General features: G+C 43.4%; 11 protein-coding genes across 15 annotated transcripts; 4 read left to right on the forward strand and 7 right to left on the reverse strand.

Moving 5' to 3' along the window:
- Nucleotides 1–1,117: 1,117 nt before the first annotated feature.
- On the reverse strand, nucleotides 1,118–39,452 carry DIXDC1 (DIX domain containing 1). Of its 2 annotated transcripts, XM_050910934.1 has the most exons (20): nucleotides 39,393–39,452; nucleotides 26,541–26,670; nucleotides 25,024–25,149; nucleotides 23,013–23,262; nucleotides 21,681–21,788; nucleotides 15,807–15,919; nucleotides 14,096–14,244; nucleotides 10,856–10,945; nucleotides 10,696–10,749; nucleotides 9,721–9,771; nucleotides 8,514–8,618; nucleotides 7,914–7,967; nucleotides 7,396–7,488; nucleotides 7,234–7,305; nucleotides 6,439–6,525; nucleotides 6,109–6,270; nucleotides 5,924–5,990; nucleotides 4,240–4,348; nucleotides 3,575–3,683; nucleotides 1,118–2,661 (listed from the first exon to the last, which is right to left on the reverse strand). In XM_050910934.1, the coding sequence occupies exons 1-20, from the start codon at nucleotides 39,450–39,452 to the stop codon at nucleotides 2,581–2,583; spliced, it is 2,070 nt and encodes a 689-aa protein (XP_050766891.1). In that variant the 3' UTR covers nucleotides 1,118–2,580. The 2 variants fall into 2 exon arrangements, with proteins under 2 accessions (XP_050766891.1, XP_050766892.1); XM_050910935.1 differs by lacking the exons at nucleotides 21,681–21,788; nucleotides 23,013–23,262; nucleotides 25,024–25,149; nucleotides 26,541–26,670; nucleotides 39,393–39,452 and adding an exon at nucleotides 18,247–18,269.
- An 8,499-nt stretch (nucleotides 39,453–47,951) lies between these two features.
- Nucleotides 47,952–53,899, reverse strand: C25H11orf52 (chromosome 25 C11orf52 homolog). The gene is made up of 4 exons (XM_050911071.1): nucleotides 53,868–53,899; nucleotides 49,386–49,426; nucleotides 48,550–48,596; nucleotides 47,952–48,188 (listed from the first exon to the last, which is right to left on the reverse strand). The coding sequence occupies exons 1-4, from the start codon at nucleotides 53,897–53,899 to the stop codon at nucleotides 47,952–47,954; spliced, it is 357 nt and encodes a 118-aa protein (XP_050767028.1).
- A 4,659-nt stretch (nucleotides 53,900–58,558) lies between these two features.
- Nucleotides 58,559–60,023, reverse strand: HSPB2 (heat shock protein family B (small) member 2). Its single transcript, XM_050911050.1, has 2 exons — nucleotides 59,930–60,023; nucleotides 58,559–59,034 (listed from the first exon to the last, which is right to left on the reverse strand). Exons 1-2 carry the CDS (start codon nucleotides 60,021–60,023, stop codon nucleotides 58,583–58,585), a joined length of 546 nt encoding a protein of 181 aa, XP_050767007.1. The 3' UTR covers nucleotides 58,559–58,582.
- A 2,132-nt stretch (nucleotides 60,024–62,155) lies between these two features.
- On the forward strand, nucleotides 62,156–65,639 carry CRYAB (crystallin alpha B). Its single transcript, XM_050911026.1, has 3 exons — nucleotides 62,156–62,412; nucleotides 64,026–64,148; nucleotides 65,315–65,639. Exons 1-3 carry the CDS (start codon nucleotides 62,215–62,217, stop codon nucleotides 65,516–65,518), a joined length of 525 nt encoding a protein of 174 aa, XP_050766983.1. The 5' UTR covers nucleotides 62,156–62,214; the 3' UTR covers nucleotides 65,519–65,639.
- Nucleotides 65,640–66,794: 1,155 nt separating this feature from the next.
- On the reverse strand, nucleotides 66,795–68,278 carry CFAP68 (cilia and flagella associated protein 68). The gene is given in 4 exon segments (XM_050910842.1): nucleotides 66,795–66,983; nucleotides 66,986–67,098; nucleotides 67,477–67,543; nucleotides 68,054–68,278. Coding segments are annotated over 4 exon segments (594 nt in total).
- An 886-nt stretch (nucleotides 68,279–69,164) lies between these two features.
- Nucleotides 69,165–73,244, forward strand: FDXACB1 (ferredoxin-fold anticodon binding domain containing 1). The gene is made up of 5 exons (XM_050910973.1): nucleotides 69,165–69,333; nucleotides 70,034–70,190; nucleotides 70,330–70,533; nucleotides 70,960–71,118; nucleotides 71,859–73,244. Exons 1-5 carry the CDS (start codon nucleotides 69,165–69,167, stop codon nucleotides 73,045–73,047), a joined length of 1,878 nt encoding a protein of 625 aa, XP_050766930.1. The 3' UTR covers nucleotides 73,048–73,244.
- Nucleotides 73,245–79,726: 6,482 nt separating this feature from the next.
- On the forward strand, nucleotides 79,727–183,916 carry ALG9 (ALG9 alpha-1,2-mannosyltransferase). Its single transcript, XM_050910811.1, has 16 exons — nucleotides 79,727–79,832; nucleotides 80,517–80,655; nucleotides 80,855–80,989; nucleotides 81,807–81,877; nucleotides 82,782–82,870; nucleotides 83,893–84,028; nucleotides 84,398–84,485; nucleotides 84,628–84,733; nucleotides 89,932–90,054; nucleotides 91,951–92,105; nucleotides 94,344–94,473; nucleotides 95,247–95,394; nucleotides 95,717–95,846; nucleotides 101,276–101,406; nucleotides 167,446–167,609; nucleotides 183,841–183,916. Exons 1-15 carry the CDS (start codon nucleotides 79,732–79,734, stop codon nucleotides 167,474–167,476), a joined length of 1,713 nt encoding a protein of 570 aa, XP_050766768.1. The 5' UTR covers nucleotides 79,727–79,731; the 3' UTR covers nucleotides 167,477–167,609; nucleotides 183,841–183,916.
- On the reverse strand, nucleotides 144,189–203,951 carry SIK2 (salt inducible kinase 2). The gene is made up of 15 exons (XM_050910810.1): nucleotides 203,802–203,951; nucleotides 192,619–192,735; nucleotides 189,424–189,487; nucleotides 178,639–178,800; nucleotides 165,127–165,251; nucleotides 162,834–162,957; nucleotides 160,535–160,755; nucleotides 158,890–159,042; nucleotides 156,255–156,419; nucleotides 152,776–153,004; nucleotides 151,779–152,063; nucleotides 151,439–151,602; nucleotides 150,239–150,355; nucleotides 149,485–149,576; nucleotides 144,189–147,868 (listed from the first exon to the last, which is right to left on the reverse strand). The coding sequence occupies exons 1-15, from the start codon at nucleotides 203,949–203,951 to the stop codon at nucleotides 147,292–147,294; spliced, it is 2,745 nt and encodes a 914-aa protein (XP_050766767.1). The 3' UTR covers nucleotides 144,189–147,291.
- An 8,940-nt stretch (nucleotides 203,952–212,891) lies between these two features.
- Nucleotides 212,892–220,951, reverse strand: LAYN (layilin). Its single transcript, XM_050911036.1, has 8 exons — nucleotides 220,885–220,951; nucleotides 219,485–219,508; nucleotides 218,034–218,331; nucleotides 215,589–215,746; nucleotides 215,183–215,221; nucleotides 214,733–214,816; nucleotides 213,978–214,080; nucleotides 212,892–213,249 (listed from the first exon to the last, which is right to left on the reverse strand). The coding sequence occupies exons 1-8, from the start codon at nucleotides 220,949–220,951 to the stop codon at nucleotides 212,892–212,894; spliced, it is 1,131 nt and encodes a 376-aa protein (XP_050766993.1).
- A 3,044-nt stretch (nucleotides 220,952–223,995) lies between these two features.
- HOATZ (HOATZ cilia and flagella associated protein) lies at nucleotides 223,996–231,917 on the reverse strand. The gene is given in 5 exon segments (XM_050910843.1): nucleotides 223,996–224,121; nucleotides 227,622–227,674; nucleotides 230,927–231,012; nucleotides 231,303–231,341; nucleotides 231,761–231,917. Coding segments are annotated over 5 exon segments (396 nt in total). The 3' UTR covers nucleotides 223,996–224,060.
- An 8,776-nt stretch (nucleotides 231,918–240,693) lies between these two features.
- BTG4 (BTG anti-proliferation factor 4) lies at nucleotides 240,694–243,090 on the forward strand. Of its 4 annotated transcripts, none has more exons than XM_050911012.1 (5): nucleotides 240,694–240,832; nucleotides 241,139–241,376; nucleotides 241,973–242,110; nucleotides 242,289–242,484; nucleotides 242,644–243,090. In XM_050911012.1, exons 2-5 carry the CDS (start codon nucleotides 241,204–241,206, stop codon nucleotides 242,818–242,820), a joined length of 684 nt encoding a protein of 227 aa, XP_050766969.1. In that variant the 5' UTR covers nucleotides 240,694–240,832; nucleotides 241,139–241,203; the 3' UTR covers nucleotides 242,821–243,090. The 4 variants fall into 4 exon arrangements, with proteins under 4 accessions (XP_050766969.1, XP_050766970.1, XP_050766971.1 ...); XM_050911013.1 differs by having other exon boundaries at nucleotides 241,144–241,376; XM_050911014.1 differs by having other exon boundaries at nucleotides 241,175–241,376.
- Nucleotides 243,091–286,332: the final 43,242 nt, after the last annotated feature.

Genomic DNA, 286,332 nt, shown 5'->3' on the forward strand with positions numbered 1-286,332 from the left:
AGCTGAACCCAAACTGTGCATGGGATATAGCTTATCAGAGCAGCAGTCCTTCAGCTTCAGTGACAGCAATTCTACCTTCCCTATCAGAGGGGAGCTGCATATAGGAACCCAAGAACAGAGCATTGCTATCAGTTCTGTCTCATGGGATGTCTTCTTTTGTCCTAGCTTACATGTGATGTTAGCATGGATGAAAAGTACGTGACTGCCAGCCCCAAAAATCAAGCCTTTTGTCCAGTCTTGCTCCTTCTCAAATATAGCCCATTGTTGCTCTGGAGGGCGTGTGTTTCCATATAGGGTTCAGTCCTTGGCTCTCTGGTGGCAGTAAGCATATTAAATGTGACCATGGTTAGTTATCTGAACTGATCTAAGAACAAGAACACGCTGACTCCTGTATCAGCTAACAACTATTTTCTTCATGGGAAAACTGGATAGCTATGGGCAAGGCTGGATTGAAGACTTATCCATTAGAAGCTCTGATCGTATTAACAGCCTCCTATGTCTTCAGTGCTCCAAAACCAAACTGCTCATCTTTGAGTAGCAGACAGGGATATGGAACTGGCAACTAGAGACCTTGAAAGTTGTCCTAATTTTCTCCATAAAATTCTAACCTGGGTGCATGGCTCTTGCTGAAATAAAATGAGTAAAACCTGAAGAAAGAAACACCTGAGAAAAATTTGCAATTCAAATACAATTGATTTCAGTATAACAACCCCATGCTCTTTACCAACCCACCAGAGATCATGCAACAGAGAAACTGTTTCCAGGGAGGAAGAAAAATGTTTGTTTCTTTTCCAAGAGAGATGTATTTCCCCCCTGCAGCCCACTCATGAACTTGTTCTTTGAGGAACTTTCCTACTGCTGTCTGTAAGGAGAAAGTCACCATAACAAACAGGAGGCATGTTGTGTTGTGCCAATGTGGCACAGAGCCACATAAGAGCCTTGAGCTATTTCCTGGACAGTGAAGCAGTGAGAAAATAGTGTTGTTGCTGCCTATTAAAGCTGGCAAAAATATAAAACCCAGTAGGAACTAGTTGGATTTCCATAGTAAAATAAAGTTATGAGCCCAGTGTTGTGTTAACAGGAGACGATACAAAACATCTCAGCATCCACTAGAAAATGAGTAAAACACAGTATAATGCGTGCAGAAATATACAGAAAGCACTTGCACTAGTATAAAAATATCCACAGTCCTCAGACAAATGTAAACTGATACAAAATAATTCCAAGAACAGGAACATGTTTACAAAAGGACATGTTAATATAAAACAGTAAAACCAGGTTCACCCTCTCCCAGCCTCATGCACAGCACAGACACAGGTAGTCCACGGGAAGGGCCACATGTACTGAGAAGGAGCAGAGCCTTGACTTGCCATTTGACCTTCTAAGTCAGTGTCTGCTGCACGTCACAGGCAGCACTCTGGAAGTACAGCTGACTGGCAGCAGAAGGGCAGAGACAGGCAATGCAGAAACAAACAAACCAACCAACCCACAAAACCAAAAAGAAAAACCCACCCTCAGGGATTTTAGGGCTTGTTCTTTCCCAAGCAGTCATTTATTTCCTGATCCTTCAGGCACCCCAGGAGCAGGCATACGAGGGAACTGGTGGTATAACCGATGGGGTTTATCGTACTGGTGGTGGATAAGTGGTGGCCCTAGCAATGAGTGGACAGCAGCACACAGTGATGCCTGTGCACAGGAGATGACAAACTATCTGCCTTGCTGAAAGAGGAGAGGGCAGGAGTGCAGGGAAAGAGGCTCAACAAGGAGAGGGGTTATAAGTACCTCAGAGAAGCAGCCGATTCCAGCTCCCCTGCAAATGAAATCCATCAGCAAATAAGCAAGCACCAAGACCCCACAGTCCCCATGGCAACAAAGCAAACCCAGAGGGTCTCAGAAGTGAGTACAGCTTTGGAAAGCAAGTGGGAAAAGCAGGGCTAGGAAATTGAAGCCTGAGTTCGGAAGAAAGGGAGCTTTGCCAAGCTGGTGATCTTTGCTTTAGACCATGCATAAAGCCTCCAGAAGACCGTCTTCCCTCCCCAGGTCAGACTTCTATACTGTCAGTCTGGAACATCCAGAAAGTTCACTCTGCTCCTGCAGCACGTGCAAGTCCAGGACCAAAGTTGGTCAGACCTTCAGCTCACCCAATCTAACGGCTTCTTCTGACTCATGAAGGCAAAAGCTTCACATTTTTGCCATCAGTGCAGATTTATGTAATACCATGTACAAGAAACCAGACTTGAAATGCCCAGATCACAGTCTGCACCACAAATTGCAGGAATGGAGAAGCAGGGGAAGGGAGCAAGGCATCATTAAGGCCTTCAGGGTTTAGTTGACAGGACAAAGCAAGGTGTTTCTTTCCCACAGACCTGTCATTTCAGTCTCAGAACACTGTCTGCATTTGGGCATGGAAATTCAGATGCCAGACGTCCATGCACACAACATGCATTACCCATTGTTTGCAGAGAAGCCCTCTTTTTCGGCAGCTTGAATTGGACTCCTTCCAGCACACATGCTTTTTGGTCATTCTTTGGCTCAGCAGCCAGTTACAGGTTTCCATAGTGACAAGACTTAAAAGCTTGATTAATTCTCCCCATGGTCTTCTTCCACCCAGGCCACAATTTTCCCCTCCCAACCAGGAATGATGTCATCATCATGGAATACCTACAAAAAAAGGGAGTCCAGTCATGTCTGGAGTCTGGACACCACTCTTCTGCGGCGCGAGTAACATAACAGGCAGGCATCAAGTCAGAGATCCTAGCTCAGATTTCACTACACAGCCCAGAGAACACGTACCTTATCCATCATTCACATGTCTGAGTAATCTTTTGAGGGTTTAGGTAAAAAACAGATCAGGCCCCTTCAACCAGTAACCATCAAGATTATTATTGGCATGTTTTTGACAGGAAGGTAAAATAACGACAGGAAACATGCCTTTTCTGATCCAGACTACAATCTCCAGCTGTTTCTGCAGAATGGCTACCTAGTCAGCTGATTGTTCCCAGAGAAGGTAACCCTTTGCACTTGTCTTAATTTGTGAAACAGGAACTATCCCAATAACCTTTAATGAATCCAATCCACACCAACACCAGCCTGAGCATAAACAGGGTTGTAATGCAGTACACAAAGGAAAAGATGCCAAACAGTTATCTCTGAAAAACCTTTAAAAGAAAGTAGGGGAATGTTTTTTGAATAAACCACGTTTGCCTGAAGTGCGTCTCATTGCAACAGATTTTATAAAGCCACTTGAAGGGCTAGAAGTGTAGTCTGGATTTTTGCCCAGTGTCCCCTGAACAATGCTGCGTCACAGACTGTCTTTGCCAATAACCAGCTCTTTGCCCAAGGGGCTCTGCAACCCCCAGGCAACTGCAATCAGATTCACGTAATTGCTCCGGCTGGGGATGAAAACATCCCATTTTAGCACCTTACAAGAGGAGCTTAATCTACAGTTGTGAAAATAGTCTGTTTGGGGGCAAGTTCAAAGATTTCATTAGTTTAGAAGTGAGGTGACCACGGTCTCCAGGGTTGTGTGGTAACACTGAACCCAAAGCAGCTGATAGCTAAATTCCACACTTACCTCCTCCTTAACTGTGCCAAACTCTGGATCCAGGGCTTTGAAGTGGTACCGGTGGGTTCCTTCACGATCAATAGCTACCTTAAAATCCTTCAGAGTCACTTCCCCTAACCTGCAAGGGAAGAGTTTGGCACTATCCCATGGTATGCCATTACCGGATTTAGCTCAAGTGTTACTACGTGGCATGCAGAGCCACAGCACAAGTCTAGCTAGGCATGTGGCACCCTGGCCACAGGGATGTGAAGAGTGTGCCCCTCCAGGAACACACCTGTCAATCCCAAGGTCCTCTTCAGAGGAAGAATTGCCTCCTGATTTACTAAGAACCACCTCAAAAGAGCCTTTTTCACTTTCCCTTTTGCACTGACAACCATAGTTGTTTTGACAGGAGTGTACTGCACTACATGCCACAACAGAACTACTTGGCTGCTTTCTCTTGCTCTTGGAAGTTAATAAAAGAGATGGAATCTCTTCGGGCTCTAAAACAAGTGCATCAGCTAGGGGACTGATTTAGGCAATTTTCCCCAGACAGTGGTATGAAATCCAATGCCCAAGTTAATGCACAGCAAACTTGTGCTAGTTGTGACCATACCCAGAAGAGATCAGACTAATGCTTTAAGGGAAACGAGCACCTCCCACATCAGTGTCAGCAAGGCAAAGCCAGACCTCACCTCTTTGGTATGTTGACCATGAAAGGTGTGAGGGAGCGGTCAGTGAAGTACAACACTTTGGAGCAGGCACTGGTACTCATCACGGGTGTGCTGTGAGAATGAGGCAGTTCTGCAAAAACAAGAGCACAATAATTGGGGAACAGCCTGTCTCCTGCCACAACAGGGGTGGTCTCAGCAAATTTGCCATCACAGCAGAGAACCTGGTGATGGGAAGAGATTCTTAGGAGGTTGGCTAATCATCCCTGTCGGGAAGGGCCAGGTATTCCCCTGCTTACTGCAAAACTTTGCATTTTAAGGTAGGGTCACTGTCCAGCTGTGTTGTTAGCATGGAAGATTTGCCTAGCACTGTCCTCCAGGATTACTGTCCCATCCACAGAGGGGCTTGCTGCCACCATCTATTCCACAGACACTCTATTCACTACCTCAGTGACAGGAGAACCTTTCTGGAAGAGAAAATGACTGAACAGTACCCCATCCAGTACAGCTACATGATCACTTGCCTTCACTTGCAGATGGATAAAGCAGGATGAAGTGACTGATCAAGGCAAAAGGTTATCTGTCTCCTCCCCATCTTCCCATTCTAGTTGGCCAGGATTGGTGTTTGTGCGTGGATTTTTCTTTGCTCATTTGTGTTTCTCTCTGGCTACTGCCTTGTTTCCTGCTTCCCTGCAATGTGCTGTGCCAAAAGCTGAAGCAGAGGAAGGTTCACACTGAGTGACTCTACAGTTTTAAGATTCCTAGCATGCAGAAAACACTATGGACACCCATTCAAAGGCTTTCTAATTTAACAAGTCTTTGGAGCCACGTCTTAGAGCTCTTTACACCCAAGGTATTCTAAATTTGTGGCTGCACAACTCAATTTTCCTGCTGCAGTGGAGGGGGATGGAGTCTGCAAAAAGGGAGCGGTACAGTTTGCATGCAGAGAACATATGACTGTGGCTGCTCTAAAAACTGCAGTTTATGGGAGAGGAGGGAGAACCCAGCAAATCCTCCCCACAACCCACTTCAGGCTGAGTTCCCCTCCTACCTTCCTCTGCATCTTGTACCTCCAGGCTACCCTGCTGCTGGACACTACAATGCAGATGAAAGGTGGGGGCCTCTGTCTTTCCCCAGTACCTACAGTCCCCTACAATCTCATAGACTTTCTAGGTGACGTTTACAACCAACATTGGAAAAAACAGCCTTCATGATGAAAAGCAAACGTGGAGCTGCTGCAGCTGGAGCCAGGAAACATGGTGTCAGAAAGGGCTGTGCTGTTATGCCTATATGAAAGGAGGTAGACACTGAGGGGGGAACAGGGGAAGAGGCAACTGTACAGTTATCTGTGTCCACTAGATGGTGCAAACCAGCAGGAAAGCTGAAATAACGTCACATTTCCCACTCATCCCAGGGGTAATTGTCATAGTTATTTATACTGCGGTACTACCACCGAAGTGGCCCAGACAGACTCCCACTGTGATGGTGCTTTACAAACAAGCAGCCATAGATTGTCTCTGCCCCCTTTCCTTTGCAGTGAAGTCTCATCTGTACAGCAAATGACTAAAGGGAGGAAAGTGAGCTCTGGTAAACGGAATAAGAAGCTGGAGGTGGCAGATTCCCAAGGGGATGCTATGCCCTGGACTCTGGCCAGGAAACCTGAGCAATGAATTTGGCAGTGGGAGGGCAGGAGCTGAAAGGCACTTACTGGATTTGGGAGGCCAGGAGTCTCTACACTCATTTGTTGCTCTGCTTGCCGGTGATTTCCCCCGGATCTAGGGTGCAAAGCCAAAAGAGTGAAAACAGTGTCACTTCCCAGTTGGAGCTCTCATTGCTGCTTAGCTCTGGGTTGTGTGAGGGGCAGAAGAGCTAAGTGCCCTAGGAAGCCTTTACCCTTCTCTCTTGCTTCTTCTGTGTTTCCATGCGGTACAGCCGTTCCATCAGGCTGGAGATGCCCTGCTCCAGGCTGTCAATGGTGTGGTGCTGTGGATCATGGCCACTGAAACTGTTCCTGAGGCTGCGAAGGGCATCACGAACCAGCTGCAAGTCATTTGTCTGCCCAAGAGACCACAAGTCAGTCAGACTAACTCCAGGCTGCTTTCTTCTCATCTAAAGCCACAGGTCTTAGAAAAGGGAAATATCTCTTAACAAGATAATAGCTTCCAGGATATCCGGAGCCCTCATCTGCATCTGGCCGGGAAAATATCCCTTAGGTACACTTACCCCTCGGTGGGCTGTGGGAGGAGCTCCTCTTCCTGCTGTCTGGAGGAAGCCATTGCTCTGAGCACTGTGACCGCTGTAAGCCATCACCTGTTCAGGGGAAGATGCGTGTGCCACTAGCAATGTAAGCATTAGGACCTCCCCAAAGATCCCAATTTGTGAACTTCAAAATGATGAGAGAGCATGAAAACTGTCCCATCTTCTACCAGGTAAATACACTCACTAAGGAGTGTGCAGGCAGTCCTATAGATCAGAGCACAAACATGATTCCTCACATACAGGTGGAGAAAGAGAGCCAGAGACAGGAAGGGGCTTGCTGCTACATCACAGTGGGCTCTGCAAGCTCTAGTGAGCACTGTCAGTGTTCAAGTGGCACTGTGCAGGGACAGATACTGGGGCTGGCACTCTTTCCACCAAGACAGTTCCAAGTGCTCAATACCAGGGTCAACAGGAAAAGGAGGAGATAAAGAGCTAAGCCCTGGTCTAACCATTAGCCAGTGTCAGAGCTGAAGCTAGAAGCCAAGAGTCTCTGGCTTCCACTCACTCCTGTGCTCCCCTCACTGTTTCATCCCTTAGGATTTTGACACAAGAGGCTAAGCCAGAGTGCTCAAAGCTGAGAGCTTTGGTAAGTTGGATGCTTTGAGGAGTCTGGCTGCCTTGATTAGGGCACTGACAATGAGATTGCAGAGCCAGGCCTCTCTGGGATGAAGTGGATGATTTCTGGAGATAGGTAGCTAGAGGGTGCTGGACAGAAATATCACTCCAACAGTCTGATGTGTAGACGAAGGTTTCCCATACCTCTTCAGCTTCTCTCTTCATGCAGTGAGCCAACAGGGCCTCTTTGTGCTCCAGCTCCCGCTCCAAATCCACCTGTGAGGGGAGTACAAGAGTCAGCACAAACTAAGCCACCAAGGTAAGTGCCACCTCTCGGGGCATCAGTGCAGCCCGCCTGCTCCATACCTGTTGGTAGCTGGCCTCAGAAAGCTGCCTAAGCATTTCATCCAGTTTGGTCTGATGCTGCTGTAAATGCCGATCCTTCTGGCACAGTTCTTTCTGCAACACAGTAATCAAGAGAATCAACAGGACAGTGAGTAAGGCTCGCAATCATCTTCCCATGGCAGGGAAGGTTACATCATCTGCCAGGATCAGGTTCCTCTACAGGCTGACTTACACAATGTGTGTACTTCTAGCTAGATGTTAGAACTGAGCTTCTGCACAAGTGTTAGATACTCAGCAAACCATCACAGAAAAACCATGACAGTAAAAGATCTACTATAAAAAGCTGTGGGTAAACACAAAGAACATCTGATCCCTCCATCTCATTACAAACATCCATGGCTATTGCAACTTATTCACTATCCATAGTGCCATTCCCAGAGGTGACTGAGTGCCAGGGAGACAGCAGTCACATTCACAAAACTGAAGAACCACCAGATACTGGCCCCAGCAAAGCCTCCAGTGAGGAGAGGTTCCATTACTTTGTATTCTGCCAGTAGCCGGTTTCTCTCTTCAACCTTCCTCTGAAGGTCAACCTGCAGAAATAACACACAGGTGTGAGGTAGGTATTCCTAGAGAGTTAGTGACAACCTCTTTGCCCCTTGTGCTAAAGACAAGGTGACCCGAGACCAAATATCTGCAAGAGTTCAAGGCAGCTGGTGTCTAAGGATGGCAACCTTTTAGACAGGACAGTTCCTTCTTTGCCCTTCTCTCTCCAGAGAGACACTGTACACATGGCAGCTCCACCTGTCAAAGTGCCACTTGCTAACCCAGGGAGCACAGCAAGGAAGGACGAATGCAACTGTACTGAAAACATCAGGAGTAGCCCCTCCCTGTTTCAGCTGAAGGTCTTGGAGGACAGGAAGTGGGAGTGAAGAACAGGAAACTCCAGCGAGTCTTACAGCTGGCTAGTAAACTGTGTGCAGTTTTTACTCTGCAGAGACCTTTGACTGGTCGTTCACTATCCCATGACCCCAAGAACTATGCTGCAACCACCAGCTCCACCCTGTGGCTGCTGGAGCCCCTCAGGGCCACCAACCTCCTTCTAAAATAATCTAACCCTCAGCAGCACAGTGACTCACATTCTGGTTGTGCAATTCCTCCTTGTCCATGTTTGCTCTCAGCAGTTCCTGCTTTAGCTGAAGAACTGAAGCATCCTGTTGAATCAGCCTGTGCTGTAAAGCATCCTAGGAAAAGATGTTATCTGTAGGAAGGTGCAAGACAGAGGCAGAGACCCTTCCCTGGGAAGTGAGTGATCTAGACCAGTGGCCGTAACACAGTGGGGCCACTCACAGGGCTGAAGTGTTGCTAAGGGCCCAAAAGAGCAGGAGATACATAGACATCTGCCCAATGGGCTCTCAGCCCTTCTGCCTTTCTCTTACCCAAAAGTGGTTTTCCTGCCAACATTCTAGCCATCTGGGACAGAGGCATTTCTAGGCCTCTACCTGAACTTCCTGCTCCAGAAGTGTCCTGACAATTTGCTTTTATGGAAGAAAACAGTAGTGTCTTTGGAGGGTCTTTTCAGTGGCCTACAGCTAGTGTCTCCAGCCATGCACCTGCAGCATCCAGAGGGCAGAAAGAGGCCAACATCAGCCAAGGACACAAGGAAACTTAAGCTCAGTGTGACCTAGTCGTGCAATGAAATCCTCTCTGAAGAGGCCAGAGTCAGGACTAATTCTGCACCTTTCACTCAGTGTTACCCAGAAGCCGAGCACTCTACCTTGGACAGCTACTGCTGTTTGCTTCCTTCACAGGAGCCTTACAGGCAGCTCTAAAAATACCTCTGCTCAGGATTATTAGTGTTCAGAACTCCAGAGGGAGAAACTGAGCAAACAGGAGCCAAAGTTGTGAAAAATGCTGCAGCTGAAGAGGACAAGGATACCCCCGTGCTCTTTTTCCTCTGCTGTCAAGAATGAGTTCACTGGGCCAATCCTACCGTGCATACCCCAAGACAGAGAGGGGGGCGGGGGGAAGCCATGAGAACCAAGCAGGCATCCTACACCTCATATTTTATTTAGGGGAAACAGACAAAAGAGGGGACATTCGACCACAATCCTACAGACAGAAACAGAACCCAGGAGACCTAACTCCTTGTGCCTGCCTTAACTGCAGTCTTTCCTCAGAGCCAGAAACAGACCATAGGATCCCCCACCTCCAAGTCCCCTAATACAACTCCCTCCACAATCTGAGATTCCTCAGAGGTGTATGGTTGCTGCTGGCCCTACTCATGGGCTGCAGCAGACTCTAAAGCTTTACTATTTATATTTGATGAAGTGCCCCTTTCCTCACCTTTATTCCCTGTAGGTTTCGAGCTTCTTGTTTGTATTTCAATAGCTCCTTCTGCAAATGCAACACAATTTGATTAAATGGTGTCTTGTCACCCTTTCAGAATCCACCAAAGTCAGTGTTCTCTGTCCCTAGACACCTGCTTCAGAAGAAAGCACATCGCACCTTTTCCTACAGATCAAAGAGCATGTCAGACCCTGAGCCATTTTAATGAGTTACAAACATGACAAAACAGTTGAGCAGCCCCCTAAGCCCCTGCTATTAAAGCCATGAGAGAAAAAGATTGCCTAGTCCCCCAAATCTGTCCTTCAGGGCAACGTTAAATACTTCTCTCCCAGCATCAGAACTGGCCCCAGAGCCAGCATCAGCAGAAAGCTGAACTAAGGCAGGCTTGACAGGGCAGGTTCTTCTCAGCTGCATTTATTTTCTACTTGAAAGCTTGTTTATATTCAGACATGTCTAGAAACTTAAGAGCTGTCCTGGATAAAGTTTTGAGAAGCTGGTACAACCTGGATCTCTCCAGCTTCAAGAGCATGCAGGAAAAATCTATTTCAGGGCTCATTTAAATTCCAGTAACACTTAGATACTTGTTTTACCAGAAACTGACTTCACCAACATTGGCTTGAGGCAAAGTGAGGAGGCAGCATATACTTTTCTGGTGCTATCCCACAAACTTTTATTAACTGCTAATATGGGTACAATAAACACTTCCCAGCAAAGTATTGTGAATGCTCTCCAGGTCAATGAATTATGGTCTCAGGGAAGCAGATATCTACACTCCTGGAGGGATGAAGATCCCACACAGCAGAATATGGGAACGGAGTTGGAGCCCTAACACAACATATCCTCCATGTCATCCATTGTGTTGCCCACTCGCCCCGTCCCCACCCCATCCCCCCTGCCAAAATCAAGTAGGACAGTCTGAAAAGATCTCTTGACCCAAACCCCCTCTTTCCCCTTCATCTGTCCCCCTCTAACCTTTAGGTCTTTATTTTCTTCCATACTCTGGTCCAGGCGACTTTGGATTATGATCTGAATGTAAAATACCACGGTTATTATTGTGCAAGACACCTGCCTGTGGCAGAACAGTGCAAAGGACAGCTTGATCACAGAAATGTAGGTACAGCAATATGCTCACCAGCTGCTCTTCAGGGCAGGCTCCACGTTCACAAAGTTCAAAGGACCCTTCCTGCTCATCCTCAGGTAAAGACCCATTGAGCAATAAAGCCTGGGAAGATGAAGGAAAAAAAAATCTCCTCTTCAGGGGTTTCAAAGGAAAATAGGCTAGCTGCAGCTCTGGCTAATAGTCATTCATATCAACAATCTCTAAACAGTTTCATTTTCCATTTCTGCTAACTTATTCCCCTCAAAAATCAGTAGAATTTTTCAGGAATGAAAAAGATTTATCCCCTGAAAAAGGACTCCCAGAGATATCTGTCAGCCAATACTTTTCCCCACAGAAAGACACCAAACAAGGACAACTACTCAGATTTTCAGGGAGTGAAGCCTGTCTCAGGCTTCAGTCCAAGGGTAGCCTTCACTACAATAACAGATTTGAAGTCTAAAGCAGAGATTGAATCAGGTTTACATTGTAAGGCTTCTCTTCTGGAATGAGACTGAAGTATCCCCTGCTGAAAGAAGCCATTCTCCTAAAAATACATCTACAAAAGACTTTAGAAACGGGATGTTCAGGGAGGCCTAATTCTGTTCTACACTAAACAAGACCGAGACACATTCAGAACTGTTGTACAAGTGAGGGAAGAGCCCTCACCCACACAGACAGTGAAAATCTTAAGCTATGCCCTGTGCTTGACGAAGGCTACTAGAAGCATGGTACTAACTCCTTCAGCAGCTCCAAGGTAGCCCAGACGTCTGCAGGAAAATGCCAGAATTCCCACAGTAGACTGAATCCAGCCTGAAGGAGGGAAAAGCATGCACTGTAGGAAGTGTGACTAGCAGGACCAGGCCAGATCTCCAGCAGGGTATACCATACTGGTTTTCTCTAGCTGGTGGTTTTTACATTGACATTTCTGTCTCTGACTTCCAGGACTCATGACACTTGGTATGTGCCAGAATGTTGCATACAACTGGACACATTGGAAAGTGTCATGCCTGTTTCTTTCAGTTAGCTTTCTAGTTTATTTCTATTTGAACTCCATGGCTAAAACCAAAATATCCCATTTGCAGTAATACTCCAGCCCCAAAAGACTTCAAGGCTGACAGGTCAGGTTCTGCCTGCTGACAGCATCTTCCACCAAAAAGCTGCAACTGCTGCTGAACAGCAAATAGCAATCTGTATTCAGTTAATGCAAAAGCTCCTTGGAAAACTGTTTTCTGAGTGCATCCTGAAGTCTTCCCAGCAGGACACTCAAGCAGGAATCACACAGGAACATAAAAAGCTGCCATGGTTTTAGCGCCTTATGGGGTATACATACATCAGGTCCCTGATATTTCAATCAAACTCATGAACTGGAGGCTCTTAAGTATTGAGCAAGAGGGGGGAAATCAAGTAATCAAATCCAATTTCTTGCTTAGCAACATCAGCTGCCTCTTCCTACTCCCAGGGGATGAAGGGGCAGCAATGCCAGCTGCTCGCCCTCACTCCTGAAACATGGGGCCAGGGTTGGCAGAAGCGGACACGCCAGTCCCACCTCTCCCTGCTCCCAGTGGGCACATAATGCAACTGGATTTTACCAGTGAACCAAGCCAAAAAAAAAAATTTTTTTTTTTTTTTTAAGTCTTTTGTTTCCCGCCCATTGTCCACAGGGAAAGTGCCCGCCCGCCCACACCCCACCCTCTGCCCCAGCTGCCTATGCTTCTCACACAATCTCTGCTTTGTTTACTGGCACATAAATATTTACAATTCAAAGCCAGTATGGTTCCCAGCACAAACAGAAAGGAATATTCCTGAGAGAGTTCAGGGTCTTTACCATATGGATCAGGGGCTCTACTCCCCATGCAGAGTCAAATACATTAGGCTGAGGGTCATTTGGTCAGGGAGGGACTGGAACAGAGCAGCAAGGAAAAGGTCCTGCAAATAAATAGTTGCGTAGAGAATGTGCCAAATATTATAGTCCAGCTTAGCTCACTGAAAGACTGATGCAAGCCTGTGTGACCCCTGGTCAGCTCTGTGAATCTTGATTGATTTCCTGACATTCCTTGTCTCTCTGCATTACTTCCGATCACAAGTCACAGAAAGACTGCTCTGTTCTCGCAGGCTGCTAACAAAACCTGCAGACTGCTAAGTGCCCTAGTGAAGAAGGGGAGTCCCAGCCCCAGCACGTGGGAAAACACTGCTACATCTCTACCGTTTTGCACAGTAACATATGTGCTTTGCACAGTGACAGCACATACAGGAGTTAGCACAGCATCACAGGACAGGGGACCAAGCCAATGAACCCAGCTAGGATCTGGACTCCAACCAAAACACAACACAGACACAATCACCTTCTAAACACAGGCTTTGTTTTAGATTCTCTACAGTGGTTCCATTCTTACCTGCATACAGTGTACCCTTTGCCTTCTCACAGTCCACTTAAATTACTATTAGTGAATATCACTCATCTTCAGTCTTCATAGCAATATAATCTTCCTCTCTCTCTCTCTCCACACCCTTCTCTCTCCCTCCCTACTGAATAAGAGCCTCTAGTCATGTCAACACCAAGTTTTGGAGAAGCCTGAGCTAAGAAAAAAGGTTGTGTCTGAATTACACAGACTGATGTTAAAATCCTTTCTCTGAAACCCTGGTAAATATACTGGGGCTGTGGAAGTTGCAGCCATCTTTCCTCCTTCCCTGGGCTCTCTTGGTTAAGCATGCTACACAATGATGGGGGACAGGTATACCCTGCCCCAAGCAAGACTGTGGCTGGATCCAGCTGTCTTCTGAATTGCATCTGGAACATTGGAAAGGACAGTTTTGGCATTCTGCATTATGGAAAAGGTGACCAGCACCAGATCACAACTGCAGGAGCCAAGAGAGCCTAAACATTGCAAGAAAGGAAGATGTCAGAGTGCTTAGTCAGTAGCATTCTGTTGCTGGATAAGGCCTCCGCTGGCTGCAGCCAATATACCCCAATACACACTGTCCACACTACCAGAAAAACTTCCGCATTCCTGAGGAACTCTTCCCTGAAGGGATGCATCCCACAGGTGAGACACAGGGAAGAGCCACTGCCCCTATTTAACTGAGGTGACCCAAAAGACCAACTAACTTCTTGCACAATCACCCCAGGAGACCTCACTGGACCAGGACTCTTGTTCTACTCTCTTGAGTTCCAGGCCAGTGTCTCAGCTGCAAGATAATCTGTCTTCCAGCTACAGCTGGTGGGAAAACAAATGCATGTGGAATGGAACACTGGCTGAGAAGAAAATCTATTACCTGCAAACCTGAAATCATCTTCTTCGCTTCCTCCATTTCCTTTTCCAAATGGTCCTGTTGTTCCAAAAGCTGCTCCTCCCATGAATTCTCCAAATATGACCCAGGGTTCCCTGCTTGCCACTCAGGCTGGAAATGAGATTCTGTCTCTTCTGGAAGAGAGAGCAGCTTAATGTGGTCATGACAGACAGAGGAGCCCAGAAAAGACTTGCACCACACAATAACTGCCTGCTGTCCACACTAGCTATCACTAACAAACGAGCATGTCTTCTAGCCGGTATCAAGGAAGTTGCTACAGGTGTGACATCTTGTCTAATCTCAAGGATTTATGCTTCATTCTTTATGCAAAGGAAGCTTTCCTGCATACACATATATCAAAGATAAGCATCCTTCCCCTTCGTTAACTTTGCTGCATCTGATTCCTCAGTACCGGAGATTTCAAAACACATCACAGGGGACAATGCACTGCACTGTGTGTGGTAGAAAATACCTAAGGGGAGAAAAGCAACTGTGGGATTTAAAGAGCATGTCTTAGTGTTAGAGGGTGCACCAAGGACGCACTGAAGGCAACATTAAACAGTATTTCTACTTGTCAAACAACATGGCTTTCTCAAGGTGGAAAACACACCTAATTCTGAAAAAGACTTTTCTCTTAATAGCAAGTTTAATAGCCTTGCATGCCTTTTCTGATTCCCACAGCATAAGCTGGATCACTGGTTAACTATCACCCACTGGCTGGCCCAGGAATGTAGATTATTTTTTTTTCTTCCCTAAGAAGGGATGAGGTTTGATGAGAAATAATCATAGCAGTGCTTGTTAGCTAGTTGACCAAAAGTGAAATTGGCCAATGCAAGCTGCTGTGCATCTGTAGACATGCAGCTGCAATATCCTACTGTATGGGTAGCAAGCAGACACAGTGCTGCCAAGAATTTAAGGAAGAGCCACAGCCTGCCAGCTACTTCAGCTGCTGAGATAGTCTGTCAAATACTTTCGAAGGAGTACTGAAGCAGGACTACACTGGCTGAGGCAGCAAAGCATTTCCTAGGAGAGCTTCTCTGTCATTTGCTCTTGGGATGGATGCTAACCAGAAAGAGTTATTATTAGGCTGCATTCCTGAGAAGGAAAAGAAACAAACAAACAAAAAAATCACTTCAGGAACTGCTTTGAAAATCTTCCCTTCAATCTGCGTGAAAATTCTAAGTGTAAACTGACCATATCACAGGGCATGTGGCAATACAGCAATGAGTCCTCAATGCAAACACCACAACAATACTACAACTGTTCAATTCCTTGCAAAGAGCCACTTGGCCTATGTACAGATGTGCTGTAAACACAGACCCTTAAACAAACTCAGGTTACACATCATGGGCTTGACAAGCTCACATGGACTCTTTAAGAGAATTTTAAATGTTTTTTTCAACATGGTCTAATGAGGCTGTGATGAAAGCATTCACCCTACGGTGAAAATTATATATGACTGTTAATCCTTCTCCAGAGCTTTTTATTTCCTAAGCATTATTTTGCAAGGCTCACAGACATTGCCATATTATGGCATTATTGTAGTTTAAAGTTTTGGGATTTAGTTTTATGTGAACAGATACTCAGCATCACATTCTCTACATTCATTTACATCACTGGGGAACTTTTCAGCAAGTTTATGATACAAACAAATCCCAATGAAAGTGTGAGCTGTAAAGCATTATCTGCAAGGTACCTGTTTTAGTTTCTGTTTCTTCAGTGTGGATGATCACAAGTCTTTCCTTCTCCTCTGATGGGGCTACAGTGGATTCGCTCTTCGTACTGTGGATAGGACTGGGTGATGTAAGACTGTAGAGGAAAGGAGAAACGGTTACTTCTAGTGCTGATCAACATCACCCTCATCTAAGATAAAAGTGAATATGCAGGCAAGCTTGTGGAAACTAAGAATTATCTGCATACTAGAGAAGCCATTAACAAACCAAACTGGGCATGTAACTTTTCCATCACTCTACATCAGTGTCATAACAGGCTAACTGGTAAGTAGCACAATGTGTCTCTTCATTTTCCTTAACAGAATGCAAGTTTGAGACTGCCACCACAGAATTCATACACTCACACAGGGGTAAGACTCTGCTCAGAAACAATTTACTGCAAGCCTTACATTCATACTGCAAGCTGAACAAAAAGCCACCCTGGCTTGCTTCATCTCTTGCTCCGGCTTTCAGAAGCACCGCTTCACTAACTTGGAATTCCAAGGGCAAAATATTTTTGAAGGTCAGATACCACTCACTCATGTTCTTAGGTTAAAACTTCTTGAAAGTACCCACATATTTTCACTGGAGCCATCTCAGCTGACTGTGATGTTCAAGCACTTTTTCCAGAAATTCTTCCTAAATGCATCACCCAGACAACATCAAAAGGTGGCTGAAGCTCACTGACCCATTCAATGTACCTCTAAAGTCGCAGGAACTAATCCTTGCAAGTGTGAGCAGGAGTTAATTTTTCATTCTCCCCAACACAGAAACAAAGGACAGAGAACAAAAAGAAAACAGTGTGGAAATAATATAATAGGCTTAGAAAAATAAAAGGCTTCGACAGCTTGCCTTCCACATCTTCCCAGCACTGCTGCTATGTATTCCACAGCGCTCTCACAGAATCAGAAAAGCCTTGCAATAGAGATGGAAATGACTTGCTAGCAGCTCCCGTCTGGTCCACTCCCACAGCCAGTGCTGGCCCACTTCTCATTTATATTACAGCCCTTCAACCAGTCTAGTTTTAACGGTCCAGATTAAATGGACTTTCACCATGTTAAAGGAAAAGATGAATACAACTTACTAAGTGAAAAAATAACCATCTTCTAATGGGGATCTCTAACAGCTACAGTACCTGTTCTTTCCTGCTCAAACAGGGTGTGCATGATTGTTAAAGGGTTCCAGGCCACCTGGCTTTGCTCAAGGATTTACATTCAGGAAGGCTAACTTCATTACAGCAGTCCTTGATTAGGGACATTTTGTATACAACATTTGTAACCAGCCCCCTGCTCCTGCTTGTCGCTGAATGGGTGCACAGCATAAAATTAAAATAATTGTTTGGGAGCCCAGAAAGTACTATTGGGTTTGCACTATATAATAAGGGTCAGAGGAAAGGATGAAACTTTCAAACAGCACAGGTAAAAACAGGAAGCCCAGCTGATCTAACATGTCCAATAACTCTGAGAGGGATTTTACTTCCTTCTAGGAACAGATCTCGATATTTCACCCACATATTCTCAGCTGATACTTTGAAAGTGCCATCATCCTGATAAGGCCACTGAGAAGTGCATTACTGGTTCTCATCCATGCAAAAGATGAAAGAATGAGAGCTGTCCTAGAAAAACAATATTAGCAACTGTTGGGTGAGAAGGTGGTGAAACTGAGGGATGGGCAAGAGCAGGGAACTGGAAAGAAGAATGAGCAGGACAAAAAACAAGGGGATATAGAGCCTGGAAATAACATTCCCCTCTTCCAAAGTCTGCTCCTCAGCACTGGATCCACAGCCCAGAGCAAATACAAAGGATCCCAGATGGGGCAGGGGGGTGGGGTTAAGTGGTCACTACAGGTCTCCACAAAATAAGACAGTTTTACAGATAATTGCTTAGGCATTCCTATGTCCACAGTCTCCTTTCCAGGCAGTTTCCCTATTTTAAAAGGCCAGTGGGTTCACATGGCATCAGTGACAACCTCTCAAACCATGCCAAACAGTGAAAGAGCCACTGAGATGCACTCAGATGAAGCAGTAGCACAGGTCAGGTTGCCTCATACATTATGCCATCAAGTTAACGCTGGAAACATTTCTACGGTTTTTGTATCAGTCACCAAACCTGTTAAGAGTATGAAATATCCACTGATATAATTTGTTCTTTAAAGTACATAACTACTCGTGATTAAAGCATGCAGAAATAAGTGCTGGGAAATTAAAGCTATTTAAGACAGATTTATGATGCAAACTGTTCCACTTTATTCCTTTTACCAGTTGGTTTCTTAATCCATATCCTTTCTCCACTGAGTCCCAGAGTTGCCAGTGCCTGCAGAGCCAAGGCTTTAGGGCAACAGCCCCAGTGACAAGTCTGAATTCTCATAATTTTAATAAACACCCCATCCCTGCTGTTTCAAATGACAATGGCAACAATCACTCACCATTTGACCTGCTTCCCTCCCATGATCCCACTTTAACCTTTCGCCTCACAGAATTCTTTTCCCGGGAAGCCTCAGGATTCTGGCTACAGACATGCCTTGTCCCTTCACATGCTCAGAATTCAGCGCAGAAGATGCCAGCTCCTGTCAAACTACTGGAGAAATATTTGCAAGCCAGACCATTTCACATTAGCTGAAAGATTCACAGCAGAAAGAAAAAAAACCCTCAGGGTCTTTGCAAGAAACCGTTGGGATGGCAGATCAGCAGCCCACACACATGTATTTGATTCCAGAGTCAGGGAATTCTGCAGCCTGGGTTTTGCTTTTGCTGGTTTTCCTCTCGGGTTATTTGTCTCTTGCTGCTGCATTTTGGTCAGCTGCACACCCAGTTGTTTTCATCACAAGGGCTGCGATCTGGATTGCCAGTGGTGTTTCTCATCCCATTCTGCCCTCTTTAGGCTCAAGCACCTGCTGCAGAGGACAACAAACAGCCAAGAGAAGGTGCTCCTGCAGGCAGTAGGTTCCCTGCTCTTCCAGGCTTAGATGTGGTGTCGGAAGACGGCATGCAGCACTTCCCAGCCCTATGCACGGCTTCCTCTTCCTCGCTATCTCCAGCTCCCTCTCCCTCCTGCTGTCACACAGGCTGTGCAAGGCAGAGCCTTTTCTCCGAGATGCCTGGCTCAGAGTGGGGGAGGGAAGGCTGGTGGAAGGGGAGGGGAAAGGGAGATGGATGGGTGAGGGGCTCAGTGGCCTGGGAATCCATCTGATTTTGGCAAATTTTCCATGAATCATTTCAATTGCCTTTGCTTATTAGAGCTTTTGTCTCTGGGAATTCTGTTATTCAGGCTGTGAGCTCTCTTACTGAAGAGTTAATACAGAAATGAGCTGATGCTAGGCAGGGGATGCTGCCCTGGGACAGACACGACAGCAGCACAATTAGATGGAGGGGGTGGCTGCAGTTAATAACCACATCTCTCACTAATAAAAAGAGTGGCTTGTTTCTCCCAGCCAGTTCTCATAACTAAGCTAGTACATTTCTCTCTTGCGAATAATAAAAAAAAGCAAAATAAGCATCTTGTTTTCATCATGAAGCCTGGTGTCAGCAGAAGACATCCCCAGGAGCTGGAGGTCAGATTGCTCCCAATTTCTTTGAGTAGATCGCTGATCACTTATGTAAAGATTCTCACCATATTATGTCCTATCAACAATATCATCACCACTACCATATGGTAAGAGAACTCATGACATTATGAGGAAAAACAAAAAACACACAGTGATTTAGGATGTGCAGAGAAATTTTCACTCACCACCAAAATACAGCCACATATGAGCAAACAGCAGTTGTCTGACAATCCGTTAGAGGGTAGAAGAGTGCACATAAAATACTGCAGCTACCTTAAACTGAAGAATGAGTGGAGGGAGCAGTACGCTTTACTCGCTGTCCTACTGAGATCACGGTTCAAGAGTCAACAAAGTCCTGTGACATTAGCCATGAAATCCTGTTGCCAAGACCAGAATTTTTACATCTCCCCTGGAATGGCAGCTTCAAAAGTACACTCTCTGCTGACATCATTTGGAGGCAGTGGTCCAATACTGGCTCATGTGGAGTTCCTACACTCTTCCAAATGTGCATCTCTGTATTTATAAACACAACCTCACAATGATACACAACAAATTTCAGTGATAAGTACAAACTATTGTATTTTTTTTCTCCTCTGTTGGGCCAAGCAACCTTAGTTCTCAGGTACATGAAGGCATCTTTGTACTATGGAGCATCAAAAGTGGCCTGAGAAATCCTGTGGAGACATCCCACCTGCTGAGAAACTGTCAGTGGCAATCTGTCCTAGGAAAACGAACCTCCTCACTCGTGCACAAATCGGGGGGGGTGGGAGCTAGCTGAGGCACTCTCAGGGACCAGCCCAGGCAGGACAAGGAGACAACAAAGCAGAGCTGGGGCTTACACTGGGGACAGGAAACTGAATCAAAGAGAGCTGCAGCTATGCCCATGCAGCTCTGCCCTCTTAGTCTGTTCCATCATATCCAAGCATCATATCCAGAGGGAGATCTAATATGTTCAGTTACACAGTCCTTTGTCTTCAAGCTAGTTTCTTGTTCTCTGGGGAAAAAGGGAAAGGCTGTCCTTTACTATGAAGCTATCCACGCTGGGTCAGCTCCCCCACTGTAGTAGTTTTTCTTCAAAAGCCCCTTCAGCTACACTGTCTCTCCTGTAGCCATGAAAATACACACAGCCATGTGTCTTCCCTCTTCCCTCTCCCCTCCACTGCTCAAGTAAATTGGGGCGAGAGTTTTGACTTCTGCCCCAAAGCAAAGGGTAGTAAGAAGAGCTTGTAAGGCACCAGTGTAAGGTGTTGTAACTGGCAAACGCTGCTCAGGTTCACAGCTACAAGTTGTGGCACCTTCTATTGGAAATGTATTATACGCTGCCATTCTAACCAATCCTGTCTTCTACAGGTTCCATTTCCTTAGAAAGCCTCCACTTGCACCAGCTTGACCTTGCTTAACTTGTGCAGCCAAGAACGCCAGTCAAGGTTGCAGGCTGTTTATAGCACAGAGCACATACTTCTCAGGATCCAAGTCCTACTTTAAAGGGGAAAGTCACCTCCAATGGAAACCATACTGAACTCTGACTTTCAGGCTTCACAGCAGTATCCAGGAGACTTTTCAGTAAAATAATTAAATGCTGCACTTTAGATTGAAGGTGAAAGGCTGGGGCATGGAAAGGTAAATTAGATAACTGTAAATCTAGAGACAGTTAAAGGTGATGGATGAGGGCAAGATGGCAATGAAGACACAGCTGCAGATCCCCCTGGGACCATATATCTGGATTAAAGACTGATATGTTCCTGTAACTCTGTTCAAATCCACATGCCTCCTCATCTCCATCTCTCTGCAGGGCAGGGCATGAGGTTTGTTGGTTTAAGTTCCTTTCCTCCACATCTTTTCCATTAGCTCTGAAATACTCATCCTTTGCACACTAGCTACTCCACCCCTTCCTTTCTGTGAAGCAGGCCAAACACTCCATTTCAGCATCCGTCATGTCAGCAGTCCCTCAAAAGGCTCCACTTGTACATTCAGGTTCCCAGTAAAATCTTAGCTGTGTCTTTCCTAATCCTATTCCACTGGTCTCACTGAGGGACACTCCAGAGCTTTAGACAATTGTAACTCGGAAGTTCCTAGCTCTTATCTATGCGATCACATCATGAATGAGATCAGTTTTATCTGTGGGAGAAATGGCAGTAAACCACAGCTTCATGTTGGTTCCTGAGACTTCATTCTCCAGATCAGGCAGGAGACTATATGCTGGGAATCCTCTTTTCTATCAGAGCTAATCAGATTACAGTGATAAGAAAGGGCACTTTAGAGAATATCAGACAAAGGACCATGAGGGGACACATCTTGGCAATAAAGTTCCTTACCTGGAAGAGTGGGACTCCAATGGCATGTTCTGCTGCCCTTCATACTGCTGCACCAGTGCCCGAACACTCCAGTAGGGGTTTTCAATCTCCTCATCCATGCTGCTATTTCTGGAGATAATAATCATAGAATAAGGGAAGCCTCCCCTGATAGGAACAGAAATTCTTGTCTCCAAGAAGGAGGGTAGGAAAGGTAATTAAAGGAAGGTAAGAAGGAGGGGACAGCTAGAAAACTGCCAATTAAGAAAATTCTCCTATCAGAAAGCTCCATCCCATCTTCCTGGTTTGAGGGAAACACAGGCAAACGGGCCCTCCTCTTTTAAACTCATCCCTAATTCTGTGACTAGAAAACTACAAAAGCTCTGGAAAGGCAAGGAAAAGAACAGAAATTGCAAATAGCACAAGGACTGGCTTTTCTGAAGAACTTCTGGCCCAGGGCCTTTGCAAGAGAAACCTTTAACATTTAATTTTTCAACAAAATATACCATTTCAACCTCATTTCCAAACCGCTTCATGGGTACTCTCTTGAGCCAATATAATGTGGGCAAATGACCTTCAACTGTGTAAATTAAACCCTCAACAGACCACCATCTGGCTTCCATTTAAATGTCATTACTATTATTATAATCCACATAGCACCTTTTGCAAGTGTTAAATGTGCTTTCAGGATTACACATTCCTTCTGTACATGGATCATCTCCCTTCATTATCACCAGAACTCCTCCACTTACATGGTAGGCTGCATCAGCTGATTAACAGCACACAACACTGCATCTGCCTATATAGCAGTAAGCATAACATTGGGGTGAACAGCAATGTAGAAGACGGAATGAACTTGTACAACAGGCTCAATGCCTCAATTCTGGAAGTAACTGCTCCCAGATCTGTAACCAGTACCTGTAGTTAAAACCTTACTTTTGTTTCACTTGAAATGAGAACGTCTCCAAGTAGACAGGACCAAGAAAGGGCACTGTGCTCAGCATGAAATGGGGAAAATGAGCCAGCAGAGTTCCCTCTGGCTTGGCCATAAAGAACTGTTCTTTTCCAGTGAGATAACAGAGATCCAGCAGTTATTTTGCTGTAAAACCTGAAAAGAACCTGGGATACCTGCAGTCTTCATCACAAGGCAGCCAGGCTAGGTCAGTACTCCCCCTTGTTAGGCCACTATCTATTTAGGTTTCAGTGAGAGAGCAGCAGTTTGTATCTATCTGTTTGCACAACGGGAGAGCTACCTTACACCAGCAATTGTCAGGATAAAGAGGCACCTATTTTAAAAGAAATTGTGTCCATCTGCTAACATGACCTGACCTCACATAACCAGGGAAAACTCATTACCTCTGTCTGTGCCGGAAAACATCCCGGCCGGATTGCAAGACATCTTGACGAACATCTGCCAGAGCAGCTACCGCCCCTTGGGCCACTGCAGCAGCTGAGCGAGGCCTGTGACTGGCAGACAACGCTGACAAGCTCTTCCCCGCTATGCCAGCAGGGCTATGATTCATTGCTCTTCCGGAGCCTGGTTTGAAATGAGCAGCTAAGGCCAGGATCAACCTCATGATAGATTTCAAGTTCCCATCAACAATATCTGCAAAATGCAAATAAAGCCAAGGACAATGCCATTAACATGAAGTCCCACCAGAGCTGTATCTGACCAACAAGCATGAATATAATTAAACCCAATGGGACCATGCCAGTAAACAAGGACTATGCAAAAAGGACTGCATTACAGCACTGATGCTTAGCTCTGCTTGTTTTGTACAGAGCAGCAAACTGACTGCCACCTACAGATCACAAGTTTACATGCTTTGAATAGACCTTAGCCTACCCTCTATGGCCATTTCCATCTAACAATCCAGTCGGTTACATGACACCACACGATAATTACTGAATGCTCACTGCAAAAGTACAGCAGTTATTGAAGACTACCACTGTACTAGCAGTCACTTCAATTAGCGCATGGAATTTGCTTTTTTTTTTTTTAATACTAAGGACCAGAGAACAGAAATGTATTTCTTTGGCAATAGCCTCCTGTACCATAAACTGTTTGTAGCACCTTGCAAATGTTAACTAGTCAGTTTTAATATCACACTAGGCATTTCCCCCAGCATACAAACTTGCTCAAACACGTTGATCTCAAGTTCACTGCAAAGATCAGCCATTCTTTCAGACTAGGATTTCTCAAAACAATTTAGTCAACTGAGATACTCAAAGTCCATTAAAATAATACGAATAGGGTTTCCAAATATCAGAGGCAGCCTAAAAAAATCGTAAGTGCTGGAAGCATGAAGGCTGATTATGACTTGCTTTAGTATCTGAAAAATTAGAAATAGCCAAAATAAGTCACAGTGACTGCCACCTCCATGTCATTCATGGAGAACATGAAGCCAAAAGTTTGTGTGAATCATTTGAAGTCCTAGAATAAGTCAATGTCAGAACTATGACTGGAGTTCTGGAGCATGTGTCCCAGAGTCTCATGCCTGTATCATATCCTATGACCACATGACATCATTTCATTGCATATCCAGATTGATACTTTTGCTTATGTAAGACTTTTACCAATATTGCTATCATTTCTATAGTCATGAGCTCATAAGACAACTTGCAACATTACTGAAAGAAACAGTACAGCCTCCAATCTGCCAGTAGCAGCACTGTGGGAACAGTACTCATTACTCTATATTTAAATTCTAAGCCTCTCACCAAGGCCTATAAACCAACAGCTTGTACTCTCCTGCTAACAAGGGTCATGTACTCCATGTAGTCCATCTCAGCATTTTTCCCCTTTCTTGTCTGAAGGGCCATGGACAATCAGAACTGTATCCCCTCCCAGTACAGTCAGCAAACAGTAAGGATCAGGGCCTGTCTTCTAACCCACAGATCTACACAGGCACATACACACACCAGCAATCCTTGTGATACCTGACTAAACCACGCCATAGACGTGATTTTGTGTATTTGGTCTCCTCCCTATTTACAGGCCAAGCGACACAGTATCACAGGCTTCCAGTGGACCAGAAATATTCTTCCTTTGTCTTATTTCACAGTAGGAGGTTTATATGTCCTTTTAGTGAAAGATTCTGAGTCTGTATTCCTCATTACACCATTACTTGATCTTCTGACTGCTCAGCAGCAGGAGAAAAGGCACTTTTGTTTCTGTGCAGTGGGCTGCTACCAAAAGCAGTCAAGAACGCAGTATCATTCAATGTAAAACCTGTTACTAAACCACAGGAGGAAAAAAAACAAAACTCCCCCAAAACCCAATACATAATCTGTTTGATATGAAGCAAAGACAGAAACAGGTCTTCAACAGGTAGACTCATCTGTGGCAACCGCCAGGGCCACATACCTTTTGCTGATGTCTGATGCATGCGGATCTTTTTTGATGCCACGAACTGTAAGACTTTCTCCACATTTTCCCTCATCTCCTGCTGGCTGGTGGGGTTGACCTGAATGCCATTCAAATTCTCACCAGCTAAAGGAGTGAAAAAAATTTATTAGAGAAGAACTGAACTGCTTGGTGCTGTCAGAGGAATTGCAATAGGTGCAGGGCCTGATCTTATCTCTTGTCTGGGTACTGCAAGAGGCATGCATGGCTTTTTGTCCTGCTTATAAGATAACTAGTACCAGGAATAATTAGGTTGGAGACTGTACTGGGTTTATGTGGCAAGGTTTTGGTAGCAGGGGTGCTACAGGAGTGGCTTATGTGAGAAGATGCCAGAAGCTTCCCCCATGTCCGACACGGCGAGTTCCAGCTGGCTCCAAGACGGACCCACCACTGGCCAAGGCTGAGCCAATCAGCCATGTTGGTAGCGCCTCTGTGATAACATATTTAAGAAGGGGTAAAAACAGCTGCACAACAGCAGCCAGGAGAGAGGAGTGAGACTATGTGAGAGAAACAACTCTGCAGACACCACGGTCAGGGAAGGAGGGGGAGGAGGTGCTCCAGGCGCCAGAGCAGAGATTCCCCTGCAGCCCATGGTGAAGACCATGGTGAAGCAGGTTGTCCCCCTGCAGCCCATGGAGGTCCACGATGGAGCAGATATCCACCTGCAGCCCGAGGAGGACCCCACACCAGAGCAGGTGGATGTGCCCCAAAGGAGTCTGTGACCCCGTGGAGACCCCACACTGGAGCAGGCTCCTGGCAGGACCTGTGGACCCATGGAGAGGAGCCCACGCTGGAGCAGGTCTTCTGGCAAGACCTGTGACCCTGCAGGGGACCCACGCTGGAGCAGTCTGTTCCTGAAGGACTGCACCCATGGAAAGGACCCACGCTGGAGCAGTTCGTGAAGAACTGCAGCCTGTGGGAAGGACCCACGTTGGAGAAGTTCATGGAGGACTGTCTGCCGTGGGAGGCACCCCACACTGGAGCAGGGAAAGAGTGTGAGGAGGAAGAAGCAGCAGAGAACGCGTAACGAACTGACCACAACCCCCATTCCTTGTCCCCCTGCGCTGCTCAGGGGGAGGAGGTAGAGAATTTGGGAGTGAAGTTGAGCCCGGGAAGAAGGGAGTGTCTCAGCAAGCAGGTCACTTCCAAAAATGCCACACACTAACACCATTCCTCTACAAGGTAAATCATTTCATAACTCCATTCCAGCCTCATGGGAGTTAATATGGTTCCTGACAGGTTTTAGCACATCTGTTGTAACTGTCTGCTAAAACATACGGACTTTAATAGAACTGCATTTATGATTTGCTGTATAATTGTTTTCTTTTAAAGTCACTCCTTCCCCTCCCCCGCAAGCTCTGACATCATCATTAACATCTGCCAGTACGCCTGACAGATGTCAGAGCCAAGGCCAGCCTCTTCTACACAAGACCTAAAACTGCAAGATGAAAAATAGTGTGCCATATGGCATTACTGACCTACAATCTCAATGAGCAAAGCAAGAACAACTCCATCTCGGAGATCTTGTCTCAGGTCTTGGACTAGCTTTACTGTTGGCTTCTTCTTCAGCTGGGAATTCACCCAGGCCACATACGCCTGTAGTTGTTGCTGAAAATAGAAAACAAAACGTTTGTACATCACTGCCATTTCAGGGGGAAGTTGCATAGCTCTCACCTTTCTCTTTCATCTTCACAAATCTCATTGTCTTTTGCCCTTGAAAAACACCAATGGTCTCATCCCAAAGCCTGCTGAGCACTAACTGACATCACTGCACACTGTGGTGCAGCTCACTCCATGCCAGGACAGGAAGAGCAAGCAGGCAGCAGGACAGGACTCACGATCTAAGCACAGCTGAGAAGAGAGCTTTACATTACATTTAATCTAGGTTCGTGCCAAACCAATGCTGTCATCTCCTCATTTTTGGTGCCAGAATTGGTTCACTCACAGCATTTAGTGTCCCATCCACACTACTTTCTTCCACATATCAAGAAAGTATAAAACCCACAATGCAGAAGCAAGAAACCCTGTGTTATTTCCCATTAAACTATGCCATCTACCAAAAGAAACAACAAGGACAGATTTCCTGGAAGAGACAACAGCCTCCCTCCTTAACACTCCCAGCATGGCTCATTTGTAACAGCTCACGCAACAGGGAAAAGACACCCTGTTGTACAGCCCCCTTCCTCCATTTACTTGGAGCTGCATCAGCATTGCTAATGGCCCAATTTCTATTTCTGGACATGTGGAAGGTGGCTTGCCACAGCACTTAACACCTGCAAGACCTGAGAGCAAGGAGCACTGCCTTTCCAGCAGGTCATACTAGATGCTGCTTCATATAGCTGTGCGTGTTGCCACGAGGGGAAGACTAGGGAAACTGAAACTCAGGCTTCTGGTCAGTGTGAGGACCCATCTGCCATTAAGTGACTGAAAGGCAACGAGCAGATTCACATGACCTTTCCCTTTCCATCCCCCTCTCAGTAGCACTTCCATGGCTAGTAGGAGCGCTGGTAACACTGAAATCCCTTTGGGCAGGGCTGGTGTGGTACATGGAGGGTAAACAAACTGATCCATTTATGGGATTACCTCCCTTTTCACTAAGCTTCCCATTATTCTGCCAATGCAGCAGGTTTTAAGTCTCCATTCCATATTATGTCAACAATGCCAGAGTTTATGCTTTTACAGCCCATCAAAGTCACAATCTGATCACAGCTTCACTCTTAATTATCCTGACATAGGAAATCCAACTTTAATCACACCATGGTTCAGTCTGCTGGTTCAGAAAGGTGACTGGACCTGTATTCAATCAGTTCCACTCACTCAGCAGAGAGCTGGAGAGCAGAGCAGAGGAGATGAGCTTGGGGGACTGCCTAACAGCTTTTGAAAAAAAGGAAGCAGAAATGGCAGATCTGATGCATGCTTGCTGGAGCAGACTTGGCCTGTCACGTGGATTGGATCTGCATGCTCTTCTTTGTCTGTAATGGCAACGATGCATGTCAGTTTTGCCTGTCCAATTTCAGAGGTCTTTATTTTCTACTTAATGCGACTGGGCACTGTGGAAAAATCAACAAGCCTTGACTTTCTCTCTCTCTCTTGCACAAGCTGATGATCCTGTGCTGATTTTCAGAACAGCAGTGGTAACTCTCGCCAGCTGCAAAAAGCACCCCCACCTCTTGCAATCGTATTTTAACTGATCATGTGGGCACTGAGTTTCAGTCTCACAACAGTCTAATGCCAGAGCCAGAGAGACCACGAGCCTTCTATTACACAGATTCAATAAAGCTTTAATTTATTCAAACAAGTACCAGAGAAAAGCGGTAGGTTTGTTTATAGTAATACAGCATCATTATAGAAATATCTGGATCCGTAAGTAAAGATGTACCAAATACGGTTGCAGCATGAAAAATGCATCTGAAGTCTATGTAATTTAGGGAAATCGTCTTATCACAGTTGTGTTTACTACCTTGTTGTCATTTTTCAAATCATTTTACAGAGTTCTAAACTGTTACATTGTACTAATTCCACAAAGGCAAAGCCCCTTCCAGCCTACAGAAAATTTGCAATTCTTATAGGAGTCTATACGGTTCTTCCACTCAGACACTTCTATTTTCAGGCAAAGGAAAAACAGACCCTTTCACTAAGTAGTTTGTTTTCTGTTTCTTTTCTCTGAACATTCTTCATGCATTCATAAGAAAGCATTTTTGGCAAACTTCTACTCTTTATCTCTTAAAAGCATGAGAAGGTTGACATTATTATTATTAGAAAAAACAAAAAGTAAATGCACTAGGATTTAGGAGTGACATTTTAAGCAATGATTATTAAAAGGAGGATTTTGAGGCATTGAATGTGGATGTCGCCAAAGTAATTTCATACCAGTAGCTACTGTAATACTGCAGACTTACATTTCATTAGCAGACTTGCTTTATTTTTTGGTTGGTTGGGTTTGCTTTTTTTTTCCCACTAAAGCATAAGATTTTCCTGCAGAAGTTCAGATAGTTGGACTGATCAGCATTTCCTGATTTTGTATCCAAAAACTAGAAGATCTAATGACTTTAGCAAGAGGCTTGGGTTGTTTCAAAGCTAAAAACCCAGGGAATAAGCTGTCACTTCTGGCAGCTAAAGTGAGCAGGTGACTGAACTTACCAAGAAAATAACAGATATTAAAGTTCAGTGACCTAAAAATGGCAAAGTGGTGTTAAATGCATGAAGGGACAAAGGCCCCAAGGTGCTCAGCAGAAATCCCAATAGCAATTTTTAAGCTAGTGAGTCAAAAATGCTTTGCTTCACCACTCTCTGTGGCTTCCCCATCAGCTACCATGAACTGGGCAATAACAAGGACATTGTGGGCCATACCTTAAAGCCCTACACCTCCAACACAAGCACAAGGCCTTGATCCACAGCCACAGATTCAGTTTAATGAATCAGACCCATAAAAAAAGTAAACACTTGTTTCACTCCCTCAGAATTCCATTTGTTTCAAAACCCAAGACAACTATCTCAATTCACAACAGAACAGTCCTAAGTACTACACAGCAATATGATCTTCTACTTGGATGGACATAATTCATGGCATCTAGTCTGGAAAGTACTCCAGCTATCATCTTCCAGCACAGAGAAAACAAAGATTTGCTAGGATGTATTCTGCCATGAGAACAGCAGCTCTACACAGCCTATTCCATCCCACAAAAGTACTCCCTAGCCTGTGCTTGTCACTTGTCCACAGAAATACTCACACCAAAAACACATGCTCCATCACCATTTGTGGCTGCAGGCATCCCAGCTCAAACGATACATGTGCCCCATCCAGTCTCACATAGGTCTCAGCTCCTCTTAGTCAACAAGACTCCAAGGAGGAGAGAAAGGAGGTTGGGAACAAACGAGGACATGGATGACATCTCGAAAGTACTCCTCCTTTCCTTTTCCAAGGCTGTCCCCCTTGTGCTTTCAACACCGCTTCCTGACAACAGAGTAGGCCTTTACATTTTGTGCCTTCTAAATAAGTAGCAAAAAGAGGCACTAACCGCAGAGGCAGAGCAAACAGGAGAACACAACCCAGACTGAGTAAAGGATGCAGAGTGAGCCTTTGTGCCTAGGAGGCTGGACCCAGCAGTCCCTCAAACCTGCTTAGGTCCCCTGCTCTGACAGCTGCTCAAATTCTTAGCACTCCTCTTGTTTAAATTTTGTCTTTCTAGTTGAGGAGAAAGATCCTGTGGGACCTATTACACCAACTCCTGTGATGCTGTAACTATGCTACTATAGCTTCCTACAGAACCTGCAGACTTCACAGGACTGAACAAATCCCTAGAGCTTCCCCTTGTTGGTTTATAACCTAGTATGGCTGACAGCTATATCCAAGAGCAATCAGAGAGGGAACAGCTATTGTTCTATCTAGCTCATCCTCTCCCTTCATAATTGAATAATTAGCTGAATAATTCTTCCTTCAACCACTGACCACTCAGGAGTTTTCTGCTCCTCCCCGCATTTTGGTTTGAGCTTCTGTTCAGCCAAGTCTTAGACTTGATGGGGCTCACACTGCTCTACTCCTGCACCAGTATTTCTTTCAAAACCAGGATTTTCAGAAGAAAAACACATCAGCCTAGTCCAAGATCTACTATGCAGAGCACATGTTATTAGGATTATGGTGGAGTTAAGCTTAATCCTATTTATGTTAGCACAGCTTTGTGTTCCAAAAAAAGGCGAGGTTTACCTGTACCTTGCAATAGGAAGAACAGCTCCCTTACCTGAAGGAAGTTGGAGCCCTGATTGCTTCAGCTCCTAGGCAGATCATTGTAGGATGTTTACATTCAAGTCACTCTGGAAGCCTTAAAAGACTTTGCAGGGCAGGAGAAGATTTTTAAAGCAAGGTACTAGGGGCCACCTGCAGTGGTAAGGAATTTCCCAACTTGCAGGCACTTCTGCGGCAAATCACAGGTTAGCACTTCAGTAAGCACAACACATCTCAGAGCAGGATTTTACTTTGGATCACTTATTCAGCACATACCCTGAAGAAGTGCCTCAGACCTACTGACTATAGGAAAACAGCAGTGGGGGTCAGCAGCATATATCTTTATGCTTTCAATTGACAGCCAATGATACACAGGAGGAAAACACCCTTCCAGCATCAGCACATTTTCCTCAGCAGCTGTAATCCCTTACTGATAATTACAATTAAGTGTAATTATCTAGTATTTTCCACAGGTGGAAGAAAAGCAGCAGCTCTATTGCAAATCTCCTGCCAGTTGTAGGTGTCCTTGCTATTCTCATTTAACCAGTGCAATTCACCACCTGCTGCTTAGGGCTCATGTTTCTCCCCTCTCAACCATCAAGCAGTCCAGTCTGCCTGACAGTAAATATAGGTAGATCACAACGCCTTGATATGCTACTCTGTCCTTTATTATAAGTGCCATCTACATTACACTGTACAAGGTTAATTTTCACCTCCTCTGAGATTAGGGTACTGCACATTTTGAAGTTGGCCAAATCCTCATTCTTGGACAAAATCATTCTTTAGCAGGCAGATGCCTGCAGAGAGCCTGACCTTGCTATCATGTTACAGTAGACTCCCATGACACTCTCTGCTTCTAGGAAGAGATTACTTTTCTGTGTTCATTTGATGAATTTGAATCTATCCTTATTGTTGGATTTAGGGATTCTGCCTGGAAGAATAATGTTTCTCATAATCTTTACCCTGCTTTTCCTTTATACCCTATGGACACTGCCCAAGCACCAGGTCAACAAGGTCAATAGCCCTCATGCTATGAGGTTGGTCCCAGTATGAAAGGCATTTAGTGTCCTGTCTGTTCAGAGCACTGAAGGAAATGTCTGCAACAGCAAAGCTCAAAGGCTAGCCTAATTGCATCAGGATGTAATGTTTAAGGCCTTGTATGATTTCTAAGCTTTCTGACATTATTAGATGGGAACTGTAATTTTCCATCAAGTGTTCCTCCAGTTTGATTTTTTTGTTTTTGTTTGAGAAGGTCTTTGTAGAAGCAGAAAATAAAAACTCGCAAGCAAAGAAAATGTTTCTCTCTGATCTCAAAGCCAGCAGAAGATTTTTTTTTTTCCTCAGAATTGCTGCTTAAATGTGTTTCAGGCTGTTTAATGTATTGAGATAGCTCCTGATGCATCCAACAGTGAAAACCACCCAATTATGACCAGAGTGATGCCAGAACAACCATATGCACCCACAGGACTCCTCTTTCATAAAACTCTTACTTTAAGGCAGGAGGTGTAATTTCATTCAAAATAACTTCTGGTCTGATGTGCATTTTCCAAATCTTCTATAAACAGCCTGTCTCAAGCACAGAAGATGCCTCAGTACAGCAACACCGTTTGGAAAAGGAGGCACCCATGCAATCTGCTGCACACCAGGAGACAGAAATAGTGTGTGAGCTTCAAAAGACCAGGAGCTCCTTAACGCTTCGCCCATATCTGAGTGAAAACATGGACACTTCCAACACCCTAACATGTCTCGACAAGGATTTTTCACTGATTTGCTGAGACCCAGAAAGAAGGATTATCCTGAAGTCTCAATGAAATTCTAGCCAGCACGTTTTCTGTAACTTCTAAGGTCAATTTCAAAGACTCAAGCAGCACAAACCTTTGGGAGGAGCAGCCCAATGATGCCATTAACCCGTGCTATGTTCTAGGCATACTCAGTTGGATTTTCCTCGTCTTAATACAAACTGTTTCTTCGGTTCAGTGAATTCACCTCAAGCAGTAGCCACCTGTTTTTCTAGCCAGACTGAAGAATATAAAGGTGTCTTCTGCTTTCTGATCTCTTAGTCCAGACAACATTTTTTAAACCACTGAGTCTGACTACCATTCATTGACCGTTCAGGTTTCTGCAAAGATTTTAGAAAGAAGAAGTGCCTGAAACTTTAGAAGGCTTTGACCAGATCTTTAGAAATACTTCAGAGATATTCCTGTCATCCTGGGTGTTCAGAACAAATACAAAGAATCAAATCCTCCTTTCTGTACGCAGCTGCCTAAACACAGACCTCACACAGGAACTGCTTCTGCCCTTCATTCAGAATGTCAGGATGGGGAGAACACTGTCTTTGTCTCCAGAGGGAGAAGAGCAGCAGGTTTTGCTCAAATCCTGGCAGTACTGCTGGGCTGAAATGACAGCTGCTTGTAGCATCCTGGCTAGACTACCACTTGTTACTGGGAGGGGAACAAGCGTCTGGTCTACGAAGAGAGCGGCTCACTGGCAGACTTCCAGATGCCAGCTCAAGTGCTGGAAGGTCTGTGAAGGATGAAGTTTAGAGCTGAAGGTGTGTTTCACATGTTGCCTGAATGCAAACAATAGCAAGAATTTCCAGAGTGCCCAGCTATCCAGCAGGACAAGTAATTTTGACTGCAAAGTTTTCCACATCTTTCACAGTCCTTTACCCATGAACAGGAAGAGCTTAAGTGTTAAACACCAAGGCCCAATTCCATTCAAACTCCCTAAATTCTTTCTACCATTTTGATTTTTACTTCTTGTTGCACAGCTAATAGCTGTCATGCTCCATTCCAGAGACATACAACTTTCAGTACAGGATGAAGTAATTCTTACCTGTGCCTATACATACTGGTATTTTAATCATTTAGTGTTGCATTTTAGAATCCATTTCTAAGAGCTTAGTAGATGCAAATGTAAGATCTCTTTAAACAGCTCATGAAGCAAGCAGCACCACTCACATCTGAAAGGCAGTTATGCTTAGTAGTTTGTTGCAACCTAATAATAACTAACCTTGAGTCTCCTCCCAGGAAACCGGGCCTAGGTGGACAAATGGGAAGAAATGCATGTCTGACAGCTTTTTATCTCTGTAGAACCAAAGAGTTATTTAATTTGTGCAGAACAAAAGCCTGATGATTCCATTTTTCCCTTTCAATATAAGAAACCTTTTCCTTCTATTGATCTTTTGCCAAGACATACCCTTGCTGTCAGACTGATCTCACTTCTGCCACACCCATCTCCCAGATAGGGCTATTTTTGTGAGTGGCATCTAAGTGTGCTTTCTTCAAACAGTAATTTTGCCCATCACTTTCATAACACCACACACAAGCATTCTCCCTGCAATTAATCTGTTTTCTACCTATAACTCTTTTAACTCCAGTTGCCTGTTTGTAAAAATCCTGGGATTGCTCACTATACCTTCCACACCCACAGTGGAAGTTCTGTGCATCCATTTTAAGTTCAGAAATCTGAAGACAGTATCCGTTCCTTAAACAAATTCACTATCATTGCAGGCAGCAACTACCCCAGAAGTCTAGCAGATAGAAAGTCATGTAAAATGAATCTTGCTAGGATGTATTCCTTTGAATCAACAGTCAGACATCCACGCTCCAAAATGTCACTGCCATTCAAAGCCAGGTTGCTGCTTTAGGGATAATTTCTGGCACTTTTGCAAGATGTTTTAGTGCCTTTGCATTTTCCCCATCTGGTATTTTGAGGCCCTTTTCTCACAGAAGCAGTGTTTCTATGCAAGCATACAGGCAAAAAGCTGGGCCGCAAGAGATCTTTTACTGTAAACTGCCAGTACTTTGGAGCACATGATTCATCCTGAATTATCAAATGGTTCCACTACACCCAAACAAAGCCTAAGGTCTGTCAAAAGAAGTTGCACTGAGACATTCCCTGATGCTTCAGGAAAGAAAAGGAGCACTGTTCCTTATTTAGCAGAATGCAGTCACTAGCCCTGTACAGACAGGGAAAAGAAGCGTTGTGAAGAGACTGAGCACACAGTATGACCAAACAATGCTTTTTGCAGGCAAGAAACTTCTGTATGAAGAAAAGGGAACGGACACCCCGTGAGGTTGCCTGGTCCAGGATGAAGAGCACTAAAGGCACATTTAGGACACAGACTCTGTTCCTCACTCTGCCAATGACTTGCTGTGAATTTGGCAGCCCACTTCACCTCTGTGTCCCTCAGTTTCTAGCTATAAAGCAGCTGTACTAATTTTTATGTTCCTTGTAAAATGCTTTGATAACAATAAATCTTTGACTGTTGCTGTGCAAATGCACTGTAATACACCCTGCCAAAGGACAGCCACTGCTATGCAACCAAGTAATAGCCTGGCTTAGACATACAGTGAACCTCAGGCAGGGATTGAATCCTAAATGCTCAACCCCTAATCCTATATAACAGCAAATACATCCTTCCCTTGCTGATAGTACTGTTGCTGGCCAGGCACAACGGCTTTGGGAAAAATTGATAAGAATTCCTGCTAGAGCAAGCAATTGTCTGCTAAAGTACATCTCCATGTAAATCCAGGTGTAGGAAGCCCCAGCTGTGTTTTCTGATGTCTGTACTTGAGGCTTAGCAGAATTACAGTGCAGCAGCTACCCTGTCTCTTGCAGACCAGACAGGCAACCTGGCAAGGTTCAGGTGGTTCTTCAGATCCCAGCCTTTCTCACTCTGGCCAAGCCTTAAACAAGCGTGCCTGACCATCCCGTGGCTTTAACAGTGTAGAGCAGATGTAAAATACTAACAACGGACTCATACCAAAACAAAGCTGATGTAAAATGAGACTTGGCCCTACTATGTGGGAAACAGCAGCATCTCTAAAGAGTTTCATGTATTTAGTGAAACCCAGGCTCTGAGGGATTCAGTACTACAGGGAGCATTTAGTTATGGGCTGGTCCCAATGGGCTGAACTGGACGAAGGTGACAGGAGTCAAAACAGCTCTCTTCATAGTGAATCCTATTAGCTATAAATAGCACTCACTGCAAGGAGAGGTTGAGTCCAAGTTTCTTCTGCTAAGATCGCAGTAGCAGAGACATTTTTATCACAGATCATGCATGTTACACCAAGGGGAACAGAACGGCTGCCAGAATAAGAGAGTAGCAAATCTATACTGCCAGAAAATTACTTCAACCAGAAAAGCAAACCAAAAGCAAACCCAGGTCATTTCCCACAGCAAGGATTCAGATCTCACAGATAGGATGCCATCTCATCACCTCAAGTCCACCAACAGACACAGCACACCTTGAAGAGTGAGGGAGAGAGACTGTATGTGTGGGAAATCCAGGAAATACCTACTGCAGATGCCACTCGAGGGAAAATATTACATGAAGCACTCAGTGAAGGGGTAGGCAATGAGCAGCCTACTAGGGAGAGAACACAGAGTCCTACCTGCACTGCACCACTTCCTGTGTGCATACCGCTAGGGAGTAGCAGTTCTAACATAGCAAAATGTGGAGGTATTTCCCCATGTAGACAGAGCCTTATGTGGTAACCTTGCATTTCACTTTGCTGCTGTTGGGAGACCCTGATTTCAAAACAACCTCTGCTTGGGCTCTTAAAAATTCACTGCCATTTCACTCTCTGGAAAGGAGTCAATCCCAGGCCTGTTCAACATAATCTCAGAGGGAAAAAATAGCTATTTCAAATGACTCATTGCACACAAGCAACTACATAATTAAGATTGCCAGAGGAAATGGTCTTCCAACTTGAAAAAGAGAAGGTATATTATTGTTAAAATACAGACACATTAACGTCTTGGAGCTGTCAGGCCCATTTTTGACACATTTCTGTGTGCCCCATCTGTTTTAAAGAACTGACAGAAGTGTGAGCGCGTATCTCAAACTGCATTTCCTCAAGGAGAGAGAACAAGCTGAGGCCACATGGACAAGTCACCACAGAGGAGACCCTGCCACCTATGGTTTCCTTGCATTATAAACTACTGCTTTTAGCAGCCATACATTCCCATGCCACCATCCAGCTGTGGAATTGAATTATTTAGCTGCCTCAGAGCAGGATAAGTCTCAATAAACAGCAGGGAAACACCGTCAAGACAGGGTAGTCCATTAATGAGAGAGGGACAGGAGCTGCGTGATCTCCACACAGGAGTTCACTGCATTTCAACATTAAACAAAAGTCATCCTGCTTTATATGTGTGCAGGTGACACTGTCCACAACATATTTTGGCCAGGGACTCTGAAAGGGAAGGGAAATACACTGGCCTGAACTTGCAATTTACAGGGCCCCTTTAGCAATCTGTGATTATGTTCATGATGGAGAAAGCATCAATCTAACAGATGATCTGTGAAGCAGAACAGGCATTAGCTGCAGAAGGTACAACTATGCTGCATTCTCCATCCCCACTCATGAGATAATGAATGAGGCTGATGGGGTGGCTCTCAGCCAGCAGGATGGACAGAGAGGGAAAAGAATGCAAAGGAACAAAAGAAACTTGCCTGTAGCATCTTGGCTGTGTTGGGTAACTTTCCAGGCATGGATTACTGACCAAAGGTGCAAGATAGAGGCACACAATCAGTATCCCTAGAGAAATTGGAACTATACCTGGCCTCTAGGTCCCAAGCATTTGTACGGTTGCACCTGAGCTCTGTACATACACCTAGGAGCTTGCTAGCAACTTTCTTACTTATGTATGTTAATGCACAGATTTGGAAAGTACATCCTTGTATTTCAAGGTATCTAGTCACCAAAAGAGTCACCTGTCCAGAAAAGATGCTCTATCAAAAGAACAGACAATGAATCAGCAAGGCAATTCCTGCAATACCCCAATTCACTGCTTGTGTTAAATTAAGTCTGACTTTTTATCTTGAATCTGTTTTTATAGCCCAACACTAGGTTTAGTAAGCACTCACATCTAGCCTTCTAACATCAGAGTGCCGTGTTGGGATCAGACACCTTGGGACACTCTTTCACATTCAGGGACTTCTATAAATAATCACCTAAGGTACAAAGAGGTAGGGGAGGAAGCACAGTTGGTGGATCAAAACAGAAGGCACGGAATTACAGGGTTTCTTGCTCATTTCCAGCTGTGTCTGTGATGTGATGCATGTACTTAACCTCTCTGTACCATAGGTTCTGCACTTGCAAAATTTATTTTAGTTTTACTTTTGTTATGATGTGAAGCATGTGATGTGGCAGAGAGATCCTAAGTGGGACACGAGAGTGAATCTGTTTTTATGGTGGGAGAGGGACTTTTTTTCCACAGCTGAGCAGTCTGTGGGTAAAACCAGACAGTCAGGGTGGGGCTAGCACTGAATTTAAAACTGTTCTTTGAACCCATTGTTAATTATATTATTAATATACAGGTTACTATTAGCTTATGCCAGAGAAGGATCTGCTGCCCTCGAGCACAGGAAGTGTAAGCTTCAGCTAAAGCAATACCTTTGCTAGCTAAAAATGAGACTGAGATACTCTGTGGAGGAGGGGATGGAGTATTTACACAGTTACGCAGAGCAATCAAAGGAGACCTGTGGCTGGTGTGAAGCTGTGAGGCTCAAGTTTCATACCCAGTTTGTTTTCCCTGTGATGACTGGTGCTGTTAAGCCCAGGAGGGATGTTCATTTTCTGTGAAGAATGGAGTATGGGGGCAGAACAGTCAGGTGGGGGCTGAGCTTTGCAAGGATGAGGAACCACTAAACACAAACAAAAATAAGCTATGCGCTCTAAGAAGGAATAAAACACACCAAGAAACTATCCCTGCCACCAGGCGAGAAAGCAAATAGCAGCCAGTGTTTGGTTTCAGCACAAGCCCCCACAATTTTCCTTCCTTTTCAGCTTACAGACAGGAAATCATGCTCCAGCATGGTCTGCAGCATGTATAGCCAGGCAGTGGCTGCCCCAGCATTTTGTACCGAGTCCATAGAGAGTCCAACGGAACTAATTTTTTGTGCACCCGAAAGAGGGAAGCTGACAGCAATCTGCACTCTCCATACAGTTACAGGATTCCCATCTCTGGAATTTCTTGGTACTTCTCACTCCTTATTTTATGATTTATTAGTCTCCCTAACAGCAGAATAAGCAAATGAAGAACACTTTTAAAATCATATTTTCCTGACCAAGATGAATTTCAGTCCCCTAGAGATTCAACCTATAGAACAAGATGGGGAAAAAACCATAGCCAGTCTGCTCTTTGTCAGCCTCTCCCAAGAAATGTGTGTCCACAAAGCAGATTTACAGGCTTTCCAACAGCCTTCAGACATAGAGACTTCATATACTCAGGAGAGGAGTCAATTCTATAAAATAAACTGTGCTCCATAACCTTGCTGCAGTTTACATTATTTCCTGGTACAACAATAAAGGGCTGCGAAGAGAATAAAAACTCTGAGCTAAAAACATCAGCTGTAAAACAGCCACAAACTCTTCAAAAAACTATTGCTGATTTGCAGACCCCTGGCTGAGCTGCCCAGTATGCCCTTCTGTTAGTAAGCAGCTCTCCTGCTCTGAAATCTTGCTCATTTTACTCCTTCTCTGTTCCTCAAAGCACTGAAAGCACTGGGAGACATAACAATTCCTGAGAGATGCTGCACAAAAGCATGCTGCCTTGCCCCGGCAAGGTCTGTGTGAGACTTGGGACATGCATTTACCTCTGTGAAGCCCTCCTGAAGAATATCCAGTAAATTCCCCCTGGCCAAACAAGCAAGCATTCTCCACGAGCCCACCGACAGGCGACGGTCTCAGAGGACACAGGGCAGATCCTCCAGCTCTGCGCACGACCTCTTCCTCCTCCTCCCAAAGACAAAGAGTTGGAGCTCATCAGGAACCGCATTCATAGTCCCATATGTACAGCCCGTTACTGCACACAGATAGTTGAGCCAAAGTCAAGGCTTGCACTGGGCATGCTCGAGAGTGAGCTGCTGGGGGAGTAGTGGGAGAGATGTCATACGGTTCCTATAGAAACGCATCAGCTTACAAGATGCAGGCCCAGGACTGAGTTGGGGAAACATATGAAACCCATTTCCAGCAGTCGTACTCACACAAAACCTGCTGCGTAAAAGAGATTTTCAAACCCACCAAACACAGCAAGCCCCGTATGGCGTGGGGGCAGGGAGAGAGTCAAAGAACAGCAAATAGCAGATGCCTTGCTTAGCTAGAAAAGCAAACGGAAAGATTATAAGAGCTGCCAGCTTTAACTCTCAGCAATCGTTCTGCAGCCCTGAAGAAACAACAGCGTTGTCAGCAACCTGGTAGAGACAGGAAGCTGCAAACCAGGCCACAACCCAACTAGTAACATTTGCACAGTACTCGGCCCTGCTCTAGCTACCCTGGCAATGAAGTCGAAACAAGAAAAAAGACAGAAAAATTTCAAACTAGAATTAAAAACAATCCCCAGCAAATTTTCTAAATCAATAATAACTGCATTCATTCCAGAAACAAGTATCAAATATCTCCAGGCAATCTCTCAAACTTCATCTCACCTTACAGGAAATGCCCAGAAAAAAAATATGAAAAACCTCTCAGAATGGATGAAGACCCCTTCTGCCAGGGGCTCTGGCTGCCAGTTCACAGAGCAACACTGCAAGTACTGCCCAGTGATATCAGACTGTGCCTTCAGACTTCAAAATATCTGGCCAAGCATTTCTAAGTGAGAGACACATTTAAAAACAAACATGTTTTATTGAAGCATCTGGAGGAAAAAGCAATTGCATAATTTTACCATTTTACCCTGTCACATATGGAGATGCAGCTAAAATACAGAAAGACAAGCAACAGGTAATTTCCCTCTGTAACCAACTCAAGTCATTCAAAAGGAGTCAGCCCCCATGCCTCCATGACATAAGTTTTAAATTATTTATTCATGTTTGCCTTCCTTACTTTTTATAATTCAGTGGGAATTGAGATTTTTATGTTTTCATTGATTGTAATAGCACATCTGTTAAGCAAAACGAGATTACTGTGAGGCTTTGCAGAAAGTCTTGTAAACTGGCAACACTGGTGGTTAGTACCTTGATCCAGTTTACTTTTGAGACTCAAAATGCCATTAAATAGACAGCAATAAATATTTATCCCCATTTTTTGTGATGCAATCAAGTAGCTTATGCCTTTGCAGTTTCAATAAAATTTCATAGAAAAACTAAGTGGTTTCCCCATCAGATAGAAAGTGACCCAATTTAAAACAAACAAACAAACAAACAAAACCAACATCCACAAAACACACTTTGAGCCTTTTCTGTGGACTTTATAATGCTATTCTTGACTAATAATCCCAAAGAAAAAGTTATATTTATTATCTGTTTTTCAGTGCTATATAGTAAACATACATTCATAGAAGACTTCTAATATTAACAGGTAAGGATGCTGAGGTTATCCCTTCCTTATACCACTTCAATTTCTGGAACAAAAAAATTAACTCCAGATGTACTGAAGTAAAATCAAACACACTCTGAATGCACAGAGAGGTTGCAGATGGCTGTTAGGTGTTCTCTGATTGTTTTTATAATTTGTTTTATGAATTTGATAGCAGATTAAATATTTTATGCTCATAATCCCTGCAAGCTCTAGATATTTACCCTTGTCCTTTGAGGAGCGGAGAAGCTGAAGGCAGGCAGTCCCTAGCCAGACTTTACACTGGAGACATAACCCAAATTTACAGGATTAAAAAAACAAATAAAAATAAGAATAAAGAGATAATCCGTTCAAACAGCATAGAAATGCAAAGCACAAACAGGATTTAAATGTAAAATGTACTGTTTAAATCATGATAAGATGATACACTGAGAACACCAGTGCCAGTTTATCATGGTCCACCTCAGTGGCATTTAGTTAGGTGCCCTGTTGCATTAGTGGTAGGCAACAATGAAGCACTTTTAACACTTGTGCTCCACCCTGTAAGGACTACAATACAGTTGGGGAACAGCAGGATATAGAGTCTGCCATTAAGTCATTGCCTGCAGTGCAACATGCATTTGTCCATAGAGCTTGTATGTTAAGCCTTGGCAGGCATCTCTAGTTTGTCAGGGATGCAGACTGGCTTTGTTCAGAAGTGGGACACGGCTATTTGATCATCTAAACTCAAACCAATTCCAAGGTCCCTGTACAAGCTGTCTGTGGCACCAGCCCCAATTACAGCTTAGCGGTCATATGAGATACATAACACATCCTTCAATCACAGTGTGCTCCCCATGCCATTGCATAGCAGGACACATTACACAGCATGATGGTGAGGGGGCTGTCAGCCACATGGATTGAGCAGCTGGCTTTGCATATAAATCACGCAAAGCATCCTGGACTTCCTTTTAGAAACACAGGGATGGATCTATATATGTATAACAGATAAAATAGTCAAATGTGGTCTAGAGAAGGGCAATTTCTCCTAGGCCAACCAAATTCAGCAAATGACAAAAAAAACTCATGTCGTTGTTAGTACCAAGAAGCATCTCTCTCACTCCTACTCCCTATACCCCTATTTCCTGGCACAAATCAGAGGACCTAAAGCCACATGTGTCACCCATAGTACAGTAGTGCCATCCCTGAGATATGCAGAAATACTATCTTAGCTGAACATATTGGGGGAACTGTGAAGAAGTTGGTTTGGATTGGAGAGACCATTCAAGCCAGAAGCCCTACCCTGCCTGCCTTTTTGGATCAACCAAGAAAAGCTGGGACTGAAGTCTGAAATTCAGGTGGTCACTTTTAGTCCTATATCCCTGTTACAGAGCTTGTACCTACTAGAACACCAACACAGCAAAAGGCAAAGTGTTCTCATTATGTGTGCCAGGTTCAGGTACAGGCCTACTTGCGGTATTTTTTCCATCAGAGATTTTGTCATCAAAGATTTGCTTCTATATGGGATTTCTTATCTTTGAAACAGAACTGCCTCGCTTTCACAATATGAATGTCAGAGAATAGAACCTAGGCCATTTCTGATGGCTAGACTGAGAGGCAGAGCATGCTGAGCCATTCTTCTGTTTATTGTGGTAACACAAATGCATCTTGGGTGTGTGTGCTGAAAATACCTTTTAAAAATTAAATGCTAGTTCTCCCATCTTTGTGTTTCACTCTTAAATGTCAAGCTTCTTGTAGCAGGAATCATACTTCTCTTTCAGTTTTATAACATCATAATAGATGCCTTTGAATGTTATCTTTGCAAGAAGCAAACAAAACAGCCTCTCACTAAAACTAATGCTTCATCATTCTCCCTGAAGATGATTCCAAAATGAAGGGCACGGGGCAATGATATCAAAAGAGTGCCTGCATCAACGGTTCCTGGTGTGAGTGACCTTCAAAACAAGCATGTAGGATGGCAGTTTCCTTGGTGGCATTGCCCTCTCCTGGCCAGTTTCAGCATAACCCTAACCCTTGTACTTGCCCCTGTTCAATTCCGGACAAGGTGCATGACAAAGCACTGTCAAGCTCGATTTCCTGTTGTTTCGATGAGACTGTCGTCGTGTCACAGCAGCACCATCAGTATCAACACATAAGCCTTTCTTCAAGACTTCCATCCAAGGATTTTAAGGCACTTTATCAGCATTCTCTGATTGTTTCTCTTATCAGCTCTTGAGAAAGAGAGAAAGATCAATGGCCACAGTTCAGCTCTTGCTAATAAAATTTTGGTTGGGGAAATAAAAGCAAGTGAGGCTGATTCAGAAACAAAGGCTGTGAGGCTTGTGAGGCCATGACTGCAGTAATAGCAAAAAGAGCTGCCTAATGTAACTAATGCTTTTGTGTCACTGAGTGTCCCCCTCCAACCTGCCCATCAAGCATCCAAAACAGAGGTCAGACACAAAAAGGATTCCTGGAAACTCACGGAGAATGCAGCAGGCTGTGATGTGTGTCGGGGCACCATGTCCATCAGAGTTCCCATGCTGGATGCCACAGCTCAGCTCAGTGCCAAGGGGAATGTACCAGCACTCCTTCCCCCTTGAAGCCTCAGGGGGAGAAGAAAATGTATTAAACACAAAGGAAAGAATTTTCTTAGAGGGAGAACAGACTTACCAACGAAATGTCTCAATATAACTAAAACAAAGGAGGAAAGTTGGCACCTTCTTTCACTGCCTGCAGAAAATATATCTAAGGGCTACAGTCTTAGGGCAATTTACACATTTTTGTGTTATCTTCCACACGTAAACTATGTCTGGTGGACAGAATTCCCCTGAAACACATGTAAAAAAGATTCCTGATTACATTGGCTTACAGTGCACATAGGATCTCCTTATCCCTTCCCACTTATGGAGGGGGAATCCAAATTCAACGGAAGTCAAATATGCCAGCCAAAGCTGTACTGATCCCTAGTGTCAAATATTCAGGGTATTACTTGATTGAGTACATTTAGCCCAGACAGCAAAGATTCATAAATAATTTTAGGAAAAAATTCCACATACTGACATTTATATTTAGGAATTTTCTGGTAATCTATATTTTCTTTGCTTAATCTTCCTTTAGAAGTTCAGAATGAAGTCTGGTGAAAGGAAAGGTGGGGGAGTTTGGAAGAGTTAACAGAATGGATAATGGTAAGATTCCTTGAGAAAGACTGAATGACATCAGGAATCGCTGTTTTTAATGATCATTTAAAGGTGGGCAGGAGGGTAAGCCTTAGGCAGATGGTCACTATTATCTTGGTCGTGTCATCCTGGTACATCTCTAGGGACCAAAGGTCGGGGGTAGGACAGGACGGGTAACAGAGGCAAAGCCAAGGCGGGTTACTGAATCTGCTCATGGTGGAGGTATTTTGGGGCCCATTCTGCAAAGCGGGGCTGAGAGCCAGTGAGCAGGGAGGCCATGAGGTGTGGGGCAGGGATCTGAGGCCTCGGACGGGCTGTGTGGCCCCAAGTGTCTCTGGGAAGCAGGGTGGGCCCGGGGGGGTTGGAGCATGGGGATCCTCAGGAGAAGGGCTGCCTGGGGGAGACCAGGGTACGCGGAATAGTAGGCCACAGTGTGGGGGACTAGGGTATCGGGAACAGGCCGCGATCCCCAGGAGCAGGGCAGTCCCAGGGGCTGAGGAGCCACCGGGGAAGGGGTGGCACAGGGGAAACCAGGGCCCCCGTGGAGTGGGGTGCCGGGCCCGCCCCGCCAGGACCCCGCGCCCTGCGGCCCTACCTGCGCCCGGCGTGGGCAGGAGGCTGCAGGCCCGGCCCGGGCCCGGCCGCAGCGCGTCGCCGCTTGCCATGGGGACGGGGGCGGGACGGGGCGGCCCCGCGCAGGCCCCGCCCGGCCGGACCGGGCCCGCCTGCAGCCGGGGCCGGCGGGCTGAGGCTCAGGGCCCGGGAGCGTGCGGGGGGAGCCCGCGCTCAGCACCCACGGTGCCGCTCTGCTCCAACGCGTTTGTCTGCAGCAGCGGCACGTCCCCACACTCGGGCAGGAGAAGCGTGAGGAACCCTCCGGCTGGGTGGGCCCCAGGCCCCGGCTCTGCAGGCGCTCACCTGGGGCCGCGTGTGGGCCCCCAGAGCCCCAGTGCAGCAAGCGGGCAACGGCCTCCCCAAAAAGTGCAAATGCATTAGTTAAAACTAAAAATTAGATCTTTAGTGTTCAAGGAACACTTGAAACATTAGCACTCATTTAACACCTAAACATAACAACCTCGGGAAACACAGGAGATAACGCACGCTGTTGGAAGCTTTTAATATTCAGTGCAAAACCAAGTCCTTTAGAAAAATCCTTATTGCAGAACACGTGGCTTTCACATTTTATCTATTCAAGGCCTGGTAAACAGGCAAAATTACTGTAATACTCCTGTTCTATGCGGAGAATTTGATTATCTCTAAGATAGCCTGTACTTCAGAAACAACACCAAGTACTCACTACGTATGGAAGCTGGAGCTCCTTAGGGAATAGAAGATAAACTACCATTCCAGGCTTTGAGGCACTCATTAAAAGATAGTTTCTACTATCGTTCTGCATTCGTTCAGAATACAAAAGGGCTGATCCACAGATCAACAGAACTAAGTGACATGACTAAGTGAAAGCAAGTTCCTCTGAGCCAAACCCAGTCCTACTTATATCCACGTCAAAACTGGTTTAACTTGATGGAGGTGCAAGTTTATACCACTCTGGGCCCAGGAGCTTGACCTTTGTGCAACTTGCTGTCCCCAGCCCCAGCTCTCTTGCTGGGTGAGGCGAAACTTCAGTACCACATGCTGTGAATGCCACTGCAATAACGGGCTGTTTCACTTAAATTGTTTTTAAAAATGACCTGTTGGAGCCTGCACCTTCTAGAAAACCTCCCATCTCCTGAACTATAGCCCATATTTAAAAATGTTTCTAAAAAATCCAGTTTCTTCCTATCATGTGGAGGGCCTGACTAGAACTGAAGCCAGTGTCCCTTTCTAGTTCTTGTACCAGCGATTCAGTGCAAGGAGGTATATAACTGCTGCCCAGCATGAACCAGATCTGGCAGCCTGTCTGACAGCAAGGCTAGCAGAACTGAGTGACAGAGTGTCCCATGACTCCCTGACACACTCTTGTAAGTAAATCCTGTGCCCATTCAATCCTTCTCAGTCCAAAGGACAGGTTTTCATGCTGGGCATGGAGTACAGAAAGGCACTTGGAGGAGCAGAAAGAGGAATCCTTGGCACTCAAAAGAACGAGCCCTTCCAATAACATAATGCTGTACTCATTATAAATGAAGGGCCTTCTACTGCAGACCTTAAAATAGCCCCACTGAGGTCAGCTGGATAGCATGGGCAAAAAAACCCTTTTCAGGTAGAAAAATATACTGTATCCATTATAAAAAAGGGGCCTTCTCCTGCAAACGTTACTCTGGCCTTACAATAGCCCTGCTGAGGTCTACTAGGTAGCACGGGCAAAAAGGTAGAACAATTGTAGGATTGGTCCTCAAAACATTTCCATCTTAGCAAACACTGCCCATACCAGCTTTATTTTTTGTAATGAGCAGGAACTCCTTCATGCTTTTTACATTTAGCTGAGCCGTAATATGCAACATTATGTATGTTTATAAAATGTACCAGGATGTCCATTTTTAAACACTGGCAATAAACAGGTTGTCCCACAATCTGCATTTAGCTATGCAGACCATTATTTAGGAACAGAGTGTGCCAAGCACTGATTTAGTGCGTGAAGATACTGCTTGGGAGCCCTGTTCAACTGCCAATGCTGCAACTGCCAAATTCAGACCAGTGGCAGAAGCCTTTTGGACGATTGCTATACTGCATTGCTAACACTATTTTAAATCCATAAACAAATTCACAAAGGTGTATCTGGGAGGTTAGCAGAAAACACCACATGGTGTGTGCTCTGTGTTACTGGGTTTTAAAACGAAGGCTGACAGTATGAAATAAGAAAAAATGGTGGAAAAGTCCAAAGCCCTCTCTAATGTTGACCAGGATTCATTCCCAGTATCTCAGGCATGCAGACAGCTGCTGTACTTTAAGGACTGGATAACTGCCCTAAATATAGGCAGTGGCTTTTAAATGGCTGCCTCGCAGTTAAATTGTGAATTTTCCTTGTTTCATTTCCAGTCACAGCCAAGAGCTCACTACTCACTTCTGTGCATGTGAGTAGGGATGCATATCTGTACAGCCCTTCAGTGAAAGAAATTGTTCTGGCCTTGGTTTTAGTGTGCTGTGCATGGTTATAGAACACTGCTTTTTGAGAAAAGGGGATGCACATAGTGCATGACTGCAGTTAAAAGAGCAGGTGTTGGAGGAAGACATTGCAGTAGATACTGTTAAAGGTTTCATACCATTTCTTCACAGTATCATCCACATGTCATTCTGCACATTGCAGAATTTTCTTAACATTAACATAAAATCCTGTGGCAACATCTCCCTTGTCCCAGTATTGAATCCTGTGTGCCATGTTCCCAAATCCATCTGCAGAGCAGCACTCAGGTGGTCCTGTGCCACAGCAGAAACTTTCTCACTGCAGCTCTGAGCTGTGGTTTTAGCCTTCATCAGCCAAGGAGCAGCTCTGTGTTCTCACAGTGCTGGGAGGAGACAGGTTGCCAGCTTCAGAGGCAACTCTTCCAAGGGGAAGAGGTGCTTTTTGTCAGCAGAATCAGATAGGAAATGACTCATCAGGTGAGAATAAATATGTCTGTGACCTCCAAAGAGAAATGCAGGTGGAAGACACAGCCTCTCTGCACTTTCTCAGGGCGACTTGACGTGTCCATGAGGTTAGCTTGCGTCTACAGCATCTCTAAGTCTGTGAAATCCTTTTGCTGCTGAAGGAAGAGGGGGCCATCAAGCCTTTTATACCAGGGTCCCATTCTTACTGTCATATTTCAGCCTGGGCCGGGGGAAGTTGAGGGTGGCATACTCTGTGGCATTCTGCATTTGTAAGTTCTTCACCTCTGCTGCAGAGCGCTCCCGGACCTTGGTGAACACTTGGATGTCTGCGTAATGAATGCTGTCATCCTGCTTCACACTCCTGGGTTTACTCACGGTGGCGTAGACAGGAAACTCCGGGACATCTTCGTATGTTGGAGCCTTTGGGGAGAAAGAGCTCTGGAAGGTCAGCTCCCTGGGCTGCTGCTACACATGCCTCCCCCAGACCAGGCAGAGACACCCTGCACACTGCCCCCAGCACCATCCAGCCGTCTGACACCTCAGGCTCAGAGAGATATTCATCCTACTGCTTCCACTGCACTTTAGGGGAAAAAAATGGGGCCACATCACTGTGCAGCAATGCACATTGTTCCCACAGCCATTAAAGCCTATACAGGATGAGACGATTCATGGCTCTGAATAAGCTGCCCCATGTCCTCCCAACCCATCTAGCCTAGGAAGTGGTGGCCAGCTCTGTCTTCTCAATATACAGTTAGGAAAACAACTCTGGGAAGCTGTTTACCTTCCTGCCAGGCTGATGCTGTTGGCTGTCATGTCTCACATTAGTTCCTGAAAAAGAAACACCAGTGGATCAGGTTAATACAACTGTTTATTGTTCCACCTTTGAATGCAGAAATGCAGCATCTGGCCCATGGGCTCTCCCCACTGGGCACAAACCAAATTTCCACCTCATCTGACACCCTCAACCCTAATGCCGTCTCTGAGGCCTGTCTCCAAGAAGAAAGTCTGGGCTTGTTTCTTTGGAAAAAATAAGGTTTCCCAGGATGACAACATGCTGTGGATTGCAATGTTCTTGGCAGAACCTAGCAGGACAGACACAGCACAGAGAGCTTCCTTGTCAAGCCGTTGGAGAAGTCAGATCCAGTTTTAACTTTGTTATTTCCTTTGCTGCCTGGCAAACATATTTTGCCCAGCATGGTCCAAAGGCCACAGGACACAACTGGGCTGCTTAGGGAATGCACTTTATTCTGGGGGACTGATGTCAGATGGATGTTTGCAGCTCTTAGAGGAGTTTGATGCAGCTTCTGTTATGCTGCCTCTTGAGAGTACTCACATGTGTTTTAATGTGAGACTCTGGTATTTTAAAGATACTGCTGAAGTCCCTTCCCTCCCCCTTGCCAAGTCCCATGGCATATCACACCCCTTGCTTTAAGTTTTAAAGAAATCTTGCCTCTTGCTTCTACCGGACTTCTCCTGAGGAAGGTTAGGTACAAAAGAGTATGGGAGGGAACCTCAGCCTCAGGGATCCAATTCACAGCCAGCACTGACTAATGTCAGCTAACCAGGGGCTCAGTCACTCCACCTCTTGTCCTCTAAAGCGTTTTCACAAATCCTTACCTTGCTTTTCTTTCTTTCTTTTAAAAGGCGAAGGACAATTCCTGAAATCAGAGAGAGATGTCAGCCCCGAGAAGCCCCAGCCTCTGCTCTCATACCATGCAAACCCAAATGCACCAGTCCAGGGTACCACATCTGTGGGTAATGAGAAAGGCCCAAGAAGTGTCTCAGAGAAGAGCTATTGAGCCAAGCCAGAACCTGAGCGACTCTTGCAGGGAGAGGGTCCAAAGGGGAGATGTGAGGATGTGTTTCCTTCTTCTGTGACACACCTACCATATACCAAACAGACATCCGCCAAGTCTCCTTGCCTTTCAGCCCTGCCTGGCTGTCCAATATGCATATGCATCAGAGTGAATGAGAACAGAGTTCACTGTAGTTTTGCAACTACATTTCCACAGCTGTATGATCTAAGATGCAGGGTGCAGAGCATGATCTCAATTGGCACAAAACCCTTCTCTTAGGGCCAGATGCTCTGATAGCCCCATACCCTGTGCTTTGGCCCCCTTGCCCAAGGAGCAGCTACGCACAGACCTTGTGCTAATTTAATGTTTCAGACAGTTTTCCTGTTCTCAGTTTTCCACTTAAAACACAACCAAACCAAACAAGCTATGCACTTTGGCCAAGCCAAACCCTAATCTCAGCTGTACGTGTGTGACCAGAAAGAGATGAGCCAAATATAGCTATGTTCCAGCCATGGAATGAACAGGAGCCAAATTCATTCCAGCTGTAACAACAGAGCCAGGAGCTGAGCTCCTGCAGGCTGGTACTGGCAGGGGAGCGCAGGCTGTCTGGCAGAGCAGAGACGTGTCGCATTCTGGCCCAGATGCATGAAGGAAATGTTGTCGTTGCATCACGCTCAGAGGGCCAGAGGAGAGCAGGTGCCAGCCCTTGTATGGCTCCTCCTGCGTACGCATGTCCATCTGGTGCTGGCTGCCAACCAACACAGCGTGCAGCCGAGGGTCTCACACAGGTCTGTGTCTCTGCTGCAGCACAGGCAGCAGCTGAAAGTGGGCAGCTAGCGCTTTTAATGGGGCTATAGAGTTACCACATGGTTCCCAAGAAACATTGTACGTCCCACAGTGTGTGCATTTGCCAGACAGTCCTGCCACAGGCGGGAACAATGCAGTGCTGGAGGCAGAGCTCTGCCTTTGCTGGCTTTTAGAGGCAGTTTCAGTGGGCGGGTGAGGAGGACAGTGTGTGCAGTAATGCCTTTGGCACTGTAATGGCAAAACAAAAAAAGCATGAATGCAGGCAAAGAACTTGGAGACCTTCAAAATGGTCAGTAATGATTAACCAGACTTGCTAGACCTGGGAAGTGAAAGGCAGCTTTGGGGAAGGCAGGGTGGCCATGCGCCTGTGCAAAAGCATCCAACACTGCTTCTCGTGTCTCTGCTGCGTGCTGGCCCACAGAGGCACCAATGGTCCTCCAGTCCTTGATAGACAAAATCTGGGGGGCTGCCCCCAGGAGTTAGGGGCCTAGCTCAAGGCAGCATTGCTTTGTCTTGCAGTGGTTCTCACTTGGCTCTTGCAGCTTCCTCCTCCACTGTCTCTATGAGCTTGCGGGGTCTCCAGGGCCCTCCTTGCCAAGGCTTGTGTGCTAGAGCACTTTGCTTCTTTACAGCATTCAGGCACGTTGCGCAATGTCATTAAAATAGCACCATTTGAAGCAAAATCAGCAGGGTCCCTATCCTCTTTCCTGGGAGGTAGGTTGCAGTATCAGCTTCCCAAGCTGCTCTTGCTTGTTTTGGTTGCCTTGCTTTGTAGAGAGAGCATGAGCAGCCAGTGTGTAGGCTGGCGCTATTCTGAGCCTGTCTGCAGGCTAATCACAGCCAGGCAGGAGATGGCATCTCCCAGCCTCAGATCTGTGGTAATTAGAACGGATGTGGCAAGGGAAACGAGACCAGGGCCAACCTCTCCCCTCTTCTCAAAACCAGGTCAAACATGTAACTAACTCACAGCCTGCTAGAAGCACATTGTATTCTACACGACAGCACACATGTCCCTGCTCCTGTATTGCTTCTTCCCCTTTCCCCATGTCAGTGCCAACCTGATTTCTGCCCTACGCAAGTCTGCTTCACAGTGAGTCCTGAATTTTGGCATCTTTTGCTGTCCATGCACACCAGAGGCCATGAGTACTAAACCAAGTGATGAGAATGCCTGGGGCCTGCCCTCCACAGGGCCATGCTTGCAGAGGTACCCGGACCTGGGGGCACACTCTCCTTCATCAGTAACTTTCTTCTGTGAACAAATTTGCTGTAATGGCTTTTCTTTAAAGACGTCAGGAACTTCCTTAGTCTCTTGCTCTTTGCTCTGTCTCCCTTAGCGCCCATGCTTTGGTAGTGATCATGACAAGGATCTTCTGTCCAGGAGAAGGTGGGTGCCTGCCTCCCCTGAGCCCTTTTGTAAGTCTCAGCTTTATTTAGGAAGCCCACCTCTTTGCTGATGCAGCTGTGGTGCTGAGAAAATACACAGAAATAAAAGCAGTAAAGGTGCCTGGAAACACCTGAACTAAAATTAAGTACCATTTGTTTTCCTTCTGTCACCAAGCCAAAGCTATGAATCGTGCAAACTTCTGCAGTGGGGCTTCAGTGCACTTCAGTCTGCTCTTGATTGTGGTCCTCTGTAGGTGTCTCCCAAGCCCATGTTACCAACAGCACAGTCCCACTTGCCTTCCTCTCTCCTTGCCCAGAGCCCGTTTGAATAGCCTGCATAGCACAGGGACAGCCTGGGAGCCTGAGGCCCTTCTTCACCCATGTGTTTCCATGTGCAGGACAGGGAATGATGCTCCTGGGGAGAGAGCTCTGCTTTCTCCTCGCTGCAGTCTATAAGGCAGATGTTAGCACTTGAGTCCCACAGGGGTGCTGGGGTCAAAAGGGTCTTTGGCCAGAGCTTTGTCCTCTGCTGCAGGAATCTGCCAGAAGGTAGTATTGACACCACCAGCAAAAATACCATCCCAGCTTCTTACTTTCCATGCAGCCTCTGGGAAAAAATGAAGTGGGACACAGGAGTCCTGGTCCAGTAGTTTTGGGGGAGCAGAATTTGATATTGCTCCAGAGGAGCCAGCCTGCCACCATGCTGTTCCCCAAATGGAGCAGAAATCTGCTCTCCTGCCTGGCTCTGCATAGGTGAGTGACCTTCAGATTCTGGTTTATACTTCCTTTTGGAGGCAGAAGTGTTTGTGCATGGCCTGGCACTGTCTAGACATGAAAGTGCCACCACAGCATATGCTGTAATGGTGGTGTTTGTACTCTGGAGTCTCTGGCTTTGCCAGTCTGTGCTGTGGCATGGCTCTCTCCACCACACACTGTCAGTAGTGTGCCTGGCAACTGCAGCTCTGCTCAAGGGAACCAGCCTGTGCCCCAGGCATTCCCTGATCAGGCCCTTGTCTGCTGCAGTAATGAAGCTGATGCCCTGGGTGCCTCGTTTACCCTCTGCCACAGGGTAGAGGAAGTAGAAAATGGGACTTTTGGTGGGGGACATGTCAAGAACCAGCCTTCCACCTCCCACCTACAGCTCCTATTCCTAAATCCCAAACTCCTCTGCCCTCCAGCTCAGGGCTCAGGTTGGAAGGACCTCAGTGTCCTGAACCTCCTCCTTTGCTTCAGCCACTAGGTGATGCTGTGCCTCTTGTAATTATTAAAAAGTGCTAATGAATTTCTAATACTTTTAACAAATGCAGCGTTGGAGAGAATGTCCTCAGAGTTTCATCTGATATTCATGGCTTTCCCCCTTGTACCATGCTCAGAGCTGAAAATATTTCCACTTGGCACCAAATGATTCTCCACTGTGCCCTTTTTCTGTAAGCAGGAGGTCCAGGGCACAACATGAGCCAGGAGGGATTAAACTGTCACCCTCCCTCCCAGAGAGAAAGAGCAACATCATATGAAAAACGTGGCCAGGATTTCCCAAGCGCAAATAAAGCCCAGACAGACACAGGCAGGGAGAGGGGCTGGAGGAGCTGAGAGCAGGATGGGGTAGCTGATCCACAAGCCCTTAGTGCCAGCACTGCCCCAGGGGCCCCTCCCTGCAGTATGCCAAGGGGACACCTTATGGTGTCTACCTGGCCGGAGACCACTGGGGCAAGGACAGGGATTTTAACTAGATCCTTCCTAGAACTGAGCTATTCTCAGCTGCTGGCATGGCTGCGGGAACCCAAGCTGCCAGTCCCAGGAGGTGCCACAGCCCGTCTGGGCTGAGAGATGTGAGCAACAAAGCCCCTTCGCCTCCCTCTATCCTGCCCTTGGCAGGCAGGGGCTGCCCCAGCCTCCCGTCCCCGCCCTGGCACCTGCACAGCAGTGACCCAATGCCCCTGCTCACTTGCTCTCAGTTTCTGTGTGAGCTGGCAAGGTGCAGGGCTGAGAGCCCGGTGGGAGCCCTGGCAAACCCAGCACAAAGAAGCAAAGCTTGCAAAGTCCACTCAAACTTCCACTCAGGCTGCCCGGAGCTTTGTCTGCCATCCCCATACCTGGCGGATGCCGTACTCACCATGGTTGCCTGCAGCTGCAGAGATTGCCCATGTCGCTCCTTCCTCCATGAAGCAGAAGTGTTTTCTGGACAGGGAGAGCTTGTATTTCCTGGTTCCTGCTCGGCCCCTGGCTATTCCAAGGGAGTGTCTGGCAGTGTCAGATTTCTCTCCATCACTGCAGTGACGCTTTGCTAGGCCCGTGCGTGCCATCTACCGGAGGGCTTGCCCTGGGCTCTCTGTGCCCCCAGGGCCTGCGCTCACCTCTTGCTACCCAGGGAGGAGAGGGCAAGGTAGCAGCATGCCTCCAGGCCTCAGCCCTGGGGCTAAAATTCTGCTTTATGATTTGTACAGTGGATGTCCCTCCACTACCTCTCTCTCTCACCAGCGCCATCCTGCTGATGCCAGCAGTGATGCAAAAGAGGATGGAGGAGGGACTTCAAATGTTCCTGAACAAAAGGAGAAACACCAAGGTGGGAGCTCTCAGTGCTGTTCCTGCTGTCCATCATTGCATCTCAAGCAGAATGGCAGAAAAATGTGTGGCATGGGCTGGCATCATCTGGGAAAGAGAGCATATCTTCTTGGGAGGGAGGTGATGCCTCAGCGAAGGTGAAAGCAGGCTTGCAGGTCTACTCTCAGCTGAGCTCTACTGCTGCTGCTTCTGTTGCAGGCAGAAAAGTATATGCAACCTCAGGTACATTACTAGGAATCCATTTTTTTTAAAGCTACCTAGATGAAAGTGTACAGATTTGTGCTTTTGAGAATGACAGAATCCCATGAGGGACCTCGCATCATTAAGGACCTGCAATACAGCTCTTAGGCTCACCCTTCAGCATGTCAAACAGGAACACTAATCTGCATTTTACCTCTCTACGCCTGGTGAGAGCCCTTCAAACTGTGGCGGGTCATTCCTGGACTGAACAACAGGTAGCTGATCTCTGGCAGCTCTAAGAGAGCTGATACTCAATACTGAAAGATACCATGTTAATGTAGTCCTCGAGCAGAAACTGTGCTCCACAGCTTTGATTTGGCAGTCAGCCCCAGTTCTGTGCAGGCCTGAATACCTCATGGGATGTGCTGACAAGTGGGTAAGTTTTAATTCACCCTTCTGGCAGGCTATCTCAGGAACCAGCCCTAGTCCCCTCCTGCGGCTGTACCCATGCCCTCAGCCATGCTCACAGCATCATTTATCATCTGCCCAAGTGCAGAGCAAAGCTTGTACCTGTCCAGAAGTGGCAGGAGGAGAAGAGTTCTGCTTTGGAATGACCACAGGGCACAGCTGCGCTCTTAGCTGAATCCTGAATGAGCTGCATCGTGACCTGCAGAGCCTGAGTCTTGCTCTGAAACTGCTCCTCAGCATGTGGCTGGAGAAATTGCACAGCTCAGCCTGCACCACATCACCCCGGGGAAAATTTAGGATCAGATTTATGCAGGCAGATGGGATTCAGTCCTCATCCCAACAGGACCGTGTTCTCAGGGTCCTGCAAAGACCGAATGGTCTCAGGAGTCTGTCCCTGCTTGGGAAGTTGCAGACTGTGTGTCTCTGAGTTTGCCACTGACACTGTTGATTTAGTGAGCCAGTGTCTGTTTTGATTTGTGGGATAACTTGGGCTTTGTTGCTTTGTGGAGAAGAAAAAACAAAAGGCTGGGAGCCTGTTCCCATCATCCCCTTTCACAAATACTGGAGCTGCTGGTTTGAGCTCCACCAGAGAAATAGAAAGGCATCAAAAACATTGGCAGAGCTGGAGAGCATTTGGCTGCCACTCTGCATTCCCTCCTCAGTCTGTGTCTGCAGGAATGAAAGAGAGCATGGCTTCCAGTGCTCCTGCTCAGCAAACCGATCAGGCTATTTTGTGCAAAGCCTGCCAGGGTGCAGAGGAACAGCCCAGTGGCTGACACCAGGCAGTGCCAGCCCCTCTCACTGCATCACTGCTCGGGGCAGCTGTTTTCAAGCACTCAGGGACATTGTCTGGGTAACAAGCTGTGCAACTGGCACAGGATGAGCCTGCAAGTGCCCAGCAATAGAGAATGAACTCGTTGGAGAGCAAAGACAGGGCTAATAAAAGCCAGAGGGGGAACAGAACTGTGTAATGACTACTAATGCTGTGCATTTCTATTGCAATAGTGTCAAGGTACCTCAGACACCAAGGGACTGGGACCACACTGTGATGGGTGTGGTACAGGAACACAACAAGCTGGCATTGTCTATAAAAAATGAAGGAGAGAGAGCTCTGAACTGTTTGGGGCACTTTTGTCTTAGAATCTGCTCCCTGTGCAGCCCCAGCCCTGGCCACAATCTGTTTTCAGCCCCCCGTGGTTCAGCAACCCACAGCCCTTGTGTTGCAAAGGCAGAGCAGGGCCAGATGGCATTTCATGCTCTAGCATGTGCAATGCCTGCATTGTGTGTGTATGTGCACTCCTTCAGCCAGGCACCCCATGCAGGCACCCTGGCAGCTTGCAGGTCCTATGTTGGCCATCCTCCCTATCCCCAATACAGTGAAGATGTTTATCCTAGTGACAGGAGGCCTGCAGTGAGCGAGGGGACCATCGATCCTTCTTCCCAGCACAGGAGATGCCAGATCAGAGACAAAGAATCGCCTTTTATAGCTGCTGCTCTGAAGTGGCTGTGAGTTTGAGGAATCCTTTTATGGCAGGGGACTAAGGAAATTATGGCCGTGCCTGAGCCCACACACAGACACAGGTCTCTGCCCTCACCACAGTGATATGGGCTCAGAAACTCAGCCCTCCTGGGACTCGGGACTCGAGTGGGTGCTGCTGCAAATGCGGTATGTATCTGGTGCAGTGCATGAGGCTGGTGTGGCATGCACTGAGGAGCAGAGAGAGGCTTGTACACAGGGGAGTAGTTAAGGACTGGGCTGTTCCTGCCTTTACAAGCAGCTGCTTCAGGTGATTGAAAGTCACTATCCCAGGATTATCTCTGGAATTATTATTAATGACTTAGACAAAGCCTGTTGTAAAGGTGATTTTTATTTTGACAGTGTCTGAAATACTTACTGGCAGCAGCTTATCTGGTCCTACTTCATGAGTAAGGGCATCCCTCAGCAGTACAGACTGTGAGTGTGGGTATCTGATCTGCACCAGGGGGGATGGAGGCTTAGCCATCCTCCCGCTTGCTCTCATGAGGCTGGCAGGCAGGGCTGCTCTTAATTTGACTCTGATCCTCATTGCTGGCAGGGGCCCTGAGAAGTTGAAAATAGCTGCACAGTGGTTCACTCTGGTCTGGATCCCACTTTGCCTGGCAAGGGTGAAAGAGCAGCCTTATACCAGTGTTTCAGCAACTGAGGAGGTATGCTGCATGGGATAGACTCCTGAGCAGGGCATTTCTGGCCCTGTGTATTCATGGAGGCAGAGTACAGAAGCCTGCAGGTCACATCCCAGCAGGGAGAGGGAGAAGCTCTGTCCACAGGGATGTTGGAACCTCCTCTCTTCTGTGTGGGAGGGCTACACTGAGGCATGCCAAGGACCCCCATATTTGGCCAGTGACACAGCATTTTGGCTGCTTTAATTGGCTCTGACCAGACAAGGATTACAACTGGCACCTGCTGAGCCCTCGGGGCCGTCCGAGGCAGCAGCTGCCACCGACAGCAGCACACATGATCCCTGGCCCAACATCACAAGACTACGGAGACATTTCTCATGTAGCCGGTAGCATCACGGTGTCTGCAAAAGGGGCCAAATTCATTCCTGCTGTGACTCTACAGAGAGTGCTGGGATGCCAGCAAGGCACTTGGGATCTGAGCAGAGCCTTTCCCTTCAGCATTTTGGGGTTCACTCTCCTCACAAGGGCTGAAAATGTCTGTGTGTAAACAAGCCTTATGTCTCATAAACTAGAGGGCTGAAGCAAGCAGAGACCATGGCTTGGCATTTGTTTACTTGGGCTAACTCCAGCTGCAGGTCTGGAAATGCACAGTGGGCCTCCAAGAGCCTATCATTCTAAATCTTTTCTCCTCAAGGCTACTGCCCACTGTGGGCTCCCTACAACAGCAAGCAACTCCAGCTGCACCTGAGCCAGGAGGCCCAGTCACAGAGGTCCCCCTGGCTGCCCCATGGACAGAGTCCCTCCAAGTCCCCACTGATGCCATTTCCACAGATGAGCTCACTGTGAACTCTCTGCTGCTCTGCTCCCCACATCTGGAGCAGCTAAGGCACTGTCCATCCTTCCTGCTGCAGAGTAGCTTGGCCAGAAGCAACATGAATCCAAGGCAAACAAGAGAAGATGAGAGGCAGATTTATTCCTCTTTCCTCCTGAGGGCTGCAGGCACTTTTACAGACCAACAAGCACCTTCCATCTCCACAAAGGTCAGCCACCAGCTCAGAAGTGAGGCACTGGGATCATCTCGTCCCTCTTCCCAGTACCCTTCTGGGCTAAAGCACAGCAGCTGTTCAACAGTCCACTGCAACACAGCCTCACAATTTAGGGTAAGAGTGACCCTTGCCATTTAGGGTGAGAGAAGAGCACCCTGCATGGTGCTTAATGAGCACTTGACCTAGGAGAAAACTTGCATTACAGTCCCTCACACTAACACTTTAGTCCCCCTCTTTTTTCAGTTCCAAGTCCCTTTTTCCATCCATCAGCCCTAAGAAGCAGAAGTCTGGCTTATATATGGCTGCCTCACAGGCCTGCTAAACACTGATGGTGAGAAATAGGGGTCTGGCACCATGGATTCCCCATCCCTGTCCCCCCCGCCTTCCCTGTGCAAGCCCAGATCTGGGGCCTTTAGGACTCTTCCTTCCCTTTTCCTTCCTCAGACTGTTCTTCTTTCCCCACTGGCGGCTCCTGTTGGATTATCTTCACCTCGTTGACTCTGGCCTTCACCTCCTTCCCCGTCCGGGGAGCCACAATGCTTAAGATGCCATCGTGGGACAACGTGGCTCTCACCAGCAAGGGGTCGACATCCAGAGGGAGGATGTAGGTCCTGGTGAACTCTCGGGAGATGAAGCCATGGCGGTCAGCCTTCTGTGGATGCTGCCCCATCACCTCCAGCAGGTTGTCTACGGTGCGGACAGTGAGCTCATCCGGCAGGAAGTGACAGACATCCAGGAACACCTGGAATTTGTGCTCATTGAGGCTGATCTCAGAGGTGCCTCGATCCAGCTGCTTATTGATCCGAGGCCTGATGTAGTAGCCATGGTACAGGGCAGGAGCTAAAATCTCACATGGGGACACACCTGAAAATAAGACTCAGTGAGGAGTGTGGGGTTTCCAGGGGAAGGAGTTGGAGAAGGATGGTTGGTAGCAGATAGGGGAGGGTTACAGGAGGAGGCTGGAACCTGGCAAACACCTTGGTTTTGCCACCACATCAGCACAATATGGATGGACTCTCTTGCAGTTCCTACCTTTGTGTCTCTAAAACACACACAGAGCCAGATGCCTGCCAGCCACTGCCTCCCACCACACAGCTGGCAACTGCCAGCAAGCCAAAGGCTGGCATCCAGCTTTTACATGTCTGCTGGGTGGACAGGGAGGGACTGGTAGGTGCACTGGGTGCTCTGCAGTGCAAAGCCCACAGCCAGGAATGGGCATGGAAAATGCTGATGGTGAAGAAACTACCCTGAAGAACTAAAGACCTTTTGTGTGCCATTGTCCAGGGGGCTTTCCTTGGAGCTTTTTGCCTTTTCATGCTGTTGTGCTGGTGCTGAATGGTTCTGCTGCTGCCCACATTCCTTCCCCTCCACCAGCCACTGCCCGGCTTTGTGCTGAACACCCCAGCTCAGCTTTTCTCCACAGCCCCCGGCTGCAAAGTCTCCCCCCCCCCCGTCCCCCCACCGGAGCATTTTGCTCCATGTTTGCACAGCATATGCATGAATGCCAGACCATTGGGGGCATGAGGGAGGGACAGGAGAGACAGCAGTAGGCATGGATGGAGGAAGTGGACCTGAAGAGAGAGACCCTGGCTATTCCCTGAATATTCTCCCCTGATTTGACCTGGGTTTTTATGCTCAACATTCCTTGCCACCAGCTTCCCTAGCCTGCTCTGGAGCTCAGTCTCCCCAGGGGGACTCCACCAGCCCTCCTGCACCAGAGGAGAGAAAGGTACTGGGGGGATCTCATCTCCTTTCTTACCTTCTCCAAAGTTCTGGTCATAGATCTTGCTAGGGTTGGCAAACTCGTACTCCGAACTCATGGGGTAGGCATGGGGGACAGTCCGTGCAGCCATGGCGTGTCTGGAAAAGGGACCTTCTAAGCACTCACTGCCTCTGAGTGAAGGCTGCAGATTGCAAGGTTTTAATTGGGCGAATTCCACAGGGAGGAGTGTGTGATAAAAAGATGGACCAAAATAGCCACGCGCACAGGCCCCAGGATGCCTCGCCAGGGTGACGAGGGAAGCTTCTCGCTGCATTCCAGCAGGGAGTGCAGGCACTGCCTGCAGTCAGGGACGCCTCGGGAAAATCCCACACCTGCTCCCAGCCTCTGAGATCCCCTTCTCGAGCAGGGGGTGCAGGAGGCAAATGGGCAGCCAAGTACAGCAGGGAGGCACGGAGGTGAGCTGAGGGAGGCTGAAGTAGGAGAAAGCAAGACAGACCTCAGGCTCTGCTGCCTGTGGTGCTCCCAAAGGCAAGGGCCAGCAAGAAGGCTCATTGTAAGCAGGTTCAAGGAGTCCCTGACACTGGTCCTGCTGGCCCTGAAGCACCCTGTGGGGACATTGCAGTAGCTAATGCTGGCTGGTGCTTGATCAGGTCATACAAAGTCACGAGAAGTCACTATCACACCCATCGCCCCACTGGGAGCTTAGGGCTCAAATCAGCCCCTCCTGTGCCCTACACAAAGGAGCTTGATTTTCCCAGAAGCTGAGCGGACGGCTCAAGCCTTTTATTCCTATGAGTGGTGAAGTGCTGCAGGTAGTTAAGCAGGGATAGACAGGATCTAGATCCCACTACTGACACCTCCACATCCCTAACCATGCTGCTGCAAGCTGGCTGTCCAGACTGTTCACTTGCCAGAGCTTTGGCACAATGTAATGAGACCCCGAGAAATGCTTGTGTCAGTGATCACAAGTTAACCAGGGATCTGAAGCTTGCATAGATCCAGTTTTATTGACTTGGGGAAGGGAGGGGGGGGGGAGTAGTGCCCAGTTAAGCTCCTTGTACCCTGAAACCAGAGATTTCCTTGAGTCCATGTCCCTGCAGTATGAGAGAGCAGGTGCACTGCTGTGGATGTAATGGGGAATTGGAGAAGGTATTTATGGCCTGAGCTGTTGCATAGAGCAAATTCTGCTCCCTGTTCTTGCAGGCAAGCTGAGACAAAGAGGGTCAGACCCTTTTGCAAAGGACTGGTGGTGCTAGCAGTAAGAATGATGTGCCTCTGAGCCAGTAATTGTATTTAAGTTGCAAGCTGTCAGAGGCAGAGGCTAGCTCTTGCCCTTTAAGGACAGTTGCTAGGCTGAACCCATCCATTCCCATGATTTAGGTTCACAGGCAACGCAGGAATTAAAATAAATGTGTGAATTAAGACGTATTAGGAGCATAATTATAGGAAATCAGCTTACTGCAGGGGCACAGGCAGACAGAGGTAGCTTGCATCCCTGAGAAGGCATGTCACAGTGCAGCACCATGGAGGCCATTGGCATACCCAGTTTATCTCTGCGCACAGCCCTTTGGAGTACTCTGAGGTCACAGAGTGTCGGGCTTTTCTGCTCTCTCCAGCAAAGTGGTTTCTGTAGTGGGCAAAAGACGAGAAGTGTTGGGCTGAAGCACTGTGGAGAAAGCCATCCTTCATTCGCACACAACACCAATGGGTGTGCACTAAGGCAGCAGGGCTTACTGGGCTCCAGAGAGCTGCACTGCCAGCGGTATCTCAGCAAAGACCTCGTGGGATCTTTCCTGCCCTGTGACTAAAGCAGGCCTGTGGTTTCCTTTGCCTTAAGGAGAGGCAGAGTTCTTCCTAGACTGGTGGGTGATGTGGGGAGCTGAAGTCTCAGTGCTGTCGGCGGGAACAACGGCCCCTTGTCATTTTCCCTGTGAGGCAAAGATAGGAGCTGCATTGATCCTGCTGGCATCCAAAGCAGCTGGGAACACCCGCCAAGCCTGCTTGGGACTCTGCAGATAAACAGCACGTGGGGAGCAGGGCGGGTGGCTGGGCAGTTTGGCTTCTTGCTGCCCCATTAGGCTCCTTTTCTTCTTCTCCTCTTCCCCCTCCTCCTCAGCAGCGTGTTCAAATCCCCCAGACAGCTACTGGGCACCGCTGAAGGGACCAGCCCAGGAGTGGGACAATAAAATCCCTGACACCACTGTTCAAGAGGCCTCAGCGGGGGGGGAAGGCCAGGCCAGCTGCACGGGTATAAAGCTGTCCCGCGCTCCCAGCACAGCACTGCAGCACAGTTGTTTGCCAGGCTCCTCCAGCGCACTCCAATGGATATCACCATTCATAACCCCCTGATCCGCAGACCCCTGTTATCTTGGTTGGCACCGAGTCGTATCTTTGACCAGATTTTCGGAGAGCATCTGCAGGAGTCAGAGCTGCTCCCTGCTTCCCCCAGCCTCAGTCCCTTCCTGATGAGATCCCCCATTCTTCGGATGCCCAGTTGGCTAGAGACAGGACTCTCTGAGGTAATCTTCCCTTCTTAATGCTCTTTGTTATTGCTGTGTACACATCCTGATGGGTCTGGAGCTGGAGACCCATCAGAGCTGAGAGCTTGGAAGCTGCTTGTAGGTGGTTATTAGGAAAAGGCTGGGGAAATGGGTGCTGTGTTTGTGCCTCTGCTCCTCTGCATTAGGCAAGAACCTCTGCGTGCTCTGCTAATCATTTGTGACTGAGAGCAAGTATTACCATAGTGTTGGGAATAGAGAGAAACTGAGCTGAGTGTGTGTGGCAATTGACTGTAAGAGCTGATGGAAGAAAGGTGGAAGCCTAATTTCCCTGTCTGCTGTGCAAAACTTTCATTCCCACTCCCTCCTGAGAAGCAAACAGCACAGGGGTAGTGGGCAGGGGTAGTGGGATCCTCATGTCAGGCAATGTGGGAGCTCATGGTTGCTGAGGAAAAAGGGGACTATTTTAAAGAATCACTGCTGAGAAGAGCAGCATTTTAAGTAAGATACAGGACCCAAAGGATCATGAAGCAGCCATCTGCTTGCTTCAGGGGCTGAGCCGAGAGGCACGCAGTTCAAACAACCTTGCCTGTTCTGCGAGTCAACTGTCTTATTTACAAGTAACTTGTAGAGCTATTCTAAGCCAAAGGAGTGAGAGGAAAGTATTTTTTTAATCTTTGCATAATGTTTCCCTTGATTTAGTGACCTGGGTCTGGCTGTCCACCGAAGCAGCCATAATAAGCACAACATCTGACTACCTCAGTGGAGAAATCTTCACAAATAATCTAGAAGGAGGAGGAAGAACCTAGACTCCCAGGTCAAACTGCGGAAACCAGTAAGCCTAGAGCTGGCACAGAGGCTGCCTCCACATCCCAGAGCAGAGCTCCAGAAGGCTCACATGCTCCCTGACCACAAATACAGCAGAAAGGCAGAGACAGCCAGCTCATATAGCAAAGTCCCACACACATGTCCAAGATAGGCAGAAAATGCAAATTCAACCTCAGGAAGCAGCAAAAAGCAGTATTTGTTCGAGGTGATAAAGTGCAAAATGGAAGGGAAGGAGGTGAGATTAGCAGCAGGTAACTCAGTTTCGGCAGAAGTCCTGTTCCTCAGATAACAGAGGTGAGCAGTGAGGCAGTACTGCTCACCAGTGACACATTATTTTGGTTACTAAAGAGTGACGATGCAGGGGAAAGCCTGCAAGCCTGCAGATGAGCTGCAGTCAGCTGCACAGTCAGGGTTTCTTTTGCTTGAAAGACTTTGCAAAATCCAGTCACAGAAACTGGAAATCTCCAGACATTCTGTAAAAAGAATTGGATGCGAAACCCGTACACCAACTAAAGAGTCAGTTTTAACAAATTCAGATTAAGAGAATCTCTTCCTCACTCTCAAGGAAAATATTTATCTCATGTGATCAAGAGAAAGCATTCATATTTTAGATACTCTAGTGATGGGCGTTAATGTAACAGGCCAGCAAGGGACAAAGCCACCCAGATCAGAATCCCAGGACTGAATGAAGATCAGACAGTACATGTGTAGATACCAGCTTGAGTCTTGAACTGCTATATTCTGAGAGCCTTTCTAAGCTGAAACCCTCACCTGCTCTTTTCTGAAGTCACTTCCTTGTTTTGCAGATGCGACTGGAGAAGGACAAATTTTCTGTAAATCTTGATGTGAAGCATTTCTCCCCTGAGGAGCTAAAAGTGAAGGTGCTTGGGGACATGATAGAAATTCACGGGAAACACGAGGAGCGCCAGGTACTTCTACTTTAACTGTGCGACTGATAGTCAGTGTCAACTTCCTCATCTATGGTTAAACAAGGAAACTGCAAAACAATCCTCTCCTGTGCTCATCTCAAATACTTCTAATGTTTTTTATCAACCAATCCCAATGGAAGATGCTCTGTGCAACCCCCCCAGCTGATCCCAGACTGGGCAGCAACAGGGTGGAGATTTATTGCTGATGTTACATGAACTGTGAACTGAACTGGAAAATCATCTTTGAAATGGTCATTTCTGGGCCTCCCTCTTTCTGGGAAGAGGCCAGGAATGCTGGGAGGCATTCAATAAGCTAACAACAAACGGTAATAATTAAACCACATAATGAATCAGTGTTCTGTTACTATGAGGCTACCTCTTCCTGAAAAAGGTCCATCTATCAGTTTGTAATCCTTAAAGGTTGTGTTCTGCTGTCAGTCATCCCACTGCTTGCTGGCTTTGGAGACCTGTGTGGCAACTGGGCAGACAGAAGTCAAAATTCATGTCCAAAGCTGTGTGTAACAGGGTTTGCCAGTCCCCATCTCCCTCCCACCCCCCACCCCCGCCTCCTTGCCAAAAGGAAATTAATACGTATGATAAAGTAGCTATGTCACTGGAATTGTCAGCTCTAAGAGCTTCTGGGAGCACAGATCTGTCAGTCAGGAAACAGAGCATTACTTGTAGCTCGTGGAAGCCTGTAATTCTGACATAGCTTCTGCAAATTTTTTTGGCTGAGAAAATAATCAAGCACTACAGCAGAGATCAGCTCACTAGAAAGTTGTGTATTACTAGAGCTCTGGAGACCCTCAGGAACAGGTGTGGTTGGCACTGCATGTAGGTCTAGCTGCTGCATCTTAGGAATGACAGCACACCACTGTGCAATGAAGCCAGTCCCTCGCTGGCACAAGAGCTGGAACATAAAGCCTCCTCCTGTAAACAGTGTACCTGCAGGCACCTGCAGCCTAGGCAGGGCAGTGTCTCACTTCGGCCAGTCTTGGCTCTTTAAAAAGGGCATCTCATAATAAAAACTCTTTTAACTTTATGAAAAGTTTTCCTTTGAGAGCTGGAGCTTCCTGATCTCAGACTTTATGCAAAGGGCCCACGGTTTAGGTGGAACTGAGTGAACGTTTCTAATCAGGGCTGTTCCTTCTCTTCTCGTTTTGAAGGATGAGCATGGCTTTATTGCCAGGGAGTTCAACAGGAAATACAGGATTCCAGATGATGTGGACCCTCTGACCATAACCTCATCACTCTCTCTGGATGGTGTCCTGACTGTGAGCGCACCAAGGAAACAAAGTGACATCCCTGAGCGCACTATCCCTATCACCCGTGAAGAGAAGCCTGCCATTGCAGGAGCCCAAAGGAAGTAGGCTGCTATTTAAAGTCACTCCAGGGGGCCATTCAAGAGCACTTTTCATCAGATGCCAGCTATATTGAATGGCTACTCTTATTATTTATGCTGAGTAAGTTTACTAACAAATAAAACATGAATAAGCAGTTTGTATTTTTTTGCTTTGAGCACTGAGGACAAGGGAAGTGTTGGGTCAAGAAAGCCGTGTAAGGTTGCTGTGCAGGGAAACATACCTGGCATCATTCTTGCTTACAGCTTGAGTGGCAGGTGTGTCCAGGAGAGCTTGTCTTGGTGTTCAGAAACACTTTGCTAGTTTCACTTCGTGTACTCTAATGTTTTGCAAACATCTAATTGCATGAGCCTTTTCCTTCAATGTTGCCAGAGGATTTCAGAGTGTTTCACAAGCAACAGAAAAGTTTCTCCAGTGGAGATTAGACTGGTAAAACAACTTCATGACAATCAAAACCCATTCGAAGTGTGGGTATTAGATAACAACTGAATGGAAGACAACTGTATCTTAAATCTCTAGAATGACTCATGTTATGGAGAAGCATACAAGTGCTGCAACCAATTTCATCTGCAGTTGCAGATGAAAACTGCATAGCTGCAGTAAACACAGATATATCCAGAGAGGAGACAAAAGTCCTGCTCTCATGGTGCAAATCACATCACTTTGAAACTATGTTGTCAGTGCCCTTCAAACAATGAACAGAATATGACGTCTACAGTATTAATCTAATTTATGCTAACATTGTTGAGTGGTACAAAACACTACTAAGTCCTTCTCAGGTGTCATCATCTGCTTAGCACCTCTCTTCAAAGGGATATGAGCACAAAGGAAAGACTGTATTACTGGAATTGGATTTCTAAAATTCATCTCCAAAAAGGACAGAATGCCATAGATCTGTCACACAGATCATCAGACTCAGTTATGACCTGACCTATTTTCTATGTTCCTTATACCTGCTAAGAAAGAAGTTACATTAGAAGGTATCAGTTTAAATCTCAGATGAACTGAGAGGACATCTTTCTTCCATGGCTATAAGTGAGAAAAATAAAATGAGCACTCAGTGATGTGGCATCACTGTCAAATACCCCAAATCCCACCTAGTTGCCAAGGTCTAGTGCTTCCTATTAGCTGGTTCTAATAAGCTCTTCCAGTTAAGGTGTTAGTTGGCTTGACTGACAAGGCGCAGGGTGACTGGTGACTTGCAGTCACCTCTGCACACAAAACGAACGACAGAAGCACACATAGGTTACAAACAATACAGCTTAGAAAGCAGGAAGAACATTTTTCACATGATGCTACATTTGGCTTTAATGTGTGACAGGTCTTTTTGCCTGAAGGATATCCTTGTAGCAGTGCTAGCAGACAGGCCTGCTGCTTTTCTGAAGGCATAGTCTGCAGATTCTCTCCATCTCTGTTGCTTTTCCTGCATCATTCTTGTTCCTTCTCTGAGTGTTGGACACAAGCAAAGAAAATGCTGCCATATGGAGGCCTGTAGTCTATTGTGTAGCAGGACTGAGCAGTTGGGTTGAACGAAGGAGGTTCCAACTCAGGGTGGTGGCCTGGAAACCAATGAGGTTCTCGTTCAAATCCTAAAAGAATAAACACAAAAAACCTTGAGGAAGTAAGTGCAAAATAGTAACAATATATCCAGAAAGTGCAACTGAGGGAAATCTTTTCTATAGAGCAGGGTTTTGTTAGGCTCAAACTCAGGAGCAAGAAATGGGAATTTTGAGTGAAAGCTCATTGGGGATAAACATGATGAGGTTAGCTAGACAAGAACACTTGAAATGCAAACACCACTCCCTGAATGACTCGAAATACCTGTTCTGTGGTGGCACAAGAGCACAACTCAACAATGAGAAAATGACACAAAACAATTCTGTCATCTCAAAGCACAAATGTCATTCAGAAGCTCCTCTTCAGCTACACTACAGAACCAACAGACTGTTTCAGTTCTGTGCACGTACTTTTTATTCTCTGATGCTTTCCTTTGTTGTAATCTGAAGAGTATGTTGTTTCAAAGCAGTGAGTATACTGAAAAGAAAAACTCACATTCAGCATGGCTGAATGTAAGTAAAAAACACAAACATTTTGTATCTTACAGGAAGATCAAAGTATCTGCAATTGCACTACTACTTTCAAATCAGTCTAACCTAAGATCACAAAGCTTCAGTGATGACTTTTGTTTCACCATCTGAACAGCAAAGGAAAGAGAGCTGGACTGGGGCCACTGTTACAAGGAGTAAGACTGAGTTTACACAAAAAAGCATTCCTCACATCTTTACTCCTGTAGTGGAACTGTTGTAGGGCACTCATCAGAGAAAAGGGTGCTGACTGTTGCCTTTCTGCATTTTTAAAAAACAGTAGAAAAGACTAGGAACAGTGCTGCAGAAAGGGAAGCTACTCATGGGAGGCTTACCTCTGATGTATTCGTAGCTGGGGATGGAAAAGGTAATGCTCTGTGTGCATGCCAAATTAAGTGACCAGTGGTCATCTCAAGTGAGATTTCCTATATCCACAGTAAGGAAAAGCACAAGGACATACCTGGGAAGGAAGTGGCTTGGGCTGCACAATTCTCTGGATATCGTATCGCTCTTCATTCCAGTTCCCCATAAGGATTTTCACTGAGTAATCATTTTCATTGGTGGTGCACCTCCAGCCATACTGGGAAAACTTAGAAGTGCTGTCCCAGTTTATCCACAGTTCCCTGTGGCCAGTAGCATGCATTAAGGAGCCATGGAGGGAGTTGTACAAACAGATCTTGGACATGATCTAGCAATAGAAATCAACAAGTCCCTAGGATCAGCTTGGATTTCAACAGCAGGTAACATGACATGGAATGTTGTCCCTTCCACCCCCTTGGTGACTAGAGAGGGACCTCCTATACTTCCACATATGACAGAGGGCATCAGAGAAGAACTGTGTTCCTTCGGGGGGAGAGGGAGGTGGTATGGTAAGTATCTATTTTCCTAAACTGTGATACTGCATTTCTCAGCTTCACCTTACTGAATACCTCTCAGAGTAACTTACCCACTCTTTGAAATAAATGAAGTGATTTACCCAAGGCCACAGGGACCTAACGCCTGAACCAGGACCAGACCTCATAACTGCAGGCAGTAGGTCTCTGTTGGAGCTCGCCTTGGCCAATTTTAAGCCTTCCAACTGTCATTACCCATGTGACTGCTGAAACACTGTCCTCGCCCTGTGCAGCAGCTGAGGGCACACAAATAGAACAGGTGACAGTAAAGCATGGCTATTCTCTCTCAAGCCGTAACTTGCAGTTCTGGGACTGCAGCGGCCGGCCCGTCACAACTCCTGGCCTCGCCAGCGGCGCCGGCAGCTATTTGGGCCCTGCGCAGAGGGTCCGTGAGGGGGAGCGGCTGCCGACAAAGCACCGGGGAGGCCCGCAGAGGCTCAGGCCGCGCCGGAGGGGAGAAGCCGCTTCCGCAGCGGGCCCAGGGGTGGCGCGGGGGCCCGGGGGCCCGGGGCCGCGGCAAGGCGCAGCTCGCCACGCCACGGCCGGCCGCCCGAGGCCTCACAGGGGACGCGGGCGGCGCGGCCTGGCGCCACCAACAGGCGATGAGCGCACCAGCGGCCCGCTGGCCGGCGGGAACGTCACGAGGGAGCGCCGGGGGCCTCTGGGCTGGCTGCGGACATGGCGCCGGTGCGCCGCGTCCTGCTGCTCGGGGAGGGCAACTTCTCCTTCGCGGCCTCTCTGTGCGGGGCCGCGGGGACCCACGTCGTGGCTACTTGCTACGAGAGCGAAGAGGAGGCGTCCGGGCGGGGGCGAGCCGCGGAGAGCATCCGGCGGCTGCGGGAGAGAGGTGGGTCGGCGCCGGCGGAGCTTGGCCGGCCGGTGGGGAGGTAGGGTGGTAGTGGGGGCCCTCGGGCAAAGCAACGTAGGAGGCCGGGACGGGGAGAGAAGCGGTGTCGCTAGTACTCAGCCATTAGCTCGCCATTCATTGTGCATCACTTGTCTTTTCTTGGGTTTTATCTTTTTTTTTTGTTATATTCCTTTTCATTACAATTCTTCTCCTTCTTATTACTATATTATTAATAGTTAGTATTATATTTTATTTTACCTTGGTTATTAAACTGTTCTTATCTCAACCCACGAGTTTTACTTTTTTTTCCCCCGATCCTCCTCCCCATCCCACTGGGGGGGGGGGGGGGGGAGTGGCCATGTGGTGCTTAGTTGCTGGCTGGGGTCAAACCACGACAGCATCTCAGAAGACCACTTTTGGCATGAGGAATTGGAATTGCCCAAGAGACTAAATCAAATACCCTAAAATCTAATCAGACTGAAATAGTACTGAAACAAGTAGCCAGTTAGGAGAAGTCTCTGCAAGAGAGCAAAGGGAGCCTAGGCTTTTTGGTTTTCCTAATGCAGATGAGTGGGAAGATGGCTGGCAGGTGCTGCTCTGATATGCTTAAAAATGGACTAGAGGATTTTAATTGCTACCTTTCTTTAAAATTTTCTGTAATGATAAACATCAGAGTCTTGTTTTTCGTTTACTTTTGAAGGAGCTGAAGTTGTGTTTTCTGTGGACTGCACCAAGCTGAAGGACTATTTTTTACCAGAAAAAAGAGAATTTGATTGTATTTATTTCAACTTCCCTCACTGTGGGAGAAAGGCTGGGGTAGTGAAGAATAGAGAGCTTCTTGCCCACTTTTTCCATAGGTGAGTAAACCAGAAGTAGTTCAATGCTAATTGACTGCTGTGATACAGATTTCTAGCTGTGTTACAGGTGTTTTTCTGGCACTATAAAATTTCTGGGTGTGCTAGCAGGATTTTTCTTGTTGCCTGGCTTTCCTTCCAGCTCCGCAGAAGTGCTGACAGAGGAGGGAGAGGTCCATGTGGCTCTTTGCAATGGACAGGGTGGGACACCTGCTGATCAACCAAGGAGAGAATGGCACAACAGCTGGCAAATAGTGGCTGTGGCAGCAGGAGCTGGATTTATCTTGAGTAACGTTCATCCTTTTAAAGCAGAGACTATCCATGGATATAAGTGTACAGGCTACAGGTAACCATGGTCCATGTCAGAACAAATGTCAATCTCAGCCTAAAGACAGCAGGAGGACTGCGGTATGTGTATCTGCTTAGCAGACAGTCACAGAATCACAGCATGGTTGATGGTGGCAGGGGCCTCCAGCAATCATCTATGCCTACCCCACAGCTCAAAGCAGAGCCAGCTAGAGCAAGTCACTCAGAGTCACATTCAGTCTCCAGGCATGGACACTGCACAACCTTTCTGTGCAACTTGTTCCAATGTTGGACCACACGCCCAGTAAAAATATGGTAGTGTTGCATTTTTGTCACCTTGTAACAAGACCTGGGATTCCACAAGAGGTGTGTTAGTGTTACACAGAATTATCTGTGTAATGCTTACTTGTGACATGTTAATACAGGAAACGATCAATGACTTTGCTCTGGTTTTATGTATTGTCAGGAGTCAAGATAAATCTTTCTGTGTAGAGGGTGCTTTAAACCACATTTTCACACGAAGCATGCCACTTCCATATTTCAAACCTATGATCTGCGAGATAGAACTGGAAAGCCGAAAAGTTTCTTTTCAAGTACCACAAGTACTTGTGGATAAAATTAATAGGTAAGTTTTATAATTAGTTTCTGTTTGGCAATAACACACACTCCTGCTCTCAGTGGGAATGACCAGCATAGGTGTAAGATAAAATGGAATTGCTTCACTTTCCCTCCTTTCCCCTTACAGAATTTCCTGTTCCATTTCTTCTTCAAGTCTGCTTCACGCATGTTGGCTTGTGGTTATGGCCTACTTAAAAATAAGTCTACAGAACAAAAAGAAACTTTATAGTTGAGACCAGGCTGCTGTATACTTGAACACACAAATAAAGATGAAAACTTTAATCTGTTTTACTGTACTGTGGAAGAAATTCAGGAGCTGACTTGGTGTCTGCTAATACCACAATACTAAGGCTAGCTAGGATAAAAAATACTAACCTCTTAGGCAAACTGCTGCGTACTTCGGCAACTATCCAGGGCTAGCATAATTTGATTCATTTCTGTAGTGTGGTAATGCCTGTGCTGAGTGGAAATGGTGATGCTGACTGTTAAGTCCCATTCCTTTTTTACCAGTGAAAGTGCAGTTAATTCTTGATTGCAGCCTGGAGACAAACAGCACTGTCCTGAAAACATGTTAGCCATTGTGACACCTTTGATGAAAGACTTGGCTTGTTCAGGTAGTTACTAGAAACTGGCTTAATATCTCAGATTGTTTTGGGCAAACTGCTGCACTCAAATTATGATCACAGGAAGGCATTTCAAGGAAATCTGTTTAGCAGTGTCTGTAATTTGCACTTTTACTTTTCACAGGGGTTTCCTAGAACTAAATTCAAATCATCCAGTACGGACAGTAAAGGACAAGCTCACTGCAGAGCTCAGCCAAGCCTTTCCGTTACAAAATATTGACTACTGCCTTTCTCTGCTCCACCAAGGTCGCATTAATGGTGTTTGTCACTCAAATATCTTTTGGATCATTCTGAGACCAGAGGAGACTCCAAGCACTGAAGAAACGTCTAATGGACTGGCAAATGCAGTTTTATTTTCCCATGTTGATTTTTGCAGGGACACAGATAAGAATGGGGGGGTGAATGTACAGGAGGGATGCCACATTTCAAAACAGTATTATCTTAGACCTTCCCTTCTACCTGATGCTCAGGCAATAGTACAAAGAGGAGCCTTTCTCCCAGGGACACTTCATGTTCTTTCTGGCCCAGTTTTCAGGAAGTGTCTTATCACTCCTTACTCCATGCCTGTTTTTCATGAGATGGTTTTTGTATGTGCAGTTAACAGGGGTACGGAGAACAGCTGTATCAAGATGTTGGTGAATAACATTAAAACCAGCATACATTCTCTTCACCAGACTGTTTCTGGCTTTAAACTTAATATCAGCTTGCAGGAAGCAACAAGCTTTGAAACAACTGAGCTAAATGACTTCGCTGCTTTTGAATCTCAGCTTAGTAAAATTCAGTACTTCATCTGTATGGACATAGATACTTCAGGCTCCTGTGAGAAGGGCTCCTGTGTGGGAATTATAAGGACAGCTCATTATGAACTAGTAAGCAGCGAGTTGGTTGTTGTCTTTGCTTCATTGAATCTTGACCTCCTAGTCATGCTGATCTGTGGAATATCTGACTGGCGAATGCTCTGGACATCAGACACACGGTTCCTATGTCAATTTCCTGGAGGAGAGTTAAGGCTTTTCAAGAGTTTTTCTCTCTATCCACCTTCCTATGTGCATGATGTCAGCTTTTGGGTTCCTGATGGGGAACAATTTGACGAAGTTGCTTTTCACACAATTGCTAGGCAGGTGTCAGGTGAAATGGTCGTATCCATCCAGTTAATCGACAGTTTCCAGCAGCCAGAGACCGGACGGAAGAGCCTCTGCTACAGGCTGACCTTTCAGTCCTGTGACAAGGCACTGAGCCGCCAGGAGGTGGCAGAGATGCAGCTGCGCTTTCGGAAGGAAATAAACCAACGCTTGCGTGTAGCTCTTCGGTAGAGTGGTGCGGGTTGCTTTCAGGGGCTCGAGCAGCGTCTGCGCTTGTTGCCGATCTGGAAAACGTGGCCCGGATCTTGTTGGACCCGTGTGTTATTGCAGTGCCTCTTACAAAGGCGATGTGGACTTCAAGTACCTGCACACATTCTGAATGTGGAAATTCCTGTTAATGAAGTGCAAGCACCTTCCTGTTCTGTGTGTGTGTAATGAAACCTCATTTTAAAAAGTGGGGCCTTTCTTTGCTAGGGTCCTGTGAGACTGGACTTGATCTCCTTACTGATGCCAGTTCACTTTTCCTGTTCTTGCTTGTGTTTGCCCAGCGCCTTGTACTGGTGGCAACTGTATCGAGTACACTGAAAGAGGGAGGATCTTACTATTTCCAAAGGGTTGCGTACAGTTCGAGCACTGAAAACTCTCTGTGCAGATGCTCAGTCCCTATGGGAGGAGGACGTGTGCTGGGTTGCCCCGTGCAGCCCATCTCAGAAGGGAGGCCAGTGCCAGGGGTGCACCCGGTGGGGCCCCAGCCACATGCACCAGCAGACCATTTTCTGAGTAGCTAATACAGACGGTAATCCCAAATGGTAATTCCGTTACTAGATTCTAAAGGATACTAACTGTTAGACTCTTACACCAGTAATTCATTCTACAGCTGGAAAATCCACTCCTGAATTCTAACAAGAGAGCCCCGCGGAGTGTTTGGGAATGAAATAAAAATCTCCTAGTAGTAAGCGCAGGAGAGTCCGGTGGAGCCGAAGGAGGGTCTGTCCGATCCCGGTCCCGTCAGTTGCCGCCAGGCTCCCTCGCATCTGCCACCGGCGCCGCGTCCCAGCCGTGGGAGCCCGCCGCAGCGCGGGGAGCGGGTCCGAGGCCGGCGGGAGCCACCGGAGCTCCGCCGCAGGCCGGCGCCGTGCAGACGGTGCCCGCTGCCCCGGGGCGGGCGGCGAGGCGCGGGGGCTGCGGCGGGCGCGGGGCGCGTGCCCCCTCCCCCGGGCGGCGCGCGGGCGTCTCGCGGGGGCAGGGGCGCGGGCGGGCGGGCGGGAACAGCCGTCGCGTGCGGGGTCACCAACGGTCGCGCGCGTGTGTGAGGGGGAGAGCGGCCGCCTGAGGGGAAAGGGAGAGGGACCCGCCTGGGGAAGGGGCGGGCGGGCGGGCGGGGGTCGGCGCCGCCTGGGGAGGGTCCGCGGTCGCCTCGGGGCGGGCGGGCGTCAGCCGTCGCCTTCGTGGGGAGGGTCCGCGATCGCCTCGGGGCGGGCGTCGGTCGTCGCCTTCGTGGGGAGGGTCCGCGGTCGCCTCGGGGCGGGCGGGCGTCGGCCGTCGCCTTCGTGGGGAGGGTCCGCGATCGCCTCGGGGCGGGCGGGCGTCGGCCGTCGCCTTCGTGGGGAGGGTCCGCGATCGCCTCGGGGCAGGCGGGCCGGGGTCGACCATCGCCTTCGGGGGGTCTGCGAGCGCCGTGGGGAGGGCTGGGGCTCAGGCGCCGTCCCGGGGAGGCGCGGTCAGCCACGCCGCAGGGGGTGCGGAGGGTCCAGCCCCCGCCGGGAGCGGCCAGGAGCCCGGAGCAGCAGAAGGCCCTTCGCACTCGTCCCCGCAGGGAGCACCGGAGCACCAAGTGGGTGAGAAAAGCCGACCTGCGAGGTTTTTTCGGGGGGGGCGGTGTTAAGAGTATAGGGGGTAGGTGTGGGAGGACGGCCGGGGGTCGGGTGGTGCTGTGGAGAGCTCCCTCCGGGGACCGGCGTCCCTCTCGGTCCTGACCGCGTCCTCCTGCCTTTGCAGCAGCTGGCAGAGCAGACAGAGGAGGCATCCATCGTGTGACACTGCGAGGCAAGAGGGAGTGAGAAGAAGAGCGGAGGAAGCCCGGGAGACTGAAGTGGAGGAACGAGAAAGGCACTCTGGGCAAAGGGACCTCCCTGTCACCGGGGCTGTGGTCACACAAGGGCGTCGCCAGCACCTTTGGTGCCCTGGCTGGCTTTGCACTGGGCGACCTCCCTGTAACCAGGGCTTGGGTCTTTGCTTTTGTTGGCCTTTTGCCATGTTGCCCCATGGTTAGGCTGCCTGGAGAGAGGGGCAACCCCATAAGGAGGGTGAGAGCCACCGTCTCCACACCTGGGGGGGAAGTGGAGCTCCTGAAGACGTGATGTTGTGCTGCAGCCAGGATGGCCAGCCCATAACTTGGGCGTAGGTCAGAGCTCAGGCTCCATGGGGCTCATTGAGCACACCGAGGGGGACCGCCCTGTAAGTAGGGCTGTGCGCGTCCCCTGTGCTCAACGGGAGGTGCTGGGAGGGACCCCCTGTAAGCAGGCGGGTGTCCCTGACCCCGGCCTTTCAGAGGCGTGGGGCTGAGATGTGTGGGGCTGGGCGTGCCCTGCCCTAGCCCTCTTTCTCTTTGCTCTCAGACTCGGGAGCAGCTTGGGAGAAAGAGAACCATCGGGGAAGGCGGGAGGCTGGGGGGAAGGGGCCCCCTCTGGGCATTGAGTCGTGCCTGCAAGTGGGGCCTGGCTCCTGCCCGGGCAGCCCTGGCACTGGGAAGCCCTTTTATTGCCTTGAGCTGGGCCACTGCCCCGGAAGCGGGGCTGGGGCCTCTGTTCTTTTGCCTCTCTCCGGGCCGCTGGGCACCATGGAGGTGAGAAAAGTGGGTCTAAGGTGGCTGAGCCTGGGGGGGTAGAGGATAGGAGGGGGGAAGGGTGGCTGGGGGTCGGGGAGTGCTGTGGGGACCTCCCTCCGGGGGCCGGCGTCCTTCTCTCCTCCAGGCGGAGGAGCTGGTGCTTGACTGCGCCCTCCTTCCTTGGCAGCAGCTCCTGGACAAGAAAGACAAGGCATCGTGTGGAACTGTGAGGCAAAGGCGAGCAAGAGGAGGGGCGGCAGGCTGAAGCGGGGGAAAGAGAAAGGCGCTCTGGGCAAAGGGGCCTTCCTGTCACTAGGGTTGTGGTCACACAAGAGCATTGCCAGCACCTTTGGTGCCCTGGCTGGCTTTGCGCTGGGCGACCTCCCTGTAACCAGGGCTCGGGTCGTTGGCCTTTTGCCATGTTGCCTCATGGTTTGGCTGCCCGGAGAGAGTGGCAACCCCGTAAGGAGGGTGAGAGCCACCGTCTCCGCACCCGAGGGGGAAATGGAGCTCCCTGGACCCCCAGCCCACCCTGTAAGCAGGGGAGGGCCGTTTCCCCGGCCCCGGCGGCTTTCTGCCTGCTGGCGGCCTGGCCAGCGTGACCCCCTGGAGTCGGGGCGTGTCACGGCATTTGCCCCTTGGCCACCCGTGAAGCCCCTTGGCATGTTGAGGCCCCTCTGGCCTCCATGCAGCCCGGGGGGCAGGTCTGAGGCTCTCCTCTCCTGCTCGGGGGTAGGGAAGGCTCCCCAGACATTGGCTGCACAGAGCTCGCTCTCTCTTCTGGGAAGTTCTGTTTTTCCCTGTCTGTGTCCGTGTCCGTGTCTGTGTCCATGTCTGCATGAGTGAGCGAGCGAATGAGCTTCTTGTTTAGGCCCCTGTTAAAATTGCTGCAGCGTACTTAGCTTAAACTTCCCAGGAGGGAAAGAAGGGCTCTGTGCAGCAACAAGGGGGTCCCCTCTGAGGCCGCGAGCGGAGGGAGAGCCAGGCTCGCCCCCTCTTTCTAAGGACGGAGCGAAGCCGCTTGGTCGTAGTGCGGGCAACGCGACCTGCCTGTAGTCAGGGCCTGGGTCTCTGCCCGCGTGGCTGCCTGTCCTGCTGGCGAGCTGCCAGCGTGACAGCCCTGTACTCGGGGCGTGCGTCACGAGCCGTGGAGCCCTCTGTCCCCAGGAGCAGCCCCAGCTCCCTGTAAGCAGGGCTGGGGAGGCTGCTTTAGCCAGCCCACAGGAACGAGCCCTCCCTCGCCCTTGAGAGGGTGCAGGTTGAGGCAGTGCTGTGCCGGAGGGCGCAGTCCCGCCTTTGGCGCTGCTTTTGGCTGGGGTGACCTCCCCGCAGTTGGGGTCGAGGTCGCTCCCTGGGCTCCTGAAGACGTGGTGGTGTGCTGCAGCCAGGACGGCCAGCCCGTAACTCGGGCGCAGGTCGGAGCCTCGGGCTCCGTGGGGCTTGTTGGGAGTGCCGAGCCGAGGGGGAGCGCCCTGTAAGTAGGGCTGTGTGGGTCCCCTGCGCTCGGCGGGAGGTGCTTGGAGGGACCCCCTGTAATCAGGCGGGTGCCCCTGGCCCCGGCCTTTCAGGGGCAAAAATTTGGAAGTTGTGCCGTCTTAACACAGAATTGGAATGGCTTCTAAAAATCTAGGGAATGGCACTGAGCCAAGTACCTCCCCCAAACCCATAAAAACCATCCCAAAAGCGCCAAGGATGTTCTTGTGTGACTGCAGCCTCGGTGACAGGGAGGTCCCTTTGCCCAGAGCGCCTTTCTCTTTCCCCATTTGCAGCCCGCCGCTCCTCCTCTCGCTTGCTCTTGCCTCGCAGTTCCACACACGATGGATGCCTCTTCTTTCTTTCTTCTCCAGGAGCTGCTGCCAAGGAAGGAGGGCGCAGTCAAGCGCCAGCTCCTCCGCCTGGAGGACAGAGGGGTGCCGGCCCCCGGAGGGACCTCCCCGCAGCATTCCCCGACCCCCGGCCGTCCTTCCCCCCTCCGGCCTCTACGCCCCCGGGCTCAGCCGCCTCAGACCCATTTTTCTCACCCTGTGGTGCCCAGCAGCCTGGAGGCTTAAAGCGCAGAGGCCCCAGCCCTGCTTCTGGGGCGGTGGCCCAGCTCAAGGCAATAAAAGGGCTTCCCAGTGCCAGGGCTGCCCGGGCAGGACCCGGGCCCCGCTTGCAGGCACGTCCCCGATGCCCGGAACGGGCCCCTTCCCCCCAGCCTCCTGCCTTCCCCGGTGGTTCTCTTTCTCCCAAGCTGCTCCTGGGTCTGAGAGCAGAGGGAAAGGGGACCAGGGCACGGCAGGGCAGGGCAGGGCAGAGCAAGGCAGGGCAGGGCAGGGCAGTAGATTTAGGGTGGCAAGCACCACTTGCAGGCCCCAAACACCAGCCACTTTCCAACCAGCTGCTCCGCATTGAAGCGGCAGCTTCTCCCAAGTCATGAGGAGCCCACCTCAGGAAGTTCTGCCCAAGCCCCCAAAACCTCCCAGGAAAAGCCCTTGCCAAAGTCACCAGCCACTGCTGCCGATTCACCTGCCTCCAGGGCAGAAAGTGCCCAGCACTCCTGGTAGTGCTTAGCTGGCAGCTTGTGTGGGGTAACCACCCCGTTAGCGGGGTGCGGGTCAGGGTGCCCCTGAATCGGAGAGAAGGAGCCTCCGTGGGCCCTTGGGACCAGGGCTGCCCTGTAAGTCAGGGCCCGGCCCGGAGTCCCGGGCGCTTTGCAGTCCGGGCAGCGGCTCGAGCCCCCTGTAAGCAGGGGTGCAGCCTCTCTGGCCGCTGCGTTGCATGCCCAGCTCCATTTGCCCAGGGTGCCCGCCTCCGAGCCCAGCTCCGGCACCGGCTGGAACTCCGCAGGTGGCAGCAGTGGCGCCCGGGGGAGCACGGAGCACCAATTCGGTGAGAAAAGCCGATCTGCGAGGTTTTTTCCGGGGGGGGGGGGGGGGGGGGGGGGGGGGGGGGGGGGCGGGCTGGGGCGCTGTTAGGGTATAGGGGGTAGGCGTGGGAGGACGGCCGGGGGTCGGGTGGTGCTGTGGAGAGCTCCCTCCGGGGGCCGGCGTCCCTCTCGGTCCTGACCGCGTCCTCCTGCCTTTGCAGCAGCTGGCGGAGGAGAAGAAAGAAGAGGCATCCATCGTGTGCGGAAGGAACCGCGAGGCAAGAGCGAGCCAGAGGAGGAGCGGCAGCGGGCTGAAGAACGGGCAAGAGAAAGGCACTCGTGGTAAGGGGATCCCCCTGTTTTCAGGGCTGCGGTCACCTAAAGCATCCCTGGCCCTTTGGGGATGTTTTCTGTGCCTCTGGAGAAGGTCCTTGGCTCATTGCAGTTCCCGAGATTTTTAGAAGCTGTTCTGATTCTGCGTTAAGACGACACGACTTCCCAAAGTTGTCTCAAAACTACTTTTTGTACCCTTGATGTTGCTGCACCAGCTGTGGGAACTGGAAGGGCTCTGCAGACACCCGAAGTGTCCTTTGAGGCTGTGTGCACGCCGCGGCACGAGTACTCGAGAGCAGGGATTTTGAGGTGGTTTCCCCTGTTCTGAATGCTTCTCTTTCAGCGCCCGCACGGGGGAGGAAGCCGGTAGACCTCAGCCTCTGGAGGAACATGTTCCTCCTCTCTGTCCCGAAACAGCTTCCGTCCCCGCCCTTTTCCCAGCTATTCAGTGCCGGGGGTACCCAATAAAATGCTTTCTCCAACTGTGTGTTCCCCATTTAGCTACTTTCCTGCGCAACTCTGCCCGGGCAGGGGCTGGGAACGGGGCGCGGGCGGCAGGAGCAACCGCCGCGGGGCTGCAACGGTCGCGCACGTGTGTGAAGGGGAGAGCGGCCGCCTCCCGAGAAGCGTTGCTGTCGCGGGTGGGCGAGGGAGCCTTGTTCTGGGCCAGGTGTCCTGTGCAGCAGTGTCCCTGCACAGCGCCTGCCCGGGGCTGCGGCCGGCCGGAGGCGGTCGGCGGCGCGGGACGCGCGCTGTCCTCGGGAAGAGCGCGCTTACGACCGCCCGCGCACGCGGCGTGGAGGCGCGCGCCCGTGCCCACACCCGGCATGGCGGCCGGCGGCTTCGGCACCGCTCTCCTTTCGTCCGCTGGCGGCAGGCAGCGGGCGCTCGGCTTCCCGTACTCGGCATGGCCGCCAAGGGGGCTCGGCAGCGGCCGCGGGCTGGAGGTGGCGGGGAGTCGGCCCGGCCGCGGTCGGAGGCCGCGGGCGCGGAGGAGGCCCGCCTGGAGTAGGTGTCGGAGGGGGCGGCGGGGCCGCGGGGGGGGGGGGGCGAGGCTGGGCTGCAGCGGGCGCCGGGCGCGTGCCCGCTTCCCCGGGCGGCGCGCGGCCGTCTCGCGGGGGCGGGTTCTGCAACCGTGACTCGGGCGGGATCGCAGCTGTCCTTCGGGGCCCAGCAGCCCCAACGCCGGTGGGGCAGTGCCCGTTGCGGGCACCCGCCCAGGTATTTCCTCGCTGCTGGGGTTTTACGTCTCAAACGTACCCACAGCCCCGAGTGAGGCCCGCATCGGGTGGCCGTGGTGGGTGCCCAGCCGGGTCGGCGTGTGTTGTGGAAATGGGTCTCCCCGGTCTCCCTTCGGTGGAGCTCCTCCCGGGCCTGCGGTAGCTAGTGCGTGGCCTTGCTCTCTATTGTTGGGGGGAGGAGAGGGAGGTCTTGGGGGGCTGTCTTGCAGCGGTGGGTTAAACTGTCAGGGCCGTTGCTCCGGTATGGTGAGGGGGGGTGATGGTGCTTCCTTGGGAGGGGACTGGCATCCCCCAAAGAAAGCAGTGAATGAAAGACTCATCTGTACTTACACAGTGCTTAAATGGCAGAGGTGCAAATATGCTTGTCAGTTCTTTGCCTAGTGTCACATTACTAGTCTTGATCTTGTTACTGACTCTCTTGGTGCATATTTGTATTTTTTCTTTGGATTAGATCATCTGGGAGCAAAGCAGGACAAGTGTGGGCCCCTGAAGGATCAACAGCTTTCAAGTGTCTCATCTCAGCCAGGTTCTGTGCAGCTCTCTTAAGCAACATTTCTGATTGTGATGAGACGTTTAACTATTGGGAACCGGTAAGTGGCTTTCTCTCCTTGGGGATACTTGGGAATTTGTAGTTGGCCTGTGCAAATGCAGATTTATCTAGAACCTTGTGCTAATCTCTGTGTTTCAAAGAGAAATTTTCTTACTCAGGAATTCAGAGATGGGAAATGCAAAACTGTATACTCTGTGTGATCCATATTTATTTATTTATATATTTACTCTCCATTGTAGACACACTACCTCGTTTATGGAAAGGGATTTCAGACATGGGAATACTCTCCAGCCTATGCCATCCGCTCCTATGCTTACCTGTGGCTTCATGCCTTACCAGCCTTGTTCCACGCTAGAGTTCTACAAACTAACAAGGTAAATCAGAAGTGTGAAAGCTTCTTTTGTGATGAATAAACATGCCTTTAGTCTGTGTTAATCAGCTGCTTTGTTCGTTGTCAGAGGTAAGAGAATTAGTGTTTGCAGAACACCAGTTTGTTTACAAACACTAACCTCCCTGTAAGGATTTGCAGGGGTTTGTGAGCTGACTCAACAAGATCCAAGGAGAAGTGATTGGGAAGTTGCAGGGAAATGCTGTCAGGCTCCGGTTTGATTGAGAAGCTGTCCCAGAGGGGCTGGTAACTCCTTGGCCTTTTGAGTATGTGCAGGCCTGGGGACAGTTACCTGGCAGCCATGGGCTCTCACTCACCCCTGTGAGTTTCACCCTGATGCTTTAGAGGCCTGTATTGTTTTCTACGCCAGTTATCAATGACTGTTTTGATTTTTTTTTTCAATAAACTATAAAAAATTAATATTTTGCAAGGGATATTGCAAACTGAACTCACAGAAATGTAAAAGAAAGAGCACTGCATATGCATTCTGCTTGGGTATCCCTTGCCATACTTGGCATGTTTCTGCACGACAGAAAAAAAAAGAGGGGTAGTTCTGGTAAGTTCAGTGGACTGTGTTCACTTTCTGTGTTGTAAAGGACTTCAATGTTAGAGGGCTAGGCCTTGAGCTGCCGGGATCTTCAGCATCCCTTGGTGCGGGATCTGGGTCTACAAGAATAGGCTCATTCACCACTGCCAAACTTGCTCCATCCTGTTCAGAAATTTTGTTCTTGGGACCGACTTGTTAGTAATAGGTGCATAAGCTTCATTGCAAACTTTGTTCAGACTCTGAGTATGTCTCCTAGGTTCTTATCTTCTATTTCCTCCGATGCTTCTTGGCCTTCCTGAGCTGCATTTGCGAACTCTACTTCTACAAGTGAGTATTAGAAGCTGTCTACAGTGAATGTTTTGGAGCGGTGTAACATATTCAGTTATTGCCACAGGAAATACACTCTGAAGCTCATGTGTAGATGTGTCTGGGAAATTGGGCTACTTCACAGTGAACCTTGAAAATACGTGTTCTCATGATAACTTAATGAAATATTGGTCAGAATTCCACTGTTAGGACAAAATTGTATTCTCAGATCTGCCACCCACATCTCCACTCCAGCGTTTTGTTGACTACACTCATCTTCTCATTGATACCAGCAAGCAGGGTGGGAGTGTTGTAAACTGAGCTCTGCTGGAGGACTGGTGCTGTGTTTGCTTATCATAGTGAATTTTAGTGGAATACATTGATTGTTGCTGTCTGTAATGTATCTGCCAATGGTGTTTACCTCCACTAAAAGCAGTAGCCTGAACATACAATTATCTTGTCTACGCTGAATTTTTATTTTTACCTGCTGCCTCTTATTTGTGGCTTTCAAACTATTACTTTGCATGACTTTTCTGTTGGCAATAGTCTGGTTTTAAGAATGTGAGCTGTGGCTTTTTGCATGATGGGATTTTGTGAGGGGTGAAAATCTTAGATAGATTGATGTTGCTACAGCAGTGCAGACTCCCTAAGTTCCTGAGATTTGCATGAGCACAACTGACACTGGTAGAAGCCAAGTCTCTTCTAGAGTTTTGCACTAGGGTAACTTTCGAGGATCTGAAGTCCCAGGCCAGAGGCAATTATGCTGCTCTTCAGGTTGCCTTCAGCAGCTGAGTAATGAGAATCACCCACGTTAAAGCTCTCAGGATGCTCCATGGATTGATTGTGGTTCTGCATGCATTGGGTACTGTTCTTTTACGTACTGAGGATATTTTTTGTGGTATTTAATTCTCTCTTGCTTCCTTAGGGCTGTGTGCAAGAAGTTTGGGCTACATGTGAGCCGGCTGATGTTGGCCTTCTTAGTACTCAGCACTGGGATGTTTTGCTCATCTGCAGGTAAGTTTGCGTAGCAACGACACTAACAGTTACTTTGTCCATAGAAACCAAAGACAGATCCAGAGAGAAGAAAATCCACGCACTAAAATATCTCTAGCAATTGTTTGTTGTATTCTGCTGCAGGTATTTCTCATGGCAGGTGTGACCACAGAATAAGTGTTGATTCAAATTATGTTCCCTGCATCACTCTCTTGTATCTTTCCATTTCCAGGGTGTGTTTGTTTCTATTGCTGCCTCCAGTTTCTCTGCAATGGGCCATGCCTTTTAAACAGGATCTTGGTCTACCTTCCTTGAACATATTTTAATCCAAGGAAGAAGAGTCATATTTTGGCATTGTCATTTGCCTTTGTGTCCTGTCCCCTCAGGCTGGTTGTACCCATTTGCCTAGCCAACCACTGTAAGACTTATAAAACACCTGCTGTAGTTATTGAGTAAAGTGCAAAGAGAGACTTTGAGCAAAGGTTTTCTGTATTGTGTGCACACAGAAACTTAAAGGGAAATACCACAACTTACGATTGCTGAGATTTCCTATTTTACCCTTTTTTTTATTTATGGTGAGTGGAGAAAGGACTTTCCTTTCATTGTTTTTGCAGTGTCGTAGGTCTCCTCATTCTTCACTTACTTCCCACCAGTCTCTGCCCAGTTGTTTCAGAGACTACCCAGTCAGCTCACATTTTCTGCTGCCACTTGAGCAGGTTCATTTCATTTTTTTCAACTTAGCAGAATATAGAGGGTGCAGCAAGTGTTACAAGTAGTAACCGTGGATGCTGTCAACTGGTTACCACTGCTGAGTGCCACTGAGCAAAGAGACCTTCATACTTAAAGGAAGTGTTTCTGGTCTTGGCAGAACAAGAAAAAGAATCTTTTTTTTTTTTTTTTTTGCTGTCACTGAAATGAGAGTGTCCAGTATAGCATCCCAGCTCCAATGGAATGAATGGGAGATGATTAGCCTTATCCTGGCCTCATGCAGTTCTCCTGCTGTGGAAAAGCTGTGCTAACCCCTTTCTTTCCTTGTGTTGCAGCTTTTCTCCCAAGCAGTTTCTGCATGTACACCACGGTGATTGCCGTGACTGGCTGGTATATGGACAAGACCTCTGTAGCAGTGCTGGGGGTGGCCGCTGGAGCCCTTCTGGGCTGGCCCTTCAGTGCAGCTCTTGGGTAAGCAGAGGAGGGCTCAGGAGTTTTGCACTTTGTCAAATGTTTTTTGCCTGGTTGTGGAGAATGTAGGGGCTGGAGAGCTGGAGGAAGAAACTAGCAGGGACTGAGCTGTCACCCTGGTCTGGGATCATTGCTGTGGGCTTGCATAGCCTGATTTCTTTGCTTTTCAAGAACTTAGGTTGGGAAGATTTCCTGACCCTAATGTACTGAGAGTAAAACCTGAGTTGGATGACTGGAATATGGAGTAGGAGCAGAGCCCAGTGAAGTGATGGATCTCTTCCAGCTAGTGCCCCGCTTGCTGTGAAGGGGCGGGAAAACCTGCAGTGGGGAAAGACAAAGTCTCCAGTTGATACCTGGTCTCTCTTTCAGGCTTCCAATTGCCTTTGACTTTTTGATACTGAGGCAGAGGTGGAAAAGTTTCCTAAACTGGTGTGTGGTGTCATTGATCCTGTTTCTGGTAAGTGCCTGTAACAACACAAAGAGGGAATGGATTGGGCTTGCAGTAGAAGGGGTGGGTTCCATTAAGAAAATCACACAGAGCTTTTGAGCAGTCCAGCCAAAAGCTTCTGGCACTTTAAATAATAGATGCTTTCTTCCAGGTGCCCTTGGTAGTTGTGGACAGCTATTACTATGGGAAGCTGGTAGTTGCACCTCTCAACATTGTTTTATACAATGTCTTCACCTCTCACGGACCTGATCTCTATGGTGAGTTTAAGATAACAGGACAGGAAGGGAGTCGGCGGTTTTCTTGCTACTGTGACCCACCAGGTCTTGATTGCCAATCCTATTTCTGACGTACTCTAAAGCAAAAGCAGCCTGCAAGCTCCAAAGGGCTGCAGTTCCAGCTGTTTGCCACCGGATGTCTCTCTCGAGCTGAGAATCCGCAGGCCGTTGTCGGATTTCTCCGCGCTGCGAGTTAAGCTGCTTTTGTTCACTTTCAAGTTTTGTAAACCGTCGTGAGATGTCTCAGCATCACAGTAGAGAACTGTTAGTAGCAAACGTGTCTGGATGCTATGCGAGTGCAGTGGGCACAAGTGATACGTGTGTGTTTGTGAGCTTTAATCAAGTTCTTGGCTGTTGTTCCTCACAGTCAGGGTGCAGAACCTTGGGAAAGTGGGTAACAGTGCAGAATTCATAGTTCTTTCGGTTCACATCGGGTCTCTGCAGACTTCCTGAGTCCGTGCTGTGCCTTGGGAATCTCCTTGCTTATTGGCAGTGTATGGCCTGGGCTTTGCTGGCAAGCAGAATCTGAGGTTACCATAAAGGCATCTAATCTGCCAGCAAATCATCTGTCTACAAGGAGTTCCCTGGTACTGGCCATTTAGGATACTGTGTGACCCAAATCTCAGGTCTGAACCTTGACGGCTATGCTGTGTTGTTTGTTTGGGAGCTGCCACTGTGCTAAGTTGTTCATATCATGTACTTCCAGAGCTGAAGAGTAGAAAAGTATTGTATTTCTAGCAGGGCTTCAGAGGGGCTGGCAGAGACTTCAGGGAGCTTAGGGTGCAGGGTCCCTGCGTCATCTCTGTCATCTGTTTAAGCCCTGTCGAGATATTCTAGGAGGGATTCAGCAGTGATTAGCAGCAAGGCTTTCTCTGGCAGTGCCCTGCAGGCCATATTTGTTGCTTCATTTGAAGAGCTGTTTTGGGTGGTGATTTGTTACTTGTGCTGTGGCACAGCAGGGCAACAGCTGCTTTGCCATGGTTCTTCATCTCTGCAGGAAGGCTCTGAAGTCTGTTGCTGTGTATTTTCTGTAAGTAAACTCCAGGCTCTGTCTCTGATAGGTTTGGCATGGGCTTGTGCCTGACCTTTTCCACACTGGTGCATGAGTTGTTTCCAGAAGCCTCCGGGGACCAATCTATTCTGAAGTGTTTTATTCATAGTGACGTTCATATAACATCCTCAGGCCAGTAAGAGAGCCTGCTTGAAATTGCTCTTTAATGCAATGTGGCCAGGACAACGCTGTGTGTTTAGAGAGCTTCAAAACACTTGGGAAAAATAACACTACCAGGGGAGATGAAAGGCTGGCCAATGCCTTTTGGCTTTGGAGCTGGGATTTCCCAACTTTCACATGATGGGAGCAGGAACTGCTGGAGGTTGCAGAGTCATCAACCCATATCATCTTCAGTGTAAGCACCACAGTATTTTTCCTTTTGCCTGCAGACTGGAGTTCTGGAGACAAGGTTCAAATTTTTTTTTTTTTTTTTTTTTTTTTTTTTTTTGGTCATTAGCAATACACTCCTTCTGGATAAACACAAGTCTGTGCAATGAGTATTTCCCTGGGGTGATTGGGTTTCTACCACCAAGGGAAAGTAGCTTCTAAGCGTATATCCCTAAGCCTGATTCTGAGGCTTTAGGATGTTTTTGTGTACATATGTTCTAAGAACGCGCAATTTGTGACTAAAGTTTTGTCCCACTTCCTGTGATCAGAGCCTTGGCTGGGACTTGCAGTGTGATGGCACTTTGGGAAGCTTTGTTCAGTTTGGGTGGAATGTGCTGGAGCTGTTTATATGACACCTTGCTCTGTTGAGTCCTGATTCTTAAATAGAGTGAAATAAATGAAATGCAGAAAGCAGACTGTTTATTATACTAGCACTGAATCAGACTTGCTTAGAATAAGAGCTGTGACTCATGATCAAATTATTGCAGCTTAGTTACTGCTTAACAGCTGAGCTACAGTTCCTGTCTGCACGCAGGCTTTTAGCCTGTGACAAACATAGAGTGGGGTACCTTAGTTTAAGCCTATTTTACAACTCCTCTGCTTTGTCCTGAGCTGCCCTCACCGCTGCTGTGGTCAAGCTGCAGCATGGCAGCTTGTTAAGTTCTATTAACTTGTGTGTGAGTTTGATTTCTAGAATTGCTCCTGGAGCCTGTCACAAAGCACAAAGTTCAAACCAGTTTCTGGCTCAGTGTCTGACAGTGCTTCCAGTTGGTTATCCCCATGGAACCGTAGTGCCATGAACTGACTGAGCCACAGTGTTCTTCCCACTGCTTTCATCAGTCTCGTACAGCCCACATCTGCTCAGCTCTAGCATGTGGGATGCTTGCAGGAAGTTAAATCTTCTGTCATGGTCTGAAAGCGATGCTGTGGAAGCATGTTGCCATCAATACTGTGCATGGAGAGTTTTTTAGTGTCCCTCCCTGCTTCAAAGATGTTGTTCTCGGCCAGGATTTCTTGTATGCAATGGGGTTGTTCTTTTTTTACATTGCAGTTCTTTCTCAGATTACCTTGAGTTGTTGTGGATAACAAGAATAAAAGCATTTTGCCCTGGGAGGCATTGAGACTGAATGCCCCTGAATGGGTGAGTCATCACAGTGACCAAGCCTATTGCTTTTTGCCTGGTATCTGTGAATTATTTAACTTGCCTGTGTAATGCACTGTTCTCCTCTCATATTTTTTTTTCCTTTTTTTTTTCCCTCCTCACCTAGTGAAGAAGATCCTTCACTGGAGAAGGAAGGGAGGTTCCAGTGCTTAGTTCTTAAGGGCAATTCAGTCACACTGCAAAAAAGTCCGAGAAAGTAGCCTTTTTGTTAAAGCTGTGCTTCAGACCAGCAGACCTCTTTATTAGCAGAGTCCCTCTGGGCACCTCTGGGCCTTTAAGGCTGTATCTGGATCGTGGAGGAGGCGTGCTTCATGAAGTGTCCTTCATTCCTGAGTCCCAGGCTACCAAATCAGAGACCAGACTAGAGAGCGCCATAGTTAATTTCCTTTACTTCCCATAGCAGCCAGGGCAGGTAGAAGAGGGACAGTATGGTCCCTGGTACTATACTTTAGAGATTTGGGACTTGGCTGTGCTGTGCAGCTTAATTGTAGCCAGAAAACACTGGAGGGTAACAGTTTATATCAGTTTAAGAAGCCTTCTGTCTTATCCTGGCATCTTCTGTGATAAACTGGCTGTTGTTTATAGCAGTGGGAGTCGGGAAGCAGATTACGGAACCCAGTTCCAGTCCTTTTTTATATAAGGAGAGACCTTGGTGCTCCACAGAAGTAGTTACTAGAGTGGCCTAATCAGTGTTAACCCTGCTGTAAGTCTTTAGAAACCTGTGCTATTGCCTCAGAAGAGAATCTGGAGGTGGCAGGGCTGGGAAGAAACCAAAGCCCGCTTTACACACACTTTTTCTAGATGTCCACTGGAAGATTTACAGTGTGATACCCCAGACTGCCTCAGGTTTTCCCTCACAGACATATCCCAGTCAGCAACCCTGACTTCTAGGAAGGGTAGTACGCTTCAGTCCTAAAATGATCTGCTTTCTGCACATGTTCAAGATCTGTCGCAGTGATTTTTTAGAATTGCAGTCCTTAAATATGGAGAGTCACCAACAGTCTAGAGAAGGAGGAAGGGACATTGTTACTATTGCAATATTGCCATACAGGTGACTCTGTCATGTCCATCACTTGACATGATCTTTCAATCTACCGTATCCCATATTCAGCCTTTCACAGGCTGAGGATTGTGCTCATGTGGGACTTGCAAGAATTATGAGGCAGGTGGAGAGACAGAGAAGGTGAATTTCTAATAATTCGCTCCCTTAAGGCCCCCTATCCCCCAGAATCCAAATCTGTAATTGCTATTTGCTTTCAGTGCTAATAGCTACAGGTTTCCTAAATGAACCTCAGTTGCTTGGACTTGGCCTTAGTAACTCCAGCGACATGTTTCTGATATTACTAGTGCAGCTTCTAATCATATTTAGCTGTAGGAGCTGCAGAAGTTTTGGGTTTTCCTTGCTGCTTTTCAGTTGTCTGATTAATTTCAACATGGACCCTATTTAAGTGGCTCTGATTGCAGGAAATTGCTGTGGCATGTGACACATGTCACAACAGTGCAGTGATTAAAGCCCCCGCGTGTCATTTACTGACTGATTGAGCTAATCACACTGAGAGAGAGGCAAATGTGTGGAGAGGAACTGGCATTCCTTATTGTTCAGGATTTTAAGCATCCTGAATTAAGAGTCCAAATAAATGACAGTTGGACTGGAATTTCTTTCAATTTACATCCTTCGAAGCTTGCAACCAATACCTAAGTATGTCATGTTAGGAGGCACAGTTGGATTGCTCCTGTTTGAAGCTACACTGTAAGAACAAATTGAAGTAGGGACATTTTAAATAGTGTTGACTCTAAGGGAGGTACCAAAACTAGCATCTGGATGAACTTTAGTGGCAGAGTCTTTGTTGGGGTGAAGTGTGAATGTGAACACTTTTTCTTGTTCCTTTTTAGTACATTTTCTATTTCTGCCAACATGGAGTATACATCATCACTACAGAATTATAATGATCTTTTATTAACATTGTGTGGTTTTGTGTTATTCCTCTGTTACTTCTCTGCAATTAGAAAGAATGAATTTGGAGTCAAATTTCCTAGTTTTACAAGTTTCCACCTCTACTTTCTTGCTGTGTAGGCTTTCTTAACGCAAGGGCGAGTTCTGTGTCATAGAACTCTGCTGGGCAAGGCTGACTGTTAGAGTGGCCTGTGATTCATGAGCAGCAGGTGTGATATTGACTATGACGCAGTGAAAAAGGAAGGAGAAAAATAATTTCTGAAAAGGAAGACAATGAAGTTTCATGGGCAGACATGATTGTGAGATACTCTGGTGCCTTTGTATGGCTATTGACTAACTCTCCTGCCACTGTTATGGCAGTTTTATGGGTGAGGGGCAGAACCATGAGACTGATTTGAGATGGCTCAGGCTTATGCCATGGACCTGCATCCTCTGTCCAGCTGCAAGATCTTCTGTCCACACCCTTTCCGTTCTTTGGTTCCAATATGCTTGCAATGGGGAGAATTGATGTCTGCTGCTGATTATCTCAGCCTGTGTCAGGCAGAGAAGGAACAGAGCTGCTGTTACATCTAGGTCTCATACACGCTTGTATTTAAAAACTCTTGTTTCCTTTTCTCATCCTTTAGGTACAGAACCCTGGTCCTTCTATTTCATCAATGGCTTTCTGAATTTCAATGTGGCATTTATTTTGGCGCTGCTTGTGCTGCCACTGACTTGCCTCATGGAGTGTCTGCTTCAGAAATTTCATGGTGAGTGCAAGACAGCTGTGAAAGCCAAGCACAGACAGCCCGGATCTCAACCCTGTTACTAAAGGGAGAGCTTGCCAGCCAAAGAGCAGCTTTCCTTTATTGGAAGTGAAGCTAGGTTCAGGGAAAGTCTTTGGAGTAATAGGAAAGTTCCTAGAGCTCGTTACTCAGTTCAGTATTGACTCCACAATGTAGTTGCTGTGTAGAAAGAACACGCAGTGAGATGCATCTACTTACGTGCTGTCTGCAAAAGGGCAGAAACATGTTTTTAAGGATGATTCCTGTGTTCCCTGCCTCCACCTCAAGAAGAACAATGTGTTATCAAGGCTGAACTATCCATACCCAGAGTAAGCTTAACAAGTTGTATGGTACATAACCTTCAGCCAGACAAGCAAATGCATTAGAAATAGCCCCATCAGAAATCTTAAGGGCGAAAGAAACTATGTACCCATTGTTGTTTCCATCTTATCTGCAGCTGGAAATGGTAGCCTTTAGAGTTATTTGGGGAACCTTTTGCTGGCTCTTTATTTGTTACTTTTTTATACCACTGCCAGAATGTTTTCTGCAGCAGCTTGAGAGAACAGAGTTGTTATTTCCTTTTTGATTGTTGGGGCTGAGCCTACAAATAGGCATCCTCTGGTCTCTGCTGCTGCCGCCCATGTTGGGATTGAACCTGGACTCTTCTGTGCACTGTGAAAGGCACTCTTGAGCTCACAGGACTGAGCCCCAGCAGGACAGTCTTGCTACCCCATGCTTTGGGAAGTGTCCCCATAGGTGTGGATGTACTGAGAGTAGAGAAAGAAGGAACCAGAGTATTCCCTGCTTCACGTTGGGCTTTCTCTTAAATAAAATAACATCAGTTTGAACACATGACATTTGGCAAGTGACTTTAGAGAGGAAAAAGGTGTTGAGGAAGCGTGAATTCTTCTCTGCCGTTTTCCTAAGGAAGATTCATTAAGCGTCGGCAGCAGCCTCGAGATTCATCAGTCCAGTTAGTGCTTTGCGCTCTGATTTTTACTGAATACAAGAAACAATAACATCATAATCCTTGCTGAAAATGTATGTTAACGGGTATTTGCTTATATCTGTTCCTTGGGTATGACTGACATACTGTCAGAAACCAGTAAAAGCTCAGTAGGAGATCCTGTAAATGCAAGATTTCCTGCTGTTCACTTGGTGTTCTTGTACTTAACAGCAGGAGCAATTCTACCAAGTGCTTTGTTCTTATTGTCTGTGAAATGCCGTTAGCTTAATTGCTTAATTCTGCTGTTGGGAGTAGCAAGGGGGAAGAAAAGGGACTGAAAATTGTCAGGCACTGTAGAACCCTCCTCAGTGTGACTAAAATTCAGGGTAATTGTTGTTATTTTTGAATCAGTTATTTCCTCCGTTAAGCAGAAGGTGCCTGAGAGACCTCTCATGCTGTTATTTTTGTAATGAAGCAATGAAGGTTGTGGAAACTTCAGTCGCTAAACAACCATTTGTAAGTGGAAGGGTAGGTCCAGAGGAGATCCTTTCTGATCTTTGTATGTATAGCATAATACACGGCAGGAAATCTAGTACTTCTGAGTACCCATTTAGACATGTCAATTCTTCATGCGTTTTGTCTCTTGCTTGGATTCAGTAATGCAGTCCCTTATTTTCTGCTTTTGGTCTTCTGAAGTCTGTTGAAATTGTTAGTATTGTAGGAATCTACAAAAATTCTCTGATCAAAATTCTGTATTGACTGTTTGGACACGTTACTTGGAGTTTAGCAACACAGCGGCTCAGAACATGATGTGTTTGTGTCTGAAGGCAATGGTTTGCGTCTGAAGAATGGGCTTTTGAATGTGAGATATGATTGTGCAAGAGGGGGATTAGGATAAACCCCTCATTCCTACATTACTACTTTGTTTCTTTCAGTTCAGAATCTGGGCCGTCCCTACTGGCTGACACTAGCTCCTATGTACATTTGGATCATGATTTTCTTCAGTCAGCCCCACAAAGAAGAGAGGTTTCTCTTTCCCATCTATCCCCTCATCTGTCTCTGCGGTGCTGTGGCTCTGTCTGCTCTTCAGGTAAGTTTTAGTGGAACGTGTTTTTTTAATGAGCTCATACCTTTAGGAAGCATACCTGCTAGCTGACTTCTTTAACATTGCTTCCCGAAGTTTGGGAACATCTGCAGAATATCTGTCTCTGTGACACAATCTACAGTGATTACACAGTTCAGGACTGTCCTATGCATAACTTGTGAGCATTGTCTTTAATCTGTTAGCTGGTACAGTTTTCATTTTTGAAACATGTTTCATGGATAGATGTTGAGACTCTGGAAGCAAAATGCACAGCTGTTCTAATACTGAAGTGTGTGTGTGCGTGTTCCTGATTTTACAAGTTAAACCATAATCTTCCTGTACAGGTTGATTGAGAGTATGTGGAAAACTATTAGCCCTCTGTAAGATGTGACGTAAAAGCAAAAATATTTGGGATTTCCCTCCTGAGTGTTGTACAGAATGAGCTCATCTAATAATCTTGGACTTCAGTGCAGGCTGCTTCACAGCCCAGCAAAAAAAGTTAAATTTCATGGCTCTATAAGGTGATCACATTAGGAGCTTGTCCGGTATTGTGTGAAGTGATAAAGGGTTGAGAATATTTCCTTGCCGCTAATTATTTCATGATGACTTTCAGTTGTTCTCCCATCCCAAGTGGGAATTTCTGGTGAGGAGCAGTTGTGATGTTGTAGCGCCAATAGAACACAACATCCGAGAGATGTCATGAGGATTAGTAACTTGCTTATAGCATTGTACCTTCTTTGTCTGCTGTTAAGCAAGCTTTAAGGGGCACGAATGTGTGTGTGTAGGAAATACATTTTGTTGTATCCTAGTAGGAATCCTTCACTGATTTGAAAAAGGAAAAGTGATCTTGTTTAGGCATTGGGAAATTGTGTTGGACATTTGGAAGAGCCAAAAATTGGATGTTTAGTAAATATCACTTGAAACACTTCATAGAGTAAAGCACTAATATAAACTGATATAAACCTTCCCAAAGCTCAAAATTACTCATCTTTCCTCTGTTAAAGAGGTGCAGGAATATAGTCACTAGACCCTGTTAGAGCCTGTTCCAGCTGTTCGGCCTCATTCTGCTATTACTCCTCTGTCCTGCTATGCACGACTGCTGGCTGCCTGTCCTGGACTTGCCACCAGCATTGCCTGCACCCCTCAAATCACTCTCACTCTTACCCTGGTCAGTTGTTATTCTGACTGTTGATCTCCCATCACTGCTAATGCTTTGCAGTCCTAAGCTGGAGCACCCCAGATGAGTTTCAGTCCTTGCATTCGTACAGGATCAAGCTCTGTAACGTCAGCAGTTTTATGGCTCTGACTGAGAATTGCTATGTGCTGTCAGAACATTCATCAGAGGGCAATGGTTTAGGACCTTTGCCAAATATGGCCTTAGGAAAATCTAGTATATATTTCTGTCCTGCATATTTTAACACTGTTTGATGACATTTTGTCCAGTATTCAGTATCCAGCTGAGAATTTAGAACTGATTGCCCACTCGTAGTACAAGCTTGTCACAGTCTGCTCCTCTAAACTACGTGGATCTGGCTGTTATGAGAAAAATGCAAACAAGACAAGAGGAACAGAAACCAGATTAGGATAGGAAGTGAATAAGCACTCCTGCAGAAAGGCAGAGCAGGAGGGAGGGACCAAGCCAAGTATTGGATGTAGTTCCTCCTGGGTATTCCCAGAAAGGCTTTTAAATTAGAAAAACCTAGAGGGCTTTTCTTTTAACAATTTCAGAGTGGCTTGTGTTTAAAGGTGGATGCAGAATGTGCTGTGTGTTCTTTTATCCACTTCAAAGCTGTAGTTTGTGCAGACAGGGTAAACAACCATACGTCACTCCGTAAATCTGGGTTGTGGAACTTTTGTTAGAGAGGAAGTCAGTCCAGCATTGAAAATGAGGTCTGTCTAGGTAGGGAAGTTCTACAGAAGTGTCTGAAAGGGACACTTGCTGCTGGTTCACCTGGGAACAACCAAGCTGGAGCCCTGGTAGAGAGCACTTTACAGCTTGACCAGGGCCTTCCTAGGGAAAAGAGCTGAAAACGTCTTTAAATACCCTAGATTATCAGTTAAGAAATGTGACTGAACCATGTCAGGTTTTGTGCATTTTTTGTGGGTCTGGATGAAAAAATGAAGACCACAGATCTGGTGGGAGATGCAGGCACTGCTGTAAGGTCCTTATGAAAAATAGAATTTTGCTAAACATATCAGACTTTGAGTAATTTTATATTGTCTTTTTTTTAAATCTTTCCTCAGAAATGTTACCACTTCATATTCCAGCGCTACCGCCTGGAACACTACACAGTATCCTCCAACTGGCTGGCTCTGGGGACTGTCTTTCTCTTTGGCCTTTTGTCACTGTCACGCTCTGTTGCCTTATTCAGAGGTTGGTATTTCAGACTTGTTCTGTACCTTCCTGGGTATTGGTCTTGGCAAGTCTTAAGGCCTGCCAAAGTTGTGCTGCTTTAACTATAGCCGCACAGTAGAAATTAGGAACTTTGAAAGTTTGGATGTCATTGTTGCAGGGAAAGAAATAAGTTCTAATGGTCACCATTAATGAATGATTATGCGTGTGTGTGTGTGTGTATGTATATGCACATTCATACATGTATGTATGAACGTATGTATGTATTCATGTATGTATGAATGTATCAATAGAATTACATCAGTTAAAAATCTGCTGCCCTTCACCTTCAGCCAATACAACTATACTGATATAAAACCTGTACCCAGACCAGTATTAAAGCACATAGTTTAACTTTCAAACATATCATCCCACTTGAAAAAGCATTTTTCCATGTAAAACTTGTAATTAGGTGCATGTGTCCTTAATGGAGATGGATTAGATATGGTCCTTAAGTACTTTCTTGAATCAGAGCCATGCAGTGAACCTTCCCACCACATCAATATTTTTTTGCTTGATGGTAGCCATTGACAGTCAGGACAGGAGAATGTGAATAAAGGTGGTAGGGTACAAGCACTTCTGAAAGGAGGGGAAGCTTTGGAATCCAGCCACTTTTTAGCATAGACCAATTCATTTATTCAAGAAGTTATCAGTTAAAAAGTTATGTATGAACAATTTTTTGTAGTCTTTCAAAAGTAGTCATGTAAATGTCACCTATTTCTTTAGCCTTATTTACAACTTTCTGCCTTCCATAGGCTACCATGGGCCCCTGGACCTGTACCCAGAATTTCACAGGATTGCTACTGACCCAAGTATTCACACTGTGCCAGAGGGAAGACCAGTTAATGTCTGCGTGGGAAAGGAGTGGCACAGATTTCCAAGCAGCTTTCTTCTGCCAGATAAGTAAGCTGTTTAATGTAAAAGGTACAATTTGGTGAGATTCATAAGAAGGGGCACTTCTCATAAGAAGTATTTATGGGAGTAACCTTCAAGACCTTGTATCTCTGTTGACACCAGCATATCCAAAACAAAGGATTCCGAAGTTTGTTGTCAGCAGATTATGTTGGCCACAAGCTACTGAAAATTTGTAGTGTGACTGCTCCTCTAGCAGGGCTGTCTACCCTCAGGAATGAAATGTCCTTGGTTATGCTTTTGGTTTTCTCCACACAAAATGTTACTAGCTCCTGCATTTTCCTGCTGGGCTTTCTGACACTGTTCTCTGCAGTTGGCAGCTCCAGTTCATCCTGTCAGAATTCAGGGGCCAGTTACCAAAACCATTTGCCAAGGGACCAATGGCCACACGGATCATTCCCACTGACATGAATGACCAAAACAAGGAAGAGCCATCTCGATATGTAAGGGTTATACTCCTGTTTTCTTTTCCTTACCTTACTGTATAATTTGTATTAATATAATGCCTGTTGTTGGGTCTCCCCATTTTGTTTCTCGGCGACCATACAAGTTACAGAACAAAAATGGGCTCTCTGCAGCACTTGGAAATTTCCCCATATATGTGAGTGGTTTCTGTTTGCATTTCATCTGCCTATTTTCATTTAAAGACATAATAATAAAAAAAAAAAAAGAAGCAGAAGAAGTAATAATTCCTAGCTATTGCAATTTTGGGTTTAGTATAATGTCTTAGTGTTACTGTGATCACAGGGAAGGGAACCGAATGAGTAGTTTGAAATCCCCCACAGAAAATGTTTGTCACTGAGCAGGGACTGAAATTTTCCTTTGTACTTTCCTTTCTTTTTAAATATAAATGTATTCATCGTATTTGCAACTGAGAAGGAGGAAACTTAATTTGGAACTTCACTGAAACAATTGTATCAGTGATTTCAATGGGAATCTGTATAAGATAAAGTATACTGGTATTATTAATTTGTTACTTTTCCTGGTTGTATTGTGTTATCTAAACAAAAACAGTGCACGCATATGAATATTTTAAAATTATTGTCACCTAACTTCTTTAAAATTATTTAGCAAGTTACTTAGTGTACTTAGCAGTACACTAAATATTCTTTGCAGTGCACTAAATATTTAGTTATCCTTTCTTTTTTGTCCGAAGGGTTGAATGAGAGGAAGTGCCAAGAAATGCATAGTCCTTTCTTCATTCTCTCTTAGCACCTTGGAGGATAGCTTTGGTATGTCCATCAGTATATAGGAAGCACTCACATGTAATGGACCAGGTCTCTGTTTTACGTGAGTGGGTCTATCCTGGCTGAAGACAGTAGACATACGCTTGTTTATGTGGATCATGACTTTGGCCTGTTAGACATTGTACAAGCACTTGTGATCTGCTCACAGAAGTGGATGGAAGGCAGTACTATAACACAGGAGCAAACTGTGTGGGTAAAAGCAGGGATCAATCTTCTGGGTTAAAGCTCTCATTTTGAGCCTCATTATGTAGTTACTGGGAATGGGAAGGAGGCATGTTCCCACCTGAGAGAAGCTGTCTGCTGCAGTGCATTTAATTTACGAAATCTTTAACTGTGGCATATTTTTAGCACAGACAGCTGGCTGGTGCACAGCCTGTGACTAATGGAGCAAAACACACTTGTGTTTCATGGTTGTTTCTTAATGTCACTCTACAATTTTGTTATTTCTCATGCAAGCAAAAGGGCCTAGGACCTCAGAAATTAGCTACTAAATGTGAATTTGAAATAGGGTTTTAAAACTTTTACTTCTGACCTGCTAATAAGACCAAGAGAACAAGATCTTTTCTCAAGTTTAGTTAGCTTGCGACTGCAAGCATACGCAGATTTAAAAAGAAAAAAAAAAAGTTAGCAAGCACTGGAAAGGACCATCATAGTGAATAAATCTAAATAGCATGAGTCTGTTGGTCATTTAAAGGGGAGAAAACAAATGGTTCAAAAGGATTATCTGAGCCATGGACAGCTTAAAACCAATTAATGGCTGCAGAAATGGGACTGATCTCTCTGTTTCAAGTGTAAGTATCTATTACTGCTCTGCTTGGAAATTGAAGAGTAAATCTCAGTGTTTCTGTTGCTGTGAGACACTGGGGAAAAGAATGATTTGATCTTCTTGTTTTGCAATTCTTCCTTCCTTAATCATGTTGAACAGCACTCAACTTGTACTTCTCCTACTGGCGAGATGTATTTGTCTCTGAAACTGCTAAGAAAGAGATAAAGGAGTATTATTTCTTACAAAGATGTATCCAAGCAGGAACAGTAGATTAGGCCTAAAAGCTGAAACTGTTAAAAACTTCTGACTTCAGAGGAAGTTTTTTGTAACCACTTTATTTTCACTTCTTTTCCAATTCCCTTTAGCTCTCTTTTGAACCGTAGGAACCACCTGAAGCTTGGTCTCATTTTTGAAATATGTGTTTGAGTGATCAGTAAAACATCTCTGGTTTTGCTCAAAACAGTTGAACTTTATCTGTGGTAAACCAGAAAAGCTCCTGTTGTGCTCTGTGTGGCCAGGCTAACATCCATCCAGACACCAGTGAGAGACATGTGGCTGCAGCAGTACAGCTGCAGGCTGTACCCTTAGCTCCATCTCTGTACTATACCGTGCCCCCTCCTGTTATTCAGGATGTGATCAAATGTAGTTCTCCACCACGTAGGAGAGCGGTTGCATCAAATAAAAAAAGAGTGGGAGGAGGAAAAGGAAAGGAGAACAGAAGAGGATAGGATGTAATTTAGAAATTCCTTGCAGCCCCGTTCACTAAGACTGACTTCTTTCTACAAAGAAACATTTCAAGGACTGTACACCACCGAAATCTTTTGTAAATCCCCAAATAAATGCATAGGTGCTGTGTTGGCCCTCTGACCGGGATGAATATTATCCTTAGCTTCAATGTGACTTGTAAGAATGTACTGTGCTCTGCTTGGAATGGTAGAAGGGAAGTCTGTCTTTCACCTGGCAGATAATTCATACGCATTGGAAGTGCCAGCCCTTTTAGGGGAGCATTTAGAATGAGAGAAGTGAGATCAGTCTTAGTGCTTGAGGCAGTAACTTGTCTTTCTCTGAATGATTCTACATCACTTACAGGAAAACTTGGTTAGTCGTTTGGGAGTCTTTTAACTAATGAGCCAGAACCTCCCTCAGGGCCTGGAATGTTCTTCTCATACAGTGCAAGAAGTGGATTCAACATTCTCCTCAGCTGAGTTTCCCATGGTGTAATTTCATTTGCCACTCAGTTGTGATGCCATGGAGCCATCTGGTATCCACCTAATTAAATTGTTTTCAGCCTAAATTGTTACAATAAACCCCAAAGGTGCTTCAGAAAAGTGAATTCAAGCATGACCAAGGAAGTTTGCAATAAAATTTTGTGGGAGAGCAAACTGAAATGTGAGATCCCTCAAGGAAGAGTTTGAGGGAGTAAGACAGAATAAGACATAGTCATCCTGGAGAATCTCAGCTGCCTGCATTTGAGATAACTGATGGCTACCTTGTATGAAACGTATCTCACATCTGATGGTTATTATTAAAAGGAAATTTGTCCAGGTAGGAGCTCAAGTCTTCTTTGTAGCTGACAGTTCACATTTGTCTTGGCAGAGTTTTTATTCCTCAGCAGCTCAAGTGCACATCTGTAGGGCTACCTGTGAGGAGTGGGGAGAAGAGGACAGGAGCTGGGGGCTGTTAGCCAGAAAGGACATAGGATATTCATATAAATGAACAGTACAGCCTGTTCATATCCACGAGCACTCTCCCCAGCAGGAAGGAGAAGGTTGCATAACGCGAGTCTCCTGAGGACATGGCCCGCAGCTCATGTAACTGAGAGGTCACACACATAATTCATTTCTGTGACGTTGCTTCCTCGAATGCATTTTCATAATTTGTGTTGCCAAACATTTTGGTCAGGGCAGAGCAGTTACTTGCGTCATAGGCAGCTGATAAAGGCATGACTGTGCTGATACCACGTCCACATAGTCTGAGAGGTGCAATGTGATGTCCATCTGCTGCAAGTGAGGCAGTGAGGGTCATCAGTGCTACACGACCGGTTATTCATGCACAAACTCCACCATAATTTGTGCCAGACAATAAGCTTACTCTACCGGAACTACTTACTGTTTTCCACAATTCTGCTTAAGCCCTGCCATGAGATGAGATGACTGGTACCATGAGGCTTGCAGAGTTAACAGGTTGTGGAGCTTGTGTGATCCTTGCGGGTAACCGATATTGGTCTGTATGTGTTCCAAGCCAAATGTGCTGGAATTGTATGCAACTGATTGTAAAAGCACTTCCAAAGAAGGTGTGAAGAATTAGATGAGTGAGGGGATTTCTTTTGCAGAAAGTTGGCAGATACGCTGTTTCTTACAGGAGGATAAATGGGGGAGCGTGAGGCACTGGCTCCCCTCAGCCTGATCTAGCATGTACTTTGTTGTCTTTCTTGGGCAGTGAGTCAAGCCTTTGTTGTGTGAACTTGACTGTACATTCTTTAGGGCCAGGACAGCACCTATACAAGATATTAATTGGCAGTGTCTTCAGATGTTTATACGTTAAAAACAGTTCATGGTCATGACAAACGAGTGCTGAGTTGGTACACTTCCCAGCATCCATGTTTAGTATTCCTCTGGTCTACAGAAATATTCCTCTGGATGTGCCTTGACATAAAGTGCCCTTCTTACTGTTGTGCATGCACTTTGGGGCAGAATTCATGAATTGCTGTTACAGTAGTGATAGGAGTAGTTATCCATAGATCACTCAAAATGAGAGGATGTACTGGAAACTGGAAGGGTCTGTCCTTTTCAGAGTTTTTATCAGTGAGCTTCAGCAGGGAAGGAGGAATAGGCAATAGGCTTATTAAATAACAAATTATGTGGGAGAAAGTACGTAATTAGAATTCAAAGTGATTTCGAGAAATTGGAGAAAGGATCTGAAAAAAAAAAAGGATGAAACTTAGTATGGACAGTGCACTAGACAGAAATTAGGTGAATACATGTAAGTTGAAGACCAGCCAGTTAGGCACAAGTCCTTCAGGAAAGGATCCAGGGGTGCAATGAATCCCTGGATGAATAAAACTTAGTAATGCCATGCTGCTATATAAAGAGAGGAGCCACGTAGAGGGTTATATGCACAGGAGCATGTTGTGCAACTGTTGCTTTGCTGCTCTGCATTAGAAAGTCCTTCATTAAAGTGCTACATCCTGATTTGGGCACTGCAGTCAGGATAGATGTGACTAATTGAAGACCCACAAGAATGATCACAGGGGTAGAAAACATGACTATAGGGTAAAATAGGGTTGTAGAGAAGACAACAGCCGTCTTCAGGTAAGAGAATTCTAGTATGTAAAAGCTATCACAAAGAAAATGTTTTCCTTGTTCATGATGTAAAATAAGTAGGAAGAGGCAGAAACTGAGACAGAAAATATTCAGTGTAGACATCAGGAAACCTTTCTAACAATAAAGATAGTGAAGTCTTTTGCCTGGGGAGCTTGTGGAGTCAGCATTGTAAGAAGTCTTTAATAGCTAGTTAGGCAACCACCAGGAAAAACCTCAACAGAATTGGTTCTGCCATCTCAAATTCCCCTCTGTGACTTGACAGTTCCTCAGTAAGAGAGCTGGCAGTGGTACCTCCTCGGAGAGGGACCCTAGGACTCTCCTTCTATGACCAGAGCAGTAGTGGTAGCTTGTATTCCCCCATAAAGGTTTTACTTGAAAACATTCAAAATATTTTACCATGTATCCTGCATGAAGCATTTCACCTGTTGCTAGAAATTTAACCCCCTTCTCATTGATAAGTAACAGCCTGTATAAATGAACACATACAACCAGAAGCCTACAGGAAGTAAACCACAAGAATGTCTTTCTTTCTGCAGATTGACATTTCCAAATGCCACTATCTGGTGGACTTGGATACAGCAGCTGAAACCCCAAGGGAGCCAAGGTATTCCTCCAACAAAGAAGAGTGGGTAACCATTGCCTACAAGCCATTCCTAGATGCTTCCAGGTATGCTTTACACACTTGAGAGGGAGGGAGAAAGGCTGGCAGGTCTCTGAACTACTTCTGTTCAATTATGTGCTTGTGAAAGTAGATATATACAGGGAGGAAAGATACATTGGGAAATGCCAGCTTGTACTCCAGTTTCCAGCAAAGGCAGCTTGCTGGCTACAGTGGAACCTTTGTCAAACTTGTATTTGCAATATTTATGACCTAGGTTGCTTTAGAAGGTGAAGCTAGCTGAGAAGGGTGGTGAGAAGGATTATTTTTAAAAAGAATCCTCCCTGTGCACTTCTTGCTGAAGTAATGTTTTTTGTTTTGCTTTCTAAAGAAATGAGGTGCATGTCATCTCCTCCCAATAGACTTTCGAATCTGCTGTCTTGTTTCAGCCAAATTCAAGACAAGTGTAAGTCAGTCTCAAAGAGCAAGAGCTCTTACAAATTTTATGAAAGCTGGCAGACAGAGAGAGGAGGCAGTCTCATCAAGTGAAAAGTCAGCAAGGTCAGACCTTTATTAGGCTTCAGAGAATCCATGGAAGAGACCTCTGTTAGAATCCATTCTTCATTAGTTCTGCTGCTCACTGAACAACTTGCTTGTGTGTCTGAACAGGAATTTCTGTGAGAAGCAGAGATTGAAATTGCTCTCCTCCAGGCTAACAGGGGGTGGAATCAGGGTTGTCAAACTGGGAATGTTGTTAATAGATTCCTGCAAATACAGAAACCCTCAGCTGTAAGGGGATGGTTATTTAGTCATTTAAAACTCTGGTCATGTAGCTGTCATAACAGAACAGAGAGGCTGACTGGAAAAACCTCTGTAAAAAACTAACACAGAGTTCAGTGCCCTCCCATTTTCTATGTGAGACCTTATTACTTCCTAGTAATAGGACCCTCCAGGGAGGGGGGCTGGTAAAAGCAGTTGAACAGTGAGAAAGAGTGATAATGTTAGAGCAACTCCAGGAAGTGCTCTAACGTTCCCAGCTTGCTGACACAAACAAGTTTTCTTGGCAGGGTCTTTCATGAACTATGTTTTCCGAGAGACCTGCTGTTACATTCAGGCAAGACTTTAGGAAGGGAGAATGAGTTGGCCAATGAGTCTTATTAATGAGGCAATAGAAGCGTCTGCATAAGAGTTTTGCAAAGGACTCGTGCAGAGCATAAAGTCCGTTGAAGTCTATCAGAGGCACTGAGTCAGGTCCAAAGGAGCCTTTAAGACACCTTGCGTTAGCCATGAGGATGTAATTTGCTAGCGGTGCTTTCAGAGGTAGCAGCTGTCTGCCACAGAGATGCTAGCCTGCCTAATGAAAGCAAAGTGAATTATTCTGGTATGGCTGTACATCTCTCAGACTTCTCCAGAATGTCCTGGATTCCTCATGGCTTCTTTCCACTTCTGTTCATTTTTCCTGTTCTTAGCTGATGTTTGGTAGAGAAGGAGTTGGTCTGTCTTGTGGGGCTTTTTGGATTATTACACTTTCAGTCCCCACCCATAGCCTCTGAGCTTTTGATTAAAGCTCATGAGAGACATACCACTGCTCTCTTCTGAACCCATTTCGTATCCCCTTAGAGGCTGTGCCCTGCTGAGTACAAACCAGCATCTGTCTGGAAGCAACAGCAGTGTATCTGCTCCTTTTGTGGGGAGAGGGTTGAGTCTGCAACTGTAGGCCTTACCACAGGACGGACACAAGTGTTTCGAATCCTCCGCTTTCACCCAGCCTTTTTTGTTCATTCCTAACCTAGCTGGGGATTTTTCCTGTAAGGTGCGTGTACATCTGAGATCATCTCAATCCTGACCCTGCTGCGGCCTGCAATGCTCACTGGAATTAGTGCAAGGAGTTAAGCTAGACCCAAACGCATAGCTCAGTGCTGAGCTGAGTCCTTCTCACTCTCTTCAGTGCTTTAATGCTGTTTCCGTATGAGTCACTCTATGACATTTTTCTTTCTTCTTTTTTCCCCTCCTTCTTATTAGGGGAAATTGATAGGATTAAGGAATTTCCCTATTTACAGCTAAAGCCCTGCATTCTGCCAAGCATAAATATCTGGCTGGCTTCTCAGGAATTTGGCTGAATACATAGGTAGATGTGGTGTGGCAGCTCTGTGCTTCTAGGGGAAATGCTGTCGAAGTACTTCCTGCCAGACTGAGGCTGGTAACTTACTCTCAAGCTTGGCAGTGAAAACCTGTGCAATCATTTTGATTTGATATATGATACTGTGTGTTGCATTTAGATCATCTAAACTCCAGCTAGATTCCCAAGCTGTATGTTTCTTGTTGGCTAAGTATCTCTGCAAGCCTGCAGCCAAACTCCGGTAACCCACTCAGTACAGGATGTCGATTTCTGTGTGTGGTCCTTCATGTCTGGCTTGTGAAGGGAGAGTGCATGTGGCTCTTACCACTGGAAGGAACAGCTTGGCTTGTTGTAGCAAAGGTAGCATCTCACCACGGAGCAGCAGCTTGTTGTGAGAAACTGGGAGTCACAGAGAGATCCTGAAACTTCAGAGCATACTGACCCTGGTAACGATGAGATGTAAAGGCAGAATACAGATGTAAAGGGGGTGGGGAAAGGGGAGCATACTCCCTGGCTAAGCAATCACCAAGACCTTCGAACAGATCATCTAAAGGTGGCGGGGAGGGAGGGAAGGGGATCTTTCTGGCTGCTGTGTCCTCCTTAACGAAAGATGCTGTTGCATTAGTGGGAGACTGGAATAGAAGAGGGTTTGCAGAGCATGTCCCAAGAGGAGATCAGGCAGTCAGATCCTTAGCCCTGCTGGTGTCTCCCGTTAGCCGCCTCCGCTCCTGTTCTTGTGCTGCATGGAAATTCTCCATGCTGTTCCTTATCAATGTCTCACAGCTGGAGCAGAGGGGAGGTGTGGTGCCTTCACCAGTGGAGCAGGCCAGGTTGCCATAGCAGCAGGTCTGATTTCCATCCCTGCTGTTAGTACCTCCAGAGCTCCCGCAGTTTGGAGCGCTGGGCTCTGTCCCTTCAGCAGACCTTCAGCAGTCGGCAGGTGGGGCAGCTCAAGTGCACAGTGCTGGTGAAGGACTAGAAGGGCATGTGCTTACCTGGGGGGTATCACTGATGCTGAGGGAGGAGAGAACCAGCAATGTCTCCCCACCTTGTCACCCTGCTTGTCTGACAGATTCTCTATTCCCCCTGAAGAAGAACAGTAAGCCAGGAACCATGGCCTGCCTAGCAGGGCAAATGCGTAGCAGTGGGCACAGCTTTCCAAGACATCTCATGGTACAGTGAAAAGCAGAAAGAACAAACGGTGCAAGGTCTGATCTGCCCTGCTTTTAGCCAGTGTGTCATTTAAAGGTATCACATTTAAAATTGGATACTACAGACAAGGTCAAGGCCCCTTTTGCCAGCCCATCCACAACAGCATGAGCAAGAGAAATGTCAGAAAGGCTCTTTTTTGATTGCTTGCTTCATAATTTTTGTGATATATTTTTAATTTCTTTCTGTAATTTGGCCCTTGGAGAGGAGGTAGGGTGGATGAGTGATTTAAGGGGCTCAGCTGGAACTTGGTGCTCCCATGACTCTGTCCAGGCCTCTTAAACGCTCCCTGTGTTGCAGTTTCCCATTTGGACCAAAAGTTTGTTAGCTCCCCACTTATCTCCAGGAGTTTGTTGGCAATGAATGAAAGAGTGAGGAGCTTCAACTTCATAATAGCAGTGGCAGGTAAATACCTTCGCATTGTTTTGCATCCGAGTATTGGAATTTTGCTGCAACATCCATATAAAGGTTTCCCATGGCAAATGTTCATAATCGGTCTGTTGAGCGCCTTGCTCTGAATGCGTCATAGCATTTCTAAAATAAGACAGCATTGTTTGCTTTGGGTTTTTTCCCTGAGTGTGATTGAGTTGTAACTTGCATAAAATAATGGGGCTCAAGCAATTCTCAAAAGGGGAAATGACACAAGTTTTGCAGTAGATTGGCAGCTGACAGATGAGTTAGCTAGTGACAATTGCAGATCTGCCTAGCAACTGAATGAGATGTGAGGGTCTGTGTCACCCTGCAGACCCAGGCATTAGCTATTGTCCTTTTGTTGAGATTGGAAAACCTCATTTGCAAAGCAAGTACTACTGGTGCGTCTTTCTGTCTGTGGCTGCAGCGGTCTCCCTTGCTGCTAGTCAGCCCTTGCTTTGCTTGCTTCTGTCCTTATCCCAGTCTGTAGAGTACCAAGCCTGCTAGAGTGGGCACTGCAGAGCCTCAGAGGGAGGACACTGAGAGTTGCCACTCCATCCACCTGGAAGGTTCTCTGAGGGCATCAGTGATGCCCTGAGACTGTTTCAGGGATGCAGCAAGTACTTCTATAGTCCCGAAAGTTGTTGGCAGGCCTGATAGCAGAGAAGGTGTAGAAATCCCAGCAAAAACACTTCTGTGTTTTTGTTTCGTTTTAATTTGAGACAGCAAATCTAGGCAGTGCTGTCTCTCTTAGAGTTGAGAAATTGATCATTCTGGGGAGTTTAGCTGCAGGGGAGCAGCAGTAACACAGTTGTAACAGCATGTTAGGTGCTAGAAATTGGTAAGCTGAAAGGATCCCAGAGCTAGTAGATCTGTGGGGAGAGTTCTTCCCAGGGTCAGACACACAGGTCTGTGGGTAGAGTCAGTGAAGATGCATCAAGAACTCCTGTAATGATCCAGGCTGCTCACATTTCTGAGCATGTACCTTCCCCCCCTCCCCCAGCTCAGCAGAATGACGCATCTCTCAAATCCGGCACCTGCTTCCACACAATGATTTGGAAATGTCCCCTGCTACCTATGAAGTAAGTGTAAAAACACTATGAAAATGCAGCTTTTTTTATAAAAGGGAAGGAGGAACAGAAGAAGTGTCACTTTGAACTGAGCTGTGAGGGAAGCTGCCAGTGTAGATTTCAGGTCTGCAGCTCAGTGGCTGCAGAGCAAGGAGCATTTGGGGAAAAAAAAGCATCGAACACCTCCCCACCCAAAACCAAACTCCAGCTCTTGTTCTTTGAAAATAAATGACCCCAGAAGTTCAATTCACTCCTGCTGAACTGGAGGCTTCTGGGACTCACAGCGAGTCTCACATTGACGTCAGCAAGTGCAAATGTAAATCTCAGCTGGCTCTGATAAATGGTGCTGCTAATTGAATTAGAGAGCACTCCAAGCCACCAGCTAATTATGCTCCTCAGGAAGCTGCTTTGCCAAGGTCCATTTAATTCTATATTGGCTGAGCACTCCGAATCTGGCACAGAAAAGGGAAAATACATTACAGCTCCTCACCGAGGAGCACATATTTTCCAGCTCTTTAGGCTGAGCCGTCTGCTTGCTCCAAACGCTTGGGTTTTCCATCAAAAAAAAAATTCTTAGTGCAAAATTAATGATTCAGTCACCTTGTTCTAGCATATCATTACCTTGGTTTGATAAGAGACTGTTTCATTCCCTGTAATGGTGCTGTCCTCCATGTTACATGAAATGTCTTCTCTACTTTTGTTTTACAAGTAGCTAAATTACTTCTTAGGTGCATGGTTGGTACAAAATTTAACACCTAGAGGAAGTGCAAATGTTAATGGGTTTTCAGAGAGGAAGCTGATCATGAGCTTCCTGTGTATGCCCATAGTTAGAAGGTACTAGGTCCTGCCCATGTGGCAGAGATTCAGCTTCCTCCTGCCTCTTTTTTCTGCCATTCCCTTTTCTTCTTCCTTCTCATGCTTCTTTCTGAATTCTGCTGTCACTGGGATAAGAAGTTCAGGTTACAAGATACAGTTAAGAAGAATCTCCCACCACTACACGTATCTAACTGCTTCCATTCCATGTCAGTCGATAAACTCGGGAGGGCAGACTTGGACATCTTCACTTAGCCCTTGCTTCCATTCCAGAAGAGCCTCCACTGGCATTAGTAGAACAGGACTGCTTTCTCCTGAAGTCCAATAGGTAATTGACAGAAATACGCTTAGCACCAAATGGCACTGTGGTTGCAGCTATGCTGGGCCTACTGGTAACTGTGGACCTCTGTCCTAACTGGGAGCTGCTCTGGGTGCTGCAGCAGTCGCTCCCCTAGAAACCAAACAATTGGAAAAGGATTCAGACCCCCCTGGAATGTGGGATACCTCCCATGTCTGGAGCACAAGAGCTGGGCAGAATTTGCCTGTTGGCTGGCTCCGGCCTAGAGCCCACCACTGAAAGAGCCTTGCTGCATCAGTGTTCCAGTAGCATTGCACTAGACCCTTAGCTACCCAGCTTGGAGTGATTGTGGCCTTGATCTTGCTACCAACATGCTGCTTGGGAGCCGTGTGCTGATTAAGGCTACACACGCTCACAGTCTCTGGGGGACAAATTTAGAAGCAAATGCAAATAGAACATTGTATATATTCACTGTCATCTGTCATCCCAACCCCTTCCATGTGCCATCTGTTGTCTGAGGTTGCTGAGCCTGATGAAGTGAGGTGACAGGGGTAAAGGTTCCTTTAAAGCTCTATCATGACTTCCTGAGCTGTAGGTGCATCAGCAGCCATGGTTCTCTTATGGCTGCTGATGAAAGCAGGCATCCAGGGCTTTGCTACTGTGTAGTTACCAGCAGCAGAGAGAGCAGCCTTGTGCTTGTGTCCAGTCTGAGTCTCTTTTCAGTGAGAAAGTTGCTGCTGAACAAATACAAAGGCTGACCTTATAGCTGTGGAGCAGATATGTTGGTGCTACCATTTACCATGCCATATTCAGGGTTTCATGTTTTTCATGTTCATCAGAGATGTGATTCTCTGAGCACATAAATGTTATTATTTTTAAGATACCTCTTTTATTTTCTGTTGCCTTTTTTTAACTAGTGTCCTCAGACTGGGTAGTTGGAACCAATGTAAACTGCTCCCTTTTCACCTTTATAAGCCTTGTTAGTGAAGAGTCATTTTGCTATGGCACCAGCAGCCTGACTAGCTAACACCTGGTGGAAACCAAGGACTCCTTGTGGACTTGACAGTTTGAGTAATACATCACTTCACCTTGAAGAGCAGGGTGAACTTCACTTTTGGGTTCTCCTCTGGCTAAATGAGATTTACAGCTCTCCATTCTTGGAGCACGTACTTCTTGTTTTGGGGGAGGAGTACAGGAATGTAGATTAGCTGTGGCCTTTATACACCAATTCACTGTATTGTTATTTGTCACGAGTGCCTTGGCATTATGTATGACATCCACTGGTGGGAAGAGCAGCTATCTTTCTGCTCTGCGTTTCTCGTCATTTTCCACCCTCAGTATTTTTCTCCATCAGTCATTCCTGCCTCTCCTTTTTTGATCTTCTTTTTACCAACAGTATTTTCTCCTCCCGTTTCACTGCTGATACAAACTGTGAAACAGTGAACACTGACATTTAAACTGCTGCTAATAAGGGCTGAGTTGCCAGCAAAGTTAAGAGCATGTGGAGAGCTTTCGTTGCTCAGAGTTGTTGTTTCAGGCTGTCTGCAAACTCAGGATGGTTACGCTGAGCTGGCTTATTTGGGAGGAGATTTTTGCTACTACCACCTCCTGGAATATCCTTTTGTTCTAGAAAGCAAAGCTGAATCCTGCACATTCTGAACATATGCCATAAAGACCATGTGAGCACAACCATGTGAGCTGCATTGGGCCTATATTTCAGAATACCAACAAGTAAAAGGTATAGGGAGTGTTTCTCACAAAAGGTATAAAGAAGAGGAAGTACAGACAGGATAGTAGTGTTTCTGCAGAGCTGTGAGAGGCACCAGCACTGAGGATAAACACGGGCGCACAGTTCTGTTGCTCCAGCAATCAGACCCACCATTGCTGGGTGCCCACTGCATCGTACAGTGCTGGCCTGGGCAGGCTGTCAGTATGTAGATGCGTCCAGGTCAAGGGGAGAATGTGAACTTGGTGCTGCTGTCTGACTGCTGTCAGCTCTACGTCTGGACTGAGCGACTCAAAGCATTTTCAGTGCTACAGACTGTATACTCAGGACCTCAGTCATCAGCTGAAGGTGCTGCCTTCCTCTCTGTCCCTGAGCTAAACTGCACAAGGCTAATTCAACAAATTACTTCATCTTAACCCAAGCACACACCCTGAGCTCTGGGGAATTGTGCTAGTTTCTGTCCCTTTCTTACAATGTAGCAGCAAGCTGGTACTCTACCTTATTTTTCATTTTCCTTGTTTTAAACAGCATCCCAAGCAGCTTGAACACAGTTGCTTTTTCTTGTTTTTCTTTCTTTTCTTTTTCTTTGCTAAAGGGAGTTGAAGTGAAACCACACCATTCACAGAGAGCAGCCATGGTAGCAATGGTGGGTTGTCAGGCTCAGAGGAGGAGATGCCAGAATAAGTTCAGCAATGACATGATATTCATTAGCCACAAGAGATGGAGGAGGAAAATCAAGCACTTGTTTTCAAAGGGATGCCTTTGCTTCTAGTGACTGGAGGGAGGGCTGACCTCCAATTTCCAAGCGCAAGGAAATGACAGCTGCCAAAAATGTTCCTTGTTCAGAATACACCAAAATTACCATCTTCTGCCTTGTTATTTGCTACTAAGAGATTCTGCTTTGAACATGTGCCTGATTCCAGCACCTCAGGAATTCACAAAGAGCAACCATTTCCAGTGATTCTTTTATTTAGGAACTTTGCTGGGTGCTTTACAATTTGTAAAGGGCCTAAGTATTATCACTGAGCTTTTTGTTCTTCGAAGTGAAGCAATCAGCATTTTTATATCCTAAAGCACAACCTGAGGGTTTGGCAAAAAGCAGGCTTACAAGATGCTGAATGTTGAAAGGAGGCAGAGTCTCACAGTTAGAAGTGGGACTTGTAAATTTTAGGAATTCAGACTTGCTCAGTCTCTTTGAGGGTAGACAGTACTTTCTGCCTCAGTTTCCCCTCGCCAGTGTGGGAAGAATACTGCTTTGTCTGTCACTTTTTCTGTCTAAAGAGGGAACATTTCAACTGAAAAATGCCTTGCTTTGTGCTTGTATGGCATCTTATGTAACAGGACCCTGCTGCTGAGTGGTGCTATGCCAATGCAAGTAGCTATCACCAGTCTTTTCCTGGACGGTCTTTTACTCCAAGTTGCAGGAGATCAGGAGCTGCTTGTTCCCAGATGAATTACAGTAAGGCTGTCTAAGAACCCTGAGAGCCTCCGGGGATATGTAGTTCACAGTGGTAGTTCCTGCCATTGTTTTTTAGATTGCATTTTTGAAAGATATCCAGTGCTGCCTCACAATAAGCAAACAAACACAATTCATCTTTCTCCTGAAAAAGTGACTTGAAGTGGATGTCCAGAACCTTGGCTGTGTTACCAGCAAAGCTATGTGACTTGCAATGACCAGCAAGTACATGCTGGATCTGTGTACCATCCCTGACCACTTAGTATGCTGCAAATCGAATTTGAGTGCTGCTGTTGCTTCCACGCTTTATGTGGGTGGAGTTAGACTTATGTCTGTCAAGGGTTGATAGTTTACCAACAAGTTGATCTTAAAGAGATAAAGAGATAAGCTTCAATGCTGAGGAAGCAAGACTGTGCCCCAGCCCTGATTTCAATAAGTTGCTCAGATTTTTTAAGCTTCCAGCAAGGTTCAGTGCTGCTGCTGAAGGACATTATATTTGTCTGCTTCACATTTAAACCTGGATTTTACTATTAGTTTGCTCAGTAAGAGAATACATGCATTTAAAATGTAATCAGCTAGCACAGCTCCAGCAACTAGCAACCAAACAAAAGGTACTAATTTGATGCAGCCATTAAACCCTCCATGCTTGAGTACTCCATTGGTCCAATTGTTGCAAAGTGCTGTGAAATGCCAGCTCCCAGCACTAGCAGGGCATGGAGTGAATGCTGGCCTGCAGCACACTGCCTTGTAGGCTTTAGAGCAGTCCATCCCTCTTTAATTCAATACCCTCAACAGAAGATCAGCACAAGAGCAAAACTTCAAAATGCCAGTGCCCATGAAAGCTTCTGTCTGCCCTTCAGACATGCGTGGAGGAATAGGCGGCCAGAAAGACTGGATAGAAAAGAGGAGTTGCCAGGAGCTAAATGCAGCCTTGCTATCTCTCACCTTCATAGCATGCCCTGAGGAACGGGAGGCCTGCCTGTCTGTATGATACCAAAGGCCCATAGGGCTGTACTGTCTGCTTTTTGGACAGTGGTATATCTGGGATCTAAGTTTCTTTCGATAATTACAACACCTTCCTGCCCTCTCTGCCTCTTAATCCTACTGGAATGGATAGTGGGCATGCTGAAGAACTGCACAGGCTGCTGCTCTTAAACTGGTGATGCTGGCACAAACCAGCTTTGGTCCCACCGACAAGGAGAAAATGGGACTGGGCTTCATATGCCTGAACCATTAGCGTTCCTCATGTCACTGACTCATCAGCCCAAATCTTTTGCAAAGCCTCATTTGTATCGTTTTGAACATACTGGCAAATGAGCGCTTTAAGGATGATTTGTTTTTCCTTTCTGGTTTCAGGTCCTCAAAGCTGCTGCGTGCATTCTACATCCCTCTCCTCTCAGAACAGTACACATGGTATGCAAACTATACTATTCTGAAATCCCGGAGGTTGAAGCAAACCAGGAAAAAAATGGGAGGCTAGCAACACACCTGGGCAACAAAACCAAAAGCATCTGCTGACACTCTTGGACAGCTGCCTAAGCCATCTTCAGTTCCCTTTTTGAAAGATTGTGCTTGTAAGATTCACTAATAAAGATTTCCCATGAAGTGATTTCGCTCTGCAAGCTTCCAGCTGTAAAAAGGGTGCATCATCTGCTTTCAGTTCTCAGTGTCAGGTCTCTGCTCTGCCTACACAGAACATATTGGTAAGAAACCATTTGAAAATCCAGCAGCCACCTACAAACGTATTATCCCTGCTGCTCCCTGTGTTATTATCTATTACACCAGAGAAGAGAAAAATGGGAAATAAAAAGGAATGACAGTATGAGGTTCTGCTCGAGGTTGCAATCTGGCACTGGGAAAATGGGAAAATCCAGCTCAGCCTCTCTCTTTCTCTCTCCGCCCCCCACTGTCCTCATCTGCTTAAGTAGTGCTCACCTTCTCCTACGGAATTTTTTCAGGTAAAAACGTTTAGGAAATTTTTTTTTTTTTTAAAGAAAAAGGAAGGGGAAAAGAGGAAAACACCTGAGAGACAGTTAACTGAAATGCACTGAATCTCAAGGAATGAAGTAGCACGCACCACAGTGAGACAGCCTAAAGTTGCTCTGTCCAGGAGACACTTTCAAGGATAAACCTGTGCTTTTGGGAGAAGAAACCCCAAACTTAGGAGTTGAGCCAATTATCTGTTTTAATGGGGTCAGAGTGTTTTTGTTCTCTGTGAAACCAAGGGGGTTTTTGCTATTTATAATAATTGTTTAAAGATACCTGTAACATCCTTTGAATTCTAGACTACAGCATCTTAAAATTTCTGGAAACATCCAGAGAGGAGAAGAAGGATTAATTTTTTTTTCCCCCCCCCAGTTGTGTTTCCCAGAATAGACAGTATGTGTTACATTGGTCCAATATGCTTCAGAGCAATGCTGTATTTATTATATCTCCATTTTTAAAACATGCAGTATCACAAGCTAGATGAAGGGAGTTGTTTTCACTCACATCCTTGGAACACTGTGGGGATGGGATGGCATGAGATGGAGCAGAGAGGAAGTTCCTTTTGCAAGAAGTCTGCACAAGCCCCATGCCCCACTGTGACCGTGAATAGATTGGTCTGAGTATGCAGTGACAGAGTGCCAGAGCAGGTGGATCAGGAAGCAGATGTTTGGAAGCTGTTGGGATCCAAACAGAAAAGCACGTGCCTCTCAGGATACATGTGTTGGTCCAGGTGCAGAATGGAGTGCTAGGCAGATCTCTTCGCCAGTCTGGAGGTTAACAGCTGAGAAGGATGGGAAGGGCAGGCTGTACCAGTGGGGCTGTGATCTAACATGATACTACTGGGACAAAGCAGGAGGAACTGGATGAGGAGCAAGGCATGGGCTGAATCATAAGAGCAACCTTAGAAACATAGGGAGAGGTGTTCTGAATCCCCTGCATTTCATTAAGGAGGAGTTTTTTTAACGGCATTGTGCTCTATTGGAAACACACCTTATAAAGTGCAAAACATGATAAGAGCAAACAGTGTGCTGCTTCATTTTCTGGATGATTACAGCATGGGGAATGCAGTTCTCTTCCATTGTACCTCCACTGTATGGAGGAGCGGTTTGAAGCTGAGACTCTAAATTCAAACTTTGAAGGCTTAGGGAACCATCTGTGGTGTCTAAGTCTTGGCTCTCTTCAGAGAGGTGGATTTCACTCTGTGCAAATATCACCCTTCGTAAGAGTCAAATGTGGAGCTTCAAGGCTTTCAGCCAAGCAACTGGTGTCTTGGGTGAGTTGGTCTGGAAGGTCAGAGTCACATTGTAGATCAACGTTGCAGTGTCTGTGTTCATAGTATTCCCCACATCCCTCCAGCTGGCTCTACCCGTCATAAAAGTTTTCATGTGTTGAACGGGGCTCTACAGTGCCAGTAAATCAAAACCAAAACTCCTGCCCTCCTTGTTCCCTCTCCCCTTGCTAATCCCCGACCTTAAATCAAATAAAGAAAGAAATGCAGTTAAAGAACCAATTGCACCTCTCTCTGGTGCTGTTTGTGTGACTATTCCATGTTGTCATAGCCCATAACCTCATGTTTAATGTGAAAAGACGGTACAGTAAATAACTGTTTTAAATGACTGTGGCTGCTCCACCTTCCTCTCCAGTTTGATTCCTGTTTTGTGGTGGTGGTGGTAGACTGATAACTTGACAATAATTAGGAGTTATCAATGTTTTCCAGAGGAATGCGGCAAATGTTTGGTTCTTGGTAGTAAACGCAGGTGCGGCTACAGGTAGTGGACAGCTGGACAGCTTTGCATTCCAGAGTTTCAAATCAAGGCAAGGACTCCATTTTGCTGCTTACCATGCAAACAGGTGGAGTCAGTCCTGCCATCCAGAGAATCTGCAGGCTAAAGAGATGAGGCAGAGAAAGGGAGGGTTGTTACTCTCATTGATGACAAGAGTAGATCACATTTTAATGCTGATTTCAGGGGGAAGTTGGGAGTCTCAGTGCTGCAAAGATCTTGACCCAACAACTCATTTAAGGTCACACATGGAGTCTGCCTACAAGTTGTTTCTCATCTAGTGTCTTTGGCACAGAACCAGCCTTCCTGGCAGCAGGTAAAGGAGCCAGGGCCTCTCTTCCTTTAGTCCCTGCTAATGCATAATTGTTGTCATGGGTAGTGCTACCAGGCAGCCAGAATGTAGCATAGAGGCAATCCATCAATCCCAGCTGAGACCACTGTGAATGAGAAGGTGAAGTTGCTGCTAATGGTGTTTCTATCATAAAGACTGAGCCATAGGTGAGATTTCTGATAGGAAATGCTAAGGCTCCCCTCATCTTTTCATAATTCACAAGTCAGGAGTGTTGCACTCTGAGCAGTGCTGAGATTAAGCAAAAAGCCATCAATAACAAGAAGATTACTAGTAAATAAACAGACTCGATGGAGTGAGTAGTGCAAGGCCAAGGAGTATGTGCATCGAGGCCTGAGGAAGAGACTGCAAGAATTGCCTACCTGGCTCAGGTTTAGCTGGATGAAGGCTCTTGCTTTTTGAATGCAGATGTGGATGCGAAGAGGTTTGTGCCAAAAGGTGGAGCTGCATCCAAAACAAAACATTTTTAAAGGCATTTTGTAGTTTGCTTTTCCGGTTTTGTTAGCAAGCTTGAGGGAGGAGCTTCTGATTTTTTTTTCCTTTTCTTTTTGCTTTGACCCTAATTAAAGCAAATGTATGATCTCATTGTGAGGAGGCAGGTTTGGGACAGCTAATTTATGATCTCTATTGAAAAATAAATAAAGTCTTGTGGTTTGTGAGCTTGTGGGTAAAGGGTCAAACCACAAATTGCTGATCTGCCTCAGCTGGATTCCCTGCCTAGAGTTGCCTGGGGCAGAGAAGGGTGTTGTGACCAAACCTGTTGGGTAGCACATCAGGATTGTGTAGGCAATCCACCTTTGTCTCCTTTCTGTCTTTGGAGAAAGGACTCTTCCTATTTTTCTGCCTGGTTCTGGAAAAGAAGGTATCTAGATGGCTTTCTACAGTGCTGCTAGTGTCTGACCTGACACACTGACAGAAGCTGGTTTCTTGACAGAACCATAGATGGGCACAACTGTGCCAATGATGCGGTCATGACTGTGGCTAGATCAGGTGTCTCGCATGAAGCTGAGACATGGCGCAAGACATTCACAGGTGGTCGGAGAATGTACAGGCATTACAGTATTCCTAACCTGCTCTTTGCTGGCAGTATTTCTCCACCTTTAAATTGAGGCTGAGAGCACTGCAGGTTGAACAAGTGCTGCTGTGAAATACTGAGACCCAGTAAATTTCATCTTGTCTGAGCTCATCCAGTCTTTGCAGCAAGGAGCACTGAGGTGGAGAGGCCCTGAGGAAGCACCAGCAATGAGACAGATTGACACTCTCAGAAACAGGTTGAGGGAAGTCACAATTTCCACAGAACTATTTTTTCCTGCTTGTCTGCTGCAGCAGGATTTAAGGTCCATTTCAGTTTTGCTCCTGCTTTTTCTGCCTGTTCCTGGGGTTCAGCTGCAACCTGCTCCAAAGGCAGGTGTATGTATAAGCTGGTCATCTCCACGTAGGGCTCTACCTGGGTTCGGGGGCACTCAGAAGAGGGCAGGCCTGGACTTGAACATGTTTCCAAGGATGTTCAATGCAAATTTGCTCTTTTTTGAAAGGAAAACAAAAAGGACACTGCATCTCCACAGAGTTGATACTTAAGCTTTCCTTGACTCAGGGTTTTTTTCCTGTTCAAAGTTTTTTGTCTTCTTTCTGTAAGAAGATTATTTGAAATAATGTACTCTCTTAGCAGCCAGGAGCTGAGAGCATGTGTGAAGAAGTAGGGGCAAAGGAGTTGAGGTGTGTGGAGGAGATACCTTGGACATGAATAACAGTGAATAAAATGTTGAGGGCTGCATGTAGGCTGGGAAGGCTTCAGGCTGGCTTAGCTGGGAATGCCACAGGCCAGCTTTCAGGTGTGACTGGCAGATCTGCACGGGAGCTGGTTGTTCTAGGACAGATTTATGGCGTGTTGGCAGCTGGTCTGTCATATCAGAGCACAGCTGCTGTTTGACAGCTCTTTTCTCTATAGCAGTGGGGAAGCACTTTCACTTGCCATGTTGCATTGCCAACATACAGGAGATTTCTGTAAAGCATGGTGGGGGGACGTTATTTCCAAAGCAGACTGTGCATCCTCTGAGTGATACTGAAGGGACTGGACCAAATTTTGGTACCTGGGACAGTGATAGTCAGTGTCAAATAACAACTGCTCTTTCCTCTCCCATGTTCCCCTGCCTTGTCTCTAGTGAGCCTAATGCTTAGACAGTTCTTAGTTGTGGCCTTACTGGTAACAGCTCTTCCCTTGCTACTTGTACTAACCTCAGAAGCAGGGACTATCTTAGTATTTGAGTCCACCTCACTTCCAACAAAAGGTATCAAGTTAGTAGTTGTGTGTTTATTTTGTTGCTGTAAGAAGGGCTCAAAGTAGCAGTGGAGAGAGGCTCTGGTAATGAAATTCTGTGCTTTTGAGTTCCTAGCTCTCCAGGCACTGCTGGAGGAAAGAGCTGTGAATTTCTTTCTCCTCCAGCATCTGTCAGAACCTGAGCATCATCCCAGCCCTGCTGAGATTCAGCGCATGTCCCCGTGAATAACTGCACATGTCTCTATCTGCTTGCCTGGAGAGGTACTAATGAGGCCCCATCTGTCTGCTTTGCAAATTCCAGCCATGTCTGCTTAAGCAGCAAAAAAAGGTCAGGGTGGATGTGCAGGGTGAGAGAGCATCATAGCCTAGCAGGACTCTTGATCCATGCCTGCCTTCCCAGTTCTTCATCCAGAGGGTAACTGCTGTGCAAGACTGGAGAACTGCAACCAGGACTGGACAGAGGTGCGTTTTGTTGTGGGATCAGTGAAGAGGCAAGGTCTGAGGCTGGATGCAGAGGCGGAGACTCCCTGGTCTCCTCCAAACAAGTGCATGTGACCGGATGCCTGACTAGAGACTAGACTAGAGAGCCAGGAGCCTGGGTTCTCGTGCAATACTGTCACTCACTTGTCCTGTAACTCCATGAATCCTGCTTGGGAGGTGAATTACTGGGTATGTGTTTAAACATGATTGACAAAACAGGCTTCAAACAACTTTTTCCAGAAAAGGGCAAGCTTCTCTGTGTTCCAGCCAGCACAGAGAAGGCTGCTCTGGCCTTCTGTCTTGTGTTGAAATGGACTGGCTGGAAAGACTGTCTAGTGAAGATCAGGGTGGAGAGCTGATCACTGGAATTATTCTGCCTCAGAACATGCTGTCCAGGTGCTGCCCTGCGCTGCAGAGCCCAGCCCTGTTTTCTCCCTCATACAAAGAGGAGGCTGTTTTGACCTTTCCTGTTTTAAATCCTCCCCTCTTACTTGGCTGGGGAAGCTGCACTTTCAACACATTGTATCTGAGTCTGCAAGAAACAACAGGGCCACTGCATGTGGTTTTTGTGGTGGATTCATAAGCAGTTGCCCATACTACCAGGTCTGGTTTGAGACCAGCCGAGTGGTCAAGGCATAGTAGCGGCAATCTGCAGACTTGGGTTTTCACCTTGACTTTGGGGACAGGTAGCTTTCCACATCCCTGACATTCTTTCCACTGCTGAAAAATCTTTGAGGTAGGTGCAGCCCTTGCCCGCATTTCACAGTGCATTGCACCATGGGTTCCTGGACTCTGCTCAGTGCTGCTGCAGGTGTGAGAAACCAAAGGGTCAAAGCGAGAAGTCCAATTATCAGGCTCCTTGGCAGTTCTTACCTTGAAACTCCCTGTTTCAAGACAGGGAGTGGGTGGTTGGCTTTCCCTGGGAGGAGGCTTTTATACTACTTCTGCACAGCCTGGTTTGCTCCAGCGTCTCTGCTGGCTCTGACTGCACCTCTAAAGAGACAGAACCTGCCGGTACCCTGCTGGCTTGAATCCACTGCAGCTGGACTCAGGCCCTCTAACTCACAACTTCTCGGGAATGTGCTCTGGGGACAGGCAGGAGCCTTCCAGCAGCTTTATGCAATGCTGTCTGAATCACACAATAAACAAGTCCAAACCCTATTATTAGACTTTGGAAACTGCTGCCTTAGAGACAGGTTTGCTTATAAATATCCATTATTTTCTCTCTGGCTCTTCACTAGGGAAGCTGGCAAGAAAAAGGGATCTCTGCTTCTCCAGAATCTGCCTGCCCCTGCTGTTGTTGTTGCTTCTTCCCACCTGAGCTCATCCTTCTCGCTCTTCCAGCCTCCCAAGTTCTAGCTGTGCTAATGAGACATCCGCTCCAATGTCAGCAGGGTGGCAAATGCCAGCTATTTTGGAGGGGGACGGGAAAACACAAGTAATAAGCAACTGGGCAGAGCACCTGCCACGGTCACTGCAGTGTGTAGGTATGCAAATCAGCTGCTTTGGTGGCTAAAGCAGAAGTCCTGGGTCCAGTTCCCTACTCAGCTCCAACAACACCCTGCATGACTGTGAGAAAGCCACAATACCTCATGAAACAGGGATGACAGCACTTCCTTTCTCTGCCTTGTTTGAGGAGAGACAGATTTAAGGCTCATCGAAAGTCAGTGGAAATGCTGACTTCAACAAGCTTTGCAGCAGGCCTCTGGACTGCACGGGCTGTCTTGTAACATGTGAATACATCTGGCCTAACAGGACTGCTGTCTCATTCAAGGCTGTTAGCTTTCCCATCCAAATGAAATAGCAGTCTTTGCCCCATGCCAAATCTACCAGCACAGATTCCCCCAACCCTCCCGCCTGCCTGTGCTGCTGTTCTTTCTGCCTCTTTCAGTTGCTTGGCATGAGTACTTTTAGCTGTAGGGTGCTTTATCTTCCCTTGCAAAGCTGATTTTGTATTTTGTGCGCGCAGTATTTGCTCCGGGGAATTGGGTTCAGCTTTCTGTCAGAACCCAGGGCTCCTCTTCTTACCTACACTTGTTAGGTAATGCTCTGTTGTACATAAAAGCCCCAAAGCTGCTCAGACTGCAGTGGATGTTGCTGTTAAGGGTGTCGGGAGGGCTGGTGTGGGAGCTAAAATCTCAAAAACATTTCTCATTCTTTCTCTAGGTGACTGCCTTGCAGCCCTGCATTACCTCTGTTTCTTCTAGCTAATCTTGGCAAAACAGATCCGTCTACCAGGTCAGGCAGTAGACTCTGCAGTGCGAACGCAGTGCTTGTCATGTTGCCGTGCTCCCCACACCCTGCAGCTTGCTTTGCAACAGCTGGAGCCAGTGTCTGATGCTGCATCCCTAGTGCAGTGAGGAGGTGAGAGGGAGGAGACAATATTGCACATCTCCAGTTGGCCACCTGTGCATCTGTTTGCTGGGGTCCCCTTTCCACCTGTCTTCTTTGCCTGCAGATACCTCTTCGTCAGGGGAGTGTTCACAGAACTTGCAGGCTTCTCTCCTCTGTGACACAGGGACAGATGCAGAGGGCAATGGGTAGTGTCTTTAAGGAGACAGGATGCTCGGATCACTCAGCAAGTGACACCAGGGAGATTTAGAGAGAAATGTGTACGGCACTCTGGCCTAAGCCAGTTATACTGGGTACCAAGCAAAAACTAACAGCTTCTATGAAGAAGGAGAGTGATGCATGGCTATAAATCTCTGCCTCGGGCTTGCTGGTGAATTCCAGGGAGTGGCAGAGAAAAGTAGGTGGCAGAGGTGAAAGAGCAAAGGGAGGATGTGAGTAGGGTATAGCATTAGGAAGAGGCATTTGTATTTTTTCAGCCAGGTATATACAGTGAGGGTGGCGTAAAGCGTAGAGACACTAGGGGAGACATGAGAGGACAGGAGGTGGACCCATGTGGAAGCAGAGGTGTGCTTGTGTGAGGAAATTATGTTGGCTGAGGCATCTGAGGGAAAGATTGGGAGGACCTGACCCATAGAAAACATGTTCATTTCCTCTCCGCTTCCAAGCATTTTTGTGATCCTTTAGCTTGTCTTGCTTTCCATAGAGCATCCTTTGCAGGCTGGTGGTCGGTGGCAGCTCTAGGAGATGGGGACAGCAGTTTGCAAATGGGCAGCTTTATTCTTCTGCAGTTCTGTTAAGATGGTCTGCCTTTGGAGGCCGTGGCCAACAGAAGTTCATATAAGGAAGTGGGATCACAGCTAACAGCTGGGAATCTCTGTTTTAAGCCCCCGTTCCTCCCTTCCAGCCCCAAGGCACGGGGTCCATGGTGGGAACCTTGCCGAGTTTCACCCCACTCCGGTTGGGAAACGCTTCTCCAGCTGCTTCCTCAGGCCCCCAGGAGAGGGCATCGTGCTCCAGGAGAAGTGGGGAGAGACGAGGTCTGCAGGGCTGCCTGCTGAGCTGAAAGTCTTGGGGATGGGGTGGGGAATTGGGGTTTTTGCTATAGGTAAGACCTTGAGTTTCAGGATTGCAACCTTGCAGTTGTGTGGCAAGGCTGACCTTGCTGGGATCCCACTGGGAGGGGGGGAGGAGGTCAGTGGCTGATGCCTGGGTGTTTTCTCTCTAGAGGGGCAAATTATAATAGAGCTCCCTGCTCCTGTGCTCTGATGGCCTGCTCCCAGCCTCCAGTGCCTTTGTGCTCTGGCCCGAGGAGACATCACAGGAGGGTGCAAGATGCTCCTGGAGAGGCTCAGCCGGCAGCTGGGCCCTGGTGCTGTGTGGAGACAGGGCCTGGAGTGCTCTTCCTGCACAGGTGGGCAGCAGGCTGTGCCCAGCACGCTGGGCAGGCAGGTCATTGCACCCTCCTCTCTGCTTCAGTGGGGATGTGAAGGAGGAGGTGATGCTGACTGTTGTTCTTCCTCTCCGCAACCACAATTACATATCCCTTGTTGCTATGATAGCAGTGGAGTTTTAGTTTAGTTGGTTCAGGTAGCTTTGTGGCAGCCAGACCTGAGTGAAGAGTATGCACCAGCTCCTCCGCGGGGGCGTGCACAAATGCTTATAGCTGGAGAGGGGAAACATCCCTCTCTTTACATCCCTGCGGTAGTCTCCTGCACTGTGGTCAGTGCTTCAGCTTTCCAGAACACGCTGTTCCTCCTCGTTGTTTCAGTAGCTTCTGTGAAGTCCTTTCTTTGTGATGGTCCTGTCTGTGAGGCCCTCGGGGGGGTGTGGTGGGTGTGGGTGTGGTTGTGTGTGTGTGTCTGTCTGTCTGTCTGTCTGTCTGAGCATCCCACCAGTCACTTGGGTCTCCTGGTCCATCACAGGAATGCACCTCTGGCCTTAGTCGGTCAAGGTAAGTAAGCACTGTGCTGCCTGTTGCGTGGGGCAGTCTGAACCCAGCCTGCACCTGGCATGTGTGAGGCTACAGGGCTGCAGACTTCTCACCTTCAAATCCTGGGTGCTGGATGGAGTGAGAGCAGAGTGCCCTGCCTGAAATCCTGCAGTCAGTGGAAAAGTTTTGAGCGTATGTGTGTGTGCGCGTGTTGAATTCCCGTGCAAGTGGGACTGCTGCCTGGCTGGGGGAGAGCCCCCTGCAGTGCCTGTGAAGTGTGTGGTGTGCTTTCCAGATTTCTACAGACATTTAAAGCTACACACTATTGGTAGTACAACCAGGCAGGGTGGGAGATGGAGGTGCTGAACAGGCAGGGAGTGAGGAAACTTGATGCCAGCCCACCATGCTGAGAGTTTCCCTTCTCCCTTCCTCAGGGATTGCTGATGGTCCCTTTCCTACTGTGCACAAGAAATGAGAAGCTGAACCAGGGCCTTCTGGCAAAGCAACTCCCCTTCCATTCTTAAAGCAACCCAGAAAACTTTCCTGCCTAATTGGGATTATTTCTGGATCTCATTTTCTCTAGAGAGTTGACACTTATTGACAGATAATCCCTGTCCGTAAGGAAAACTAACGATTAATTGCTTCCTCTTGATTAGGCTCCCTGTCCGCTATCTTGCAGAATTTGCTAACAAATATATTATCTTTCTGTCAGTCCAAAATAAATAGTTGTCCTCATGTGGGAGCTCGTGCAGAATCCAAGGCTGTACTTGTCTTTCCCAGCAATAGTAGGCCTGGAGATGGGAGTCATTGTGAACGAATAGATGCAATCCTCATTCACTTTTTCGGCCATAGACAGGTGAGAGGGAATATTAGTAATTTAGGCAGGGAAGAAATGGGTGGTCTGATTTCTGCATTTTGTGAAAATGTGAAGAACAAGGCAGAACTGCTAACTGTAGGACCTTTTCTTTTTTTTTTTTTTGACATCATAAAAACTCCCTGGAATTTTGGCCACAGCATATATTCCATGGTATTCAGGCACAGAGGTATTTTCTCCTAAACACAGGGAAAGGAAAGATTACAGGGTGCTCGCCAACAGGCTCAGGGTTAATGGGACTGCCTCTTAAATGTCAGTTATGGTCTAACATGCCTGCTGCATTAATGATTTACAGGAATAGCAGTGTGTGTGTGTCTGAGCTTTCATTGTGAGAGCGGCTGTGATGTCTCTGAGAGTCAGATGACTCTAGAGCTGTGTTACAACCCCCAAAAGCCTTCTTTTTACTTTGGCTGTCTGGCAGTCACCATGTAGGGCACTCCAATTACACTAGTAAAGGACTGTGCATGAGAAGGACTGTGAATTTCAGCGTTTTTTACTGGTGAGTTCACAGATGCATTTCTGTGGACTTTGTACCTGAGTACCTAAAATTGTTCATGTTCTTTTGTGCTTGGTCTTCATGCCCTAAATAGCTTTGGCCAGTTCCCCATCAGCTGACTGAAATGCTGATGGTGCTTGGACAGCAAATACTGCTAAGGAAAGCTGGTGCAAGCAAAAGCTGAGTCGTTCAACCTCTTGAAAGGACTCCTTGACAAAAGAGGGCAGACCAGTGTCCAACATCTCCCCAAGAGAAGCTGGATTTAGTTTCCTGCTCTGCTGGAGCACTTGCTGTTTCTGGCAATCTGTTCTAACTCCGTGGCCATCCTCCTCGGCTGGGACAGGGAGGTGTGTAGAGAACCCAATCCTGCCTACCCTTAGTGTCATGGGAATTCCTTGTATGTTTTTAGCTTACTCTCTAGAGGCTGCAGACAGGCTCTGGGATTCCTTTGTTCATGAACAGAGCCATTGTGCAGATCAGCCGTCCAGCACCACTTCCCAGAAATATTTGCTAAGAAACTTCCTTGTAGTGTTTTGTAAGCCCAGTGTGCTTGCTAACTTGTGAGGGCACCTCATCTGTGCCAGAAATGCCCTCACCAAAAAGGAGGATGAGCTGGCTTTTTCCAGTTAACCAGTCAATATTTACTCTTCCAGGCAAGCTGTTAAAATGCTGTTGCTCTCTTGTTTTGGTATTTGTTTCTCCTGTCTTGCTGGAATGTTGCCCCAAAGTCTCCCACACTGGCAGCTCTTGTTGTGTAGCAATGACATGTGGGCGTTCATAAAAGACAAGGTTGTGGGAGCCTTCCAATGATTGCCAGGTCATGTTTTCATTTTCTGTTCTGAGTGTGGAGTGTGTTTCAGCCCATCTGCTTCAAGAAAGGCTGGAGTTTGGGAAGAGAAAGCCACAGGATCATTTATTCAATCCCAAGGTGAAATCTTGCTTCCACTAAAATCCATGAGAAAACTCCTGTTGACTTCAGTGGAGTTTATTTGCATCCTCTGTTATCAGGACAAAGGCATCCCAGGTCTGGTTTTGGCAATTCCCACCTCCCCAATTTCCCGTCTGCTTTTTTGTGCTGTATCACTGCACCCTGGGGCTGCAGCCCTAGTGTTCCCCTGCATCTCCAAGGCAGCACCCTGAAACGATGACTGAACACATAATAAAAAGTGAGACACTATCACCCTGGTGAGAGTGAGGGGTCAGCCTGTGTCAGGGGCATCAGGAAAGCCCTATCTCCTCTGTCCTTCAGTACAGTGATGCTGGAGTGTGGGTGGCTTGTCCTTCAGGCCTTTTGCTGAGTTCAGTTCAGTCAAGGCAAGAGTTATGAAGATAGTTCCACCTTAGACTCACAGAAATTAAGCTGGTACTCCTCTTCCATCTCCCCCTCACCCTAAGAATTACAGCATGGGTTTGATCTGTAGTCTTAGCATGATTTTGTATTTGGTAGATGGAAGGATACATGGCATTGAAAGGATGTACAACTTGCATGTGGTAATAAATCTCAACGTAAAGCTCTGTGCCACAGATCCATAATTCTCCCAGGCTGACCTGTTCTTGGCAGGATACTGAGGCATTCCTCTTCAAAAGCCCAGGGCAGATGTTTTTAAATGACATTTATTAAAGCTGTTTGTGTGTTAATGCTTTCCTACAGAAAGGGAAAGAGTCTTCGGACTTTCAGATAACCATGAGTCTTCCTGGTATAGAAAGGGAGCAGAGATGCCCTAAATTAAGAAAAACACCTTTGAACATGTCTGAACAGATCAGTGCAGACAGATTTCCACTCTGATGCCATGTTTCTGGCAGTTGGCATGTAAGCCAGCTCCCATACAGAAAACATATATCAAGTTAGCAAAATGTTGCACCTGTAGTTTGCTGAGACAGGGTGGTTATGACAGTTCTGGAATAGCCAGCTCAGCGCATGCACTGGAGGGGTCAGTTCTGGCTGTATTTTTCTATGCCATCAAGTCCTTTGCATGTGTACTGTAACCATGCTAAGTTGGGCTCTGGTGATGACAGTCCACACTTGCATTACTTACTTGCAGTGTAAAGGTAACAAGGATGCTCTGTAGCAATAACTTTTTTGGGAGTCCTGATGGACAACCTTGGCCAAAGCCCTGTCTTAATGAAGTTTTTGTGTGTGCACCACTTGGATATAGCTTGCGTGTAACATTAGCTGGAACTTTGTCACTGCAAGTCCTTTGTCTAGCAGTCCTCTCTATTTTCAATTATTGTGACACTTAATTTCCTTATTACTGCAATTTCCTATAATCCCCAAGCATTTTTTTAAGAGAGGAATTACATTTGCTGCCCTGCCTTTCAGTGCACTTGCTGTTGCCTTTCTGGTTCACTAACAAGAAGCTTGAAGATCTTCACTGTGCAAATTATTTAGTTCGTCAAAGTTATTTGGCTCCAGTAAGAAACTTTTCTCCTCCACTAGTAGGGGAAGGCAGCATGGTCCTTAATTGCATTCTGCAACTTAGCCAAGTGAAATCTATCTTTATGCCTGTGGAGCTGAAGCCAAAAAAAATACCCCCCGCTGGTCCCTCATGCTTTGCAACTCCTCGCTGAGTGAGCCTTTTTCCAAGTGCTTGTCGCTCCTGAGATTTATAACCACTGGGGTAGTTAGCTTGATGGAGAAGATTTAAAGCTCTTGTGTGCAGGAGAGCTCCACATTGGTTTGGAGGCTGATTTGCACTAGTTTATCCTTGTTTAAAAGTCCAGATAGACAAGACTGGAAAGAGTTTTAGTGAGAGAGGAAGAGCCTGCCCTGGACAGTTCTCAAAACCATGTCTCACTGGTGTGCATTATGTTTGTGTTGGTGGCTAGATACAAGCCCCTGGCTTGTGATTAAAGGCACTAAACTCACTCGGGTCTAGAGTTTAAGATATGACTTTCCTCCTGTGATACTGGTTGTCAGTGTAAGTCCACACCATCACCTCCCATCTGTCTGGATGTACAATAGCAATGGCATTCTTCCTTGTGATTGAGTATGAAAGCCTGACCTGAGACGTTTCTGCCTCCCTGATCATTGCAGCTCCAATAGACTCCCCAGAAAGTCCTCTACAAAGTCACTTCAGCGCATCAGTCACCTCCTGTTCTGTCCTCCAAACTCCACTATGCCATAAGGTCAAAAAACCTGTCCAGTGTTGTTGTGCTAACCAGCAGGGCTCCTTGTCCTTTGGCCAGTCTCATTGTCTGTCCCCAGCTGCAGTCTCTGGCCTCAGAGAGTGAGCTCAGGACAACTGTGCCTTAGTTCTGTGTCTGTGTGGGGCTAATGGTTCTGGGCTGGCCTTGCCTCAGAACGGTGAAAGTAGAAATCATTCATAAAAAAGGTGTTCACTTGCTGGTACCTTTTGGTACCAGCTGGATTCATCTCTCTTGTCGGTAGCTATTTGCTCAGTTCATACCAATTTTAGTTTGGTTGGCTTCTGTTCTTCCCTTCTGTCCTTTGCACTTTTAAGTATTTTGAGAAGTTTATTCAAAATCACAGTTTCATAAATTCTTACTCCTTGCTGATGGAGTCAAAAGTACAAGCCACACAGGTTGGAGAGTGGGGAGAATAAATCCTAGGAAGCCTTGAAGAGAGTCCTAGAAACTGTGTGGAAAATCATGGAACCTTTTCAGGTACTATTTATACCCTTGCAGGGGAGGGGGGGAATTAAAACTCATCCAGCCCCAAAGAGAGGTTGTCGTGGTTTTGTCTTTCAGTAGTGCAACTGGGAATATGTTTCCCTAAACCTATCAGAGTATTAAAGCCCCAATTAGACTGAATTTTGAGAACACGATGAGGACCATTTGCAGCAGCTGTGGGGCAAAGTGAAATAGGCATTGTTTGTGCAGCTGTGGAGTACACGGTTCTCCTCTTGCACAACTTCTGTTGCTTTCACTGCTTTATTCCAGAGAGCTTGTATACCACAGCACTGGGAGCAGTTTCACAAGCTAGAAAATCAGCCTCCAATGGTTGGTTCCCTCCAGTTTCCCTGGCAACATGGGGCAGATTAGTTTGGTTGGAGGGAAATGGATTCTCCAGCTCTTACAGGTGTATAGTGTTAGGTAATAACTTAAGAAATGCTGTGGCACATTTTTCTTGAAGGCAGACTTTTGGATGGTTACATTCCTTTGACCGATGATAATTTACAAAGCTTAAGTGGAATTTTTCAGGTGATTCTAGGTTGACTTGGTGTGCGATTAATGAGCAATTATGAGTAGATATAAATAATAGTGGATTTAAGTATGTATAGATGCTATAATTAAAAACTCTATTATATTTATTAATATTTAATTATAGATGACAAAGGTTGCTATATGATTCTGTAGGACTTGACTGATATTCTTGGGGAGGGAGCAGCTCCTCTGTTTAATTACAGCAGTGTCTAGGGAATAAAACCCTGCCCAGACCACTGTTGGTCTCAATGTGTGATCTCAGCGGCTGGAGCCTAGTTAGCTTGCTGGGAAGTGCCTGGCTTTCATGATGGTTTCTTTCTGCAAGTACACTAGGTGTCTTCCCAAACAGAAAGGCAGGATGACCCCATAACCGGGCAGTGTGGACACAAAAGGTTGTCTTAGAGCCTCTTTGCTCATAGTGTCTAGGACATACTCATGGAAGTAGGTGCTATGTGCTCTGAGTAACATGTCAGACCTGGTCCTAAATGAAACGTTGTCTTCAAAAGTGAAACAAGACAGTAAAGGGGGAGTGATGGGTAGAGGAGATCAGTAAGAATCTGGTTAGTAAATGCAGAAAATCTTTAATGTGATGGGTGCTTTATTCAGGCTGTGTGAATTCAGGTTGCTTGTTCTCTTACCTCTATATGGAGGGAAGAGCTCAGGATCTTCTAACCCTGTTATATTGCTCATTTCACATGACAGGAAGGATGGGTTTTGCAGTTAAACATGTGTCTTTGAGCCTCAAGATCATGTTACCCATCCTATGGCTGACAAAATTGGTGACAAACCATGACAAATGGAACAAACGCTTTCTTTGCAAGGAAGGTTGAAATAGAATTTGTTCATGTTTGCAAAGCTCTTTGCACTGTTGGCTAGAAATCAGAGAGTTTCAGTTTCTAGGACTAGGTCCTTTTCAAAGGTGGTTTCCAGCATGCTGGCTGGAGGGGAGGCATCTGGTACTTCAACATCAGCAGGAAAATACAGCTCAGATGGGGCCAAACTACAGTAAATGGAATGGGGCCTTGTGTGTATGATATGTGCCTCTCTGAATGCTGGCATGTAGCTATTGAGAGCTCCTGGCATCTCCTACCTCTGGGATCTTGGCCACAAGTGCACTTTGTATGAGATACAGCACAGGAGACGTGCAGATTAGCAGCTTTCAGCTAGGTGCTTCCTTTAGCAGTCAGGCTCCCCCAGATACTTAAAAACTTGTTAGTGATACTGGAAGTTCAGTTCAAGTGCTTTGATTTTGGTGGAATTTCAGATTTTTCATGGAAGCTCTTTGGCTTTGTATGAAAGGCTCCTCAGAAAACTGCCCTTGTATCCCACAACCTACTGTGTGTGAGAAGGGAAATGTTTACCTGAATCTCTGCTATGGGACTCGTCACCTGTCTGAGACAGCTACCTTACTTAGTGAAAGCTGCAAACACTCCTGTGCTCATTTTGCTTCAGTTCTCTTGTTCTTGCCTTGGTTTGAGCAACAGTAAAGACAAAATGTTTTTATGCTCCTTCCTTTCTGGGAATGGGACAAAACGGCAAGTGCTCTCAAAACAGCCCCACTTCCAAAGTCTGCGCTTCCCTAAAGACAAAGCATGAAATCCTTGAACACTGAAGTGAAATTAGAACTTTTGCCTGACTTCAGTGGAGCCAGAGCTCCGCTGCTGAGGACTTGAGCTTTTGTTCTGCCTCTAAAGGAGTGTGTTTAAGCTGCTGTGATCACCTGATTTAGATTAATATTCTTAATAGTCACTAATGGATTTGTTTTCTGGAAGGTACAACAGATAGAAGTCGTTCAGCATGAAAAGGGAAACGCAGCATGTTTATTTTAGAGGCTGCCTTGTCTACATGTAGTTGACTGCTATTGGGCAGTGACGTCATTCACAGAGCAAGTGCTTGGTGAAGGATCTGCTGTTAAAGCAGACTGTGTGATGGGAGTGGACATTTCTTACAAACAGCATTTTAAAATTAAATTAATCAAGGCTGAGAAATTGTAAGCTTCTTTCTGCTTCCGGGCAGAGCAGGCAGGGAACTTGCTTTCCAGAGCTGGAAAACGTGTTTTATGGGTCTTATCCTTTTGGGTTGCTCTTCCCTGTTCCAACTGGTGCGTTGTTCCTGTCTGTATTCTCTAAGGAACAGTCTTTCAGGCATGACTATATTGACTCTGGCAATTCCCCTGCAGGCAGGTCAATGCTTTTAGACCACTGCAGAAAGGAAACAGTTGTACAGCAAACTAAAGGTATCACCTGCACACTCATGAAAAGTCGGAGTTACAGGATAATTCCCAAGTGAGCCACTCAGCATTGGGTACCGCAGCTTTCCAGAAATCCCAAGAAAGCAATTTGCCCTTCAGCTAGCAGCAGTTTCTCTCTGTTGGGAACTGACAAGTTCATCCTTCAGGTCCTCAGCTGCAGGCCCACAGAACTGTATCATTGTTTCAGAGCCAGTATGGCAAAGCACGTTGTTCTCCCTGCCTTCGTCTAACATTCACCTTGCTTCGTGAATAAATGGCAGGATTGGTGGACCTTCTCCAGGGAAACCCTCAGAAATGTGTAGCTAAACCAGATTAAAGTGCCATGCAGCAGTGGGGAATATGTGAGTCTCTGCTACATTCACCCACCATCTCACTTGTTGCGCATTTTTGCATGACCTTGGAAATACCCTTGGTGCCTGGAGCTAAGCTTGTCACTAATGACTAAGGCTTTATCCTCACAGTCTGGTTAGAAAAGTCAGATTGTTCCCAGTTATATTTTTAAAACCACTCAGAGCTGCTGTTGAGGTTTGGATATTTTCTTTTGTTATAAAATCGGGAGTGTTACTTCCTTTTTTAAAAAAAAGTAATTTTTACTTTACTGAGGATTTCTATCCTTTGAGACTGCAGACTTGGTAGTACTGTCTCCAAAATCCCCTCTGACAGAACAAATCCCTCCCAGCAAACCTTTTAGCCTCGCCTGCCTTGTGACTGAGACCTACTTCAAAAACAGGGAGAAGGGCACTACTGAAAACAAAATGCAGCAGCTGATCCTGGCTGCAAACACCCTGGGTGCTTGAACTGCCTGCTGGCAGCAGGAGATCAGATGCTACTGGCTGTCAGCTGCCTTTCCTCTTAAGAAATGTTTTGGCCATTTTTCTTTCTGTTTAGATACAGCCTGAATTGGTATGCTAGCCCATTAACCCCTCACATGCTCTCTTCACTCCAGAAAAACCGCTGTGTTTCTAGAGAGCTAGAGTGTGTTCTGTGCTATTGTGTGAAACGCAGCATGACCCAGATTCTGGGGTCCTTGCTGGTTATGTGAAGGCCTTTGCATAGGAACAGTGCCTGTGAGTGCAACATCCGGACTTTTTTCTATTTTATGAACCAAACTCTAGAAGCCAGCATCACACTCTGAGGGATGCTCTCCACAGACGAGGGCATTTAGTAATAAGAAGGAGCTTTTTATGTGCATTGTCTCTTCCCGGAGCTCGCCTTTGTGCTTGCTAAAACTGATGCTTGGGTCATGTCAGCCTCACGCCAGTGGCTTTTGCACCAAGAACACCACAAGGACATGTAAATTGTTGCAGGTGTGCAGCAGCCAGACCATGCGCAGCCTCTGAAGCGTGGCACGCTGCCCCTGTGGGCAGGTGGGCAGCACAGCCCTCAGCCTTCATTCTGTGCCGCTGGAGCACCTGTGCCTGCCTGGCTGCTGCTAACGTGCCCTGATTGCCGCCACCTGGGTGGCACTGAGAGCACTCAAGAAGTTTCTCCATGGTTGAGTTGGATGCAGGTGGAGCATGTGGTGGCTACGTGCGGTATGGGTTTGCTGATAGCTGGAGGCATGGAGGTAAGACTGGAGGAGTGAGGGGGGTTTGACTGTGGGGTGGAGGTGTGTTGGGAGGAGGAAGCTCTCTGGCTGGCTGGAGAGTGGCTGAGGGCTCTAAAGGCACAGAAAGGTGCTTGGCTGATTGAAGTAGGTCACTGCCTGACAAGAGTGAGGGCTGGTGTGTTGGCAGGATAGTGTGAGCTGCACCTCTGGCTGCAGGAAGCATTGTTTATTCTGAGTCTGTGTAGAGCATGTGCTGTGTGAGATGTGGCTGTGCTTGGCAAGAAGGATAGTGGCTCTACAGCACCAGTGACTCCCTATAACCACAACCTGTGATGCTGGTGCTCTGTTTCTGTATCCTGTTTGTAATATGTCTTTATTGGGTATTGTACAGACTGCAGAGTCCCTGCTGTGAGTGGCTTCTAGTCTTTCCTAGGAGGTGGTTCCTGGAAACCTACAGTCAGATACCAATAGCCACTGCTCTCTGTTCAGGGAAAATAAGATGCTCTTGTTTATGTAGATGACTTGATTTCAGAGGTGAGGGTTGCTGTGGAAAAGTAGCTACTAAGTATAGGTCCTTTCGGTTACCAGGTGAAATGTGTAGCTGTTTCCCTTTGTTGCTTTATAACGGAATGTCTCTGAGCTGCTCCGTGACTACAGGAGGTCTCTTGGCCTGTAAAGTAGATTTTCCCCATCCCCCAGTGACCCAGCTAGGAACAATGGAGGCCACACAGTACAAAGAGTACTGTAATAAAGCTGCCAGAAGCTGACGTTGGTTTCCCCTCTGAGTTTTTCCAGGCTTATTTTTAGGCAGTTTACAATTAATTCTTTTGGAGAAAAAAAAAATTGCCATTGTGGCTTCTAAGAACTGTTGATATAAAAATCAGCCCTTTTAAAGACTGGTATTCTGAGACAAATACCCCAGGGAAAGACAAAAATCTGGATATGTCATGCCAGGGCTCTAGGCAACGTGTTCAAAATAAAGCAAAAATGCATGGGTGCATTTTAGCCTCCACTTCTGAGTCAGGGGTAATACATGTATGAGCTGCTTATGAACCCTTGTTTTTTTGCTGTTGCTGTGTTTGTGTGTGTGTTTATCTTGATCAAATCATGTCATCTGAGCAGGTCAGAAGGGAGTTATCAGGGCTTCTTGGAGCTCAAGAAATACTTGCTCGGGGAGCAGACTGTCTTTGTAGGCTCTTTGAAGTAGGTTGTGTGAGCCTTCCTGACAGTGATTTTGGAAAGCCTTCCCCAAAACTCCTGTTCTCATTGTAACTGCTGTTGCTGAAATCAAGTGAATGGCACTCTCCAAGTCCATCTTGCTCTATGGAGTATTAAATGCACCAGTTAATTGTCATTCATCAATATTTAGGCTAAATAGTTCTGGAGAACTGATAAACATCTTTTTAGACTGGCAATACTGAATCAGAGCTCTGGCCTCTCTTCAAATATGTGATTACTTTAAATAAATGTTAATAAAACAAGGTGAAGTATTTGGGGCCACAAGAGTGTCTTTGGAGCTAGAGGGTAAGGGCCTGGGTTAAACTAGAAAGGCTAAAGGTTAAAGCCATGTGGTTCTAGGAGGAGGTCAGGGTCTTGCTTATTTAACTGGAGCTTGGCATCAGAGTGATATGTGGCAACCTGAGTTATTAAGGGGAAAAATAGCCTTCTAGCTTCATGATACCTTGGTTGGTTTTGCTTGCTCTCACTCTTGTTAGAAGCTTTATGAGGAAACAGTGTCTTTTGACTTTTCTTTTCACAGACAATGCTGTAAACATACAGGGTTAACTTCTCCTGTCCTGTTCAGCTTCATAGGAGCCTTAACACTTCAGTGCCAGGTATAGCTGCTCCTTCAGGGTAGTGCAATCTATTAAACAGGGTCAGGGTCCCATGTGCATGTGTGCTTGGTTCAGGAGCATACAGACAGCGTTTGGTTTGACTTGGCCTAAGCCAGTCCTTGAGCCAGGCTTGTCTGGAGACATGCAGGTCATTGGAAGTTGCTGGGCTTGGCTCTGTCAGAGCAGAGGGTGAGGGTCTGGATACCACAGCATCATCTTGCAGCTGGGGGGTGCTCACGGAGACCCTCAGTGATCTGCTGTGTCTGTTGGAAAAGGGTGATTTACCTTGTGGCTAGAAGTAGGGAATTCTGAGATGGTACACCTTGTAGCAATAAGCCTTACTGTGGCAAGGTCTGTGCAGGCGTGCTGGCTGTAGGCATGTTTTTCTAAGGTTTAGAGTAGGATGTGCGGAGTGTGCCTCTCTGTGCCTGCTGCTTATGCTGGGTGGCAACCATTTACTGCTGGGCACAAGGCTATCTGGTTTGTGACTCAGGCTCTAGGCAATTGCTGCCGGACCAGGACTCCTAGTACAGAGCTGTTGATTTTTTGGGGGTTTTGTGTGTGTGCGTACTGCTGTTGTTGTTGTTTGGGTTTTGGGGGTTTTCTTGGTGGTAGTGTGTGGTGGTTTTTGTTGTTGTTGTTTGGGGGTTTTTTTTGTTGTTGGACCTTAGTGCATCCAGAGGAGAGCTGGTGGATCCCTTGGCAGGGGAAATTTAGCAGCTATTTCTATTTTCATCAGCAGCTCTGCAAATTCTCTCTGGCTTGCCACTGCTCCAGCCATCTTACTGGGGAAGAGCTTGCTCAGTGCATGAAAAGGGTTAAAGCACTTCAGAACCTTCCTTGGCTTTCTGTGCTAAATTACCTTTAAAGTTTTAACAAGTAGGATGGCCTAGACAGATGTGTTGACATGGCAACCGCTCCAAGGAAACGCTTGTCAAGAAAGGAGAGCAGCTGGCCTCCAGTCATGACAAGGTACTGCAAGCAGGAAGCTGCAGCCACTGCCCTGGCTGTGCCCCCAGATCTTGCTGTCAGTACCCTGATTAGTGTGAATAATTCATATGTCTCTATAACAGCCTTTAATGCAGCTGCAGTGATGTGAGCAGTGCTAACAAGACTCAACCACTAGTTTGCTGCATTAATAATAATGTCCTCCTGCTTTTGCTCATAGCAAGTATATCGAAGGAAGGAGGTTAAAGCCAGGTTTTCTGCGTGGTGGTTCCAGTTGTTCCTCTCTTCACCCCAGACAGACTGATACACTCAGAGCTTACAGTCTGCAAGGCTGGGAACCTGGGGTGGGAGTGCATGCCTGAACTCTGACAGGCAAGACTACTGGCTTTAGCTCCTTTTCTGCCTGCTCTGAAGGCGGCAGACCCAGCTTGCTGGAGAAACAGTGTGGCCTAGTGGCTAGGGTGCTGGGCTGGGGTTTGGGAGATGCTGTGCGCTCACTTTCCAGCTTTGGCACTGTATTTCTGAGTGGAGGTGGGGGGGGATTCTGCCTTTATAGATATTTAAAGAGTTACTTGCCTGCAGTATCTGCTGTTACTGTACCTACCATTTTCTGGGTGCTGCGGTCTGAGACCCTGACAGTATTTGCTGGCCAGCACTGCTGTGCAGTTCCCTTTGGTTGCTGTGAGTCCCTCATGCAGACCAGACTTGGTGGGCTGGCTCGTTGAAGGAGAGGACTCTGGGTCTTGCAGAGCCATAAAAAGGAGGTCTGCTGCCTTTGTGGACATGTAAGCTCCTGATTCCTCAGACCAGTAGTGAAGTGGCCTCTCCAAGTGACTAAGATGTAAGCTGTTAACTGCAAACAGAACAGCCTGTCCTGGAACAGGGAAAGGTTGCCTTTGCTCCCTTCTGAGAGGTTTTGCTATTTGGCATCTGTGTATCACAGGACCTGGCCCTTGGTACGTGAACTGAGCAATGGTGCTGTATACGGTGCTTTCAAGGAAGGAGATAACCTTGAGCCCTGAGAAGCTCAATGTATTTATTTTTTGTTGGGGGGTGGTGGTCCTGGAGAATATTTACTTGATCCAATGCAGCATTTTCCATGCAAGCAGACACCTGGGCTTCCCAGACTGCTTTGCAGCACAGTGTGCTCAGCAGGCTCTGTGGAAAGGGTAATGCATGCCCAGGTGATTTCAGTACGTGGTATTATTTACCCTATTGACGTCAGCAGCTGCACGCTCTCAGCTTCTCTCCACTATAGCAGCCTGCTGGAGACAAGCTGCAGAGAGCTTATGAACTCCCTAAATGTGCCTAACCTTTCCAGAACTCAGCATATAATTCTCAGCTAAATAAATGTCCATTTGTGAGTACTTTGGGAACAAACCTCCTATTAGCTTTCTGTGTGCAACTCATTTTGCTCCTATTCTGCAAACCAACACCACAAGGATTCTTATCAAAACACTGTAGCCTTTTTTTGCTGATAAGTTAGTTCAGCAGGGACTGTTACATAAAACCGTATTACGGCATTTTCCTTGCAGAAAATTACCACATTTAAGTACCTTTTTGAGCAAAGAAATCTCTTCTCAAACCACCATATTTAAACACTTTCCTGACGCTGAGTGACAGCTCTATGGGAAATGGAGCCTCCCCATAAGGGATATTGTATTGAATCCTTGCTGGAAAGCCCTGGAAAAATGGACAGATAGAACTTTTGAAATAAACTGGATAGATAAGATCTGGTGTATGAGTATCCTTTCCCTGAATAGCCTTTTATTGATATCAATGCTTGTAGAGGAACAAAGAGAAATCAGCATGTCTCACAGCATAATTCCATTTTCTTTTTAGCAGCAGGTTGGGCTTGGACAGAGTGTTTCAGGCATCCTGGTATTGTCATGCGGTGATGCTGTTGTGTGCTTCAGTCTCAGCTTTGATTAAAAAGTATGGCTCCAGCAGTTTGGGTTAGAAAAAGCTGCTTTGATGTGAGCTGAGTGTAACTGTAGCAGAGCAGAGCTGTCTGCATGGGTTTGCAGATGGTTTTTGAAACAAGCCACTGTGAGCCATGTACTGAACTGCCCCTCTCATCTCTGTAGCTTTGTGAGGCCAGGTGAGAGGTGACAAAGGTTCCTATTGCACACTCCTGTAGTCTTTGGCTGGTGGGAGAGTGAAGATCGCACACATAGGCTGTGTTGTTTAGAAACACTTGCAGATAATAATGTTGTGGCAATATAGCAAACCGCAGTGTGAGTTCTTACAGGAGGGGAAGGTGATTTTATTTCAAAATGAACCTGACCTGAATTGCTTACGTGCTTGTACCCACAGGCTCATGAGCATGTTGCTATGATGTGTGTATATATATCCATGTGGTCTGTTTGGGATTCCCTGCAACGATGCTGAGGACAGGGATGGTGCCTTAGGGCATCCTGCTTGTGTCTCCATGGTTATTCTTAGATTGGTGGTGATGTGCGGGTTTTGGATATGCCTTTTAACTCCTTTAGGAGCTGACAAGGTTCAATTTCTCAATCTTTACCCGCCTCCCGGCCCCTACCGTTTGCTCTGTGAGCCCCCAGGATTAACTTCTCATCCTTTGTAATATTTGTTTGGTTTTCTAACATAATACACAGTTTTGCTGTTTGATGTCAGCTTGTGAGTAGTAAATTATTGGCACTGAATGGTATTCTCTGTTGCTGAAACTGTAGATTTGATTTTTCATTATGGGCCTTTTCTTTTAAATTAGAGGATACTGTGAGCTAGACATGTCTCTTTCCTGGTTTCAGTTTCCACTCTGTCTTGGGATTTTACACTCGGATTAACCTAAAATTTCTTAGTCTGTCTGGATGTCCATGCTCTGTTATAATTACTCTGTGTTCTACTAATTTCGACCACTGAGAATCAGAATAACCTGTCCAAATCGGGTTAATACCATGTTTAGTCCACACAGAGTATATTCCTTTAGACTTGGAGACCTTAGTCAGTGGCACAGTGTTATTCTCTGTGTCTTGAGGTGTAAGCAATAGTACAGATGCTTTGCAATCACCTCCTATAATCCTTAAAGCAGTGGAGGCAGAAACAGTCGTTATTTTGCAGTTGCCATTAACAGTAAGAGGCATATCCATTCCCACCAGGAGAGCAAGCTTCCCTTGATTAGTGAAGCTTTCAAATTGGATCTTATTTCTTGGGGTTTTTTTTGTCCATCCCCCCTCCCTACATGTTTTTACCTCCCTGCTGATTGTCCTGTTTCAGTTTCTTTCTTGTCTTCCTTCACCTGTGGCCTTTGTTTATCAGGAGGGTTATTTGTATTAAATGCTGGAGGCTCATCTGTTTATATTTACAAAAGGGCCTTCCCATTTAGCCTGTAGATTGGGGGGGTTTTGGGTGTCAACTGCAAACGCACAACAGTGTCCTGCTTCTCACATAGTGGAAGGCTCTGGAAAAGGAATCGCTGCCAGACAATATTCATTGCCATAGGCTGTTTTTGTCCACTTGTGTATAACATGTACTCATAAGTGTGCACACAGTCTGACAGCCTGCTCGGGTGGCATGGGGAGGCAACTTGTCTTTGTCTTGCCTCTCCTTCTGCACATTTCAATTTTGGATCCAATCTCTTGGCACCTGTTTCTATCTCTGCTGTTCACACTGCTACTTAACTTGTCTTTTTTTAGTTATCATGTAAAATGTTATGACATCGGTTTATCAATTCCTCCTTTTCCTGTCTGCCTTGGTCCTGTCGTTTCTGTTGTGCCAAAATAACAGCCATTACTAGTTGCTCCACGTGCCCCAGGCTGGCTGCTGCTTTAGCAGCCAAATCTGCCTTATTTCTCCATTTGTTTTCCTGGTTCTTATTCCTTTGAGGTTTTGTGTACCTAATTCACAGTTGATTCCCTGTGAGAGTCACCCAGTTAGAAGTTTCTTTTCATCATATTTAAAATGAGCTTTCTGCCATCTGACCTCCACTCCAAACATGCAATATAATATTCCCATCAGAAAATAATTTGAATCAGCGAAAATCACAACGCTTTTGTTGTCTTAACTTGCAATTCTCTACACTCGGTTGACCTGCTTGGCAATGTTCCTTGTATTTTGTCCCCATCAGGGTGGGGGCTACAGAATTTATGCACTGTTTTCCAGTTTTGCACTTTGAATGTCTAGTAGTGGAGGGGAAAAGGGAGGAGGGGGGAATTAACTTCTGCTATAATTTTATAGTCAGTCTTACATGTTCTTCATGTGTAGGGTGTTCTTATAAATGATTAAATAGTCATGCTCTACTCCCTCATTAGAAAATACACAAATTAAGAGATTAAGTTCTACTCCCTGCTGGTCATATAGCATTGCATTCGGTACCATCCTCTGTAGCGGCAGCTAAATATACTTGCAAGTCTCATCTTACGTTGCATTCCCTGCTTCAGTATTTGTGAAGTCTGATTATCATCAGTCTGTTGCTGTTTGCCTTTTTGTTTCAACTCTCTGCTTCTGAGAATATTCTCCTCCATGTTGTGACCCTTTTAGGAGGGCATGCCATTAAAGACACAAAGAGGATGCCCTTTCTCTCCATTTACTTTATATATAAAGTAAAGATTTTACACTTAGGTGTCTGCATAGAACAGTATTTACTAGAATATGGCTCATGGTCAGACAGGTTTGCATGTCTGAAACTGTTTTAGCAGTCCAATGAGCAAGTCCTTCTCTTGGATCAGCTCCTTCAGAAGCATCCTCTAAGAACCTTTGAAGAGGTTACCCACTCTGTCCATCTTGGGGATAAATTATCTGAGTCCTTGCTTTTTTTTGTGTGAACATAAACTTAGTTGAGCCTTTTCAGATCTACGAGATAATTTCCAAAATGCAGCCCTCTTTGCCTTTCAGGATGTGCACATCTAACTTGACTGCCAACTCTTTATGTAAGCAGTTCCGATTTAAGTAGATCCAGTTGCTATTTGATGTGGTGATTAATTGCAAAATTCATCCACAATATTTTTTTATAAGTAATGCAGCCCTCTGCCCATCAGCTCCATTCTTATTTGGAAATTAAAGCCATTAGGATAAGACTGGTTGGTTGGTTTGTTTTTTCTTAAATCTCCTGAAACAGCCATAGCATAAAGCCTAGCATATGTGTTTCCCTTTTGTGTTGTCCAGCAATTAAGTCTATACGCATTCCACCTACACCTTGTGTTCTTCTTCAGTTAATGTGGAAAATAGTGTTGCAACAATGTGAGGCCTTACAAGAGGGAAAAATGTGATTTCAATTTAAAATAAACTTGACCTTGCTTGCACTCTTGTGCCCACATGCTCACGAGCACCAAGATGTGTGTATCCACGTGATCTGGTCAGGATTCCTCGCAATGATGGAGGTGGAAGACGGGAGTGATGCCTATGGCATCCTCCTTATGTCTCCTGGGTTCTTAGATTGGCAGCAAGATGCTGGTTTTGGATGTACCTTTTGACCCCTTTAGGAGCTAACAGGGATCAGTCTCTTAATCTGCTTCACTCCTCTACCCCCTGCTTATTCTGTGAGCTGTCAGGATTAACTCGCCGTGTGCTGGGATCCGAATGTCCTGTTAATCTAGATGCCACCTACACCTTCTATTCTTAAAGCCCTTCTCCCACACTTTGTTCCTTTCAGTGCTTTCACACCTGGATGTTCCCATTCATTCTCCATTCACATCAGCCTTCATGTTTATGTCACGTTTCTCTAGACAGTGGGCAGCAGGAGGGGAATAGTCCCCTCATCTCCTGGAGGCTGAGTTGAGAAGGGGCAAAGGAGAAGAACCGAATCTAAAAAACATGTGGTCCCAATGAAAAAGGGATAGTTCATCAGGAGATAAAACCTCCAAAGTCTCTCTCGTGGCCTGAGACAGTGCTTTGCCTGGCTTGCATACTGCTCTGTTGATTGCATTTGCCACCTCACAGGGGCTAGATGAAGGTATGCTCAGCAGTAGGCATGAGATAAACTTGTCCTTGTTTGTGCTGCAGGGTGTTGGGCCTATCAAGAACAGGTGCTGGTGAAGCATTTATTATTTCGGTGCTTGCTTTTATATGCCTGATGTTTTGCTGTGGGAGAAAGTCTGCCTCTTGGGAGGAGCTGTAGGAAGGAAACTAGCTTGTATTTGCGTGCAAACAGTCCTGCACTGGCTGTCGCTGTAAAGCAGATGACTCCTGTCAGTGCTATAATGTTTGGCTCCAAGTGTCACAATTCCCTGACATGTGAGCAAAATGTAAACCAGCATGGGTATTGCATGCAGGCTTTGCACAAGCTGGGAAGAAGCATGGCTGCGATGTGGAGTATTCCTCTGGGCAGCACAGGACTGGGCAATGCTGTTTATCTGAGGACTACGCTGAGTTCTGCAGCTTGTCTATGATGTTTCAGATAATCCCGAGTTAGTATCTCAGCAGGTAGAGCTGGGGAGGGAGGGAGACTTCATCTTCAGCTGACAAACCTGCTCTTACCTTGTCTCAGGAAATTGGCCAGCTCTGTTTTGCACCTAGCTAGGTGCGTCCTTCCAGTGCCCAAGTCAGTATAGCTCCAGGTAAATGCATGCAGCCTTGTTGCTGTTTGGTGCTGTTTACTTATCCAAGTATACAAATCTGCCTGTACTAGGAGGAACAGTGTCTAGATTTGGCTGAAGCCTTGCAAGACTAAAGCTTCCAGCTGTTGGCTGTATCACTGTCGGAGCTTTTCGGGCCATATGTCTGCATTCTGGTCTGCAGAAGTCCTTCCTGCTCTGTACGTGCAGAGGATCAGGTTTTCGTAGCGCATGCGTGGGTGAAGGTTTGTGTCTTTTTGAGCTATCATTGAGAGTATTTGCTATCTGGGGCTATCTGCTCCTGCAACCTTCTCCTAGACGCTCACCCTCTCCCTCTTTCTAATGCACCAGTTCTTTCATGGGCTTTCTCCCCACTCTTCCTTTAACTAATCTCCCACCCCCTTGCTTTGCTCTATACCAAAAGGACTTGGGGATGGTGCTTTTCAAGGCTTAGCCTTAATGTGTTTAGGACTCTGGTGCAAGGTGAACAGAGCCTGAAGCTCACACCCATAGAGATGTTACACACCAAATTCGGACACAGTTTTAAAGCTACACTCAGATTGTAAAAGCCTAATCGGCAGAAGAGATGCGTATGCATTCTGCTTTCACCCCATACATAAACATGTGCTGATAGTCAGCTACTACCTCGTGTGTATTGTGTTCCTGTGACAGCCTTGCTGCTGATCCATCTGCCAGGGACTTAAATGAGCACTGTCAGCCAGATAACACTGAAAAGGAAAGCTATGCTGGCCTCAGGCCCAGCAGAGAAATGCTGTGCTCTGCAGCTCTGCAAGGGATTTAAAGGCTTTGACCTAGTCTGTAAGTCAGAACTTATCCCAGTGAGGGAGAGGGCTTTCTCCTGTCTCCACTGGGATAAGGAGGGCTTAGCCTTTGCATTTTGGGGGCGGGGAGGGGAGTGTCTTCCAGACAGCTTGTAAGGTTAGTGGAGGTAACACCTTACAGTGTGACCTTCTCTGGTTTTGCTTTGACTGCTAGCAGTGAAAGATGATGTCTGTACGGGAAAGTGCTTTTGAGTTCTTTTTTTCCTGTCCTGTATGTAGCCTGTTTGTGGTGCTGTTGGGGAAGGAGTGACTAACAGTCCCTGTCTCTGTGCAGCTTGAGTCATCCTGTGATCTCTGGCTGATGCCTCTGGTTAAGCAAGCGGGGCATGCAGGCAGATATGGCGCTTCACCCTTCTTGCTTGGATCATTGCCCGTGACTGTATCGGTTTTAGGAGTCATCAGAGGAGCAGGGTATGTGGGAAAGCAGCCATGAGAGAGACATTGAATGTGTCAAGCTTGCTGTAGAGTGAAGGCACCGCATTACCAGTATCCTGGCTGGGTGCATAGTCTAAAGGCTTCTTGGCACTTCTGATTCATAGGAATGCGGAAGATGATCAGTCAGTTGGTCAGTACTGTTACAAACCAAGCTACTAATTCTGCTGCAAAGTGTTTTCTGTCCCTGTGTGTCATACTAACTGCTCAGCTGCAGCTGTTCATGGCCTGTTGTAGCTGAGGTTGCTACACAAATGCAATAGGGACAGCAGTTTCAGTGTGAGAGGATAGGTGAATTGCCTGGGTACTATACTAATTTTTGCTCGACGTCTCCGAGTATCACACTCTTCTTCCTATTGGAAGGGTTTCTTCAATAAACCCTGAGGGTCACAAGAATGTTGCTCGTTGAGAAAGCTATTGAGATTCCGCCCCCCCCCCCCCCATATTGACACACATCATGACCTTTTGTGTCATGTAACTGTTGTTGCAGTCCTATGGAAGAACTGTAACTTTTTCGGTATGTTAGTTATCTTCTGGTCTCTTGACGCTCCTTCTGTGAGGACCATGGCATTTTGCTTTTCCACAGAGCCTCTTCTGGAGTTGCCCTTTCTCTCTGTGAATGTAAACTTTCTGCCTAAATTACCAGAGAACAGATACGGTTCACTTTCAGTTTTCACCCTCAACAGGACAGTGGTGTACTGTTTCAAGCAACAGAGTAAAATGAATTTTTCACTGCTGTTGCTTATAGTCTTAGAGGAAAGAAGCCTCTCTTCTAAGAGAAAAGTCCTAGATTGTCTTAGGCTAAGTCAAAGTAAGCCTATTACACCCCAGATCAGGGTAAAAGGTTTTAAGGAAAGTAGTTCACAGGATGCAATTCATGAATATCTGTGTCTTGTTCTATTCTTGGGAGTGGGGCTTTTCTTCTCAGGAGGTCTCTTACAGGCCAATTCAAACTTGCTGTCTGAGCAGAGAAGGGGAGAGCAGAAAACATGGGTAATCTTATTGTTTCCGATGCCTCAGAAGAAAAATTTTCCCCAACTTTGCCTACTGTTTTTTGATCTCATCTTAGGTGATTTTGAATGAGTCTTCTATTAAAGAAAGTGGAAAGTACTGTAACAATCTTCTGGCATGAAGTTTTCCCGTCTCTACAAAAGACTGCAGTGTCCCATGCAGTGCCTTGATTCTTTGGTCTGCCTTAAACTCTGTGTATGTATGCAGAGTGCAGAAATACAGACTCTTGGCAGCTGGTAGCATAACTAGCTCCGTAGGACCTAGTTGCATAACTTACTGTTGCATGTGTAGCTTTCCAAAACACTCTTAATTTAGGAACAGTCAGTAAAATCCCCATGTGGTACTGACACCTGTTTCCAGCCAATACAGTCCTGGACACCTATGGAAATACAACCATTGTAAGTGAGACTGCATGGTATAACAATATCTATAGCATTAGATTGTACTAATCCAATTGGGTTTTTTTTAATGAAGAATTAAATCGTGGCAAGTATGTGTGGTCCAGACCACATAAGCAACTTTAAAAAAAAAAAAAATGCTCTCAGTTCCCTAACAACTGCTCCTGTGCTATCCAGAATGGCTGTAATAGGGACCTATCTTTTTTTTTTTTTGGCAACCTTTTTCTCTACAGAAAAAGGAGATTTAATGTAAAGAGTTTAGGACTGTTTTGAAATTGAGGAGCTTTGTTTTTCCCAGCAAAGAGCTCATTTAATTTTTTTGAGGTTCCCCCATCCTGTCCCAAACTGCTTTGCATTGCAGAGCTGCTAAAACAAATACTGTAGAGGATGTACAGAGAAGGAATGTTTTTACAGGTAAAGATAATGTGGAAAGTTAGAAAAGCAGGTAAGCAGATCTTTCCTGTGGACACACTCTTTTTTTTTTTTTTTTAATTGCACTTGATGTAACAGGAGACAGACAAAAAATCTTACCTCAAGAAATTTCACAGTAACTTTGGAGTCTTGGGGAAACTGTTCCACCATGATGTCTAAAAGAAAAATCTAATTTCTTTCTGTGAGGTAATAATTCTGATCGCAAGCAGCTCCTCCTGTAAGTGCTTTTTCTGGTCAAATCCAGGCTGGTACTTCTCAGTGGAGCGTGGGATGACATAGTAACATAACCACAGCATACAAACTAGGGACATTATGATGGATTCCCTCCAGCAGTACCCAAACCCCCATACCCTTCACCCAGTATTCCTGTGGGTTAGCATTATATGATCAGCATTAAACTGCTTTTCTGTCACCTGTTGGATAGTGTATACTGATTAACGTGGAAAAATGTCAAAACAGAGTAGTTTTGAGAATAACTTTCTTCTTTCAAAGTCAAGGCACTACACCACTGACAGATGACCTTGCCTGTGGTGGAGGCGTGCCCCTGCAGTGTTTGACATTCCACGGCATTGCAGGCAGCAAAGAAGTGCAGCTTTTTTTGTTGAAGCTATCAGAATGCTTTGTCCATTCACATCTGTCTTCAAAAGTCAGTAGTATCAACTACCCCAAGTATGTCAAAATGATAGGAAGCAAACTTCAGTCTAGAACATCCAGCCTTTGCAGTAGACATTAATGTTCTTTTTTGTCATTTGTAGCTTGGTGCCTTGGAGAGAAAATAACCTCAGTATAATGCATAAAGAGGCTGCTAAGAACACAAGAGCAGCAGGGGCTGCTTTAGCTCACTAGATATTTAAAAACGAAATGCACATTCTTTATTTTGTATTAATACACTGTAATTGCTTTACAGAGTCCAGCATCAGTTGCATGTAAATACTACAGATGAACTTGCCAAACTGGAGCTCACAAAACTAGTGCATTTATCCCAAAGCAGAGACTAAACCCTCTAACTCCTTAAAAAAATACATTAAAGAACATACCACACACACACATATTGCACTTTTCTCCATATGAAATTTTTACCCCATATACATTACACCAAAGTCTCTTCAAAGGAGTCTGTAATACAAGATCATAAAGCTAATAATTACTCTAACAGTAGTGTACACAGTTCTCTAATGTTAGACACAACAGATTTGAACAAAAAAGCCACTTCAAAGTGGTACGAAGTGGTGCCCAATGGATACTCTGCTGTATTAGAAGGCATTAGAAGCCTTTTATTCTAATTGGCTTAAAGGAAATGACATGAAATGTTAAATATGCTTTTGGTTGAGGGGAACAGTCAGTCTAAACTACATTAAAAAACACTGTAGCTTCCCCCTTACCAGCACTGCAAAGCTCAAATGAGCTTAGACTCATTGGCACATCCTGATAAATGAATCGCAGAACTCAAGAACAGAATTATTTTTATCTTTGAGTCCTGAAATGTATCCTGGAGTTGGATGGGGAAGGAAGTGGTTATAGTTATGGCAGTAACCCAGCTCCTGGAGCAGAACTGCGCCTGTCTCCGTAGGTGGTGTGTGTCCCATTAGCAGTTTTCACTGCACAGTTCCTTGAGTGCTTGGTCAGATATTAAAATTCCAGAAAGTGTATATTATGCTGTGGGGTAGGGAAGAAGGAATGAAAGGACAGGACTCTTTGTTGCCTCTCTCTCTTTTGCAGTAGTGAAATGCCTGGTTGGTTATGCTGCAGTATTTGTCAAGCTGTTTCCCTTCCCTTTGTTAGTCACTTAAGGTGTCATAGGGGTTTCTGTGTTCCATAGCTATTTACTGTGTCAGATCAGTTTCCTTTTGAAGGGAAACCACACAATAAAAACCTTTTCTGTCTATCATCTCAGCTATAGCTACAGTAGAGCTTTCTAGCCCTCTTTATCTTGCATGACATAAGTAGTGTATGGATGTGATCCCTGTTCTTTAAACTCTCCTTTGCTGATGCCTTGAGAATCACTGGGATATCAGAGGTAGAAGCTGAGCACTTATGGATTGAGTCCAGCTGCACAACTGGACCAATATCAGAGCAGGCTATGTAGCAACAATTGTTCTCTAATTGTAGTATACAGGAAGCAAGGTGCCTTCTTGTCAGTTGTTAAACCCTTCCCTCCTTCACACAGCCTACAATGCAGTGACTGAAGTCCTACTATTCCACATCTAAATGTGGTCTTATTGCTGTAAATGCTGGCTGATTATCCACCTTTCTACACCCTCATTATCTGTAGCATCAAAGGCCTTAGCTCACCAAACTTTCCAGGAAGCAGTGGTGTTTTCTACGTATGTGATCAGCACAGTTTCTCTGCCATTTTTTGTGCTTTAATGCATCTGCAATTGTGCTTAATGTCTGCTCAGAAGAGGGCTGAACTGTCTAGCTGTGAGCCTTGTTTGTCTATCATCCTGTAATGTCCCACAATACTTAAAGGCTAGAGACAAAACCCAAACTAGAGATCTAAACTTTCTGCAGATTCCTAAACAATCCTCCTATGACTGGCACTTCATGACTGAAAGTTCTGGAGACACAACTGCTTCTTGAGTTTAGTACTTCTTGAAATGGTTGATACATCAACAGTTCATGACACTAAATATTGCTGTAATACTTTCAATGTTATATATACATGAGCAATCAAAACACTAAGAAAGTTAAACATTGTTCCACATGGTGGAACGTGTGCTCTGAAGGGACTTTGGCTACAGCAAGGATATAAATGGGGTATTGTCAACTTTCTTCAGAAAAAAGCATATAGGCTGATAAAGAACTGAAAAAGGCACAGCACTATCACTTCACAGGGGTTTTTTTTAAGCTCATTGTTTTTATCCTTAAGTTCTAAAACCCTAAATAATTGTCCAAATATACAAAGCTCAATAAACCACCAGCAACACATACTGCAAATTCAAAACACAGTTTGTTTGCTTGTTTTTAAAATGCAACAGAAGGACAGATGGATCCTTTCCAGTGATGGGAACTTCTCCAAGACAGAGCCCTCCACAAAGGCCTGCCTGCAAAAAGGGTTGATTTCAAAAGCTACCCAGGTGGATTTTTTTTTTTTTTTTTTAAAAATGCCATTGGCTGCAGCTCTTGATTTTTCTCACGGTACTTCTTTCTTACCTTCTCCCTCTCTGTTAGCTAATCTTTTATCCTTTAGTATTCTGATCCCCACCCAGAGGTCTCTACAAACCACTGTGGTGCCCTGTGTCAGTTCCAGGTTTCTTTGGACAAAGTCAAGATGTCACTGAGCAAAGATCCAGAAGCTTCTCTTAGTGGACAATTAAGAGTTCCTTGGCAGGCTTGGGAAATACTGTTTACTTGCTAGCAGGAGGAAGTGGAGGCTGCCTGAGATGCCTGGTGATCTCGGAGACTTACCATGGAGTAGTTCCAGATCAGTAGCTTAACCAGCAATTGGATGCCAAAGTGCAACTTTCCTTTAATTCCACCTCACGCTACTGTCTCAAGAGTATTACAGTTGCCATCAGCGCAGACCCAAATCTACCCTGAATTTCAAAGAAAACTATTGCTTTTATTGCCAAGAAGTACAATACAATGTGCACTCATTCTTGTTTCTCCAAGTGAACATTAGATGAATGCTGACAAAGTCCCCAGTTTTTTTAGAAGGGGCTGTTTCCTTCCTCTAAAACTCACTATTTTTGCCTCCTTCTATGCAAACTAGTTGTTTGTGGGATGAAACTGCACTATCTGTTCTCTAGCCCCTGCCACCAGCAAGAGGAGCTAGTGGCCAAACACTTCTCACCACCTTCTGCTTTTTTTCCAGTCAGGTGGATTTTTAGTTCCCCTGTTAATTCAAGGGTTGAAAAATCACCATGAACTTCGGGGTAGGAACAAAAAACAAAAATTCACGTGCTTCTCTGCTTGTCCTGCCTTCCACTCTCCTGTTAGTGACCCCATGGTATTAATTCACCAGGACATAGCCACTGTGCTGGGGATCTACAGTCTCCATCATCTCACAATCAAAGAGTCCGGGCAATTCCGAGAGGGTTAATGCATCATAGGTGGACTGGGACTCATGAGATGCTGAGCTGCTCTGGCTGTCAGGCAATGCTACTCTGCTCTGTTGTGCTGGGTCCATGGAATACTGGCACTGGTCGGGGTAGTCTGGCTCAGAAGAGGTGACAACAGGCAATTCACAAGTCTGATATGAATATTGTAACGACTGTGGTGGCTGCTGCACCTGAACTGGTGATGACAAGTGGGATGAGCTGGTGATCTGGGAGGGTGGCAGCGGATCCAGCTGTACCTTCTGGTACTGACTGAGGAAGGGGTCATATTGCATTTGTTCTGAGGAAGGCTCCATCACAGGACTCAGAGGCTGCTGCAAGCTGAACTGGGTTGATTGCTGCTGCTGCTCCTCCTGGCATGAAAGTGGCACTTGACTTGACCTTGGGTAGGAGGTCTCAGCTATTTGCATCTGGTTAAAATAGGCCTGCAGCTGGGACTGCTTCTGGAGAAAGAGTCGCTTCTGATGCAGCCTGAATCAAGGACATAAACAGCAATTATTTTCACCTTTTGAAGTAGTAAGGCACTAGCATGAGTCCTGCATGCTAGTCACTCAAACAGTTCCAGCAGGGAGTGAAGTACAGAATTGGAAAACTCCTGGGCAATCTTGTTCATTAAATTTTACAACAGACCAGAATCTTCACCTTTCAGCAAGTGCACAGAGGCTGAGTGTGTAGACCTCCTTTTGATAACCTTTTTAATTGCCTAGTGAATTTTTCCTGTGCAATTAAGTTAACCTTATGCATTGTTTAATTTTGTTTGGTAAGAATAAGATGCATTATATTTGTGTATTAAGCCTGCTATTCACTGCTATGTGGAAGCTGAAGACTTGAGTATCGCTGGCTACTAATGGAAATGAAGAGTCTCCTTCCCCCCCATATTCTTTTTCTCCAAACTGCACTGCTCCCTATGAACTTTTATGGAACTCCATGTTTTTGACTCTTTACAAACAGTAAGAATTTACAAGACAATGCAAGGTTATAGCTACCTTCGACAAATTCCTGTGATACGACAAAATGGAGGTCTCCTGCCAGCCAATTCCCAAAGCATGCAGAAATAGGAAACCTACTACCGACGCAAGCCGACAGCGTTCAGAAAATGAATCTATTGCTTCCCAGCTTATTTCTCTATGCAGACCTCCTATTCTTAAAGAAGTACACCAAGCTGCTCTCAATACTGTTAGTTAAGTTCTTGATTAGGATTAATCAACTTTACAGTTGTCAGGAGTGGCCATAAGCTAAAAAGTAATTACAGATTGCATGCTTTCTTGAAATCAAGTAGTATTTTTATGCCTCTGTTCCACAGTCTTTTTGTTCTAGACAGCATGTAGCTAGGTTGTTGTTTTCCTTTCTCTTTCAGAGATTCTTTTGCAAAAACTCAGGGATAGTAACTGTCGTTAGTATCTATCTTGCTTACTTGTTTGACAATTACCAAATGATGAGCTCATAAAGAGCTTACAGCCCTTTAACTTGGCAATTAAAATCTTGTCTGCTATAATACGTACAGTTATAAGGAGACACTTCAAATCTATTAATTCTTTACTGTAACTTTTTCAGAGGAGTGTCACTTCTAAACTGATCTTATATGACAAGAAAAAGTTGATTTACTTTACTGTAAAATTATTGGGTCATGGGAATGAGACAGGAAATACCTCAATGACTGCAGCGCTTCCCAGCAGGCAGAAATACATGATCCATGTTCTGACTTAGGATAAATACTGCAATATGTAGGTTATAGACAGTGGGTGGTTGGAGGATGAGGGTGAAATTAAGTACAATACTGTAAGTAGCGGGATAGCTTCCTCCTATGCTTCTATATGCCCATTAGCACTAAATGAAGCATGCAGGTATTTACAGTTTACCTGCACCCTAGTAGTGTTAGCTGATAAAGAGCTCATACCACAGAAATTTGTAAACGCTTGGCAGGACTGTTGGCCCTCTTTTAAAAGGACGACTGTGTCCTTACAAATTTTAAAGTGAAGCCTTCCTTTTTCAAAGAATTTCTAAATGGACAAAGATTGTTCCAGTTCTTTTATTACTCTCAAGAGTAAGAATAAATAACTTATCTGCATAGTTTGAAAGCTTCTTACCTGTGCTCCTGTAACTGCTGTTCCAGACTCCGGGGCAATTCTTTGCCGTATAGCTGACAAGTATTCTGAGCTTTTGATAGTAGAGTGGGTTTCTGCAAGAAAAGCAGTGCTGTTTTAAATTGCATTCAATTTACTGCATTAGTCCAGCAAGCAAGTGAAAGAAGATTTTCTACCCTTATGACAGTGTAACTGCCCAGCTCCATTTTCAGAAGCTGTCAATAGAGCTACTATCTAAAACCACAGCCACTACTGCTTATTGGCTTCTAACCCTTAGACAAAGAATATCTTTGCATGATAGATTGGTACCATAAAAATCCATAGAAAGATTTCTTCCCAAGTGAATGAGAAGCTGCAAGCTGGGGAAAAAAGTTTTCTATAAACTAAAGCTATATGAAAATTGATTTAAAAAAAGGGGGGGAGGAGAAACAGTAAGCCCCAGGGGGTCAGAAGTGGCTCCTCAGATGTTGATGCATAACCTTTATGGGGTGCAACACAGATAATAGGTATTCACTAGCAGTTACTTCAAATTGCTTTAATAACACTATATAATAACAGACTGAATAGGGAAACAGCAGTAATACAGTATACTTTTGGGTCAGTGTGTGACAAAAGAAGAATACAGCATAATTTCAAATTCAGCTGTTCTCTGCTAACTTAGCCTTTGACTGATTTTCCTGAGTAATAAGATCTAAAAGGCTAGTCTGCTGTGTAGTAAGAGCAGCTGGTTTAATTCAGTGGAGGGGAGGTATGGTACCTGGAGCCTGTGTTGTAAGTACTGTGTTTCTAAGCTCTGCCGTCTGGATAATAGTGGGGGATGTGCACCATTAGGGAAAGCAGGCGCAACTTCCTGCTGCTGCTGAGATGCTTCCTCCTGCAGAGAGAAGAGGAACAAGTTTCATCCCCACAAAAGGCTCTTCTGCCTCAGCCCTTTCTTTAAGATTTTCCCTGACAGAGGTTTTCATAGTTGCCATATGGACTGGTCTCTGGTGTCACGCACCACTTTCACTGCATGCTGAGCAGCCGAAATTACAAAGCTTTGAACTATCTGTGCTGCAAAATGGCAAGGGCTTAGATCTGTAACTAAAATGATGTTATATGTAATGTATTTTCTGACTTGCCCTCTGAAATAGTAAATGTACAGGGTTAGAAAACCCTCCAAACTCTGAATATGCTTCCGTGCAGCTCTCATTTCACAGCTTCAAAACAGAAGGCGAAAAGCTTTCAATAGTGGTGGAGAGGATATGTACAGAATAGGCATCTCTAGCAAGCTGGAGAGTGCTGACATGGGAGGGGAGTGAATTGTTGTCATGAGAATACCACGAGCACTGTCGCATGTTTACATCAAGTGAGAGATTCTTGTGAAAACATTACAACTTTGTGGTTGTCAGAACTGAAGTTTTCCAGCAGTCAGAAAGTTAACAGCTGGAGCTTTAAGAATAGCAGGCTTCATCTGGAACATCAGGTGCTTACAGTGCCTGTGTACTTCTTACGCATTTTTTATTCATAGGGTTTAACAGAAACTTATTATTCCTGTTTGCTGTGACCTGTTCCATTTGAAACAAGTAACTAGGGAGCTGGTAGAAGCTATTTAGCATTTCACTATGCAAATCAGGCTGTTACCACTTGGCTTTTGCACTTCTTACAATTATACCAGACCAACTCCAACAGGAAAAGATGTTATTGGGCTTTGTTAAATCTAAAACATCCTTCAGATTAAAAGCAGTAATAAAATGTTGGATTTGGAAAGCTAACAAGGCCATCTCACTGACACCATGAGGATGGTAAAGGCTAGCCTGCAAATGCCCATTCTCTAGTCTGCAGAAGACGGAAAGGAGAAGAGGGAACTTTATCTGTAAATTAGCTCTTCTCAGATCTCCAGAACACCTTAGCCTCTCCTTATATGTCCCAAAGCATTAACACCTGAAAGACACAGCTTGATTTCTGGTTAGAGTACCTGCGGAGGACTATTAATGAGGTCCTGCAACTGGGTGGCAGTGGATGTCAGAGAAGGTTCTTCTTCTGATCCCATCTGTTCATACAGCAGCTGGACTTTGTTCAGTTCCAGGATTCCTTTGGTTCGTGCCAGATTCTGGAGGTGCTGTCTAAATGCTACAATTCCTGGAGAAGAGTTCAGCAAAACCCTTGTCAGAAAATCAGTTAATTCATATCCGGTTAGCACAGCAAATGTGAGATAAGGTAACAACCACATCACAAGGTGGCTTGGTGCTTGTGTGTGTGGAGTACATTTACTAATGTGTCTAGGTATAATGTGTCACGACAATGGTCATAGTTACCTTGTGTGAGGGATGTGTCAGAAGCTCTGCGCCCCTCTCGGAAACTGACAGGAGAGCGGTTGTGGGTCTCTCGCTTTTGGGAGGTGAGTGCCTGCATGGCTGGATTGGCAGGTCTCAGACCTATGAAAGGTGTTGTCATTTTGGGCGCTTGTTGGTTAGTTAGCACCACTTCTTTCAAGGAAGGAGTGTCTTCCAGGAATTTAATATCTCTCCGAATGGATCCCATGTCATACTCTGAATCAATACTGCCCAGAGATGAGTTTTCATCCAGTGAGTAGACTCTCCCTGTGACAAAAACCAAAAGCCAGAATAAAACGAAAATGCAGCAGTAATTTAGCAAAGCAAAGGAAGTGCCGCAGGCTCAATCTATTCCTGCCAACAGTGACTGTCTTAGAGGAAATGAAACAAAAAATCCAGTTTCATAAAGTACACTTGCAGTACCAGAATGGGGATTTGCTACTGGTTTTTACATTATCACAGCAATAAGATGCTATGCAGACGATGGTCACTGGCTTGTTTGGAGAGCGGTCAGTGGTGTTTTTCCTGTAGATAATCCTGACAAGACTGTAGCCCGAGCTGAACGGTTTGGTCATCTTGCTGGTTTTAGAATACCTGAGAATCCAGAGGTTTTGTTTCCCCGCTATCCTTCTCTGCCAGCACATCTTTAGGGGATGAATGATTTGGGGACATTTAACTATGTGAAAAAGAACAAGCCAACTTGACAGACTTTACCAGTTGCTATTGGGGTTGTACATGACTGTAGCCAGCTGTATATTTGCTACTTTGGTTTTACACTGTCTGTACAGCAGATTTAGGGGTGTTTTGTTGTGGATTTTTCCCCCCCTCTGGCCTTTATAGCAAATGCTAAGTAACAAAACCAAGAAACTCTGTCTAGTGCTTGTCACTCTTAAAACCTAGTGTTTTTCATCCTGGGCTTATTAGATTGAGTGCTGAGAGCAGGAAATGAGCTTTGAGATGTCTGTGCTAACTTCTGTACCTGTGCCTGGCATCATCACCAACTGGTTGGTAACTTCTGCCAGAGTGTGACGTCGCTTCCCACAGCGAGCTGCTTGGAGGGCTGCAAATGCCTGTGCAGGGTCATCTTCTGACTCGCCTTCTGTCTCTATTCCTTCATCAATAGAAGTTTCCATCATGCTGGTAGGCAGTGATTGGCATCCTTTCCTCATCACCATGGGAGGTACAGGATCTAGCAAGCAGCCATTTACCTAAACGGCACAAGGGGAAGATGAACAGCTTTCAATTATGTGCACAGAGCATCACCCCAAAGTGCAAGAAATCTCTGCCTATCATGTAGACTGAAGGCAGCCTGGATATTTAAAATGTGTGAACCTCTCCCTATAATCGACCGAGTTAAGGAAGACTTGTTAAGAATTGTACGTGACAAACAAATCCCTCCAGGTGGGATCACCACTGACATTCTCTTAGTACTCAACTCCCTAAATCTAAATACTCTTATTTCCACAGTACTATGTTCTCCAAGGCTGCCTTTTTTTTTTTAAGAGTTATTAAAAACCTTTGCCAGCTTAGTCACAAATATTTTATACTTACAGAATGTAGTTTCCCCTTGCTATACCTACCGTGCTCATTTATCATGCTCAGATAAGCACTATGAAAAAATAGTCTTGTATTTAATTCTGCAGCATTCTTGCAGAGATATGTTCAAGAATAATACAATAAATGCGCCCTTTCCAGCAAAAGTCCATTTGATTCATGGTGCTCCCCTGCAAACAAAGGTTGCCTAGAGAGGCTGTGAAATCCCCCTCCTTGGATTCATTCAACTTGATAAAGCTCTGAGCAACCTCATCTAGCTTTGAAGTTAGACCTGCTTTTAGCAAGAGGTTGGGCTAGAGGGCCTTTAGAGGTACCTTTCCAATCTAAAATACTCCTAGGATTTTAATTGTGTTTTTATTCCCGAAATCAGTTTGTCCTGAATGCTTCTGTACCTTAACTAATTCTTTGCCATATGCAACTACTTGGGTTTTGAGGACCATGGTCTGCATGTCATGCAGTTTTGGGGTGGGTAATACCTTAGAAGGTCTAATTAGTGTCCTGTTGCACAAGTCACTCCTACCGTTTTGGTAGGATCAGGTTGGGTAAAATATGGATGAAACAACACATTCATTTAGCATAAAACCTGGCACTACTACAGGTGATTTGATGTTAAACTGTCGATGAACTGATGAACTTTCTCTTCAAAGTTCTTTCCAAACACAATTATTTTCAAAATACCAAAGAAGTTTCACTGTATTAACAGTAGCTGTTAACAAATGGTCTTGCAAACAGACTATGGTAGTACTCTAGGAAAATATTTAAAGCAGTATCAAGAAATAGCTATAAAAGTAAAATTATGATGCTTACACAGGAAAATTCTGGATCTGCTGCCTCTAATTTAATGGATTATATCTTTAAGCTTAATTTCTTGCACACCTTACTTTCCATTTGTGACTTTCCCCTTCAAATGTCTTCTACTGATCTGGCAGCAAAAGCACTGGAAAGACTATTTAGTGAACTGCTGGAAAGGAAAAAGAGAACCAATACCATGTGGGCAGTTGGCGCTCTGCAGTTTACTATGGCACAGGGATCACAGCTTGGAAGTCTTTAGCAGACATGTTCTATAATACTTAAGACACTGAATGTTCCCAAGTCAATTGTGATTTGACACCTCACTGTAGTCACCATTTGTTGATCTACTCTGGCCAAACTGCATCTATAAAAGCAAAGGGGGATGCAAAATAAAGTTTGAAATGTTAATTTCCAAATGTCTTTGAACTGCTTTTTGCTTTCCAGCTGTAAGAGACCACACAAAGAGTTACTTAAAACAGTGATGAGAACCAGGGCCACACTCTTAGTGTTGGTAACTAACCAGTAAGTGAGCAATAAAAGCTTCAAAATGGCAAGCATGAAATCAAACCCCTAGCTGGCACCAGGCAAAATACAATAGGCTGGAATTAAAGTTATTATGTGATGTGATATGAGAGAACAACAAAAGTTTCATGACAATAATAATATACTTCATAAACTTAATTCTTTTAAGCTATTTCCCCTTCCTCACAAAAGCTCTAACTGCTAACTCCCATGTATTTCACTTATTCTTTGCTACCCTGCAGAGTATTGTCACAGACCTCAAAGTTGCATGGCAAAATGGATCAGACTGTAGCTCCCTTCAGAGACTTAAGCTGTAACCATACATTTAAGGCTGTGGAGCCTTCACATCCTATTAGTTGAGTTCAGTTAAGTCTATTAACTGTGGAGGTGTGGAAAGCCTACACAGAGTCTTCCAGTCTGATTACAGGAAACAAAACACATTAGATGGAGCTGCAATTTTGTAAGGTCTCCAGTGAAGATTTTACAGGCATTCCTAGTTACAGAAATGGCCTAGCTGAGAACTGCTACAACCTATTTGAGGTGCTGCAGTTCTAATAGTTTTTGACAGTCAGAAGGTCCTGCTGGCTATTTACTATTCAACAAAAAAAATTAACAAAAATTTAACTCTTTTGGCTGGCTTATGAAATTGGCAGAGATATGGAATTTTAAGTGCATGGTATTTTAATCGCTTTAGCTGGCAATGGAAGCTTATGGTTAGGGTTCTATTATACCTTCCTGTTCTCATTTGTCTGAATTTTTGGATCAGTAGCAGAGTAGGTTACTCTAAATACTCAGCAGTGAACCCTTTGTATTAGAAGCTATATATGAGGAGTCTTTCAGGGCTCTTAAAAATATATTTGAGAAGAAGAAAAAAACTAAACCACTTTTGTAGGTTGATTTTTCTTTTACAAATGACAGTGTAGTAAGATTGGAATGTAAGCAAAGAACACAAGAGGCAGATTAGTGATCAAAAAAGGACACAGCTGTTGAAAGTTATATGCAAGAGAGAAGTAGAAAAAGAATCTGGAATACCTAGAACTCTGACACTCAGAATACTTAAATTTAGGGAAACAGGCACAACGTGTTTTGTCCAGCTAGTACAAGAAATGCACAAATCAAGTGTTTAGATATTAAAGGTCTTTGTATTTGACTTGCTGTCTATCCTGAGAGGTTACCCAGGAATGAGAACTTGCTGGAGACCAGAGTTTTGCGGACAGCATATGCTTAAGAGTAAGCGCCTGGGAGCAGGCTGAGAACACAGGGTCTTTGAGGAAAAGGCTACTGAAAGCAGAGAGAAGCAGCAGGGTTCTCCAGCTCAGCTACCTGCAAGTGTCAAGACACAGGAGGCATAATAAGGTCAATGAAGCAACATTAGTTTGGATTAGTAAATGCTCTGGCCCTGACTACACAGTGCTTTGTGCTAGGATGATGAACTCTACCCTGTCAGAAGGAACTGATCTTCAATTAATTACTGAAGAGCTACAGCTACTACCACTAGCTGTGCTTTTACTAGGCAGTAATTTAAAACGCAACAATCTTTTTTAGCCTTAATGATTTTTGACAAAACCGTAGGGTGATTTTAAACTGTACCTTTGGTGTCTCAACTCTTTCTTCCTCCATAAATGCTGTCTCTCTCTGGCAGTTGGATGGAGGGAATGAAAAGGCTTCAGCTCCTGAAGCTGAGGGAAGACCTGGAGACTGCAACAACCTTGCATTTTGTGAATGCAAGTTAACTGAGGGTACCACAGCTTGTGCCTAAAAAAGATTTTAAGAACTCCAAAACTGGAACAATTTTAGGTAGAAAACAACACACAAAGTCACAAATGAAAAATAAACAATACCTAACCCATTTCCAAAGCAGGAGAAGTACAAGATTTATTTCCTTATTCTTGATGAATTGCATTCCTAGTCATTAGACTTTAAAAAAAAGCACCCCCCCCCCGCCCAACACACAAACACCAAATCCCAAACATCATTAAGCTAGCTACTTATTGAAGCTGAGCACTTACTAGCTGTAAAGACAGTGTTTGGGACCCTTCGGTGCCCTCCAGCTTCTGACATGCTAGAATTCCTTTTTATATTCAGTACAAACCCCCTTAATGTTACCATGAGGCATAGGGCTAGTTTCAATGACTTTTCTAACATGCACTGATTCCTGTAGGAAAAAGCATGAGAAAGAATAGAGCAGGCTGGATCTGAAAGAAGATATTTTAACAGAGGGAGCACTGTTGAAGGGAGAGGTGTGCCTCAGGGAAGGCAAGCATGGCACAATTAGGAAAACAGCGGTTTTCACTGTTTCTTCACCTTAATTTCCTGTGCAGTATCCACACAACTTGCCTGTCCAAAAGGAAACAAGCAGCTTTATACAGGAGCCTGTGGTGCCACCATGTGTGAAAACAAATTATCTTGTTACTCAGGATAACTGCAAGATTGCTTGCAGTCCTGAGGAAAAAGTGGTAATATGGCTATGAAGTACAGGAATTTAGTACAATAGGGAACTACCTTCTAGGAGGTTTCTTCTTCCTCCTTGTTCATCTCTCTCCACCTGCTTTTAATACATCTTATAATTAATAATCTGCTTTTGAATACTGTGTCTTTCTATCATTTGAACTACTATCTAAGAAAATAGCTGGTTTTAATCTTTGTCAGCCATATTGTTCCTGGTCCTGTGTTTTCATAGCTGAAGCTATTTGGCTTTCATTTCAACAGAATCCAAAACCAAATAGTGTCTTGCTGCCTCAAGCAAAAAAGGAGCAGCATGGTTGTGATTTCTCCTGGAAGCAGAGTCTGGGCACTTGTTCTATACAGCAGCAACACAGTATCTAGGAGGCTGTGAACGTGAGAGAATATTTACTCCAGACCATGACAAATCCAAGTCATCTTAGGCCAAGTCTTTCATGTTTCCAGTTATGCATTAATAGAAATCAAAAGCTATACAATGTCTGTGTATCTTAATGAAACAAAAGAACATGTGAAAAAATCTGAGAATTATTGGAATGAGACACGATAAACTGTACATGACCTTTCTTTCTGAAGAAAATTACTAGGGAAGAAGCAGACTGAATAGCCTTAGAGCCTGTGCTGAATCAGTCAGTATAATTAGAGAGGATACTAAGTGGACAGCTTTCCGCAACGGAAAGGCTGGCACCAGATGTAAAGAGCACCCAGAATTGCTCTTGATAAAATACACGTGACATCCTTAAGACTTAAATCAATTAGTCAGTCATCACGTTGGCTCTATGCACACAGAGGTTTTGCAGCCGTGCTGTGAAATCTCCCATGAAATTGGACTCTTGCTGGGTCACAGGAGGAAAAAGTGATGCAAATCTTAAGAAATGACATTATTTAGGAACAAATCTCTGAGTCTTGAGCCATTAAGAATGTCACGACAATGATATTTTTATGGGTACTTAAGATATCACGATGAATTGGGATCTTAACCTGATAGGTCAATCCTAATATTTTCTTTTGGGTACCTCTTTACTATTCTTTGCCATGCTTCATTTCATGGGAGACAGAAAGCGTATCTAGAGAACAGCAGGGGAGAAAGTAATTTTATTTTCAACAGGTCCCTTTAGAGTGACTATGTTTATAACACTTAGTAAAGCCTGCATGCTTTTAGCCCCCATGCTAGCACAGCTCTCCATAAATTCAACAGCTTGTTTGTCAATCACATTAAAGATATTCCAAGTGTTGCACAGTCTCCAGAAATGGTATTTCTCTAACATTTTAACCCTTGACTTCCCAGCAAAAGGTTTGAAATTCTCAAAAATGGAAGTGTTCCAATTAGAAGCACAAGCACAGTACTCTCCCTTTAACTGGGAAATAAACTGGGAGTTAAGGTTAAACCACATAGATACCCATTAAAGCCAAAACCATTGTTTGCATTTTGGGCTTCAGAATGCAGTCAACTTCCCTTTCTCATTTAAAAACTTATCCAGTCGCCTCCAAACTCCTCTTTTTTTTTTTTTTTCTCCTCCAGGGGTGGGGAGGAGGCAGCAGGAGCAGTTGTAGGAGGCATGCCAGACAGCTGATTTGTCATCATGCAGTTCTGACAGGAGGCAAATCCAAAAATGCCTTTCCAAAATGATACTACAAGTCTACATACTATAGAAATCAGAAAATAGCAATGGATTCTAAGTGAATCTATATAGAAACACCATTTTGAAAGAGAAGAATGTCTTGCACAGCCTTAAGCCCACCTCTGCTAGGATTGAGACCTTACCTTGGCTACTGTCTGCTCAGCAATGGTGCTTGGCCGACGCTGACGGGCATCAAGTCTCTGTTCCACAGGGAAGCTACTCCGATGTGATTTGAGTCTTTCCACTAACAAGTAATAGATAGCAGCAAAGTGGTTATAACTCTTGTTCTGCAGAGACTGAAAAAGAGAAGCACAAAAGTGTGGGTGCAGCCAAATATGCGTTATCTTTTATGTTCTACAAGACCAGGAAGAAGAAAGAATTGCCATGGCAGGGGACCGTGGGGGGGAGATATTTAAGAGGCAGTGGCATAGGCAAACGTTGTTCTGAATTGAGAAAGTTTCAAACCAGAGTGCCAGGCAAAGAAAAACATCAACCCTAGTTTAGTGGCAAACTCACAGGAGCTTGCTATGTTCTGGGCTGCAACTGTACTTGTAGCTAACCATTCAGGTGCTACTCTGAACCCTCAAAGATTTAAACCTGGAGAAGGGACTGAGCTCCAGGACCTCCTGAATATATTGGCCATTTCAAGTCACTAGAAGCAATGGGGAACTGAACCTCTGCAAGGCAGAGAAACTAGCTTCTTCTGGCAGAAAGTATTCAAACTGCCAACCTCCACAATGGTTTAAAGTATCAACCATCCTAAAGGAAATTATTGCGTTAACTCCACAGGGAGTCTTGGCATTTATGTTTGGTAAGAAGCATGATTTGGGATTGGACAGAGACATTCAACTGCTTATTGCTTTTATGCTCCTTTTTGAATTTCATTTTCCACCCTCTTCGAAGTTCAAAATGAATTTACTTTCAATTCTGATTTCCCCTCCTCTCTCTCCATTTGACAAGTAATGATTTATCCAACCCCACCTAGGAAATCTAACAGTGTGGAACCTAATATGGCTCCTTTATTTTACTTCTGTGTTTAAGAACTTAGCTAACAAACAAATCCCTAGAAATGACCAATTGTAAGCAGCAGCAAGTATCACCATTGTAACAGGCAGCCCTATTGGGCTACCATTTTTTTTACATAGTGCACGCTATATTTCTGTGCATCCTCTAGCTTAAAGCAACTGCAACATCAATTTTTTTTGAAATGTGTGCTTGTTTAATTTAAAGTAAATAGTTAATACACTGAAAGAACAGTACCTAGTCCTGGGATGTGTGACCAGAACACGTTATTCTTTTCCATGGGTTCTAATTTGGATTCCTGACACAGAGGAGTATCCTTTCTCTCACAGTGCTGCCTTTTCATTGACATGTTTTCCTCTTGGACTGGAATAGCTGGGTGTGGCCAGCCAGCATAAGGTACACAGGTAGAGTTGTATGTGGGCCTACTGCACAATGTTTTGCCTGCAGTTTGCATAACACAGACACCTTCTCTCCGCTAGGGATGATCTTTAGGAAACTTTCTGGAGGGATGTCTGTCCTCTTCCTGATCAGTCTGCTGGCACAGACTGAGACATCAGTAGGACAGGGAGGCAGCAGCACAGCATGTTTAAAATGTTTGCCCTTGCTAGGGTCTGACCAGGTAAAATATACCACCAGTTTGGTTTTTTTTTCTCTTCCCCTAACTGCTGAAATAAAGAATGTTGCAAGCAACTCAGGTAATAAGTTCCAGTCATAAAAACAAAACAGAAGACCTTCCCCCTAGGGACAAACATCTGTTTATTTTACCTCAATAGTTTTCTGTTGGTCTATTCCAAGGCTGTGCATTAGCCGTAAGACCTGCTCATTATACTCTCCAATGGAAGGCTCATTCTCCCCTCCTGGTGGATAAAGAATAGGTCTCTGTGCAGGAACTTCTATAAGCATCCACTTGTGCTCCTTAATCTGAGCAATAGTTAACCGTTTGGATGGGTCTAGGACCAACATTCTTCTAATCAGATGTTCACACTCTGTTGGGAAAAAAAAAAAATTACCAACCTGCTAAGTGGTACTTGCATATATTCACCTGAGACTTACCAATACAGAGCATAACAACAGGAAACTGCCTTACTTCTACCTAACGTCTGTGCTAAATACATTTCCTGCACGCTAAAACAATCTCTCAAAACAAGATTAAAAGTCACATTAAGAAGGACAAAACCCCAACTTCTTTAAATGCATGGTGTTTAAATGCAACAGTGTCATTCCTTCTACACAGCTCCCATGTGAGGGTAATAGTAATATTTAATACCTCTTTGAAGCTACTTGTGCTGTTCTAAGCACAGTGCTAACATTAACTGATAAACCTTCAAACAACCTCTGTGAAGTGTGGTGGGGAGTAATTAGTATCCTTCTCCAGCACAGTTTGAAATAGCTTGTCCAGGCTTATAAAACAAGGGACTGGCAAAACTAGGGATAGTGTCTGGATTTTTTTTATTTCCACCCTAGTGGTCACAAAAACAAAGGTAAAAATAACATCTCTGTGGCTGTGAATAGTAGCCAGTGGGTCTGTACGTTCATCTGTTTTAATTCCAGGACCAAAGCACAATCAGTAGCTTTAGGTGCCAGAATAATTCTGAACACACCAAACCATTGCTGCTTTCCGACTACTACATGCTGGACAGCATTAAAACCCTCACATTTTTCTTCAGATATCAGTTGGTTTTTGGAAGATGAGGGCACAAGAGAGGAACGTGCAGTTTGTATATGATAGGAAATCAACGCAAGTTCCTTTAAGGGAGCTTATCAATCTGCCATGCATTTCTAGCTGACCACAATATAGCTACAGTGCAGTTGTTATGAGTCAGTCCATTCAGGTAGTTATGACAAATAGTTTAGAGAGATTTCTGGCTATTTATTCCTGTTTATCTCTCTTGTTTTCACAGTTTTGCTAAGAGGCACACCCTTCCCCACTCCCTGCATCACCATGTGATCAGCAAGGGGAGCAGTAAACAGCCTGTGAAACAGCCCATCTACGCTGCAGTCACAGTAATGATCGCAACTCACACAAAAGTACCTGGATCTAGCTCGCATACCCATGTCAGCAAAGTCACAGAAGCACAATACAGTTCAGCACCGGCCACAAAATGTGCCCAGGAAGCTGAGGGGTTGCCATGGTGCCATAATGGCATTGCTAAAAGCAACCAAGAGCACTACAGCTACACTGTAGTGGCTATTTTCAGAGGTGGTACACAGGAGTATGTGCCACCAGAAAGAAAAAGGGGAAGACCAGAATGTTTTACACCAGAGAACCCTTAACAACAGGGCTGAGAAACATATTTTTAATTCCCTTTAAAAAAAAAGCACAGAAAGTAGTATATTGAAAGAGGACTTGATTCAGGAAGGTTGTTTTGAAGTAATCTCGTTTAGAGACCCTTTAATATAGGGAAGCTGAAGGACACCATCAAACCCTGTGTAAAAATGGCTCCACTTGTTCTTGTCTGAGCAGGCATGAGGGAGAGTGAAACCCAACAGATAGGGCAATTAAGTGAGGGAGAGATCTCTTAGTCACGTGTGGGAGTGCCAGATAGATGACAATGAGAACCTGGCATATGAACTGATTGTGCACTTCTTGGCTTTTGTTTAGCAGACTCTGTCAAAAAACAGGAAACACCCAATCCACAAACTTAGGTTTGACAGTGATATTGCTCTCAGCATATTTTCTTTCCACATTAAAATGTATATGGCCTTACAGGACGAAAGCTAATTGCTACACAAATGTGCCTCTCCCCCTGCATCCCCATATTTCTGTTCACAGTAGGATGAGAGATCCTTCAGCTTCCATTTCGACTCTCTCCCTGCCCATGGGCACAGCCACACTGCAATCTCCATGCATTGCGCAGGGAAAATGGGTTGGTTTACCTAGCAGCAGCCTAACTGCAAAGGCAGAGAGCTCACCTAGGCTTATTTGTGTTTCTTTGCAAAACGAAGTCTGCCATGCCATAATCTAGTGTGCAGATGCACCACCCTTTGCTGTATTGCAACAAAGACTATTCTAGAATTTGCTCACGGTTTACCACACCAAGAGCATAAGAGGACACATTGTTACCTTCTGACATAAAATAAGGGATCCTGAACCTTCCTTCAAGAACTCGTTGCCTCAGTATGGGGAGTGTTGGTCCATCAAAAGGTAATGCTCCACAGACCAAAACATAAAGAACTACACCCATGCTCTGTAAGAAAGAGAATATTTATTTCATTTTTCAAGCTACAAGCAAAGTCTCTGAGGTTGGCTAGCCAAATCCTGTCACAGAAAAAATTAAAATTATGTTCTGCAGAAACAGGAAATTTATACAAAAAGGAGTTAGATTTCTGAAGATCCCTAAACATTAAGAACACTCTGCTAACCCAAAATGGCTAGGCTTGCAGTACCTTGTGCTGATAAGCAGGTAAGCTGAAGTGTAATGGGTTAGAGACTCTGGCTGCTAGCAGGAAGCTCCACGCAGATGACTGAATGATACCTGAAAAGTGAGTCCCAACTTCAGGTGAGAATTAGAAATACTTTTTATTAACTCAATGTTGTTCAAGCAAAAACAAACCTCAGACAGCAGCCACTCAAAATAAGAAACTGTAACCTTTTACATTTACCAATTTGCAAAAGCCTCGGTAAGAGGTACACTGGTAACTTCATGAACAGTCAGCTTCAGGGGAACACCAGCTAATAATTCTGCACTGCTGTGTGCAGTGCTGAGCATTAGAGATTATTTAATATGAGCAAAAGGAGACAATCTGGGCAAGAGCTCTCCTCCAACTGCCAGACTAATTTTTGAAAGTATGCAAGTTAATTGGCACTGCAAGTGGAAATAGTCTTGCAGTATACGCCAAAAAAATAGTGTGACACATGAAATGAAATAACCACACCAGATCCTCATGCCAATCAGTTCGCATAGATAGCCACAGCACTGGATTTCTCAAGGGGAAAAAGCAGGCATTCAACATTCACCTTAAAACTTTGTAAATACACAGGGATTTTAAAATTAAATATATATTTTTAAAAGTCACTTCCTTCCTTCCTTAACCTGCCAAAAACTGAACTGTGGATTGTTGCATTCCTCCTGCAAGCTTAGTGCTTTCAGCAGACCTATTCTGTGACTGGATGTTGCAAAGAGATACAAAATCCTTATCTCAGAAGGTAAGAGAAGAGGATGATGATTTTATCTTAAATATAAACACACATGCGCTTCTCTTTGTGGGCAGGCAGATTCTGTTAATGATTTAGGATCTCATATATTTAAAGAATATTTACCAAAGTTCAGAGATCCACTTCTGACATTCAAACAGTGCCTGTGCTACTTGAAACAGTAAGCGTAGCTGAGGTCTGCTGTACGTTTATTTACCAGTAACTAAAGGTTCAGAGAGGCTGTAGTCTTTTTTTAAAAAAATCTTGCTAGCTACAGATATATGTGTATGTAAATAGAGAGATACATGCATACACACAAATATATGTACCTAAAAGTACAGTTTTTATTTGTTAATGCAATTAGCTTAATTTAAATTAGATTAGCAGCTGAAAGGTGACTTTCCATGAACTGCCCTGTTTGTGTAACAGGCTCTGACCAAAACGTCAGTGCCTGTGTTGTTATGCTATGTGCAATATTATCACTGCAAACCTGATGCCAGAGCAGAGACCACCAAATTGTACTGTCTCTGGTTGCTTTAGGATATGAATCCGTCATTGTAAGTACCAGAATACTAAAATTAAAAAACAAACAAACAAAAAAACCCCACACAAAACCAAATTAGGAATGAAAAACAGTCTCTGACAATGCGTGAAGGGTGCACAGAACTTCTGCAGTTCATTTGAGTCCCTTTTCCATTGCATAAGAATGTGGGTTGCGCTCTCTATCCTCTTCCATTAAGAGTAGTACGCATAGAGACACACCGATTCAAAAACATGCAGCTGCCTGCAGTAGAAATGTTTGTGGCACAAATGTGCTTGTTTCCAGCTCAAAGAGCAAAGCAGTTGTCTCTCCTGTGTTTCAGTGGCTCAGAATCCCTTTAACCTCATCAAGAACTTACAGCCTTACAAGTTCAATTCCCACTTAACACAGAAGATACCAAATGCACTGAAAAAAGCAAAGTTCATGCATTCAGTCAGGAGAGCTTTTGGAGGAGCTAGTTTTTCCTCTAGTGGGCTAACATACAGCCACAGTGTACATTTAATAGGCACCTGGATAGGTAACTTCAATTCCATTCAATGTTAAGAGGCATTTTATGACACTCAAGAAATGAAAGCTGAAGAGGAACAGCTTGTCTGCAGCTTAAGAAAAATCAAAGATGATTCCTTTGTTCCAGCTTCCTAAAAGTTGACTTGAATCCAGTTAAAAAAAGAATAATGATACCCAGATATCCAGCTGGGGTCCCTCGTATTGCTGTCCTTCAAAGACTTCTGGGGCTGCATATGGTGGGCTTCCACACCATGTTGTCAGAGGCTCACCACTCTTATAGAAATTTCCAAATCCAAAATCTGTTGAGAAATTAAGGGAAAAGTCACTCCAAACTCCAGCTGCATGACAAAGAATAATTATATGCATGGACTAGGCCCGAAAACTCACTTTCCTTTATGAAAGTCTCTATCACAAATCCTTTTATCAGTACTCCCACTGAAAATATTTATTGGGAAGCTGAATGGCCTATACTGCTATTTTCATGACAACTACGTAATTATTAAAACACTGCAAAATTGCACAACCTGTAGGAGTTCTGAGCAAACTTCTACCAGTTTGCTAAACCCAAGTTTATAAACAGCTATCACTAAAATTCAACAAACTGACAATCATGCATACATATGAGCTTATTTACTTGCCAAGAGATATCTGAGATTCAGTACTGGATGTGAGATTTCCTGAGTTTTCTTTAGGTGCTCTCTAGCCTTGAATACACAACAAATTTTGACAACAAAAGCATCAACTTTGGAGATGGGAGGAAGGAACTCTGCCAAAAGCAACAAGCATGGGAAAACACAAAGCCTTTTGCTAGGAAGGAAACTGTGCTACTGGGATTGTCTACAGCCCTTTCAATCTACAACTGAAATTTACCATTCCACAACTAAGCAGTTCTTTTACATGTTTCTTTTTATGGCTTAATATGGGACCAGACATGGCTCCCATGGGACTTCAGTATTAGTCACCACTTGTAATAATTCAATAGCGAAAAGCAAAATCACAGCCACTATGCAGAGAGACATGAAGTCAAATAGAGTCTGATGCAATTTTTTTTTAGGTTCCCCTGTTGCTGCTCTCCCAGGTTGCTTTTTTTTTTTTTTTACTAGAACAATACAGCAAACAACATTAATATTGAGGAAGCTGGCTTAATGACTGAACTGAAACTGATTATTTTCAAAATGCAGAATTTCAGGTGGCTGCTACCACTCCCTGGTGCTCCAATCTGTAGCTCTCCTGCCTTCCACTCCACTCTTATCAGTGTCTTTGGAGCTCTTCACAGCCCAGATCCTCCAGATCCTCTTATATCCTGCCATCACTCTCACTCCCTTTGCTTAGTTCATACATCATTTGCTTTAGGATTCTTTACTCTTCCTGCCAGGATCCCAATAGTCCCTCCTACATCCACTGCAGACACCCATTTTGAATACACTCCTTCCCTGACACTCCTCAGTACTAATACAGAAGGCTGTTATTCATCAGGCTTTTAATAAAAGCCATTGGAGCACAGTGTTTAGATACACCTGTTCACACTATGAATCAAAATACTTGCTCGACTGAAGTCTAGTGGAGTTTTCTCATGAAATTCAATGAAGCCAACATTTCTCCCTGTTGCTCCCAGCATTACCGCTCTGTACTGCTTAGTCCTCTATTCCACTTGCATTGCAGGCCACCCTGTATGTTCTCTGTGACAACAAATGCTGTTAATACTAAAGCAAAGGAGAAGTTCTCAAGGAGAGAGATCTGATAACAGGGACAAATATTCTTTGGATTTAAGGCTTTCAGGCAAACTGGCTTCAATTCACTAACTGGTTAGCTGTATCTCCGACAGAAATACAGAATGGAGCATTGGCAAGTGATGTGCAAAGACTGTCAAGCGCAGCAACACTGTTTATGTTCATCACTGGTCGTCTCCTCTGTGAACAATGATTTAACTGTTCCCTGTCACTTTTTCCACACTGGAGCAAACTATGCAGTAGAAGGTTACAGAAGGTGTTTCTCTTCTTAAGGTGATAATGCTTTTACCCTTGTAGCTAACCAGGCTCCTGCAGGGTAATACTGCATGCTGGTGTGACTTAAGGAATCCTGTGAAAGTCAACAGTGTTGATAAACAGTAATCAGGCTGTTGATTTAGTACTATCAAGCACTGAATACCTCAGAGGTATGTTAATACAATGTGGCACTGATCAGCAGATAGCAAAACCGATAAACACTGTGGTTAGCAGACACAGTACAGGCACTGCTGGTACCACTTCATTTACTTCTATTTGTATAGGTTGTGTTACTCAAAGGAAAGAGCCTGGCTCTCTCGTCATACATCATGAGCTATAAAACCACGAGAGAACCCTCAAAATCAAAGCAATACAGAGATATGAAACAAAAACTTACCAGGCTTAGATAAAGTTAACCTGGAGTTGTTTTAGAGCAGCAGTATGGAAATTGAATCGGACTACTTACACTGAGCTTAACAGTAAAGGTATTCGTTTGCTTTCCTAACAGGAGGACACAAGAGCTCCACCAGTTCTTTTAATAGAACCCTTCCTGCAACATACATCAAAAAGGAACAGAAGTGGAAGCAGCAGTTTTGGGAACATCAGAACGGAAGAGGCTTTTAGAGCATTTTTTTCTTCTGTCTTCCAAGATTTTCCTTAGGATGTAATAAGGTACAGAATTATGGAATCACAGAATAGTTTGGGTTGGAAGGGACCTTTAAAGGTCATCTAGTCCAATCCCCTCTGCAATAAGCAGGGACATCTTCAACTAGATCAGGTTGTTCAGAGCCCCATCCAGCCTGACCTTGCATGTTTCCAGGGATGGGGCATCTACCACCTCTCTAGACAACATGTTCCAGTGTTTCAGCACCTTCATCGTAAAAAAATTGCTTCCTTATATCTAGCCTACATCTACCCTCTTTTAGTTTAAAACCATTACCCCTCGACCTGTTGAAATAGGCCCTGCTAAAAAGTTTGTCCCCATCTTTCTTATAAGCCCCCTTTAAGTATTGAAAGGCTGCAATAAGGTGACCCCGGAGCTTTCTCTTCTCCAGGCTGAACAACCCCAACTCTCTCAGCCTGTCCTCATAGAAGAGGTGTTCCATCCCTCTGATCATTTTTGTGGCTCCTTCTGCAACTGTTTCCACAGGTAGAACATAACCACCCACTGCTTTAACACCTATATATGAACCTGCAGGAGTGCTTTTGCCTTTTGAGGTTCCTGCTCTCTGTCAAATCTGGTTATGAGCAAGCAACAGGTTCAAAAGTTATCTGGGAAACATACATACACAGCATGATCTCGTAGGCCTTTTGGCTGTTTTCATTAATTCTTTTAACTACAAGGTCACTAAAGACTTCAGCAAAAACTCTACAAGACTTAGAGATTCCAAGTCTTTGTGTACCACTGGTTAATTCTTATTACAAAGACTACCTCTTTAATATCTTCCTCACCTCTGCTTCCTTACTGCATCGCACTGCTGACTCTCCATTGTGTTAAACAGTACCACTAATATAAGCAGATATTTTTAGTTGTCTTTAATGAAATGCACTGATTAGGAATAATAGAGAAAAAAGACTATGCAACCATCCAGCTCTCAGTATGGAAATCTCTACAGTGGGTAACATGCACTGTAAGGTAATAAAACCAGTCACTGTTCCATTTAGCTCCAATATTACTGGGGGGCATTCATAATACAAACTGGCCTTTTTTACATAGCTTGTGTTGGTGATCCATTTGATTCAGGTAAGCAACTGGTAACTGTAGATCAGCCACAGTTATACACACAAAATCAGTGCCATTCTGTCCTCATTTTATCCTTCCTTTTTCTAAAGCTCACTTGTGGTAATTTTGAGGGAACAGCTAGATACAGCAATATAAATGTCTAACCTCCCTTAGACCAGTTCTCAGTGGTGTTCTTCCACAAAAATGCATCTTTAAAAATATTTTGCAACATGCATAAAGCAGCTCTTTGTATTTAGGAATTTGTCTCTCTTATCAGGGGTTTTAGGGTGTGAAAACAGCATACCAGTTTTACAGGTGAGGACACTGGAACAGAGACGTTAATAGACTAGCCCAAATTCAAGTAACAAATCAGTGACTGACCCACGCCAGGGCCAAGCATAACCGAAGTGCCTGGTCATTCTCTAAACAGCAAATAGAAACCAGTCACTCTCTGCTGAAAACTTTTGCCTCAACATTTCCACAGCCTGAAATTCAATGCTGTAATTCTGCTGTAAACTTTCTGCCACCTTTAATGTACATCATGTGCTCTGGGCACATCTCAGTTCAGTGACCCAAATACACCAGGGTATAAGGGGAAGTGCTAAGTCTCATTTCCTTTTGTAAACATTGGCCTTATGTGTTTTTCCCTCAGTTGTAACTATACAGTCTAATACTCTGCACATACTTCATCACTGTCTCAGCAACTGATCAGAAATTGCCTTTTCTTTTAAATAAACTAGTCATTGTGTGAAATCTTATTACAGAGATTTCTGAATTTGCTATCATAAGAGATCAAGTCTAAAAATAACCAGGATACTCCTATCGGGCTAGTCCATGATTGGATGATAAAGATACTGGCTTAATTAGCAGCAGCAGCAAGGTCATGTTGAAAACATAGGAAAAACAGCTGCATCTGCTTTCAACTACCTGACCACACACCTGAAACTTGTAGGTTCTAACCCAAAGCTGCCAAAAGACTGCTCTTTATTTGTCTAGACCCCTTAAAGAAACTAGGCCAGGGGCTGAGCCCATTACAGATAATTCCATACTGGGCCATCAAAAGCTTCTCCCAGGTTGCACTAACCCTGCAATTATTCACCCAGGAAAACCTCTAATTTGGATCTGCAAGTACTCTGAAAACTCAGTCTTGCTTCAGACAGATGGGCAAGTAACTGCTCTGGCTCCTTGTACGCTCCAGGTAAAGTCCAGTAACTCTGCTGCAATGACAAGAGCTAAATCTCTCTGGTGCCAATAACTCCCAAGCCAGTCTCGTAATTGCTCTTGCAGAAAAAACGTATCCAATCTTTATCTGTCTTGGAAGTGATCCCAAAGTGCCTAAGTGCAGCTACACAGGACATATTCCCAGAGACAGCTGACAACTGCACGAACCCTAACTGCACCATTTGCTGCAGGAACCCTTGTGTGCAGATAAAGCCTAATCACGAGAGTAATTTTGGGACACCCACTTCCAATATGCAGCAGAGAGAGTATGGAATAGAATATTCCTGCTCTTTTCTGGAAAGTTCAAAATACCTGTGGGATGGGATTTGCAAGGTCATTACAAAGGGCTAACAATAATTGCAACGTGTTAAAGTCCATAGAAACTTGTCATGCTGATTCCTCTACAACAAAAATTCTGCAAAGATTCAGGTCCTTAACACTCCATGAATAAGTTCTGCTTACAGTAATTCAATCCATGGAGCTCTTCAGTGCCACCCACAGTTGTAGAATTAATCCTTTTCACTTCTCATCTCAAACTAACCATACCCATTATTTGCATTCACACAAAGCAGGAATAGATACATCTCTTATATCCTTGCAGTTTTACCTTTTTTTCCTTCCTCCCCAAAATGTTTTTGTTCTGAACAAGTAAATCTGTTCTAGGAAAGCTGATTTGGTCATTAGATAGCCATGTCATCCTCCCTTCAAAACCAGAACTACAGGGCTTATTGGACATCAAATCTGCTAAAGCGATCCTAGTGACAAATAAGGAGCTGCAGCCCATGGCTTCAGTTTGGAAGAAACAATTCATGAGAATCTACTGAAGAAAGATGATGATCAGAGCCTTCGGACTTAAGCAAACTGCTTGGTAAAGGGGCTCTGGGGCATAAATAACTTCAAAACTTTTATATTTCATGATTTATCTTAACAGATTTGATCTAGAATCATCTTCTAGGGCAGCACAGTAGTATTTGGTGGATTGATTACTTTAAAAATCTGACTAGAAATTTGAGGACTTTTAAAAAGATACACTCTAGTTCAAATAAGAATGATTGACTTTGCTGGAAACAGTGATTGATTAAATCAGATCTACAATCACTCAAGCTCCTTAGAGATTTATGTATCTGTGTGCTGACTGCTAATGATGAGCTGTCATTTTTGTGATGACACATGATACTCTTATCCCTCATCTATTTTTACATTGTCAACAATCAGACTGGAAACTTAAAAGACAGACAAATATTTAAGCTTCATTCTACCCTTTTAACCCAATGTCCCTAAATTAATTTTGTATTCCAGATTATTTACCTACTTTGTTACAAGAGAACATCTTACACTACTGTAAATATCTGGTACAGGTGGAACCCTCAAGAGGTTAAATCTCCAACATCAGTCCAAGGTCACTGCATTAGCTCAAAGTCAGAAAATCAGATACCCAGTCTCACAGCAATGAACTTTTGGGACTTGTCCATAATCAGAGCACCCCACTGCCTATCAGTAAGAAGGCTACAATGCCAGAAAGACTATTTGAAGGTTAGACTACACGCGAGATCCCTAACAGCGTCATGCTCTGCAAGCACACAGAATGCGTGACAGTTGCATGAACAGTTACACAATGGCATGCTGGCATGTCACCATACTCTGGAGGTGCAAAGGGCCAAGGTCAGCTCAGATTCCAAATCTACAGAGGAAACACTGAATATAACATTCATGGTATCCTTCCTTTTACATCCTCCTTCAGTTCTGAAACAACTGCAACTTCAGCTGTAATAACAGAGGGGGAAACAACAAAACCTTCTACCAAAAAATCCCACAATCGCTGTATGTCACCTGCCTTTTTCCTATCACAGCTAGACTTTTGTTGTGAATTTTTTTTATTCTCTTTGAGGAGACTTCTTCACACGTAATTGGCTTGGCAACCTTGACAATACTTCAGGAGACATGAAGCAATTTCTTCTCTCAGAAGCATTTTGCCATCTGTGTAGGTGTCATTAAATCTGATCTCTCCCTTCACTTATCTTGAATTTGTCAGATTTTCAACATCCTCTTAGTACTGCAGATAAATATCAATCTTTATCTCTGAACTGCAGCTCCTACTCAGGTGCCACCCTCATAAATCTTCGTATCAGATTCACAAGTACATGTGAGCACAGCTATAGAAAGCATGACCTGCTTGGAAATACACAAGATTTAAATTCCTAAGCAAGTGAAACTCTTTACCTATCCAAATTGGATTTAAAGTTAGCTCTTTGGTGAATGCGAACATGTGGAAGCCACTTCAAAAAGAAACATGAACAAACCTGAACAGCAAAAGACAGAACAGAGTCTTTAAGTATGACTGATCAATGTAAGAGAAGCTTCAGGTTTATGTTACAATTAGGATTTTTTGTTTTTTACTATTATCTTTACATGCTTAATTTCATAACACATAATAGTTTTTATTTATGGTTACCAGAAGTAGCTCAAGAGCAAGGACATCTTAGAACTGAATGGCATGATCCTTGCAAGGCTGTTACCTTTGCTCCCTATCTCAGCAATAGAATTACAGAACTTAGGCTGTCGAGACAGTGCTTGACTGGGTGAAACAGCAGCAATTGGCTTGCATCTGATGGTCTTGTGACAGCATAGACAATTAAGTTTTTTTAGGCAAATCCATGAATGAAAGGTCTATAAATTGATACTAGAAGTAGCAGCCAAGGATGCACTCTGTATAAGCACTAATACAACAATACTGGCTGCTGGGGTTTGGGGGTAGGGCCAAGCACAAGGGGAACAGGCTGCAGAAAATGGCCAGCCTGGTATACTCTCCCTGCCACTGCTAGATGGATCTGACCCAGTATGGAATTCCTCATGAGTGTGTGCGCCTTGTCTAGGAGTATGTGTCTTATAAATCTGGAAAACAGTTCCTTCATTCTGTCTTTGATCTGCAGTTCTAAAACTTCAATTTCTTCCCTTTTTCATGGGCAAGGAACACCAGTATCCTTCAGTTATGAATTTCTGCTGAAAAAATAGCATGCATTGACAATACAAGACACAGTAAGAGCCAGATACCTACTAATTCATACTGGACTTTTTCATGTAACATAGGACTTAAAAAGAGTGTTGCATATTTCAGCAATCTGCTCTTATCTTTAGAAATCCAATTATATTCTATTGTTGGACAAAATAGTTACCTGTGCAGGGAGATCAGCATTATTTGTTAGGGTACATAAATTATTATGGTTACCTCTTTTTGTTTCCGTTATGCTTTCTAGACTTGTGTCTTCAAATGATGTTAAACCATTTCTTAAGAACTTTATTAATTAATTAGCATTAATAGCATCCATGAAAACCATTTAAAAAAAAAAAGTTCAGGATTTAGATAGGATACTGGATGCGTGGTCCATTGGGCTTCCTCAATTTTTAATTATTGCACTGTCAGTTTAGTTGTCCCACTTTTTGGAGTGTTAGAATGGCCAGGATTCAATTAAACACAAAACAATCACGAGTCTCTTATTCTCTCTTCCCCCCTCCACCTTGTTTCTACTTTGCAATTGCTGAACTACCATAATCATCCTGGATCAAAGGTAATCGTTTTTAACCTAAGAACACTATTAAGATTTCTCATTCCAGAGAAACAGATTTTAAGAACATTACTGATGTTTAAGGGAAAAACGTGCCAGCCCTCAAAAAAACATATGCCAGCCACATAATTCTAAAAGGACTGAAATTGGACTCATTACCAGAGGACTGAGATTATATAATGGAGCGATCTTCTTAACATTTGCCTGAATCTGCACGTTAAAAAAATACGATCATTTGCAGCATTGTGTTCAGCTGAATAAACTCTATGTTTGTGCAATCTGCAAATATTGGCTCTCAACATTTGCGGTATTTTGTTTCTCAATCTCATTACCCCCTTTAGAATAATCTTGAATTTAGAAGGTATAATTTTTTGAACATACATCATTTAAATGGAATCTGTTTTCCTGTTAAAAATGGAAACAGACTAAGATTTCAGACCCGTTTGCAATTTGAGAAATGGAAGCTCCCTGCCAGAGCCACTGCAACTTCTGCTGTGCATCTAGCAATATGAGGTAGTCTCTAATTTGTACCTCTAAAAATCCTTTAGAAGGGATACTAGCTTCAGAGCTATAATTAATCCATTCTTCTAAATTTACCAACAGAATTCAATCTGCCTGGCTTCATAGAGCCACATGGATCTTTTGTTGTAATAGTAATATGAGCAAAGGATATAATCGGGAGAGAGGTACTGATAAAGGAAAGGTATGAGTGTGTTAGAAACAAACCTGACCCACTTCATGAACTGAATGCTGATCAGCCAGTTCTGACGTCAATGCATATTTTACTGTCCACCAGCAAGACAAACCAGCACTACAACCTACTTCAAAATAACAGTCTCTCCTACCTGATCTGGTTCAAACACAGTAGCTTTACCATCAAGATGGCATGATTTCTGCAGACATCTATTAAGGCATCTTAATCTGGCAGTTTTGTGGGGCTGGAAGTATACAGAGAGAAGCTCACTATTCCATCCTCAATTCAAAGCTGTATTTAATTTTCACAAATGCACAGATGTTTCACTGTACAGAAAACGAGCAAGTTTTATTTGATGACAACATAGCATATCAGTGATCAGTAACTGAAATCCAGTCCCTATGATCCCTTCAAAAACCAGCAAAACGTAAAGGGTACATGAACAATCCAGCTATCTACAGGCAATAACTTTGAGAAGAAGAAAGAAGGTTTACCTTGCTAGTGCTAAAAACAAATTTGATGTCAAACTAATGGAGACTGCCTGGTATGGCATTCTTCAGCTGCAACCTTTTCAGTGGACATTTTATCTGATTAATACCTTCTTTTATGTTACTTACGCTAAAATTTAAGTTTGAGGCTTTTCCTCCCAACTACCTAGTATCTTCTAGAAAATAACAGTCTATCAAAGCTCTCACCTCAAGATCTTTATGCATCCTCCGTTTCTTGTCCAGTTACTAAGACTAAAAAGAAAGATCCTTTGAATTCTATCTATCCTATTCCTTCTAGAGCAATATTAACACAAAACTATTAAATTTCAGTCCAGCCTCCTTGTTTAAGCATAAAACGTGGCAGTCTCATCAGCTCAGAGTTTTAGGAACACTTATTTTTGAATCTTAGTTTACTCTCCTGGTAGCTGAAATACAGAGGTAACTTTATGCATGTTTCTGTATTTGACTAAAAGGTGTTGTATTCTTAAAGAGTAAAAGCTTTGATAAAAGTCTTAGAAGCATCAGAATGAATCAAGAGGTCCACTGGAAGTTAGGACGAGCCTGGAATGGCCACAAGTATCTATGTGGATTTCACAGCTGCTTGGAGTGATAAGCAAGGGACAGCCCCGTGCATAGTGCTGGGGCCCAGTGCAAACACTGACACTGCAGAGCTTTCTATCAAAATAATTCATCAGTTACTGTGTTGTTTTTCAATTGCTAGATTAATTTGAATTAGAGAGTAATGCTAGCTATCAGAGTTGGGATCCTGGCTGCCCTTTGTTCTCCCACAGTTTGATAAACGAACCATGAAGAATATGAACCACTGGAAGAGACTGTTCTCAGGGATCTGCACAGCACCAGATAACTCCAAAATCACAGATAAACCATTTTATGGAATTCATCGTCTATCTCCTTTACAGAGAAAAATAAAACAACTGACTCAGCACAAATCACTACAGTTTCTAGCAGTCCTAACTTTCCTCCAGCTACTTTATAACCAAAGCTGAACATGGGAATTGCTATCAATCTGATAAAGCTTGACAAAGATACATGAAAGAATCAGACCATATCAATCACCGCCAGTTAATGTGATCATTTACATACAGACCACCTGTAATTAACTTTCTGTAATACAGAGGTAGAGCACAAGAGCAGCTAAGGGGAGGAAAGAGACAGCAGCAGCTGATGGAATCTAGTAACTACCGTTTATCAATGCTTTTATTTGAGTCCCTGGAGAACCTATGCATTGAAATTCCCTGTGACAGAACAGTTCACGTCTCTAACCTTTCTTCGGTTAACGGGTCTCCTGAGATGCCTTTGAAGTAGTGTTTTTGTGTGCCTATGTCATGCTTGTGCTGCAGTGTTCAGGGAGGCAGAGAATCTGCATCCCCACAATGCTCAGGACATTCATGAGAGGAATACCTCTGAATACAGCCCCACTCCAGCATGGTTAAGTTTCTGAAAAACTATGCCAGGCTGAACGTGACAAGCTACAGTGCAGAATACTGATGTGGAGGAAGAGAAATTAGAAGGGATAGACTGTGGTGGTGAAAATGGGGAGAAGAGCAGCAGGATCAGAAGGCGAGGAAAGAAAGCATAGGATGAACAATAGCACAAAAATTCCCTTATATTTAGTTCAGTTAATCATAGTAAGTGGGGTCCATGTGACTTGCAGCCCCTTAGATGCAGTATTTACTGAAGCCATACATTGTCCTGGTAAATACAATTGTATCTCAGTCAAATCTCTAGGTGCTATGATTGTCAGTAGCTGCTAGAAGTAAGTGCAAGTTTGAAATCAGAAATGAGAAAAGTAAAAATACTCTGCAAATGGTAGTGCTGATGAACCTGCTAGATGAAAGCTCAACAAAGTACCAAAACCTTTCACTGTCAAATTCACAGCTTTATTACCAACAACTGTGAGCAAACAGTACAGGTGGCCCTATTAGTTTTCAGAGTTTTGAGACATCACCACCAATTCAACCTCAGTGTTATTAGTTATTATACTTGGGCCACTTCATTATAAAGTCCAGACATCATCTCCATCCCAAACTGTTTCTTTAGCTTTCTTCAGGTATCAAATGCCCTAAATAAGAACTTATACCAGAACTGCATCTTCCTGCTACAACAGCTGCAAAACCCTTTTACTTCATCTGATGGTAGCTTTTAATATTTTCACAGTTTAACATTAATATGAAAGCCCACAATAGAGTATAGAGAAAATTAAAAGATAACCGTAAACAGTTTAATATCAAATGAAATGAAAAAGAGGCTACTGCAAAGACTCTGCTATTAATTTATATAAAGCGTTAAATAACAATTTTTACAGCTTTTATGAACCTGCTGTAAAATTCCCACTCAGAGATGCTAAAGAGCCATGAAATACAGAGAACATGCCAAAGAGCAGATTAATAGGCTTCCCTCTCTAGCTTCAGAGAATCTGTTTTCCACACTGTTCCTTCTGCCAAAAAACCCCGCCTTACATTCAGATTTGATAACAAACAGTAGCCTAATACTCTATGAAAATCATGGTTCTGGAACTCACATAGCTGTATTTTCCTTTTCCTCAATTTTAACTTATCCGTTACTTAACCTTTCTGTAAACTCTTAAACCATGTGAAAAAGATGCTAGAGGTGGAAAGGTGGTGGTAAAGAAATGAAAAAATGAATATTTTAAATGTAGACAAAACCAAAAGTCAATACAAAAGCAACAAACTTATCCAGGATCTGGGAAAGCTACTCCATTAATACATACATTGATAAGAAATCCTTCTTATTCCATCAGTAAAATCCCATTTCATAGGCAAAGATAACCTACGTTGTTTTTTGGGTGGGGTTTTTTTTTTGATAGCAATGACTATGGGTTTCTTTAAGTTTAAAAAGGATAAAATTCTTGCTCAAGAAATAGTTTTCATCTCAAAGGTGAGTGCTCATTTTAAAAGATTGTGTAGATTTCCTGTTCTGATAAAGATGACTTGAAAGGATTTAAAAAGATTTTTCCTGAGGGTGAAGTTAACCCCCAGAATTAATTTCCCAGTCTTCCCAATGTTTGCCATAGGATTGCAGAGAAAGGGGTGAATCTTCACGACACAGATGCTAACCAGTTAAACAGGTGTTAACTTTTCCTTTAAAATCTTTAAGGACACTGTACTCCATAGACAAAAACGAGAGCATCTTTTAGAGAGCTGCTGGCATATTTAACACTTTTCTGCAATTTTATCCTTACAGAAAGCATTAGAGATCAAGATACATTTTCAGTTCATCCATTTCAGAAATGCCAGAGAGGAAATTCAAGGGTAAAATAATCCACCAGTGATCTATAACTCAGGAATGTTTTATCACTTTACCTTTCTCAGCCCGATTGCCTATCTTTTCACACTTCCTTCTCAGAACTAGCAAGCTTACTCCTATACAAACCAGCTTCTTACAGCAGTTAGCCTTCCTTTCTCGCTCCCATATTATTGATGGCTAAAGTTCAATAGTCCTCCAAATCAAGATGTTATCTAGCTTTCCCATTTCAAGTGTCGCTGGGCTAAAGTCAGTATGGAAGGATTCGTGGAATTGTAATGAGTTGACAAATGCCAAAATGATTTCCATTGCTAGCAACATCTGCTGTGTCTAAATTTATAATTAAAATGAAATCATGCATGCAAAAAGGAAAAAAAAAATCAATAAGCTTCCATTTTGAGTTTTTCTAATGTTGAAAGAAGTTATTTGATTAACTCTGTTTTAACCTGAACATCTGGCAGCATTATAGACATGTTATGACACCCATAAAAAATGACTATAACTCTCAAAATTATTTCCTTTTTCCTGAAAGTATAATAGAGCTAATCTAGGAATTATTTTAGCTACATGTACTGTGATATCCATAACGCAAAAATATTACATGTATTACCACTCTGATTTTCTGTACCTTAAGCACAGCAGGATATCTTGGGCAGCAGCAATTGAATTACTGGAACAGCCTTCATAAAAATAAGGTGTTACTGAATATCATCTACATTCTGAGTACCTGCTATTTTGATGTTCATGTTGTTGTCAAGCAAAAGATTTTCAGCCTTCAGGTCACGGTGAACAATCTTTCGACCATGGCAATACTCCACTGCTGAGAGGATCTGCCAGAATTTGCGCCTGGCCTCAGACTCACTTAGACGGCCATGGCTGGCGAGGTAATCTGTTAAAATAAAGCAGGTTTAAATGGATTAGACAACAAGCAACAACCCTTAAACTAAATGATTTCTCTCAAATATTTAGCACTAGGAAACTCAAGAAGTATTTCAGCTCATCCCAGTTTCCAACCCATTATTCTCACACCCTCCCCTCCAAAAGAATGGAAAAAAGAGTAAGAGAAAGCTGCTGCATAATGAAACTCTACTCTCTGTTCCTTCTTTTATAGTTACCTGACTATTCTGATAAATATTTTCATATAACACAACTCCTGTGGAATGGGGAATACTTGGAATAACTGGCTTAACCATCATGAGGTACTTTAAGCTTTAGCATCTTATCAGTTCATGCAAGCTTCACGCCACACTTCTCCCTCTGAAGCCTCAACAGAGGCTGTGTGGTGGCTAAAAGTATTCTCTGGAAATAAAACAAGTACCCATAAGGTACTCATCCTGACCTCTCTCTTGTCTTCATTGCATCACAAGCAGAAAGAACATTTTGTTTTCATATTTGATTATGTTGTAAAAACTAACATTAGCCCTGAAACAAATAGCTCTGAAACTGAAGACTTCATTTATCCTCAGGAACAAAAAACAAGTGAAGCAGCAGCTGTGTGAGTCTTCACAGAAACAGCTTCTATAGCCAATTCTATTCTTTCTCTTACAAGGCATAAAATCAAAGAATCAACTGTTAGGATGGTTTCAGAATTGCCTTCAACATCCTACAAAGAATGCAGTTAATGGCCAAGGTGCAGCAAATGCATATAGATATTGTACCCAGTGATCATAGGCAAGGGCTGAGCATATACACACACAGCAATCTCCAACCACTTGCTGCATCACAAGTAGTACTGAAGTTAAACAAAAAACAGTGAGCAAGAACTAAACTGCTGGAGCTGCCACCAGTCCCTCCTAATTATCATTTATAGAGAAAGTCCCATGAACAGGAATCATCATTTACAGAGCAGCTGACATAAACATTTCTGTCTGAATTCAGTTAACATGTTAAAACAGCTGCTTCTGCAAGTTGAAAAGTGAACATGATGTAATGGCGGTTTTGAGCCTACTTCTGTTTATTTATAAGAATCTCTGACAAAATCCATAAGTAAAATGATTAATCATATCTTCTAAGCTAGTTATGTAATCTCAGTGATCCAAAAAGGATCATCTTGCCCAACACAATGCCAAAGCAGAATACCTGGCTTTGTTAGTTGGGGTTTTTTTAATAAAATATTGTTTATGGGCTTTATAGGTGCTTGCAACATTTTCATTTAAGCTTTTCTGCTTTCTTTATGATGAGCAGAGAAGGCCTGAGCAGCTCACATTAAGCACACTCTAAAACCTCAAAATACATTTCCAGTAAAACTTCACCAATGGTGCACTTCTGCTTCATCGTTACTACAGATAAGGACAAAGAAATATGTTGTTCAGGAGGAGGGGGCACAGACCCACCCACAAACCATGAGGATTTTTTGCAAATATTCAGAAAAACATGAGAAAAAAATTATTTGTTGTTGGATCATATAAAACCGACAACTTCACTGACCTTGCATTCTTATACATCACGAGTTCTCCGCTGCCACTTGGGTCACTAGACTACACTGCTATTAAGTGCTCCAGACAATGTCATATTGATTATCAAAGTGACTTCTGAATTATATTTTCACTCATACGGTTTAAATAAACAAATGCAATCATTAATACACCATCTTCTTAATATGCTCAGGAAAACAGGGTTATTTCAAAGATGTTTTATAGGGGCATCATTTAGGAAAAAGTTCTATACCCCATTACTGAGGTAACTTAACTTTGTTTTACTTGTGGTGGGACTGAAAGGATTTCATGTACTGCTGCTACTACCTCCCAAGCACATTCTGCAAGCACAGAGGTGGCTGCTCCTGAACCATCTGAAGCAGCAGACTAGAGATCTCAGTTGCAGTATACTCATTTCAGCATCCCTCAAAAAACATTTTTAAGCAAAGCACATTAGATCTGATCTCTGGAACCTGCAGATCTGAAAACTCTCCTCAGAGCTTCTAACCTACCTAAGTCTTAATATACTTTCAGCTGGTTTAACTTGGCAAAGCACAAGGAAAAAAAAAAAAAAGCCCGGCAGTAAGGGGAGATCATAATATTTGCAAGCTAAATATCATTCAGTCACAAAGTGACTGACAAATCATATGATATCAAGGTGAAGTCAGATATCAAAGGCACAAACTAAATCACACTGAATGCAAGCCAGCTCTTTAAGCTGTTAATCCATCATTTGTTAGCAATGCAGCAAACAAGTTAATGAATCCACGCTGTCATTTGCTTTTATGGCTCTAGCCTGTCAGGACTTTATTTAAAGACTCCAAACCACCTTCCACCTTGGCCTTAAGTATTCCACCAAGTCTAGTAGTCTGCACAGAATAGGTCATTTATTCTGAAATAACACCACTTTCTCTCCTGGAGAAGTAGAACATACCACAGTCTATAGGTGATGGTATGTGCAAGGATACTGTTTGTGCATTAACTAGCTTGCAAATAGGAAAGGCTGGGATACAGGCAGTGTGCCAGCCCCTGGGTTACAGAAATGACTTCAAGACAGCTGAAACTTGCTAGAGATGTTCTGCCACAATAGCTAGAATTTGGACACTGAATAGGCGTGTATATACCTCTGGAGCTAAGAACCATGACTCTCTAGTATTTACTGCAGATACCCAGAACAAAGCACCCTGTTGTACCTTGCAAAGACTGAAATAGCAAAGCTACCTATGCTTTCATAAACGTATCCTTTGACAAATCTTACCCTCATGTCATACCCTCTAGCTACATGTTTCTATGGTAGATTTTTTTTTTTCATTTTTCTATAATAAAATAGAAACCAGAAGCTATTTTAGATTCAGCTGGATCCACAGCAGAAAGCAGCAGAACTTTTGTCACAAGGCAGCTTCCTGTCCAGCCTTTTCAGTAGTCCAAAGTACATTTGTTTACTGGACAATTGAAAGATTAAGATGGTATTTACTCCAAAACATATGACTCAGAGACATTGTCTGGCAAACCCAGTGGTCAGTGCTTTTCATTTAACATTCGGTCCTTCATTTAGGTGGACAATTGTACACATTTTAAATTTGATATGTTAAGGCTCTGTTAAAGAGGTGCGTGCATACATACCAAAGTGAATACAGTTAAGGATAATGAAGATGATTAAGGGACTGGAGCGCTTGTCATACAAGGGGAGGCTGAGAGAGCTGCGGGCGTTCAGCCTGGGGAAGACAAGGTGCAGAGGGGAATCTTATCGTACGTATAAATACTTGACAGGAGGAAGACTACAAAGCCAGACTCTTCTCAGCAAAAGTACCCAGCAAAAGGACAAAAGGCAGTGGGAACCAACTGAAACAGAGGAAATTCAATTTAAACCCAAGAAAAAGGGCTTTTTCTGTGCAGGTGGTCAAATGCTGGAACAGGTTGGCTAGAGACTGCAGTCTCCATCCATGGTCCTGAGCAACCTGCTCTGGTTGACGTTGCTCCGAGCCGCAGGGCTGGACTAGACATTCTCTACAAATCCCTTCCAACCTCAACTCTTCTGTGATCTGGGTTCAGTGTAAGGCAGTCAAGACAACGCTCATCCGGTTCAAGCTTAGTAAGGAACAAATAATCCCTTATGAGGGGACACATCATATTTCTAGTCTTACGAATGCCTATTAACAGAAGCAGTAATAATCGGTTAGAATTTCAGCTAAGGAAATCCACATTAAACATTAGAAAGAATCTTTATAATTAAAAAAATTCAGATCCTGAATAGCTTTGTCTAGGAAGGTTACTAAATCTCTCTCTCTAGGGAGATTTCCAAGAATGGTGCAGCTGATCCTGCGCCAAGGCTAGGACATAACAGATAGCTGCTCAAGCCCATTCTAGTCCAGCTTTCTGCATCTCTGCTCAAAACATGTATGAAATTGTCCAGGACAAACTGCTAGGTAAAACTGGGCTCTTACAGGTACAGACATAATTAAATACTAATACTCTAAGAAATCAAAGAGACATCTGAATGTCTCCTTCATGTGGAAGCACTTCTGGAGATACTTCAGTTTATTCTTTATACCTAAGTTTATTCTTCACTTAGGTGCAAGAAGCTGAGAAGTTGACCTTGTAAGCACAGAGGTTTATACAATCAAACATGTCTCCTTAAGGCTTAGTATTTATACTGAAGTACTCTAGAAAACTTGTAAGACTGTCTTCTATATCGACTGAGCCAGGATACTACAATATTGCGAAGGACTAGTTATGAAGGGAATCTTGTTCTTGATGACAAAAGAACACTACTGCAGCTTCCCTAATGAGGAGAACAAAATCCAGGAGAGAATTTAGGTCACCGATTAAACTGTGCATCAGTTACTACATGTTTCCGAGAGAAACACTCAGAAAAGTGTCAATAAAACTGTAATAGCACTGTTGCTTTTTCATTTGCACAACCATAGCACACTTTGCATGACTAGTTACTGTACATATTTAATGTAGGAGTGTTTTCACATCTAGCTGCTGTTTTGTGTAAGAAATGTTTTTCTAAATATTCACCAGCCTTTCTGCAAGTTCAGTGCTTTGCTATTCCAAAATCAGATTTACTTTGAGATCTACTTCTCAGGTATGTTTGATTTTGCATGCGTAGAAGATGAGATCCACCAGACTGCCTGGGCTGATCTATTTTCCCATACAACCATTGGGCACACACTGTGAATGCACAAGAGCCTCTTGCAAAACCAGCCTTAAGTCCCAAGGTACCCTTTAGGACAAGAGAGGCAGAGCATAAACAGGACTGACTAAAGGAGCTTATTTTGCATTTCTGTGCATTAATATCATTCCACAAAAGTAATTTTTTAAATGGGGCAGGTGATGCTCTGGCTGGCATCTGGCAAGAGTAAGAAATAAGCATTGTTTCCATTGTGAATGCTTTTGAAAATGTCAGAATAATCTTATGGTTCTTACACAGGCATCTCTCTGCTTCACTGTGAAGAGTAGGAGTATTAGCACAATAATATAGCCTGACAATACCCTATTATTTCCTGTAGGTTCTCTAAAAGGCAGCAAGGTCCCCACAACCTACTGTCCAACTGCAAAACAGACTGAAGGTTGTAAGGAACACCTAAACAATCAGGAAAGTCAACTGAGACGTAAGATAACAGAGTGAGTATGCCAATGCAGTTAAGCTGTTCTTCCCAGGCACCATGTACTGGCAGTTGAAATGTTTGCCTCTTAACTATTCCTTAGTCTTTCTCTCCTTCACATTTCTTGCATGAAGTAGAAAAATGAAGTACCAGGAGAGTACATACATAGGTGCAGTCACCCTGTCACGTGTTGTACTGGAGCTCTAGATGAAGAAGTTGTGCTATTATCACTTGTTTGGTAGTTTCATGCTAAAACCTAGCAGGAGGCCACATGAACAAATTGAAGGACAAGATCAAAATAACTGCTCCTAGCTTCAGCCAAAAGCAGCACATTCCTTTAAATAGTTACAATTGTTGAGCTAGACATAAATCACACAAGCTGGTAGTTTGGTCACGTTTACTTTTAAAATGCACATGTAGTATGTCAGACAGCAAGCACGAGGGGGTAGAAACAACCATAACTGAAAGCTTGGCTATTGCCTTCCCCCTTGCTGAACAATTATGTTGTTTTTAGGCTTAATAGTCAGCTTCCCCCTCCGCAGTCTGGATTCTTGTAATATAAACAAACAAACAGTCACTGATGAGAAGCTAGAGAATTAGCCCTTCAGAACAGGTTCACTGTAGTCAGTTTAGCTAACAGATAATCTGCATCTCAACTGTTTTAGAGACTTCAGGTGAGAGATGCTGAAAAAGGTTACAAGATGGTGGCTGTAAAGATACTTTTAAAAACACAGCAGAAACAGCTAGTTAAAAACTTCGTAGATCTGTGAAGTATTAAGCACAACTGAAACCTTTTTAATTCAAATGTTTTATTAAGTCTAAAGACCTTTTTAAAAAGCAGATCTAAAATGTAACAGCATTTGAAGTGTCCAGGGTAAACACATTATTTACTGCAATGACATTAACTGACAAAAGGTAAATTCAAAACTGCTGTTGAGTATAGACAATTTCACTGAAGCTATGAAAACAGCGAAGAATGTTAGTACAGGGGTTAAAAATAATCCTGTCCATGAACTACCAGTCAGCACTATGAAATGATGGTTTAGCAGAGCTGAAAGGACTCAATGAGGTTTAATACCAGGCTAGTCACAGTGAACTTGAAAGCCTGACATGGTATTAAGAGAACATTTACCAGTTACCAACTACTGACAACCATCTTGAAGAGCATACTATGCTATCTTAATTCAAGAGGAAGACAGAAGAGGGACTTCTATAAACTCTCACAATTTTTGTACATCACTGAGTAGCAAAGTTACTCAGGAGACCTATCACAAAGGCTAACTTCAACCTAGGGAGTCTAATCTCTCAGCTCCTGCTGTACTCAGAGGGAAAAAAAAAAAAAAAAAAAAAGAGAGGCTCCTCTGGAGGGTGAGTCAAAGCTCTGAACCAGCCCCCTGAGAGGCCTCTCACTCCTCACTGATTACAGGGGGAACATACAAGAAGATCAGCCCCAATAGACTGAAGTTTGTCTCTCTCATTACACTTCTCCCACCTCACTAGCTTTTGAGTAAAAATTTAAATAAGCTGCTCTTGCCACAAACCTAGAGCGAGTTTTTGTTTGGTTTTTGGTTGTTTTGTGGTTTTTTAAGCCCCCCCTTCAAGTGCAATCAAAGGTTAGTCAAAGAACCAAACGGAGCACAATACTTAAATGCTGTCAGGAGACTGATTAACTGAAGAAATAGCAGGTTCCACAGGTTTCTAACCATCTTGCTTTAGAAGAGAAAACAAAGTAAAAACCCCCAAAAAGCAGGATCATGCATGGCAAAGTGTTAGAAACTTTGAAGACAGTTGGGTACAGGACTCCAGAAGAGCATCCCACTACTTGTGCTGTTTGAAAACTAATGTTATAAAAGGGAGACTTTATTTTACACATTGTTAGACTTGACATGGCAAATTCAAAACGCCCAAAGAGGGATCAGGACAGGAAGGAGGAAAAGCCATAGTTTGAGTCATCTTCCTACTTTTTTGGTTTTTTAAATACTACCATGCTTTTCTCTACTTTCCAGTTACATCACAGTTACCCTGGACATGATATCCTGCTTATGACACAAGCAGTCCAACGATAAGGACTTAAAATGGGGGAGCGGGAGATAATACAGACAACAAGAGGGGACTTTGAACATTTGAGTTCTGTTTCCATGAAATCCATCCCCCCACCCCCCAGTGTAAAACACAAAGATCAGTCAGGCTCCACCTCTTCTCACTCCAATCACCAGGACCCTCTACATGGTGAACTCTATTCCATTGCCCTCGTGAGTTCATTCTGCCTGGTGATGTTGAGTGACAGTTTCAGAGAAACTCTCTCAGCAACTCCAATTTTGTTATTGCAACTAAAATGCATGTGAAAACTCTAAGTGCCTGGGTATCAAGCATAAAACTCATGAAATTAGTTTTTATTAAGCAAGAAAGGTTGTTACTTTAACACCTCAGTCCAACTCCTGAACAAAGCAATAGTACCTGCTACGTATGAAATACTCCAGCTAAGATTTTCTTTACCTTTGAGAATATTTCTGCTTCTCTGCTATTTTTCTATTCCTTTCTTCTGTTACTCTATTAGGACATGCTAGACTCATTCATGGAAAATAAACCCATTGTCCTGGGTACCATTCAAAATTAAAGTTATTACATATTGCTTGACAGTGATTATTTGCTCTTCACCTAGCACTTACTGTTGTAGTGCACTTTCTGTCTGAGAGCCAACAGAAAAACCGGAAGAGACTTTTTCCCCCTCTGAAATTCTAACATGTTTCTGCCATTACCTCATTTCTGCTTCCTCCTCCAAAAACATGTAACAGTGGTAAATACATACAACAGCAGAATATCCCATCCTTAATTACAAAAGACACTCAGAAATCATTCCAATAAATCAGAAAAAATGATTAATTTAGACTTAATATTTCTGTATAGCTTTTTTCTCTAATAATGGACCCAGAAAGATTCCTTATTTTAATGAGAAAACAAGGTCTAAGAGAATTAGCTAAACTGTGTCTGAAACATACATTAAAGGATCTGCAAACAGGGAAAGTCTCAGAGCCCCAAAAAGGCTTTTCTTCTTCAGAATGAACTAAGAGTTTAAGTCAAAGTTTTACAGGCAATGAAACACAATAAAGCCAAGACAAATAAGGCAAAGAGAGTCACCGTCCAAGCTACCTCTAGAACCTTTAGCCACGCTGATTAAAGTTGTATATTTTTTGCCCTCTGTTAATTTGTTTTTCCCTATGACCACCTCACTTTCTCACATAAAGCAGCAGCAAAAAAGCTTCTGGTCATGTAAATGCAACTTAATAGTTACAGAATCTTGACTGAGCACTGAGAATGTTTCATATGTGAAACCTTAAAACTACACAAAATACACAAACTTAACCTGATGTAGGTACAAAGGTAATTTTTAGATAGATTTTTGGCTTATGCTAATCACTTATGCAAGTCTGCATACAAATCTTGCAAGATAAACAACCTCCAATGTTGTAGTTCCCAAGGCAAGTAATAAGATGAATGGAAAGATTTCAGAAGAAAAAAAAAATTGTAGGCCAGCCTGCAACTCATGGCTGGGCTTCAAGATTAGCACTGGTTTGAGAACAGCAGCTTAGAAGGCAAGAAGAACAGAATTCTCTTTCTTCTTATTCAGTGTTTCCAGATGGTAATCAGTGTAAAGCAAATCATGCTGTTCCTTCAGAGAAAAAAAACACAACACAAAAAACAAACCAAAACAACCAAATCCACATTCCTGAGAAATGCACAAGATATTCAAAGGTTACCAGGCCCCAAAACAGACCTATGCTAACATGCTGTATACAGAAATGGGAGTAACATTCTCGGTATTTTATCATCCCAGCCTTACTAGAACATTGTCTTGCTATTCTGCAGGTTGTCAACCATTTCGAACAAGTTTGAGTAGCAAGCTCGTCTTTGGTCAGAAGAACACAGGCTCACCCAAATTTTTTGTCGCATGTGTGGGAGCTAAAAAAGCATTTTTACTTTGATCATTAATGCATATTTTAAAGTTAAAAGGCACTAACACAGATTCGTTAAGTTAAAGCCACTACCACAGATCAGAATGAAATGCATTTAACTACTTAGCATCACATTTCATATGTTTCTTCTTTGTGGCCTAAAAAGGAGCACTGCTATATATAGTTAGTTCTGGGAAAAAATTCAGCCTGTCCCTCCTTGAGGGGACTTCACTGCTACCCTAGCCACAATAGCTTAGAAAAATCTCAAACAATAACTTGGGACATGTATGCGCAGTACAATCACGGAAGACAAAATGCCCTAGAGATAACTAATAATGGCATAGCAGATGCCATAAGCCTGACTTTTTAGAGCTATGACAGTTATTCAAGCTATACTGAAGGAGAGCTCAAAGGCTACAACCTGGCTGCCATAACAAGGTCTGTGTTACACACATGATTTTTTTTTACTGTGCTTGTTACCACAATCAAGAAGGGAGAGAGAGTGCAGGAATCGCCTTCAATACTAGAACACAAGCCTCAGGAGCGTGGAATCACTTTTACTATTCACTCCATAGCCCTGGGGAAGAGTAAAGGCTGATGCACAGCCACTTCACAAATTCCCTTTTAAATAATCAGCAGCAATCTAAAATTTAGCAAGCTTCCTCAGTTCCTCTGGTCCTTCAAAATACTGAAGGATTCTCTACTGTTCTGCACTTCGAGCGATCATGTACACTCAAAGAGGGCTGAGCAAGTGTGAAGTGTTATCTGCTCTGAATATTTATATACTACAATTGTCCTGCACTGATTTAAGTAACAATTTTTTCCAAAGAAATAGAATGAGACCTCTATTGTAGTCCAAGCTGAGCGTTACAAAACAAAAAAGTTGCATCGTGAAGTATTACAGCTAAAAAAATACTGTATTTCACAGAAATTTAACACTGAAGTCCTGCTTGAGTGATGAGTTTGAGCCAAAGAACAAGAATTAACGTGAATTTGACCATGCAGGTCAACACAGACAACCTAAAATGTTTATTATGAGTGTTACTCCAAGTCACCCTGATAACCCCTCCTGCCCACCATGTCTTCCTAAAAACATATTAAAAAATCATGTCTGATAAATCAGTACATAACTGCATAAGAAACAGATTCTTCAGTTTACCTGAAATACTGTTCGGGCCACTGTTCATTATCAGGCTGAACATTTAAATACAGTTTTTCATCTCAACACTGAAAATCTGGTAATGCTGTCAGCTGAGATGAGAGTTTATCCTGCACTGTTCTGTTTAACAAGCTATGTCTTCTGCTAAAGGAACATCAGTGATTTTTAATGTTTTTCTTACACTAGTGTACACTAACAGTTTTCCCTGAAGTTCTTAGTTCTAAAATGAGAATGTGACAGTTACCACACATTTCTTGACAAATAAAGGAAAGTGACATACTACAGTAAAAGGGATCCTTGGGCAATATAAATACAATTCACAAACTTCAGAAGTTAACATTAAGATGTTGAACATGAAAATATTCTCTTGCTTACCGAAAATTTCTCCATTTTTGGCAAATTCTGTCACAAGGTACAACATGCTTTTGGTCTCCATCACCTGTTGATGGAGAAATCGCACATGAGATTGTTTGCAGGAAGAGCAAAAAGCAAACACCCAAATGGATACTTATTTTCATTGTTCTCTTCTGGTAAAGATGTGAAAGTCTTTGCCTTGTACATACAGTTATCACAATCTTTCACTTTATTTTTTTCAAGTTACCTCAACAATTTCAAGGGGAGTATTTGCATGCTAAGCACAAGGATAAGCTTTAAATACTTCATAAAGCCAGTGTACGGAGGAGGAGGTGGATAGGATTCTCAGCCACAAGTGACTAACACAAAACAATAGCATCCTCAACAGCTAATTTAAAGACTTTCCTTTAAGGAATTGGCCTAAAGTAATTCCCTTGCTCAACTTTTCTAACATGCTGATGGCTGGTGCCTGGGAAAGAAGACTGGGGATAATACTGACCTCTGTTACCAACAAATCTCTAGTTATAGAAAGAAAAAAAAACCAAAAAACAGATGAGCATCAGTCTTAAAACCTGGCAAAATTCAGGTAAAAGCACCACATCACAGGATCCCATTGTACGTTGGAGAGTACAGCTACAGAACTATCACATCCTCAATATATCCTCTGGTGGGAAGAGGAAAAGAAAACCCACCAAACTTTAAGCATCTTTTACTTTGTCTTTTGGTAAGTTCCAGCCTTCCTATTACAAGAACAGACTACTCACAGTTCGGAAACACGGGAGGCTGGAAGGAATAGAGGGAGATAAACAGGAAAAAAGAAAGAGGGTAAGGGGAAGACTTCAAAACTTTTCTATGAACAGTTGTTCATGACCTTGAACAGAAAGATTTCACCCAACAATTCAACATTCCATACTTCCATGATATAAGTTGGGAAAACGCAGCCCAGTCAGTTATCTTGCAGCTTTCTTCCTCATGATCTACTCCTCAGTTGCTTAAACAGCTACTCAGGAATGCATTGTACAAATAGCATAATCAAAAGATACACTGAAAGTGAAAAATCCTCTACTTCAAAATAAGAAAGTCATTTAGGACTTCCCTTCAGTACAATACAACAATTTCAACACCCAACACATTTTGGGCCTATTTCAGTAACTACAGTAAAATAGTTCAGCCTGAGCTGTCTGTGGACAAGACCTTCTTGAATTTGATTTTTCCATTTTCTTTATGCACAAACTTGAAAGTAACTAGAAGACTGCTCACAAATAAACTCTTTTTAGAAGAATGCTTTAAAAACCAAAGCAAATCCTGAAAGATATAGTTATAAAACCAGCAGAATTACCAAAAAACTGACAAGCCAGCAGACAGAACAAGACAGCAGTTCTTCAGTCTCTCCTGCACCCTTGTTTAATTCTACAACAGCTGAGCATATTATGACTGAAATGTCTGTATCTGGAAGGCAAAACAGTTTGGAAAGACTGTTTTAAACCAACATTTGGAGACAGGAAGCTGCAACAGCCTGTGGATTACATGTATATGGAACCATTCTTAATCAAGCCAAGATTGCTAGCTTCATTACCTAACTGACAATCTTCAGTAGTTCCTTGACAGGAGACAATTCAGAAACTTGTACTGTGGACACAGTACAGTGATGGGCACATTATACAAGCACTAGTGAGACAATCTGATTGAAGGCTATTTTAAAAATAAACTCACCTATCTACCAAGTGCACTTCTAACAAGCCAATCCCTTAACAGTAAAGGGGTAAGCACTACATAATAATTACCCTCCTCTTCAAGTGATCTTGATCTCCAGACTCTCCTCTACCATTTTTGTGTTTTGTCATTCATTCAGAAGGAACTGGGGTAGATATTACTCAAGCTAGTTAGAAATTTAACTCTCTAAGGTCCGCCTCTACTCAGTGAATCAATACTTTTAAGAGGAAGTGTCAGTCTCCCATAAAATGAAATTAAAGCTAAACAAGTCTAAACTGGGATCTTCATCTTTACTCAGTAGAACTCTAACACCATAGGTCCAAGTCCTCACGCTCACATTGCCTTTATAGACGTTGTCAGGTGAACTTAAAGTTTGGTTTTAGCATCACAGATCTTCATTTGTTTGTTGAGCTAGGTTTATTTGAAAGAAGCAAGACAGTATCTCAGAAGCACCATGTGGTTTGTTAAACAGAACACTAACAACAGACCCCAAAGGGAATATTCTCAGGAAAGCCTTAAAAGCAAGAGTTAACTGAAGCAGAAATGCCAGCAGCCTCAAACATTTTACCATATGCTAGCAGGAACAGAAAATGAAACAGAAGAGAAACAATATAAAACAAACCTATATTTTACTATACAAACTATGCACACTAAAAAAAGTCACAAGTAAAAACCTTCTAAAGTTTTCATTGTCTGCGTTATCACAAGTGCAGGTTTATCTCTTATGTAAATACACATTGTTGTACCATAATTATTCATCCTTTATGTTATAAAGGGATGCATTCAATACCACAACACACATAATTCACTTTAGGATAAATATCAAATTGTCCACATCCACAACAGAAGTGAAATGCAAGATTCCAACAAAAATAAATCCAAAGAACAGTTATCCGTCTCCTACTAAATGCACTTCAAGATAAAGTGTTTGGGAAGCTCTTGCTTGGTGCATGCATTTACATCACAAGCACGTCTGCAGAATCTGGATTTATGTATCCTCATGTCTTATCTTTGGATAAGAAGAAAAGGCTGGAAGAACTCCTCAATCTGCACTCTGAGCCAAGACTGGACTAAAGAAAACCACTTTATCCACGCAGATCCTCCCAGCTAGTACTCACTGTAGACACATTATGCTGAATATTCCTACCCTGCTCTAGCTTACACAGTATCTTGTGTACTAACAGACAGCAAAGTCTCATCACCAGGTGTTTCCAACTCAGCTCTTTTACTAACATAAAATTTACAATCTTCTGTGTATTTTAAGCAGATTTCGGGTACACTTGAGTATCTAACATGGCCAGCCTAATTGGTACCATGGAATGAAGACCACCACAACTGATGTACTTTCAAAAAAGTTAAACACTTATTCAATGCAAATCAATTCCAGAAAAGCAGAGTTTGTCACATACTGGTGATCTGCCAGAAGTCACTGGTGTAGAGCAAACTCTTCATACAGGAGCAAAAGAGAGGGGGAGAAGGGAAAAAAGACACTGCTAACCATACCTGGTAGAGCTTTATAATGTGTGGGTGATCAAGCATTTTCATTATCTGCACTTCTCGGTATATCTTCTCCAGATTCACAGCATCCAGTTGAGACTTGTCAATGATTTTTATTGCCACCTGCAGACAAATAGAAAAAGTGAGATTAAAACTCCAACGTTTTCCTCATTGATTTATTCTCATTATAAAGGGAATAATGCAACCCCAGATAACTGGGGGCTTTCTTCTAGCTCAGAAATACACAACCCACACTTAAAAATACAGCAGCACAATATCAAACATGTCAGTAGTCCCACTAAGTGGCTGCAGGACTATCACCTACATCAGCATGTCAGAAAAAGAAAGTTTTACAAGAAACAGAAGACACAGAATAGGTGATGGAGGCCAATGCTCCAATGAGCCCAGATGCAGAACACTTATATCAGTAGCAGGTGGGAACAACTGCACGCCCTTCACAGAGCAGTGTTGTAAAGACAAAAATGTTCTTCAAAAGCCTAATGGTGTCTATTTCTGGAGTCAAGGTAGCCAATTTGAATACCAAAAATGCAAAGTGGTATATTAAAAGAGAAACTGTTGGCTCAACACAAATAATCAAAACATGGTGGATCCATGTAGTTTCAACTGTTATATGCTTATTTTAACTGTAATTAATATGCTACTACATAAGGACACCTGCATTTCATCTGTTCAGGGAAAAAACTCTGTACAGATATGTTTGTCAGTCAGATCTTGCAGGCAGATCTCAATTAGTTTAGAAAACAGATCTTGGTCCTATTGACCTTGTTTTTAGCCAATACCTGCAAAGTGAATCACAGATAACTACACATGCTTAGGAGACTAAAAATTTCAAACAGAAGACATTTAAAAAAACATTTTAACCAAGAAGAAAGAAAAATATAGCTGCTATAAAAACCACACAAAGGATAACAATACTAAAGAGTATTGAATATATAAATGGTGTTTATTCACCCTGAATATCACATTATTAATGCTGAAGCAGGAGCATACAATGTAAGTCACACAAATACTTCCAATTATAACTGCATTTCACAAACTATTGAACTATAGGAGACAGCTGCTATGCAGGAGACAAAAATCCACAGGAGGTGAACCTCATTATCTCCAGTAAGGCTGATCATGGACCCACCTGAATTCAGAATTAACTATTTATTGACTTCATTTCAGTATGCTTTTGCTTGATAAACTCTTCAAAAGTCACTTGTCTTCCCCAATCACCAGAAAAATAAGATTCCACTCTGAGTGAATAAACCGATCTAGCCTTGTAATTGGTGAAAAGTTGTTTAAGATGCAGGATGCACTCTTACATAGCTGAAGCAGAACAAGACTATTTTCCAAAGCAAACAATTTAAAAAAACTTTTTTCAAAAGATAGGTGTGGGGTTTTTGGTTTTTTTAAAACAATGCCTGATTAATGTAAAACTCACTGAAACTAGATTTATCAAAAACAATACACATTTATAAGAATAACAATATATACAGCCATTAGACAGAAAACAAGAAAAAAGGTTCACATTCCACAACATTTTCACCATTAATCATGAGTTACTCCATAGCCTTTATTCATTGAAACGTAACAGTGGACACTTTGGAAGAAGTGGTACCTAAAATGGTATTCAACCACGCCACACTGCCACCCTCCTCCCCAGCTCTCTGCAACTTTCTTCTATCCTAGTATAACATACAGCAATTTAGGGGATCCTGATCCCCAATCTTTTCAAAACATGCTTCCCCCTGTTGTCTTCTGCTAGCTATTTGTATTTACAGCACTCTCCATAATGCATCTACTCTGCCCTCTTTCACATTACACTACATTGCACACTGAGAAGCATACAGGAACAGTGATGCTCAAGATGGCAAGTCCTAAAAGGTTACAGATCTCCGTTTGAAAGTTTCTGTCTTTTGACTGTGAAGACACTAGCTCTAAACCATGCAAATAAAACATGTGGGTCAGCTGCTTCTGCTCCTGTTTGTTACCCCCTCATCCTATTCCCATTCCTTCCAATTACAATATCAATTTGCTGTCTTACACTTGGTATAAGTAGAAAACTTGATAATAAAGGCCTGGCTTCACACATACAAGGAATAAGGGACAGGCAAAAGAAGAACAGTAACATGCATGGGACTGGACTATCCAAATGCATACTTCCTACTTGGTCTTGCCAGATGTGCACTCCCTTTGACTACTCCCTACAGCAATTGCTCACTCTCTCAGCAGGTCCCCTTTCACTCACTTATAAAGGCAGAACAGCAAGCTGCTTCCTTATTTGGTCTGATTATATGCCATGTGGCAGCAGAGGATGCAAACAATCATTCATGCAGCTTAAGAAAAAACACCACACAAAAACCATACCTTTAAGTCACCCTGGCCTAATTTCAGATCACACCTAATAAAATGACTTCTGGTTATTGTTTATTTTTTGCAGGCACAATTTATTAGTCTAAGAAGAAATCACTTCACTAGAAAGTTACAAAATGTCAAAGTAATCAACCCAAACCACTAAAGCCAGACCAAATTCTTATACATCAGGAAATATTTATTAAAAACAACCCACGTGTCACATTTCTCCCCTTCCTCTAATTTATTTTATACTGTCTCTCTGGAATCAACCAGACACAAGCTGGTTTCTCCTTCATTCTCCACATCTATCCCAGTTTATACCCATTATTTGGGTGACCTCCAGATTTAAGAGGAATGGAGCTGGCTATTTCTTACTTACAAACCAATGAAAAGATCAATCTGTAGCAATCTCGCATTCCTATCACAAAATGGTAATACATCTTTCAGTCAAGCAACAAGGTACCTCCAATCTTGGATAGATCAGGCGTTCAGGAAAGCCCAAACACCTCCTTCATCCATCTAGAGTAATGCAAAAAAATCCTGCTGCATTTTTTTGGTATTTAAAGTTTAATGGCAATCTAATTAGAATAGCGATCTATACAGACAGCATCAGCCTCTCAGTAACTTGAGGTATTTACAGTAGCTTCTTTCTTCACATAGACACCAGAGTGTAGAGGCTTTAGCTAAAACTTGCATCCCCTGCAACTTTTAAGACTGCCTCCTTCCCTGGCTCTGGTTCATTTAATTTCACCTTACAGTCACTGTGCATTTTCTCCCCATAGTTAGGTGCTTTACGAAGCTCTCTTCAAGTGCAAGCAAAAAATACAGTAACTTTCTCTCGTTTACTCTTCTTGCACATAAGAAATGTGTGCAGTACAGAAAAGCTTATAAAAGCAAAGCTATATAGGACTTGAAAGAAAAGAGGTTAGGTCTAGCATAGAAGAGGAAAAAAGTGAAACTGCAGCAAAGCAATAAATAAGGGAGGTTTGGACAATTTGGAAAAAAACCAAACAACCAAAAAACCCAACAGCAGCCTGCTCTCTGGGGCTCATGCTGAACCTTTGTTTATCTATCCATCACACTATCATCAGTCTGATTAGCACAAATATTTATAGTTCCTTCTTCTATACTTCTCACCCCCTCCTAGTGGGGAGGGGGAGAATTCTGCAACTGTATGGCTTGCTGGTGCTACTTTTTCCAATGAAGCTTGACTCCCATCACCTTATCCTAGTGAAAAATCTAGCTTTACAAGTACACTGACTTTTGGTGTTTTTTCCAGTATAGTTTGGCACTTCCACGGTTTGCTCTTATATTTTGAGTGTTCCTTTTATTGAAAGTACAAATATTTCAAATACAGCCTGTTACCACTTTGTGCTGGTTTTGGCTGGGATAGAGTTAATTTTCTTCATAGTAGCTAGTATGGGGCTATGTTTTGGATTTGGCTGAAAACAGTGTTGATAATACAGAGATGTTTTCGTTATTGCTGAGCAGTGCTTACACAGAGTCAAGGCCTTTTCTGCTTCTCACCCCACCCCACCAGCGAGGAGGCTGGGGGTGCACGAGAAGTTGGGAGGGGACACAGCCGGGACAGCTGACCCCAACTGACCAAAGGGATATTCCAGACCATATGATGTCATGTCAGCATATAAAGCTGGGGGAAGAAGAAGGAAGGGGGGGACGTTCGGAGTGATGGCATTTGTCTTCCCAAATAACCATTATGCATGATGGAGCCCTGCTTTCCTGGAGATGGCTGAACACCTGCCTGCCAATGGGAAGTGGTGAATGAATTCCTTATTTTGCTTTGCTTGTGCGTGAGGCTTTTGCTTTACCTATTAAACTGCCTTTATCTCAACCCATGAGTTTTCTCACTTTTACTCTTCTGATTCTCTCCCCCATCCCACTGTGAGGGGAGTGAGTGAGCAGCTGTGCGGTGCTTAGTTGCCGGCTGGGGTTAAACCACACCACACTTCCAAGCCTATCTACAAGTGTCTATGTTGCCAACTTTCTCCAAAGATACCAGGCATTATTCTGAACACTGCAGTTCCTAGCTTCTGACATCTGCAAAAAGTTCCAACAAAAAAATCAGTTTTTAACTTTGTTTTCCCAGATAACAAAAGTATCTAGGTTTTTCTAGGGAAATGGATAACTCATTTGTCCTTCCTCAGTTTTAAAGATTAAATACTTCCATTTCCACTTCAATTTCTTAATAATCAGTGCCTACTGTAGTTTGTTTTCCAAGGTTAATAAGACTATGCAACAATATAATCACTTCAGTTAGTAAGAAGTAATTTTATATAAAATAAAAATGTGCAGAAGACTTTCTTCATCTTTACATGGTTAAAATCCTTGAACAGATCTCATTTCCTGAGCAACAACCAGTAAAATTTCATTAGAGGAAAGAAGCATTTAAAAAAAGAATAATAAAAAAAGAATGGGTCATGTAAATTTGGGAAGCATGGCTACAAATCCTGCTATAACCTTCACTACACTTTCTTGCCAAGAACAGTGCTTCATGTTCCAATGTTTCCTACTTTCTTCCTTTTCCAGAAGTCTCCTACCCTGTCTCCTTGCTGCATGCATTTAGAAACACAACAATTCCCAAAGACTGTTGAAAGACTGAAACCAAATCCTTCTTCTGAAAACATGGGCGCAAGAAAACAGGTCTTCAGGTCACACATTTCTTGAAGCAGAATGGCTCCAGAAGAATCCTCTTTCAATAGTTTTGAAACATTTCCTTACCTCCCCATACCACAAGTAAAAAGCCATTGTAGATTTAGAACAAGTTACAGAAGTTTAACACCCCACAGAAGCACACAGTAAAGTTCTATATTGTCTACACAATCACCCACCTACTCCCAAAATTATAACGCTAACATGTATCACTGATGAAAGTATTCTGCATTTATAGCTTTTGAGTCTGAAAAGATCTGGTTTGTTTACAGACTGGGCATTCAGGTACAACAATGCATCAAGGACTTGGATGAATACTTCCACAACAATGTTTTTATGAAGATATCGCCAGATAATGACAGCATTAATAAAATGCTCTTTATTAAGTCAGTTAATACTGAACTCCTGCAGGCAACTATGGAACTAGAAAAGTTATGTTATATGTGACTTTGCAAAGGTTGGAAAACAAATTGTTTTGGAGCGCTACAGAATGAGCCACTGTCTCAGCAGACTACTTGCTGCCTCTGTCATCACATTAAGAGATGCGTTTTGTGCTGCTACATCCATAATCTGTTCAAAAAAAGACAAGACTTCTTTAGCTAGATCATTCAGTTGACAGCTATCACTAATATATTCATAAAAGTGTGTTGTGTAACCACATTAGTTCGGTCTCTCAGATATCTGAAAATTCTAAGCACAGCTCTCCACTAATTAAGAATATCTTATTTGAGATGCAAGAGGAAGAGATGCAAACTAATGAAGAACAAGCTATATTTCCAGTTTAAATAGGTTTTTAGTTTTAAAAACCCACCACATTACATCAAACCATATTTTGTCTTACAATGTGGAGTTATTTGGTACTATTAAGCAGTTGTTTTTGAATACAGAGAGTAAAAGCATGTGCATACTTGAAGGAAAAAAATTTTGCTATTTGCAATCCTTGTACAACTCTCAATGTATATATTATATACATGCACACAGTGGCAGGCTTCTATAGGAGAAGCAGTATAGTAGCAGCTGGCACCACAGCTTCTACAGTCAAATGCAGATTAGGTATCTCAGTCTATTCTGAATCTTCAGTTTTCATGCATCTTGCCAGGGTCATAGAAGATTTAAAGAAAAAACAGTTGGAAATACTTAAAATCCAGCAACTTCTTCATAACGATGTGAGAAGGAACAGTGCATTCAACAGCAACAGCTCACTTTTGTCCATAATCTCAGCTGTGTGATGATGACAGGAAAAAGGGAAGTAATTCTTAGAGGTGGAGAAGCTGCTTCAAGATGGGGAACAGTTTCCTATCTGAAAAGTGTGGTTTGTTCCTGAATATACAGCTTGCTAACAACTACTAGCATCTTGCAGAGATGTTGGAACATCACTTTAATCTTTTGAAGACAGTGCAGAGAGACTGACCGCACACAGAGAAATGAGAATTCATTTCTAGTATGGTCAATCATTGCCACAGCACAAGCAAACTAACTCTAATTTGGCACACGCCAAATTAAGGACAATTACACAAGTTTTGCAACTCTAGTTTTGGTGGTTTGTTTTTTTTTTTTTAAAATCATTATCACTTCTCCTAGGGAAAATAAAAGACAACAAATCAAAAAATCGCAACCAAACATCAATACGTAGTATTAGCACATGCTTCAAACGACAAAAAAAGAGAATCCTGTTCCTTCCCTTATCTTCCCCTATCACCAGTTTTTGCTGCTTAAAGACTTATATTCCAAAATATCTTTGCAACTTTCATGATTTCTTTTCATTTAAAAATATTAGGAATAGCACACGTTTCCTTCCCTCTTTTACTAAAGGCCTAGAGAACTGGAGTTTGCTCAATCCTCAGCTGACATCTGGGAACTGAAGCTGTCAAGCAGTGAAGGTGAAATGCTTGTCAAAAAAGATGAAAGTTCTTTTATCCTTCAGCTACTCCAGCTTTCAATTTTCATTGTTTTTACGTTATTCATTTAATTCTGTCTTAAAAAAAAACCCAAAAACCAAACAACCACAACCACCCCCACCCCCAACATCGCCTAACAAGTTAACATAAAGAGGTTTGTCCATGTCAGTGCAAGCTTTATGGTTTCATGCAGGTTACGGGAACTCAGATTTGAGTTATTAACCCAATACATCCTAAAAGTAGATAAACTGCATTAAAATTAACAAACACAACCTCCTGCAATCTGGAGCAAGTCCAATTCGCAACAGCAAAGCATTTAGATATCACAGATTTACAAAAGCATTAACCTCCCTTAGGGTGAAGCATATTATGCTCAACCTGATCTACCTGTGAGCTCCCACCCTCTGCCCCCAGATATGTGTTCCTCCTCTCCCCCTTGCAACAGATCTGGAGAGGCCACAGCTGCTAACAGTTAAAGCAGCACCCTGAGTCTTTTTTTTTTTTTTTGGCAATAGTGTCATTTTCCCACTGAATGACTCCACTAACCCAAACTGTGTGCTATATAGCACAGGGAGCTGCTGTCTCCGCTTGTATCATTCACTTTTACATGTACCTAAGTACACTCGATCAGGCACTCACATCTGAACTAGTATCACATCTTGTATCAGGGGCTAGTAATTTTCAGAGAAAAGTGCAAACCACCTGTAACATACCAGACAGCTAAAAGCATAACTGTGAACCATAAGTACATACTAGTCAGAAGAGTTTCATTTTCATCTGAGGAGCAATGGCTAGTATTCTTCTGTAGATGACTAATCCTTAGGGGGTATTAGTTACAGAGGTTTGGGGGTGGGTGAGGAACATGACTCTTTCACACATAGGCTATTCACAAAGACTTTCCTTCATCATTAAAGTGCATTTTTTTTTTTCCAAGTAGTACCTTCATCTATTCAGAGAGCTTTTCACTACTGCTCATTATTTCACACATCATTCTATTTCACTAGAAGCAAATATCCATCTTCTTGAACTTTATGCTTCCAATTACTTTTGTTCTCTTTTCTTAGTCTCCTCCTCTCCTTCCGAGGAAAAAATTTGCTTATTTGTGCATGCCTTATTAACAAAAGTTACCCGGAGATCACAGGATTTCTCAGCAACAGGACAAATCAGCATGGCAGAAGAGCACGTGTCATTAACTTAAATGGCAACAAACACACAAACAAGCAAAGGGCACATTCAACCATGCAGTCCCCTCTGGGGCACCCTGTAAGGGCTGTCATTAAAGAGGGTCATGGACTACCTCTATTACTACAAATACATATCAATCCTCCCATTTTTCTTAACTTTCACACTTCTTTCTGTTTGACTATTTAGTAATACAATTTTAGTGTTGCACTAATATAGGATTCAAGTTATGATTTCTGAGTTTGTTTGCATACACCATCTACTACCCTGTCTTATGTGCATCTTCTGCTTCACGCCTGGTTTCATTTTATTTTCACCTATACTTTGCTAACAATTGCAACTATATTTACTATTTTCAGTTCAAGTTACAATCTTATATTCTGTTATGTAGGTTTTCCATAAAAAGGATGGATTCTGTACATAATCCCTAAGTGCTAACCTTTCAAGGTAATAAGATCCCATCTTTTTTTAATTTGACAGTTATTGGCTAGTCAGTTATGTAAACAGGCAAATATTTTTATAGGTCAAAGCTATATAAAATACAATTTCAAAGTATGACACTAAAAAAGCCCAACAACAAACAGGTTCCAAAGTTAAAGGGTGCAAATAGGGAGATTCAGGAGAAACTCAGACAAGGAAATAGTCCTTTTTAAAAAGGGCTTTCTGAGCAAGTCTCAACAGCAACACAGCGCAGATCTTCCTGCGGTACAGACCTGGTCATACACAGGTACAGCCTTTCCAGAACCTAATAAGCTGAATATTCTTCCACTTGAAGTTTAGTAAAGGCACAGATGAATGTGAGAAATTAGCAACTCAAGAAATTTAAGCAACAGTTTAGAACAAGCTTGAAATATGAACAGCCTTCCATCTAGAAACATTAATAAGCAGGACTTCCACTTATGTGCGTAGTGAACTAACACTAAATCAAGTGAGGCGGTCCAAACTTGAAGTGCTTATTCAAAGTAGTATTTGGCTAGAATTAATTTCCCCTGACATCACTAGAAGGAATCTTAACAGGGTTCCCCTTCCTCAAAGACCATGTAAATACTTCCAGCAACTAACTCAGCAATTAAGTTCCAGATAAACATTCTTGCATCTCTTACTGCAGAAAGTCAATGTAGCCGTAGTGAAAAAAAATGAAAGACCTTGACACAAATCTCCATCACAGGCAAATCTGCTGTAAAAATCACGCAGAAGATAAAAGGGCTTCGGACTGGACACAAGGCTCCCCAGAAAACGAAAGCTAGTTAAAAAAATTCGAGACACAGATGGAAAAAATCATACCAGAGTTGGGGAGCTGTTAAGCTCTAAGTTTTCTGTAACCTTGTTATTTTGAACAATACTAAACAAATATACATTCTAAAATTACACATAACAATTAAAGTTTTCATCCCCATCACAAAGTCTGCCAAAGAAATGAGAACTAAAAAGTAAACAACAACTTACTATCTTCAAGTGAAGTGTTTAGAAGTTTGGCACATGGCATCAAACTTGAGAACAGAACACTAACATTGCAAGGTCTTTGCTTGGCTCTTCAGTAATAGCAAGGAAGGATTTAAAAATAATTAACAGTTTATTATGAAACTTGAGAAATAAGACAGTAAGAGAAATTTCTTTTAATACTTGGGATGCAAAGCTCATCTATCATTGCATGGCCAGAACAACATTAACATTGCAGGTTTGCTTTCCTTAACTGTAGTCCAAACTAACAACATTTTTCATTCCTGTAAGGAATGATTTTACCATGCAAGACCACAGTAACTGAATAATTGCAGGTCTTTTAAGTGTTTTACCTTGTACTTTGGACAATATTTTATTTACTTCTGTCTGGTACAGAGCAGCACAGTAAGCTCTTCTTCAGTAAACAATGAAAGCAACGATAGCAGAGCCTTACAAAAAGCTTACCTCTAGGTGTAGCGACTAAAACTACCTAAGAAGAAAACATAAGAGGAAGCTGATCTTTCAAAGCCATTACTCTCATCAGATACCTGTTTTTAAAAAGTGAACATGACTACATTTTATCCGCACAGACTTACAACCATTTTTGTTTTAGGTAAAGCATAAGATATTAACAGTCTGCAGACTAGTAATCACCTGGTAGCATAGACTGGGGGGGGGGCGGTTAAACAAAGAGACTAAAAATAGTTGAATTTGGCTAAATGGCAGGATGATGTATTGAAGAATTCAGGACACACACACAAAAGTTCCTTTGCTAAAACAGATTACCAAGGTAGAAGGACTGCTCCTCTGCAAGTACTGGCCAGGTCAGGAAACCGTAAAACATTCAGGACATGAAAGCAGGCACAACACAAGGTTTGAACCTTCCCTATTAACAGAAAGTTATCGCTATCTGATGGCTATGCTCACGAACTAAGCCAACAGCTGCCCACCCCCTGCACCCTCCCAACCCGAGCATCCTTACTGTGACAGCAACACACCGCCTGTGGCCTGAGCCACAGGGGCACCCCGCTACAGCCAGACTAGGAGGCACTATCACTGCCCTTGCCAGAAAGATGAAAGCAAGAAAACAAACAAGAACGGCGGCCAGGGCTCCTGCTCCAAAGCCTGCCCGCAGCCGAACACCTCAAGTAAATAAAATATCCCCCCCTGCCCGACAGGAGGAGGCTCCACTGCTGAAAGGGACAAAAGGAGCAAGCAGCCTGCAAGGGCGCTGCTGCACGCCCCCACCGAGCCACCCAGGCCACCCCCAATAAAACCTCAGCTCCCGAGCAGAGCCTCACAGCCCTGCGGCCAGCTGCCCGCCCCCCGCTCCACAGCCTGGAGCGGAGCCCCGCAACCCCGAGGCCCGCCGCCCCTCCACGCCCCACTGAGCGGAGCTCCTACGGCCAGCTCCCCCCCCCAAACCCAGCAGCTGCGCCCCACAGCCCTACGGCCGCCGCCCCCCGCGCACCTCCGAACGCCGAGAGCTCCCGCGCCTGCGGGCACCCGAGCCCTGCCGCCCAACGCCCGGCCGGCCGAGGCCCAGGGGCCGCGGGAGGGGCCCGGCGGCGCGGGCGAGCTAGGCCGGGGCAGGGGGCGACCGCGGCCCCCCCGCCCCGTCGCCGCGCCTCGCCTCACCTCGCTGCGCGTGATGCGGTGCCGCGCCAGCTTGACCACGGCGAAGTTGCCTTTGCCCAGCGTGCCCTCGATGTCGTAGAAGCCGACGCGGACGGGCCCGAGCCCGCGGGGCAGCAGCGGGGGGGGCCGCCGGGGCTCGGCCATTACCATGCTGGGCGCGGGGGGCGGCGGCAGCGGCGGCTCCGGCGCGAGCGGCGGCGGCGGCTCGAGTCTGTCTGCGGCGCCTTGGAGCCGCGCCGCCCCGCCCCCTCCGCCCTCCTCCACCAACCGCGCGTCACAGCGCGCGTCAGCGGGGGCGGAGCCTCGCCATGGCAACCGCAGCCACCGCGGCGGGGCGGCCGCCCGGGCCTCCCTCCCTTCCCCTCTCCTCCCCGGCGGCCTCCGCCGCGGCACGGTGGCGGGTCCGCGCGGCGCCCGCCGGTGCTCCAGGCCCCTGCGCTGCTGTGTGCCCCCTCCGCGCTGCTCTAGGCCCCTCCGCGTTGTTGTGGGGATCCCCTCCCCAGCTGCGCCCCTCCAGCTCCGCCTCTACGCTGCGGCCGGGGGAACGCTCCCCCTCGTCCTCTCAGCTCTGTCGCGCCTCGCACCTGCGCGCACAGCGTGGCTATCGGAGAGGGGGTGAGGCCACCTGGAGCTCCTCGTTAGCAAGGCGAGGAGAAACAACGAGTTTGCGCCAGGTCTCTCTCCAGCCCTGAATCAGAGTCTCCACGGCCCCAAGGGCGCAGTAAGAGCTTGGGCTGCTGCACCTGGATCAGAGACTCTGTGGGTACTCTACGTGATTTCCTGACAGAAATACCCTCTCCCTGGCAGTGAGCAGCATTTCCAGTGGGCCAAGTTATTCCAGGTGAGAAAGATGCCTTTTCTTAGTACCTCAGCCTCCCAAAATCCCGATCAGCATTATGCAATACTCACCTTGAGCACTGTGTGCAGTTCTGGGCCCCAGCATTTAAGAAGGATGCGGAGCTCCTTGAATGCATCCAGAGGAGGGCAACAAAGCTGGTGAAAGGGCTGGAAGGCACGTCTTGTGCAGAGCGGCTGAGGACTTTGGGCTTGTCTAGTTTGGAGAAAAGGAGGCTGAGGGCCGACCTCATTGCTCTCTACAGCTTCCTGAGGAGGGGACGTGGAGAGGGAGGTGCTGATCTCTTCTCCCCGGGATCCAGGGATAGGGTGCGTGGGAATGGTTCAAAGCTGCATCAGGGGAGGTTCAGACTGGACATTAGGAAGCATTTCTTTACAGAGAAGGTGGTCAAACATTGGAACAGGCTTCCTAGAGAGGGGGTCAATGCCCCAAGCCTGTCAGTGTTTAAGAGGCATTTGGACAATGCTCTTAGTAACATGCTTTAACTTTAGCCCTGAAGTGGTCAGGCAGTTGGACTAGATGATAGTTGTAGGTCCTTTCCAACTGAACTATACTATTCGTGTTCTATTCTATTCTATGCTATTCATTTCCTACACACCTGGAAAGACAGATTTGGAAGCTTTTTTTAGGCCCTTTGACATAAAATGGTTAGAGGCCCTGCAGAGTTGGCAATGTAAGCATGAAAAAAGTTAAGGCCTTTTATGCTAAATTTCCTTTCCAGTACTAAGTCCACCTAGTCTGCATTATGTTTGCACTTGCACATTAGCTTGCTTTCATTTAAAAAATGTCATGCTTATTTCAACTCTCCAGCAATCTTTCCTCTCCCAGTTCATGCCTGTCCCTCTTTGATCACCCCCTCGCCCCTGACGCATCTCACGCTGGAGGACTGGTAGCTTCTGACATTTGGATACCAGGAATCACCCCTGGAGGCTTTGCTCAGTTCCACTGACTAAACACGGCATGTCCAAAAGCTGATGGTACAAGAGCACAAGTGGCTGTTGAATCAGCTGCATGTTCAGCAACAGTCATAGACCTTTTATGAACACAGAGTGCAGTGGATGCAAACACGGCTCAAAACAGAGCGTGGCCACAAAAAGCGAGTGGGAGAATGCAAGAAACAAACTTCTGTCTCTTGCTTTCCCTTTGTATACACGTCTTACATGTAAAGCTGCCTCATACTTGTGGAAAGTTGGTTAAATACGTGTCAAACAGCAATGACTGTTCTGCAAAGGGAACTGAAGAACTCCGTGAAAAGTTAATGCTTGTCCTTCACTGCACTTCCAGTTCATGAGATTCCTCTAAGGAATGACATTTTGAGATGACGCTGCTGACTTAGACTGCTATGGATAATAACCGTGCTGTTACTGTTCTATTTATCCCCTTAAGAAGTTCTGGCAATGACTAACTGATGACTTGATTTAGTCAGACATCCACCCTTTTAAATGATTGATAGGTGCACGAGCAAGCTTACCATAATCCTACTTGAATAGAAAATGGCGTCATCCCGAGCTGCTATTTGTGAAATTTCACTCCTGTTTCACCCTATAGGATGCTTCATTTTTTCCAGAAATCTGAAACACTGACCAAACAATAATTCTAGCATGATGCAAGCTTGGTGTGTTAAAAGTAACTTTTCTACATTGTGCAAAATATTCCCCAATACTGATTCTCAGTCACTTTATTATACATAAAATTTTTAGTAATAAAATATTTATTTGCTTCCTGCCCACTTTCATCCACGTAAAATCTCACCAGACTGGTGCAAAATCAATTATTAAGTCAGATTTTGTGTTTGCAATAGAAAACTTTTGCAGAAACTTTCTTGTGCTGCACACCATAATGCCGTTTTTGGCCTGAAAGTTCAGGTTACAAAAACATTTCTTAATAGCGCTGCTAGAGGAACTGCAGCCACAAAAACATTCTTTGTGCAGCAGCCTTTAACGGCCATTGATGGCTTTTGCTGTGCTTCAAGGAAAGCGATTCAAGTGCTTCTCACAAACACTGGTACAGAGGAGCTCTTCCAGGCCATTTTCAACAATCGGCTGAATGACACAAACTGTGGAGCACACATGCCCTCTTGTGGTCAATGTGCCTCTACGTAATACTACAGCTGTGATGCTCTACTAAACGGAGATGTCAAAGAAAACAAATTATAAAATTACCTAGCCTTCTAATAACTTCCAGAGATGCTGAGCACATGCAGCTGACTTTGCCTGAGTTCAATAAGCCAGCAGCTCAAAAGACCAGGGCACACACTTAGTTGCCAAAATATGGCTTTACATGTTTACACACCTAAGCTCCAACATCTGGCTTGAGCTTTTTCCTCTCATTTCCTGTTTTTCAATGTCTAAAAGATGCTTAGTGCCTGCCAAAAAAAAGAGAAGAGACCAAGCATACAAGAGTAAAAGTGGACAGACACACAATTGCTTGATAAAATAACACTAATTACTGCACTAGAAACCCTGGACATTGCAAGCACTCAGCAATGACAACTCCCCTTTACCAGGTTTTTGCTTTTCAGGAGAAATGGTTGCTAACTGGGTGTCATTTTCAAAACAGGTAGAAGATTTTCTTTTTAAAAGGGATTACTTCTTTCAGGGCTTCATCTTGCACCACTGACTGGTTGAGGAACAGTGTGAGATTGGCAGACACTGTGATACTGCAGATATGCAGGACAGAGCCATTGTGCACATCAACCTCACTTATAACATTCGGGAAGTGAGAGAAGCAGCTGTGGCAACTGACGGAAATAATTCCATGTTTGCAATAGGCAGCAATAGCGCACAGATCCAGAAATGTCTTCCTGCATATTTACATTGGCAGAGTGCACTCATGGCCATGTTGTGCACTGATTTCTGTTGTTGTTTCAGTCCCCCATAAAACACCTTCTGCCAAAGCCTTTGGCACACCTTTGTTTCCTCATGGCTTATGCAAATTGGTTTTGCTTCATTTTCCTATTGTCGTGGTTTAGGCCCAGCTGGCAACTAAGAACCACGCGGCCGCTTGCTCACTCCTGCCGCCCCCACAGTGGGATGGGGAGGAGAATCGAAAGAAAAAGGTGAAACCTCGCGGGTTGAGATAAGAACAGTTTAACAGAACAACACAAGGAGAGAAGAAATAATAATAACAATAATACTAGCAATAGAGCATGTAAAGCGAGTGTTGCACAATGCAATTGCTCACCATCTGCAACATCGCGCTCAGCTCATTCCCGAGCCGCGATAGCACTCCACCCGGCCAGCTCCCCCAGTTATGTATTGAGCATGGCGTCAGTACGGTATCGAATATCCCCTTGGCTAGTTCGGGTCAGCCATTCTGGCCGTGCCCCCTCCCACCTTCTTGTGGAAATTAACCCTATCCCAGCCAAGCACAGGACACCTATTTATTTATTTCCATGCAATGGAGAAGAGCAAACTTTTAGGGAACCCTGTCAAGAGCTAAATTCATTTCAGATGCTTCACAGGCAGACTTGTTTGGCAGCAAAATGTTGCTCTTCTGGAGCCGGAAATACTCACCCGCAGAGCAATAGGTGAGTAGTATTTGTGTTCCTGCTTGGCATGCTTTATTTGCTTGCTCATTCTCCCTCCATTACCTGGTCTCTGATCACAGAAGAAAAAAACAAAACCAAAAACCAGATGGATCCTAAACCTGGACTTTAGCAAACCCCTAGTGTAAAGCCAGACAAAGCAGATACAATTCTTTGCAAATTTTAACAGTGTATTCTGAAGAGTTCTGGCTTCAGTAAGCATTTCACAGTGTCAAGATTGCCTCAACCTGCACCTTTCTTTTAGCTCTGCATTACATCTTGTATGCCTTCAGGCAAAACTCATCCAGCAGAAGACTGGCACTTGACTACCACATCACATTTCTGTCCATCACAGTGTACACAAGGTATCCTAAACAAATACTCTTACTGAACACATTCAACCAGGGAAAGGAGATGAACAGAAATCTTTCCTTGCCACAATACTGCAGGCTATTAAATAGGGGTGTTTGGCTGAGAAATGACTGAGTGTTACATGGCAATCTTCAAGATTGCTTAAGACCCCACTAAGTAAATCTGAACTAAGGATTTGAGAAGTCTAGACAGGGCTATAAAGCTTAAAAATTTCCCTTGGCTGTTTAAACCATAACACTGAGGACTAACTTCAGTGACCAGTAGTTCTTGTCTTCCTGCAGGAAGTACTCCTGTGTTCAGAAGTCCTGTGCTTGACTGAGATCTATGGACAAAAGCTTTGTTGAAAAGTTGATATAATTGCAACCAATACAGAATGGCAAAACTTGGGGTGTTGTGGGGGGTTTTTATAAATAGCCAGGTAAATAAACGGGCATTTGCTATTTTTATTTGGCTTGTGAAAAGGTCAAACGTGATCTGACAGAATAAGTAAAAAAGATTACTTGTTATACACAGAGCCAGGTACCAGAACTGCTCAACCAAACCATATCTTTAATCAAATAGATTTTTATACATAATGACTTAGTCTAGACATGCTTCAAAATTGCTGCACAGATCTGCTGGACAATAAAATTAAAATTTTGTCAATTACAAGGCCTCATTATTGTAGTCTCAAAATCACTTCAGAGTCATTCATTTTTAGATTCCAGGCATCCCTGGAAGCCTGTGAAATGCTGTTATTTCTGTTTTTCACATGGGACTGAACCACTCGGTAGTTAAGATCAGACTGAGACAGAGTACAGAGCTGGGTCCAAATGGCCCCAGATACATGATAATGTCCTAAATACTTTCTTTTCTTCAGTGCGGATGTCCAGCTTCCCAATGTTCAACGTACTAGGTTCTCTATGTGGCATTCCCACTTCTTTCTCGGTTCAATGGGATGCAATCAAATAAAATTCCACTTTTAAGGAACAGCTCCATTGCTGGAATAATTGAAAACTAAGTGCAGACAAAGCAAAATGTGCTGGTTTACTCAAAGCTGAACATATTTGCCTTGAAAATATATAAACCAATGTATGAAACAGCTGAGATATCAGATCAGACAGGACAGATAAATTGTCATGGCCTAACTTCACAGTGCTTTCTACCCATACACAGCTACAAACATGCAAAGATCCCTAGTAAGAAGCTGTACAGCTCCGAATGCAAACCTCTAAGCATATTCATGACTTCGGTATTAACAGCTGGACTCAATTCACATAGGAAACTCAGACTAGCTCTGTATTGAAAAAAATCCAGAGGCCACTCTGCTGCTATGAGTACTTCACGGCCACTGACTTTGCCTTAGAATCTACCACTTGCCGCAGAACTTGTGCTCCAGACTCAACATGTCCATTTAGCACCAATGTGTTCAGGTAAGGACAAACATCTTTAAAAAGCAGAAAGTGCAAAACAATGCTGTGTTGTCCGTCTATAGCCTAAAGCAGCTGGGGAGGACAGGAATGGATTGTGCCTGTTCATTTCAGTGGGGGGAATCTTATATTTGTAAATGTATTTTCAGTTTTGCAGATCTCAGTATTAACATCAAATATTTTACAGAAAGTAGTCCTTTATGGAATGAGATCACATGCTTATTTGATAAATCCGAATGCCCTTCCTATTCCTTTCCAAAAGCCTTGGCAATTGCAAGTACCTCCAAATTCCTGTAAACTAACTTTTACAATGGAATTCAGCTAAAGCAAGCCCATATCCAGCAGCACATGGGATTTTGCCCTGAGCATATTCAAGTCAATATGAATCTCAGTTTTCATCCAAACTCCTGTTAGCTGCACTGACAAATGCGACAGTGCAGAGACGTTGGCATTGGAATTAGCTCCAAGCTCCTATGAAGGTCGTTGAGTCCTTATAACTGTGAGACAAACATTGATCTGATCATGTCTCATGAACAAAATATGTATCAGAAAGCCCTAGCAAAAACCAGGTTAATCACGATCCCAGATTGTCTGCACTGCTCCTGAGTCCCCTTTGCTCTGTTTCTTCCTAGCAAACATATACAGTGATGCTCTCTGTACTATATGGCATAGGAAATTACAAGCTTATATGGGAGATGGTGGAATGTCCTCTGTCTAATGCATGGAAGATGAAAACTTGTCCATGTGATGAGTTCAAAATCAAAGACATCTAGTTACTTAAGAATCCATGCTGATGGTCAAATTCTGTGCCGTCTTGATTCCAAGTAAAGTTGTGTGGTGTTCAACTTGCTGTGGATAACTCTAGGTATCTCTTCACCAAACCACAGCTAGGCAAGCACAGTTTAAAGAAAATGCTAGGCACCCAACTTTTAATTTAGTTGCCTTTCTGCGTTCTCAGTGATAAATGACATTATCCTCCCAAGCAGAAAGGACAGTGCTGTGAAGAAAGATGCATGGGACCACCCTTCTCTCTTCTCCAATATATATTCCTTATTCTTGTGATACAAGTGATCTCTTGAAGTGTGCTTCGAAAGGCCTTAAAACATACCAATGACCAAGTTAAATTCACTTTATCTTGGAATAGCTCATCACAGCTGTTTTTAACTCCCTACACCAGAAATCTCATATTTATGTACAGTTGGCTAAAATAACTGTACATTCTCTGTTAAATAAAGAGAAATTAAACTCAGTGCAACTCTTAGAATACCCTGTTAGCCTGCTCTGGCTCCTTATACACCTTAGAGAGGATGAAACTCCAGCCTGAAGTTGCTTCTGCAGACATTTGGACAGGTCCTTCATACCACTTCCATGGCTAATGCATACTCTTGATTTCTGAATCAAGCTCCTTAACAACTTTATTAAATGTGCTGCAAATAACAGAGAAACAGAGATAATGATCTGAAAAAACGCTTAGTGTGAAGGTTGTCTCTTGTCTCTTTCCCTTGGAAGTCAAGCAGTGAACTACAGACTGTGAATTCTTTCCAAGGTTGCTTCATATTCTTGCTTGTTCCCCATATGTAACAGGAAAATTCTCATTTCACCTGAATTTATATTTAGTTGTGTGGCAGTTGCTATGCCCTGCTGCCATTCATTTCTACTCCTCCAGAGGTGCAGGAAAATGGGAGGTATCTAATATTGGCTTCACAACAACGCCTTAAAAACTATGGTAAAATAAGATATCATTCCCTCACACTGTCAGAGAGGAAATTCCATGAACTATCCTCAGTACCTCACCTTAATACATATTTAATCTACGTACTGGAATATGTGAAGTCCCTGTAAATAGACAACAGATAATTTATTATAACTGATTAGCACGACACTTTAGTTTACCTGTCAAAATGCTGTTTTTAATCCAATTCTTTATGTTCACATACCTTTTCATAAATTCCATCTCTAAGGAATAAATAAATTCCATCTCTATAGAGATTAATATCAGGATGTCAGTCTTCATGGAATTCAGTACATGTCACAGGCCCAAGGAGGAAAAAGATCTAGAATAAATCTGCAACTGGCTATTCCTTCTACAAGAAAGGAATTGGTACTCAATTTGTCATTTTGACCAAATTAGCACATCTCTGGACAGCTAACGAGGCTGCTGTAACTCCCAAGACCAATCAGAATGCTTTGGAGTACCCCATTCCCTTCCTTTAGCATTGCAGAGAAGTCCCTTGTTCCTTGCTTTGCAATTCCCTTTGCCAGAGGATAAGTGAGGGAACACAGCTTTATGACACCAAAGCACTTACTGGGATTCTTTAAAAAACAACCTAATGGCGTAAGTAACACACAGTTATGGGCTGTGACTCACATACACTGCTTTGGCAGTAAGAACTAGGAGGGAAAGAAGCAGAAACCACACTACTCTCCTTGTGAAGTGTCTGTCAGTGTCATAGGCAGATGGTGGAGGAGGCCAACACAGCTGGGTTATGGGCTGACACGGAAACAACAACCAACCTGCAACCATGGCAGCTTTCTTGGGGACACCTATACGAATCCAAGTGTGACCAGTGATTGAGTTCTGACTTTTAACACCTTTGAAGATGAGTAGGTCAGTAAAATAAATAGGGATTTTGGATTGTCCTTTAGTTTCAAAGGCATATCTTTGGAGTACAAAAAAGAATCAAGAGTATTAACAAGCCATTCCTGGGGCAAAAGGGGGCTTGATGCAAAGCAAAATATATACATTCTTTTCAGTTTGGATCTTTAAAAAACCATATTCTTTCAAAAAGAGAAGCATATAGGGACAATGCAAAACCAGGATAAACATCACATATACTATTATTAAAACAAGTGCATAGGGAGGGCAGGTTAACTTGTATTGATATTCACTTTGTCATCCATATTCCAGGCTTTTTTTGTCCATTTCCTTAATATCCATAAATCTCATTCTCCACCCATGCCGATTCCTTGCTTCTCCCGACACGATCTCCACATAGCTCATAGATATCATTGGTCACAAAGCCACTTTTGGTGCTGGTCAGTGTCACAAAGCCACTCGTTGATGTATTCATTGCTGCATCTTCATAATCCCTGGAGAGGCTGTCAAGCACCTTATCTTCCTGTGTACGGAAGGAAGAATTCTTAGTGTCAGGCCTGGTTCCAGCCAGATCTGCTTCTGATTGCTTCTTGATTACTTTGTAAATATCCAGATTTGGACTGTTCCTCCTGGGGTTAGACAGCCATGCATCTTCCTCCTTTGGGCTTGCATCTATTCGGTCCTGTCTCCTTAGGGATGGAGGAAAGAGGACGAGTCAAAATATGCTTTTTTACAGAGGCAAATACAAAACAATACCACACCTCTCTTACAGTAATTTAATGATGACCCTTGAGGAAAGCTGACACTCAGAGCCTGGACTCAGGATGACATTTGTTATTACTTGCCATTCCAGATGTGTGGCAGCAGGCTGCACACCTGGGGTAGTCCCATGGCAGGACCTGCTGAGGTACCCCTAGCACCCTGCTGCTGGCTGAGATGCTGAGGCAGCAAAACTCGACACTGACACTCCCAAAACCAGAGCCAGCATCCCCACCAGAGGTACTGTGCACAGACAGAAAGCAAGGAGAGGAAATTGGTAAATGTTATTTGCTCCAAATGTATATGCTTTTATTTCTGTTACTATGTTTTTCACTTTTGAAGGGGATCTTCTGATAATTCAAATCTTTTCTTTAATAAGAAAACTTAGGTGCTAACACTTCAAAATCATCATCTTGTTTTGCACTATTCCCTAACTACTATATGTCTGTGAACACAATAAAATGGCATGATGATGTGATTTACTTAAAATTTTACTTCACAAGTAACTCAGCCTGGAGCATCCATGCCAGTTTTTAAACATTTATTTGGCTGAAAGCAGTCCTCTCCAGAGCATCTTACAGGATCCTGAAGCTAGCTGTAAAATGATTGCCAGGACAAGATATCACAGGTTCACTTGTTACACAAAAATGTCGCTTACCTCTTTGCAAAAAGCCAAAACCAGAAGATGGCTGTAACGACCATCAGGAGAAGCAGCACAGGAATGCTGGGAATAAGGATGTAGCCAAGACTCTGAACAGGTTCTGGGGGTAAAAATGACATTCCGGCTTTCATTCACTTGCAGTTGCATTTGACATGCACAGAACTTCATAGAAAAACTAACAGTTGCAAAAGGCAGCAACATCATACCTCAGTGGGCTTCTAGTCTTGTTCATGATCTAGCAGTATCTACTTCTTCTCAAAGGCAGCAAGTCTAACAGAGACTTGCAACAGTAGTGCAAGGTAATGAGATATGCTGTCTTTTAAAACCTTAGCAACCCCCAGCCAAAAGATTTCATAGAGCAAAATGTCTTTTATCATCTGTGAATTTGTAGGGGGGAAGTCAGCGTGGCAAGAAGAAATTGAAAGTTTTTCATAGTTAGCAATAGACTTACAAACAAAACATTAACATTTTAGACATTCAAAAGTGATTCAATAAATGAAAAGTACCTTTTTCAGACTCAAAACTCTTTGCACAACTTTAGATTTAGAACATTTTGGTAGCCAAAGCAATCAGTTTAGGTTTGTACTGGAAAAGATCTGAGGGAAGTTTTTTTTCAGATGCAGTTGTCTAAATTCAGTCTTCTACATTTAGGGTCAAACACTTCAAACTGAAATGTTGACTGTTTGCAGCCACATGTGAGAAATGTGGGCCTGGATAGTTAGAGCAGGCCAACTGTTGAATGCACAACATACCTTTGGCTTCTACAACTGTTACATTAGCATCTTTCTTACGGCGTTCTTCTGGGAACACTGGGTTCAAGGGCTCTGTTGCAACATCTGGAAAGAAGCAGCTTAATTAGTATTGCAGATGTTATTTGAAGGAATTTAAGAATCATAAAAAGTGAGGGTGAGAAGAGATTGAACAGACTGCCAGCTGCAAAGATGTGTAAGGTGTACTGGTACTCTTTTGCTTAGATTTCTGCAGCGTGACCAGTGGTCCCAGATACTGCATCAACAACAGCAAGACTGTGTTCCTGCAGAATGGATTATAGAATAGCACAAGGAAAGGGCAAACTGCAGGGAAGTTTCTTGCTCAGTAAATTTTCAGTCTGTGAGGGTCCTTGACAATGAATGTAACAGAGTATTTCTACTGGAAGTTAGCATATCATTTAAAAAAGCCCCAAATAAATATCTGTAACTTACCTCTTTGAGAATTCTCTATTGGAGCATTCGTTGGGTTCTCTAAAAGAAAAAAGATACGCACAATTTCCTCATAAGCTTGAGTAGGGAGACCAAGTGTACTGAATATAGTCTAATAACATGAGCACCCTTCTTTAGTGTTCTCTCTCCCTCAGGCCCCATTTGAGATCTCAAATACTTTATAAAAATCCTCTGAGAATTCATATAAGTCACAAGGCAAGTAGCTACAGATATTAGATACTGAGATTGTGTTCCCCAGGACTTGCATAAATTTAAAGATATCTGTCTCCCACCAGATTTTCCGGTGAAGCTAAAAAAGGGTTTCCCTATCTGTTACTGCAATCTCCTCATACCTCCTCTTGGGGACTGGGAGCAGGTTGGTTTTTAAAGCTACAGAATGACTCATTACCAAGAGAATATTTGCAAATGAAGTTATTTTTCATGTTGCATCTGTCATCGTTCCATTGAAACATGTAAGGACCTCCGACACCTGGTGGGGCAGATGGCTGGTGGTACATCACAACACAAATTTCACTCCCACAGGATGGCTCATCTACATACCAGTTCCTAAAGAAAATACAACAAACGTTGGGTAAGACTTGATGTCACTTTCTGTGATACTGCAGAAGCTCAGATGGGAATACAGCATGCAGGGCACCACAGAGGGCAGAATCAAAGAGGATTACAGCTCAGCACACCCCACCCCACCCTCACCCCCCACTTCCACTGTGTAAAAGTAGGAACAATAACAATACAATTATTTACAGTGTATCTTCTCTTTTTGGAATTCTTAATTTTCAAAGAAAACGCAGCAAGCAAGGTGTTCAACAAATATTAGGGAGTGAAGGGCTGAGTACCTCACTGCCTGAAACTCCTCTGCAAGGCTGAGTAAAAGCTCAGGAGAACGTTGACTTTCTCTGTACAATTTTAGACCTGTGCAAAATCATCTATCAAAATGATTTTTGCTCTCTGGCCTCAGTGCCCAATGCCTGCAAAACTTTGACACCTATTTAATAAGAAAATGAAAAAGCTAAAGCACGATCTGTTTTTCTGTGTCTAGAAAAACATTAACATGAAAAAACCCTGTCTTGCGATTAATTTTTTTTTTTTTTTAATCATGAACTTCACCACTGGAAACCGGTGTAGGCCTTTCTAAGTAGTACACAGGAAGGAGGCTTCACTACTTAGCACTCTGTAATACAATCGTTACTGAAGAGGCATTTTATGCATCTCAGAGAAGCACTTCTAAGACTGTGTCCTGTGATTTTGAAAGATGTTCAATACCCACTGATTTTGGAACAAGCAATGTTCTGCATGCCAAGCACTTTCTGAAAGCTGATCCATACAATATAAATAATTCCAGCTATACCAAGGTATTCAACATGGGAAAAAACCCACACATGTTAAAGCAGTATTTTCTCAATCACTACAATGCTGTATTCCTCCCTCACTTCCTTCCTCCCCTCGCGCCCCCCCGCCGCCACGCCCCTGATCTTTTCCTTGGCTTTGTCATTTGGCATAAGTAAGCTGTGTCTCACGAATGAAAGGCAATAAACCTATGTCTGTTTCTTAGCAGCAGCAGATCTGGTTCTAGCTTCCTATTATCTACCCCCAGTATCTGAACCACAGGAGAAACTTCAATATATTGAACAGTACTAAAAGCAGTTCTGTTTTATTCGTTCCTGCACAAAGCAACTAAAATTTCTTATGGGTTCCCAAAGCATAAAGTTCACAATAACAAGACATTTTTACACATGTCCAATATAAAGAAGAATGCAAAGGCAGACTTGTCATACATATGACATGTTGCCATAAAATATTTAAGAACATTTGGGGTATTTCATGAAACTTTGCAGTTCAATCACTGTAAATGCAGCAAGAAGTTCAGGATAATGAGTGAACATTGTACAATTTGATTTTTTAAGGTTACTTTAATCACAGGTTCAATAGTAAATATCTACCAGGCAAAACTCTCTTGAACCTGAAGTTCACTGTAGAGCTAGTACCTCGTGGCTAAGGCTTTCATCAACCTGGCAATGTTTAGAGCAGATTTTCTACTTCTATACCACAGAAAGGCAGACCTTGTAGGCCTGGATCTAAGAATATCTTTTGTCTAGAAAACTGTGACTCATGATTGAAATCAAATCATAATTTAGCAGAACTTTTGAGGCTAAACACATTTTGGTCCTATGCTGAACAGAAATGTGAAAGTAGTGAAAACAACTCCAGCAAACTTGTATTGGTTGTAAATGTTGTTGCCTCTATATTTTAATTACAGCAAATGCTGTGGTTCTGCTTGCCTTAAGATAAGGAAGCAGAAATCTAACAAGTGTGAAAATTTTAATTTTTCATGTCTACAATAGATAATGCAGCTCTCCAGTTTTACTATCTCACAGGAAAAAAATGCTATTCCCTCAGCAAGTAGAAGGAGAAGGGCCCATTGCTCAGGACATCGGGGACAAAACTTCAGGGGATCTGAAGTGCAGGAACCTTCAGGTCAAAGCACATATTTTGTACATGCCTATTTGGAGATTTTTAAGACCAGATCACTTGTTCTTCCACCTCCTTTTAGCAATCAAAAATTATCAATCTAGCCCAAGCTAGACACTCTAGGTGTCTTATACAGAGCAACAAAGAGAGAGCAGGGTCTCTATAGACGGTAATTTGTCTACCCCTTACATCTGGATGGGATGAATTGCTCTCTGGAGATAACTACCACTCTTCAGTGACTGCAGAAGGAACACAGATGACAGCTTGATTCTTTTGAAAGAATCCTTTCTGATTGCTAAAGGCAGGTGACAGTCCCTGACCTCCCTGACCAGATTGCTTCCCAGTCTCACTCATGGGTACCTACCGGAACTTGGATGAGCTGCCATCTGACCAGGAGTAGAGGTTCTGACACTCTGTACTATTGTCTACCTCCTCCTTTTTCCTCCTAAGCCCTATCCAAAAATCTCCATCAGAAGCTAAGAGACTCTCAATGAATTTTTCAATCAGTCTTTGCTCTGCTTCTGCTTCGATGCTGACTAGATGTCCGCCGTCAGCTCTGCAGGCAAGGTGTGCTTCTTCATAGCTGATCCTGCGTGAAGCATCATGAAAATAAACTATTTTGTAGCATGGTTGCTGTGTTCCACCCCGGCAAACTGTCTGTCCTGCAGAAATGGAAAGAAACCTGTTAGAGAAACTACACCTGTTAGTACCAAAAGTGAATGCTAATACTTCCATTTGATTGAGTTTTGCACGGTACGATAGTTTATATGGAAAACACAACACAGGTAAAAAGCCTCTTGTATTACTGGACTGGCAAATGGCATCTCCAAACTTTTCTTATTGCACGTAACAGTTTAGGTTGATCTGCACAGCACTGTTCTTTCATGTCCTGCACTTCTCAGCTCCCTCATGAATTTTCTGCAATTTGAAGACCCTAGGAGTTCCGTACAAAGAAGCAATGCTGTGCCAGAGAGCAAGCTGCCATGTGCAACCTTTTAGAGAGTTCCTTTACAAGGGTTCAAGGATTATTTTTTTAAATTATTATTATTTTTAAGGAATTTAAATGGCTAAAATTGGAGATCCCCTTACACAAGCAGAGATAATAATTTATCTTCTGGGGTATATGTAATAGTTTCATGGAGTATATACTGCAGTGTACCACGATGTGTTCACACAGTCCAATTGTAAGCATTGCTCTGCACTGTAATGTTACTGACTGCCCAGGAAGTAAAAAATGTCTGTTTTCAGACTGTCATAAGCCAAGGACTTTCTCATGTATGCAGCAGCATGGCTTATTTTGATTACAAGGAAAGTACAGATCAAAGTGAAAAGATACATACACTAAAATTATGCACTTGTATGTTTCTCAGCAGAAGAGTCCCAATATTTAGACTGTGGAAACAGTTTTGTTTTACTCAGTAAGTATTTCTTTTCAAACACACTGCAGACACAATCTGCTAACCTACATGTTTTTACAGATGAAAAACATTTAGCAATATTTGTAATGTACTCAGAACAAATGGGGTGTGAGGACAGGTCATTATAAACCCCTTCATGGGATATATCCTGGCTTTTCTTTATTCTTATATGCTCCTGCATGGCCACTCTAAGAATGGGAATTTAAACACCTTTCGTACTGGAATTTTTGAACAGTTAAGTACTCAGAGTCACAGAATCTGCTAACACTTTACACAGGAATTAGAACTGGCTGTACTGCAAAAGCAGTATTTAAAAATACATCTCTGGGCATAACCTGTGTTTCTCTTGGTAACTTAACCCTCATGCAGGCTTGGTGAAAAAGGCAAAAAACCTTACCTCTTCTGAGGGATATGTCCACTGCTAATGTGAAAGACATAAGAAAAAACACAGACGGCACATTGTTATTAAAAAACTGCACCAGCTGTCTAGAAATAGTGTCACAAACTACACTTGAGTTCTTTTCTGATACACAAACATGTTTTTTGCCATTAACTGGCAGAAAGTCTCTGTCTTATCAGCCAAAGTTGCCATTGCTTTCAGCGAAGGAAAAATTTATTGTAGCTGATTACTGTCCAGACTTCACTGCTAGTTAGATTCCCAAATATAATTTAGGTAACAGAGGATAATCGTATATGTAGCTCTAACCAATGCTGAAAGGGTTCCTTGCATTTTCCCCTTATCTCCTCATTGCCTACATGGGATCTGCCTCAAAGCCTGCTGACTTCAGTGAGCCTTGGTAATGCAAGACTAGGGATGAGTCAATTATACTGAAAAGTAAAAAATTAATGAAAAGAAATACATCTCTAACCCCACAGCTGGCAGCTGAGCCCTCTAACTCACTCCCACAAAAGTCCTACTGCAGACAAGAGTATGGCAGAATTAAAAATGTATTTATAGCTATAATAAAACTGTTTGCCTTATGTTGGAACAACATGAACATTTCATGGGTGACAGTGTTCAGGCTTTCTGCTGAATATACCAACCGATCAAGTCAGGCAGAAACTTCCCCCAGACTGGCTATTCCGTGCCCTAAAACCAGACCAGACTACCTAGTTTGGGCACTACATCCAAAAACACTGCTGGTCCAACCTTGAGCTGCCATACATCTATTACTATGAAAGGCATCTAAATAGGCGACATTCCTTTGCACAAAACTGGGAGGACAGACAGATAATCAAAAGAGACTTTGTAGAGGAAGAGTAAGACAACCTCGTGTTGGCTGGAAACTCAGCCAGGCTGGTAATTACCACTGAGGGTCGGATGACAAGAGTAGTTCTGTTAGCCAGGGCAGCATTTAAAACTCCTAGAACCGAGGCAGAAATGCAGCAGAGAGAACAGAAGAGTTTCTCATTGGAAGAGGAAAACGAAACTGGACTATCGGCGTGCCCGCTGCACGACCAGGAAGGCGGGGCTGCTCCCATCCAACGCAGAGGATGCGGAGGTCTCCCCAGCGCAGGGCTAGCTCCCGCTGGGGAGTCAGAAGGGAAGAATTACTGCACCAGGTAGTGCACGCACATCCTCGCCTCTGTCGCAACGGCTGCCGCAGGCAGCCAAACCCTCTCAGCGCAAGAGGGGAGCGGCCGGCGGAGCTGGCGTGCCCACTCCGGGCCAGGGGACGAGTCTCGGCCGAGCTGCGAGACCCGCGTCCGGCACCCCGCGCTCCCCGGCACCCTCAGCGCCGACCCCGCTCCGCGGAGCCGGGCAAGCGGAGGGACCGCCGCCCCGCACCGCCTTACCGCTGAGCAGCCGTGCCCCCGCAGCCCAGCCCAGCGCGGCGGCGCAAAGGGCCGCGGCCGCCAGCATCGTCCCCGGCTCCGTCGGCGTGCGCTGGGCGCCCGGCTCGCTGCACCGCCCGGCCCCATGCGAGTGGCCCGCGGCCCGGCTGCCGGGCGACAGGGGAGGGAGCGGGGAGGAGCCGTCGCCTCCTCCCTCCCCGGGCTCCGGGCCAGCGGGCCGGGTCCGGCTCAGCCCCTACGCGCGTTGGAGGCGGCAGCGGCAAAGACCCCCAGCCAAAGCCCGGGGACAGGACCTGCCTCCCTCGCTGCGCATCTCTCCTCCGGAGGCGTCTGCCTCTCCCGCTGCGGGGCACACGCTAAGCCTGCACCTCTTCCTGCTGCCCCCGTTCTCAACTATCCCCTGTGCCACACTTCAGACACCTCATCACTTCTGCATGTTTCGCCCCGCTCCAGCTTTATAACTTCCCTGTCCCACACGTAAACGACCAGGCGTGCGCGCAGGAGACGTCCCCATCCACCACAGCGTATGAGTGATATATGACCTGCAGTCCCTGAAACCGAAGGCTGACCCTCTCCATCCTGATGTGCAGCTGCCTTTAAGAAACTGATTCAGGACTGAAACCAGAACACGGGAACTTTGTTTCAAACATTAATAAATGCTGAGCCTGCTTCCTGGTGGCTAGGAAGCTGGTGTGCACCTGGTTCCGGGAACACGAGCTCTCCAGCTAAGATTTTAATGGCTCAGCCTCTAAGAGCTTTTTGCAGGTTGCAGAAAGGGGCAGAGCACCAGAATGAACGAATACAGGAGCTTTAAGAGCTACAGTTTCTGCTCAGACAGATACTAACTGGGGTCTATGTTTTAAAATAGATTAATGATTTTATGAAAGACTTAAAACCTAGACCAACTCTTGGGAGTCCAGTTGGAGAAACTATTTCTGAAATCAGTATCTTAAATAGAGAAAGGTCCTTTAAAATATCATTAAGACATTCCACTCCAGGTCATCAGAACTCAGGAATCCCAGAGGTAGGTGTTGGAGCTGAACTAAGGCTATGGCTTTGCAGCATGTGTCATGTCTGTGAAACGCACACATCAATGGTATTCTAGAACTGAACTTTTACATCTCCTAAGTCCTTGGGGATCAAGGTTTGGATTTAGTAAATAACTAGGCACTTGAGCAACTTTACAGACATGAACAATTTAACTGGTTTCATGAACTTGAATGAGGACTAATATTTTGGTGAGACAATTTTGCATTTAATTTCATGTATTTTAGAAGACAAAACAATGCAAAGTGAGGTATGTCCATGCAAGTGACATATGCATTTAACTATTTCCAAACTGTTAGGTAATATAATTGGAAATGCCTCAAATACAGGGAAGAACCAAGCATCTGAACTGGCTAGCCTGAGTTGTAAGACTGAAGTCAAGCCTGTATCAAGCCAATCTTCATTATCTTGAAGCTCCACTAGTACATTCGTTCTTTGGAGAACTTTTGACAGAGGAAATCCTGTTTGGGGAGTTTTTTTCTTGTTTTGCAGACCAAAGTAACCAAAATAATTGCAGTGTTTCTAGAAATTAAACAAAAACTCACCTTCTTTACAGCTGTAGGTATTTTTGTAACACAGCTTAACCCCCCCTGCTAATAATTTTAGTAGTCTATTCTGTTTTCAGCATGTTCGTATTCTAAATCCATTGGAAAGCATTTCGGTAATGGCTCTGAAGGAAAAAAAAAAAAGAATATATCCATGGCAAGTAGTAGCAGCATTATCAACATGCTTTCTTGAATTACTGGTGAATAAATATTCTGCCACTTACATTTTACAGCCTCTCCTGTATCAAAAGTACAACGGAGGAATACACTGTCATACGACAGCAGCAAAGTGATTACCAAAGATTTTGTTAACTTCAACAGGAAAATGGCAGTAGCTGACAGAAGCCTTTGTTGATCTGTTTTTAACAAAGGTCAGCTGCAAGCATTTGAACACTATCTATAGCACTTGATAACAAAACTTAGTGTCTTTATTGTGTAACCTTAATATTACTAGCCACAGACTCTTCCGTTTGACCTGGTTTCTACTTTTGTAAAGAAATTTCCTAACATAGTTGCTCTCCATTTATAATTTTGGTAAATTCAGCACACAGGAAATGCATATATTCAATTTAACAGCCCCTTCAGATCATAGAATTGTGCCATTTGAAAGCTGTCTAGTAAGTTCAGAAGATTTCAAATCCTGCAAGTCAAAAATCCCAGGACCACAGATGTCCACGGAATACAAGTCTACAACTGCCCAGGTACATATTTCGGCTCCCAAATATTTTAGCATTAATATTTCAAAAGCCAACTTTGATGATGAAGATTTATGTCTATGTTAGCCAGGCAAAACTGGTACTTTAATTGAGGTAGAGGGGTGCACATGTGTGAGAGAGCATGAGAGCACCAGAATAGAAAATGTGTTTTCCTGAAGCAAATTATATCAATAGATGATATCTGGCACAAACCTGAAGAAAATACAGAGTCTATCTTCTTGTAGAAAGATGTAAGTATATGTCTTTCCAGTTCTGGAATTCCTAGCATCCCAAATGCTTCATTGACACTTTTGCACTTTATTGCCCTTTTCCTTTCATGCTGACAACTTCAAAAAACCCATAAATGAAACAAGCGTTTTCATTTCCTGTGCACTGAGAAGGCAGTAAACTGAGCCCCCCACTTTGTCTCACAGTACAGTGGTGTAAGATGCCAGTAAAGAAGAGAATTCAGAGTGATTCTGAGCCTCAGTAAGCAGCTATTGGCATATGGTGTTCACTGCTGTAGTGCCAAGACAACAGGAAAGCAAGAGGACAATAAAAAACTTAAGTGTTTCCAAGATCAACAGCAGCACATTAGGAACTAACAGTTTACTAAGTAAATCAATTACATCATTTAAAATGTTTCTGAATTAAGCATTTATTTTAACTTTAGCAAAACAAAGAAATTTATGGATAGGCTGTCAAGTTTCTGCAAGCTTATCCACAGCCTTTGTCACATTCGTGCCATGTTTCAGTAGGAGCAACCAGATATGTAGTCAAATGAAGAATGTACATGGCTTGAAGTCCAAAGCAGCATGGTTCTGATAGCAGGATATTTTTTCTGGGGCAAAGAAACACTTTATTTTCTCCATCAGACAATTTAGCTGAACTATTTAAGGGCCTTTACTGCTTCTTGATCCATAAGGTCCGCTTCAGACACCTTCCGCCTGCTGGAAATAACAGAACTCTATCAGATAAAGTAAATTGTTGATCAGGCAGCTGCAGCTAATCTACATGAAACATCAATTGGTTACAGGCACACTAATGTCCTGAAAATGGTGTTGGTTTTGACTTTTTGGCCAGTTCTACAGAGAACAGTCAGTGTGAAATAGCTGCCAGGGTGCACAGTTCTTTAGCCCAATCTATGTCATCATATCAGGTACTTTTATGTGTATCTAAATGCAGAGATGCCTTGTAAATGCCTATCTATGTGTAGAAAGCAAAAATCACAGAACACTAGTTCAGAGAAGCCACACAAAAGAATGCCCATACAAGTATCAGAACTTACAGAAAAGTTCACAGAGAAAAACTTCAAAGGCAACATACAAGCTAACAGAAAAATCACATTTCATCAGGTGAAGTACTGCACAGGATTCATAATCCAAATTCCTCAGTAAGTTCTACCCTCAGGCACAAAGCAGTTGGATGAAACCCTTTCAATGTGCACATATTGCATTAATGTAATTATATTGCTAAAAGTACGTAGCTTACTGGGAGATTTTTTTGAAAGCTATTCCAATATAATTCCCAATAGGGATGTAATTATATATCAGTATAGAAGTGCTTTATACTAGCTTAATGCCTTTCTCTAAATAAATGTTTTTTTCTTTTTATCAGTACACACAACTTTACATTCATAGATCTGTATTGATTTGTAGATTTAAAGCAATAAAATTAATTACAAAACCCCCAAGCTGCTATTTAAACAAAGCTAAAAAACCCAAAGCACTGAACTATTTAAGCTATTTCCCCTGAATACTGGTAAGGAAGAAATCATTACTTCTATTTTTAAACACTTGGAAAGTGAAGGCCTATAAAAATACATACACAAATCATGAGTCTGCTGAAATCAGGAAAAAGATGAGCAACAAGAAAAAAGAGGACCTACCTACTGAAGGAAAAAAGAATCAGGAAGAGTGTATTCTGTCCATGGAAAATATTTTGACAAATGTAGCTCTTCTCAAAATATGAAATATTTTCTCAGCCATTCATCTGAGTTGCCACTGGAAACATAGATCATCTTGGTCAATACAGACTATAAATATTTTATCAGACATTAGTAAAATTGGTATGATCATATTTCCTAGTAATAAGTGCTAACAGACCATTACAAAAATACAATTATTCTAATTAAATACAGCAGTAATCAATACCCTGTGCTCTGGGTCAGTTTGCTTCCGTAAATAGTGATGCATATTTTTCAGATTAAAATGTTTAAAATAAAAAATGTAATAGTTTAATAAATTGGACTACAGTTTTCCTCACAGGCCATAAGCTGCTACGTAAAGCATGAATCTTAACCCTCCCCATGCAATTAACTATCATTTCAGGTAAAAAGCTCCCCCAGTTGTCCTTGGCACAGCTTCAAGACAGCTTAAGCTTTCCTTCTGTAAGTATCTGATGATGGAAGGAAGGATTCTGTAGGTTGTTCCCTTATACCTACTCCTGCAGCTGCTCACCTCAGCAGACATTACACCTTCAGCCTTTTCATTTGTTCAAGATACTTGTATTTTTCTTTTATAGCTAACTTTGGAGGTAATAGTCATACTAGAAATTAATCGCACCTAATGCCCAGTATTTTCCTGAGGTATTTGCTTTCAAAATGAATTGTTGTCAGTCATTTCTCAGCTTTCATATCCGTATGTTAGGTTGGAAGGAAGATATAATCTGCAGATTCATTGCTTAGTCTTTAAGTTGTGCATATTCAACGACACCATCTTGCTTAAACTGGTGCCAGTGTGAGAAAAATGGCCTCACTTAAATAATTTAAATGGAATTCATTAAAAGGAAGAAATTGCTGAATCAAGGGCTGTGAGGTACCTTGTCAGCATTTTCAAAGATGAGGTGGTTTTTAGGAATAAAGAACAACTTCATAATAAGTGTAGCTATTCTTTTTAACTCTTCACACTGTAGCTTAGCCCATGGCCCAAATGCACCTTTAGGGCTGCCCTCGTAGCTCCCATCTGACTGACACAACTATGTTTGAAGAAGGAGATTAAGATTTTGGGATAGACAGGGCAGTGCTGATGTACTTCAAGGGCAAAAGCAACTGCCTCAACTTCACAGTACAGAGTGGAAAGTATTAGCAGTAAATGTGAAAAGAATCAGCTAGCCACTAGTTAAAAATAATAATCCTGTCTATCCTGAATTGAGAAATGACTTACATGTACAAGGCCAGTTAAATAAACTGCCTTTCAATGTAAAAAAACGGAGACAATCCTTTTGGCAAAAACAGTGTAAAGAGTAAGCAAGTGCAACACTGCATGTAGCCAAAACATGCTGTTGTAGTTCTGGTGGGGCAGTTTTCCAACTCTTCTCAATCCCAGTCTAACAGTAACAGTGGATGACCTTAAACTTGTGTTTCTGCTTGTGTAGTACCTACCTGACAGCTGCAGGGATCCTGTTTATTTTAATAGATACTTATTGACACTGGAAAATAACAGCATTTGCATCATTCAGGAGGTCACAGCCAAATGCCAGAAAGGAAACTGTTCAACATAACATAACCAGATTGTCAGCACTCTAAGGCCTAATGTTTGTTACAAATTAAGGAATCCTTCACTGCCTGGTTTAGCAACTGTTGCACCTATGTCACTGGCCTAAACTTAAGAGAAGTCTACTTCAGGTAATTTCATCCCACATATTTCCAAAGTCTTCAGGTATTCCTGAAGGCTTACTTTACCAGCTGTATCTTACAGACGTGTGTGATGACAGAGACAATTTCAACAGGGCTCCACAAGAATGCTGCAGCGCATCCAGGCAGAATAATTTTCAGGATCAAACCCTCGCTCTGTATTTGTGTCAGTATTAGTAAGGCTGTCTTTCCAAAGAATTTGAATGAGTCATCTCATGCAACATGACATGATGACGTAATATGCTATTTCGGTGACCTATTTTTGGATCTATAGCAGGGCAATAAACATGGAAACTTCTTAAAATTTTGAAAAATATAACCAAAGAAAGCATCCATACAGTGTGATACTACTGACAAGGTCACACTGGTGCTTCTTCCCTTATTCAGCCAAGACATGCATGGGAAAGGAACAGGCTTTCTGATATTTCCCGGCTCTTTCAGAAATATGGAAACACTTTGACAACTGGTCTTTTTCCTGACTTTCTGAATTCCAACCAGAATAGCAAAATTAAAGTCTTCATAACTTTTAAAAAATGTCTAAGCTTCCACTTCCTTCCCTTAACCACTACTTAGAAATAAATGGAACATATATAGAAAGTAAAGGATTAACGTACAGAACAATAGGAGCACACTTTCAGCTTTTTAATGTCTAAATTTTATGATAATAGGTATTAATATAGGATAAAACTGAGTAGTTATTTTCAAAATAATAATAATAATAAAACCAGAATATCTTTCCCCCCAAAATAGGGCCTGACTATTTAGACAGAGGGAAAAAAAAACCTAAACCAAACTTATTTTAAGTATTTTCTTTACCTTACTTGATCAGTTTTGATCTTTGGTTTATGTGGATGAGAAATCAGCTCTTTCTAAAAAGAGAGAAAGACTTATTAATTATCACTAGTTCATTTTAAACTTACTGTTTATCCTGGAAGACAGCTTTATACAAACACTGAAACAAAAGACTACACTAGCAATAGTAAAGAGTTTGGGGTCTTTTAATGTGCTAATATGGTACCTGAGTAGTCCAGAGTATAAAATTCATATGAGTTATTGTGTCAGAAGGAAGGAGACTCATGTTTTGTTTCAGGCCTAGCTTTAATGCATAGAATTTGGACAAAGCAGATATACTTGGTTCAGCATTTTAATAAACTTTGAGAAGAGGAAGTACTTAATATGAACCAACTTAAAAGCTTAAATAAGGAGGAAGAAAAAAGGAGGCTTTTATGTCTAAAATAAATGCGTCATTTCTGAAAGTATCCTTTGAAATCTTGTTTTCCAAGTTACTTCTCAAATCACTCCACTTATCAGCTTTAAAATTTCAGTTCTACTCTCTACTATTGAGTAATGAAATTGTATTAATTAGGATATGTAGCTCTTCAGAAGGACAGATGTTTAACCTTACATGGGGTAAAAACTCATCTATCTCTGCTTTGTATCTTGTGAATTACAACTGAAGGAAAGAAGTGCCTTAATATAATACAGATCTCTTATTCTTGAATTTTCTTCTGGTAAACATCCTGCCAGGCCAAGCAAAACCATTATAAATCAGTAAATCTAGAGTTCACTACTGATAATAATAAAAATCCCTAAATGCAGTTCTTCCTTTTATTGCTCAGATTTAATTTATGAGAGCTTTTTAGGGAGCAGAGCATACGAAACCCGCAGCCAGTTTAATAATTTTGTTATAAACTGAGTTTTAGTGTTTCAGTGGGAAAAAACCTAGAGACAACAATGAAAAAAATCAAAGCAACTAACAATGGACAGGCTGCAAAGATTCCTTTGGAATATTAAACTGAGAAATTTAGACACTTATACACAGTTGTATTACAATTGGTTTAATTTAAATAACTGAGGTCCTTTCATTATGTATCTCTATTTGGAATACAGGACCTTCAGCAGTCCTGCCACAGGCCTCACTGCCATTCTGACAGCACTATAAAGCATTCCTATTTTAGATGCATTAAACTGATTACTCAGATTTGCAGTGTTTATAATTTTGAAATGTCTTTGTTAATCATAAACTATCCTGTAAAGCCTGTGGGAACTAATGAATTACAGAATAGTCCAGTGAAATAAACATCCAAAAGACAACAGCTTTTTTGCTGTGTGCCTCACTACTGTTTCATATGAAATTAGCTAACTAATCAAAATAAGCATTTCTAATAAATGAATTCACTGTCAGTTTGTGAAATAACAGTGTTAACGCAGCTAAGCTTTCTTTCTAAAAAACCCTGTCCCTGTACCACTGTGGAGACAACATCTACTTCCCAGATCTACACAACAGAACTTCCAGGTTTTGCTCTCCCTGGGGACATGCTGCAGGAACAGAATGTCTGAATCAAGTCTGAAATCTGGATTTGAACAGTAAATGACACCTATGACTGATAATAATGTGAACATTATTCCTATTTCATTCACTGCATTCATTTTAATTTTCTTAGACTTATGTGAGGCTTATAGCATGTCCTGTAGTTGTATAAAGTCATTTACTCATTGAAATTAATCAGTCATCTTTATGGCTGCCAGATGCCCAAAGCTGTAAAACCTTGCTATCATCTATTATTACTGAATTTAAAAAAAATGAACGGAAGATTCAGGGAACTGTTGGTAGCTTCAGCCAGAATTCAGAAAGAAGGCTAATTGATGATAATGGATGAGATGCATTTTGGAATTATTAATTGGAAAAGGAGGATTGCTGACTTGCAGGAAAGACTTGCAGACCTCAGCACCTTTCTGCACCTCTTGCAGATTGCTCTCATCTGGCCTGCTTCCCAAATATAGGCTAGAGGCTTTTCAGTAAAAATGTGGAACGTTTTACTAAAATGAGAAAAAAAAATAGTATAATTACAGAGTCAGGCTGAAAATGTTATTACAATATTTAATACTACTTGTCTTAGTTTCCATTACTTGTGTGAATTGTACTCATGGTATATATGTGGAACACTAATTCACCAGTTAGATTAATAGGGGCTTCAGTAGAAGTTTATATCAGTGTCTCAATAGCAAGCACCGCTGTTGTCTGCATCTTCTTTTTCTTGGCAAAGTAGTAGGAGAAACCTCAAGCTCTATATACTTGGTCCAATCCCACTGTTTTGCAGGAGATGAACCTCAGTGATCTGGATACCATGTGACTTGCTTCTTTTCATGGCCAATTTAATGCTGGAGTCACTGCATAAACATGAGTATATATATCTCATAGCATGCTAAATTTTATTGATCCTATCCACCAATTACAGACTACAGGAACCGTTAACTAAAGTGCTGAGTGGACGGTTGCATGCCAGATTGATGTTAGCTTTTGAAAAACTCCACTAAGTCAGAAAGCTCTGCGCAGTCCAGAAGGATCCAACCTGAAAGGTGCTACAATATCCCAGTTACGCCTTCCTTTGGAAAGACAGCATCATCTATAAACTCAGTTTTGATGTTGTTTGCTAAAAGCTACAGTTTGTTCTGCAGCTAAGTAGTTTCTACAAAATTTGAAATGGCTTGGTCTAGCAGTTCTTGAATTATACCTCTCTCAAAATATCACCTAAACCTGTCCCTGAGTGACAGGCTAAGGCAGAAGCATTTCTATGGAAGCTGATTTAATAACCGCCCACTACCAAATTTCCCGCATCTCTCACTCAATGAACTCCTGGCACTAGCTGCTGCTGGGAACAGGCTAATGGAGAAGGTCTATTAATAACTAAGACAACTAAAAAACAAACTTACGCTTTGAGCTGTGCTTCAACGTGTCTATGCCAGGATTTTGTGTGTGAAATTGCATGCAGCACTGGTGTTTTTTTTCCCCCCAAAATTATCCACTTTTGAATCTGGGCACCCTCAGTTGGCTACTTTTAGATAATAAATCAGAACGGAAATTATGTGCTTACTATGAAGAAATTAAGTACACAGCCTACTACTTTCAGCCCTGCCCCAAGCCAGCATGACCCAATTGGGAATAAGTTTAAGCTAACCATCAAGAAATGGGCTGCATCATGCAAACCACAAAGTGGGCCAGGTCCAGGTGATTTTCATTACTGTTCATCATGTTATTTCCAAAGTTCCAGTATTCCACCAAATGACACACAGTGAATGGAAATATTTATGAAAAAAGAGTCAGGATCAGTGATTCTTACCTGCTGAAGATATGTTTCTTTTACTTTAGTTTTCTCCATGCTTTCAGCTTCCAAGAGTCTCTCTTTCTCACTGTTTTTCTCACTTTCTAAATAAGACAAATAAGCAAGTGCTCCTACTACTGCCGTCGTTCACAGAGGGCAACTGAACCATAGTGTACTTTTGGGCCGTTCAGAAAGTTAGTGATCCCAGTGTCTGGATCCCAAGACAGTAGGTATCAGCTGAAATATCTCAGTCGTGCATACTAGGGGCTGTGGCTCTTCTGTCATTCAGAGCTTATTGGCATGAGTCATTATTCATTCCTGAGAATTAATTCCTCCCAGAAACCTAGGCAACAAAGGTTTAGCAAGCTGGGGGCACGCAGTCCTTCATACTTACTTCTAGAAAGTTGTGAGCCCTGGAGAGCAGTACTTCTCTCTGGAAGGTAAAATCACATTAAGGGTGTCTGGGAAGGTGGGGCTGGTGGTGCAGGAAGGGCATGAGGCCCTGGAGAGGTGTTGGGGGTCTGGAGAGGGTGCAGGGCTCAGGCAAAAGGTGTGGGGCCCCCAGGAGAGCACAGGGCCCCAGGGAAGGTGTGGGGACCCCAGGACAGGTGTGAGGCTCTGGAGAGGGGTCCCAGGAGGAGCAAGAGGCCCCAGGTAAGGTGGAGAACCCCGCAGGGAGGTGTGCGGCCCCAGAGACGGTGTACGGCTGCAGGCAGGGCCTCCTCATGGGGCAGGGTCCCCTCATGGGGCAGGGTCCCCTCACAGCATGGGGTCCCCTCATGGGGCAGGGTCCCCTCACAGGGCAGGGTCTCGCCATAGGGCAGGGTCCCTTCCTGGGCAGGGTCCCCTCACATCGCAGGGTGGCAGGGCCTAGTCAGGACTCGAGCAGTGGTGGGAGCATGGCTGAGGTCCAGAAGGTGCAGGTGAAGCGCACGTTGGCTGGGCTCGAGCCAGCAAAGACAAGGGGTCCATCACGTGCCATTGGGTGCTGTCCTGGCTCTGTCCCCATGGCACCGCATGGGGCTGAATCCTGGTGTCCCCTCTCCATGAGGTGGGCCTGCCCAGCTCAGCCTGTCTGCTCCTGCCCTGTGGCCACAAGGAAGCAAGAGGATGGCAGGACCCTGGTGATGCCCGTGCCACTGACACATCGCTGTCACTGCCACCTGCTGTGGTAGGTGCCCATGACCTCTCTGTTGGGGCCCTTCCCTTTTCCCTGTCATCACTGGCATCTGGATGCCAGGAGGGAGGACTGTAGTGAAGGTGTGAAGCCATCTCAGAGCGAACACAGAAGCACAGACATGCCTGGGGAGCCTGGACCCAACTGCATGGTAAGGGACACACTGCCTATCACAGTAAACATGGAAGACCAGAAGGCTGACCACATTGTACATCTCATTTCAAGTGTCTTCAGGCCATTTTCACTCAAGTCTACCCTCGGGCCTCTCTATGAACGGGAAATAGCTGCCACCACAGGCCTCAATTTTATTTATTCAACAAGACTGAATGGAGGTAAATGTGAAAACAATGGCCTTAGACAAGTGTAAGGTTGAGACAAGCACAATCAGAACAGGAGCTGATGTCTGCAAATTTTGGGAAGAAAAAAACCTTTCAATTTGTTCTCATGTTTTTTAATGTCCTGTATGCAAAACAGTTGTGAATGAACTGTATCACACAGTAAGGTGCAGTTAAATTGGCTTGACAAATGCACTGATGTCTCTTGCATGTGTGACAGGCAATCCAGTACATTTCACTTGTTTTATTTCACTATCTTGCCTGTCTATTAGATGCTTCTGCAAAAAGGTTAGTCTGTCTGCCTTCTGTTGTCAAAATTCCCATGCATCTGATTTCCATTGACATATCTTCCAAACCTTTTTACCTGGCTGTGTGGCTAGTGATTGTTACTTTTGGCAATCAGCTAACTACACTGCCTAGTAACTAGGCTGATGTAAGAGACAGTTCCCTTTCAAGTCCTACTTTGATGAAGACTGGAGTTTGTTAAAAAAAGCTCTTAGAGCAGGTTCTAGCACTATTAAGTGTTTTCTCCATTATTAAAATTCTTGAACATTAAGCAGAGTGGACAGAGTAAAAAACATTTATAGCATACGGTGAGTTTAGTATTTAATCATTGCTCAAAACTCCCTTCACTTACTAGCTTGTTAAATAAGACAGAAAAGCTAAATGAAAAATATTTTCCCAATACCTGACAGATAAACTGAAGGGTACAACCAAAAAAATTCTTAGTCCAATCTTGTTGCATAAACAATTAAGTATACAATAAGTCTTCATGTGGCTAAAGAATTTAAACACAACAGACAGCATTCTTGCTCCAGGAAAGTTCCTAAGGATTTTAGCACCAACTTCAAGAAATCTAAGATTTCACTTGATATTGCCAACATATACCATATGCTTCTGTTGGACAGCTAAAATTCTGGAAATAAAGCTGTAAATGAATAAACATTATTAATAATTTTGCACTAGGAATAAGGATGTCGTAAGGAAGTTTTGTAGTGCAGTTTTCTGTACTGAGATTGTAGCAGGGAATCCTGTGCCTTGTTTTGATGGCAGTGAAGTTAGTGATTGCGAAGCAATGGATACAATCAGCTAACTACACTGCCTACAAACCAAGGACTACTCTTGTGATGGGGTTATGGCATTCAAACCTAGGAAAAAAGAAAGCACTTCGAATAATTATACTAACATACTCTATCTCCTCAAATGCTCTTATAAAAACAAGCAATTGACAATAATGGAAAACATCGGTCATATAACCCTTAGGGTTATTCTACTAAATCCAAAGTCTTTATATCACAAATTAATTGTTCTTAATAATTAAAAAGTGCAGTGGATGCATCACAAAGATCATTTCAGGAGTGCAAAGACAAAGCAATGAAATAACTAAAATTTAAATTATTATAATGCACCACAATGGAAATGGGAAATGAGAAAAGCCTTGGCATGCAGTCCTTGCTGCATGAATGTGGACTAAGTGGTAGCTGTATGCAGAGCTGGAAGTGCAAATACAGCTGCAAATTTGGGCCAAGACAAAATGTTCAACGTGAATAACATTCTACCTGGTTTACAGCATGTCAGCTGTTAGTGCTTATGTCACAGTGATCCTACTTATGCTTGTTCTCTAGTTGGGGCATTTGAGTTAATGTCCTACAGCATTGGTTTTGTAAAATTTCCATTTAAACATTTTCAGAAGAAACTGCATGTAACTACAGCGGCAGTAAGAATGGTAGAATTTCACAAGTTCCCTGAACTTCAGAAAACTTTTTTTCCAGAAAAATACAGGAACACAGATCATGTTGGTAGTCAGATGTCAGGCTGCTCAAACCTTTTACGCTAATTTGTGGTAGCTAAAGAAATTAGCAAATCTGTTCTGCAGAACAAAACAGAATATATGTAAGTAGTTATAATCAATTATGCCTTGTGTCTAATAGAGGTGTATGCAATTAATAATGTGACAAAACTATTTTATATAGATTTATCAGGCTATTCCTAAATCAGGAACGAGACAGAGTCTGTGAGGTTACAAGGATAAGTTTGTCTGCCAATTAAACAATTTTGCTAGCTTTCACCCATACATGCCTTATTGTTAAAATGCATAAAAAGAATTCCGGACTTACCCTCAAGAAGCTTACCTTGTAATAATCCTGATAAGGACTGCATTTATAATAAAATAGTTAAAAAGATTTAATGGAAAGGGAAAAGTGGCTAGCTTCTTCACTCTTCATTTCCTTCCCTTTTCCATGGCTAGCACAGCAACCTATTCACTGAGCACCTAGCAGTCTTTCACTGGCAGACATGCCTCTGGGGATGGTTCCTTAGGCGGCCCCCGGGTGCCCCATCTCTTCCGTTGGGACTCCTGGGTTGGAGTGTCTCCAGTCTGGGCTGTGGGTCAGCCCCATACCTGTAACCTTTGTGTACACTCTGTCGTCATGGTCACTCAGCTGGGGCTTGTGCATGGAGACTGGACTGTTGCTTTGAAACATGCAGATGGCTCTTGCCCTAGGAAGCTTTGTTGCAAAAGAGGTTTCTATGGGCAAAGTCAATACGGAGCACACATGGAGTTTCCACCCTGCTCCTGTTGAGAAATGGCTACAGGTTGTGTCACAGACGCCGAAGGTGATCCAGGCTTTAGTGTCACATGTGGCAGTCCAGGCACACGCCTCTAGGCTGACATCTGGATACTAGGGCTTCAGCCTGGTTTTATTCATACCAGGATTCTAGCTACCATAGCAGGAGGCCCCAAAAAAGAGAGACTAACAGCTCAAAAGGATGAATGTCTTGTGCTGCTGGCACTGGGCTGCAGTGGGAGGCACATGCTGCACATCTTCACCCAACGGTGACCCACCCCACTTCCCTCCCTATTTCTTGGGGGCCTAGCCAGCCATTTCTGTGTGCTTGCTCTTGACCTGTTCAGCTCACTGCCATCCTCTCACTCCCTTGCATTTCAGGTTATGTTTCTCTAAGTAACCCTTTGCTCTTTTTTTCCTCACAATCAGCACCAAAACAACCCCATCCTGCTGCCCCTTATGTGTGGAGGGGCAGAAGGCAGATAGATAAGCCTGTATCGATTGGTACAATGCTGACTGTCCCCACTTCAGGCTGTCCTTTGCTCCATGCTAGCCACACTGGCAACTGAGATAGAGCAGGAAAAAAGATATTTTGTGCTCTGCATTGCCCCTTTTTGTGTGGGAGGAGGAATTGCAAGAGAAAAACAACATGCTCCTCCCTGCTATGTTAGCAACAGTGGCAAGATGTGATTCTTAGCTGGTGATGTGATCCACAAGCACTGTAAAAATAAGACTTCCAAGAGAGTCTAGTGATTTGGGGTATCTAATTGACCTGAGATGCTTTTGAAGGGCTTGTCCTTTAGAAATTTCTGGGCATTCCACCCTCTTTGAGAACTGCATACCTCTATAAGGCCCGTGTAAATTGTGTCCAGCTGGATGGCTTAAATCTCTTGTCATTTCTGACATGCAAATAGGGAGGAAGAAAGAACTGACAAAAGTAATCAACACTTGATTACATTAGCAGAAAAGTTTGCAAGGCTACAGCAATAGCTCTTAGGCTGCATAAAATAAGCCCAGGCAGCTTTGCAGTCTTTCCTTTGCTATTTAATTTTAGAACATGCTAGACTAGCACCAGTCTTTTTTTTTAAGTTTATGTTATTGCTTAAGTCACTGAAGACTGATGATCTTAAATTAAATTCTAGCAATATGTGGTGCTCAAACATTTAAGATCCTCTTCAAGCAAATTTAAGCTTTTCCCAATTCCTCTATTGTAAAATGAATTGAATTAAAAGTATTAGAAGGTGTTAAACATTGCTACATAGCCCCATGAACTGCAGAGTTTTTCTCTTCTGCAAAGGAAGATGACAGTTCACAAAATGAGGGTAAAAGCAGGTCCTGAAGTCAAGTGTTACAGATGGAGTTGCGAGCCAGAACATCTTCTATAGTTGTGGAATATACCTCCTTAGCAGTTACATCTTAGCTCCTGCATCTGCCCTGTATGACATCATTGTTTTGTCATACCATCGTGGTTTGCCTGTTTACCTGCACAATATGGGTGTTCTCACAGACCTTGTTTCAAAGACCTTTTACACCAGTGTTTTCCTTGGGCAGGAGGCTCCTCCTGATCAGTGTAATTAGCATGGTCATACTGTCATGTGCGCTTTGCATAATAAAATACAGTACTCATGGTAAAATCTTTAACCAGAAAAATTATCTGTAAGTACCTATCACTTAGGTTTTTACAGAACACCCATTGAGTAACTAAGTAATCAAGTAAAGATGAAAACCTTAATCGGAACATGGTTCATTTATGAAATACCTATTCTTAAGCTCTTTCATCAGGCCCAGAAAATGTCTACTTATATAAGCTGAAAGGGAAAATTTGTGAGCAATCAACAGATTAAAATTTTAGTTTGTGGCTTTGATTGGAATCAGTTTCTGTCTTGTTTCAGTCAAAAATAGTTCTTTTCAGAGGGACTGCATGATTTAAACAGAGATGTAAGTTTTTAACATCCAGATACAAGGTTTCTTCTGCCCTCCAACATAATGGCATAGTCAATTGAATTGGTGCTGTGTTCATGCAGCACTACTATTGTTTGTACATTGCTGTTACATGATACTTCTGAATGCGATCAGGACAGCATATAGCCTGACAAAGCAAATGCAAAGTGCTTTCCTCTAAGAAGATTGTCACCTAGGATGTTTTCCCATATGGAAATAACTCAGGCTTACTGATTTTTATATCAATAGTTATGGACTTCAGCTGCTTACCTGGAGAAATTGTCTGTCATCCATCATCCACAAAAATCAAATGGCTTGTAGAAGGAAGATTGCTACTAGCAAGCTGCACTTTGTTGTGTTAGTTCCATCTACTCAATCCTTTAAAGCAAGAAAACTGCAAAAAATTCTGCAGGGGCAACTCTTGCCAGTAGTGTGTTTAGGGAAACAGTGTTTGCTCTTGGTTTGGCCTGCAGTTACTAGAGAAACTGTGCCTGACTCTTTCCCTTTGTAGTTCATGCCTAGGCTTGCCTGGTGACCCAGGAGACCCATAATTTAATCTGGCTAAGAATGCTTGTGCTGAGTTAGGGGCCTGATCTGAATCCCACTGAAGTCTTTGGACGGATTTCCATTGATTTCAGTGAGCTCTGGACCAGTCCCATGAATGTCCAGGCACTGTAATGCAGTGTTTTTTAGTGGTTTGGTTTTTTTCTCTTCCTAATAAGGATTAAAAAACAACAGCACCATTTAACAAAAGGTGCAAATGTCTACTCATTTATCTCATGCATCATGTCAGTCAGAACACTTGGCTATTCATCATGTTTTTTGCAAAATCTGCTGGGATGCTAACAGCTTCTGTTTGGGTGCAACTGGGAATGAGCGGGAGCACAATTTGTTGACTGTTAGTGGATCTCGCATTAGGATGGACTGTTCAAATTTTGGTTTTGACATTTTGTTTCTTAGCTGCTTATTATCCAAATAGAGTACCCAGGGCTACGTTTTCTTCAAGTCAGTGACAACTGACAGCATTATGAAGGATTTGAGTTCAATTAATCTACCTAATTAAAAGAGTCAGTTTTTCTTGTCACTGAAATGGGAAGCCACAAATACTCTCTGCTATTCTGGTTTCTGTGCCATTAACAGAAATACTTTTGAACTCCTGCATGATATTAAAAATACCAAGTTAAAAAGTTCTCAGAACCTTACTTCTGTATCAATGACAACCTTAGTAATTAGAGCCAACTGGATGAATTGCCAAGAACTTTACTTAAATTTTCCTGTGTTTGTTGTTATAAATTTGTGCAGTTTGTCCTGGGTTTTGCCTCCAAACATCCAAGAAATAGCACCTTATTGCATGATTTGATTGCACTGCTGTAATGTGGTTTCTCAGGTGAAGAGTTTGTTTACTGCTGACTTGCAGTTTGTATGTTAACTATGGGAACAAGTAACTCAACAAAAGGAGGTGTTGTAGGGATTCAGACTTCTCTTTGATTGTCCTTTGTGGAATCTAGTCACTTCACTCTTTTGTCACAGAATTTCCTAACTCAAAGGGCCTGCCTGGACAAGTTGGAGAAAGTAGGAAGGCAGGAGACAGTTCAAAGTCCCATCAGCTGACGTGTCCCACTGATCCCAACCAGCTTGGCATTTACTGAAGAAAAGACAGTAACTAATATTACTGATAATATTACTAATAATTCCTGAGACTGAACTGTGTCAGGGTCAGATCCCACATGGAAGCTATGATCAAATAATAGACTCCAGGGCAGGGGATGGACTCCCTATGATACCTGCTGCTGCTTTGCAGTGGGAATGTTATTTTAGCCTTGATAGTTCAAGAATAAAAGGAAATCAAAGTTTATAGGAAGAAGTCATATCTTTTATTAGATTATAATATGATATTGTGAAAAAATGACATGAAGGCAAAGAAACCAGACTAAACAGCAACTTCCTAAGCTTTGGCAAGAAAGACAGCATCATCCCTAGAGGAGTCACAGTCTGTATGTCTGTGATTGTGCGTGAAACCCTGAGTGGACTAAACTGTTATTGAGAAGAACTTCGAAAACTATAAATATGTGCATTATCCGTCATTTTTAGGTGGCAAATCTTGCTCTCATTTGATATTTTCCTGAACACTGATTTTGTCAGCAGAGTTAAAAAACCCCAGATCTGTGATAGTTGCTCCCCGCTGCATTTTCTTAGAAGTAAAGACACTAGAAAAGGGGTCAGTTCATTGCATTTGCCTCATACTTTGCATGTATCCTAGCTTTTTCCTCTGCAAAGTCTTGGGATACTTGTTTATAACTCCAGTAGAAAATTCTTAGACATTTAAGATACTTCACGAAGCAAGTGTCATCTCTTGGGGAAATAATATGTGGGGACCTCAGGGGTGGCTAGATGAGAATGCTGGAATGCTTTTCAGGAATGTACAGCTCTGGCAGAGCTATGAGTAAATCCTGCAGGGTTAGAATGTTACAAGACATTGCCTCTCAGGATTGAAGATTGTTCCAGTGCTGTTTAGAGAGATGACAATCCACCATAAAGCATACAGTGAGTCAAGAATGAGTCTGTGAAGACCTACTTATAGGAGATCTGTACCTAGCTGTATCTGTTAGTCTAACCCTTCTCATCGATGGATTCACTCTTAAAATGAGAAACAAAGCCCCATTTTTCATAACGCCCACTTCTTAGGCAGTTCAGCTACACTCTGTAGCAAAATCTATGTGTTCAAAAGTTTCATGTGAGAAAAAGTAAGAGAAGACATCTTTTTTTTGTAATTTCTTACTTATTCCTTAAAACCAGAGTTTCTACTAAATGCCTTGGTAAGTCTTTTTTTGTGATGCAGAAAGCAACTGCAAAGAGCAAGGAACTAAATATGTGAGTGGAGGAGAAAAGAAATCCAGAAATAGCCAGAAATTCATGGTTTAGGGTACACTTCTGCAAAGATGTGTACTTCTGTAAATTTGTGCCTTCATGCTTTATTTTTCTTATCTTTCACAAGACTGAAATGTAAGCACTGGAATTGCTTGGCTGCAACCTCTACAGTCAAATTAAGAGCCAGTTTAAATGCTCAGCTCTTTTTACCTTTATTTGTTCTTTTGTCTTGACAGTTCCTGATATCTGACACTGGAGGCACAACTTCCTGAGACTGCTAAGGGAAAAAAGAACACATCAGCTATTCTCGGAATGTTCCCCAGCTAACTATTGCCTGAAGTTTTAAACAATGAAGCACTCACATTTGAGAAACTGCTTGTATATGAACTCTTTAACAGAGCCACTCACACTCTGTATGCAATGCCTCAAAAATAAAATAAAGCTATACTAATAATGTGAACATTTATACAGATCACTAGGAAGATTAATGTTATGATAAATACAGTCATGCAAGTTTCAAAATAAAGAATACCAAATGTGAGGGCTTCATAAGGAAAGTAACTGTGTTGTGTAAAGTCTGCTAGAAGCAGTCAAGTGCAATTTTAATAATTAATTAATAAGCCTGGTACTATTTTTCTCACAGTGAATATTTCACTTAAATATTTCACAGGTGTTTATGAGATAGACTGATGGACACAACAGAATAGAGTACTGAATCAATTAAATATACTCTAAAAGAAGGAGCTGATATTGGAATAAAACCAAGTAGATTGGAAATAGCTTTGAAACCAGCATGTTAGTTAGTCTAATGGTGCACACCTGAATACTGTTATATTCCTCAGAGCCACATGATTTCCTGTTCTATATAAACCCTAAGCAAGCTATGCTAGAGGAAGAGTGAGGGAGGATTTGGGTGTTGTTTTTTTCTGTATATAAGTGATATAGGTTCTTGTAGCATTAGATCTGTTTCCTTGGTGACTATTTGAAGCTGTTTATAAAGCATATCTCAGGTTTTCAACAACTCTGGTCTGAGAAGGTAATGTTTGTGCTCTTCATTGTGTGTAAAAGAACTCTGTAATTGTAAGAACTACTGGTTGTCGACTGTAATATATATGACATATAATAAGGAATACTATCTTTCAGACTTTTAAAATGCTCTGTTAACTTGCCTAGTGTGAGTGCCTTCTAGTAATGCATTAAGTTGATTTCACTACCCAGAAGTAAATTTTTCAGTTGTTTGGCAATTGGGCTTATCCAGGCTCTAGCTGTCATGGCTTATGCAGGTTTTGCAATATCTATCCTTGGAACTTGATAGTACCTTAATGTTATTAAATCTCTCTAGTGTAGTGTCTCATCTCTACTGATGACTATCCAACAGCTAAAGCACCTTGTGCACTTCAATTTAAAATGAAAGATGAAATTGCTGCCACAGTCTTTTTCATCACAAGGCTAGTGAAAAGGGAAGACAAGCTGAGCAAGCATAAAATGGAGAAATTTGCAGCTAAGCTGACGACAATACTGTTTGAAAAGTATAAGAATCACTGGTACTTGGACAATCCATCCAGAGGACAAGCCTTCAGGTAAGAGGACCCTTAGTAGAAGGGGAGGGGGAATGGAGCCTTTGCATGACATCCAAGATGCAGTGAGTACCCTTTCAGTGCCTGGAGACCTTAAATTGGAAACAAGTGACACAAAACTGAAAGAGAACCGTTTAGCTATCCCTTAAGCTTGAGGGAAGAACTATTATTAACTGGTAAAGATGCACCTATTCTGGAAGTGGTTTCACAGTGTGTGCTTGTGTAGGTAAGACTAGACAGCTGAGGTGGAAATCTTAAGACAATGTGCACAAAGTGTCTTGAGTAGCCTTCTGACTTCTTGAATGCAGAATTCAAGTGGTCTTAAACTGACTTGTGGAATTGTTGTAACTGCTTTTAATTCTCTTAAAAATTACCAATGAAGTGAGTTGCTGCATTATGTGTTTAAAACAAAACCTTGTTTGGGTTTATAAATCAGCTTGTTAGGCTAACTTGCCGGTTGGGGCTGTAAGTGAGAACTTGCATCAACAGGCTAAATGTGTTGAGAAAATAAATAGTGAACTTAAGTATACTTCTGTACGAGCAGAACTTGCAAAGTCGTAGTGAAATCTTAAATCCATCTGCACTTTTTTCTTACCTAGGTGTATAAGGATAAACAGACATCAGACAAGAGATCCACTGCTAGAGCAAGCTTGTGTGGAGAGTAATGTGGACTTTAATAAGCTTGGTTTGCCAAAAGAGATGACATTATGGGTTGATCCATTTGAGGTGTGTTGCAGGTGAGTTGAGAAGCTATGGCTAACATGTCAAGTGCCCTGTACAAACTCGATCAACTCCAAGCCTGTTACTAGAGTCTTAGTGTCTGAGGGTGTACTTACTTACTAGTGTCAGCTAACTACTAACAGATGTCCATACTGCCAGTGCAGAGCTGCATTATACAAATACAGTCACTTTCAGATATGGTGAGAAGAACCGGCCCTTCACAATTGCACATTTTGAAGGAGAGGAGAACCCAGAGCTTCCTCAGCAGATCAGCTATGCTGTTGACAGAGCAGCACTAGACTATCATTCTGGCATTTCTTCAGATGAGGAGAGCTTCAACAAGGAGCCAAAAGCTATCCCTACTGTCAGCAATCCTAACAGTGTCTACCAGGTAAGCATGTGGTAATGGCATGTTGCTTTCAGTAAGAGCTAGCATCTGCCCTCTAGGTTCCCTCATGAAGGAATGCAATAGACTTAACAACTGATGGCCAGACTAATCTCCCCTCTTTCCCAAACACGCTTTAACATTATCTCATTTCTTGCTGTTTAGTTCAATGACTACTGCAAGGCACCCATACAGCCCTGGTCTCAGTATCTTCATAGGAAGACCTATATGACTGATGGCTCATACTATGTCCAGCACAGGGGTTACAAAGTCTACAGGCCAACAGCTGCTTTCACAGGACCGCGAGTTGATAGATACCACTGGATCAATACCAAGCGGTAGATCTGTGGCTGCACCTGTTATAGGCTGTTGAAACACTGAGCTATGGTATGGGATGAAGGCTGGCACTACAAAGTTTCACAAAACCAGAAAGCTCTTACTGTCTAATCCCTATCTCTTACTTTGTACATCTGAAACTTCAGGGTTTTATTATATAACCTTTTAAATGTTTTATTAATGTTAATACAAGATTACAAAATTAATGTGAGACTCTACTTGTAAGTTAAAAAGGAAATGCATATATCAATAAATCTACTCATGTTTTTTTTAAAAGCTGTCTGATCTGCTATCAGTGCCCTGAAGGGAGTTAAAAAGCTTTTTGGTGAAAACACAAGCAAGTCAAGGAAGATAAAAACATCCTCCACGTTGCTATGAATGATAGTCTGCTTCCTTCTGGCAAAGGTAGCAAGGGCAGCTGGATTGTGTACAAAACATCTATACATCACAAGCAGAATCACCTCTATCCTCCCCTTGAGTGAAGCTTTGGTGTATGCAGCTGTGAAAGACTGCCTTGTGGCTCCAGCTAGGCTCTTGCCTCTAGACTATAGTTTACCTGTCAGAAGAACACAGCCTCACGGGCAGGAGAGGGGTGAATACATGGTGTTGTAGCTTTCCACAAATGTAAGCTAAAACACATCACCTTGTAGAACGATGGAGCTGTTATCTCTAAGGATGTCTAGCCTGCCAGTTTGCAATACCGTGGCCCATAGGAAGCTTTTCTTGTGGCTCTAGACGACTTGAGTCAAACTGTCTTCTAGCTAGTGCAGAACTCCAGACAGATGGAGACTCCCCTTTCAGTAGAAAAGGACTCACTGGAATACTACTGGGCTTCAAAACTATGCTCTGGGATATTGTTTTCAGTACTGAGTAAAAAATGTGGTCTCAATCAGAATCAACATAACTTTGCTCTGACTTGCAGTATGTTTTCCTACTGACTCTACTCGTCACCTACTCCATCATTGCCTGCTGATTAAACTGTGGGGCATAAGGGTTACAGAAGTGATGTCAATAGCTTCTGTTTTGCTGGTTAATCTGGTCAAAATGCTAAACAAACTAGTTTGTCAAAACTTAATAGCTCATGTAAACACCTATGGCTGTCACTTATTGCAGCCATTTCTACGTGCTGCTGTCCAACTATTACCTAATAAGCAATAATGGAAAAAGAACCTGCTAATAAGTAGCCCTGAAGGGGAAGCATTGTTTGTCCTGTAAAATCAGACAACCAGGAGCCAGTTTGAGACTGGAGGGCTACCTGTATAAGTGAATCCAAAGAGAAAGAATTAAAACTGTAGTATAGATTTTAGCTAAGATCTCATAGTAGGTGTGAAAAGCTAACATTTGCTGTGTCAAGCCATAGGTGCTCAAAAAACTGTATCCTAGCTTACCTCTCAAATATGATGTGGATGGGAGTAATGAGAAGGAGGCTAAGGGCTGTAATCAACTGTTCTCACGGTTAGCCTCAGTCATGCTTCACTGTGACGTGGTCCATGTTTCTTCAGAACAAACCCACACCAGTCACATACACCTTTGCACAAGAATTTTGCAATAAACTCAGTTTTAATAGGGTTTAGTAGGTCACTCATGCAAAAAGTGAAAATCCTACACTTCCTATAGCTAGAGATAATTTCCTTTTTAGAAGACTTCATTTTAAAGTCTGTTTTTATGTGTGAATATTGCAATCTGTGGGGTGTAAATAAGATGTGAGGAGAGGCTTCTTCATTACTGTAAGTCAGAAGCAGTGTTTCCAACTAATTCTTGCAGCTTTGATGATAGAACTTGCACTCTAGCAGCTTAAACCCTTTATTGTAATCAGTAGTGGTTTTTTTCCTAGCAAGATCAAAATAAGCATCTGTGTATCGGGTGAAGGTGTGAATAATTGATGTAGCAATTCTGAGAGAATGGAATGGATACATAATTTGTGAAGTTATAATAATCCAACTACTTCTCAGTGGCGAATGTTTGATGTATAATGACATAACGGCATTGGTGTTGAGGGTATTCAGTGACTCATGAAATAACTTGAATCTTGTCCTGTGCCTCCGTGAATTCTTGTACTGGCGGGGAAGGAAGGATCTTAAGTGACTCCGTTCTTTCCCCAGTTGCTTTTTACCTAAACCAGAGGCTGTGGTGGGCAGATAAGAGCTGATGTTTCATTGATCAGCAAATACTGAATGTTTCATGTGTTTTGGGATTTGGCTTTTGCATTTGGGAAGAGGAAAGACTGTCTCTCCAAGCTTAAGAGCAGGGCTAGTCTTTGACAGTGCAAGACCTGCATTCCTGTATAGGTGGTACTACAGAGCAGCTGAAATATGGTGACTTCAGAACAAGTAAAGGTGGTTGGGGCTAGGCAAGTTGCTTTCAGTGGTGGAGATAGTATCTTGCTCTTGATGTGTAATTGTGTGGATACAGTTACTTGGGTTGATTTTATCTATAGCTTTCACTGTCTCGTAAAGTCAGAAGGAAAGTGTAACTATCAGCTGATGTCTGCAGGGGCTTCAGAACATGTAGTGGCGTGATACGTTAGTTTAAAAAAAAATACTTTTTTTTAAACACTAAGCAGACTTATGAGTAGTTCTATATTTTGCTTCTGTTCCGGGAAACTCTGAATCTGAGCTTTTGCAACAACGTTTGTCTTTTGACCACTTAAATATAGCCAGAAATGTCAGTCACTTAGGCTAAAGTCTTGTCAAGTAAATTGCTGCATTGCTTTCACTCCTAATTTAATGAGCCTTTAGTATGAAGGGGAAAAATACACTATAGTTAAAACAAATACAAGATTTACTTTGGCTTAAAGCCTGAGGACAAATGCAGATGACCAAGTTAGAACCAAACCACCAAGTCTTCTTTCGAGTGCCGTTACAACTTTCTGCCTAGGGCTATTTTCTCTTCTAATGCATTTATTTGTTTTACCAAACAGTCTTTCTCCAAACTAGTTATTTCAAGGTAGTAAAAAAGCAAGTCTTCATTGCCTTTACTCTTTAAAAACTGGTGTTCATCCTCTATGATATGCACCAGCTCTTCAGTTAACACATCCACTTTATCCTCAAGTTCTGAAGGGGACAAGTAAGCGCAGGTTTCCTCTTCAAAGCTAAAAAAAAAAAAAGGGAAAGGAATGTTTAAAATCAGACAGTAGAAATGCCACCGTTAAAGTGATATCCATAGACTCTTCATAAGAGCGAACAAGAAAGACAAATTTCACTGGAACTTAACTTCTCTGTTACTGAGAAAGTAATGGTAGCTTATAGAGAAGTTATCAGTCATTCTGTGACATATCCTGGCACCAAATCTGATCTGTCCTTTACACAATGTGCCTAGATGTAGAAGGTTATGGAGATTGGCTTTGTAGTATAAAATGAGGTCATGATGAAGAGGTGTCATGATTTGCTTTGTATCACCCCCCCCAAATTGTTCAGTTGTTGCTGTCTTAATACAACAGTTAATAATACCTCCTGTCAAATCATTCTTACCATGTCCCCCGTCCAAAGCCGCCCTTTTCATAGCTGGTGGAAGTATGAAGGAAATGTTCTTTTTTCTTCACAAGCAACTTGTCATTTAGTGGTTCCTCAAATTTCATATGGAGCAAGAAGTTGTTCTTCGTGTGTTTATACAATAAGAATAGAAGTGGAGAAAGCAGAGCAGTGTTAATTTTAAAAGACTTTTTACAGACTCTTTAAATACATTTTTCATGGTACTCCTTTTTATGCTGTCTTAACGATTTGCATGAAGCCAAATAATTTTTCCTGATATGAGGTTTTTCAGATGAAAATGACAGCTGCTTGTGTAGCTGTTACATTTGAACACAGTTATATTTGCTGGGTACCTATAGCTGAAGATATGGGAGCCCATGTCAACCTTTGCACACTTTTGTCTTCAGGATGTGTGCTCTTAAAATATTAAAGCAAGCAAAAGGTTTCTTAGCATTGTACTTAAAACAGTGGCTATGGCCTACAGAATCACAGAATGGTTGAGGGTGGAGACACCTCTGTAGGTTATTTTGTCCATCCCTCCTGCTTAAGCAGAGCTGCCTAGAGCCTGTTGCCCAGGACCATGTCCAGATGGCTTTTGAATGTCTCTGAGGAGGGAGGATCCACAACCTCTCTGGGCAACCTGTTCTAGTGCTTACTCACCCTTACAGTAAAAAAGGGTGTTCAAACTGAGTATCTTGTGTTTCAGTTTGTGTCTGTGGCCTCTTGTCCTGTCACTGGGAACTACTGAAAAGAGCCTGGCTCCATCTTCTTTACACTCACCCTGCAAGTGTTTATATACATTGATACGATTCCCCTGAGTATTCTTTTCTCTAGGTTAAACAGTCCCAGCTCTCTCAGCCTTTCCTCGTGGGGAGATGCTCTAGTCCCTTAATCATCTTTGTGGCGTTTTGTTGGACTCTCTCCAGTATGTCCATTTTTCTTTTGTACTGGGGAGCCCAGAACTAGACACAATACTCCAGATGTGGCCTTACCAGTGCTGAGTAGAGTGGAAGGATCACCTTCCTTGACCTCCTGGCAATAACTTGCCTAATGCAGCCCAGGATACCGTTAGTCACCTTTTCAGCAAGGGCACATTGTTGGCTCATGTTCAATTTTGTGTCCACCAGGACCCTCAGATCCTTTCCTACAACTCTACTTTCCAGTTAGGTGGCCTCCAGTATCTGTTGGTGCATGGGGTTGTTCCTTCTAAGGTGCAGGACTTTGCACTTCCCCTTGTTGAACTTTGTGAGGCTGCTGTCAGCCTGTTTCTCCAGTTTGTTGAGGTCCCCCTGGATGGCAGTAGTCTCCCCTCTGGATCCCAGCTGAGTTGGTTTATATGCAAATAGCTCAAACTGCTTGTGCTTATCCATATCCCTGAGGATATTTAAGTGTACACTTGTTTCTGGTGGTACAAATGGCCCCTTGTCTTCACCAGCTCTAGTTTGAGTCATGATCGTTTTACCATTATTGTGCAGATGGGATCGACAGTCCTAGATCTAGGTACTCAAGGGATGGCTGAACAGGTTTTTGGCTACATGGCTTATGAACATCTCTTTGCAGAAAGCTAGTGCTGTGCCTTTCCAATACATTAGAAGTACTTTTAAGCTCAAGAGTTTAAATGATGTATAGAGCTTCTACTGACATCCCACAGGAGTCTGACCTTACCAAGCAATGATTTGGAGAGGCAGGTATCTACAAGCCAGTTTAAATTGCCATTTTATAACAAAGTAAGAAAATAGGGATGACGAGCTTTCAACCAGACCAGGTCTCATGATCTTTCTTGTTACCTTCTCAAAGGCTTCCATGTCTGTGAGACTTTTCACTTTCACCTCAAAAAGCTGGGAGATGAGATTTGTTTCCTCCTTGGAGAATGGTTCTTCCTTTAGCAACATCTGACTTATCCCATAAGATTTATCACCCTGGAGAAGTGCTGACAGCTGGAGTCTGAGAGAGAATGTTTCACTAAGACAAGCCTTTAGTGCCTAGAAAAAAAAAAACCCTGTTTTGAAAACCTGGAAGCAGTCAAACACAATTCTTTACAGCTAACCACTGAATAGAGACATTAATAACGAGGGGGGAAAGATGGAATCAAACAATAGTAGGCTATCAAGACAGGTTTTTACTTCTGGAAGGCTATTTCATCTGAAAAAATAACTGCATTGGTCTCATAGGGATTTGATACAGACCACAAATATGCTGCATAACATGGTTAATATGAAGCTGTTAAAGACAGGATCAGGATGAGAACATGGTGCCATGCATGAACGGAATCCTGTTTGGGATATTTGTGTTATGTGGGGTTCTAGACAATGCTAGTAGTGCTTACCACTCATGAGGAGAACCATCATTCATTAAGGGTAGCTTTCAGTAGGGGACTAAAATCACTGTGTGTACGTTGGGAATACCTTTGGGGAAAATGAGATGATAATGGGTATCCCCTGCAATACAAAAGTGTGCTTTATTGAAGAATGAATGGAAAGGGTTGCACGACATCAAAGTGTTATGGGAAGAACACTGCAGTTCCCTTTTTCTTTCTCAACAAATCTGTGGCTGGTATAACTGTGTTCTCTGAGTCAGGACTATGATTACAAAAGAGCATTCTCTGATTCTCCTACGTATTGGCCAACTGATGGTTAGAATGCGGTTGTCTGTTTTTATCATCTCCTTAGCTGTCAGTGAACAAACAGGTATTTCTGAGTTAGTGTTGTTTGTACGCAGGTGGGATGTTAATACATGATATGGTGGATTTTTCTGCTGTCTCGCTGCCTTCAGCTAAGGTGAAGCAGTATTCTTTGAATGTCGAATATGAATCTTTCTGTGAACAGCCACTGTGTAACTGTAATGGCAGTTCAGGTAAAAGTTAACTACCTTATTTCATCTCTTCTTTTGATTTTTATTATTGGAAGTTGTACAAAGGTGTTAACCCCCCCACTTCTAAAATGGTAATTTTTTACGAACATTGCTATAGTGTAATTACATTTGGAACATATTGATATACCTGATAAAAAAGCCTCAGAAAGAGTGGGTTGGTGTCGTGGCTGAAGTCAGCAGCAGTGATATGAGCTAAGCAGTGCACGAGGAGGAGAAGGAAACTTCCTACAGAACTCAGGCAGTCCCTTAGAATGAATAGTTTGTTCTTTGAATTCTGAGAGAGAACAAATACCCAGAGCTGAGACAAGGGCACAGCAGTAGTCACCTCAGCTGATGCAACTCTTCCAATGGTTTGTCTCAATTTTAGGGAAGTTAAAAGATTAAAATTAGAGTGCTGGGGAATATCCATATACACAAGACAGCAGCATTGTCCTAAGACTTCACTTAATACTTCACGATGTGAATCTAAAGCATTCTGCATTCTCTGTTTCTAGACAGTTTTACATTTATATATCATGAACTTCAGAACTTCTCAACATCCCAGAGTTTTAGAAACAAATAACACTAAATAGTCAGATTCTGTAATTCAATTATAGCAAGTAAAATGCTGATACACTGCTGACTTCTATAAAGCTGACCTATAGAGAATTTGGTAGAAATGGAAGTGGTAGAATTTGGACATGAGAAACTGGGTAACGAGAGCTGATTTAATAAATGTGCTTTAGGTATGACCCTCACACTAAACCTATATTCAAACTCGGTATCCTAGAGTGCTCTGTTAAGTTTGTGTTCAGATATATCTGGAGCATACCTCTAACATATTCTTATATCAATATTTTTTCCTAGAAAGCATCAAGCATACTATGACTTGAAAAAGTATGAAACATTTTTGCATTTTACTTCCTAGTCCCTGAACTTAATGGATATGCAAATATTGCATAGGCTGGCTAGATGTGAAGTTGACAAACCTGATAGAAGAAAGAGTTTCTGAAGGCATTGCCTGTGGCGTTACTAAGAGGTATGCTGGAGGCAATACACAGGTTAATTTCTGGAGCCTGCGAAGAGAAGGAAAAATGCTTCTGTAAAAAGTGTGTATGCACATCAGATCTGCAAAGTAAGAGGGATTAATGGTATATAAGTTCATTTAAATGTCAGCTTTGATTTACAGTGGGTACACAGAGCCAACAAATACCACATGAAAATGGAAACTGTTTAAAAAAACCCTAGAAAATCATAGTAGTTCATCTTGCCAGTTTTCTAATTAAGTAAATGAAAGCGTACTCCAGCCCTGGAGCTCTGGCTGTAGTCACCATGATTTTTATTATTATTTATTTGATACTGTTATGAAACACTCTAGAGAGTTTACCTAGACTAAAGCCATAGTATGCTAAGAACCATACAAAGAAAATGAGAGAATCTTTGCTCCAAGTTATAAAGGAAGCATGTCTTTAGCACAATACTATGCAGTATGCAGGGATTAGGTAATGCAAGAATTAAGTGATGTGCTCAAGAAAGATGCCACAACAAATATAAGAACTGACCACGGATCTTGTGGGACAGAGGTTTGACTTCAAAACAGTCCTACACCCTTATGGAGAAAACATAAATGGAATTCAATTCCTGATGTTTGCACACTGGTCATTCTCTATTTGATCTTACCTTATAATTGGTAGACACTTTGCAGCCTGTTGGCTGAAGAACTTTTTTGATAACTGTTGTCTTTTGGAAGCACTGATTACTAAATATCAGCATCTCAAAAACTTACATCAATGTGAAATCTGAGAAACTGTAGGATGGAGATGCCGTACTGATATATGATAAACTCTCTTGTAGAAAGGGTTGCAGGATCAACTACTGTTAGTACTCCTTCTTGAGTCATCAAGGCATCCTGTATACCATGAGAAGTACTTGCTGTTTCTGCAAGAACAGTAGCATTTCATTAGACTAATTGGTTTCTATTTTCATTTTTTGTCCAAGAGGTAATACTGCAATACAAGTGTATAATATACTGCATTTTTCACCTCATAATATAATATCATTGTTCAATATAAAATGAAGCCCTTCTGATGCATTATGAATTCTTTTAAGAGTCATGAAGTGCTCGATACCCTTAGGCAATGCCCAAAACTTCACTCTTCCTAGCGAAATTTCCGTTAACTATGGCCTAGAAAAGTGATATTACTTATGTGTGCCTCAGAGCTGATCAGCAGCAAAGTTGGGGGTGATTCTGTGTTCTGAGTCTTTCTCCTTCACTGGTAGAGCACTTCCTCCAAAGAGGAGAGTAACTTTATGATGTCTGTCCAGCAAAATCTTATCACAGTAAACACAACCAACAGCTATCTGAATGATGAAACAGAAATCTTCGCATTACACTCAAGTTCTGACTTTTATATAAGGAAGAACAGAGGTGAGATTTACTTTTGTCCAGCTTTGGGCTTTCTAGTAGTCCAGCTGCCACTGCGTGACTTTGGAGCTCATCGTTCATGTCTTTCAGAAGACCAAGAAGAAAAGAGTTTTTTATACACTTAGTTTTATCACCACCTGTGTAAACAAATATGGAAATATTGCTTTCCTAAACAATCCACCTCTTGCCATATTTTTTTGAGTAAAGATTTCACACATTGGAATTACGTAGACAAGTAAGCTGAAACAGGCAAATAGTTTTGCTGCTTGGAGCATGACATTGAAGTCTGGGCAAAGACGTTAATGTTGCAAAGAAAATATCTTTCTCTCCAAAACTCTTTACAGTACCCAATTCATTAGTTTTCTCCTTTTTCATATGTCTCAAATATTACGTGGTAGTCTGTTTAAACAGGAAGAACAGTATGTTCAATTAAAACAAAAAACCCCAAATAATACAAAAAACCCCAAGTCCAAACGCTTCTCATTCCCATAGTTCTTGTTCGGACTGCTTACAGAATACTCCTTGCAATTTTTCCTAACAAAGTTGTCTTTGTCACTGATGCATTTTTATTGATGAGAAAATTTTCTATCTGCCCTTAACTCTATAAATAGTGACTTTCTATCAAAGTGTCAAATTCCATATCTCATTAGAATTGATAGGAATTTTTTTCCAGCTAATGAATACAACATTTACCTGTTTAAGTGCTCTAAGCTCAGTATTTGGTTTATCATAAGGACTGCATCATTACTAATTCACAGCTGTAGGCAAGTTACTTATGCAGATATCACATATGGCTCATGTATTTTGTTGTTAAGCTGACAAAAAGGAGGTAGTTGGCAGGAAAAGCAGCCTCTTGTGAGATCATTTTGTGCAGCTCTATTTGTGGGGGAGTAGTCAGTAAAGTGACTTAAGGTTTTTACCATACAGAAAAGGTGTCATGAACTGTGGATTCAGAAGAATGATTCTGGATGCCATCAGGTGTTCTGCCTGCTTCAGCACGTTGATATCTGTAAGAACAGTATATAGTAGTTAATGACTGCAAATAATTCCGGAGAGGTTTGTGTCCATTCCTCTTGTTGTTCTATAAGCTAACCTTGACTTTTCTGCGTAGTATTTGGGCCTAACACATCAGTTTAAAAATCAACTGTTAGGAATAAACGCTGTACTTTTTGACTAAATGTCTAATTTTTGGAAGAGGTTTAAAAATGCAGAAGTGTATTGGAATCTCTCCAAGGGGCTAGATGAGGAAATTCTTCACTGGCTTTCTGATAATTGCGTGACTTTTGCACAGTTTGCTGTTCAGGAAGCCCTGGGAATTGCTTACAGGGTGATAAGAGAGCAACAAGGCCAGCTGGACTGCTTAATGTACTTGATGTGTGCTCTTTAATTCCCGTTTTGCTGCATGAAGGAATTCTTTTTCATCTGTTTTAGATAACACTGTTTCAAATCACATTTTCAAATTATTTTCTTTTTGAAATAATTTCTTTGTGTTTAGTTGAATTCCAGGATTGTGCTATCCCACTTCATCAAGCTAATGAGTAAATAAACAGCTGTTTATTTCATAGAGAAGGTGCTGGAAAAGACTCTGAAACATTAAGCAATTGATCACACGGGATAGTTCACCTAATCTCTATGAAATCTTTTCAATCCGAAGAGCAGGAAATTCTGCTACTTGTCAAGTAGCTGCTGATGTTTCAAGAAAACCCCTACAGGCCTGCTAACCCTAAGGATGGAATGAGCTCAGCTCTGCAGATGAATAAAATTAAATGTCTTACCTAGATGATGTTTATGCATGTCCTAGAAAAGGCAAGCACCCATGTAAGTATCCAGTTTTACATCTGAATTTTGGTAATATCCTTTACTTGAAAGGGTGGAAAACTGATATTTTCTGAGCTGAAAAATGCACTTTTAACCTAAAATCTTCCTGCTCATTTACTCGGTTTCTAGGAGTGCTTAAGTGTTCTCCTGCTGATGGTTAGTTGGGAGAATGCGACTGCTTTTTTTTTCTTCAGAATCGCATCATTCTTCCTTATCTTGTACTCTAACTATAGTCTGAGTTCCACCCCACCTCTTCCCTGTTCATTCCATTTCCAAAGCATTAATGCCCCCCAGGCAATGCATCAGTATCAAAAAAGAATCATAGGTCACTTGAGTTTCTTATGACAAACCAGGCTTACTCTTAGTCAAGAACAATAGGAGCTGGTCATCTGCCTTATGTATCCCTGAAACCCAGAAAGACTTGGTGATGGATGATAGAGAACTGTTGTTTTGCTGTATCTCTCTTTCTTTTTTTTCTTCTTCTGGTCTCATTCTCAACTTCTGCAAATCTGGATGAAAATCCTTTCCTAAGAAAGCTTTTGTTTCACTGCATTCTTTCATCATGTTCTGCAAGGAAAAGTAAGGAGATGTAAAAGTAAGTACCTATAAAAAGCACAATGGAATTTCATATTTGGTTCTATGTGACCTTTTCTTTACTCCTTCCCTTGCATAAACTTAGGGTCTGTATTTTAGAAACTTCTGTTCCCTCGCATTACTCAATTGCCAGAAAATATATTAAGCAGCAAATACAGAGACGTCCGGCAGACTGTCACCTTACGGAGTGAAATTTTCTGGCAGTACATACTTTGTTTAGGGCAGACACTAGCTGCTTAGCATGCTTTCTGCTGTTAAATTTCTCAGCCTCTGTAATGATTAGCACTCTGTACTAGATATGGCATTTCTGGAGTACCAGTCCTCATAACCTTTCAGTAAGTCTGAAAATCAGAAAATAGCAAAAAAACCGCCCCAAAAACTGGAGGGGTATTGTGTGAAGGGAGGTAAACACACAGTACCCTATCATGCTGCTCAGTGCATGCTGTAGAACCAAACCCTGTGGGCTTCATCCTGCTCTTCTGTTCTCCATAGAGCAGGTGATCCTGCAGCTTTGCTCTTTCATCTGATATTTGCCACATGTGAGATTCTTTGAGGTCCAGATGCTTCTCTTGGAAAGTCTGCCAGAGGTCTTTTCTTTTTTCTGTTGTTTCTTCTGTTTTCAAGGTGGCATTTTTCTTCTGTAAAGAAGAAAACTCTGTTAAGCTCTTTTTCTTTGTTGCCTTGTACTGTCACTTGGGGGATAGCCTACTTTTGAAAGCTGTACTTCTCCTATCCCTTTCCAGCTTCTTAAGGTATTGCATTCCTAATCTCTACATTCAACCATTTTCTTCGTATATCTGTTGTGAATCTCATAGTACAGGATATAATCCACACAATATAGCTGCACTCATGGTCTCATTAGCATTATACCATTAATCTTATGTATTGTGCATATGATGCAGCCTGTTCAATTAGAAAACTTTTGGAATTTACTGTTTTCTAACCTGCAATGGATCAAAATTACTTGAAATATTCTTCTTTGTTCTTTTATTTTCCAGGAAGAGTTTCAGCTGTTCCTCCAGCCTTCTCATTTTCTGCTCTCTGAGTTTTTTCAGTTCATTGGCTATGATGTTAGCTTCATCCACAAACTATAGCTCGTATATAAGAAAAAAAACCCACAACAATAAACCACAAGATCCTGGTATTGTTCTGGAAAGAGTGATACTTGGAGAACAAAGTCCTTTGCACAGTAACAATAGCAATGCAAATTATTTAGGATTTTCTGAATAAAATTGCTAGGTACTATATTTTTAGTTTTACCTTCTCCTGAATGCAGCCTTTTAGGCTTCTGACTATTTCCTTAAACTGTGCCTCTCTCAGTTGCAATAATCTTACAGTTTGTATAAATTCCAGCACTAAAAATGTATACTCTGTGTTGTCCTTCAGGAGACGCCAAATATGTCTGGTGTCATCACCAATCGATAACTCCTGAAAGATAAAATGGTCATGTGAAATATAACATGAAATGTGTGAACCTTCTTTGGTTATCCTACTTTCCACGCAATACATTGAGAACAGATTTAAGAGTCGGAGTTTTTGAAAATGCCATTAAAGGTAGTGGAAGCTAGGTAATAGTATATTGCAGTCCTATACACGCTTTGTTGTTTATAAATACCCAAATAACAAAACCAAAACTATCAAAAATAAATTTAAGATTCTCAAAGGACCCTTAAGTAAATCTATGTTAAGAAATGGATCTGAAGTGTCTGATCTTTAGTAGCTAAGCCCAAGATATTTTCAATTCTTTTTGGCATAAAAAAAAAATATACAGTATAATATACTGTAATCTGGAGTTAGCTGTCCCATAGCTATGAACAGACAAAATTCCTGAGAAGTTTGTAAACTTTAAAGTTTTGTAGCAACACGCTGGAGGAGTTCCAGATTCTAAACCAAACCATCAAGAGAATTTTACTTCTACAACAAGCTGTTCCAGGCCTGTGCTCTCCTTTTGGGACCTCAAGGCAATCTTCTTGAGCTTGTAGCAATCTTGTAGCATAATGACTGTTTGCCGCAGGTGTCTCTGAGATAGGATGAAATATGCCACAAGATTCCCTAACTTCTCTCCTTTGGTCTCCTGGATCACTTCCTTTTCTTTGGCTTGCATCTGGGAAGAAAACATTAAAGTCTTACAGCTTACTTGCAGACTTGTGAAAGTATGGAAATTTTCCAGTTCTCACTGCAGGTTTGAAAATAGCAATCCAGAGGGGAAAAAATGAACTACTCTGAAGAACAATGGAATCTATGAATTTAAAAAGGGATTTCTAAAAGTTTCCCTTGACAGCATGAGTCAAGTAGTTGTGAACCACGTAAAACATTGCTGAACCTAAAATAACACGACCAGAGATTTTACTAAAGTCTCGTCCCTCTATAGCTGTTAGCAAATGACAATACCAATGCTTTAGCTGATGTACCTTTTCTTCTGTCTGTGTTTGAAGTTCCAGTCTAAATTGTGCCTGCATGTTTCTCAGCTCAGCTTCTGACTCTTCCTTTAAACCTTTAAGCAAATCCCCTTCCTGATGATGCTTCTGGAGAAAAGCCACTGCTCTTGCTACTTGCTGTTTCTCTCTAGTCTGAGCGACCTCTTGGGCTAGTTCTTCACCACTATTTTTGTAGTCAAAACTGTTCAGGATCCTTGTCACACCTTCTGGGCAAGTCAGAATCTGAAGCAGGTAAGCATAGTGATATGAGCAAATGAGTTTTGTTTATAGAAACAAACTTGTTTCCAGCATTGGGTTTGTAGTGGGCATAATTGGCAGGGCTTTTGATAGTGGGGTTCTGCTGGGTTGACCTGTGTAGGAGGTTACTGTAACTGCTCTTTGCCATGTGCCTGCACATATGCTCCAGCCTGTGCGCCCTGCACATCCTGTAGGTTGTCAGTCAGGACAGGCATCTGTGCGCTTACAGGTTTTGTGAATTACCGTGAGGCTCATGCAGGGAGGGGGGAGGCATGAAAAGCATGAAATGCCTCTACCTGAAGGTTGCTGTAGAGATCCAGGACTCTGTACAGACATGCTTGCCTCAGAGCTTCCAGCTTTACTATCTTCACTGCTGAAACTTGTAGTATTTGAGTTAGAGAGTCTGGCTCAACTTCCCAAGAATGTAGTTTCTGTTAAGCAAAAGAGAATAAAGGGTAGGGATTTTCTACACCAACAGCCAGCACTGTGGTCACCAGAACTAGCAAAGTCTGATTTCCTACACAACTGTGATAGGAAGTGTGAGTCAGTTTGGACTAGTCTTTTCTCTAAGGTTATAGAGGCTCCAAGGGGAGCTTTTCCTACCTAGCAAGGCATGGAGTCACACTGCAGTTTTTCCTCAGAGGGGTTTCTAAAGTCTGTATTTCTCCTCTACCTGCCTGTTTTCATAAAATTTGTAAGTGCGTGCTTTATTTTCCAAGCCCTCTATGCTCCTGCAACGTTAGGTGAAATCAGGAAATAGATTAAAAAGTTTGGCATTAGCTTAATAAGAGATAGGCAGACATCTGCTCCCAGAAAAGATTGATATAATCTGACTGTAGAATGACTCTCTGCCGTATTAAAAGCTGCCTGTATAATCAAGGTTATCTCAAAGGTGGAATTTACCCACAACAGAAGTACCTTCTATTGCCTAAACATCTTTTAAGCTTTCTCTAACGATGTTTTCCTGTCAGACAGTAGCATAAGGTCTGTGGTTCTGTGGAGTAGTAAGAGCTAAAAGGCCCCACCATTGGTGGGCACTCACATTGCAGAAATGGCAATGGGCCCTTCTAAAAAGTGAAGGAGATATTAACTCAAAATATTTTGAGGAAAAATTGTTATTAGAAGAGGGAGCTTTTCTACTTTTAAAGCCTCAGTGGTTGTCTCTTAGTGCTCTCCTGGCAAAACCCAGGACATGCTAGAGGAAAAACAGCATGTTATAGTTGTAGATTCATCCTACGTAATAAAATCCTAAGATACTGGAGGATAGAATGAGGACTATCAAAGCACAAAAATCCAAAAGACAGGTTGTGAAGAAAAAAGAAAAACTACATTTAGGCATGTGAGCAAAAGAAATAAATGCAGGCAGTAAACACAGTAAGCAGGCTGCTTTTTTTATAAAAATAGCTTCATACTGGTAATGTCACTTACTATTGTTTCTTGTGTAATGATAGTTTAAAACTTAGACTTGTTTTTCTTTGATAAAGTGCTTTACCACCTGTACTGAGGCAGTAAAATATATAGTCCAGTACAGGGAGACCTGGAACATTTAAGTTATGCCTGTAGCTGCTCTGATAATACAGCCATCCATGTAATGCCTAAAGCTAACCTGCATGTTTGTATCACCCAGTGAAGATTACATTCGTTCTTGCAAAGCGGTGAGGTGACAATAGCAAGAGTAGCATAAAGAAAATGCCTTAAACTCACTTGCTGTTCAATGAAGTTAGAATCTGGGATTTGTAAGCCAAGAAGACAAGTTGACAACTGATGTGGAATCTCTTCCAGAAAATGTAGGGTCTGTTCGGGCACTGTTAAGTCTGGGCTGAGGCCTGAACGCTTGATTTCTTCCAACTGTTTCTGACGGAGGGCTTGTTCAGCATGGTGGTGGTGTTCTGACAGTTCTTTCAAAAGTGAATCCTTTGTGCTGGTTGCTTCTGTTCCTTTACTGGTCTTCATCCCCTGAAACCATAGACATCCCAACTGAAACATCTTCATGATCAGGAACATCAAAAGAATGAGAATTGAGTCATACTGAGCCTGAGATCTAAAAAACGTAGCCAGAAATTAGACGTCCATGTTCATTTAAGTAACTTAAGTAGCCTGATTTACTGTGGGATTAAGTACCCAAGAGTTACTGAAAATAAGGCCACTGCTTCTTGTGCCTTAACACTGAGAAAGGAAAACTAATTTAGTTTCTGTTTTGCTTTGCAGTAGTCAGAACAGAAGATTTCTTTCTTCTTCAATAAACTCCTTTCTGCTTCAATTTCCTTTTCTGAAGTGATGTGGGAAAATTGAAAGGAATTCAAAAAGGAAATGGAAAACTTTCTTTTCCTGTGTATCAGCTGAGAACTCTAAGCTGATGCAGTGCCAACCTTACCCAATTTCCTTTATGGCATTCCTTTTCCTTAGCCTTGGATGATTCATAAAAGGAAAAGATAGTGTTTATTTCTTCTGTCAATAAGGACAGTTCCAGATGTGCCAGTTCACAAGCGTGCTTCTCAAAGAAAAACCTGCAACCAGATATGCATTAGACAGGACTGAAGATAGATCACTACTTTTTGTACAGTCATTACTATGAGGCACTTGTCACATTCCTACACACATTGCCTGGAGAACAAGCAGTAGACTGTAACAGGTATCTTCTGTTGAGCCACACACAAACCCTAAATATAAGCCTTCTGGGGAGAAAACCTTCCAAACTTGCAAAGAATATATTTTTGTAACTAAAAATGCAGAGGCAATTAAACAAGGCAGAACAAGGATTTCTTACCTTGTCTGGATTTCTTGTTGTACGTGGCTGATCCTTTCTGAATGTGAAGTGGGTAGAACAGGTGATACTATGGAAGCTGAAGCAGTTTCCTGACTTGCTTCAGCCCTTAATGCCTCTGAATCAGCAGCAGATGCTTTTAAAGTGCTCCTTGATGAGTAGCCTGTAGAAGAAACATGAGAGAACATATTTACTGCTGGATCATTATATTTTGGGTACAGTCAAACCCTGTTTGGGTACAGTCAAACTATTACACATGTCTTAGGATTTTTCTTCCCCCTTAACTCTACAGTATTCAGTAGTTAAAGTAGCAGTGTTTCTGGCTGGAAGGAAACCAAATGACCTTTCAAAAAGTCATTTATCAGTCTGTTCTAGTTACATTTCCACAAAAGAGTGCTTTACCTGAACAGGTTTATATTTGTAACAAAAAAGTGTGTTTTATCAGTAATTCCTGGAGAGTCGTCTTGATCTGGATATGAGAATTCTGAAAGTCTGTTTATATTGCTTACTGAGAAAGGAAACCTGGTTTATACCACTTGTTCCTTTTCAACTGCAAATAAACTTCAACAGCAGATAAATTTTAACTCAATAGAATCTTCTTGCTGCTTATCCAGACAGTCATTTCCAGTGTAGAATCTGTCCCAAGCATAAATGAGTAGATGGAAAAAAACCTAAGGGCATACCCATCAATTAATGTTTTGCTGCAGACAGATAAATTAAGAGGTGCCTGCAGCTGATGTAGGAATTCTATAGGGTATTATTTTAGAGGAAAACAGGTTGAAATGCACATTGCTCTACTCTGGTTCATTTAATTTTTGTTACTTAATCACCAATGCTAGTCTACTGGAGTTAAAATAAAACTATTTCCTCCATCTTCTTGTACTGGAAATATTATAATGATAATCCCACCCTTAGTTATGCTGGAAATAGTCAAGTTGCATGAGCTAAAATACTGTTACTGAAATGAAAATCAATACTGCCTCAAAAAAAAAAAAAAGGCTATTTAATTCTGTGTGTATCAATTATTTTAATGCAGTCCTGCTGTTTAAATAGCCACTAATTCATCCTAAAGTGCTGACAAATCTGCAGGCTTCCCAATTTAGCTAAAATCACCAATATTTTCAAAAGGAACCAGAGGTGATAGAAAAATGGAAAAAATAGTAGCTGCATTGTGAAACTACTGTTACTTAATTCCTGATTCACTGAAGCACCTGACAGCAATACAAGGCTATATGCTCAAAAACAAATACCCCATTTCCATTGTGCATATTTCCTCTGGCAGTATGCATTCTGAATTTGTGTTTATCCACTGTGTATTTCCACAAAGACAGCAGTCTTCTAACTGAATTAGATCCTCACTAGATATGATGGTAATGAAGAGATCCTGTATGAAAAGATCTTTGAAACACTAATGATTCAAACTCCAGCTATACAAATAGTTGCCCTAGCAAAGACTATGCCTGTTCAGAATGCAGAAGAAAATGTATTTTTTTGCAAATAGTACTTTTGCTGGGACATCATCAAAGGAACTTCCTTGGAAATTCCACTATGCTTTTTGTTTCTAGGCTTTCAGAGAAGCATACGTCATAATAACCATACATTTTTCATACCAAAATTTCTTCAGCAGTTGAACAGCTTGTATTTTTCACCTCCATTTGCTCATATGTGGCAGGCAGACCCGTACATAACTAAAAGCCTGGTCACAATGTAATTTACAATTTTAATATTCTCAGCAGGGGAAGTAAAAGCTTTGCTATTGATTTCTAGGTTTGTACTGCATTTTCTGTTGTCAAACTGAAGTTAGATTTTTCCATTCTGCAGGAGGTGCAGGACTAAAAACATGGAACTGGTTCAGGTGCATAAACACAATGCATTTTTTTATTTCCAAAGATTAAAGCATCCTGCTTAAGTTTTCCAGGTAAACCAGCTCAACTCTGATGCATAGAAAAGGCAAGAAATCGAATTCTGTGCCACTCTTTTCTCACAGTCTTCCCTTTGAATTTTAACTGCCTTTCAGCTTATAACAAATCAGTCTAATGAAGTTGTGTTTACACTTATAGGAACACTCTAAATGTGGAGAAAGACACTAATTGTTTTGCAAAATATACATTAACTTTTGTGAGGCCTGGCAAGAGAAACTTTGAGCCTTACAAATGATTTCAGGGCTGATCCCACCCTGTGGCAAGTTTACACAAATGGTAAAGGGTTTACTCATTGAGTCCCGGGAGATCTTTAATTCTTACAAAATGTAACCAAAGTCTAATTTTCAGCTATCAGATGGGAGAATCTCTTTCTAGATTTTCAAAGTTGAAAGGTTCCAACAAGATGTCTTTCAAGGCCGGAATAAAATAATGTAACTGACAGTACCTTTATCTTCTCTCTTACCTGATGTCTCAGGTGATACGCTACTTTTGCTATTTTCCTCCAGCATCTGAATGGTATACTTGAGTAGTGGGATCAGGTTTTGTTGGATGACCTTGCATGTACTATGTGAGATCCCACTAATGCCATAAAATCTGGTTGTCTGATAGTTTTCAAAACACTGTTGTGACCCAGAGAAAAGCACCTGAAACAGCACAAAACAGACAAAGGCCATTTCATGCCTGTCAAAAACATAATTGGAAAAAAGCATCCTAGCATTCTTTGCCTTCTCATGAAAACCTTGTATTGTCAGTTCATAGCCATCCTATGCAAATTGTCCAATGACTTAATAAGATGCTACAGCACTTTCCCTCAGCAGCTTAGAAGCCTTTTGCAATGGTTATGGTCCCACAGCTCCTAACTCTCAGATTTTTCCACATCCTTCAAGCTGATGTAAAAATTGTAAGATATGATTTGAACTGCATTACTTGTATTTAATGTCCTCAGTTTCTTTGGAATCCATTTGTAAGTGCCATACATGTGATAAAATGCTTTCTGTTTAACATTGTGGTCTAATAATCCTGACTCATTTGGACTAATAAACTGAAATTTAGTTAATAGTGATGGTCTCATGGGAATGGAGGAGCAGAAGAGGAGGACAGAGAGACCTCCCAGGAACTTCAAAGGAAGGACTCTGAAGAAAGGCAAAGAGGATTAGGGAAGTGCATTGATTTTAATCTTTTTATTGTAAGTGGTCCAAAATGCAACGTGGAAACTAATTAATGCAAAGAGTAAGGATCAGATCCTGAGACCATTGAATTAACGGAAAGATTCACCGACTTTCTTGTCAAAAGGATTTGGGTCTACAGTTCTTGAGATGTTATAGGTTATGGGATTTTAAAGGTCCCTTTAAGAGAGGGGGACTCGTGATCCTCTGTACTCAAGCATTTTTGAAAATCATTTTGCATCCAGAAAAAAATGTTCACAGTAGTTGTGGAATGTCTAATATCTTGCTTCTTCCCTAGGAAGTACAGAACTTCAGGAGTCCAGCTGTTTAAAATCTCTCTGCAAACAGACAAACTGACAACTTGGCAGTTGGACTCGATGATCGTTGTAGGTCCCTTCCAAGTGAACTATGCTATTCTATTCTAACTTTTTTCTAACCCTGCTGTTGAAAAACTGCCTTTCGAAGTGAAATTCAATTGAATTTCCAAGTGTCAAAGTCTTTGATATGTACTTTATAAATCAACTTTTGCAATTCTCATTTAAGTTTTTTGTTATTTTACAGGCCTCTGATTTCTTGCAGCACTGTTCTTGGATGGATATTCTCAGAACATGGCAACTGCTCATGCTTTTCTTAGAAAGTAAGTAACATGATTGCTTTTTATTTGCCTTAAGGTGAAGTCAGTACCTTTGCCTGCTGCGTCTGGATATTTGACAAGTCCCTCAAATATTCCAGTTTGGTGTATGCAGTCTCCACACCAGCTTGTTGTTTCAGTACACATTCCTGAGACTCAGAGGCTAGGGCAAGTATGACCTGGAAGAAATGATACGAAACGTGAGCCTGCTTCAAGCGAATTGCAAATCCTGGCTTTCATTTGCTTTCTTGCACATAATCTAGCAAGTCACTAGCTACAAAGCTGGTGTAACTAAGAACTCTAGAGCACTAGCATCTGGGTAGCCCTTAAAGAACAGTCACGGAAACTGCAGATGATGCAAAGAAGGGCCAAAAAAAGCTTCCTGGCAATATATTTCAACAAAGCCTATTTGACATCTGTTCAGTCAGTAAAAAGCTTTGTGTTTACTTCAGCTGGTATTGCTTGGACATAAATAGATGCATTCTCTGTAGTACCAGGTAACACTTATTTGGAGAAGCACTGATGATGTTTTCAAGTGCTGAATATGGATTTACCTGTGTGGGAGTCTTACAAGTCTTTAGATATTTCTTAGCATTCCCTGCAAGAAGGAAGAGTGTAGGAAGAGAAATTCAGCTATGTGAATACCCTGTCTGGGTCTGGATCGCACCTGGATCCAGCCCTACAGGGAATATGCACTGCTTTTTGGCAGAGTGGTGCTTCCTGATCTCCTAGATATGTTCCAGCTTTAACAGCTGTGATTTTATATGGTAGGTTGTGTTTATTCTCTGTCAGTGACTGCTCAGCTCCTGGCATAAGAAGAATCTTCTACACTCAGGAAAATAAAGAAAAGCATAGCATTTTTGTCAGATCTTCTCTCTAACTCCAAAGTCCAGCCTGTGTCCACTCTTAGCTCAGCCACCGTTGTTCTCCAATTCCATTGGACTTCTTTTCTTAATGAAATCCAGCTTCAATTACACAGTTCAATGAGACATTGCTGTTGCCAAAAGTCCGTCATTAAAAATCTGAGTGATGGGTATCTAGGATGACTGGGGTTTTCACCATTTCTTTTTGTTGTTGTTGTTGATGTCTGTCTTCCACTTTTTTTTCTTTTATTTCTTTTTTTCTGACTGGGATTGAGAGAAGGCCAGGTGGGAAAGGAGAAACTATAAATAGCAGTTCCTGGAACTGGAAATATCACAGTATACTGGCTTCAGAGCTTTCATTATACAATGCCTCTCAAAGGTAAACCAGAGCGTTCTGTGGACTGAGACCAGGGATGTTCAGCCTAACCCAGCAGTGACCTCACCTTTCTGAGCTTCAGGTTTGTTACTGCCGCAGTACTTGAGATGTGGCTCCTTTGCTTTTCTCTCTCTATCAGCTGCGTGTATATTCGTTCTTCTTCTAGTTGCATCTTTTTAATGAACTCTATCAACTTCTCCAGTGCCTTTCTGATCTCCAACAGAACCTGTATTTCCTGTTCTTTTTCATCTCTGTCGGCTATAAACAGCAAATATTAGCAGTAGCACCCATCTGATAATCTACTGGAAATTCACAGAGCAAATCTGAAGTAATAGGCCTTCTCAATGTGCTTCACCACATCTACATTCTTTATCTTTTAGAACAGCCCAATTTTCAGATCCTACCTCTGTATTGCCTTGCTTCAGGAGGACATGAGTAGTTTGTAAGGCTTAAGCTACCCTGTTAGAGGGAGCAAACATCACAGAAAATTATGTACGACCCTGCTTCCCTATCTTCTGGTTGTAGCTACCCTTTTGTACCTTTGAATAGCGAGGATAGTTCGGTGGCCAGCTGGTTACTAAAATATTTTGAGGTTCGTCTCTCAGCTTCCTGCAGAGAGGACCCTTTAAGAAAATGGCACATTTCCTCAATGTCTTTCACTTTTTCCTTGTATTTTATCTGTAAGAAATGGAAGAGGAGAGGGAGTTTTAGATAATGTTGCAAACTTGTGAGATAGCGACCTGTTGTGATACTCTTTTCTCTGACAGATGAGAGCAAGAGGTTGGCTAATTTGGTTATTGCTTTTTCCTAGCCTTTTAATTATTCTGATTGTGCAGAAACTGATTACAAATCCCTTGTTTCTGATACCACTATGAATCGTGTTGTCCTTGGTGTGTATAGACACATGCTGAATTTGAACTGTTGGTTATTCTGTTGGGACACCTGACACCATTCCCTTATGCTGGGAATGGTTGCACTGAAGTAGCAACGTCCCCAGTTACGTTTTTGGTTTGCACCGTACTGGAGAGGGAAGTGACTTGGATTCAGAACACCACCATCCTGGGTGCAGCATCAGTGATATTTGAATTAGCTATGTGTGAGCAAGACTTCCTTAAGGAATTTTTAAAGAACTTTCCTGAAGCCAGCTGCAAAAAGACTGCACCATACCTTCTGTGCCTTTCCCTCTTTCGCAGCATCAAGGACATGAAGAAATAGAGAGTTCAGCTTTTTAAGAAGCCCTTCTTCCTTTTTTCTTCTGCAATGCCAGTATATATGCCTTGAATTTATTTCCTTTTCTAGAAAGTCCAGCTGTAAAGCAATGACAGACATAATAGCTCAGATCTGCAGGAAGCTGAAGGAAGATGATAAACTTCATTGAAGCTAGTGATGAAATCTCCATTCAATGCTTTTGACAGCATATATCCAACTTTGCTGCCACAGGGGATGAATGCTTTGCAGTCCTAAGTCTGTGTGTGTTATAATTCATGTCTGAATGCAATGTGTATTTTGGGGTAGGGAAAGGATATGAAATAGAAGGTACAAAGATCAGCAGAAGACGATACAGATAGAAGGGAGAGAAAAAGCAGATAATGAAAAGAGGAGAGGTAAGTAAAATGACATACGTATATTTCAGTTCGTCTTGCACTATAGGAAAATACTACTTGTAGGGCATAGAAAGAAGTGAAATTTCCTCTCAGTAGTGGAAAAGAATCAGCAAAGAATTTCCCACAGATATGAAACCTGTAAGTAAAGATAGTTTGCTGGAGCTATAATTACCAGATCTGGATCTGGAGCTCTTCTTGGTAAAGCTCCAAGAGACTGGACAGTAGGAATTACATTGTGTGTCCAGGGGTTGGTTTGAGCACCTATAACAGGCCCAATTTCACCTGTAATTGGACTTACGGTTCTGGCACCAATAGCGATGGGGACAAGGCCTGTGGATAAAGAAAAACTAAGTATAATGCTTAGAACTTAGATAATGAATTTCAGCTGCAGCCCTAGTGAGCAGCTTTTATTAAAGTTCAAAAGGAATTGACAACGATTTCAAATCACCTAAAGAAAAACAAACTGAATTTTCCTGATCTGTAAATGCTATGTAGCAAGTGTCAGACCAAGGCACTGCAGACCTGCACCTTCGGCTAGCATCTATTTACGGCCCCATCACTAGGAACATCAGAACAGTTCTCCTAAAGAGTACAGTAGATTTTTGAAGGGCTGAAAGCCACGGTGTGATTTGGTCTCAGTCCTAGCTCTCCTTCACCATTATTCTGGTGTGGCTTGTTTTGAATGTACACACAATGAAAACTGGTATTTTCCATTCAGTGTTGAGGTAGAAACTTATCTGTTTTGGTAGGGTGATTTCCTCGCTCTGAAAATAACATGTCCTTGTCTCTTTATTGTTTACATCATCCAATTCAATTTCCTGCTCTACCTTTTCCATTTCTATCTTCCATGGTTCCTGCGAGTGGGGAAGGCTGCCTAGTATTCCAGTCACAGTCTATTCCCAGAATTGGCACCATCAAACTGGACCCACCGGGATCTGGGATTTTCATTCCAAACACGGCAGGGATCCACAACTCTGTGCCAGGATATTTGATCATACCTAGTTTGTTCAAAAAAGATGAGAAACATAAACCATTAAATAGTTTTGTGATGAAAAGAACTGCTTTCACTTTCAGAGGCTTACGATGCTGTTATTTCTGCTGCTCCTTCCAGATAATACCTGGCTGAGTTCGTCATAAGGTTTGCTAGAGTGGCTATTTTGGCAAAAAACTTCCTAGAAGTTTGAAGTGCTGATGTCTTGGCCAAATCCTATGATGGAAATGGGTGCATCGCTGTAGCCTTCAGCGTAATGACACCTGTTTACTCCTTAAAACAGTCTGGTTGTGTTATACCTACCCAGTTTACCACCGTTACTCTTGAGGCTTGAAGCTATTTCCTGTTTTTTCTCCAGGCTTTGCAAGCAATGTATTGCATGATAAAACCTAGTGGTGAAAGACTTCTTCATATCTTCTACTGAAGCCTTTAGTGCCGCTAATCTGTCTGCTACGAGGCAGGTATCTTCCAAAATGGATGCCTTAAACTGCTTTAGAGCATTCACCACATGGGTTTGTGATACCAGCCAGTCAGCTTCCAACACTGCTTGGTAACTTCCACTGTGGGGCAGCACCTCATCTTGCCGGAGGTGAGCTCCATGTACCCGGGCCATTTTCCCACTCAGAGGTTCGGTGAAGGAATCTCCAAGAAGCATTAGGTTTCCAGAAGGACCCACTAGCCCACCTAGAGGTATAACTTCTCCTGCAGTCAAGGAACAGGAAATGAGATTCAGAACATCACCTGGCAACTTGTCATTATGGTCCAGTCCTTCCCATACAGAAAAAGGCACAATGATCATTTACTTCAATGGAAGCAGAAATAGGTCTAACGGGACACATGGGGGGCGGGGAGGGGGAGAAGTCTGAGGTTGTTTATAAAACAATTTGGCTCACAAAATGTTCTTAAATAAGTCTCCTAGTTTCTACTTTAGAAGAAGATTAAGGTCCCCACTCCTTTTTTTTTTTTTTTTTTTTTTTTTTTTTTGAGTCTGGTGTATCTTCTAACATGGGTCATAAAGAATACAGGTATGTGAAAATGCTTTTTAAAAATCTAGAACTTCAACCCCCCCAAGCCTCTAAATAATGCATTTCATACTACTTTTAATATTTCAATAGAGCAATTGGACCTTCTTTAAGAGTCAAATCAACTTCAGTAGTTTGTGTCATAGTTAATGAATGACGACCTCAGATGTCTCTCACAGTTTCACTAGATAGTTTTACTGACCTTTAAAGCAATAAATTGTAAAATAAAACTATTTAGAAAAGCAAAGGATTACTGTCTGTAAAAGCTAAGTTGCACAACTCTTCCGCAGTTGGCTTGACAGGAGAAGGCAAAGGTGCGGGGTGAACATAAAGACTTTTTAGGCTCATTCTGGTCTGTGCCGCGAATCAATCAGTGAGGGGCAGGTTAAATGAACAGTGCATACCACACTTACTGAATCATGAAGAGCATTCACCTACCAGTGTTACTATCCAAACCGACTCCGAGTATTGGAACAATCTTGCCTCCCTCTGGCTCAGTCATAGGACCCCCAATCTCCAGAGGTGTCAACATGCCAGTAAGGGGGTTAAGGTATGTCCCACCAACAGTCAGCTTTTGCCCAGTGTGAGGATGGATCGTAACCCCAAGCACCGGAACTTCTATTTCTGTCACCGGATCTAGCATGAGTCCTCCCATACCAAACATTTTTTCAGGACACAGGACTGGAAGTTTTGTCTTCACAGGTAGGCCAGTGTTGGGACAAACTGGGTAAGGAATGTAGGGAAATATGGGCACTTCAGGCTTATGACGCTTACCTACGTGTAGAACCAGAAGAAATTTAACATGGTTATGCGAACTAATGCTAATGGAAAGGAAGCATTAGAGCTCAGAATGCAGACTATGGAGCCTTCAGAGGATGCTGATAGTAAAGCAAAAAAAAAATTCTTTCGGTCCAGAATTAAATGAATGAATGTAAGCCCTTTCTCACAATTGTGTGAGGTTTTTTAAATTTAATTTTTGCTTTGGCCATTCCTTTAAAGTTGCAAGTTTCTCAGCATGTAATTGTTTTTATAGTTTAATGAACAGAGGGGCTGAAATCTGTCAGAAACGAGGAATACCTCAGCAATTCCTTGCATACAAGCCTTGTAACATCTAATACATGTTATCCACAGCAAGTCTTATATCTAGCTGAACAACACTATCTTCTAGTGCCATGCTAATGAGAAGCTTTCTCAGATTTTCTTTAGGTTTTGTTATGGGAAATGTACATGTGAGTATAGCAAGTTGGGGGTTCTTTGTGTTTGTTCTTTTGTTTTAACCAGTACCCCCACTATAACTGTACTCCACAAATAGGCAGTTGAATCAATTGATCATTGCATTGTGGCACTTACCTGAAGCAGAATCAACAGCACAGACCAGCCTAGATCTGATGGGATCATAACCAACGTTACCAGCTACGTGAAGTACCTTTCCAGTCTCGGGATGCAGAAAATGATTGCTAGGTACCGGCCCAGGACACTGACTGGTCAGCAGCATGGTGCAATGTGGGTAGGGAGTTAGCAATCCAGTGACAGGATCCACGCAGACAACATCAGGTGCTCGGGCAGTGCCATTTGAGTCTAAAAGCAGTTTACAATAAATGGGGGGGGGGGGGGGGGGAGAAGAAACAGCCTGTAGGCCTTGCAGAAGGGGGTTAGGTTGCTAGTTTATCAGAAATCTCATGCAAGGGCAGAGATGGGATGAGAATAAAGAAACTGATCTTTCTACTGCCTTTTAGAGATGTCTGTGGGGAAAAGTCTATAGTACATGGCAACTCGATTATGTATTTGCCATGTCTGCATGAGTTTCCTAACAGTGAGGAGACTGACGTTTCATGAATGTCCTTTCAGGATTTTAGATTTCATTGCCTCAATCTGCAACATTCATTTAAACATCCAAGGTCAGTTTCATTGTCCTTTTTTTTTACTTCTGTTCCTTTTAGAAGGGTGAAAGGAAGGGGTGTCTTGGTGTCAGGGTTCCTTTTACATTTTGTCATACCAAAACACATGCAACAATATTAGAAAGCAGACAAACACATAGGAGCAAATTAATTGAACTTATTGAGACTTGCCTACAGAATAGTTCATTTCCCTCTCTGTTGCTAGGGGATAATTAGCAAGTACCCAATCAAAGAGCTTGGTGAATGCAAATCTGACATTCTTCCTAAGAAACAACGTAGAAGAGTTCTACTCGTGACTTTGCTTTTGTAACAAGCCCTTAATTCACAAGTTGTTAGTGGGAACTCAGTGAGGACATCATTTTCTAAATACAGTCTTTTTTGACCTTGCTATTAGTTCTTTTGTGACCTAGCTACTTTTTCTGACCTGTATTTTGTGACCTATGCTACTCTGGCCTGCCTACACTTCCTTACACACTAACATAATTTTCAAACGAATTTCTAGATGTTGTAGTTACCCACTAGCTCCTGCTTGGTAAGTATCCTGGTTTTAGCTTTGTTAAGAAGGTGAGCTCCCATTCCTTCACCCAGCACTCCCCATGCTTTGAGGCGGTGACTCTCCTTTATTATTATGCTTGACATCTTGCTGCTTGCAGCCTCTATCTGGGCTAACAGGCTGGAATTCAAGAGATAAAGATGGTTACTCGACAGCTGAAGATAAGGTAGAACAATTTAAAGGGAGCCGTAAAGGAAGAATTTTGAGGGACATGCAAACGATATCGGCACTTTGGCGATTAGAGAGCTTGATGAGTATTTGCTTTGGCTAACGCAGTAAAAAAAAGACCACTTTCCTGTTTCTCTGTTTTCTTGTTAATTACACCATTCTGATTCTGACAGTGATAAGACCTGTCAGAGGATGGATGGCACACTGGCTAGAACTGGTGTGATATTCCAGAGCCAAATCTGTTGGTAGCACAAGAAAGGACCCTCAAAATATTGTTGTCCCCGAGATTATGATGGGAGTCTCTTCAGAGTTTGTGTCTGAGATTTTCTAGGCTTGCTTTACATAAACAGGAAAATCATGACCTGTATCATCTGATCTTCTGGATCAAGAATCAATTTTCAGCTTCCAGATACATGTGCTGCCAACCAAATTGCTTGCCACAAATGCTTTCTAGCTAGCAAAAAGAAAGTTGCAGCAGAATTTTGCAGTATGTTTATTACCTTGTATAGTCTGGCTGAGACAGCATTGTTTGGTTTCCTTTACAAGCCACCTTATTTGTCAGCATCTCTGCCAATCTTACCACCTCTCGCAACGCAGAATTGAACATGACACAATGCTCTTCCTGACATTTCAGTTCATGCTGTAATAAGTGCATCTGTTTGTTCACACTTTCCTCATATTCAGCAGCCAACTGTTTCCTTTGCTGCATCTCTTCTTCTGCCTAGGCAGGATATAAGATCCAAACATCTCTTTTTTTTGTTTGTTTTTTGTTTCATCCAAATGTAAACAGAGATCGCAACTTTCCTGCCCTTTATTAAAATGGCAAAGATTAGAAATTTAAAATAATTTTGATGTGTTCCTTTGAATTTGAGCATACATATGCTGACAACTCTAATATGCTGAATTACAATTATCTAGCACAGAAGTGATCAGCATGTATCCAGATCTGAGTAAGCTAATAACTTAGGGTATCCTTTTAAAAAGTGAGGTAATAAGTCCTTAAGTCCTTAAGAAAGAATTAGCTTTTGCAACTCCTTCCTGTGTAGCATACACATTTTTCCAAGTGAGACAATAAGTATATTTCTGTTTTCAAGACATGAAATAATTTCATTCTTAGAACTTTTGTAACAATGTAGACAAGTACAGTTCTGATGTGGAAAAAGAAGCTGCGACACACGCTCAAGCAGATGAATTTATGCTGTTTTCAGAGCTGAAACCTCTGCTGCTGAAGCAGAGAGACAAGAGCTCTTAGAAGAAGAGATGGGATGCAGGCATGTATCAGACAAATCAAGAAAAGAAAAAAAATGAGTAATCTTTCAGAGATATGTTTCTGTGTCAGCACGAAGCAGTAGCAGCAACTTTAAATGCTTTAAAGGCCCAGTGTATCCAGTTATTCACAGACATTATAATGTTAATTGTTTTGCAGCCAATTCTACAATTCCAAAAGTGAGATTTTATATGACCATGCCTAAAATTATGAAAAGACAGTACCGAGAATTTAATTTGTTATTTCATGTGTAAATGTTGCTGCACTGAGCCCTACCTGCTGTTTTGCTTTTAAGTAAGCCTCTGTCATTGTGCTCTCATAAGCCTCTGTCTCTTCTGGGATACTCAGTGTCTTTATCCAAAGGTTTTTCAGTGAAGATATTTCACTCATAAGCTTGCGATATATAGTTTTCACCTGTAGTCCAAAAAAAGAAAAGAAAAAAAAGATTCTATTAGGACTATAAGAGATGATTTGGAGACAGTGAAGTCCCTCTTCAAAAAAGATGCCTCTATGTAATTAAAACACATGCTGGTGTCTGAGTTTTCAGTACAGAACACATTAATGCTAGCTTGTCTCAGGTTAGGGTACAATTATTTCTCCACACTACTCATCTGTTAACTGCATGCTGTGATGCCAGCTCCCTCTACTGTCCTTTAAAACATAAATGAAGTTAGATGAGCATTACAGGTAGATTCATCATTAGGGCTGTGAAATGCTATCCCTTTGATTTCAGCTGAGATATTATTATAAAATTCGAATAACAGAATGAGGCTCCATATCTGTGTTACTGTGTGTTCATTTATTCATTTCTATTTGTCCTCAATTTAATCTGCATCTCTCAAGTTTTTGACTAGGAAATCCGTATTATTTTCATTTTACAGATGAAAAATTGAAGCTGGAAGATGAAACGACTTTCCAAAAATGGTATCAGTTCAGTGCAGAACCATAAGAAAACCAAAATGTTCTGCTTTAAGGTCACTACTCTTCCCACTATATTACATGGTATAAACAACATGCTTAAGAATATGGGTACACATTTGTGTTTCCTGGTCTAACAAGATGAAAGTTGAAATAAAGCATGTACCTAATAGCCAAAGGCTAATGAAACAATGGTAACAGACAAAATTACATGTTTTAGGCTCTTTCTACATAAATATGAGTAGCTCCAAAACACAATTTACCTCTTCTTTGCAATGGCCTAGTTTGGTTGTGACAGATAGTGACTGTCTCAGCAGAAGTTCGAAGAAAACATTGGTATTAAATGACTCAAGGTCTATCTGTTCTTCAGGCTCCCAAACATCATCCCTTTTCAGGAAGCAGGCTGAAACATGGATATTCATTTATTAGTATTTTTTTAATTTAAGACTGTTTTTTGAACAAAGAGTGCATGTACGTCACTGAATTTAGCAGCCATTGCACATTGCTAAACATGGGATTCTGGCTCCATTATATGCAAGTAACCAGGTAGACTCAATGTTGTTTAGCCTTGTTGTTATCTGACCTGTTCCATCAGTGCTGCAAGAGTCATCATCCATACTACCTTTGTTCTGCAGTAAGGGGTGACATTTTTCAATGGAAAAGACTGTTGATACACTGGAGGAATAGCTGTCCAGATTATACTTCAGCTGCTGCCTTCGAAATGGAGGGCAGGTAGTGCCTTTCTGTGACCAGCTAAGTCCCTGACAAAGAAGCTGCAAAACACAACAAAATTAAACAAGTAAGTTCCTTTTCTTATTTTGACATGTTCTATTAATGTGATTCACACGTTATTCACTCAACAAGCAGGATGCATCATCACCTGTTAGGCAAAGACCCTAAGAGTCTGTTTTCTGAGTACTTCATTGAAGTAATCTATTCTAAAACAGAATAATTAGTAATCCCAGCAGATAAGGCTGAAACCAAGGGGAAGGAAGTATAGTTACCTGTTGTTTGGATCTGCTGGATGAATAAATCACATTTTCTATCGTTACCTCAGTATTCTGGTTGCAGAAAAAGCCTGTTGATTTCAGAACACGCTAGAAACATAAAGGAATGGCTGTTCGGGGGATTAACACTCTGAAGGACCATCTTGGTTTTTAATTGTGAAACAGCACATCTGATCTCGGGCATGTTGTTGTCGCTGGGACTTTGGTCTGAATAAGGAGTACAAAACTGAATGTCACATGAATGACCATCGGAGAAACTTATTCATGACTGACAGTTCTTTGTAATAGCTTTCCAGGACTCATCTACGTCTTCTTTATTTTGAGGCAGGCTTGGTCAGACATTCAAGAGAAAATAATTATCATCTCATTGATGATCTCATTCCTTCCCGAAGAGATGTGAGTTGTGAAGAATTTTATTATGGTTTGATCTAATGAATCAGAAAATAGGAATGAAATTCACCTACACCTTGAGTGTCTCTAAGTGCCCTATGTAACAGGTAAATATACTGGGGCTTTGGTGGTGCTGGATCAATTCGTAGGGATGAATTTTACCCCATATATAAAACATGAAGTTGAGTTACAATTTATTCTGATTTTCAACTTTATAGGTGATGCCTAAGGGAACAGATAGCTTGCAGGTTCATTGTGCAAAATCTTGAAATATCCTCTAAAAAAAATTTTGTGTAACTATTACTTACTGTCAATACCACAGAGGCAATAAGCAATATGAGAAGTCCTGTGATTACTCCAGTAATTGCTGTCCAGTCAGGTTTCAGTAGGAGGTCTCGTTTTTTTGCAATGCCCACCTGTACAGCATATCTGGGTGTTGCAGGGAAGAATGGCCCCTCTTCATAACACTGTCCTCCAAGCGGCATGACCCTAATGTACTTAATGAAATGAGCATAAATAGAAAGGCCAGTCATATGTCATTGCATCTGATTTAAATAAGCATGCTGATTTAAATATGAAGTGTCATTTTGTCTGTTACATTGAGTCAAAGCTTTGCAGCGGTTGCACCATTTTGCACTCATATATGTAGCACATATGCATGCAGACTCACATATTTACTGCTGTAGTCACCTGTACAGTATGATGTACAAAATGAAAAGATGCTCACTATTACTTTTAAAATTTCCTGTGTTTCCAAGCATATGCAACATGAAATGCTTTGTTAAAAGGGACATTGTAAATGCAAAGACAGGATTCCTTGATACAAACCATTTTTTTGTGCCGATTGCTACTCAGCCGTAGCACATAGGTACCAGGGTACTGGAACCGGAAAAGGAAGAAGAGGAATTTTTGGGAAGCCTCTCTTACTTCCTCTCTGAGTCTTCGAAGGTCTCCCCAGTCAAATTCAGCATTCGTGTTGTACAGGTTGTTTCTAGGAGCAAAAGTACAAAAGTGAGTTCTTGTCACTATCCGTTTTTTTGGTGTAGGCTCATAATTACAGCAGAGATTTACTAAGGCATAGTTATCACTCAGGGTTCATCCATACCACTAAATAACTGAGGATCAGTGTGAGTTTAGGCACTGAACCTCTAATTGTCCACACAGCTCCACTGTTTACTCACCCCCTGCTTTGTTTTGGGCTGCTCCAACTAGTTCTCCCCAAAACAAATGTGAAGTAGCAGGAATTAACCCTAAGCAGCATGGATGTTTGTTTAGTAGTGAAGAAATACTCACTGGGACCCCTTACAGGTGTTTAATCTCTGCAGATGTCAACATGGACAACATGGAAACCACATGTAGGTTTTGTTATTGATTACGTGTCCCTGGTGTTATTTGTATGCTTTGAAACTGGATGAATGGCAGAGATGAAATTAAAACAGGCTGTAAGGGAAGAAACCCACAAAACCACCCAAACAAATAGAAGCCACAAAGGCAGAGCTCCTAAGGCTTTCAGTGCAGTAGGAACTACTTGTTTCCATTTGGGGTAGTTTACCAAAACCTAAATCTTAGTTCCAATAAGATCCCAAAACTCAATAACTACAAAAAAGGGAAGAGAACTTAAGGTCAACTAGAGGGACTCTACAGCATAAGTCAGCGAGAAGTCAAGTTGCAAAGAGTATGAACACAGCTCAGAAATAGCATCAGCAAGACATCAGGAACAGTATGTATATATTTGATTTTGCTTATTTTAATAAGTGAATGTTATTTTCTTAGCGACTTACATGCTGTTTCCTACTGTGCCACAATGTCTTCTCTGTCCAAAAGACATTGAAGTATGTTTAATAATGAGATTTCTACTCTTCCTAGTCATGTTCTCTCTTAATTCTATGTTGAAAAAAGTGAAAACTTCAGCCTTGTTCTCTGTAGCTTGAGTAAAAGTGCATTAGCTAAGTTCTTCGTTCAGCATTTGTACTTACACATCATAAACTGGGTAATGCTCCTTGGAGACAATGAACATGATGGTAACATTAACATTAATGCATGTGGTAGGATTTAAGATGCCAGTAAATATGATTTTTGATGTGGAGTTTGAAGGTCTCAGGCTTTGTATCTGGGAAGACTTGCGTTCTTCATGGCCAGACTTAACTGTAAAAGCACAAACCTTGTTAGGTTTGGATCGTTACTGATCATTTTCTGTCTACAGAACAACTGCAGGATACAGCATTCCCTTTTCATTTTTATGACTGAGCTTTATACATGCAAATTTAGTTTCCACAATAAGGTTTACTGTCAAGACAGCATGCAAACATGCCACCGGTACTTTCCTGACATTGGATAATTGTGGACCACATTTTCTTGTCTTTTTGCAACAGCTCTGCTGAGGTGCATCTGGTAAAGCAGCAGCACTTCTTGCAAAATCAGCAGCCTTTATAAGGGATCTGTCCCTTTATGTTTAGTCAGATTTGGCTTGCCTACAGATTTGAGGATATCTCTGCAGACACTAAAGAGGGACTCAAGTCCTGCTCTCCAAGAGGAACGCAAGTGGAAGGAATAATACGGAAGTGATCTGACATGCCCAAAGCTAAGGAGAGGGTGGTGTAGATTAGAACTGAAGAAGGGAGCTAAACTCTGGATCAGGACTACTAAGCCAAACGAGATGTGGTTGGAAATGAGAGAGGTTCAGCTCTGGTAGTTGCTCCTGGGCTCTGTCCTCCCTGCATACCTATAGAGGTGGCGGTGGTAGCAGTGTTAGGGGGCTGTGTGCCAGGCCATGCGCGCACGCAGGTGCAGGCATTCAACAGTTGCCCACACAGTTGTTCCTCGTTGCCCCTGGGGAAAAGGCAAGGGGCCAGAGGGAGGCAGTCTGCTGATCAGTGGGTTTGGGCTGTGGCTGCAGAGGTTCTGACTTGCGGCCCAGAGAAGGTAAAACTTTTTGTTTGACTTCACTATGCTTAGTGTGACAGCTTCTCCAGGAATTTGAAGATGGTGAGGTCTGTTTGATTTAACTGTTGTTACTTCCTACTTAGGAACTGGATATGGTTGATATGACAAAGCACAATTAAATCTTGGAGAAGCTCTGTTAAATACATGCTTTGGAGCTTTATAGGAGAACTTACCTGGAGCTGTTACTGAAGAAGGCCTATTTTTGTGATGTGATGAAGCTTCATTTAGCATGATGAAGTTGTGAAATAGTTGTGGGTCAGGATTATACACCCCTAAAAATCCTTTCCCTGAAGAGGTATAAAAAGCATTGGTCACTTCTGGTTTTCAGTATGTTGTACTTTGCTTTTCCTTCTAGTTCATAGAGTATCCGCTCACCAAAGACCCCAAGTAAGACTTACAAAATCTAAACCCAAATGGTATACTTTTTAATACATTCCTCTTATTCTAGGGCAGTGCTTTAAAATGCTTGGGCCTTACTCAAAGCCTTTAGGGTTTGTTTGGTGTTGCAAGACCTGTTCCTTAAGTGGCAACCGGTTTAACTTGGCTGAAGTCAATGAAACTGTGCAAAGGTATCATGGGCAAATGATTCTATCCTATTGTTATTACTAAATTTTCACATGGTTGTGCAAATAGTGCTTTTGGCGTACAGCTTGGTTCTGGAATCCTGGGAAAAAAAATGTTTAGCTACTTCTAATTCTACTTGGTAAAAGCACATTAAAATCTGAAGCCCAAGAGAAAATCTGTACAGATAAAGAACCTGAGAAGGGAGTCATTTGACAGACAAAGATACCCTTCATCTCTGTTTATCATAATTTAGGGAATGGGAGGAAATCTCTGAATATCTGTCCTTTCCTGTAATATTGGAAATATACAGATTTCAGATGAATGTTCTGGGATTGAGTGGGATGAATTTTGCATCGAGTGATGAATTTGTATTGCTGCATGCTATCAGGATAAAAGCATCAAGATTTCTTATTGTTTGTGTTATAAATATCATGGAAAGGCTTGTTATGTATAAAAGCCATTTAGTACCCGGGTAATACTATAGTTCTTGTTATTCTTTCCCTTACCGCTCACTTTCACGATGTATGATGGATGGGTATATTTGCTTTGTTCTGAAGTGCAGACATCTTTTAAAGATAAATATGATCCTAGTAGGACTGTCCTTAATTCTTCTAAGAAAACAGCAGTCTAATAGAAAAAGAGTTCAGAAATTTTTTTATATGAATTTTTCACACAGTTGCAATATAAGACCAAGTACAAAAATACGCTATGCATATAATAGAAGAGCGTCTGGGGATTTTGTTTGTTGCTTTCTATAATTTTCTAAGAAAAAAGGAATGAGGGTGTTCTTTGGTTAAAAGATTACTAAAAGTCTAGAAAGCCTAGCAAAAATAGGTAGATTGTGAAAATAACTGCGGCTTTTACCTTGCTCCCGTTTCTGTAAGTGATAAAAAGCTGAGCATTTTTCTCTGTACAAATGACCTGCAGAGTATCTCTTTGTTGTCTTCTACACTGAGAATTACACACACTCTCCAGGCTGTCAGTTTGACAAATGCAGAGGCCAAGAACCTTGTCATAGCCTTGATAATCTCTGGGGACAGTACAAACCTGCAGGAGGAGAAAAAGGAATAAAATAACAGTATAAGTAATGTCCAGGTGTTCTTTAAGTGAGGAGAGAAATCTGGGCTTCCTATTTCAGGTTGAAGAAGAGGCAAAACCTCCTGTGAAAACACTAATAACATTTGGTTGCCATGCTGTCTGTGCCTTCTGAAGGAAGAGCTTGGGAGTTTGCTTTTAGGGCAGTTTCTGCATGGTCTTTGGATTTAACTAATGCAAAAATTGAAATACCTTCTCTGAGCAATAATGAACCCATCCTTTCTTGGTTAAACACTGTCCTTCCTGATTCCGGGAGGCTGAACCTCGACAAATATTGTATGCTTGTCTGACACAGTGTCTTCCGTCACCTAAGGACCTCCAGTAACCTGGAGGGCATGTGCAGTGAGCGTCACGAGGCTGGAAGAAAAAACAGGTATTTGTTTAGGAACCTGTGGTCTCATGCAGATACTGTTCTGTACCTTGCTGCATTAAGCATTACACCTTATCTGACCAAAGTCAGATGAAACTTTGATGTCCACACACATACTCTTTGCCTTCCAGCAAAGGGGGAAGATTGATGTAGCCCTGAAGAAACTTAGAATATACGTAGACCTGGTGTCCCTGTCCCCCTCCCTGTGGGTCTGTGTAATTGGAAATGAGGTGTAGGACTGAAGGCTGTCAATGCTAAAGAGAGAGAGACTGAAGAAGGCAGTGCAGGTGAGGTAAAGAGAATGAAGAACAAAGTGTGAAGTAATACTGACGCGTGTTAAGACTGAACGGCTTTTGTGGGACTGCTCCTGTACCTGAAACACCTGACCTTTCCCAAGACAGATGCATGTCTCTTGCCCTTCTGCAGGCTGCACTGCCTCTGAGCCACATGGAAGACACGCTTTTTGGCCGGGCATGGGATTAAAGAAATCCACTGGGCATGTCAAGCAGCTGTGCGATGTCAGTGCTGCTCCTTCTGAACGAAAAGTTCCTGGGGGACACGGAACCGGTGTGATGCTTCCTTCAGGGCAGAAAAAGCCTTTGAACAACAACAAAAATTCTTGTCAATTTTTCTTATATAAAGCAGCTGTATTATGTAGATGGATGAGTTAGTGTCTTTCCAGTTTAAATATTGTAGTTTATTTATGTCATAACACCTAAGTCAGCTAAATGAATCCTACTTCAACAAAAATATTTCCCCATTTCAATACTGTTTTAATATGCAGTACAAAAAATGTGAATCTTATTACAATAAAACTGAATGCTCTATACTTGTTGTTTAAGGTTACTTACCTTTTACAGTATGAATTTCAGCAAGCCCAATTGATTATCTAAGAGCTCCTGTAGCATTCAGCAAAATTAAAGTCTGACTGCATTTTTATTGAGCAGTATGTAACTGAGAAGCATTCTAAAGAAGTTAATAATCTCTGGTAAATTATCTACAAATACCTGCTGGACAAACTGGCAGATTCTGTTCTCTTCTTTTGCAGTAAATTCCACTTTGACAGTCCTCATCGTTTTGAAGTTGTAGTTCCCCATTGTCAGAAGTCAAGCTTGAAAAAATAGAGAAAATGAAGAGGAAGAGGGCCATTTATCTATTGCATCGAGTAGCTTGAATTGCCAAATGTAGGTAAGTAACAGACATGCATAAGGAGAGCTTTCCTTTCAGCCACTGAATATTTAATGGTCAGTGAAAGTTAAAACATGCTAATGTACTGGTGTAAAATATTCATGGAAGTTATTTGAGCCTATTGTACTCCCCTACAGGTCATATAACAGAAGCTGTACTCTGTCCAACCTAAAGAATTTACATATGAAATATGACTGTTGCAGCACAGATAAGAGCTTATTTATGACTACAGACAATTTGCTACTGTACTTTGTAATCTGAAGTTTTCAGGGTCCCTACAGCATCCATGATTTTTCAAAGTCTATGAATCCTCACTTACCGTAAGGGATATCAGTTAGTATGGGATATGCTGGGTTTTATTTTTGGGATGGGCTGCATAGTTTATGATGAGCATAAACCCAAAAACTGTTCAGCAGTTGGTGTCTTTTCGATGTTTACTATAGAAAATGTAATTATCCACGGCTGTTTTGTCCCCTCTGTTTTTCAAGATCTGTGGCAGATCCTAGAATGCAGTTCAGGGACCTGCTTTTGAATGCTCTCCGCTTTTTCCATTCTTCGTGGGGGTTTTAAAGGTGGCAAAACCAGCAGGTGCTTCTGAACCCGCTATCCAGGAGAGCAAGGCTTCTGTCCTGTGAGCCGAGCACGTTTTCCCACAGCAGAGGGCAGCCTGGCTTCTACCGCGGGTCGAGGAAGCCGCCGCCCCCGGCGCTCAGCCGCCCCGCCGCCCCCGGCGCTCAGCCGCCCCGCCGCCCCCGGCGCTCAGCCGCCCCGCCGCCCCCGCCGCCCAGCCGCCCCGCCGCCCCCGCCGCCCAGCCGCCGCTGACTTGTGCTAGACATCCGCAAGCAGAAGGAAAGGAACTGGGGTGGTTCCTTCTGCTTCGGTTTTGCACAAAACGCGTCGCGCTCTTCTCGATGTGGACAAGGAAGTGATAAACTCCTCGACGTCACATAAGAAACAGATCTTTCAAGTGTAACGAGGTGTAGGTAAAGGGAGTTAATGTCACATCTTACCTTGATGGGCATTTGAGGCACTTCCGAAACCTTTGCCCTTGCAATAAAAGGCAGCTATCCCAGCCCCCTGCCTGCATGGGTCACGAAGGAGGTGTCGTGTATCTAGCAGAGACTTCTGTTTTCTTGTGAAGTATATAATCAAGAGCATTTCTGGATGACATTTCTGATTGCTATCCTCTGTTTGTACCTTCTGTGGCACTAATAAATGCACATAGGTTTCTTAAAGATCTTTCACACAACTACTAGTTCAAAGAGCTGTAGTTGGGTGGACTTTCTAGGGACACAATAAATGAGTGATTTCCAGATATATTTTGAATAGCAGTCATTGTTCCACTGGCTAGTCAGCCTGGAAAAAAACGGGAAGCAAGAGGGGCCGTTCAGAGAGAGGAGATATTTATTTATCTTTTTGCAAAAGTTAGGACTGCATCTTAATTGGCAATATGCAGGTTGCCAGAAATTGTTGGTGCCCCTTTGGCAAACCTCTGATTTTACAGTGAAGGGTTAGTTGGTATACCATTTTTTTATACGCAGTAATGGCTGGAGTCCCCAGCCAAAGGTTGTGTTTTATAGAGGAATGTGCAATATAGTATCCACTAAAACGTTTTGGTTCTTAAAGTAGGATTTACTTAGATTTGAATTACCTGCACTTTAAATTACAACCCAAAACATTCCCACTCAGTGGCTGCCTATTGCTGGAAGTGCCTAAACTCACCTCCTTGTTGGAGTTTGCATTCCCCAAGCATACAGATCTCTGTCTCTGAGCAAGCCTGGAATTGCCCCCATTGGAGAAATCCTGTGCATAGGTCCTGCCTAAAACAGATTAGAATGTAGGAACTAGCTGTGATTCTGCCTATTCTCCTGTCCCCTGCAGGGCTTTGCTTTGGTGCCTAGTCTCAGAGCACACCTAGTAAGTTCTGGTAATTGCCAAATTAAGGGCAGCCATTTCTTCTTCTTCTTTTTTGTAGTTTTGTTTTTGTTGGTTTTTTTAATCACAGATAAAGCCAGAGCCATCTGCCAGCCAACATCCATGGAGCTGGAACACTCACACAGAAATGTACTTTCAGGTCCTTTCTTTCCCAGAGAGGTTTCAATCCGCATCTCTCACCTCATAAGCTAGTGTCTTGCTGCCAGTCAGTATCTGTGAGCAGACGGAGGAGAGCAAAAGGGAGATCACAGAGGAAAGACTGCCTAATCTAGCTGCTCTGTTCAACTGGAGCTGTGCAGCTGCTAATGTCATAGTCTAGAGAAAGCAGTGAGTAGTTCTATGGTTGTGTTCGGCTCCTTCCCTCCAGCAGTGCATCTATGTTTCAGCCAGCTGCTACAAGACTCTGGATTCCACTGTAAGTCTAGAAGGTCTGGTGCTGGAATATTATTTTAATTTTTTTTCCAGGAAAGATTAGGTTGGGCAAGCCTCCCAGTCCTGGGTCTGATAGAGTTCAGCCTTTGGGAACGCAACATGCATAGCATTGTGGAAATGACCCCAGAGATTCCCTGAGGCATTAGGTTTCATAAGCCTTCATATAGGAAGTATTTTATAGTCATGTATCTGACTGCTATTTGCTACACAAACCAGTGTCCAGTGGCGATGGGTCTCAAATAAGGAAATAGCTTGTGATAGCATTTTCCCCGTTGAGTCTTAAGTTAGTGATTGCTTGCTGTTATGAGCAGATACACAACTTCCTTTTTCCACAGAACTGATACACAGTGTTGCTGTGTGTGTCAAGCTGTCTTTTTCCTGGCAGGGATTGGAGTTTAATATCCCCATAAAATGTTTTGTGACTGTAATGAAGACCAAGAATTGGTGCCTGAGTCATTCTCAAAGGCCTGGCTGACATGGTGACCCTTTAGTCATTACCTATCTTAACTTTTCAGTTCAGCAAAAGAACAGAAAAAAGAGGGGGAGGCCAAGTACAACAAACTCCAGTTTTTCTATTTAATTTTTAAAGAAGATGGAAAAATGAGCAGGCTATTAGATAAATAGCCTCTAAAAGCACCATGTTATTGAACACAGAAATTGGAGATTTTATGCCTTCTCAAATAGCTCCTGAACAGAGCAAAGCAGTCTCTTGCTGTTGTTCTCTGCTATGTGTGAAAGCATCCCTGATGCACATAGAGTTTTTTAACTCATGTAATTATTTTGGTTAGGAGTGCTATATTTTTCCCCTCACTGAACTTAGTCACTGGTGTTTTCAGTCTATGCTACACTAGATTCATGTTACAAATTGCACATTATTGTTAGCTATTTTTCTTCCTGGGCATTGGGGTTTGAGAATTATTTGTTATTTTAGTTACATGGTATCTGAATAAGTAGGTACCAATATGTTCGTAAGACCCATAGTTAGTAAGGCGGTCAAGCAAAATTTTGGTCTTATTTCTCTGTAAAATTGAATAAAGGTTTCTAAACAAAAGGAAGGCTGTGTTCACACAGCCACAGGTGGTGTATGTTCTGCAAATATTTGACCAACCTACTCCATAGTTATACTACGTTATTATTTTTTCCGCATAAACTTTATTCTCCAGATAATGTTTACTGTAGCCTTTGACTCTGCTAAAGAGGGTTGATTACTTTTAGATAAGGCTTGGTTTACAATCATACGGATTTTCTGAAGAGAAGCTTATGCAAATGCTGAAATAGTTTTAAAGACTTCCAGTGAAAGGCGGGGCTGTGATGGCTGGCACAAAGCCAAGGTAATTTTGATGTTTTTGGTGGCATTACCCACAAGTGACTCTCAGAGGACTTATTACTCTAAAAACTCCAACTTACCTTGAACCCTTCCACCTCGCTCCAGAGGGAGGACATTATGACAAAGTTGGAGTATTCATTGCGCTCCTTTACAGTTTCATGGTTGGCTGAATCGGGAGGGGAGAATGAAGTTCATTTTAATGCCCCTAATCTGAGAAAAAATCAGAAGACTTACAGCTAGTTCTTGCAGACCTACTTCCTGTTTGAAGAAGTAGGAGTTGCAGCATACAACATGTATTTATTTTCCTGTGCTTGGGTTTCCTTTGTTTCGTGGGGGTTTTTTTGTTAGGTGTGTTTTGTTTTTTTGTTTGTTTGGGGTTTTTGTTGGGTTGTTTTTTTTTTTTTTTGTCTGCAGTGTACTTAATCCATGCAAAAGAGGAAAGAATCTTTCTCCACATAACGTACAAGCATGTGACAGCACAACTTGGAGCTTTGTAAGGTTATTTGTCATCTTCAGAAAACCAAACACCACACATTAAATTGGAGTGGTGAAAGTGATCCAACATGTGGAAGATTCTCATTTTATTTTCCTTCCTCTTTCCATGCCTTCTCTGATTTATTTCTCTTTATTCTTTACTGTTTACTGCTGTTCTAGTTTGTTCTTTTTGAGGAATCAAATGAGCATAAGGCTTCTGGCACTTGGGACTCAGTTGCTGTGTTGGAAAACAAAGAACCGAAGACTGGTTATTCTGAGATAATCCTGAAAAGCCAGCTGAATCATAATTTAAATTTAAACAAATGAGGATATAAGCCAAAGAGAGCTCAGGTCTTTTTCAAGTCCCAGGGACAAAGCAGAGACTTCAAGTTGCTAGTTTTTTTGCTTTGACTTTGTAGTTGTGTTTTTGCAATAGCAATGTTTTATAGCTAGATGGATTAAAACCTTGGAGGATATAAATTAGCATCTCTGCAGCTGAGCTCTGATTCTAGGAGAGGAGGTTATGTGGGGAACATAGCGGTGCATGGCTTTCGCTTCCTCAGGGAATTAAAAACCAAAGTTTTATTTAATCTGTAAGAGAATGGAGCTGAGGTTTTTGCTTTACAATAGACAAGTATTTTGTTGGAAATAGCCTGCTGTGAACACAGAAAACAAAAATCCGGTATTAAAATGGCCTCTTACATACATAAATGTCATCAGGATGGACTTTAATAGTGTACGTGCTTCACCTTAGCAAACACTCTATTTGGCTGTGAACTCAAAGAACTGCAGGGTTCTGCGGAAGCTTATCATTTTTTTGTATCAGAAAAGGGATTGCCTTTGTGTGTGAGTAATAATTCCAGTGAAAAGGAAAGGTCATGTTAACTAGGAGTCAAAACATGTACACCTGGAAGCATTAGAAAATGAAATCAGAAACTGTCCAACTACTTAAAATCCTAGTATATTAATTTCTGTTCACTGGTGTTTCCTAGAGTCTTTCTAGCAGGCAGATATTTCTTGCTTAATTGAAACGTGTTTTCGTCACAGCCTGAGTAGAGGTGTAAACATACCTTTCAGTCCTGCTCTCTAAAGAAGCTTTATGGAAGGAGCAGAAAGAGATGCATAAGAGTCTGGTGAAGAAAATGAAAACTGAATCTTTAAGGGGGCTGTGCTTTGTGGACTCTAAAATGCTTTGTTAAGTCTCAGGGTTTGTGAGGATGGAAATCTTTTTTGGCCTTTGTGTAGACCTTTGAAGGCAGGTTATTGTGTGTTTCTGTGCCGCTAGCGACCAATTAGCTGTGAATACCTTTCTAGAAGTAATTGTGAAGGATTCAAAAACTGGTTACTCATCAGTAGCAAAGGGATCCGGAGGGTTTTATTTAAAACAAAACCAAGCCAATCTTAATATTTAAGATTTGCTACTAGATTTTTGTATTAATTCATGCTGCATGCTTTCCTTTAGATCTGAAGTGAGTATTTATTCTGGGTTACACAGTAACCCTCTGGTTGCTGAGGTAATGGTGTTACAATTTCTGCATGTACTTATCACACCACACGCATTTCAGTATTTGTGTTTGGAGACCTTGTTATGTTCGAAAAAATGAGACTTCTGTAAACTTATTTGGCTAGTGATGATAGAGATAACAAATAGAGATAATTAAGAGCTGGGACCTACCCAGACAGGCTTCTCATGGGTGTAGCAGTGAAGTATGGCCAAGCATGGAGCAGAGCAGTGCCTGGGGCCTTCCTGATATCAACTGGTTAACATCTTCTTGGGTTTTTATATCTGAGAAGTGATGTTTTATCCACTGGAGCCT

Source organism: Gymnogyps californianus, chromosome 25, assembly GCF_018139145.2.
Source record: "Gymnogyps californianus isolate 813 chromosome 25, ASM1813914v2, whole genome shotgun sequence".
Taxonomy (NCBI): Eukaryota; Metazoa; Chordata; class Aves; order Accipitriformes; family Cathartidae; genus Gymnogyps; species Gymnogyps californianus.

Coding starts and splice junctions, on each gene's coding strand:
- DIXDC1 (XM_050910934.1), bottom strand. CDS start 39,452: ATGCTTGCTTGTTTGGCCAGGGGGAATTTACTGGATATTCTTCAGGAG. Junction 9,772..10,695: donor AAGAAAATAAAGACCTAAAG/GTTAGAGGGGGA, acceptor TTGCATTTGCAG/AAGGAGCTATTGAAATACAA. Junction 3,684..4,239: donor ATGGTCAACATACCAAAGAG/GTGAGGTCTGGC, acceptor CTTCCCTTGCAG/GTTAGGGGAAGTGACTCTGA.
- C25H11orf52 (XM_050911071.1), bottom strand. CDS start 53,899: ATGGGCAATCTCTGCAGCTGCAGGCAACCATG. Junction 49,427..53,867: donor TGCAGCTGCAGGCAACCATG/GTGAGTACGGCA, acceptor CTCTGATTTCAG/GAATTGTCCTTCGCCTTTTA. Junction 48,189..48,549: donor AGCATCAGCCTGGCAGGAAG/GTAAACAGCTTC, acceptor TTCTCCCCAAAG/GCTCCAACATACGAAGATGT.
- HSPB2 (XM_050911050.1), bottom strand. CDS start 60,023: ATGGCTGCACGGACTGTCCCCCATGCCTACCCCATGAGTTCGGAGTAC. Junction 59,035..59,929: donor TGACCAGAACTTTGGAGAAG/GTAAGAAAGGAG, acceptor TCTTATTTTCAG/GTGTGTCCCCATGTGAGATT.
- CRYAB (XM_050911026.1), top strand. CDS start 62,215: ATGGATATCACCATTCATAACCCCCTGATCCGCAGACCCCTGTTATCT. Junction 62,413..64,025: donor TAGAGACAGGACTCTCTGAG/GTAATCTTCCCT, acceptor CTTGTTTTGCAG/ATGCGACTGGAGAAGGACAA. Junction 64,149..65,314: donor GGAAACACGAGGAGCGCCAG/GTACTTCTACTT, acceptor CTCGTTTTGAAG/GATGAGCATGGCTTTATTGC.
- FDXACB1 (XM_050910973.1), top strand. CDS start 69,165: ATGGCGCCGGTGCGCCGCGTCCTGCTGCTCGGGGAGGGCAACTTCTCC. Junction 69,334..70,033: donor CCGGCGGCTGCGGGAGAGAG/GTGGGTCGGCGC, acceptor TTACTTTTGAAG/GAGCTGAAGTTGTGTTTTCT. Junction 70,534..70,959: donor TATAAGTGTACAGGCTACAG/GTAACCATGGTC, acceptor ATGTATTGTCAG/GAGTCAAGATAAATCTTTCT.
- ALG9 (XM_050910811.1), top strand. CDS start 79,732: ATGGCCGCCAAGGGGGCTCGGCAGCGGCCGCGGGCTGGAGGTGGCGGG. Junction 80,990..81,806: donor GAGTTCTACAAACTAACAAG/GTAAATCAGAAG, acceptor TATGTCTCCTAG/GTTCTTATCTTCTATTTCCT. Junction 81,878..82,781: donor TGCGAACTCTACTTCTACAA/GTGAGTATTAGA, acceptor TTGCTTCCTTAG/GGCTGTGTGCAAGAAGTTTG.
- SIK2 (XM_050910810.1), bottom strand. CDS start 203,951: ATGGTAATGGCCGAGCCCCGGCGGCCCCCCCCGCTGCTGCCCCGCGGG. Junction 149,577..150,238: donor ACTTACAACACAGGCTCCAG/GTACCATACCTC, acceptor CTTTTCTTGCAG/AAACCCACTCTACTATCAAA. Junction 147,869..149,484: donor CAGCAGTTACAGGAGCACAG/GTAAGAAGCTTT, acceptor TCCTTGATTCAG/GCTGCATCAGAAGCGACTCT.
- LAYN (XM_050911036.1), bottom strand. CDS start 220,951: ATGCTGGCGGCCGCGGCCCTTTGCGCCGCCGCGCTGGGCTGGGCTGCG. Junction 219,509..220,884: donor GGGGGCACGGCTGCTCAGCG/GTAAGGCGGTGC, acceptor CTTTCACATTAG/CAGTGGACATATCCCTCAGA. Junction 215,222..215,588: donor CATTTGCAAATATTCTCTTG/GTAATGAGTCAT, acceptor TTTTTCTTTTAG/AGAACCCAACGAATGCTCCA.
- BTG4 (XM_050911012.1), top strand. CDS start 241,204: ATGAAAGATGAAATTGCTGCCACAGTCTTTTTCATCACAAGGCTAGTG. Junction 242,111..242,288: donor CCATTTGAGGTGTGTTGCAG/GTGAGTTGAGAA, acceptor AGTCACTTTCAG/ATATGGTGAGAAGAACCGGC. Junction 242,485..242,643: donor ATCCTAACAGTGTCTACCAG/GTAAGCATGTGG, acceptor CTTGCTGTTTAG/TTCAATGACTACTGCAAGGC.